The 288358-nt window shown below is 39.4% G+C and overlaps 1 protein-coding gene and 1 non-coding gene across 2 annotated transcripts; both read right to left on the bottom strand.

Moving 5' to 3' along the window:
- Positions 1–14774: 14774 nt before the first annotated feature.
- PPP1R42 (protein phosphatase 1 regulatory subunit 42) lies at positions 14775–223377 on the bottom strand. Its single transcript, XM_053715095.1, has 8 exons — positions 223246–223377; positions 191538–191704; positions 160034–160169; positions 141278–141394; positions 99281–99398; positions 84466–84594; positions 77308–77464; positions 14775–15160 (listed from the first exon to the last, which is right to left on the bottom strand). The coding sequence occupies exons 1-8, from the start codon at positions 223375–223377 to the stop codon at positions 15076–15078; spliced, it is 1041 nt and encodes a 346-aa protein (XP_053571070.1). The 3' UTR covers positions 14775–15075.
- On the bottom strand, positions 81633–81704 carry TRNAC-ACA (transfer RNA cysteine (anticodon ACA)). Its single transcript has one exon. It is a non-coding gene; the product is annotated as a tRNA-Cys (tRNA).
- Positions 223378–288358: the final 64981 nt, after the last annotated feature.

Here is a 288358-nt window from a genome sequence, read left to right on the forward strand (position 1 = left end):
GTAAAAGAGGGGGGGAGAGAGCAAAATAGGGGAGAGAAAGCAAAAGAGGGGGGAGAGAGAGCAAAAGAGGGGAGAGAGAGAGCAAAATAGGGGAGAGAGAGAGCAAAAGAGGGGGAGAGAGCAAAAGAGGGGGAGAGAGCAAAAGAGGGGGAGAGAGCAAAAGAGGGCGAGAGAGAGAGCAAAAGAGGGGGGAGAGAGCAGAAGAGGGGGAAGAGAGAGAGAGTGAGCAAAAGAGGGGAGAGAAAGCAAAAGAGGGGGAGAGAGAGAGCAAAAGAGGGGGAGAGAGAGAGCACGAGGGGAGAGAGAGAAAGCAAAAGAGGGGGGAAAGAGAGAGCTCAAAAGAGAGGGGGGGAGAGAGAGCACAAAAGAGAGGGGGGAGAGAGAGGGAGCAAGGGTTGGAACCGCGGTACTTAAAAAACTGGCCTGTGTACAGGACTTTAGGACTATTTAAACAATAAATGATTAAACGTGATAGCTCATCTGAGGGCTTCCGTTTGGGGAGGGGCCTCACAGAGAAGTGCGAGCATTACATCCGATAGTTTTGGACGAAGTTGTGCCACCTCAGCCCTCCACGCCGAGACTCCTGTGCTAGGAAGTGAGAACCCAAGTTGGGAGGCAAATACAGGCGAGTCGGAAGCCTCACAGCAGGAGAATATGGCCTAGTCGCTAGTGGCCTTAAACCCTGTCCAGCTCATACTAAAAAGAGAGGTTTTTCCTGCTTCCTGGAGGTATACCTAAAGCTAAAATTGAAATGGCTGGCGGTAAAAGTGCTCCGTGAGACAGATTTCGTGTGTCCAGAGGGATCTACCGCAACCATAGACGGAGAAGTCTGAGAGCCACTATATCAGTGGAAGGGACGGTCCGGATGAGTGGAGACCAAGGTAATCTAGGAACCGTGAAGGGCACTCCATACCCCGGTGAGGCTACTCAGAGCTGCATACGGAGAGACCTGTTCTAGCTAGTCAGAGAGATGGAGCGGTGAGAGGAAGCCTTAACTGGATCTACCTTGGTTACCTTAAAACTGAAGACCCAGAGAAGTCCCTGAGTTGTTTGGAACAGAAGGCGGTAATTTTAACCATAGATCACACATCATTCCTGCCGGAGTTGGAGTGCAGAGACACTAAAGGGTACAGTTTGTCATACCACATGATAAGGGCACCAGAAGTGAGTGCCTAAGTTGGAGAGGCGCATTAAATCTGCACTTGAACGGAAGAAAATTAAAGGGGACTATCCTGAACCAGACAGTTAGACCCTTTTAAGTGAATAAATCTGCTCCTGAACGGCAAGCATATGGCCTATGATACTGGCGAGACTGTTTAATTGTTTTCCTGTGGTCTATACTGGATAATATAAAGCATCCTAATATAAAACATCTTTATTTTTTTGTGTGACTTTGCTGCTCCAGGAAAAAAGTAAAGGGGACTATCCTGAACCAGACAGTTGGACCCTTTTAAGTTAATAAATCTGTCTGGAAACTATTCTATGCTGGTCCCTGAGGACCTCTGATTGTTTAAGTGAACCTTACAACTAAGACAATAGTGTACATTTTTTTAGGGGGTATCTTGGCCCCCTTCTAGTCATTTTTGAGAATTAATATCTGTTATATACTAGGTTATAGGTTATATATGCTATAAATATTGTTTAAATTTGTTATAACTATAGATTTACATACTTTAGTCTAGCTCCCTTAAGACTATTATTTATTAGCTGGTGTTTTGGTGCTTTATTTTCACCACACTTAGGAGGTATTAATTTTGTTTAATAGCCACAAAATATAAAAATATTTCAATACAGCATGTTAACACACATGCATTCACTCAGTTTGCACTATACTTAGGAAGTCATTTACTTCCTGGTAATCATAAGCATCACAAAGAGAATATACACCTATTTATGATATAAATCACTAAGTTATATATCACATTATCACTAATTATTCCTAGAAGGGTTTCTTCCTTTCTACATTTACATAGATATTGTGTGAGTATTAACACAGTTTTGTTTTTGTTCTTAGTTTAGTTTTTTTTTCTCCTTTTCACGTTTAGGTTTTTTTTTTTTTTTTTTTTTTAATGGATAGGTTTGTTACACAAGGTAAAGCCAAATCGCCAGTTATGCCGGCAAAACAAAGAGAGAAGAAAGCTAAGATTAGCGATATGGAAAATAGCATAGAAATTCAGTCACCAGCTTCTTTGAGCCTAGATAAACAGAATTTAATAATAATAACTAGTATTTATATAGCGCCTTTCTCCCAGTGGGACTCAAAGCGCTTTTTCAGCGCTCGCTCTCGGAATTAACCAAATCGGCAGCTGAATAGTAATAGTTGTTATTATTACCCAATTTAATGGTACTCATTTTATCGACCTTGGAAGGATGAAGGGCTGAGTCGGCCCTGCCGGGATTTGAACCTGTGACCTTGGATCTTTCAAACAGGCTTTTTTGTAGTCAGGGTATTTACCAACTGAGCTACCTCACATTGCAGAGTTGATCATGCCCCAATTTAATATTCTTAAAACTGAAATTTCAGAATTTACTGGGGAGGTAAGACAATTTGCATCGAGGCTCTCTGAGGTAGAGTCAAGGGTCTCGGATCTGGGAGACCAGACGGGGATACAAGAGCCAGTAGTTAAAAATCAGGGGGATTTAATTAAAACACTACAAAGTCGGCTAGAGGACTTAGAGGATCATTCCCGCAGGAATAATCTAAAGATCATAGGTTTACCTGAATCCATTCAACACCATGAATTAGTACATTTTGCTTCAGTAGAATTGCCTCAATTAATCGGCCTTCAAAATCCAGAAAAACTGAATTTATGCTTACCTGATAAATTACTTTCTCTTACAGGTGTATTCAGTCCACGGATTCATCCTTACTTGTGGGATATTCTCAATCCCTACAGGAAATGGCAAAGAGAGCACACAGCAAAGCCGTCCATACAGCTCCCCTCAGGCTCCGCCCCCCCAGTCATTCGACCGACGGTTAGGAGAAAAAGGAGAACCATAGGGTGCAGTGGTGACTGTAGTTATTGTAAATTAAATTTGAACCTGACTTAAATGTCAGGGCGCGCCGTGGAAAGCATAAAGAGTTTTCTCTTACTTGGTGTATTCAGTCCACGGATTCATCCTTACTTGTGGGATACCAATACCAAAGCAATAGGACACGGATGAAGGGAGGGAATAAGTCAGGTAACCTAAACGGAAGGCACCACTGCTTGCAAAACCTTTCTCCCAAAAATAGCCCCCGAAGAAGCAAAAGTATCAAATTTGTAAAATTTGGCGAATGTATGCAGTGAAGACCAAGTCGCTGCCTTACAAATCTGTTCAACCGAAGCCTCATTCTTGAAAGCCCATGTGGAAGCCACAGCTCTGGTGGAATGAGCTGTAATTCGTTCAGGAGGCTGCCTACCAGCAGTCTCAGAAGCCAATCGGATGATGCTTTTCAGCCAGAATGAAAGAGAGGTAGCAGTCGCTTTCTGACCTCTCCTCTTACCAGAATACACAACAAACAAGGATGATATTTGTCTGAAATCTTTAGTTGCTTTTAAATAGAACTTTAAAGCACGAACCACATCAAGATTGTGCAACAGTCGTTCCGTCTTAGAAACTGGATTAGGGCACAGAGAAGGAACAATGATTTCCTGGTTAATATTCTTATTAGAAACCACCTTTGGAAGGAAAACAGGTTTAGTACGCAAAACAACCTTATCTGCATGGAACACCAGATAGGGTGAGTCACTGTAAAGCAGATAATTCTGAAACTCTTCGAGCAGAAGAAATAGCTACTAAAAACAAAACTTTCCAAGATAATAACTTGATACCTATGGAATGCAAAGGTTCAAACGGAACCCCTTGAAGAACTGAAAGAACTAAATTCAGACTCCATGGAGGAGCCACCGGTCTGTAGACAGGCTTGATTCTAACTAAGGCCTGTGCAAACGCCTGAACGTCTAGCATAGCTGCCAGACGCTTGTGTAACAGAATAGACAGAGCAGATATCTGTCCCTTTAAGGAACTAGCTGACAGACTTTTCTCCAAACCTTCTTGGAGAAAAGACAATATCCTTGGAATCCTAACTTTACTCCACGAGTAACCCTTGGATTCACACCAACAAAGATATTTCCGCCATATCTTATGGTAAATTTTCCTGGTGACAGGCTTTCTGGCCTGTATCAGAGTATCTATAACTGATTCAGAGAACCCCCGCTTAGCTAGGATTAAGCGTTCAATCTCCAAGCAGTCAGTTGCAGAGAAACTAGATTTGGATGCTTGAAAGGACCTTGGATTAGAAGATCCTGTCTCAATGGCAGTTTCCATGGTGGGACCGATGACATGCCCACTAGGTCTGCATACCAAGTCCTGCGTGGCCACGCAGGCGCTATCAGAATTACCGAAGCCCTCTCCTGTTTGATTCTGGCTATTAGCCGAGGGAGAAGAGGAAACGGTGGAAAGACATAAGCTAGACTGAATGACCAAGGCGCTATTAATGCATCTATCAATGCCGCCTTGGGATCCCTGGATCTGGATCCGTAAAGGGGAAGTTTGGTGTTCTGACGGGACGCCATCAGATCCAACTCTGGAATGCCCCAAAGCTTAGTTAGCTGAGCAAAAACCTCCGGGTGGAGTTCCCACTCCCCCGGATGGAAAGTCTGACGACTTAGAAAATCCGCCTCCCAGTTGTCTACTCCTGGGATGTGAATTGCAGATAGATGGCAGGAGTGATCCTCCGCCCATTTGATAATCTTGGATACTTCCTTCATCGCTAGGGAACTCTTTGTTCCCCCCTGATGATTGATGTACACCAGGGGTCTCAAACTTATTTGAGTCTTGGGCCATTTTCCATACAAGTGCAACTCCTGTGGGCCGCACACTACCTACATATCTTGTCATTGCTATATATAGTATACCATTTCCTGTGTATTATAAACAGTGGATCACAATGCTGTCCGCATGCAGTGATAGCTGCCGAGAATTTATTTACCCATTTGAAAATGTATATTTATCAAATAAAAAGTAAATGATTTTTAGTTTATAGAGAAAATTATGGAATGGACAGGAAATCAGTGCTGCCATAGTAATGAGCATACATAAAATACTGCTGCATGTGTCCAATAAATCATTTTCCACGTATCTGTTTTTTAACAACGTGGTTCTTTAAAGTTTCAGGAGCTTTGATGATCTCGCTACCGTAGCGCAGCTGCTCACTATACAAGTGAATCGCAATCCCAGGAACAAAGGGATACAGTTATTGTAATGGAGAGCTGAATGAACATTGCACGTATGCACATCCCTAACAGTAAGAGCGCTCGCTCTTTAAGCAATAAGCATAGTATAATTATTATTTTTTATATTTTTCATGGAGGTGTCGTGGGCCGCATATAAACAGGTGGAGGGCCGCATGAGGCCCACGGGCCGCCAGTTTGACACCCCTGATGTACGCTACAGTCGTGATGTTGTCCGACTGGAATCTGATTAATTTGGCCTCTGCTAGTTGAGGCCACGCCTGGAGCGCATTGAATATCGCTCTCAGCTCCAAAATGTTTATCGGGAGAAGAGATTCTTCCCGAGACCATAGTCCCTGAGCCTTCAGGGAGTTCCAGACCGCACCCCAGCCTACCAGACTGGCATCGGTCGTGACAATGATCCATTCCGGTCTGCGGAAACTCATCCCCTGAGACAGGTGATCTTGAGACAACCACCAGAGAAGAGAGTCTCTGGTCTTTTGGTCCATTTGAATTTGAGGAGATAAATCTACGTAATCTCCATTCCACTGTTTGAGCATGCACAGTTGCAGTGGTCTGAGAGGGATTCGGGCAAAAGGGACTACGTCCATTGCTGCAACCATTAAACCAATTACTTCTATGCACTGAGCCACGGAAGGCCGAGGAATGGAATGAAGAACTCGGCAAGTATTCAACAGTTTTGACTTCCTGACTTCTGTCAGAAAGATTTTCATTTCTACTGAGTCTATTAGTGTTCCCAGAAAAGAAACCCTTGTGAGCGGGGACAGAGAACACTTTTCTACGTTCACCTTCCACCCGTGAGACCTTAGAAAGGCCAGAACGATGTCCGTATGAGCCTTGGCTCTGTGAAAGGACGACGCCTGTATTAATATGTCGTCTAGGTAAGGTGCTACTGCAATGCCCCGCGGTCTTAGAACCCCCAGAAAATTCTGGGAGCGGTGGCCACCCCGAAAGGCAGGGCCACGAACTCGTAATGTTTGTCCAGAAAGGCGAACCTTAGGAACTGATGGTGATCTTTGTGGATAGGTATATGTAGATACGCATCCTTTAGATCCACGGTAGTCATATATTGACCTTCCTGGATCATTGGCAAGATTGTCCGAATGGTTTCCATCTTGAAAGACGGAACTCTGAGGAATTTGTTTAGAATTTTTAGATCCAGGATTGGCCTGAAAGTTCCTTCTTTTTTGGGAACTACGAACAGGTTTGAGTAAAAACCCAGTCCTTGTTCTGCAATTGGAACTGGGTGTATCACTCCCATTTTTAGTAGATCTTCTACACAGCGTAAGAACGCCTGTTTCTTTGTTTGGTCTGAAGACAAACGAGAAATGTGGAACCTTCCCCTTGGGGGAGAGTCCTTGAATTCTAGAAGATACCCCTGAGCAACTATTTCTAGTGCCCAGGGATCCGGAACATCTCTTACCCAAGCCTGAGCAAAGAGAGAAAGTCTGCCCCCTACAAGATCCGATCCCGGATCTGGGGCTACCCCTTCATGCTGTCTTGGTAGCAGGAGCAGGTGTCTTGGCCTGTTTACCCTTATTCCAGCCCTGCAAGGGTTTCCAGGTTGCTTTGGGCTGGGAAGTGTTATCTTGCTTTGCGGCAGCAGAGGTTGCAGCAGGTCCGCTCCTGAAGTTGCGAAAGGAGCGAAAATGAGCCTTGTTCTTGGCCATAAATGGCCTATCTTGTGGAAGGGCATGGCCCTTGCCTCCAGTAATATCTGAAATAATTTCTTTCAGCTCTGGGCCGAAAAGGGTTTTCCCCTTGAAGGGAATATTTAACAGTTTTGTTTTGGATGACACATCCGCCGATCACGATTTGAGCCAAAGCGCTCGTTGCGCCATGATGGCAAAACCTGAGGTTTTCGCCGCTAGTTTAGCTGCTTGGAGAGCGGCATCAGTGATAAAAGAATTAGCCAGCTTTAAAGCAGGAATTCTATCCATGACCTCATCGTATGAAGTCTCCCTCTGGAGCGACTCCTCCAGGGCCTCGAACCAAAAAGCCGCTGCAGTAGTTACCGGGATAATGCAGGCAATTGGTTGAAGCAGAAAACCTTGCTGAACAAAAAATTTCTTTAACAATCCTTCCAATTTTTTATCCATAGGATCTTTGAAAGCACAACTGTCCTCTATTGGTATAGTTGTATGCTTAGCCAATGTTGAAACAGCCCCCTCTACCTTAGGGACCGTCTGCCACGCGTCCCTCCTGGGGTCGTTTATGGGGAACATTTTCTTAAAGATAGGTGGGGGAACAAAGGGTACACCTGGTCTCTCCCACTCCTTAGTCACAATATCAGCCACCCTCTTTGGGATCGGAAATGCCTCAGTGTATACAGGGACCTCTAAATATCTGTCCATTTTACACAATTTTTCAGGGACCACCATGGGGTCACAATCGTCCAGCGTAGCTAAAACCTCCTTAAGCAGGACGCGGAGGTGTTCCAGCTTAAATTTAAACGCTAAGGAATCTGACTCTGCCTGCTGAGAAACTTTCCCTGTGTCAGAAATTTCTCCCTCAGACAGCCCTTCCCTCACTGCTACCTCTGAGTTTTGTGAGGGTACTACAGATACATTATCCAAAGCTTCAGATTGCTCATCCTCTGTATTTAAAACTGAGCTATCGCGCTTTCTTGGAAAAACTGGCAGTTTGGATAAAAATGCTGCAAGGGAATTATCCATTACTGCTGCTAATTGCTGTAAAGTAATAGGGGCCAATGCGCTAGAGGTACTAGGCATCGCTTGCGCGGGCGTAACTGGTGTAGACACGTGGGGGGAGGAAGGAGGACTATCCTCATTACCATCTGTTAAGGAATCATCTTGGGCAGCATTTTTTATTGTCACTGGATGATCTTTAAAATGCTTAGATGTTTTTGTACACTTTAAACATAAATGCAATGGGGGTATTGCCATGGCTTTTGAACATAAAGAACAAGGTCTATCTGAAGACTCAGACATATTTGACAGACTCAGACAACACTAAAATATTGAAAAAAATACTTTTGAAAAAAACGTTACTGTCTCTTTAAATAATAAAAAGGCACACACTTTTTTACCAAATCATCAAAAAACATCCGATCGTAATGAAATTTTCACCACATGATCCTAATGCCTTGAAATGATTGCACACAAGTTTTCAAAACGTTTAACCCCTTAATGCCCAAACCGGAGCAAAATGAAGTAAATACCCGGTTTAACCCACTACAGTACTATGCCACAGTCTTTGCTGTGGCTTTACCTTCCTTTAGGGTTATTTGCAGGTGTAAATAAAGCCTCCCTGAAGTCCTCCTGTACTCTAAAGGCTCTGCAGATGAAGCTGCGTGGAGCTGTGTTGCAAATCAACTGCGCAATTGAGGCGCGAAAATGAGGCCCCCTTATTCTTACTCCAGAGATATGGGGCTTTCTGAGTCAGATTAGCTGTCTTATAAAATGCCAGGCGTAAAAAAGTCCCCAAAAAGTGTTTACAACGTTTAAAAATGCTTAATAAATATAAGATTACCTTAATAAAGTAATCGATTTAGCCCATCACAGTGTCTGTCAGTATTAAAGCCCTTAACTGAAGCCCTCTTTCTATACTGTGTCTCAGAAAATGGCTTACCTTCCCTCATGGGGTATCTGTCAGTCTTCTAGCACTACCAGGTCTTGTTAGAAAAAATGACTGAACATACCTTAAGCAGTATAAGCCTGCAAACTGTTCCCCCCAACTGAAGTTCTCCTGTACTCAACAGTCCTGCGTGGGAACAGCAATGGATTTTAGTTACAGTGCTAAAATCTTTTTCCTCTCAGCAGAAATCTTCATCACTTTCTGCCTCAGAGTAAATAGTACAAACCGGCACTATTTTAAAATAACAAACTCTTGATTGAAGAAATAAAACTACAAATCTAACACCACATACTCTTTACCACCCCCGTGGAGATGCTACTTGTTAGAGCGGCAAAGAGAATGACTGGGGGGGCGGAGCCTGAGGGGAGCTGTATGGACGGCTTTGCTGTGTGCTCTCTTTGCCATTTCCTGTAGGGATTGAGAATATCCCACAAGTAAGGATGAATCCGTGGACTGAATACACCAAGTAAGAGAAAAGTATTTGTGGTAGAAAGAGCACATAGGCTGGGTATAGCTAGGCCTGGCCCTGATGGTACCCCCAGGCCCAGACCAGTAATGGTAAAGTACCTTTGCTTCCAGGACAAAGTCACACTGATGACTCAATATAGGAAGGCAAACCCACTTATGCGAGGCCAAGATAAGATTCTTTTATTTCAGGATTTTTCTCTAGAAACTTCTCTCAAACGAAGAGAAATGGCCCCATATTGCTCAATATTATTTAAAAAAAGATATACAGGCAAGATTGATGTACCCGGCAAAGATATATTTAAATGTAAATGGTGTAAATCATATCTTAAATTATCCTCAGGAAGCAAAAGATTACATTAAGGACTTTATAAGCTAAGGTAATAGCAATTTGAAGGGGAAAAAAAGTATTAAATGATTGTGTTTTGTTAGAGATGCGGTTTATTCTGATCTTGTATTTTTTTTTGTTGTTGTCCCTGCTCACCTTCGCTTGAAGTGTGTATTAGCTAGTAAAAAGAGATGTTGAATTTTCTTTCATGGAATGTTGGGGGAATAGCCCACCAGCTAAAAGGAGCATTATTTTAAAACAGTTTAAACAATATAAACCTGATGTGGTTTTCTTACAAGAAAACCATTTAATGGAAAAAGAAATCCCCAAGTTAAAGTGTAAATGGGTGGGGGATGTTATAGCTACCCCCTGTCGGACACGCAAGAGAGGGGTTGCTTTTCTATTCTCCAAAGCTTTGGATTTCACTACATCACAGGATTATGATAAAAATGGCAGATATATTATAATTGAGCTGGAGTGTAATGGTATAAGGTATGTTTTATGTAATGTGTATGGCCGAAATTACATAGAGGCGGATTTCTGGGATGTTTTATATATTAAACTTTTTCCATATATCAATAAAAATTTAATAATCGCAGGAGATTTTAATATGACCATATGTCCAGAGATAGATAGAATTAGGATAGGAACTAACCCACAGGATAGGAATCGAGAAAGGAACATTTTTAAGAACTTTATGAATAAACTAAATTTATGGGATATCTGGAGAAAAAAAATCCAGATATAAAAGGTATTCTCATGCGAATCCAAAACCCACAGGACAATGTCACGAATTGACCTTTTTTGATATGTAATAATATCATTAAGCTAGAGTTGAATCCTACTATTCAAGATATTTTGATATCAGATCACGCAATAATAACGTTAGAGGTATATGGGGTTAGAAGGCAGTCTGCCCAAATTTTTTTTTCTTTCCTAAATATCTTATACAGGATAATGAATTTAATAATTTTTTAACACATTTTTGGACAGAATATTGTACTAATAATAGGACATATTTGGATAAAATAGAGATTTTTTGGGAAGCGGCAAAAGCAGTCCTTCGTGGTGAGATAAGGGCATATTTGGTCAAATGGAAAAAAAAGTTATTGCTAGGGACCTTCAATTAACTAATCAGCTGAGAAATGCCTACAAGGCTTATATAGTTAACCCCAATGTTAATACCTGGGAAAAATACAAAAAAAGCTAAAGTAGAAAGAGATATGTTTCTTATACAAAAGGGGCAGAAGGAAGACCTTAAAACAAAGGCGTTTTTTTACGAATTACCATGGTAGGTGCACAAAGTTTTTGGCCAAATTAATTAAAACAGGGAAAGATGGTAAAAGTATAGCTAGTATTAAAAAAAAAAGATATAAGATATACCTCTTCACAAGACATTAGAAAACTACTATATGAATTCTATCAAGAGATATACTCGGCACAGGAAATTAATGATACTGTTAAGAAATTTTTTTGGAGTAAAATTTCTCTTCCTAAACTATCCCCAAATCAAATGCAAGACTTAAATCAGCCAATTTCTGTAGAAGAAGTTTTTGCAGCCATAGAGAAATCCAAAATGAATAAAGCACAGGGGCCAGACCAGATACCAGCAGAATTCTATAAAATGATGAAGGAGAACATTTTAGACACTTTAACTAAGTTATTTAATAAATAATACACTAACAATCAGATGGATTCAATGTATTTCACTACTTCAGTCATTACTCTTATTCATAAAAAAGATAAAGACCCAGAGCAGCCCAGTGCATACCACCCTATTTCATTATTGAATAATGATTATGTTATTAACTTCTGTAGTTGCAGATAGACTTAAGAATTGTATGAATGTATTAATACATACAGATCAAACAGGGTTCATGATGGGTAGAAGTGTAACTAAAAATATACGAAAGGTATTGTTAACTTTGGATTATTTCTGTAACAGGGCCAAAAATGGCCAGAAACCTCTTAAATCAGATATGGTGGTATTGACATTGGATGTGGAGAAAGCTTTTGACTCAATAGATTGGAATCACTTATTCACATCCTTAACTCAGTTTGGTCTGACTGGTGGCTTTCTCAATTTTGTAAAATTATTAGATAAAAATCCGTGTTCATATCTTTTAATTAATGGGGGACTGTCTCCTAAAATAATGTTGGCCAGAGGTACAAGACAGGGGTGCCCGCTTTCACCGCTTCTTTTGAATTTATCAATTGAGCCATTAGCCATACACCTTAGACAAGTATTAGAAGGTATTACTATTGGGGGTAACAAATTGATTGGACAATCTTTTATTGTTCTTGTCCAAAACTGAGCTTAGTATACCCCTTGTTCTAGAAATAATAAATGAATTTAGCACATTTTCAGGCTATAACTGTTATGGATTAATAAAAAGAAAGATAGTCTAAGAGAAGTCCCCTTCCAAATAGTAGAACAAATTAAATATCTGGGGATCTATTTATCTGATAACCCTGCTAATTGGTACTCATTAAACTATACTAAATTTTTTGGGGAAGCTAAGATTATGATGGATAAATGGAAGTTACTTCCAATTTCCCTGTCAGCAAAAATTGTATTGTTGAAAGCTTTCTTATTTCCGCTTCTTTTGTACCTATTACAAAATCTTCCAATATTTATTAAAAGTATAGATTTAAGACAATTTAAGAAACTATGTACAGGGTTGTTATGGGGGAAGAGGAAGGCACGTCTCTCTATTCGTTTCTTGAAATTAGACAGGGATTTTGGAGGATTTGGGTTACCAAATATCAAATTATATAATTGGATTACCATGGTCAAGATTGCAGCAGATTGGATAACGGAAACTAATCATTTTTCCTTCTCGGAAATAGAGGAGGAAATGATTAAACCATTCACATTAAAAGCCATTTTACACATAACTCCAAGCAAAATGCCATAAAATATTCGTAATTTGACTGTTATTAAGAATGTGGTGATAGCCTGGCAGAAATTTTGTGGGGAATTTAAGATATAATATGTTTTTTCTAGATATTTACCTATTCTGGGGAATCCGGAGTTTATTCCGGGTCTTAATCCTGGAATCTTTCAAGGTTGGTATTTATGTCGCACAATTACTTGACACAGATACACAAATTATTAAGACTTTTGACCAAATTAGAAGGGAATTTGATCTCCCAAAACACCACTTCTATGTGTATCTACAAATTAGACATTTTCTTCATCAAATTTAGGAATAGTTGAAAATGGGATTCACCTGTTTAGGAGTGGATGTTATTCAATTACAAATTGGTACAAAATGATTATGATATGAGCGTTAAATTTATGCTTAGAATCGTCCCTTTCTAGGTGGCAAAGGCTGCTAGGAGAGTTAGAAATACATGATATACAAAAAAGTATCCAACTAGTAGGTCACAAGAATACGTTGTGGAAAGAATCCCATAGCAAACTATTACATTTTTCCTATATTTCTCCAGTAACTCTTGCTAAATTGGACAAAAAATGTTCAGGTAGATGCTTTCATTGTACATATCCGAATGCAGATTTGATGCACTGTTTCTGGTTCTGCCCAAAGGTTTTGGAATAGAGTTAATTATTGGATAAATAAATTTACTCATCATAACTTAATACTCTCTCCAAAAATTATTACTTTTTTGTTTTATGCAAGAATTCAAGATCTAAAAAAGGATCAATCTTTTATTAATACTGCCATAATGGTGGCAAGAAATGTAATACTGTTACACTGGAAGGCAGAAAAAAACCCTAGTATTGCTGAATTTGTACAAAAAATGTATTTACAAATGATAGTAGAACAATATCAGGTGGAGTCAAACAATGAGAAACAATTTAAAGGTTTTTTTGAGAAATGGTTAAAATTAATTGAGTCATTCTCTCTCGCAATACAGCTTCAGATTATTTATCCTTTATGCAAATCTGGTGTTTTCTAAACATTAATTATGGAGGAGTATCTCCCAATTCAATGGGTTAGTTGACACAAGAGGGGTGAGAGGTGAGCAGGGACCCAATTTTTTTTAAACATTATATCATTAAAGGGGAGACAGTGATTCAAGGTGTTGTGAATCAGTGTTTATTTATAGATTATGGATTAATCCAGTGAGAGAATGTTATGATTTACACAATTATTAATGTGTTGGTTATATATATTTAGCACAGTACAAAATAGTATGATGCTAGTTGAATATTTTCAGGTTTAAGTATTTAAGTTATAAAAAACAAAAACAAAAGCAAGAGATGTTTTCTAGTCTAATATATGCAATGCACTGGATGTGTACTAGGACTTTTTTTTATTTTTTTATTGTTTTTTTATTTTAAGATAAAACTATAAAACTCCAGCAATGTGATGTAATACTACAAATACATGCATGTCTTACTTTTTCTGTTAAATTTGAATGCATTCGTAATTTTTTTGTATATTTTCTGTAACTTCATTATTGTTCCGCCTAGTAAGGCGCTGATCCTGTATTTCAGACACATTGTTGGCTTTAAAATAAATGGAAAAACAAAAACAAAACAATAAATGATTAAACAGAAATTATAAATAACAAAGAGAAGCTGAAGAATGATAATCAGATGCTTACAGTAACCCCCCCCCCCTCCCCCATGTTGTAACCTAGGTTTCCCTTATCTTGTCTCCTCCTCTGAGGTCAGTTAAGGTCCACATGCAAATGAGTGTACCCACAAATGTAATTGCTTATCTTGTGCTAAAGTAACTAACAGAATAAGCTGTGGTAAACTAGTTGTGTATATGTGTGTGTGTGTATATATATATATATATATATATATATGTATAAAAAAGATCTTTCCAGCTGTAGATTTGTAACCATTGAGATACATGGGCAGTGGCTGCTAAAATACATTCAGTGCACACACATTATATTTTAATTGTACCATTTGTCATTATATAGTACGTTGTTATACTCTTGAAGAATATATGCTATTTTAGCCCTATTCCTATGGCATCAGTGTGTCTACGATAATATACCTTGCTGGGAAAAGAAAACAAACATAATATGCTGATGTATTGTAATACTTTTGTTTCCAGAGCTCTAAAATGTATAAATTCCTCTTGATAAAACTATTACGAACTATAGCAAAGAAAAATAAAAAGTATATAACATACAGCCATATTTATACAATGAAACACTATAGATTTCAGCAAATGTTTTTTATTTTATTTAAATGCAATGACATTTTTTAAAACTACATATACACTATTTAATAATTGTACAGTATACAGCATTACTGCACAGGCTGGGGTGATGCTTTAAAATAAATGTCTATTTAAAAAAAAAGAAACAAAAACTGGGTTTTATAAAAAATAAACTGCAGTATTGGATTAAATAGCGTGCTTGACTAACAGAGCAGCAGTGAGTTAGCTGGCTGCATTTGCTCGGCATATTGCATGTTTAATACAGGAGATGATGAATTACGATGAACACTTTCTTTTGAACTCAGGGCACTATTTCACCAAGCAGGTGCGGCTTAAAGACATCTTGTCCAGACACTAAGCTTTCCGAATCCTTTATGGCTAATTGTCTGTAATGACACAGCAAACCACAACATTACACAAGTAATTACAACAGAAATAATAAATAGACAAACATCCAATGCTATTGACAAATTAGTACTACAGCAATAGGGACAAATTAATCTTTCCTACAATACATGTCAAGACTCTGGGACTGCGGAAAGCATGTCGCTTGCTTGTTTAGATGTAAGTAGACAGGCCTTGGCAGGAAACTATTCAGACTCTAAAGAACACATACAGTATGCTGTATATTTAGGGTATAATATGTACGTTTACATCAAACAATATTTTTTATTGACAGTTATTCATTAATATTTTAGAAAACAAATACTTCCTTATTTGAGACGTGAGACTCTCTCATTCCTGTAGATGTAATAAATATTCTTTCTTTTGTGATTTCAAACATACATTTTTTATAAGGCACTTACAGAGGAAATAAACAACCAAAAACTTTAGGTGTCATTTAAGAAAATATTTAATTAACAAAGTTTTACGGCTTATTAATCCAAAATGTGGTGTTTCTGGGGAGGCTGTTAATAGACAATAGTAAAATGACTCTAATGTATTACATCATTTTATTATTGCACAAATGCTTTTGTGTAACTATGGGGCGATCACAATACTTTAGAAAAAACATATAAAATAAAATCCACATAGACTTCAAATGTGATCTTCTGCTGAAAATCATTAGCTAAGATTTACTGAAGGATTATGATGAACCCCTATATGTTTAACCTCTGCAAATATGTTACACATAGATAAAGCCCATTCAGCACCCATAATGCCTGAGTAGGACATGTACCGTTATGTTGAGCCAATCAGGAGTAATATATAGCTGTCAATCATGGCTGTGCTCTTTCCTGGGTAAGTTAATTTTATCATTGTTTTTTATTTCCATTGAACATATTTTATTTTATTACAGGTACAAAACCCTTCATCCAAACTGCTTGGGACTGGAAATGGTTTGCATTTCGGAATAGTTTAGTTTTTGTAAATGGGACATCTTTAAGAGGGGATGGGACCAAGTGTAAACAAGAATATCTTATGTCATTTAGACAATATTTATGTCATTATACAGCTTATACATAAAACCGAAAGGTAGTTTATATAATTTGTAATACATAGTGATAATTTGTAACACACACACACACAGGGGTGGAAAAATATCACTATGGTTTAAAGCTACTAGCCCAGAGGGAAAAGTTACTAGTCCACTCAAAGTTAAAGAGATATGAAACCCAAATTTCTTATTTTATGATTCAGATAGAGCATGCAATTTTAAGCAGCTTTCTAATTTGCTCCTATTATCAAATTTTCTTTGTTCTCTTGGAATCTTTATTTGGAAAAGCAGGAATGTAAGCTTAGGAGCCGGCCAACACTCGCTCACAAGCTCTCAGCTAGGATTAAAAGCAAAACTGGAAGAGTTAGTTACCGCATTTGGCCAAATGGGACAAGCCCAGGTACCACGTCAAGGTCTCTTCCACATATCTGAGTCCCTAATACAGTCACACAACTGTAACCACGCACACAAATGCAAGCAAATGCAAGAGACCTTGACGTGGTACCTGGGCTTGATTGGAACAGCCAATAGAATGCGAGCTCAATTGCATCAGCCAATAGGATTTTTTCACCTTTAATTCCGATTGGCTGATAGAATTCTATCAGCCAATAGGAATTCAAGGGACGCCATCTTGGATGACGTCGTTTAAAGGAGAATTCATTGTTGAAGAAGACGTTGATTGAAGAGGATGCTCCGCACTGGATGTCTTGAAGATGGACCCGCTCCGCGCCGGATGGATGAAGATAGAAGATGCCGTCTGGATGAAGACTTCTGCCGCTTCGTTGAGGAGTTCTGCCGGCTTCGTTGAGGATGGATGTTGGGTCTTCAAAAACTGTAAATGGATCTTCGGGGGTTAGCGTTAGGCTTTTTTAAGGGTTTATTGGGTGGGTTTTATTTTTAGATTAGGGTTTGGGCACTTGAAAAAGAGCTAAATGCCATTTTAAAGGCAATGCCATCCAAATGCCCTTTTCAGGGCAATGGGGACCTTAGGTTTTTTATTTAGGATTTTTTTGGGGGGGGTTTGGTGGTGTGGGTGGTCGGTTTTAATGTTGGGGGGTTGTTTGTATTTTTTTTTTACAGGTAAAAGAGCTGATTTCTTTGGGGCAATGCCCCGCAAAAGGCCATTTTAAGGGCTATTGGTAGTTTAGTTTAGGCTAGGTTTTTTTTTATTTTGGGGTTTTTATTTTATTTTAATAGGGCTATTAGATTACGTGTAATTAGTTTAAATATCTGATCATTTCTTTTTTTATTTTGTGTAATTTAGTGTTTTGGTTTTTTTGTAATTTAGTTAATTGTAGTGTAAGGTTAGGTGTTAGTGTAAGACAGGATAGGTTTTGTTTTACAGGTAAATTAGTATTTATTTTATCTAGGTAGTTAGTAAATAGTTAATAACTATTTACTAACTAGTCTACCTAGTTAAAATAAATACAAACTTGCCTGTGAAATAAAAATAAAACCTAAACTAGCTACAATGTAACTATTAGTTATATTGTAGCTATCTTAGGGATTATTTTACAGGTAAGTATTTAGTTTTAAATATGATTTATTTAGTTATTAATAGTAGGTTTTATTTAGATTTATTTTAATTACATTAAAGTTAGTGGGTGTTAGGGTTAGGTTTAGGGGTTAATAAATTTAGTATAGTGGCGGCAACGTTGGGGGCAGCAGATTAGGGGTTAATAAGTATAATGTAAGTGGCGGCGACATTGGGGGCAGCAGATTAGGGGTTAATAAGTATAATGTAGGTGGCGGCGACATTGGGGGTGGAAGATTAGGGGTTAATAAGTGTAGGTAGGTGGCGACGACATTGGGGGCAGCAGATTAGGGGTTAATGAGTGTAGGTAGCTGGCGGCGACATTGGGGGTGGCAGATTAGGGGTGTTTAGACTCAGGGTTTATGTTAGGGTGTTAGGTGTAAACATAAATTTTCTTTCCCCATAGGAATTAATGGGGCTGCGTTACGGAGCTTTACGCTGCTTTATTGCAGATGTTAGGCTTTTTTCAGCCGGCTCTCCCCATTGATGTCTATGGGGAAATCATGCACGAGCACGTAAAACCAGCTCACCGCAGCGCTGGTATTGGAGTGCGGTATGGAGATCAATTTTGCTTTACACTCACTTATTGCCTGCTAACGCCGGGTTTTTGCAAACCTGTAATACCAGCGCTGTAGGTAAGTGAGCGGTGACAATAACTTGCAAGTTAGTACCGAGCAGCTCTTACCGTAAAACTCGTAATCTAGCCGATAGTTATGATACACAGTTCAGACCTGCACACCAAAATGCAAACAAATCAAGATAGCAAATTACAGGGGGACAACTTTTTGGGTCTTTCCAAATAAAACAACCTCTTTTTGCATCACTGGATTAAATAAATATAGATTATCATTTGCATTTTATAGCACAAAAAAAACAAACCAAAGACCCACGCAGAGAAGATTGTAATTTTTAGTCTATTATTTATTTTTATTTTTTTAACACTAAGGGAAAAGTACTGATTATAAATAATTCTGGATTTGGGGATTTGAACCTGTGGTTACACATAAGAATTTGTCCATGAATTAAATACTCTAACACATTATCTTATTGAATTGTCCTGTCCCTTTAATGAATCTAACCCACTGAATTAATATGCTCATCACCACAAGCCCATATGAAATATATAAATAGTGTCCCACCCTCTATCTCCAATTTCTGATGCTAACAAATCTTGCTCTAACTTATTCAGTTGGATTAACCTCATTGCTATGCTTCATTGCTTTCCTACTTTTAGATCGTTTTAATAAACAAGACTCTCAGGGGGGTAGTTAGCAAGCCGTCTACTTTTCTGACTTCGCCGGCCCAATATGCCCGCCTAAGCTCGCCTACCTTCGCCGCCGTGGACCTTGAATACGTTCGCCTAAGTTATCAAAAAAAGCTGTCAAAAAGCCGCGGGGCGATGAGCAGCGGACTGTGAGAGTTATCACTCATCCGATCTCGCTGCCCTTCGGCTTTTTCCCAGCTTTATTGCTAGCCTGTCACTAAGCACCCACACTAAACTACACTGTTCTATCCCTATACCGGCGCCCCCGGAGCCCCCCGCAACTCAATAAAGTTACTAACCCCTAAACCGCCGCTCCTAGACCCTGCCGCAACTCTGATAAATGTATTAACCCCTAAACCGCCGCTCCTAGACCCTGCCGCAACTCTTATAAATGTATTAACCCCTAAACCGCCGCTCCCGGACACCGCTGCCACCTACATTAAACCTATTAACCCCTATCCTGCCCCCCCTACACCGTCGTCACCTATAATAAATTTATTAACCCCTATCCTGCCCCCCACTACACCGCCGCCACTGTAATAAAATTATTAACCAATAAACCTAAGTCTAACCCTAACCCTAACGCCCCCCTAACTTAAATATTAATTAAATAAATCTAAATAATATTTATATTATTAACTAAATTAATCCTATTTAAAACTAAATACTTACCTTTAAAATAAACCCTAATATAGCTACAATATAAATAATAATTATATTCTAGCTATCTTAGGATTTATTTTTATTTTACAGGCATCTTTCAATTTATTTTAACTAGGTACAATAGCTATTAAATAGTTATTAACTATTTAATAGCTTACCTAGCTAAAATAAACTGAAATTTACCTGTAAAATAAATCCTAACCTAAGTTATAATTACACCTAACACTACACTATACTTTAATAAATTATTCCTATTTAAAACTAAATACTTACCTTTAAAATAAACCCTAATATAGCTACAATATAAATAATAATTATATTCTAGCTATCTTAGGATTTATTTTTATTTTACAGGCATCTTTCAATTTATTTTAACTAGGTACAATAGCTATTAAATAGTTATTAACTATTTAATAGCTTACCTAGCTAAAATAAACTGAAATTTACCTGTAAAATAAATCCTAACCTAAGTTATAATTACACCTAACACTACACTATACTTTAATAAATGATTCCTATTTAAAACTAAATACTTACCTGTAAAATAAACCCTAATATAGCTACAATATAAATAATAATTATATTCTAGCTATTTTAGGATTTATATTTATTTAACAGGTAACTTTGTATTTCTTTTAGCTAGTTAGAATAGTTATTAAATAGTTATTAACTATTCAATAACTACCTAGCTAAAAGAAATACAAAATTACCTGTAAAATAAATCCTAACCTAAGTTACAATTAAACCTAATACTACACTATCATTAAATTAATTAAATAAACTACCTACAAATAACTACAATTAAATACAATTACATAAACTAACTAAAGTACAAAAAATAAAAAAAGCTAAGTTACAAAAAATAAAAAAATAAGTTACAAACATTTTAAAAATATTACAACAATTTTAAGCTTCCGCATTCCGATCAGCCAATAGAATGCGAGCTCAATCTGATTGGCTGATTCCATCAGCCAATCAGATTTTTCCTACCTTAATTCCGATTGGCTGATAGAATCCTATCAGCCAATCGGAATTGAGGGGACGCCATCTTGGATGACGTCCCTTAAAGGAGCCTTCATTCGTCGTAGTCCGTCGGTGAAGAAGGAGGTTCCACGTCGGCGGAAGGAAGATTCAAGACCCGGCTTGGAAGATGACATCGCCCGGATAGAAGACCTCCTCAGCGCCTCTTGGAAGATGACATCGCCCGGATGGAAGATTTCTTCAGCGCCGCCTGGATGATGACTTCATCGGATGGAAGATGTCTTCAGCGCCGCTTGGAGGATTAACTTCTTCCGCTCCGGATGTCCACTTCAGTTCCATCGCTGCTCGGCTGAGTGAAGACGACTCAAGGTAGGATGATCTTCAGGGGATTAGTGTTAGGTTTTTGTAAGGGGGGTTTGGGTTAGATTAGGGGTATGTGGGTGGTGGGTTTTAATGTTGGGGGGTTGTATTTTTCTTTTACAGGCAAAAGAGCTGAACTTTTTGGGGCATGCCCCCACAAATGGCCCTTTTAAGGGCTGGTAAGGTAAAAGAGCTTTGAACTTTATTTAATTTAGAATAGGGTAGGGCATTTTTTTATTTTGGGGGGGTTTGTTATTTTATTAGGGGGCTTAGATTAGGTGTAAGTAGCTTAAAATAGTTGTAATATTTTTTAAAATGTTTGTAACTTATTTTTTTATTTTTTGTAACTTAGCTTTTTTTATAAATATAAATAGGAATAATTTATTAAAGTATAGTGTAGTGTTAGGTGTAATTATAACTTAGGTTAGGATTTATTTTACAGGTAAATTTCAGTTTATTTTAGCTAGGTAAGCTATTAAATAGTTAATAACTATTTAATAGCTATTGTACCTAGTTAAAATAAATTGAAAGGTACCTGTAAAATAAAAATAAATCCTAAAATAGCTAGAATATAATTATTATTTATATTGTAGCTATATTAGGGTTTATTTTAAAGGTAAGTATTTAGTTTTAAATAGCATTAATTTAGTTCATAATAAAAATATTATTTAGATTTATTTAATTAATATTTAAGTTAGGGGGGCGTTAGGGTTAGGGTTAGACTTAGGTTTAGGGGTTAATAATTTGATTACAGTGGCGGCGGCATAGTGGGGGGCAGGATAGGGGTTAATACATTTATTATAGGTGGCGACGGTGTAGGGGGGGCAGATTAGGGGTTAATAAATGTATTATAGGTGGCGACGGTGTAGGGGGGCAGATTAGGGGTTAATAAATTTATTATAGGTGGCGACGGTGTAGGGGGGGGGGCAGATTAGGGGTTAATAAATTTATTATAGGTGGCGACGGTGTAGGGGGGGGCAGATTAGGGGTTAATAAATTTATTATAGGTGGCGACGGTGTGGGGGGGGCAGGATAGGGGTTAATACATTTAATATAGGTTGCGGCGGGTTCAGGGAGCGGCGGTTTAGGGGTTAATACATTTATTATAGTTGCGGTGGGCTCCGGGAGCGGCGGTTTAGGGGTTAATATGTATAGAGTAGCTTGCGGTGGGCTCCAGGAGCAGCGGTTTAGGGGTTAATAACTTTATTTAGTTGCGGCGGTGTAGGGGGGACAGATTAGGGGTGTTTAGACTCAGGGTACATGTTAGGGTGTTAGGTGCAGACATCTCCCATAGGAATCAATGGGATGTCTGTCAGCAGCGAACTTGTACTTTCGCTATGGTCAGACTCCCATTGATTCCTATGGGATCCGCCGCCTCCAGGGGTGGCGGTTTGAAAACCAGGTACGCTGGGCCGTAAAAGTGCCGAGCGTACCTGCTAGTCATTTGATAACTAGCAAAAGTAGTGAGAATGTGCCGCACTTGTGTGCGGAACATCTGGAGTGACGTAAGAATCGATCTGTGTCGGACTGAGTCCGGCGGATCGAAGCTTACGTCACAAAATTCTACTTTTGCCGGTCTCGAGGCTTTGATAACTAAGGCGAATCAGCCTCGCCACAAATACGCTGCGGAATTCCAGCGTATTTTAGGTTGACGGCTTGATAACTACCCCCCTCAGTGTTCATAAATAAGGCTTTACTTTTACACTCTACAGTCGAACATCAATTGAATATTTATGGTGTAACTAAACGGTAGGAACCTGAACTCACAAACAGTGATGCATAACTAAATTTTAATTTATGCAAATTTGCCTTTCTAAAATAATTATGTAAGCAAATGTTATAAAACGTCCTATCCAGCTTTATTAACATATCACATGCAAGTAACAGAGCCAAAACTACCAACACACTGTAGTATTGTTCCAGGGGAAAAACACACTTCTATAATATTTATGTATTCTTTATTAGATTCATTACTAGAGACATCAACTTGAAACATCATATGAAGTTAATTCAGCAAAGATTGTATTTCTATATGCAAACAACTTGCATATGTGTTGTAGTTATAAAATTACATAAGGATATCACGCAGGGATAGTCACAAACAAAGGCACTGGCGGACATTTTCCAAATTACAGACCTTAGTGATGGACACCAAGGTACATTTGAAATTAAAAACATTATTTTATAGTGCTTGGTGTTATTATACTGATGCAGATACCACTGATCCTATAACCAGCCCTCCTCTGGCTATACCCATGTGTCAGTGTCACTACTGTGTCATTATATAGTGCTGGGTGTTATTATACTGATGCAGATACCACTGATCCTATAATCAGCCCTCCTCTGACTATACCCATGTGCCAGTGTTACTACTGTATCATTATATAGTGCTTGGTGTTATTATACTGATGCATATACCACTGATCCTATCTGATCCTATAATCAGCCCTCCTCTGACTATACTCATGTGCCAGTGTCACTACTGTGTCTTTGTATAGTGCTGGGTGTTATTATACTGATGCAGATACCACTGATCCTATAACCAGCCCTCCTCTGGCTATACCCATGTGCCAGTGTTACTACTGTGTCATTATATAGTGCTGGGTGTTATTATACTGATGCAGATACCACTGATCCTATAACCAGCCCTCCTCTGGCTATACCCATGTGCCAGTGTCACTACTGTGTCATTATATAGTGCTGGGTGTTATTATACTGATGCAGATACCACTGATCCTATAACCAGCCCTCCTCTGGCTATACCCATGTGCCAGTGTTACTACTGTGTCATTATATAGTGCTGGGTGTTATTATACTGATGCAGATACCACTGATCCTATAACCAGCCCTCCTCTGGCTATACCCATGAGCCAGTGTTACTACTGTATCATTATATAGTGCTTGGTGTTATTATACTGATGCAGATACCACTGATCCTATAACCAGCCCTTGTCTCGCTATACGCATGTGCCAGTGTCACTACTGTGTTATTATATAGTGCTGGGTGTTATTATACTGATGCAGATACCACTGATCCTATAACCAGCCCTCCTCTGGCTATACACATGAGCCAGTGTCACTACTGTGTTATTATATAGTGCTGGGTGTTATTATACTGATGCAGATACCACTGATCCTATAACCAGCCCTCCTCTGGCTATACACATGAGCCAGTGTCACTACTGTGTTATTATATAGTGCTGGGTGTTATTATACTGATGCAGATACCACTGATCCTATAACCAGCCCTTGTCTGGCTATACGCATGTGCCAGTGTCACTACTGTGTTATTATATAGTGCTGGGTGTTATTATACTGATGCAGATACCACTGATCCTATAACCAGCAGCCCTCCTCTGGCTATACCCATGTGCCAGTGTCACTACTGTGTCATTACATAGTGCTTGGTGTTATTATACTGATGCAGATACCACTGATCCTATAACCAGCCCTCCTCTGGCTATACCCATGTGCCAGTGTCACTACTGTGTCTTTGTATAGTGCTTGGTGTTATTATACAGATGCAGATACCACTGATCCTATAACCAGCCCTCCTCTGGCTATACCCATGTGCCAGTGTCACTACTGTGTCATTATATAGTGCTGGGTGTTATTATACTGATGCAGATACCATTGACCCTATAACCAGCCCTTGTCTGGCTATACGCATGTGCCAGTGTCACTACTGTGTCATTATATAGTGCTGGGTGTTATTATACTGATGCAGATACCATTGACCCTATAACCAGCCCTTGTCTGGCTATATGCATGTGCCAGTGTCACTACTGTGTCTTTGTATAGAACTGGGTGTTATTATACTGATGCAGATACCATTGACCCTATAACCAGCCCTTGTCTGGCTATATGCATGTGCCAGTGTCACTACTGTGTCTTTGTATAGAACTGGGTGTTATTATACTGATGCAGAAAAACATCCAGTTTTAATCACACTACATATTTTTTTTTATTCCTATTATTTAATCAGAAAGAAAAGATATACTAAGGTTGTGGCGGACACTGCAAGGGCTAGTCATGGACACCAGTGTCAGTGTACGGACACCTAAAAAGAATGAAGCAAATTACATAATAAAAGTAAATCGAAAACCTGTTTAAAAATGTATGATCTATCTGAAATCTATCATGAATGGAAAATGTTTGGGTTGCATGTCCCTTTAAATCAGGAACTTCATACGTTGTATCAATGTAGTTATACTGCACATTCTTTACTATATAAAAGTATTTTTTTCCTTGTTGCATATTAAAGACACCCATTTCAAAACTGAGATTTTTTTCTTTAAACAGATGTTCTTGCTCTGAAAACAATATGGGTCAGATTGCGAGTGGAGCGCAAACGTTTGCACACGAGTGATAAGGGGTTTATCGTGGGTGTTTGCCCTCGTCGGGTTTATCGCTGGTATTACGAGTTAAAAGTAAAAAGATTTAAGCTAGAATGATTACCGCGTCCTCAGAGCTCTGGTTAACTGTTTTGTAAAAAAAAGTCACAAAATACATTACAAAGTACAGTTACACTCATAATAACACCATCTAAAAATAACACCTTATAAAAGTTATAAGGACTCAAAGAAATCAGGTTTCAGGTGTTCAAAGGGCTTAAAATAGAGATACATACATAAGCATGCCTAAAGATGTATATGTATATATGTACATATGCATTTATGTGTGTATATACATATTTACACATATATAGACATATATAGAAGTGCATAGGAGCCCTTTGCAGTTAAAGGGACATTCCAGTCAACATTTTAAGGAACATAGATGAATTACATCTTTGAGTAGAAACATATGTACAATATACATGTATTGGCAAAAATGCTTCTAGTAAAAGCTATCACTGTTTTAGTGTTAACATATTCCTCTGCACGTGCACGTGAAACATAGCTAAATATTCTCAGTGCACCAGCATTTTAAATACTGTAGCTGCTCAGAGCACCAGTGGGGCCTGTATCATGTCAACAATTAATAAATTGAGTCATTATCAGATGGTACAAGCACCTTAGGCTCTCTGAGCAAGTGCTGTGTTTAAATTGCTGGTGCACGATGCATACCTAAATACACTTTTGAAACAGCCATAGCTTTTATTAGAAGAAATTTTGCTAATACATGTATATTACAAAAATGTTTCTATTCAAAACTAAAATGCATCCATGTGGATTTCAATTTTGGCTGGAATGTCCCTTTAAGTAGATGAAAACATGTAAAAGCATATTTATGCAATATTCATTTTTAAGAAAGTTTTTTTAATAATGTATTTACCGTAAATATTTCACATTCCAATGTCCTGCACACAGCATAATATGTCCTATGTATCTGTAAATATATATTCCTATATATATATATATATCTATGCCTATATATAATTATCTATATATTATAGCAACAAAACATCAAATATATATAGAAAAATGTATTTATGAATAAATAGAACATATTCTTCTATTGGAAGAACATTGGAATGTGAAATATTTAAAATTTCATGTCAGGTTAGCGCACTTGAGAATATGCAATCGGGTTTGCCGCGAGTAGGATGTTAGGATTTCTTTTTTCACTTTTTTTGCTCCATTGACCTCTATGGGGGAATAAGTGAACGCGCACGCAATATTCAAAATTTTTGTGTTCGTTAGGTTAGCGTGCAAGTGAAAAACAAAATGTATGCTTACCTGATAAATTTCTTTCTTTTGCGATGTACCGAGTCCACGGATTCATCCTTACTTGTGGGATATTGTCCTTCCTAACAGGAAGTAGCAAAGAGAGCACCACAGCAGAGCTGTCTATATAGCTCCCCCCTTAACTCCACCCCCCAGTCATTCGACCGAATGCCAAGGAAGAAAAGGAGAAACTATAAGGTGCAGAGGTGACTACATTTTTCAATAAAAAATACTATCTGTCTTGATAGACAGGGCGGGCCGTGGACTCGGTACATCACAAAAGAAAGAAATTTATCAGGTAAGCATAAATTTTGTTTTCTTTTGCATGATGTACCGAGTCCACGGATTCATCCTTACTTGTGGGATACCAATACCAAAGCTTTAGGACACGGATGAAGGGAGGGACAAGACAGAAACCTAAACGGAAGGCACCACTGCTTGCAAAACCTTTCTCCCAAAAATAGCCTCCGAAGAAGCAAAAGTATCAAATTTGTAACATTTTGAAAAGGTATGGAGCGAAGACCAAGTCGCAGCCTTACAAATCTGTTCAACAGAAGCATCATTTTTAAAAGCCCATTTTTAAAAGCTCTAGTAGAATGAGCTGTAATCCTTTCAGGAGGCTGCTGTCCAGCAGTCTCATAAGCCAAACGGATGATACTTTTCAGCCAAAAGGAAAGAGAAGTCGCCGTAGCCTTATGACCCCTACGCTTTCCAGAATAGACAACAAACAAAGAAGATGTTTGACGAAAATCTTTGGTAGCCTGTAAATAGAATTCCGAAATTTTAACAGTGTACCCACTAAGCTATAGAAGGATTGCACCACAAGTAAAAAAGCAATAGACTCCCAAATGAAAAAAACGGATTGATAATTGTCTAAAACCGGTTAAAAACCCCTAAAGCACCTTGCCACAGCTCTGCTGTGGCCCTACCTGCCCTTAGGAAACGGTAATATGGGGTTTAAAGCTTCAATTAGTCCCTCAGAAGACTATCAGGACCTCAGGAGAAGTTGCTTGCTGCTTGTAAATGCGCAACTGAGGCGCGAAAATAGGCCCCACCCACCTCACTCGATGTTGCTGGGGCCTACACAAAACTAACAAACCCTGCCTGAAAGCCATGTTGGTTATAAACAACCCCAAGAACCCTCAAGCAAATGTCCCATAAAACTGAAAACGTTACTCCCAGACACAAAAACGTTTGTCCCAAATTCACAAAACAAACTGAGTGCCCACAAAAAATTAACCCTTTATGCAAGCTAGTAAAAACCTCTGATAACACTAGGATTACTGCTTACCCTTCCCCTAATGGGGACACTGTCAGCCTTTCTGAGTTAACACAGTCTCTGCAGAAAATATGACTGAACATACCTCATTGCTGCATAGCAAGAAACCGTTCCTCACACTGAAGTTTTCCTGTACTCCTCAGCTTCTGTGGGAACAGCAGTGGACCTTAGTTACAAATGCTAAGATCATCATCCTCTAGGCAGAAATATTCATCTATGTCCTGCCTGAGAGTAAATAGTACAACACCAGTACCATTTAAAAATAACAAACTCTTGATTGAAGAGAAAATAAAAACTAACAGTTTAACACCTCTTCTCTTTACCCTTCCAGCTTAGAGCCAGCAAAGAGAATGACTGGGGGGTGGAGTTAAGGGGGGAGCTATATAGACAGCTCTGCTGTGGTGCTCTCTTTGCTACTTCCTGTTAGGAAGGACAATATCACACAAGTAAGGATCCGTGGACTCGGTACATCATGCAAAAGAAACTTTACTTTTAACTCATAATACGAGCGCAACCTGACAAGTGCAAAAATCAAAAAAATTAGCGCTCCACTTGTAATATGGCCCTATATTTTTAATGCTTGTGGTATATGTCGATATCCACCAATAAAGCTGTTGGTAGGAGTTTTTCTTGTAAGTCAGTTACTCTGTATCCCATGGGACAGTTTTACATTATTAAGCACTTACCATGAATTGCAAAATCAATATAAACAGTTTTAATGTAACAGAAATATATATAATTTTAACATGATAAAATAGTGATCTTTCATAGATTCTTTTGTTTGTTTAATGTCCCTTTAAAATAAATTTCAGTACTCTGTAAAGATATATATATATATATATATATATATATATATATATATATATATACTGTATATACTGTATATACTGTATATACTGTATATATCGCTTATAAGAGAGAAGGGTCAGAAATTATATAATAGAAACCTCAGGTATATATTATATAGTTACATTATATCATATAACACAAAACAGGGCTAGTTAGAAATCTCTAAAACACAAACAAACAGCACACACTATCAGTAATGGTTACCAAGATACCTTTATAAAGAGATTAGTACACATAGAATAACATCACAATAAGAAGAATAAAATACATCAAAATATATCAAATACTTGACTTCTTTTATCAAGCTCTCTATATAAAACAAGTGGTTCAATAATTAATTTCTCCTCTCATGTTTTAAAATAAATAAATAAACCCTTTTATGTTTTAAATAAGTAAATAAATAAACGTTGTCATCACTATTAGTTGGATTACATATAAAAGAATATTTTCTTTTTAACTGTCATTCAAGTAAAAAATACTAATCAGTTTTGAATGGATGTTAAAATATTTATGAATTACCATTTTTATTTACAAATTTTAACAGTAACATTACTAAATTACAGCATTCTATGTATGCTCTTTTAAGCCCTTCAGTAGAACGTAGAACTTCAGAGAAAAACGTGGCCAAAATACCAGAGAATTTATTTAGTATCTTTGCTATCACTCCATTTAAAAAGAAAAAGAGTCCCAAAACTATATATATTTATTAAGTAGACAACCCAAGGGGGCCGATTTATCACGGCCTGAATGAGGCCGTATACCCCTGAAACAGGAGTTAAGAGGCAGCGGTCTTAAGAACGCTGCTCCTTAACTCGTACGCCTCCTCTGAGGCGGCAGACATCAATCCGCCCGATCTCATATGATCGGGTTGATTGAAAACCCCCTGCTAGTGGCCGATTGGCCGCAAATCTGCAGGGGGCGGCATTGCACAAGCAGTTCACCAGAACTGCTTGTGCAGCTACAGCGGATCATGTCCGCCAGACACTTGATAAATTGGCCCCCTAGTGTTAATCTAGGCTCATTTTGATATATTTCATGCTACAATTTCACCGCCAAAAGCAATCATATGAAACATAAATTGTTAAGTTTTTCACAAAACTTTGGGGTTCTCACTGAAATTATATAAATACTGCTTCTGCAGTCATAACAAAAATGGCTGTAAAAGCTTTTCTGGCATCCCCTTTGTTTAGAAATAGCAGACATGCGTGGCTTTGCCAATGCTTTTTAATAATTGAAAGGCTGCTAATTGCAGCTGCACACTAAACTTCTGAAATCCTGGAAGCAAAGGGGTTAATTAGTTAGCTGGTAAGAGTAATAGTATTGTAGTATAAGGATTACCCTCCCAATGGACACCTCCCACCAACCTGATCCATCCCAAACAGCTCCCCCCACCTACACTCCTTTCCCCCACCTTAGGAACTGGCAGTATGCAGTTTAGGGCTTCTTTCCTTTTTTGTTTTTTCATCAACCTTATCCCTCCCAAACGGCTCTCTAACCCTCCCCCCTCCCACTAGTGTTGGCTATCTTAGGTACTGGAAGCTGTCTGCCAGTACCCAGTTTTCATTAATATTTTAAAGTATTTTCTGTTGGGTTAGGGTTCCCCCCTCCCCATTGTTATGTAGTCCCCCCTCTTTTATATCTACTTTTCCTGTAAGGTAGCATCACATCCCTTCCTATCCCTTCCAAACTTTGTTTCCATAATGTATTTTATTTCTCCTGTATTTTATGTTTGTTCAGAGATCTATGTATATTGTATTGCAAATGTAAAAAATACCAGACTCACACTATTATCAACAAACCAATTCATTAAAATGTGCACATTGTTTACTGCCCCAGTAATCTAATGGGGCATTATTTAGCTGTGCTCTAAAAATACAAATATAAACTGCATATCTTTCATCAAACTCTGGGAAAGCTAGGTGTATACGGCTCATTAGTAACAGCTGGAACACAAAACTAAATACCAACCCTAAAAAGTCTGATAATGTCTTTCTACATAATACAGCCTTAAAGGGACATTGTACACCAGGTTTTTATTGTTTAAAAAGATAGATAATCACTTTATTACCCATTCCCCAGTTATGCATAAACAACACCGTTATATTAATATATTATTTACCTCTGTGATTGCCTTGTATCTAAGGGGTAGATTTAACAAAGGTCGAGCGGACATGATTCGCTGTAGCAAATCATGTCCGCTCGACCTCGCTAAAAGCAAACAGCATACGCTGTCGGCATTTAACATTGCACAAGCATTTCTGGTGAAATGCTTGTGCAATGCTGCCCCCTGCTCAATGGTGGCCAATCCGCCACTAGCAGGGGCCGTCAATCATCCTGATTGTATCGTATCAGGATGATTTCAGTCCCCCACCTTTAGTTAAGGGGCAGCAGTCTTGCGACCGCTGCTTCTTAGCTTTCATTTCAGGCGGACCTGAAAAGATGGGGCTCCAAAGCAGCATCCGCTGCTTAATAAATGGAGCCCAATGCTTCTGCAGACTGCCCCCTTATTTCAGTTCATTTGACAGACTTGCATTTTAGTCTATCAGTGCTGGCCCCTAGGTAAATCCACGTGCGTGAGCACAATGTTATCTATATGGCACACATGAACTAACGCCCTCTATTTGTGGAATTTTTTTTAAAAAGCATTGAGATAAAAGGAGGCCTTCAAGGGCTAAGAAATTTGCATATGAGCCTCCTAGGTTTAGCTTTCAACTAAGAATACCAAGAGAACAAATCAAAATTGATGATAAAAGTAAATTGGAAAGTTGTTCAAAAACATAATTTATGTAAGAACTTACCTGATAAATTCATTTCTTTCATATTAACAAGAGTCCATGAGCTAGTGACGTATGGGATATACATTCCTACCAGGAGGGGCAAAGTTTCCCAAACCTTAAAATGCCTATAAATACACCCCTCACCACACCCACAAATCAGTTTAACGAATAGCCAAGAAGTGGGGTGATAAGAAAAAAAGTGCGAAGCATATAAAATAAGGAATTGGAATAATTGTGCTTTATACAAAAAAATCATAACCACCACAAAAAAGGGTGGGCCTCATGGACTCTTGTTAATATGAAAGAAATGAATTTATCAGGTAAGTTCTTACATAAATTATGTTTTCTTTCATGTAATTAACAAGAGTCCATGAGCTAGTGACGTATGGGATAATGACTACCCAAGATGTGGATCTTTCCACACAAGAGTCACTAGAGAGGGAGGGATAAAATAAAGACAGCCAATTCCTGCTGAAAATAATCCACACCCAAAATAAAGTTTAACAAAAAACATAAGCAGAAGATTCAAACTGAAACCGCTGCCTGAAGAACTTTTCTACCAAAAACTGCTTCAGAAGAAGAAAATACATCAAAATGGTAGAATTTAGTAAAAGTATGCAAAGAGGACCAAGTTGCTGCTTTGCAGATCTGGTCAACCGAAGCTTCATTCCTAAACGCCCAGGAAGTAGATACTGACCTAGTAGAATGAGCTGTAATTCTCTGAGGCGGAATTTTACCCGACTCAACATAGGCAAGATGAATTAAAGATTTCAACCAAGATGCCAAAGAAATGGCAGAAGCTTTCTGGCCTTTCCTAGAACCGGAAAAGATAACAAATAGACTAGAAGTCTTACGGAAAGATTTCGTAGCTTCAACATAATATTTCAAAGCTCTAACAACATCCAAAGAATGCAATGATCTCTCCTTAGAATTCTTAGGATTAGGACATAATGAAGGAACCACAATTTCTCTACTAATGTTGTTGGAATTCACAACTTTAGGTAAAAATTCAAAAGAAGTTCGCAACACCGCCTTATCCTGATGAAAAATCAGAAAAGGAGACTCACAAGAAAGAGCAGATAATTCAGAAACTCTTCTAGCAGAAGAGATGGCCAAAAGGAACAAAACTTTCCAAGAAAGTAATTTAATGTCCAATGAATGCATAGGTTCAAACGGAGGAGCTTGAAGAGCTCCCAGAACCAAATTCAAACTCCAAGGAGGAGAAATTGACTTAATGACAGGTTTTATACGAACCAAAGCTTGTACAAAACAATGAATATCAGGAAGAATAGCAATCTTTCTGTGAAAAAGAACAGAAAGAGCGGAGATTTGTCCTTTCAAAGAACTTGCGGACAAACCCTTATCTAAACCATCCTGAAGAAACTGTAAAATTCTCGGTATTCTAAAAGAATGCCAAGAAAAATGACGAGAAAGACACCAAGAAATATAAGTCTTCCAGACTCTATAATATATCTCTCGAGATACAGATTTACGAGCCTGTAACATAGTATTAATCACGGAGTCAGAGAAACCTCTATGACCAAGAATCAAGCGTTCAATCTCCATACCTTTAAATTTAAGGATTTCAGATCCGGATGGAAAAAAGGACCTTGTGACAGAAGGTCTGGTCTTAACGGAAGAGTCCATGGTTGGCAAGATGCCATCTGGACAAGATCCGCATACCAAAACCTGTGAGGCCATGCTGGAGCTATTAGCAGAACAAACGAGCATTCCCTCAGAATCTTGGAGATTACTCTTGGAAGAAGAACTAGAGGCGGAAAGATATAGGCAGGATGATACTTCCAAGGAAGTGATAATGCATCCACTGCCTCCGCCTGAGGATCCCGGGATCTGGACAGATACCTGGGAAGTTTCTTGTTTAGATGAGAGGCCATCAGATCTATCTCTGGAAGCCCCCACATTTGAACAATCTGAAGAAATACCTCTGGGTGAAGAGACCATTCGCCCGGATGCAACGTTTGGCGACTGAGATAATCCGCTTCCCAATTGTCTACACCTGGGATATGAACCGCAGAGATTAGACAGGAGCTGGATTCCGCCCAAACCAAAATTCGAGATACTTCTTTCATAGCCAGAGGACTGTGAGTCCCTCCTTGATGATTGATGTATGCCACAGTTGTGACATTGTCTGTCTGAAAACAAATGAACGATTCTCTCTTCAGAAGAGGCCAAAACTGAAGAGCTCTGAAAACTGCACGGAGTTCCAAGATATTGATCGGTAATCTCACCTCCTGAGATTCCCAAACTCCTTGTGCCGTCAGAGATCCCCACACAGCTCCCCAACCTGTGAGACTTGCATCTGTTGAAATTACAGTCCAGGTTGGAAGAACAAAAGAAGCCCCCTGAATTAAACGAAGGTGATCTGTCCACCACGTTAGAGAGTGCCGAACAATCGGTTTTAAAGATATTAATTGATATATCTTCGTGTAATCCCTGCACCATTGGTTCAGCATACAGAGCTGAAGAGGTCGCATGTGAAAACGAGCAAAGGGGATCGCGTCCGATGCAGCAGTCATAAGACCTAGAATTTCCATGCATAAGGCTACCGAAGGGAATGATTGAGACTGAAGGTTTCGACAGGCTGTAATCAATTTTAGACGTCTCTTGTCTGTTAAAGACAAAGTCATGGACACTGAATCTATCTGGAAACCCAGAAAGGTTACCCTTGTTTGAGGAATCAAAGAACTTTTTGGTAAATTGATCCTCCAACCATGATCTTGAAGAAACAACACAAGTCGATTCGTATGAGACTCTGCTAAATGTAAAGACGGAGCAAGTACCAAGATATCGTCCAAATAAGGAAATACCACAATACCCTGTTCTCTGATTACAGACAGAAGGGCACCGAGAATCTTTGTGAAAATTCTTGGAGCTGTAGCAAGGCCAAACGGTAGAGCCACAAATTGGTAATGCTTGTCTAGAAAAGAGAATCTCAGGAACTGATAATGATCTGGATGAATCGGAATATGCAGATATGCATCCTGTAAATCTATTGTGGACATATAATTCCCTTGCTGAACAAAAGGCAATATAGTCCTTACAGTTACCATCTTGAACGTTGGTATCCTTACATAACGATTCAATAATTTTAGATCCAGAACTGGTCTGAAGGAATTCTCCTTCTTTGGTACAATGAAGAGATTTGAATAAAACCCCATCCCCTGTTCCGGAACTGGAACTGGCATAATTACTCCAGCCAACTCTAGATCTGAAACACAATTCAGAAATGCTTGAGCTTTCACTGGATTTACTGGGACATGGGAAAGAAAAAATCTCTTTGCAGGAGGTCTCATCTTGAAACCAATTCTGTACCCTTCTGAAACAATGTTCTGAATCCAAAGATTGTGAACAGAATTGATCCAAATTTCTTTGAAAAAACGTAACCTGCCCCCTACCAGCTGAACTGGAATGAGGGCCGTACCTTCATGTGAACTTAGAAGCAGGCTTTGCCTTTCTAGCAGGCTTGGATTTATTCCAGACTGGAGATGGTTTCCAAACTGAAACTGCTCCTGAGGACGAAGGATCAGGCTTTTGTTCTTTGTTGAAACGAAAGGAACGAAAACGATTGTTAGCCCTGTTTTTACCTTTAGACTTTTTATCCTGTGGTAAAAAAGTTCCTTTCCCACCAGTAACAGTTGAAATAATAGAATCCAACTGAGAACCAAATAATTTGTTTCCCTGGAAAGAAATGGAAAGTAGAGTTGATTTAGAAGCCATATCAGCATTCCAGGTCTTAAGCCATAAAGCTCTTCTGGCTAAGATAGCCAGAGACATAAATCTAACATCAACTCTAATAATATCAAAAATGGCATCACAGATGAAATTATTAGCATGCTGGAGAAGAATAATAATATCATGAGAATCACGATTTGTTACTTGTTGCGCTAGAGTTTCCAACCAAAAAGTTGAAGCTGCAGCAACATCAGCCAATGATATAGCAGGTCTAAGAAGATTACCTGAACATAGATAAGCTTTTCTTAGAAAAGATTCAATTTTTCTATCTAAAGGATCCTTAAACGAGGTACCATCTGACGTAGGAATGGTAGTACGTTTAGCAAGGGTAGAAATAGCCCCATCAACTTTAGGGATTTTGTCCCAAAATTCTAACCTGTCAGGCGGAACAGGATATAATTGCTTAAAACGTTTAGAAGGAGTAAATGAATTACCCAATTTATCCCATTCCTTAGCAATTACTGCAGAAATAGCATTAGGAACAGGAAAGACTTCTGGAATAACCGCAGGAGCTTTAAAAACCTTATCCAAACGTATAGAATTAGTATCAAGAGGACTAGAATCCTCTATTTCTAAAGCAATTAGTACTTCTTTAAGTAAAGAGCGAATAAATTCCATCTTAAATAAATATGAAGATTTATCAGCATCAATCTCTGAGATAGAATCCTCTGAACCAGAAGAGTCCAAAGAATCAGAATGATGGTGTTCATTTAAAAATTCATCTGTAGAGAGAGAAGATTTAAAAGACTTTTTACGTTTACTAGAAGGAGAAATAACAGACAAAGCCTTCTTTATGGATTCAGAAACAAAATCTCTTATGTTATCAGGAACATTCTGCACCTTAGATGTTGAGGGAACTGCAACAGGCAATGGTACATCACTAAAGGAAATATTATCTGCTTTAACAAGTTTGTCATGACAATTATTACAAACAACAGCTGGAGGAATAGCTACCAAAAGTTTACAGCAGATACACTTAGCTTTGGTAGATCCAGCAGGCAGTGGTTTTCCTGTAGTATCTTCTGGCTCAGATGCAACGTGAGACATCTTGCAATATGTAAGAGAAAAAACAACATATAAAGCAAAATAGATCAAATTCCTTATAAGACAGTTTCAGGAATGGGAAAAAAATGCCAAACATCAAGCTTCTAGCAACCAGAAGCAAATGAAAAATGAGACTGAAATAATGTGGAGACAAAAGCGACGCCCATATTTTTTGGCGCCAAATAAGACGCCCACATTATTTGGCGCCTAAATGCTTTTGGCGCCAAAAATGACGCCACATCCGGAACGCCGACATTTTTGGCGCAAAATAACGTCAAAAAATGACGCAACTTCCGGCGACACGTATGACGCCGGAAACGGAAAAGAATTTTTGCGCCAAAAAAGTCCGCGCCAAGAATGACGCAATAAAATGAAGCATTTTCAGCCCCCGCGAGCCTAACAGCCCACAGGGAAAAAAGTCAAATTTTTGAGGTAAGAAAAATATGATAATTTAAAGCATAATCCCAAATATGAAACTGACTGTCTGGAAATAAGGAAAGTTGAACATTCTGAGTCAAGGCAAATAAATGTTTGAATACATATATTTAGAACTTTATAAATAAAGTGCCCAACCATAGCTTAGAGTGTCACAGAAAATAAGACTTACTTACCCCAGGACACTCATCTACATGTTTGTAGAAAGCCAAACCAGTACTGAAACGAGAATCAGTAGAGGAAATGGTAAATATAAGAGTATATCGTCGATCTGAAAAGGGAGGTAAGAGATGAATCTCTACGACCGATAACAGAGAACCTTATGAAATAGACCCCGTAGAAGGAGATCACTGCATTCAATAGGCAATACTCTCCTCACATCCCTCTGACATTCACTGCACGCTGAGAGGAAAACCGGGCTCCAACTTGCTGCGGAGCGCATATCAACGTAGAATCTAGCACAAACTTACTTCACCACCTCCCTTGGAGGCAAAGTTTGTAAAACTGATTTGTGGGTGTGGTGAGGGGTGTATTTATAGGCATTTTAAGGTTTGGGAAACTTTGCCCCTCCTGGTAGGAATGTATATCCCATACGTCACTAGCTCATGGACTCTTGTTAATTACATGAAAGAAATTACATTTTCTATCTGAATCATGAAAGTTTATTTTTGACTAGACTGTCCCTTTAAGTTATGTGCCAGCCATTCGAATAACATACACAATATTCCTTTAAAGGGGCATTTTGACATAAAAAATACATGCACTAGTGCTTTAGAACGTGTTTTTTGTTGTTGTTAATTACCCTATGTATTTAACATGCACTAAACGGTTAAAGACAAAGATAAAGTCCTGCTTGGGAAGCGCAACTGTTGTAGCAAATAACAAACAGGTGGAGTAATGTGGCAACTCACTTCTATTATCTAATTTGCTTTGTTCTCTTGGCATCTTTTTTTGAAAAGCATATGAACATATACTCAGCAGCAGCAATGCACTATTAGGAACTAGCTGGTGATTGGTGGCTATACACATTTGTCTCTTGTCATTGGCTCACCAGATGGCTTTAATTAGCTCCCAGTAGTGCACTGCCCTTCTGAATTGACTTTAACTATGTGTTTAAAATCTCTTTGTAGACGTTAAACACATAGTTATATGCAAGCAGTGGTGTAATAATAAAATTTTAGAGAATTTTCTTTTTACACTTTTATGACCCTTTAAAAACAAGCACCAAGATTACAAGTTGTGCGCTAAACCGGGTGCGTAAATAACTCAAATAAATTAGCGGTATCACACTCTCCATAGCGCTGCCATTACGAGTTACTGGAAAACCTTCTTTTGTTGTGCGATATGGTGCGATAAGCTCCATACCACACAAAACCCAAGGCCTGACTTGACGTGCTTGTGCACGCTTTCCCCCATAGACACCTGCGATCGCGGAATGGAGATAGCTATAACACAATCCCCACTGATGTCTATGGGGAAAAGAAAGTTATGTAAAAACCTAAAACATCCTAACATAAACCCCTAGGGGCCTAGTTATCAAGCCGTCAACCTCAAATACGCTGGAATTCCGCAGCGTATTTGTGGCGAGGCTGATTCGCCTTAGTTATCAAAGGCTCGAGACCGGCAAAAGTAGAATTTTGTGACGTAAACTTCGATCCGCCGGACTCAGTCCGACACAGATCGATTCTTACGTCACTCCAGATGTTCCGTACACAAGTGCGGCACAATCTCACTACTTTTGCTAGTTATCAAAAAACTAGCAGGTACGCTCGGCACTTTTACGGCCCAGCGTACCTGGTTTTCAAAGCGCCAGCCTGGAGGCGGCGGATCCCATAGGAATCAATGGGAGTCTGACCATAGCGAAAGTACAAGTTCGCTGCTGCCAGACATCCCATTGATTCCTATGGGATCTGTCTACACCTAACATGTACCCCGAGTCTAAACACCCCTAATCTGTCCCCCCTACACCGCCGCAACTAAATAAAGTTATTACCCCCTAAACCGCCGCTCCCGGAGCCCACCGCAAGCTACTCTATACATATTAACCCCTAAACCGCCGCTCCCGGAGCCCACCGCCAACTACATTATACCTATTAACCCCTATCCTGCCCCCCCTATACCGCCGCCCTCTATAATAAATGTATTAACCCCTATCCTGCAGATCCCACACCTCGCCACAACTAAATAAATAGTTTAACCCCTAAACCGCCGCCTCCCGGAGCCCACCGCAACTATAATAAATGTATTAACCCCTAAACCGCCGCTCCCGGAGCCCACCGCCACCTACATTATACCTATTAACCCTTATCCTGCCCCCCTATACCGCCGCCCTCTATAATAACGTTATTAACCCCTAAACCTAAGTCTAACACTAACCCTAACGCCCCCCTAACTTAAATATTAATTAAATAAATCTAAATAATATTTATATTATGAACTAAATTAATCCTATTTAAAACTAAATGCTTAACTGTAAAATAAACCCTAATATAGCTACAATATAAATAATAATTATATTGTAGCTATCTTAGGATTTATTTTTATTTTACAGGCAACTTTCAATTTATTTTAACTAGGTACAATAGCTATTAAATAGTTATTAACTATTTAATAGCTTACCTAGCTAAAATAAAGAGAAATTTACCTGTAAAATAAATCCTAACCTAAGTTACAATTACACCTAACACTACACTATACTTTAATAAATTATTTCTATTTAAAACTAAATACTTACCTGTAAAATAAACCCTAAGATAGCTACAATATAAATAATAATTATATTGTAGCTATCTTAGGATTTATATTTATTTTACAGTTAACTTTGTATTTATTTTAGCTAGTTAGAATAGTTATTAAATAGTTATTAACTATTTAATAACTACCTAGCTAAAAGAAATACAAAATTACCTGTAAAATAAATGCTAACCTAAGTTACAATTAAACCTAATACTACACTATCATTAAATTAATTAAATAAACTACCTACAAATAACTACAATTAAATACAATTACATCAACTAACTAAAGTACAAAAAATTAAAAAAGCTAAGTTACAGAAAATAAAAAAATAAGTTACAAACATTTTACAAATATTACAACAATTTTAAGCTACTTACACCTAATCTAAGCCCCCTAATAAAATAACAAACCCCCCCAAAATAAAAAAATGCCCTACCCTATTCTAAATTAAAGTTCAACGCTCTTTTACCTTACCAGCCCTTAAAAGGGCCATTTGTGGGGGCATGCCCCCAAAAGTTCAGCTCTTTTGCCTGTAAATGAAAAATACAAACCCCCCCCAACATTAAAACCCACCACCCACATACCCCTAATCTAACCCAAACCCCCCTTACAAAAACCTAACACTAATCCCCTGAAGATCAACCTACCTTGAGTCGTCTTCACTCAGCCGAGCAGCGATGGAACCCAAGTGGACATCCGGACCGGCAGAAGTGATCATCCAAGGGGCGCTGAAGAAATCTTCCATCCGATGAAGTCATCATCCAGGCGGCGCTGAAGAAGTCTTCGATCCGGGCGATGTCATCTTCCAAGCCGGGTCTTGAATCTTCCTTCCGCCGCCGCGGAACCTCCTTCTTCACCGACGGACTATGACGAATGAAGGCTCCTTTAAGGGACGTCATCCAAGATGGCGTCCCCTCAATTCCGATTGGCTGATAGGATTCTATCAGCCAATCGGAATTAAGGTAGGAAAAATCTGATTGGCTGATGGAATCAGCCAATCAGATTCAAGTTCAATCCGATTGGCTGATCCAATCAGCCAATCAGATTGAGCTCGCATTCTATTGGCTGATCGGAACAGCCAATAGAATGCAAGCTCAATCTGATTGGCTGATTGGATCAGCCAATCGGATTGAACTTGAATCTGATTGGCTGATTCCATCAGCCAATCAGATTTTTCCTACCTTAATTCCGATTGGCTGATAGAATCCTATCAGCCAATTGGAATTGAGGGGACGCCATCTTGGATGACGTCCCTTAAAGGAGCCTTCATTCGTCGTAGTCCGTCGGTGAAGAAGGAGGTTCCGCGGCGGCGGAAGGAAGATTCAAGACCCGGCTTGGAAGATGACATCGCCCGGATCGAAGACTTCTTCAGCGCCGCCTGGATGATGACTTCATCGGATGGAAGATTTCTTCAGCGCCCCTTGGATGATCACTTCTGCCGGTCCGGATGTCCACTTGGGTTCCATCGCTGCTCGGCTGAGTGAAGACGACTCAAGGTAGGATGATCTTCAGGGGATTAGTGTTAGGTTTTTGTAAGGGGGGTTTGGGTTAGATTAGGGGTATGTGGGTGGTGGGTTTTAATGTTGGGGGGGGTTTGTATTTTTCATTTACAGGCAAAAGAGCTGAACTTTTGGGGGCATGCCCCCACAAATGGCCCTTTTAAGGACTGGTAAGGTAAAAGAGCGTTGAACTTTATTTAATTTAGAATAGGGTAGGGCATTTTTTTATTTTGGGGGGGTTTGTTATTTTATTAGGGGGCTTAGATTAGGTGTAAGTAGCTTAAAATTGTTGTAATATTTGTAAAATGTTTGTAACTTATTTTTTTGTTTTCTGTAACTTAGCTTTTTTTATTTTTTGTACTTTAGTTAGTTGATGTAATTGTATTTAATTGTAGTTATTTGTAGGTAGTTTATTTAATTAATTTAATGATAGTGTAGTATTAGGTTTAATTGTAACTTAGGTTAGCATTTATTTTACAGGTAATTTTGTATTTCTTTTAGCTAGGTAGTTATTAAATAGTTAATAACTATTTAATAACTATTCTAACTAGCTAAAATAAATACAAAGTTAACTGTAAAATAAATATAAATCCTAAGATAGCTACAATGTAACTATTAGATATATTGTAGCTATCTTAGGGTTTATTTTACAGGTAAGTATTTAGTTTTAAATAGGATTAATTTATTAAAGTATAGTGTAGTGTTAGGTGTAATTGTAACTTAGGTTGGGATTTATTTTACAGGTAAATTTCTCTTTATTTTAGCTAGGTAAGCTATTAAATAGTTAATAACTATTTAATAGCTATTGTACCTAGTTAAAATAAATTGAAAGATGCCTGTAAAATAAAAATAAATCCTAAGATAGCTACAATATAATTATTATTTATATTGTAGCTATATTAGGGTTTATTTTAAAGGTAAGTATTTAGTTTTAAATAGGATTAATTTAGTTCATAATATAAATATTATTTAGATTTATTTAATTAATATTTAAGTTAGGGGGGCGTTAGGGTTAGTGTTAGACTTAGGTTTAGGGGTTAATAAATTTATTACAGTGGCGGCGTCGTAGTGGGGGGCAGGATAGGGGTTAATAAATTTATTATAGGTGGCGACGGTGTAGGGGGGGCAGGATAGGGGTTAATAAATTTATTATAGGTTGCGGCGGGTTCAGGGAGCGGCGGTTTAGGGGTTAAACTATTTATTTAGTTGCGGCGAGGTGCGGGATCAGCAGGATAGGGGTTAATAATTTTATTATAGAGGGCGACGGTATAGGGGGGGCAGGATAGGGGTTACTAGGTATAATGTAGGTGGCGGTGGGCTCCGGGAGCGGCGGTTTAGGGGTTAATACATTTATAAGAGTTGCGGCAGGGTCTAGGAGCGGCGGTTTAGGGGTTAATACATTTATCAGAGTTGCGGCAGGGTCTAGTAGCGGCGGTTTAGGAGTTAGTAACTTTATTGAGTTGTGGGAGGCTCCGGGGGCGCCGGTATAGGGGGTAGAACAGTGCAGTTTAGTGTGAGTGCTTAGTGACAGGCTAGCAATAAAGCTGGGAAAAAGCCGAAGAGCAGCGAAATCGGATGAGTGATAACTGTCACAGTCCGCTGCTCATCGCCCCACAGCTTTTTGACAGCTTTATTTGATAACTTAGGCGTATTTTTTCAGGTCCGCGGCGGCGAAGGTAGGCGAGCTTAGGCGGGCGTATTGGGCCGGCGAAGCCAGAAAAGTAGACGGCTTGATAACTACCCCCCCTAGTCTAAATACCCCTAATCTGCCGCCCCCCGACATCGCCGACACTAAATAAAGTTATTAACCCTTAAACCACTGCCCCGACATCGCCGACACTAAATAAACCTATTAACCCCTAAACCGCCGGCCCTCCACATCGCAACACACTAAATTAAACTATTAACCCCTAAACCTAACTATACCCTATACTTTAAATTAAATTTAAATATAACTATCTTAAAATAAATACCTGTGAAATAAAAAAAACTAAGATTAAACTATAAATTAACCTAACATAACTATATAATAGAAAAAAATGAAGGACATTTTTTTTTTAGATTAGGGCTTTTTAATTTTAATGGGCAGTAAAAGAGCTAAATGCCCTATATAAGGGCAATGCCACTGCAAATGACCCTTTAAACTTAGTTTTTTTTATTATGGGGGTTGGTTGGGTGGGGGGTTTTACTGTTAGGGGGGACTTTGTAATTTTTTTATGTAAAAACATAATTTATGCTTACTAGATAAATTCCTTTCCTTCCTGGCAGGGAGAGTCTACAACTTCATTCCTTACTGTTGGGAAATACAACACCTGGCCACCAGGAGGAGGCAAAGACAGCCCAGCAAAAGGCTTAACTATTCCTCCCACTTCCATTCCCCAGCCATTCTGCCGAGGGAACAAGGAAAAGTAGGAGAAAAATCAGGGTATAAAGGAGCCAGAAGAAATAATATAAAAAAGGGAGCCGCCTATCAAAAACATAAATTACGGGCAGGGTCGTGGACTCTCCCTGCCAGGAAGGAAAGGAATTTATCTGATAAGCATAAATTATGTTTTCCTTCCATAAGGCTGGGAGAGTCCACAACTTCATTCCTTACTGTTGGGAAAACTATACCCAAGCTCCAGAGGACACTGAATGAATAACGGGAGGGAACAGAAAAAAGAGGCGGACCCTATTGTGAGGGCACCACAGCCTGAAAAACAATTCTCTAGAAAGCTGCTTCAGCCGAAGCAAACACATCAAACTTGTAAAATTTTAAAAAAAGTGTGTAAGGAGGACCAGGTAGCCGCCTTACAAATCTGATCCATTAAGACTTTGTTCTTAAAAGCCCAAGAGGAAGCCACTGCTCTAGTGGAATGAGCTGTCTCATAAGCTAAGCGGATGATACTAATCAACCAGAAAGATAGGGAAGTCGTAGTTGCCTTCTGCCCCTTACGCTTCCTCGTATAGATGACAAAGAGGAAGATTGACTTAATTCCTTAGTAGCCTGAAGATAGAACTTCAAGGCACGAACCACATCTAGATTTTAAAGCAAACGTTCCTTTGCTGAAGAAGAATTAGGACACAAGGAAGGACCAACAATTTCTTGATTTATGTTACCATTCAACACCACCTTAGGGAGGAATCCTCGTTTAGTGCATAAAACCACCTTATCAGCATGAAAAACCAGATGAGGGGGGTCACATTGCAAAGCAGAAATCTCAGAAACTCTGCGCGCAAATAGCCAACAAAAAAAGAACCTTCCAAAATAACAATTTAATGTCAACAGAATGCATAGGCTCAAACGGAGCCTGCTGCAAAACACTAAGAACCAGATTGAGGCTCCAAGGCTCCAGATCTAAACACGGGTCTGATCCTAGCCAGAGCCTTAACAAAGGACTGCACATCTGGAAGCTCAGCCAGTCTTCTGTGTAGTAGCACCGACAGGGCTGATATATGTCCCTTAAGGGAACTAGCAGATAAACCCTTCTCCAGTCCATCCTGGAGCAAAGCTTAATTCTGGCCACCTTAACCTTATGCCAGGAAAAGTCACGCTCTTCAAACCAGTACAAGTAAGTCCTTCACACTTTATGGTAGATACAACGAGTAACTGGCTTACGGGCTTGAACCAGAGTGAAAACCCTCTCTTGGCTAAGACTAAACGTTCAATCTCCACGTAGTCAGCCTCAGAGAATCTAGATTTTGATTAACAAAGGGACCCTGTATCAGCAGATCTCTGCGACAAGGTAACCTCCACTGAGGAGATGATGACATCCCCACCAGATCCGCAAATCACATCCTTCGTGGCCACGATGGAGCAATCAGAATCACTGATGCTTGCTCCTGCTTGATGTGAGCCACCCCATCTATCAGTTCCGCCTGAGGATCCCTCGACCCATACCTGGGTAGCTAGGTATTGAGGCGGGATGTCATGAGATCTAACTTCGGCGTCCCCCACTCGCTGCATAACTCTGCAAACACCTTGGGGTGGAAAGACCATTCCCCTGCGTGAAAAGATTGCCTGCTGAGGAAGTCCGCTTCTCAGTTGTCCACACCCAGAATGTGGATCGCTGACAGCGTACATCTGTGAGTCTCCGCCCACTCTAGTATCTGTGATACTCTCATCGCCAAGGAACTTCTCGTTCCCCCCTGATGGTTGATGTAGGCAACTGAGGTTATATTGTCTGACTGGAATCTGATAAACTGGGATGAACCCAAAAGGTGCTAAGCCTTTAAGGCATTGAAGATTGCCTGGAGTTCCAAAATATTGATCGGAAGAGAAGACTCCTCCTGAGTCCACAGACCTTGTGCCTTCTTGGCACCCCAAATGGTTCGCCAGCCGGACAGGCTTGCGTCCGTAGTCACAATCTCCCAGGACGGTCTCAAGAAGCAGTTGCCTTTGGTTCAGATGATCTGGACAGAGCCACCAGGAGAGCGAGTCTCTCGGCAGGTTGTCCAGCACGATCTGTTGAGACAGATCTGAATGGTCGCCGTTCCATTGTCTCAGCATGCATAGTTGTAAAGGTCTGAGAAGGAATCTGGCAAAAGGAATGATGTCCATACAGGACACCATGAGTCCGATCACCTCCATACACTGAGCCACTGAGGGTCTTGAAGAGGCCTGGAGGGCAATACATGCATAAGTTAGCTTGCAACATCTCTGTTCTGTAAGGATTATTCTCATGGATATGGATTCTATTATTTTTTCCCAGGAAATTCACCCTTGTACTTGGAGTAAGAAAACTCTTTTCCAAGTTATCTTCCATCCATGTGATCAAAGAAGATTGAGAAGAGACTCCGTATGTTCTTCCGCTAGATGAAAAGATGGTGCCTATACCAAGATATCGTCCAGGTAAGGTGCTACTGCAATACCTTGTGTTCTGGCAACCGCTAGAAGAGCTCCCAGAACCTTCGAAAATATCGTTGGAGCAGTAGCTAGGCCAAACAGAAGAGCTATAAAATGGAAGTGCTGGTCCAGAAAAACATAATTTATGTAAGAACTTACCTGATAAATTCATTTCTTTCATATTAACAAGAGTCCATGAGCTAGTGACGTATGGGATATACATTCCTACCAGGAGGGGCAAAGTTTCCCAAACCTTAAAATGCCTATAAATACACCCCTCACCACACCCACAAATCAGTTTAACGAATAGCCAAGAAGTGGGGTGATAAGAAAAAAAGTGCGAAGCATAAAAAATAAGGAATTGGAATAATTGTGCTTTATACAAAAAAATCATAACCACCACAAAAAAGGGTGGGCCTCATGGACTCTTGTTAATATGAAAGAAATGAATTTATCAGGTAAGTTCTTACATAAATTATGTTTTCTTTCATGTAATTAACAAGAGTCCATGAGCTAGTGACGTATGGGATAATGACTACCCAAGATGTGGATCTTTCCACACAAGAGTCACTAGAGAGGGAGGGATAAAATAAAGACAGCCAATTCCTGCTGAAAATAATCCACACCCAAAATAAAGTTTAACAAAAAACATAAGCAGAAGATTCAAACTGAAACCGCTGCCTGAAGAACTTTTCTACCAAAAACTGCTTCAGAAGAAGAAAATACATCAAAATGGTAGAATTTAGTAAAAGTATGCAAAGAGGACCAAGTTGCTGCTTTGCAGATCTGGTCAACCGAAGCTTCATTCCTAAACGCCCAGGAAGTAGATACTGACCTAGTAGAATGAGCTGTAATTCTCTGAGGCGGAATTTTACCCGACTCAACATAGGCAAGATGAATTAAAGATTTCAACCAAGATGCCAAAGAAATGGCAGAAGCTTTCTGGCCTTTCCTAGAACCGGAAAAGATAACAAATAGACTAGAAGTCTTACGGAAAGATTTCGTAGCTTCAACATAATATTTCAAAGCTCTAACAACATCCAAAGAATGCAATAATTTCTCCTTAGAATTCTTAGGATTAGGACATAATGAAGGAACCACAATTTCTCTACTAATGTTGTTGGAATTCACAACTTTAGGTAAAAATTCAAACGAAGTTCGCAACACCGCCTTATCCTGATGAAAAATCAGAAAAGGAGACTCACACGAAAGAGCAGATAATTCAGAAACTCTTCTAGCAGAAGAGATGGCCAAAAGGAACAAAACTTTCCAAGAAAGTAATTTAATGTCCAATGAATGCATAGGTTCAAACGGAGGAGCTTGAAGAGCTCCCAGAACCAAATTCAAACTCCAAGGAGGAGAAATTGACTTAATGACAGGTTTTATACGAACCAAAGCTTGTACAAAACAATGAATATCAGGAAGAATAGCAATCTTTCTGTGAAAAAGAACAGAAAGAGCGGAGATTTGTCCTTTCAAAGAACTCGCGGACAAACCCTTATCTAAACCATCCTGAAGAAACTGTAAAATTCTCGGTATTCTAAAAGAATGCCAAGAAAAATGATGAGAAAGACACCAAGAAATATAAGTCTTCCAGACTCTATAATATATCTCTCGAGATACAGATTTACGAGCCTGTAACATAGTATTAATCACGGAGTCAGAGAAACCTCTATGACCAAGAATCAAGCGTTCAATCTCCATACCTTTAAATTTAAGGATTTCAGATCCGGATGGAAAAAAGGACCTTGTGACAGAAGGTCTGGTCTTAACGGAAGAGTCCATGGTTGGCAAGATGCCATCCGGACAAGATCCGCATACCAAAACCTGTGAGGCCATGCCGGAGCTATTAGCAGAACAAACGAGCATTCCCTCAGAATCTTGGAGATTACTCTTGGAAGAAGAACTAGAGGCGGAAAGATATAGGCAGGATGATACTTCCAAGGAAGTGATAACGCATCCACTGCCTCCGCCTGAGGATCCCGGGATCTGGACAGATACCTGGGAAGTTTCTTGTTTAGATGAGAGGCCATCAGATCTATCTCTGGGAGCCCCCACATTTGAACAATCTGAAGAAATACCTCTGGGTGAAGAGACCATTCGCCCGGATGCAACGTTTGGCGACTGAGATAATCCGCTTCCCAATTGTCTACACCTGGGATATGAACCGCAGAGATTAGACAGGAGCTGGATTCCGCCCAAACCAAAATTCGAGATACTTCTTTCATAGCCAGAGGACTGTGAGTCCCTCCTTGATGATTGATGTATGCCACAGTTGTGACATTGTCTGTCTGAAAACAAATGAACGATTCTCTCTTCAGAAGAGGCCAAAACTGAAGAGCTCTGAAAACTGCACGGAGTTCCAAGATATTGATCGGTAATCTCACCTCCTGAGATTCCCAAACCCCTTGTGCCGTCAGAGATCCCCACACAGCTCCCCAACCTGTGAGACTTGCATCTGTTGAAATTACAGTCCAGGTCGGAAGAACAAAAGAAGCCCCCTGAATTAAACGAAGGTGATCTGTCCACCACGTTAGAGAGTGCCGAACAATCGGTTTTAAAGATATTAATTGATTTATCTTCGTGTAATCCCTGCACCATTGATTCAGCATACAGAGCTGAAGAGGTCGCATGTGAAAACGAGCAAAGGGGATCGCGTCCGATGCAGCAGTCATAAGACCTAGAATTTCCATGCATAAGGCTACCGAAGGGAATGATTGAGACTGAAGGTTTCGACAGGCTGTAATCAGTTTTAGACGTCTCTTGTCTGTTAAAGACAGAGTCATGGACACTGAATCTATCTGGAAACCCAGAAAGGTTACCCTTGTTTGAGGAATCAAAGAACTTTTTGGTAAATTGATCCTCCAACCATGATCTTGAAGAAACAACACAAGTCGATTCGTATGAGACTCTGCTAAATGTATAGACTGAGCAAGTACCAAGATATCGTCCAAATAAGGAAATACCACAATACCCTGTTCTCTGATTACAGACAGAAGGGCACCGAGAATCTTTGTGAAAATTCTTGGAGCTGTAGCAAGGCCAAACGGTAGAGCCACAAATTGGTAATGCTTGTCTAGAAAAGAGAATCTCAGGAACTGATAATGATCTGGATGAATCGGAATATGCAGATATGCATCCTGTAAATCTATTGTGGACATATAATTCCCTTGCTGAACAAAAGGCAATATAGTCCTTACAGTTACCATCTTGAACGTTGGTATTCTTACATAACGATTCAATAATTTGAGATCCAGAACTGGTCTGAAGGAATTCTCCTTCTTTGGTATAATGAAGAGATTTGAATAAAACCCCATCCCCTGTTCCGGAACTGGAACTGGCATAATTACTCCAGCCAACTCTAGATCTGAAACACAATTCAGAAATGCTTGAGCTTTCACTGGATTTACTGGGACATGGGAAAGAAAAAATCTCTTTGCAGGAGGTCTCATCTTGAAACCAATTCTGTACCCTTCTGAAACAATGTTCTGAATCCAAAGATTGTGAACAGAATTGATCCAAATTTCTTTGAAAAAACGTAACCTGCCCCCTACCAGCTGAACTGGAATGAGGGCCGTACCTTCATGTGAACTTAGAAGCAGGCTTTGCCTTTCTAGCAGGCTTGGATTTATTCCAGACTGGAGATGGTTTCCAAACTGAAACTGCTCCTGAGGACGAAGGATCAGGCTTTTGTTCTTTGTTGAAACGAAAGGAACGAAAACGATTGTTAGCCCTGTTTTTACCTTTAGACTTTTTATCCTGTGGTAAAAAAGTTCCTTTCCCACCAGTAACAGTTGAAATAATAGAATCCAACTGAGAACCAAATAATTTGTTTCCCTGGAAAGAAATGGAAAGTAGAGTTGATTTAGAAGCCATATCAGCATTCCAGGTCTTAAGCCATAAAGCTCTTCTGGCTAAGATAGCCAGAGACATAAATCTAACATCAACTCTAATAATATCAAAAATGGCATCACAGATGAAATTATTAGCATGCTGGAGAAGAATAATAATATCATGAGAATCACGATTTGTTACTTGTTGCGCTAGAGTTTCCAACCAAAAAGTTGAAGCTGCAGCAACATCAGCCAATGATATAGCAGGTCTAAGAAGATTACCTGAACATAGATAAGCTTTTCTTAGAAAAGATTCAATTTTTCTATCTAAAGGATCCTTAAACGAGGTACCATCTGACGTAGGAATGGTAGTACGTTTAGCAAGGGTAGAAATAGCCCCATCAACTTTAGGGATTTTGTCCCAAAATTCTAACCTGTCAGGCGGAACAGGATATAATTGCTTAAAACGTTTAGAAGGAGTAAATGAATTACCCAATTTATCCCATTCCTTAGCAATTACTGCAGAAATAGCATTAGGAACAGGAAAGACTTCTGGAATAACCGCAGGAGCTTTAAAAACCTTATCCAAACGTATAGAATTAGTATCAAGAGGACTAGAATCCTCTATTTCTAAAGCAATTAGTACTTCTTTAAGTAAAGAGCGAATAAATTCCATCTTAAATAAATATGAAGATTTATCAGCATCAATCTCTGAGATAGAATCCTCTGAACCAGAAGAGTCCAAAGAATCAGAATGATGGTGTTCATTTAAAAATTCATCTGTAGAGAGAGAAGATTTAAAAGACTTTTTACGTTTACTAGAAGGAGAAATAACAGACAAAGCCTTCTTTATGGATTCAGAAACAAAATCTCTTATGTTATCAGGAACATTCTGCACCTTAGATGTTGAGGGAACTGCAACAGGCAATGGTACATCACTAAAGGAAATATTATCTGCTTTAACAAGTTTGTCATGACAATTATTACAAACAACAGCTGGAGGAATAGCTACCAAAAGTTTACAGCAGATACACTTAGCTTTGGTAGATCCAGCAGGCAGTGGTTTTCCTGTAGTATCTTCTGGCTCAGATGCAACGTGAGACATCTTGCAATATGTAAGAGAAAAAACAACATATAAAGCAAAATAGATCAAATTCCTTATAAGACAGTTTCAGGAATGGGAAAAAAATGCCAAACATCAAGCTTCTAGCAACCAGAAGCAAATGAAAAATGAGACTGAAATAATGTGGAGACAAAAGCGACGCCCATATTTTTTGGCGCCAAATAAGACGCCCACATTATTTGGCGCCTAAATGCTTTTGGCGCCAAAAATGACGCCACATCCGGAACGCCGACATTTTTGGAGCAAAATAACGTCAAAAATGACGCAACTTCCGGCGACACGTATGACGCCGGAAACGGAAAAGAATTTTTGCGCCAAAAAAGTCCGCGCCAAGAATGACGCAATAAAATGAAGCATTTTCAGCCCCCGCGAGCCTAACAGCCCACAGGGAAAAAAGTCAAATTTTTGAGGTAAGAAAAAAATATGATAATTTAAAGCATAATCCCAAATATGAAACTGACTGTCTGGAAATAAGGAAAGTTGAACATTCTGAGTCAAGGCAAATAAATGTTTGAATACATATATTTAGAACTTTATAAATAAAGTGCCCAACCATAGCTTAGAGTGTCACAGAAAATAAGACTTACTTACCCCAGGACACTCATCTACATGTTTGTAGAAAGCCAAACCAGTACTGAAACGAGAATCAGTAGAGGAAATGGTAAATATAAGAGTATATCGTCGATCTGAAAAGGGAGGTAAGAGATGAATCTCTACGACCGATAACAGAGAACCTTATGAAATAGACCCCGTAGAAGGAGATCACTGCATTCAATAGGCAATACTCTCTTCACATCCCTCTGACATTCACTGCACGCTGAGAGGAAAACCGGGCTCCAACTTGCTGCGGAGCGCATATCAACGTAGAATCTAGCACAAACTTACTTCACCACCTCCCTTGGAGGCAAAGTTTGTAAAAACTGATTTGTGGGTGTGGTGAGGGGTGTATTTATAGGCATTTTAAGGTTTGGGAAACTTTGCCCCTCCTGGTAGGAATGTATATCCCATACGTCACTAGCTCATGGACTCTTGTTAATTACATGAAAGAAAGCAAACCTCAGGAATTGAAAATTTTCCCTGTGTATCGGGACATGAAGGTATGCATCCTTCAGGTCTATAGTGGTCATAAACTTTCCTGAACCAGAGGAAGGATTGACCGAATTGTCTCCATTTCGAAAGAGGGAACACTCAGAAACTTGTTTAGGCACTTTAACTCCAGAATTGGATGAAAAGTTCCCTCCTTCTTTGGAACCATGAAAAGGTTTGAATAAACCCCCAAACCTCTTTCTGCTGAAGGTACCGGGACAATTACTCCTAGAGAGGAAAGATCCTGTACGCAACCTAAGAAGGAATCCCTCTTTTCTGGTCTTGTAGACAGACTGGAGAGTACAAATCTGCCCCTGGGCGGATAAGACTTGAATCCTATCCTGTATCCTTGAGATACAACCTCCAGGACCCAAGAATCCTGTACATCCTGGAACCAAGCGTCTGAAAAAAGATCGGGGACCGCCCCTTCATTCCGATTTGTTCTCGGCGGGCTTCTTAATCTGTTTGGACTTATTCTAGGACTGAGCCGGCTTCCAAGTACCCTTGGGCTGCTCTGACTTGGATGAGTATTGCTGTCGTTGTGATTTGTCAGAACGAAAGGAACGAAAATTAGACAATTGCCGTCCCTTCGGCCTATATTTCTTGTCCTGCGGTAGGAAGGCACCCTTCCCTACGGTAACCGTAGAAATAATGGAGTCCAGCCCTGGACCGAAAAAAATATTCCCCTTGAAAGGAAGAGAAAGGAGTTTGGATTTAGAAGTCATATCCGCAGACCAAGACAACCAGAGAGCCCGGCGGGCTAGGACCGCAAAGCCAGAAGCCTTTTAATTTATGCAAATAATCTGCATATTCGCGTCACAGATGAAGGAGTTAGCAATTCTTAGAGCCTTATTTCACTCCTGAATATCCTCAAGGGGAGTCTACACCTCAATGAGCTCCAACAGAGAGTCGCACCAGAAGGTAGCTGCTACTGCTGCCGCCGGTTGAAATAAAACCCCTGTATGTTGAATCATCTTCCTCAGAAAGGTTTTCGTTTTCTTATCCATAGGCTCTCTGACAGAGGAACGATCCTCCAGGGGTATAGTAGTACACTTAGCCAGTGTAGAAATAGCGCCATCCACCTTAAGGATGGAGCCCCATAATTCTAATTGAGAGTCAGGGACCGGGAATAATTTTTTAAAAGTATATGAGGGGGAAAAATAAGTTCCTATTCTTTCCCATTCGTTACTAATAATGTTCACCATCTTAATTGGCACAGGAAAATTTAGAGGGACCTTCCTGTCTTCATAAACTCTGTTTAATTAAGGGATCTTAGGTTCCTCAGGGAGAGTAGCCTCTGGAACCTCTAGCGTAGACAGAACCTCCTTTAATAAAAAACGCAGATGCTCAATTTTAAATCTAAAGGAGGGTTTCTCCACTGAAGGAGGTTTAGAAACTGAAGACTCAGACTCAGAAAGTTCACCCTCTGAAGCTACAGAGGTTAACTCATCCTCGGATAGCTGGGACATAATAGCTAAATCCGACAAATATTTAGAAGACTCTAAGTCAGGAGAACTATGTTTAACCTTTCTCTTGCGTTTGTTAGAACAAGGTAAGGCACTCAGGGCCGCAGACACTGCCGATTGTAACTGCGCTGTAAAGTCCACAGGAAAAAAGCCCCCTCCAGATGGAGGATTAGATGTGCTGCGGGGAACTGCACGTGGAGTGGGTAGTAATCTCTTGGGATCTAGATTCCTGAGAGGTAGACGTCTCTGAAGGGCTAATAGCGCTATGAGTATTAGCAGGCTTGTCTCCCTTCTTAGACTTTAGAACAGTGCTTAGGCAAATGGAACAAAATTGAGCAGGCGGGCAAACCACGGCCTCCTCACAATATAAACAGGAACTATTATTCAGTACAGAAGGAGCGGAACCTTCTGATGTAGTATCAGAGTCCTCCATAGCTAGGATATATTCACAGAAGGACAGACAAAAGTAAACATTTTATTAAAAAAAACAGCACCTTTATAATCCCAATGGCTGGGGCACTCACCACCTCCTAGACCCAGACAGCTAACAGAGAAAACGCTCTCCTAGAAGCGATGTTTGTAGCAAGATCGTAAAGACTGCGCCCAGTTATGTAGTGAGTAGGAGAGGACTTCCCCTGCTATAAAAAAGGCGCCAAGCTATTATGAGCTGCGCAACACACCAAAACGAAAGTGAAACATGTTTGTTTCAAGCCAAAAGCACACAGTCTATGACCCAAAAAAACTCTCACATAAAAGCAGTTATAAATAACCCCTTGCTGTTCAAATAATCTCCCTCAAGATTTTAACCCTTGATCCTATCGAGGCATAAAGAAGTCACACTGTGACCCTGTATAGCAATGTATATATAAAACGATCTTACCTCCAGGATCCACGCTGTGGAACAGGCACAGCCTCTCAAGTGTGACAGTCTTGCAACAACGCCTCTGACATGGACTTGAGCAAGCAGTGAAACTCATCAACACTGATTGCCCGGGAGCTGTTAGTCAGAAGTCTGGATGGGTTCGCAGAAAAACTTTCCCTGCATGTCCAGGTTTAGTAGTTTAGTAGTAGCGATGTGGGGGCCCGGCAGTTTAAGGGTTAATAGGTTTATTTAGTGTTGGCGAAGTGGGGGGTCGGCGGTTTAGGGGTTAATAGGTTTATTTTGTGTTTTGGAGATGTGGGTGGGTGGTAGATTAGGGGTTAATAGGTGTAATATAGTATTTGCGATGCCGGGGCATGGCGGTTTAGGGATTAATAGGTAGTTTATGGGTGTTAGTGTACTTTGTAAGATTTTAGTTATGAGTTTTGTGTACTTTTTGTTTTGCAAAATCCATAACTATTGGTCTCAGATCGCGAAAATGGATTGGGGGGGGGGGTTTAAGCTATAACGCAAGAATTTTAGCCAGACCAGACAACCTGTAATACAGGCGCTATGAAAATGCTGCACTCAAAAGCCATTTCTTGAGTGCGGAATGGAGAGTTGCGTAAAGGTTAAAATGCTTATGGTATAGTTGTACTGTCCGCAACTTGTAGTAAGGGAGATCTGCATATTCCGCGCACAAAGGTCAATTTTTCAGCGGTATAGCCATATCGCACCATACCGCAAAACTTGTAATTTAGGTCAAGGTTAGTAATGTGACAATTGCAGGCTCTAACAAATAAGATCATGTTATTATTGCTTCAGAATGTCTCTTTAATTTATAATCAGAAGCTTATCAAATAAAATTTGTACCTGTAAAATGTTCACTCTAATGTCATCTAATTCCAAAAGCTCTACTTATAGAAAATCAAAGAAGGGTAAAATATATACGTCATGGGCTCTTGGCATGGGCCGTCAGGAGAACCTCCAACTTTATGCCACATGGTGATATAGACAATCCGCCAATCCATAAAAAAGAAGAGAGAATTATACTAAAATTTGCTTTTGCCTTAAAATCAAAACCATAAAGAAATATAATATTTGCATGTAGTCTGTAAGAAGGGAAGACTTAGGTTAAAGCACTGCTTAGATATTGAATTTAACCAGCGAAGCATGCAATAGAGCTGTTCTAGATATTAACAGGCAGTGTTGAAAATCGAAGCATCTGTCATTTTACGTGAACAATTCTGACATAGGCCCTAATACAGGAGAACATACTGCTTATAGAGAGACGTATTCAGTAGTTACATACAAAAACACCATTCATACTACAAAACAGAAAATCAGCTTTATTTAAATACTCACTTCCTGAAACAGTTTATTTTGGAACTAGTTTTTTTTTATTAAGAATACATTTTCTGGTTAAGCTTATTACAAGAAGCAATAGAATTAATTTGAATAGTTATATACAAAAAATGTGCTTTACTTTATATGCACCTAGATAAAAAGTTTTGCGCTATAGAGGGTGTGAAACAAAAGCAAGAAAAGTTGTGTTATTTCAGCCTCCATAGCGCTGCCATTACGAGTTTTAGAAAAGCCGCCTTGTGCGTGCGATATGGTTGTGATGAGCTCCATACCGCACAAAATCCAAGCGCTGTTTTGACGTGCTCGTGCACGCTTTCCCCATAGACATCAATGTGGAGAAAGTGTTAGAAAAAAACCTAACACCTGCGATAGCGGAATGAAAAGCACCGTAACGCAGCACCATTGATGTCTATAGGGAGAAAAAAGTTAAGTTTAAATCTAACACCCTAACATAAATCCCACTTCTAAACACCCCTAATCTGCTGCCCCGACATCGCCAACAGCTACATGTTATTAACCCCTAATCTGCCGCCCTGACATCGCCGCCACCAAAATAAATCTATTAACCCCTAATCTGCCGCTCCCGATATCGCTGCCACTATAATAAAGTTATTAACCCCTATTCCCCCGCACCCCAACATCGCCCACACTATAATAAAGATATTAACCCCTATTCCGCCCCTCCCCGACATTGCCGCCACTAAATAAACCTATTAACCCCTAAACTGACAGCCCCCCACATTGCAAAAAACTAAAGTAAACTATTAACCCCTAAACCTAACAACCCTAACTTTAAATTAAAATTACAAGACCTAAGCTACCCATTGCCCTGAAAAGGGCATTTGTATGGGCATTGCCCTTAAAAGCGCATTTAGCTCTTTTTCTTGCCCTTAAAAGGGCATTAGCTCTTTTAAGAAGGCCCAAACCCTAATCTAAAAAAAACACCCAAAAAACACTAACCCCCAACGATCCGCTTACAGTTTCTGAAGTCCGGACATCCAGGCGGCGAGAAGTCTTTATCCAAGTATCTTAGGTTTTCCTTAGAGTTAGGTTTTTTATTTTAGGGGGTTGGTTGGGTGGTGGGTTTTACTGTTGGGGGGTCTTTGTATTTTTTTATTTTGGGGGGGCTTTTAATTTTTATAAGGCTATTAGATTAGGAGTAATTGTTTTTATTTTGGATAATTTCGTTTGTTATTTTTCGTAATTTAGTATTTTTTTATTTTTTGTAATTTAGTATTTTTATTTTTTTGTAACTGTAGATTTATTTATTTGTAGTGGTGTTAGTTTTTTTTTAATGAGTAATTTTATTTTATTTAATTGATAGTTATTTTAATTGTAGTATAATAGTAATGCTAGTTTAATTTATAGTTTAAACTTAGTTTTTTTTTTAATTTCCCAGGTAGGTTTTTATTTATTTTAAGATAGGGATCTTTAGGGGGTTGTTAGGTTAAGGGGTTAATAGTTTAATTTAGTGTTTCGCAATGTGGGGGTGGTCAGTTTAGGGGTTAATAGGTTTATTTAGTGGCGGTGATGTGGGAGGCCAGTGGTTTAGGGGTTAATAACTTTATTTAGTGGCGGCGATGTCGGGGAGCGGCGGAATAGGGGTTAATAGCTTTATTATAATGTGGGCGATGTTGGGGTGTGGGGGAATAGGGGTTAATAAATTTAATTTAGTTTTTGCGATGCGGGAGGGCCTCAGTTTAGGGGTTAATAGGTAGTTTATGTGTGTTAGTGTACTTTGTAACACTTTAGTTATGAGTTTTGTGTAACAGTATTGTTGCGTACAACTCATAACTGCTCTCAGATTGCGAAACGGATTGTGTCGGTATAGGGTGTAACGCAAGCTTTTTAGCCTCACCGCAAAACTTGTAATGGCAGCGCTATGGAAATCCCACACAAAAACATCATTTTTTTGAGGGCGGGACTGACATTGCGTTACAGACTAAAATTCTTGCGGTATAGCTATACCGACAAGAGTCATAATGGCTGCTTTGCTGTTTTAATGCTGAAATAGCCATATGTTCAGCGTTAAGGAGGTGAATTGGGAAGCGCTAAAGAAGCTAGGGTTCTCAATAGGCAAAATCAGTTATAAGATATTGTTGGATTTACTAATCCAAATGTAGTACATGAATTATACTATACCAAATCTATGGTACACAAAATTACTATGAGATGAGGTTAGATATATAGATCCTAAACAAATCCTCAACTAAAAATAATAGTAAAGATAAAAAATAAAAATAAACGACAAAGTCTAAAATATACTGTAATATATAAATATTTTACTAGACAAAATTAGAATAGACAACAATGAATAAAATCAGCTGTGGCCACAGCACATTTAAAACAATAGATATCTTATAACTGATTTTGCCTCTTGAGAACCCTAGCTTCTTTAGCCTTTCCCAATACACCTTCTTATCCAGTATCCTCTTGGTTTATGTTTTGGGAGATTCTAGACCTATTTTTGGGTTATAGCATTTAGGGTATTGTATACTTAGGGCAAAATTTATCAAGCCCCGAAAAAATGCGCCTAAAAAGTCGCGATTATTTCCACAATAGTTCGCAATGTCTGAAGTCAAAAATGTTGCCAGTATTTATTAAAACTCCAGAGACATTTTTGGGGCAAAACTTTTTTGTGATGTCAAGCGAATGCTGATCCTAGTTTTCTTGCGAAAATTTCATTTTCACTTTATTTATCAATCTTAATTTTAGACACAGGTAAATTGTTTATTGTTTTAATCAAGTGATCGTTTGTAAGAATGTTATTTCTCTTGTAAGGTGTATCCAGTCCACGGGTTCATCCATTACTTGTGGGATATTCTCCTTCCCAACAGGAAGCTGCAAGAGGACACCCACAGCAGAGCTGTCTATATAGCTCCTCCCCTAACCCCCACCTCCAGTCATTCTCTTGCAGCTCTCGACAAGATAGGAAGTATCAAGAGATATGTGCTGACTTAGTGTAGTTTTACCTTCAATCAACAGTTTGTTATTTTTAAACGGTACCGGCGTTGTACTGTTTTTCTCTCAGGCAGAAATTAGAAGAAGAATTCTGCCTGGAGGTTGAGGATCTTAGCGGTTTGTAACTAAGGTCCATTGCTGTTCTCACACATAACTGAAGAGTATGGGAAAACTTCAGTTGGGGGAACGGCCTGCAGATTACCTGCTTTGAGGTATGTTCAGTAATTTTATTTCTAGAGAGATGATAAGTTCTAGAAAATGCTGACAGAACCTTAAGTATTTGAGGTAAGCTAGATGCAGTGATTTAACAACGACTGGGATCATGCTTACAAAACAGGGTAATACTCATGTTAATACTCATATTAATTAGAGACAAAACGTTTACAGGTTTCATAAATAGGACGTTTTTTCTCTGAGGGAGATAAGTCTTTATTTGGGGCCTAGTTTCCACATGGCTAGTCAGTTACTCCTAGGAGTATTTTCTTAAGGCCCCTCTGGCATCCAGTACATGGTGGGAGGGGCCTATTTTCACGCTCTAGATGTGCAGTTTTCTTCAGACTGAGACATCCAGCTTCCCTAGAGGAGTCCTCTGGCATCTGAGGACCACTGTAGAGGGTTTATTTCTTCCCTAAATCGTATTTGAGGGCAGGTAGGAGCCTCAGCAGAGCTGAGAACAAATACAGAGCTTTCTGACGCTTTAATACCTGTGTCCGATATATCCTCACAATACTCAGAAGCCGAGGCAGGAGAGCTTCTATCTGTGGGTGACATTTCAGATTCAGAGAAGGCGTTGCTTCAGTATGACTCTGAAATGACAGTGTTTAAATTTAAGCTTGAACACCTCCGCTTATTGCTTAAGGAGGTTTTAGCGACTCTGGATGACTGTGAACCTGTTGTAGTTCCAGAGAAATTGTGTAAGATGGACAAATACTTTGCAGTGCCTGTTTACACTGATGTTTTTCCAGTCCCTAAGAGGTTTTCGGAAATTATTACTAAGGAATGGGATAGACCAGGTGTGCCATTCTCTCCCCCTCCTGCTTTTAAAAAGATGTTTCCCATAGATGCCGCCACACGGGACTCGTGGCAGACGGTCCCTAAGGTGGAGGGAGCAGTCTCTACCCTAGCTAAGCGTACAACTATCCCGGTCAAGGACAGTTGTGCTTTCCTAGATCCTATGGATAAAAAATTGGAGGGTCTCCTTAAGAAAATTTTTATTCATCAAGGTTTTATTCTCCAGCCTCTTGCATGCATTGCCCCAGTCACTACTGCAGCGGCTTTTTGGTTCGAGTCTCTTGAGGAGGCTCTACAGGTGGAGGCCCCGTTAGATGAGATTTTAGACAGGATTAAAGCTCTTAAGTTAGCTAATTCCTTTATCTCTGACGCCGTTTTTCATTTAACCAAACTAACGGCTAAGAATTCAGGTTTTGCCATTCTGGCGCGTAGGGCGCTATGGCTTAAGTCCTGGTCAGCAAACGTTACTTCAAAGTCTAAGATTCTTAACATCCCCTTCAAGGGACAGACCCTATTCTGGCCTGGTCTGAAGGAGATCATTTCTGATATTACTGGAGGAAAAGGTCACGCCCTTCCTCAGGATAGGTCCAATAAGTTAAGGACCAAACAGAATAATTTTTGTTCCTTTCGAAACTTCAAGAGTGGCGCAGCTTCAGCTTCCTTTAATGCAAAACAAGAGGGAAATTCCGCCCAGTCCAAACCAGTCTGGAGACCTAACCAGGCTTGGAACAAAGGGAAGCAGGCCAAAAAACCTGCTGCTGCCTAAGACAGCATGAAGGAGTAGCCCCCGATCCGGGACCGGATCTAGTAGGGGCAGACTTTCTCTCTTCTCTCAGGCTTGGGCAAGAGACGTCCAGGATCCCTGGGCACTAGAGATTGTTTCCAAGGGATATCTTCTGGAATTCAAAGGTTCATCTCCAAAGGGGAGATTTCACCTCTCACAACTATCTGCAAACCAGATAAAGAGAGAGGCATTCATACGTTGCGTTCAAGACCTACTGGTTATGGGGGTGATCCACCCAGTTCCAAAGGAGGAACAGGGGCAGGGTTTCTATTCAAACCTGTTTATAGTTCCCAAAAAAGAGGGAACGTTCAGACCAATCTTGGATCTCAAGATCCTAAACAAATTTCTCAGGGTCCCATCTTTCAAGATGGAGACAATCCGAACCATCCTCCCTATGATCCAGGAGGGGCAATATATGACTACCGTGGACTTAAAGGATGCTTATCCCCACATTCCGATTCACAGAGATCATCATCAGTTCCTCAGGTTCGCCTTCCTAGACAGGCATTACCAGTTTGTGGCTCTTCCCTTCAGATTAGCCACGGCGCCAAGAATCTTTACGAAGGTTCTAGGGTCTCTACTGGCGGTTCTAAGGCCACGGGGCATAGCGGTGGCTCCTTACCTAGACGACATCCTGATCCAGGCGTCGACTTCTCAAATCGCCAAGTCCCATACGGACATTGTTCTGGCCTTTCTGAGGTCTCACGGGTGGAAGGTGAACAGAGAAAAGAGTTCACTCTCCCTCCTCACAAGAGTTTCCTTCCTTGGAACTCTGATAGATTTGGTAGAAATGAAAATTTTTCTGACAGAGGTCAGGATATCAAAGCTTCTAACTTCTTGCCGTGTTCTTCATTCCACTTCTCGGTCGTCAGTGGCTCAGTGTATGGAAATGATTGGCCTGATGGTAGCGGCAATGGACATAGTTCCGTTTGCCCGCCTACATCTCAGACCACTGCAACTTTGCACAATCAGTGGGACGGGGACTACACAAATTTGTCTCTTCTGTTAAATCTGGATCAAGAGACCAGGGATTCTCTTCTCTGGTGGCTATCTTGGGTCCATCTGTCCAGGTATATGAGTTTCCGCAGGCCAGAGTGGACTATAGTGACGACAGATGCCAGCCTTCTGGGCTGGGGCGCAGTCTGGAATTCCCTGAAGGCTCAGGGTTCGTGGACTCAGGAGGAGAACCTCCTTCCGATAAACATTCTGCAGCTAAGAGCGATATTCAATGCTCTTCAGGCTTGGCCTCAGCTAGCTGGGGTCAGATTCATCAGATCTCAGTCAGACAATATCACGACTGTAGCCTATATCAACCATCAGGGGGGAACAAGGAGTCCCCTGGCAATGATAGAGGTTTCCAAAATAATTCTATGGGCAGAGGTTCACTCTTGCCATCTCTCAGCTATCCATATCCCAGGAGTAGAGAACTGGGAGGCGGACTTTCTAAGTTGGCAGACTTTTCATCCGGGGGAGTGGAGCTCCATCCGGAGGTATTTGCCCAGCTGATTCAACTATGGGGCAAACCAGAAATGAATCTGATGGCGTCTCATCAGAACACCAAGCTTCCTCGTTACGGGTCCAGGTCAAGGGATCCCCAGGCAACGCTGATAGATGCTCTAGCAGTGCCCTGGTCCTTCAGCCTGGCTTATGTGTTTCCACCATTCCCTCTCCTCCCTCGTCTGATTGCCAAGATCAAGCAGGAGAGAGCTTTGGTGATTTTGATAGCACCTGCGTGGCCACGCAGGACTTGGTATGCAGATATGGTGGACATGTCATCCTTTCCACCATGGACTCTGCCGCTGAGGCAGGACCTTCTACTCCAAGGTCCATTCAAACATCCAAATCTAGTTTCTCTGCGTCTCACTGCTTGGAGATTGAACGCTTGATTTTATCAAAACGTGGTTTCTCAGAGTCGGTCATTGATACCTTGATTCAGGCTCGAAAGCCTGTCACCAGGAAAATCTATCATAAGATATGGTGTAAATATCTTCATTGGTGTGAATCCAAGGGTTACTCGTGGAGTAAGGTCAGGATTCCTAGGATACTATCTTTTCTCCAAGAAGGATTGGAAAAGGGATTATCAGCTAGTTCCTTAAAGGGACAGATTTCTGCTCTGTCTATTCTTTTGCACAAGCATCTGGCTGATGTTCCAGACGTTCAGGCGTTTTGTCAGGCTTTGGTTAGAATCAGGCCTATGTTTAAACCTGTTGCTCCGCCATGAAGTTTAAATTTAGTTCTTAAAGTTCTTCAAGGGGTTCCGTTTGAACCCTTGCATTCTATAGATATCAAGCTTTTATCTTGGAAAGTTCTGTTTTTAGTAGCTATCTCTTCGGCTCGAAGAGTTTCAGAGTTATCTGCCTTACAGTGTGATTCCCCTTATCTGATCTTCCATGCAGATAAGGTAGTTTTGCGTACCAAACCTGGGTTTCTCCCTAAGGTAGTATCTAATAGGAATATCAATCAGGAAATTGTTGTTCCGTCACTGTGTTCTAATCCTTCTTCAAAGAAGGAATGTCTGTTACACAATCTTGACGTGGTGCTTGCTTTAAAGTTTTATTTGCAAGCTACTAAAGATTTTCGTCAAACATCTGCATTGTTTGTTGTCTACTCTGGAAAGAGGAGAGGCCAAAAGGCTTCGGCAACTTCTCTTTCTTTTTGGCTGAGAAGCATAATCCGTTTAGCTTATGAGACTGCTGGCCAGCAGCCTCCTGAAAGAATTACAGCTCATTCTACTAGAGCGGTAGCTTCCACATGGGCTTTTAAACATGAGGCCTCTGTTGAACAGATTTGTAAGGCGGGGACTTGGTCTTCGCTTCATACTTTTTCTAAATTCTGCAAATTTGATACTTTTGCTTCTTCAGAGGCTATTTTTGGGAGAAAGGTCTTACAGGCAGTGGTGCCTTCCATTTAACTGCCTGCCTTGTCCCTCCCTTCATCCGTGTCCTAAAGCTTTGGTATTGGTATCCCAGAAGTAATGGATGAACCCGTGGACTGGATACACCTTACAAGAGAAAACTAAATTTATGCTTACCTGATAAATTTCTTTTTCTTGTGGTGTATCCAGTCCACGGCCCGCCCTGTCACTTTAAGGCAGGTGTTTTTATTTTTTAAATTACAGTCACCACTGCACCCTATAGTTTCTCCTTTTTCTTACTTGTCTTCGGTCGAATGACTGGAGGTGGGGGTTAGGGGAGGAGCTATATAGACAGCTCTGCTGTGGGTGTCCTCTTGCAGCTTCCTGTTGGGAAGGAGAATATCCCACAAGTAATGGATGAACCCGTGGACTGGATACACCACAAGAGAAAGAAATTTATCAGGTAAGCATAAATTTTGTTTTCTTATATAATAAAGTTATTTTTATTTTGCCCCTTCTTTTTTTGGCGCTTATCTTCGTTTTTTTTAATACACTTATTTCAATTAACTTAAATTATTTTACTTTTTAATAAATTTGTGTATACCTTTTTGTTATTTCATTATTGATATTATTCAGGTTCTGCGCCTTGTTGTGGGCAATTTCTTACCCTAGATACAGCAAGAAAAATACATATTTCCATTTTCCCTCCAGACAAACAACAATATCGCTCTTTATTTTTCACTCCTCGTAACCTACAAATTGGCGAGATTAAAAACAGTGAATATTGCATGCACCACTTTTCATAAATATATGAGAACTGCGAATATATACGAGCATTTTAAAATGCCAGTAGAGATTAATACAAGAATTAGGCATTTCCAGACAACTTATTTGCATATATTTAAGACTTGCGAATGGTCATGAGTCAATTTGTGCGACTTTATTGGCGCATAACCTTTCATAAATATGGTGATATTATTTGTGAGGTTTTTTTTTACGACAAATGTGATAATTTTCTTATTCTCACTTTGATAAATCTTGCCCTTAATCTTACTTAAAGTGACAGTCTACACCAGAATTGTTATTGTTTAAAAAGATAGATAATCCCTTTATTACCCATTCCCCAGTTTTGCATAAACAACACAGTTATATTAATATATGTTTTACCTCTGTGATTACCTTGTATCTAAGCCTCTGCAGACTGCCCCCTTATCTTGGTGCTTTTGACAGACATGCAGTTTAGCCAATCAGTGCAGACTCCTAAATAACTCCACGGGAGTGAGCACAATGGTATCTATATGACACACATGAACTAGTACAGTCTAAGTGTGAAAAACTTTCAAAATTCTCTGAGCTAAGAGGCGGTTTTCAACGGTTTAGAAATCAGTTTGAGCCTACCAAGTTAGTTTTTCAAAAATACCTCCAAGGGAATAAAGCAAATTTAATGATATAAGTCAATTGGAAAGTTGTTTAAAATTGCATGCCCTATCTGAATCATGAAAGTTTGATTTTGACTAGACTGTCCCTTTAATCCCCCCCTTTTTCTCTAACACATTTATTTCAGTGTTAAAACACGAACGTAAAACTCGTAATCTAGGTGATTGCTAATAAACTATATACAAGAACAGACATTGTATTGTATCTCTTTCCTCTTTATGTTCATGTAAAACATATTAAAAAAAAATATTAAAAGTTATTTTTGTTGGTAGAAACTACAACCCTATATGGACCGCTGTTCAAGCTAGAAGCTGCCCTGTTGTGTGTCATGGATTGAATTACTTAGTTTAGGTAATTAATTTAATTATAGTGTAGTGTTAGGTGTAATTGTAACATAGGTTAGGTTTTATTTTACAGGTAAATTTGTCTTTATTTTAACTAGGTAGTTATTAAATAGTTAATAACTATATAATAACTATTGTACCTAGTTAAAATAAATACAAATTTGCCTGTAAAATAAAAATAAACCCTAAGATAGATACAATGTAACTATTAGTTATATTGTAGCTATTTTAGGGTTTATTTTACAGGTAAGTATTTAGTTTTAAATAGGAATAATTTAGTTAATGATAGTAATTTTATTTAGATTTATTAAAAACATAATTTATGTAAGAACTTACCTGATAAATTCATTTCTTTCATATTACCAAGAGTCCATGAGCTAGTGACATATGGGATATACATTCCTACCAGGAGGGGCAAAGTTTCCCAAACCTCAAAATGCCTATAAATACACCCCTCACCACACCCACAAATCAGTTTAACGAATAGCCAAGAAGTGGGGTGATAAGAAAAATTTGCGAAACATAAATATAAGGAATTGGAATAATTGTGCTTTATACAAAAAAAATAAAAAAAAATCATAACCACCACAAAAAAGGGTGGGCCTCATGGACTCTTGCTAATATGAAAGAAATGAATTTATCAGGTAATTTCTTACATAAATTATGTTTTCTTTCATGTAATTAGCAAGAGTCCATGAGCTAGTGACGTATGGGATAATGACTACCCAAGATGTGGATCTTCCACGCAAGAGTCACTAGAGAGGGAGGGATAAAATAAAGACAGCCAATTCCGCTTAAAAAAATCCACACCCAAAAAACAGAATTTATGTTTACCTGATAAATTACTTTCTCCAACGGTGTGTCCGGTCCACGGCGTCATCCTTACTTGTGGGATATTCTCTTCCCCAACAGGAAATGGCAAAGAGCCCAGCAAAGCTGGTCACATGATCCCTCCTAGGCTCCGCCTACCCCAGTCATTCGACCGACGTTAAGGAGGAATATTTGCATAGGAGAAACCATATGGTACCGTGGTGACTGTAGTTAAAGAAAATAAATTATCAGACCTGATTAAAAAAACCAGGGCGGGCCGTGGACCGGACACACCGTTGGAGAAAGTAATTTATCAGGTAAACATAAATTCTGTTTTCTCCAACATAGGTGTGTCCGGTCCACGGCGTCATCCTTACTTGTGGGAACCAATACCAAAGCTTTAGGACACGGATGAAGGGAGGGAGCAAATCAGGTCACCTAAATGGAAGGCACCACGGCTTGCAAAACCTTTCTCCCAAAAATAGCCTCAGAAGAAGCAAAAGTATCAAACTTGTAAAATTTGGTAAAAGTGTGCAGTGAAGACCAAGTCGCTGCCCTACATATCTGATCAACAGAAGCCTCGTTCTTGAAGGCCCATGTGGAAGCCACAGCCCTAGTGGAATGAGCTGTGATTCTTTCGGGAGGCTGCCGTCCGGCAGTCTCGTAAGCCAATCTGATGATGCTTTTAATCCAAAAAGAGAGAGAGGTAGAAGTTGCTTTTTGACCTCTCCTTTTACCGGAATAAACAACAAACAAGGAAGATGTTTGTCTAAAATCCTTTGTAGCATCTAAATAGAATTTTAGAGCGCGAACAACATCCAAATTGTGCAACAAACGTTCCTTCTTTGAAACTGGTTTCGGACACAGAGAAGGTACGATAATCTCCTGGTTAATGTTTTTGTTAGAAACAACTTTTGGAAGAAAACCAGGTTTAGTACGTAAAACCACCTTATCTGCATGGAACACCAGATAAGGAGGAGAACACTGCAGAGCAGATAATTCTGAAACTCTTCTAGCAGAAGAAATTGCAACTAAAAACAAAACTTTCCAAGATAATAACTTAATATCAACGGAATGCAAGGGTTCAAACGGAACCCCCTGAAGAACTGAAAGAACTAAATTGAGACTCCAAGGAGGAGTCAAAGGTTTGTAAACAGGCTTAATTCTAACCAGAGCCTGAACAAAGGCTTGAACATCTGGCACAGCGGCCAGCTTTTTGTGAAGTAACACAGACAAGGCAGAAATCTGTCCCTTCAGGGAACTTGCAGATAATCCTTTTTCCAATCCTTCTTGAAGGAAGGATAGAATCCTAGGAATCTTAACCTTGTCCCAAGGGAATCCTTTAGATTCACACCAACAGATATATTTTTTCCAAATTTTGTGGTAAATCTTTCTAGTTACAGGCTTTCTGGCCTGAACAAGAGTATCGATAACAGAATCTGAGAATCCTCGCTTCGATAAGATCAAGCGTTCAATCTCCAAGCAGTCAGCTGGAGTGAAACCAGATTCTGATGTTCGAACGGACCCTGAACAAGAAGGTCTCGTCTCAAAGGTAGCTTCCAAGGAGGAGCCGATGACATATTCACCAGATCTGCGTACCAAGTCCTGCGTGGCCACGCAGGAGCTATCAAGATCACCGACGCCCTCTCCTGATTGATCCTGGCTACCAGCCTGGGGATGAGAGGAAACGGCGGGAACACATAAGCTAGTTTGAAGGTCCAAGGTGCTACTAGTGCATCCACTAGAGCCGCCTTGGGATCCCTGGATCTGGACCCGTAGCAAGGAACTTTGAAGTTCTGACGAGAGGCCATCAGATCCATGTCTGGAATGCCCCACAGCTGAGTGACTTGGGCAAAGATTTCCGGATGGAGTTCCCACTCCCCCGGATGCAATGTCTGACGACTCAGAAAATCCGCTTCCCAATTTTCCACTCCTGGGATGTGGATAGCAGACAGGTGGCAGGAGTGAGACTCCGCCCATAGAATGATTTTGGTCACTTCTTCCATCGCCAGGGAACTCCTTGTTCCCCCCTGATGGTTGATGTACGCAACAGTTGTCATGTTGTCTGATTGAAACCGTATGAACTTGGCCCTCGCTAGCTGAGGCCAAGCCTTGAGAGCATTGAATATCGCTCTCAGTTCCAGAATATTTATCGGTAGAAGAGATTCTTCCCGAGACCAAAGACCCTGAGCTTTCAGGGATCCCCAGACCGCGCCCCAGCCCATCAGACTGGCGTCGGTCGTGACAATGACCCACTCTGGTCTGCGGAATGTCATCCCTCGTGACAGGTTGTCCAGGGACAGCCACCAACGGAGTGAGTCTCTGGTCCTCTGATTTACTTGTATCTTCGGAGACAAGTCTGTATAGTCCCCATTCCACTGACTGAGCATGCACAGTTGTAATGGTCTTAGATGAATGCGTGCAAAAGGAACTATGTCCATTGCCGCTACCATCAACCCGATCACTTCCATGCACTGAGCTATGGAAGGAAGAGGAACGGAATGGAGTATCCGACAAGAGTCTAGAAGTTTTGTTTTTCTGGCCTCTGTCAGAAAAATCCTCATTTCTAAGGAGTCTATTATTGTTCCCAAGAAGGGAACCCTTGTTGACGGAGATAGAGAACTCTTTTCCACGTTCACTTTCCATCCGTGAGATCTGAGAAAGGCCAGGACAATGTCCGTGTGAGCCTTTGCTTGAGGAAGGGACGACGCTTGAATCAGAATGTCGTCCAAGTAAGGTACTACAGCAATGCCCCTTGGTCTTAGCACAGCTAGAAGGGACCCTAGTACCTTTGTGAAAATCCTTGGAGCAGTGGCTAATCCGAAAGGAAGCGCCACGAACTGGTAATGTTTGTCCAGGAATGCGAACCTCAGGAACCGATGATGTTCCTTGTGGATAGGAATATGTAGATACGCATCCTTTAAATCCACCGTGGTCATGAATTGACCTTCCTGGATGGAAGGAAGAATAGTTCGAATGGTTTCCATCTTGAACGATGGAACCTTGAGAAACTTGTTTAAGATCTTGAGATCTAAGATTGGTCTAAACGTTCCCTCTTTTTTGGGAACTATAAACAGATTGGAGTAGAACCCCATCCCTTGTTCTCTTAATGGAACGGGATGAATCACTCCCATTTTTAACAGGTCTTCTACACAATGTAAGAATGCCTGTCTTTTTATGTGGTCTGAAGACAACTGAGACCTGTGGAACCTCCCCCTTGGGGGAAGTCCCTTGAATTCCAGAAGATAACCTTGGGAGACTATTTCTAGCGCCCAAGGATCCAGAACATCTCTTGCCCAAGCCTGAGCGAAGAGAGAGAGTCTGCCCCCCACCAGATCCGGTCCCGGATCGGGGGCCAACATTTCATGCTGTCTTTGTAGCAGTGGCAGGTTTCTTGGCCTGCTTTCCCTTGTTCCAGCCTTGCATTGGTCTCCAAGCTGGCTTGGCTTGAGAAGTATTACCCTCTTGCTTAGAGGACGTAGCACTTTGGGCTGGTCCGTTTCTACGAAAGGGACGAAAATTAGGTTTATTTTTTGCCTTGAAAGGCCGATCCTGAGGAAGGGCGTGGCCCTTACCCCCAGTGATATCCGAGATAATCTCTTTCAAGTCAGGGCCAAACAGCGTTTTCCCCTTGAAAGGAATGTTAAGTAGCTTGTTCTTGGAAGACGCATCAGCCGACCAAGATTTCAACCAAAGCGCTCTGCGCGCCACAATAGCAAACCCAGAATTCTTAGCCGCTAACCTAGCCAATTGCAAAGTGGCGTCTAGGGTGAAAGAATTAGCCAATTTAAGAGCATTGATTCTGTCCATAATCTCCTCATAAGGAGGAGAATCACTGTCGACCGCCTTTATCAGCTCATCGAACCAGAAACATGCGGCTGTAGCGACAGGGACAATGCATGAAATTGGTTGTAGAAGGTAACCCTGCTGAACAAACATCTTTTTAAGCAAACCTTCTAATTTTTTATCCATAGGATCTTTGAAAGCACAACTATCCTCTATGGGTATAGTGGTGCGTTTGTTTAAAGTGGAAACCGCTCCCTCGACCTTGGGGACTGTCTGCCATAAGTCCTTTCTGGGGTCGACCATAGGAAACAATTTTTTAAATATGGGGGGAGGGACGAAAGGAATACCGGGCCTTTCCCATTCTTTATTAACAATGTCCGCCACCCGCTTGGGTATAGGAAAAGCTTCTGGGAGCCCCGGCACCTCTAGGAACTTGCGAAAAAACATGAAGGAATTGTTCAAAATTTACCAAATTTTCACCACAGTGTCTTAAAGCTTTAAAAGTATTGCACACCAAATTTGGAAGCTTTAACCCTTAAAATAACGGAACCGGAGCCGTTTTGAACTTTAACCCCTTTACAGTCCCTGGTATCTGCTTTGCTGAGACCCAACCAAGCCCCAAGGGGAATACGATACCAAATGACGCCTTCAGAAAGTCTTTTCTAAGTATCAGAGCTCCTCTCACATGCGACTGCATGCCATGCCTCTCAAAAACAAGTGCGCAACACCGGCGCGAAAATGAGGCTCTGCCTATGCTTTGGGAAAGCCCCTAAAGAATAAGGTGTCTAAAACAGTGCCTGCCGATATTATTATATCAAAATACCCAGATAAAATGATTCCTCAAGGCTAAATATGTGTTAATAATCAATCGATTTAGCCCAAAAAAAGTCTACAGTCTTAATAAGCCCTTTTTGAAGCCCTTATTTACAATCGTAATAAACATGGCTTACCGGATCCCAGAGGGAAAATGACAGCTTCCAGCATTACATCGTCTTGTTAGAATGTGTCATACCTCAAGCAGCAAGAGACTGCTCACTGTTCCCCCAACTGAAGTTAATTGCTCTCAACAGTCCTGTGTGGAACAGCCATGGATTTTAGTGACGGTTGCTAAAATCATTTTCCTCATACAAACAGAAATCTTCATCTCTTTTCTGTTTCTGAGTAAATAGTACATACCAGCACTATTTCAAAATAACAAACTCTTGATTGAATAATAAAAACTACAGTTAAACACTAAAAAACTCTAAGCCATCTCCGTGGAGATGTTGCCTGTACAACGGCAAAGAGAATGACTGGGGTAGGCGGAGCCTAGGAGGGATCATGTGACCAGCTTTGCTGGGCTCTTTGCCATTTCCTGTTGGGGAAGAGAATATCCCACAAGTAAGGATGACGCCGTGGACCGGACACACCTATGTTGGAGAAATAAAGTTTAAATCTCATAAAGAAAAAAAATGAAAATATAAGCAGAAGATTCAAACTGAAACAGCTGCCTGAAGTACTTTTCTACCAAAGACAGCTTCAGAAGAAGAAAACACATCAAAATGGTAGAATTTAGTAAAAGTATGCAAAGAAGACCAAGTTGCTGCTTTGCAAATCTGATCAACCGAAGCATCATTCCTAAACGCCCAGGAAGTAAAAACTGACCTAGTAGAATGAGCTGTAATCCTTTGAGGCGGAGTTTTACCCGACTCGACATAAGCATGATGAATTAAAGATTTCAACCAAGATGCCAAAGAAATGGCAGAGGCCTTCTGACCTTTCCTAGAACCGGAAAAGATAATAAATAGACTAGAAGTCTTTCGGAAATTCTTAGTAGCTTCAACATAATATTTCAAAGCTCTAACTACATCCAAAGAATGCAATGATTTCTCCTTAGAATTCCTAGGATTAGGACATAATGAAGGAACCACAATTTCTCTACTAATGTTGTTAGAATTCACAACCTTAGGTAAAAATTTAAAAGAAGTTCGCAACACCGCCTTATCCTGGTGAAAAATCAGAAAAGGAGACTCACAAGAAAGAGCAGATAATTCAGAAACTCTTCTGGCAGAAGAGATGGCCAAAAGGAACAAAACTTTCCAAGAAAGTAATTTAATGTCCAATGAATGCATAGGTTCAAACGGAGGAGCTTGAAGAGCCCCTAGAACCAAATTCAAACTCCAAGGAGGAGAAATTGACTTAATGACAGGTTTTATACGAACCAAAGCCTGTACAAAACAATGAATATCAGGAAGATTAGCAATCTTTCTGTGAAAAAGAACAGAAAGAGCAGAGATTTGTCCTTTCAAGGAACTTGCAGACAAACCTTATCCAAACCATCCTGAAGAAACTGCAAAATTCTCGGAATTCTAAAAGAATGCCAGGAAAAATGATGAGAAAGACACCAAGAAATGTAAGTCTTCCAGACTCTATAATATATCTCCCTAGATACAGATTTACGAGCCTGTAACATAGTATTAATCACAGAGTCAGAGAAACCTCTTTGACTAAGAATCAAGCGTTCAATCTCCATACCTTTAAATTTAAGGATTTGAGATCCTGATGGAAAAAAGGACCTTGCGACAGAAGGTCTGGTCTTAACGGAAGAGTCCACGGTTGGCAAGAGGCCATCCGGACAAGATCCGCATACCAAAACCTGTGAGGCCATGCTGGAGCTACCAGCAGAACAAACGAGCATTCCTTCAGAATCTTGGAGATTACTCTTGGAAGAAGAACTAGAGGCGGAAAGATATAGGCAGGATGATACTTCCAAGGAAGTGACAATGCATCCACTGCTTCCGCTTGAGGATCCCTGGATCTGGACAGATACCTGGGAAGTTTCTTGTTTAGATGAGAGGCCATCAGATCTATTTCTGGAAGTCCCCACATTTGAACAATCTGAAGAAATATCTCTGGGTGAAGAGACCATTCGCCCGGATGTAACGTTTGGCGACTGAGATAATCCGCTTCCCAATTGTCTATACCTGGGATATGAACCACAGAAACTAGACAGGAGCTGGATTCCGCCCAAACCAGAATTCGAGATACTTCTTTCATAGCCAGAGGACTGTGAGTCCATCCTTGATGATTGATGTATGCCACAGTTGTGACATTGTCTGTCTGAAAACAAATGAACGATTCTCTCTTTAGAAGAGGCCAAGACTGAAGAGCTCTGAAAAAGAGTTCCAAAATATTGATCGGTAATCTCACCTCCTGAGATTCCCAAACCCCTTGTGCTGTCAGAGACCCCCACACAGCTCCCCAACCTGTAAGACTTGCATCTGTTGAAATTACAGTCCAGGTCGGAAGAACAAAAGAAGCCCCCTGAACTAAACGATGGTGATCTGTCCACCACATCAGAGAGTGTCGTACAATCGGTTTTAAAGATATTAATTGAGATATCTTTGTGTAATCCCTGCACCACTGGTTCAGCATACAGAGCTGAAGAGGTCGCATGTGAAAACGAGCAAAGGGGATCGCGTCCGATGCAGCAGTCATAAGACCTAGAATTTCCATGCATAAGGCTACCGAAGGGAATGATTGTGACTGAAGGTTTCGACAAGCAGATATCAATTTTAGACGTCTCTTGTCTGTCAAAGATAGAGTCATGGACACTGAATCTATCTGGAAACCTAAAAAGGTTACCCTTGTCTGAGGAATCAATGAACTTTTTGGTAAATTGATCCTCCAACCATGATCTTGAAGAAACAACACAAGTCGATTCGTATGAGATTCTGCTAAATGTGAAGACTGAGCAAGTACCAAGATATCGTCCAAATAAAGAAATACCACAATACCCTGTTCTCTGATTACAGACAGAAGGGCACCGAGAACCTTTGAAAAAATTCTTGGAGCTGTTGCTAGGCCAAACGGCAGGGCCACAAACTGGTAATGCTTGTCTAGGAAAGAGAATCTCAGAAACTGATAGTGATCTGGATGAATCGGAATATGCAGATATGCATCCTGTAAATCTATTGTAGACATATAATGCCCTTGCTGAACAAAAGGCAGGATAGTCCTTACAGTTACCATTTTGAATGTTGGTATCCTTACATAACGATTCAATATTTTTAGATCCAGAACTGGTCTGAAGGAATTCTCCTTCTTTGGTACAATGAAGAGATTTGAATAAAACCCCAGCCCCTGTTCCAGAATTGGAACTGGCATAATTACTCCAGCCAACTCTAGATCTGAAACACATTTCAGAAATGCTTGAGCCTTCGCTGGGTTTACTGGGACAAGGTAAAGAAAAAATCTCTTAGCAGGAGGCCTTATCTTGAAGCCAATTCTGTACCCTTCTGAAACAATGTTCTGAATCCAAAGATTGTGAACGGAATTGATCCAAATATCTTTGAAAAAACGTAATCTGCCCCCTACCAGCTGAGCTGGAATGAGGGCCGCACCTTCATGTGGACTTAGGAGCTGGCTTTGATTTTCTAAAAGGCTTGGATTTATTCCAGACTGGAGATGGTTTCCAAACTGATACCGCTCCTGAGGATGAAGGATCAGGCTTTTGTTCCTTGTTGTGACGAAAGGAACGAAAACGATTATTAGACCTAAATTTACCTTTAGAATTTTTATCCTGTGGTAAAAAAAGTTCCTTTCCCTCCAGTAACAGTTGAGATAATAGAATCCAACTGAGAACCAAATAATTTATTACCCTGGAAAGAAAGGGAAAGCAGAGTAGACTTAGAAGACATATCAGCATTCCAAGTTTTAAGCCATAAAGCTCTTCTAGCTAAAATAGCTAGAGACATATACCTGACATCAACTCTAATGATATCAAAGATGGCATCACAAATAAAATTATTAGCATGTTGAAGAAGAATAATAATGCTATGAGAATTATGATCTGTTACTTGTTGCGCTAAAGCTTCTAACCAAAAAGTTGAAGCTGCAGCAACATCCGCTAAAGATATAGCAGGTCTAAGAAGATTACCTGAACACAAGTAAGCTTTTCTTAGAAAGGATTCAATTTTCCTATCTAAAGGATCCTTAAAGGAAGTACCATCTGCCGTAGGAATAGTAGTACGCTTAGCAAGAGTAGAGATAGCCCCATCAACCTTAGGGATTTTGTCCCAAAACTCTAATCTGTCAGATGGCACAGGATATAATTGCTTAAAACGTTTAGAAGGAGTAAATGAATAACCCAAATTATTCCATTCCCTGGAAATTACTTCAGAAATAGCACCAGGGACAGGAAAAACTTCTGGAATAACTACAGGAGATTTAAAAACCTTATCTAAACGTTTAGATTTAGTATCAAGAGGACCAGAATCCTCAATTTCTAATGCAATTAGGACTTCTTTAAGTAAAGAACGAATAAATTCCATTTTAAATAAATATGAAGATTTATCAGCATCAACCTCTGAGACAGAATCCTCTGAACCAGAAGAACCATTATCAGAATCAGAATGATGATGTTCATTTAAAAATTCATCTGAAAAATGAGAAGTTTTAAAAGACTTTTTACGTTTACTAGAAGGAGGAATAACAGACATAGCCTTCTTAATGGATTTAGAAACAAAATCTCTTATGTTATCAGGAACACTCTGAGTATTAGATGTTGATGGAACAGCAACAGGTAATGTAACAGTACTAAAGGAAATATTATCTGCATTAACAAGTTTGTCATGACAATCAGTACAAACAACAGCTGGAGGAACAGATACCATAAGTTTAAAGCAGATACACTTAGCTTTGGTAGCTCCAGCACCAGGCAGCGATTTTCCAGAAGTATCTTCTGACTCAGTTTCAACGTGGGACATCTTGCAATATGTAATAGAAAAAACAACATATAAAGCAAAATTGATCAAATTCCTTAAATGACAGTTTCAGGAATGGGAAAAAATGCCAGTGAACAAGCTTCTAGCAACCAGAAGCAATAAATAATGAGACTTAAATAATGTGGAGACAATAGTGACGCCCATATTTTTTTAGCGCCTAAATGCTTTTGGCGCCAAAAATGACGCCACATCCGGAACGCCGACACTTTTGGCACAAAAAATGTCAAAAATGACGCAACTTCCGGCGTCATAAAAAATTTGCGCCAAAAAAGTCCGCGCCAAGAATGACGCAATAAAATGAAGCATTTTCAGCCCCCGCGAGCCTAACAGCCCACAGGGAAAAAAACAAATTTTAAGGTAAGAAAAAATTGATTTATTCATATGCATTATCCCAAATATGAAACTGACTGTCTGAAATAAGGAACGTTGAACATCCTGAGTCAAGGCAAATAAATGTTTGAATACATATATTTAGAACTTTATAAAAAGTGCCCAACCATAGCTTAGAGTGTCACAGAAAATAAGACTTACTTACCCCAGGACACTCATCTACATGTTGTAGAAAGCCAAACCAGTACTGAAACGAAAATCAGTAGAGGTAATGGTATATATATATAAGAGTATATCGTCGATCTGAAAAGGGAGGTAAGAGATGAATCTCTACGACCGATAACAGAGAACCTATGAAATAGACCCCGTAGAAGGAGATCATTGAATTCAAATAGGCAATACTCTCCTCACATCCCTCTGACATTCACTGCACGCTGAGAGGAAAACCGGGCTCCAACCTGCTGCAGAGCGCATATCAACGTAGAATCTAGCACAAACTTACTTCACCACCTCCATAGGAGGCAAAGTTTGTAAAACTGATTTGTGGGTGTGGTGAGGGGTGTATTTATAGGCATTTTGAGGTTTGGGAAACTTTGGCCCTCCTGGTAGGAATGTATATCCCATACGTCACTAGCTCATGGACTCTTGCTAATTACATGAAAGAAATTATATTTCAGTTAGGGGCGGTTAGGTTTAGGGTTAGACTTAGGTTTAGGGGTTAATACATTTAATATAGTGGCGGCGACGTTGGGGACGGCAGATTATGGGTTAATAAATGTAGGTAGGTGTTGGCGATGTTAGGGCCGGCAGATTATGGGTTAATAATATTTAACTAGTGTTTGCGATGCGGGAGTGCGGCGGTTTAGGGGGTAATATGTTTATTATAGTGGTAGCGATGTCCGGTTCGGCAGATTAGGGGTTAAAATATTTATTTTAGTGTTTGCGATGTGGGGAGGGCCTCGGTTTAGGGGTTAATAGGTAGTTTATGGGTGTTAGTGTACTTTTTAGCACTTTAGTTAAGAGTTTTATGTTACGGCGTTGTAGTGTAAAACTCTTAACTACTGACTTTTAAATGCGGTATCAGTATTGACAGGAGAGGGTGTACTGCTCACTTTTTGTCAGACTCGTAATACCGGCGCTATGCAAGACCTATTGAAAATATAGGATACGCAATTTACGTAAGTGGATTTGCGGTATTTCCGAGTCTGGCCAAAAAAGTGAGCGGTGAGCCTGTCATTTCAAGACTTGTAATACCAGCGGGCGTTAAAAAGCAGCGTTGGGACCTCTCAACGTTGCTTTTTAACCCTAACGCACAACTCGTAATCTAGCCGATAGTGTTTTGTTCTCTTTAACCTGTTTTTTGCTGACTGTCTTGGGTAGATCATGTAGTCAGGCTTGCCGTCTGTCACATAACAATTAAGTAAACCAGCCACAAATTAGAATGCTGTCCCATTTAGAGAGAAAAAAAATGCAATATGCAACACAGGTCCCCAGCTGCAATAAGATACAGAATGAACTCATGGGAACATCTAGAAACAAAATCATTTAAACAACACAGTTCTTAAAATACTGCTTAACTGATCAGAATTACAGGTACAAAGGTAATTTACCTAATATTTTCATGAATGTTATATCCCCCTGTCACTTGCAGGTGATCTTGTTTATTTCCACTCCGAGTCTGAGCCATCAGGATGTACTTTGGTGTTACTCTATATTTTTCGGTCTCGTGCAGAACTGGCAGAAGAGCAAACGGATGATCAAAATGATCTGAAGAACACAAAAACAAGCTATTTCAATAAAATGGAAACAATATTGATACAGATTACATATACTTTTGCTTAGTGCAGTAAAATACATATGCTTAGTTAAAGGGACATTGTAAATTTGAAATTCTTGTAGATGATCCATTTATATAACCCCCTGGGAGTGTTTTTGTAGCAAAGTATATTTTTGCTTATTTTTTTAATAACAGTGTGCTGATTTTCAGAATCATAACCAAGCCCCAAAGTATTAAATGTAGACCCAAGTCTACAGATACCTGATTGCTCCTATTTGTGTAATGGGTCTTCTCATATGCAGGACAGGGTCTGCTCTTCCTGCTTTCTCTGCCCCTTTCACTGGGTGTCCCAGTCTAACCTCATCAACAGTGCTCCACTGGGAGCTTCTAAGTAAGTTTTAAAAGGTTTTATATACTGGATTTTTAGATCAGTATATGTGCATAGTCTTCTTTATAGTAGTGTCTATTATATGCAGTTATATGGAAATTAGTGTATACTGTCCCTTTAATCCTTTGAGTGCTAATGACGGCTCTGAGCCGTCACAGAGTTTCCCACTCTGGTGCTAATGACGGCTCAGAGCTGTCATTAGCACTCTCCCACCTTGAGGGAGATCTGGGGGCTCCCACCCGCTCCTACCCCGGCGATCGTGCCTGTAGAGTGACAGGCATTGCCGGGGCTTCCCATTTTGCGTGGTGACGTCACACGCAATAACGTGATGACGTCACAGCGCAACTTTATTTATACTTAACAACAGTATAGGAGCAGCGGGCATGTTGCTTAGAAGCCTGTATCTCGGGCATCTAAGCAGCTACAGACCCCAAAACCCACCATTGGAAAGGTAATCGCCTAACAGTTCCAACAGTCTAAGTCTTGGGGGTCTGAAAAAAAAAAAATTGTTAAAAAAATAAAAAAAAAACTTAAACAATCTTAGCACCCAGGTGGGAAAGTGCTTAGCACTCAAAGGGTTAAGTAAAATATGATAATTTGCATGACCTTACTTTATGTAATCAAAATTAAATGATAATACACGCAGAAAAATAAATTACGATAACCACCAATAAGGGAGATATCATTTATGGCAAAATAACAGACACAAAAGATACACAGGATACACTCATTAAAGTTTCACTGAAAACATGAATTATATTTGATAGCATATTCTATATTGCAAAATACTTACTAACAATGTTTATGAATGTTTAATATGCACTGGTTCAACAGGGTGGTGCTGTGGAAGCTGCAGAACCAAATTTAAGTCCCATGGAATAACGGGATTATTCAAAAAAACATTTTTTTTCAGAGCTTGTTGAGTGGCTGAGACTCAAGTTTAAAATACTGCAGAATCCAAACATTGAAAAAGACCTGATCTTTGCACTGCTCATAGTAAAGTGAAGGAGAAACCTTAGTGTTGTTTAGCATTTATTGTAGTTGTACCTATGAATCCTACCTTCCCAAGCCGTAATTATAAATAGTTGCCATCCTGTATCACAAGTTAAAAACAGAAATTATGCTTACCTGATAATTTCATTTTCTTCTGAAGAGAAGAGTAGGCAAAGACACCCCAGCCAAAGGCTTTAATACCTCCCCCACTCCCCTCATCCCCCAGTCATTCTGCCGAGGGAACAAAGAACAGTAGGAAAAATATCAGGGTGAAAAAAGATGCCAGAAGAACAAAAATGTACAGCCGCCTCATAGATAAAAACACGGACGGGAGCTTTGTACTCTTGCCTTCAGAAGAAAATGAAATTATCAGGTAAGCATAATTTATGTTTTTCTTCTTAAAAGGGAAAAGTCCACAGCTGTATTCATTACTTTTGGGAAAAGAATACCCAAGCTAGAGGACACTGAATGCAAACAACGGGTGGGTACAAAAGGTGGCTCCTTAGAAAGGCACAACAGCCTGATTACTCGACACCCTAAAAAGCATAGACGACACGGGTGAAAACCCGAAGCCCAGTTAACTGCACATTAGTTACTCTGCCAGAAAAGCCGAACTAAACCACTCAGTCCCAGAGTCCGTTAAGCCCAAACAACCTCCGAGGAGTCAATCCCGCGGATCACGACTCCCATGAAGATACCCAGCCAAGACAAGGACCGCTATCTGCCCCCAAAAAGGGGAACATAATCAAAGGATCATTCCACTCTGCAGAACATAGAACAACCCATGGTTGTCGTACAATAGCAACGCCCAGGGAGACAAACTCCCTAGAAACACAAGGACCCAAAGAAAAAGATCCATACACAGGGAAACGTGTCCCAAAAAGGACTCGAGGAACACCCTCATATCCCTGACCGTGAACCATACCCAAAAGGTATTCCAGGAAAACCATGAGTTTCCCGATGTCTCATATCAGATCTAGATCTGCAAGCTAGACAGCAGAGACAGCAGAAATAGGATAACTATCCCAGCAGCTAGTAAAGAGTTCTCCAAAAAGAACACCCACCATCTGAAAAGGAACTCCCAATGGCCAGCTTCCAGGTAGAAAGCTGACCGTTGCTAAACCCAAACACCGAAGGCGTTTCAACGCTTGCTAACACCCATTCAAAGTGCAATTAGCCATAACTGATTACACCTTCCAAGTGCAATTGATGTAGATGTGTTCAACTGCAAACCTTCAAAGGGCTCAAAGCCCTCCGAATATTGGGCTCCAAGGTGTGCCCCCTACCAGCACCGAACTTCAGTAGAAAAGAGGAGGACATCCAAGACCTCTCACAAAGGAGAGAACTGATTCTAGAGAAAACGGTCAACTCTGCATAGAGTAACCTGACCCCCAATCTTCCCTCTAGGATAATGGTCCCAGTCCAAAGGCTAGTCAAGCCCAAGGACAAGAATCCCAAACTTCCAGAAGAGAAAGGAAGATCAACATAGGAACAAAGCCCCCGGTTAGACTGCTGACCGTTACAACAAACGGTATGCTACCATGAGTCAGGATAGACATTGTGCTCGGATAAGAAGCCCCCTATACGACTGTCTTCTCTAAAAACAAGGAACACATCCCAAGGGAAGAAGGCCCTCCATATATCAGAATCTAACCTATAACAGGAGCCCCATAGGGATCAATCTCTCATCCTCCCGCTGCAGGAACGGAGGAACTACCACATTGCAATTCCTCTTCCAGGATTCTGGAACGCAAGAAGGGAAAAGACCCTTACAAGGCAAGACCCACAGGTTGCTCCAGATAGTAAGGTAACTCCAAACCCGGAGAACTCTACCCCCGCTCTAGAAGAGAAGAGAATAAACGATGGAAACCTACCCTACCATAGAGGCGAAACCCCTCTGCCATATCGCCAACCCAGATGAGGATACCTGGAGTCTACAGGAATAGCTTAAATGCGCCAGAAGACCAGTAGGAAACCATCAGAAGGACCTAAAGCCTAAGCCACAAAATGAGGCATCTCTCACAGAACCCCTGCCTCTACGGAGATTGGCCCGCGGGACCACAAACATCTAGTGTGAGATCGAACCATCCACACCCATCCAAGGAGAGACACGGACCTAGGTCAGGGTCCTTGAAAAAGAAATCAAATGAAGATCTAACTTCAAAAGGAACCCTAAGCTGCAGCCTACAAGGAGGAATATACCTCTAATTTCCGTAGACTTGGCAATCTAGCAATAGCCTCAAACCCAAGAGTCACAAAGGACTTCCGTAACGGTCTAAGATTCAGCACCCAGGGCACTTTGATTGCACAGAAATCTCATAGGCAAGCGTTAATACGTGCTAAACACACAGGCAGGGGAGCAACCAACACCCGAAGGCGAATGAGAACCCTGTACCCTGCGCGCCATCGGAACTTAAGGCACCGCCCACAAAGCCCCCAACAGAGCAACGAGGATAAATGGTCAACTACCTGACCTCAAAAAAGCGGCTCTCCATAACCGTCCTTGCCCCTTCACTGGCAAACCTCAAGGCTAGAGTTGCAACGAGGACGGAATTACACCCAAACGTCGAGACCATGGTCAGACAGAGGGTAATGGAAGAGACAATGGCCAGAGATCCTAGAAGGATCTATCTTCCAAAATCTTGTTTAAGCAGGCAACAGCTGGATATTCGCAGCTCCCTACAGAAGGCAGGGAACCCCTGCACACCAACTCTGCACATTCCTTCTCTGAGCAGAGAAGGAATATGTCCGCACATCCCGACCATATGATCCATTAAAGGGGACACCTGGATCTGAACCAGGGACCTCTTGATCTGTAGTCCAATGCTCTACCACTGAGCTATATCGCCTAACTTCCCAAGGCGGGAAGGAAGGAACTACGGCACCGCAAGAAAATGCTTAATAGGCTAAAGAGTCAGCGTCCGGAAGACCTCGAGTGAAAATGCTAATAATTAATCACTCGGCACACCAGACCACATAGGTCAACCTAGATTGGCACTCATAACCCTCCGTTCGGAGGGGTTGTATTTAAACAACAGGCGTCATACTTCAGTAGGATCCGAACCCGGAGTCCATAGAATAGGCCAAGAGACATTCAAAATCCAGCAGGATTAATCAGCACCACGAGGGTGACATGAACCCTGGTAACAGACGAAAAAGTATCCGACCAGTATCTGCCTGGTACAAGGACACTCTAGAACAGCCCAAGGTCCAAGAAAATTTGTCCAGAAGGATCGATAAATGAACTAGAAAAACATAATTCTATTATTCAATAAGTGTGCAACTTCCGAGAAAGTGCCCACGCGACCTAAGTCGCAAGTATCGGTTTCAGAGCAGAACGTTGATAAAAACGAAAATCTAACAGGCATGAGCTTAAGAAAAAACTATTTAAACACATCCATCCGGATCAAAAATAAAATGAAGGCAGCACCCATCGGTTGAACACCCAAGGTGAATGAGGACAACAACGGAACCAGGCGATTAAAGCCCCATTCACCCAAGCTCAGAACTGGAAACCGAAAAACATAAAGCAAAAGAAAAACGGCAACGTTAAGGAGATTGGCTTCATCCCCAAACGTCCTATCCATTTTGCCATCCAGCTCGGCCCGGTAGGAGTGGGATCCTCCAACATTGCCAAAACATGTCTTAAAAGAATACAAAGCCGAGCCAGCCTATAACGGAAGGCAAAATCATACCTTGTCGGATCAACTGAAGATCCTGGCTCCGAGATAGGGGCCCCTGAAGCCTCAGGGGCCAATGCTTCCCTAGAAGGCCGAACTGAATCGGGCGATCCCACGCTCGACGGACCCTGGTTAATGAACACGGACAGTATCTTAGAACTACTTCACTTGGGAGATATAAAATGATTCAGTGCCATAGAAATGGCCATGCGGAACCGTGCTGTAACCTCTGGAGGAAACAAGCCACCCTACGGAGGAGTAAAGGCCATGGGGACACTGGCTTGCGTAGCCGGGAAATGGACTGGGACACTTGCTTCACGGGTCATGGAAATCTTGGAGGTGGATGGCTCAACGCACTCTAAGCTCCCTGCTTCAGGAGAAGAGAGTACTCTAGAACAGCAATCGGAACATAACTGATGGGCATTGATTACCCGAGCCATTTCACATTTATCACAAGACACATCCTATGTATCGGAGGCATCTGTGTCGCGCATTTTAGAATCCTCTATAATCTCGAGATTACAAAAATTACAAAAACTAACTGGCACCCTTTAACAGCCCCAATGGCTGGGGCACTCACCACCTCCTGTGACCCAGAAATCCCACGAACAAGACTCTCTCGGTCGCACACAGTCAGCATACGGAATTGAGAAACAACGTAACCGTGCCAGTCACAAAAAGGGCGTGCAATCTGGAAAGATTGCGTCATTAAAAGAAGGCCATTATGTTCTGTAAAGGCCGTGAGCCTAAGTATAGCTACACATTTGCAGATAGAACCATATAACAAACATGATTAAAAGTCCCCCCTGTTCAATAACCCCCCTCAGGAGATGTTAATCCATGATTCCTTATTAAGATAAAAGGACTCCCACTGGGACCCTACCTTGTTTCGTTAACATTAAATTTACATATCCAAATAAAATGAAACAATCTTACCGGAATCTACGCCGTGGAACAGGAACATGGCCCTTCAAGTGTGACAGATAGTAGCCTCACTTCTGACAAGGACTTGAGTGAAGAAAGGTAGGCAGCGAAACTCATCAACGCTGATTACCAAGGAGTTGATAATATGAGTTTGCAGGAAAACTATCCCTGCATCTCCGGACTCTAACTTTCATCCATGTTCTCACTGAGAGGCTGACAGGATTACTTAAAACTCCAGTCCCATTGTGAAGAGTACTACCCTCCATGAGAGACTCTCTCGAACTTCTGACACTTCTCTGTTAACCTCCTGTGACGAAAGGCAAAGAATGACTGGGGGATGAGGGAAGTGGGGGAGGTATTTAAGCCTTTGGCTGGGGTGTCTTTGCCTCCTCCTGGTGGCCAGGTTCTGTATTTCCCAAAAGTAATGAATGCAGCAGTGGACTCTTCCCTTTTAAGAAGAAAAGTAATGTATCTAGGTCTAGCACATAATTCAAAGGCTCCACCAACATATTTTATGATTTCAGCAATGAACATGCTACATCACCAATATCCATTGTCATAAAATGTTATTTCCCTCGATAATTCCTCTGATCTCTTTTACCAAAATTAAAATGCTAATTAATTTGGGGTTTATACTGCACTCATACTTCAATGCCTTGGATATATGGCTACAGAATACTGACTCCAAAATCGTCTAACACAATCTCACAGCTGGGCTGTTGCAGGAGGAGATCTCATATACTGTATGTGAAGATCTTGCAAACCATGACATTCTGGAACAAGGATGGTGTGGTAAGGTAAGGTCAGGCTAGAGTAAGGTTAGGGCATGTTGTCAAACCATGAACTGAAGATACTTTTGGGCATCCAAGGGGTTAATGGAGTTTGCATGCCGGAAGCACCCTCATCATTCATGCACAGGTGGTATGCAGTGGTCATATTGTGAAGACAACCTTTACACAGCACATTTTCAAATTATCATTGTTTTATAAAAGAAACTCATACTCACATGTCTGTGGGTAGACTGTTTGCCCTATTATGTTCTCTTCTTTGTTTTTCATTTTGGCATCCTTAGATGCTTTCCATTTTACTAAGAATTGTCTGGCCATCTCCTTAATTTCTTTTCCATCAAGAATTTCTTAAAAAATAAATAAAAATAGGGCATTTGTGCGAATCTTTCCTTTTATGTAATGTAACATAATAAAATAACCACATTCTTCTATTGAATATCCCATCTATTGTTGATAATCACTTTACTAGAGCTCTGACAAATTCACTATAATGTCCCTTTCTTTACATAAAATATTCCATATTTGCATTATTTGAGCAATATTATGTGAGGAGAATTAATGATGAATTAATTTGCTGAGATAACAGCCATGAAACCGTACTAGAGGTCTCAGCTAGTCATGCATTTATTCTGTTAAAGGGACATTAAACATTAAGGGTAAGATTACAAGTGGAGCTGTATTTAACGCTCCCACTCGAACACTAACTATGTTAGAAGTAAGGTTTTAGCACATGTTAAGTAGCGCTCATATAAGTTGCAAGTAAAAAGTTATCGCTCTCATGCTAACCCGATGCGCGTTAAAAGCCGATCTTAGAATATTACGTGCATGGTAATATATTTCCCCATAGAAGTTAATAGAGCAAAAAAAGTGGGGGAAAAACACCCTACTCGCATGCAAACCCAATCACATATTCTCAAGTGTGCTAACCCGACATGAAAATATGAATATTTCACATTCCAATGTTCTTTAGATAGCAGAATATGTTCTATTTATTCATAAATACATATTTCTGATGGTATTTTGGTACAATATATATCAATACCTTTATTTATATACATGATTATATATACACACATATAACACATAACCCCTAATTTTCCACTTCTTTATTAGAGTTTGAAAACTGCCGATTTGCATTCTCAATTCCTTGGATATCTTTTTATATCCCTTTCCTGTTTTATACAGTTCAACTACCTTTTCCCGCAGATCCTTTGACAATTCTTTTGCTTTCCCCATGACTCAGAATCCAGAATCGTCAGTGCAGCACTGGATAAAAGATGCAAGGGTCTGTCAGGAGTCCAAAAACTCATTGACCTTTTATATACACAGACTAATTACAAGAAAACAGATCACAGGTGAGGATGGTTACCTTTAATAGCCATTCAAACACCTTTGTGTCAACTTGTGTGCATGTTATCAGGCCAAAATCACCAGGGTATGTAAACCTTTGATCAGGGTCATTTGGGTAGTTTCTGTTGTCATTATGATTTAAAAAGAGTAAACACAGTTGATTGATAATAAATGGCTTCAGCCTAACACTAACCATGAGTGAAAGAAAAGTTTTTGTGTTATCATTCATATTCTCTGAAAAATGGCCAAGAAATCATAAATTCTGCAAGGGTACAAACTTACAAACTTATGAGCACAACTGTATACAGATAGACCTCGGTTTACAACGGTTCAATTTACACCGTTTCAGAATAACAACCTTTTTTTCCAGTCATGTGACTGCTATTGAAAAGCATTGAGAAGCAGTGCATTGATTAAAATCGCCAGTAGGTGGAGCTCTCCGCTTGTATTGCAGTAAAGCCAAGCAAGCTGAAATTAATCAGTTTAACTGGACCTGAGCTATCGAGCAGATTTCAACGGAACAAGATCTTCCTGTCTATAAATCAGTCCAGATTGGAATGCATAGAAATAACTGTTTGCAGAAAAATGCAAGTGAAGTCTGAGATGTGTGATTATTTTATTAGGTTTATAATGCTGTTTAGCAAATATTTTTGTTCATTTAACTTAGTTTAATTATATATTCTGTGTTGTGTGATTATTTTATTAGGTTTATAATGCTGTTTAGCATTTAAAGTCTTCATTTCAAAGCTTTAAAAATAATGTATTAGATGTTACTTATGACAATTTTAAAAGGGGCCTGGAACCTAACTCCCTCACTTCCCATTGACTTACATTATAAACTAGGTTTCAATTTACAACGGTTTCGATTTACAACCATTCCTTCTGGAACCTAACCCCGCGTAAACTGAGGGCTACCTGTATATATATATGTATATATATATATATATATATATATATATATATATATATATATATATATATATATATATATATATAATAAATACCGTCCATCTAGCTGTGTTACCCTCCTAGGGACATCCGCCTGGGTGCAGGAATGAAAAGTATAATCCTCAAAAATAAATGCACTCACAGGTCTTCTCAGTCAAAGTGAAAACAAAGGTTTGTTTTATTGATGTAACGTTTTCAGGGATATCTTCCCCTTCATCAGCATAGCATACAAGTGAAAAATGTGACCAATTTATATTTATTTAAATAATTTATTAAATCACAGTTTATTAGGGTAATCCGGAATAACTCCAACAGAGCCACGGGGGTCTCCCAGTTGCAGTTGATGAGGGATAAATTCCTCCAAAGAGGCTACAAGGCTCGTATGGTGAATGATGTACTACAGGAAGTGATGGGGCTCACACAGGATAGCCTTATCAATAAGGATGTTACAGCCCGTGAATCAAAGAAATTAATCATGGCCACCACTTTTGCTCCCAATAAAACAGAAGCAGGGAAGGCCTTAAGGCAGCATTGGCCCTTGATGCAATCAGATCCGAAATTGGTCTTCACTAAGGACCTTACACCAATGATAGCATATAAGCGGGGTACCAATTTACGGGACATCCTGGTCAAGACTGACCCAAAGAAGTGTTACCAGCAGAGGACGTACAAGAATGTTAAAGGATCTTATAGATGTCTTGGGTGCACTACGTGTAATGGGCTCATCTCCACCAAGACATTTCATCACCCGCATACCAATAAAGTTTTCTCAATCAAGCAATCCATCACATGCACCACCACCCATGTGGTTTACCTGCTGTTTTGCCCATGTGCCTGGTTTTATGTGGGCAAAACTATTGGCACACTACGAGAGAGGATGGCCAATCACAGACAGGCAATACGCCTGGCTCTGACATCGGGGGAATCCGAACAACCGGTGGCAAGGCACTGCGCCCAAATGGGTCACCAAGTATCAGATACATTTTAATTGATCATATCCCCTGCCTGGATAGGGGTGGTGACCGGGATAAGACACTACTCCGACGAGAAGCCGAGTGGATGTACTGCCTCGGCACGATTATCCCAGGTGGTCTTAATTCACCACCGGATTTTAAGATGCTAATCTAGGTTGGAGATACATAATTGGGGTATGTAAGAATTGGAATTTGGTGTGGACCAGTGGAACTGTGGGCCAGACCCTATGGAGGGTAGACCTACTGTTTTCTAATCGTGTCCTATGGTGCATCTGGGTCATTATGTGATCCTCTTGCACCATTCAGCCAATATGTCCTATTTCTAAGAGTTACCCACTTAGCGTTCTCCTCGACCTAACAACATAGGCATATTTGTTCTTATCTCTCCAGTGAAAGTCGATGTTACTCTCTTTGTGTGTGCATATAGGGGACTTATAAGTAATGGATGTAGTATGACAATCTTTTCTCTAGGATGTTATCATGAGTCAAGATATGCATTATTATAGTCCGTTGTGAGTTGATACTTCACAGTAGGGGTGTGATACACCAGTCCCAGTACTATACAATATAGTCTATTTAATATGGAAGTCAGTGTGGGGATCATATAATGTGGGCTAGTCATTTCGCCCTGTATTAATAAGCTACGCCTTTTTGAATTAATGTGTTGCAGCATGTGTGCCGGGAAACAGCAACATAATTACTATTATAATGTGAATGTCAACTCCATGATACTGAGGGCATAGCTCTCAATTTGATACCACTATCACTGTAGATGGGGTATCATTTCGAAAATGCTTAAATCCTAATAAGCCCGTTGTTTTTAATATCTCAAAAAATATTTTTATGATTTTGGGGTATTTCAAAACGGGGTGGATCCAGGACTGCGAATTACTTATTATTTCAATTGGTATCTGCAAATATCATGCCTTAGGCTTTTGAGCCATCTCAGACACCGTAGATGGAATATGCATGCGGTTGTGTTTACCTGGGTTGCTTAGGTAACCAGCGCTATTGCCGTGCACGCAATTCCTACAAGGTGGGAGATGGTGACCTGGGTGAATATGACATAAGTATGCCATCGGTCATACATTTGGGTATGGTATATGCAGTATCAACTGATGCTTGTTCACTGTTGACTTTAATTTTGTTTATGCACTTCTATCACTCACGATAATGGTAATGAATATTTATATGTTGGTTCACAATACAAAGTGGTTCAACAGTATGGACGCATAATTGATGGATGTTCACAGAACACATTTGAAATTTGGATTAGTTAGATCCGAAATAATGTAATGTTATTTTGACATTTACATACCGGTAGTGCCAAGATACATAGCACTTCCGTTTTTTTCACATTGTTTGGAACGCATGGCTTGCGTTCCAGCTTGATGCCGTTACATTTGAGGTCACTGATTATACACAGGTATTGCTTGTTAATTTATTTCCTAATTTGTTTGCATGTATAAATTGGTCACATTTTTCACTTGTATGCTATGCTGATGAAGGGGAAGCTATCCCTGAAAACGTTATATCAATAAACCAAACCTTTGTTTTCACTTTGACTGAGAAGACCTGTGAGTGCATTTATTTTTGAGGATTATATATATATATATATATATATATATATATATATATATATACACACACACACAATGTATATATATATATATATATATATATAGACACATGTTTATGTATATATCTCTATGTTAAAGACCTTTGCAATCCATTTTTCAAACACCTGAGACCTCATATCTTTTCTTTTTTTTTATCAGACAGTGTTATTATGATTGCAACTGTACTTTCTAATGTATTTTTGATGTGTCTTGTGACACTTTTTTGTTTTGCAAAACAGTTAATCACAACTCTGAGGATGCGGTAACCATTCTAGTGTTAATCATGATTGCACTCACACGTTCGCGTTTACTTTCAACTTGTAATACAAGCAGTAAACCCGACACACGCATACACCCGCGATAAACCCCTTCTCGCTTGCGCATAACTGTTAGCATGCCACTTGTAATCTGGCCCTAAATACATTTTATAAGCATAGCATTGATGTTATTCCCCACCTCCCTCTAGTCATGAAATGCATGTAGTGTTTGGTGTCCCTTTAATGTTTAGTATTTATTTGTACAGAAGACAAGCTCATAAGCAATCATAAGTTTGAATTATGTATATGACATAACAAGAAAATCTAGTTAAAACCACTACAAAACTATATAAAACATGCATTTCACAGGCTTTCCACAGGGGTTTAAGACATGGAAGCAAAAAATAAGCGTGCACAGCAAAAGTAAAACATGACGGCTACTAGATTCAGTATAGATACTGACTCCCTAGTGTGTTTCAATGCATTTTTTCACTTGAAAGTCAAAAACATAAATTATGCTTACCTGATAATTTTCTTTTCTTCAACTGGAAAGAGTCCACAGCTGCAGTCATTACTTTTGGGAATTCAGAACCTGGCCACCAAGAGGAGGTAAAGACACCCCAGCCAAAGGCTTAAATACCTCTCCCACTTCCCTCATCCCCCAGTCATTCTGCAGAGGAACAAGGAACAGTAGAAGAAATATCAGGGTGAAAAGGTGCCAGGAGAATAAAAATAACAGATGCCACAGAGAAATACATGGGCGGGGAGCTGTGGAATCTTTCCATCTGAAGAAAAGAAAATCAGGTAAGCATAATTTATGTTTTTCTTCATAAATGGAAGAGTCCACAGCTTCATTCATTACTTTTGAGAAATCAATACCCAAGCTATAGAGGACACTGAATGCAAAACGGGAGGGTACAAAAGGCGGCCCATACTGAGGGCACCAGGCCCACAAACCCTGCTCAAAAAAACCTGCTTCATCAGAAGCCGATAAAGCTTAGAAAAAGGAAAAGGCCCCAAGGACACTGACCCGCAGATAGTCTATAAAACCTTGCTGGAGACCGCAGAAAGGACTCGACTGAGCCAACCCGCCTCCAGGAGACACCACCACCCAGCAGTCGTTCCCCAACATCCCACCCCTTAATAGAGGAAGGGATCAAGCACCAAAAACTCCCCCAAAAAAGGAAAAAACGTGAAAGAAAAAATCAAGGATCCCCAAAGAAAAAGTGCAACCGGTTCAAAAAAAAAAAAAGGAACCCCAGGAACCAAGCCAAGCTCACAGAGACCCAAAACGGTCTTGATAACCAGGCAGGCAACGAGAAAACACAGCACCCACAGTGGGTATGCAAACTCTCAGCATTCAGGTAGTGAAGCCGCTAAGCTAACCACTAGACCAAAACAGCAGGTCAGACGCAGAAACCACAAGGTTAAGACAGTCAGAAATCGAGAAGAAAACTTCTCCTAAATACAATGAAACTGCATCTCAAAGACAACTGAAGACAGAGTCCTCAAGTCACAGATAATTCAGAATATTGAAATATTCACATATCAAACACGTGCAGCAAGCCCAGATAAGTGAACACCTGAGGCAACCCACACGCTACAGTCATACCAGGATGACTCTGAAAAAACAAAATTTATGCTTACCTGATAAATTTATTTCTCTTGTGGTGTATCCAGTCCACGGGTTCATCCATTACTTGTGGGATATTCTCCTTCCCAACAGGAAGTTGCAAGAGGACACCCACAGCAGAGCTGTCTATATAGCTCCTCCCCTAACTGCCACTCCCAGTCATTCGACCGAAGACATGCAAGAAAAAAGGGTGCAGTGGTGACTGTAGTTTAAAAATAAAAAACACCTGCCTTAAAGTGACAGGACGGGCCGTGGACTGGATACACCACAAGAGAAAGAAATTTATCAGGTAAGCATAAATTTTGTTTTCTCTTCTAAGGTGTATCTCTTCTAAGGTGTATCCAGTCCACGGGTTCATCCATTACTTGTGGGATACCAATACCAAAGCTTTAGGACACGGATGAAGGGAGGGACAACGCAGGAACTTAAACGGAAGGCACCACTGCCTGCAAGACCTTTCTCCCAAAAATAGCCTCCGAGGAAGCAAAAGTATCAAATTTGTAGAATTTAGAAAAAATATGAAGCGAAGACCAAGTCGCCGCCTTACAAATCTGTTCAACAGAGGCCTCATTTTTAAAAGCCCATGTGGAAGCTACCGCTCTAGTGGAATGAGCTGTAATTCTTTCAGGAGGCTGCTGGCCAGCAGTCTCATAAGCTAAATGGATTATGCTTCTCAGCCAAAAAGAAAGAGAAGATGCCGAAGCCTTTAGGCCTCTCCTCTGTCCAGAGTAGACAAAAAACAATGCAGATGTTTGACGAAAATCCTTAGTAGCTTGTAGATAAAACTTTAAAGCACGAACCACGTCAAGATTGTGTAATAGACGTTCCTTTTTTGAAGAAGGATTAGGACACAGTGACGGAACAACAATCTCCTGATTGATTTTCTTATTAGATACCACCTTAGGAAGAAACCCAGGTTTGGTACGCAAAACTAACTTATCTGCATGGAAGATCAGATAAGGGGAATCACACTGTAAGGCAGATAACTCTGAAACTCTTCGAGCCAAAGAGATAGCTACCAAAAACAGAACTTTCCAAGATAAAAGCTTGATATCTATGGAATGCAGAGGTTCAAACGGAACCCCTTGAAAAACTTTAAGAACTAAATTTAAACTCCATGGCGGAGCAACAGGTTTAAACACAGGCTTGATTCTAACTAAAGCCTGACAAAACGCCTGAACGTCTGGAACATCTGCCATACGCTTGTGCAGAAGAATAGACAGAGCAGAAATCTGTCCTTTTAAGGAACTAGCTGACAATCCCTTCTCCAATACTTCTTGGAGAAAGGATAATATTCTAGGAATCCTAACTTTACTCCATGAGTAACCCTTGGATTCACACCAATGAAGATATTTACACCATATCTTATGATAGATTTTCCTGGTGACAGGCTTTCGAGCCTGAATTAAGGCATCAATGACCGACTCGGAGAAATCACGTTTTGATAAAATCAAGCGTTCAATCTCCAAGCAGTCAGCCACAGAGAAATTAGATTTTGAAGTAACGTCTGCTGACTAGGACTTAAGCCATAGCGCCCTGCGCGCCAGAATGGCAAAACCTGAATTCTTAGCCGTTAGTTTGGTTAGATGAAAAACGGAGTCATAAATAAAGGAATTAGCTAACTTGTGAGCTTTAATCCTGTCTAAAATATCATCTAACGGGGTCTCCACCTGTAGAGCCTCCTCAAGAGACTTGAACCAAAAAGCCGCTGCAGCAGTAACTGGGGCAATGCATGCAAGAGGCTGGAGAATAAAACCTTGATGGATAAAAATTTTCTTAAGGAGACCCTCCAATTTTTTATACATAGGATCTTTGAAAGCACAACTGTCCTCGACGTGGATAGTTGTACGCTTAGCTAGGGTAGAAACAGCACCCTCCACCTTAGGGACTGTCTGCCACGAGTCCCGTATAGCGACATCTATGGGAAACATCTTTTTAAAAGCAAGAGGGGGAGAGAACGGAACACCGCGTCTATCCCATTCCTTAGTAATAATTTCCGAAAACGTCTTAGGGACTGGAAAGACATCAGTGTAAACAGGCACTGCAAAGTATTTGTCCATTTTACACAATTTCTCTGGAACTACAATGGGGTCACAGTCATCCAGAGTCGCTAAAACCTCCCTGAGCAATAAGCGGAGGTGTTCAAGCTTAAATTTAAAGGCTGTCATTTCAGAATCGGACTGAAGTAACGTCTTCCCTGAATCTGAAATCTCACCCTCAGATAGCAACTCCATTGCCACGGCTTCGGAGCATCGTGAGGGTATATCGGACATAGTTACTAAAGCGTCAGAAAGCTCTGTATTTGTTCTAGCCCCAGAGCTGTATCGCTTTCCCTGTAACCCTGGCAGTTTGGACAATACCTCTGTGAGGGTATTAGTCATAACTGCCGCCATGTCTTGTAAGGTAAACGCATTGGATGCGCTAGATGTACTTGGCGTCACTTGAGATGGAGTTATAGGTTCTGACACCTGGGGAGAGCTAGATGGCATAACCTCCCTTTTGTCAGTCTGAGAAACCTCTGGTGATAAATCTTTAAATGCCATAATATGGTCTTTATAATTTATAGAAATTTCAGTACATTTGGTACACATTCTAAGAGGTGGTTCCACAATGGCTTCTAAACATATTGAACAAGGAGTTTCCTCTATGTCAGACATGTTTAACAGACTAGTAATGAGACCAGCAAGCTTGGAAAACACTTTAATAAATGTGAAACAGCAATTAAACAAAAACGGTACTGTGCCTTTAAGAGAAAAAAACTATCACATAAACTGCAAAACAGTGTTAAAAAGTAGTAAACTCTTCGAAATTTTTACAGTGTGTATAAGGGACTGAAGCAGCATTGCACCCACTTGCAAATGGATGATTAACCCTTTAGGCCCCAAACCGGATTTGAAAAACTTTAAAAAACGTTAATAAACAGTTAAACCCCTTGCCACAGCTCTGCTGTGGCTCCTACCTGCCCTCAAATACGATTTAGGGAAGTAATAAGCCCTCTATAGTGGTCCTCAGATGCTAGAGGACTCCTTTAGGGAAGCAGGATGTCTCAGTCTGAATAAGAACTGCGCATCTAGAGCGTGAAAATAGGCCCCTCCCACCATGCACTCGATGTCAGAGGGCCTTAAGAAAATACTCCTAGGAGTATCTGACTAGCCATGTGGAAACTAGGCCCCAAAAAATGATTTATCACCCTCAGAGAAAAAACGTTCTTTCTATATAACATGTAAATGTTTTGTCACTAAGAAATATGAGTATTAACATGAATATTACCCATTTTTGTAAGCATGATCCCAGTCATTGTTAAATCACTGCATTAGGCTTACCTCAATTATACAAGGCTCTGTCAGCATTTTCTAGATCTTATCATATCTCTAGAAATAATTATACTGAACATACCTCAAGGCAGGTAATCTGCAAACCGTTCCCCCAACTGAAGTCTTTCCCATACTCTTCAGTTATGTGTGAGAACAGCAATGGACCTTAGTTACAAACCGCTAAGATCATCAACCTCCAGGCAGATTCTTCTTCTAATTTCTGCCTGCGAGTAAAACAGTACGACGCCGGTACCGTTTAAAAATAACAAACTCTTGATTGAAGGTAAAAACTACACTAAGTCACCACATATCTCTTGATACTTCCTATCTTGTCGAGAGTTGCAAGAGAATGACTGGGAGTGGCAGTTAGGGGAGGAGCTATATAGACAGCTCTGCTGTGGGTGTCCTCTTGCAACTTCTTGTTGGGAAGGAGAATATCCCACAAGTAATGGATGAACCCGTGGACTGGATACACCTTACAAGAGAAAGAATACTTGCCAGCAAGTAAAAGCAGCTGAAAAGAGATATCAAATCCTAATTGCCAGACTGCTAAACATCCACTAAACAGTGGGCACATCACAGGCTATCCAAAAGCCATCAGTCCTTCTCAATATCTTGAACACAGAGAAGGCACAAAATCTCAAGAAGGCTCACCGAACCTTAAAAGACCTGAGGACGACCACATATCTCAGATCCTGCTCTACACCGGACAAACCCAAGCGACAGGCAGGTCTGAAAAACAGGGGAACAGAAAGGACCCCAAACACCAACCCCTAGGGAAGGACAGAATGGGGTGAACTCGGAAATCCCAACAGAACTCGGGTGCTAACCCAAGAGCTCCCTCAAATAGACACTGCCAAAGAAAACCCATAGGAGATTAAAATCGCAAACGCAGAAGATTCCTATGAGAACCCATTATAACTGACAGTCTCAACACAGAGATTCCAATCTCCAAAGAACGAAAAGCACAAGCTCCCAGAAAGCAAACTGCTCACCCTTACAGGATAAAAATACCTGTTCCAACTTCCTGCACACAGGACAGGACAACAACCCTCCAGAGAGAGGACCCCCCCTTTATAAGAAGGACCAAACAACCCCCCCAAAGAGAAAGGGCGCATATAAGAACAGTGCACATGCTCACAAGGCATGAGCCAAGTCTGATGAAAACAAAAGCCGAATGAAAGACATCCAGATGTCCCAAAGAACAGAGAAAGAACTCCCCTGGAAGGGGAATATACATTGTTCACAGGACAAGGCAAGCCATAAGTAGCGCATCCGAGAGTGCCCAGAATCTGGCCAAACTGCTAGCAGGCTAAACTTGCCATTCCTTAGGCCATAGCTTATGTTCCCTGGGAAAAACTGAACAGCCACATGATCATAAGCTTCCGGACTTACAGAAAGAGCTCCAGAATTGTTTAAAACAAACAACACCCCAGGGAACACAAATACCCCGTCTGAAAAATCAGACCTCACAGGGAAATAACCGGACTAACCCTGAGAACGGGAACAAGACTCACTCTCAAATCTCAACCCAAAAGGAAGAGAACACAAGAGTCCAAACACTCCAAAAAAGATGCTGGAGCACGACAGAGGCGCGCCAAGACAATAGAAACCAAGGGAGAACCTTGAGGAGCAAAGCCACTTGAAGAGCGAGTAGAACAAAGGCAAGTCTCCATATCTCCTCAGAGTACGCAACCAGAGGACCACACCCAAAGAAAAAGAATGCAGAGCATCCCAAACCCCAGTAGAACAAATCCCCCAAGCGAAGCTCGGAGAAGGAGACATAGCCTAACATCCCTGATAGGGAAACAATAAACTCCCGAATTAGGAAAAAACACATGGCCCTCCCCATAAAGCGGATAAAACCACTAAGGAGAAACGGACAAGGCCCAGAAATCTTGACCCAAGGGAAGAGAATGTCAAAAGGAACAAGACCAAAAAGGACAAATCCAAGGAGCCCCTGAAAGGCAAGACCGTCAGGGCCGGTGGCAAGGAGGGACTGAGTCCTCCACCTTCCAACTCACACGGGGAAGGAAAACACTCCCATTCCTGAAAAAATAATGGAAAACAGAGAGTGTCGCAGTGGAACTTCATTGAATCCCAGTTGACCAGCTAGAGGGGGTAACACCCACGCCTCGCAGACCCTCAGGCCCTCACAGGATGCTTAGCTGAACTTGTAAAAGAAAACAAGGAATAACACAAAAAAAATGTGAAACACTCTGCGCCTCAACCGGACCAGCCAGGCAGAACAGGCGACACGTGTCTGAAATAGGCCGCAAGACAGATGGGTCCGAACCGCGAGTATCGATTCCAGAAAAAATTCTCAAAGGAAATACATAAACATGAGCTCAAATTAAAAATCATCCTAACCGGATTAAAATAAAAGCTAAGGCAACTCTTAGATTATCGCCTAAGAAGAACAGACACACCCGCAGGACCGGTATCATGTTCTTCCAGCTCAGGACTGGAAAGGATACTCAATAAACAAAGCTATAAGAAGATTACTTCATCCTCATATAGCTAATTCTGTGAGCCGTTCGAAGTAGAAGACTGAGAATTCCCGTATTCGTTAAGGATGGGATCCTCCAACAACGACAGAATGTGCCTCAAAACGACACGAAGGCGCGCCAGTCTATAACAAAAGGCACAGCATACCCTCGCCGGAGCAGAAGACGGCCCCGACCCGAAGGTTGACCCCCTGAAGCCTCAGGGACAGTCGTTCCCCCCGATAGCTGAGCAGGTCACCCTGAAGAGCCCTGGTCAACGGAACACGTACAATATTGTAAGCACACTTCTGGTAGCTGCAGATGCGCCAGCGCCATAATAATGGACATGCGAAAACATGCCATAACCCCCGGGTGGAACAAGCCACCTTCCAGAGAAGGATAAGCAAAATCTGGGTTACCTGCACGTGTAGTAAGAGTTGGTGGTAGGGAACTCGTCACTCAGGGAACGGGGCCCCCAGAGATGGATGGCTCAGCGGCTTCTTGATTCCCCGATCCTGAGGAATTTAGCACTCTAAAACAGCATTCTGAACATAACTGAAGGGCATGCATCACCCGGGCCAATTCGTATTCCTCATGAGAAATAGATTCTGAGTCAACGATGTTCGTCTCCACATTATCAGAATCCTCCATAACTGGAATATTGAATACAAAAAAAAAAAAACGGATCAAATAAGAAAAGTAAATGGCACCTGACGCCCACAATGGCTGGGGCACTCACCACCTCCTACGAGCCAGACACCAGCGGACCAGAAATGTTACGTCGCCAAATGGTCAGGAATGCGGTAATGGACAGTCAAAACGTGACCACGCTCGGTCACCAGGTGCACTGTGCAGTCCAAAAAAAGCGCACTCAACCGTAAAGGCTGCGTCACTTCCAAAGGCCCATTATGTTCCTAGCCAAGAGCTTAAATAACCCCACACATAAGCAGGTTGAATCACATAACAAACATGATTAACCCCCCCTGTCCAATAAACCCCCACAGGAGATATTAACCCTTGATTCAAAGATACAAAAGGAGTCTCACTGAGACCCTGAGTTATAGTTAGTCCCGCAAGGTGGTAGCCTCTCGGGAAAACATTTGTAATACAAGGCAATCATAATGAAAGAAAATGAAATTATCTTACCGGAATCTACGCCGTGGAGCAGGAACGCAGCCCTTCAAGTGTGACAGATAGTAGCGTCGCCTCTGCCATGGACTTGAGAGAAGAAAGCAGGCAGCAAAACTCGTCAACGCTGATTGCTTGTGGGGCTGTTAATATGAGTCGGGATGGTTTCGCAGAAAAACTCTCCCTGCATCTCCAGACTATAACTTTCATCCATGCTCTCACTGAGAGGCTGACAGGACTACGTAAAACTCCAGTCCCATGCCAAAGAGTACTACCTTCCATAAGAGACTATTGAAAAACTTCTAAAACTTCTCTGCCAACCTCCTGGATTGAAAGGCAAAGAATGACTAGGGGATGAGGGAAGTGGGAGAGGTATTTAAGCCTTTGGCCGTGGTGTCTTTGCCTCCTCCTGGTTGCCAGGTTCTGAATTCCCCAAAGTAATGAATGCAGCTGTGGACTCTTTCCATTTATGAAGAAAATTAAATATCTTATTGACACAGCTAAAATATACAGTTTAAAAATATACAAAGTTACTGCTTTATATTGGTATCCTTGGTTAAAGGAAAACCCATGTCCATGTAAGCATATCTAGGCAGGCTCAGGGGCATACATGTGACTTTAGTATATATATATATATATATATATATATATATATATATATATATATATATATATATATAAAACACTGTTACAAACATTATTGCAAAAACACATACCATTTAGTGCTTAAGACCTGTGCATGCTGCTGAGCCTACTATTCTGTTATGGAAATGACAAAGGATACCAAAAGAAAGAAGTAAATCTGATAATAGAAGTCAATTGGAATTTAAAAATAAAATTGTTATCCTCTATGTGAATCATTAAAGTTTAATTTTGACATTCTCGTCCCTTTAACCAGTAATATCAAATCATAATATGAATTTTATAACCAATGTCATATAACTGTGAAAAATTAACTTACAAATATTCAATTTCCTTCATAAAGGACCTTCTGGTGGCCATATTTAGTTTTTTTTATAAGTTTAATAGATTAGAAGTGTGAATTGAAATATATGTTTAGTTTTTGTATTAAACCAAGAAACAAACGTGTTAATTAACATTAAACTGTAATACTGAATAAAGTTAGGTAAACAGACAAGATATGCTCTGGAAAGAAGCCGAAATAGAAGTCATAAAATCCTTTGAAAAGTTGCATGAAAAATGTTTTCTGATGAACTGAAATACCACTGTCAAATTTTTGCTTTTTATTTTTTAATGGATTTGAATTAATTCAAATGACAAAATATCTGCAAGAAACTTTGCATGGAAATACTGATTTCTTTACCCAAGGTCTTTGCAACGACTATAACTTTGTCTCTGTATTTTGGTTTCTGACAAACTGGATTTCCAGAAAGATCCATTCTCCATAGCTTTGGCCATTTGCTCAATACAAATTCCAAATCCTAAAAAAAGAACAAAATCTGATTATAGAAATAACATTTGCAATAAAAATAATACATTTTAGAATCATGCAAAAATTAAATATCAAGTTTAGGGTTATGAGCAGGCCAATAAACAATTACCTTAGGATTGATCACTTTCTATATAAAAAATAAATAAAAATAATAATAATAATTGAACCTTAAGCTTTAAAAAATACTTTAGGATTGATCATTTTCTATATTTATAAAAAAAATAAAAAAATTAAACCTTGTGCCTTAAAAAGTAAACCATGAACAGAGACTTCCTCACTGTTACCGCTTCAAGGAAGAAGTTGTGACCTGATATGATGATGCTCCATGTCTATGTATGCTAGTAACACACGCATACATGTTCCTAGTGATGTGCTATGCTCACTGGTTGTAGGTATCAACCATTCCCCTGTGATGTGCCAGCTACAGTAACATAGGTAAAATTACCATGATGCAATGGGGTGGTTATTAACAGTAGGCAGTAACTTAACAGACATGTGTTACTAATAGATCTACTAAATCAGCTATTCCAGGCAATCCAAAATCAGATCTATCCTTTGTTCAGCATCAGTTCTACAGGTATGGCAAAGCTCCAGAAATGTTTTTTGTAGAAGCACCCTTAGTGAATAGTGCCAGCACTGATGCTAGAATTGAGGGGGGCAAATGTGTGTGTTGATTATTTGTTGAAAACTGATCTCTATATGAAGATAATTTACTATATCAAGTGAATACATATTTTAAATTTCCTTGTCAGAATTCCTTAATCAAAACACACTTTGTTACTGTGATGGAACTACAACCATTCACAGGAACCTTGTGTAATACAGCTCCATCTATTGGTTGAAAGTTCCTGGACATTGTGTAACACAGCGCCATCTATTGGTTGCAAGTTCATTACTAAAATATGTACAGGGGAATAAAGGACTAATTTGCATACATTTAGCATAGGGTGAAAATTCAAAAGGATGGCTGTGACTTTTATTGTTTATAACCCCCTGAATCTCCTGTTATTTTGTCTACATTATATTTTATTATTATCTTTTTGCCTATATATATTCTGTATATTTATGCTTTATGTGAAGTGGGTCACCATAAGTTAAATGGTGTGTGGTTAAAGGCTATTCCAGAGTTAAATACAACATTATGAGTTCTTATTGGAACTGTGGGTCTAGTCTGGTTCTTTCAGGGATTCCAATAGCACTAGCAGAGTCTAAGGACATGCTTTCTGGTTACCTGGTTAAGTATACCTCTAGGTAAAGAGCTGGCCTGAGAGCCAAAGCATCTTTAAAAAAATGGCATCAGGAGCTGGTAGAGGGATCAATACCTTAGGTAGAGCTTTTCAGCACAACCGGCTTAGGTGCTGCACGTCACCCAGGGACCACTGCCTAAGTCCCCAGTTCAAAATTCAAAGAAGAAAGCAGGCAGGTGACAGCAGATATTAATTCTTTTATTAAGGAGGTAAAAAAAGGGCAACGTTTCGGGATTAGTCTCCCTTATTCATGCCATACCTGATTCAAACTAACAAGTGACTTATATACATGTATACCACTAGGTGGCGCTCAAGTGTATTTAACACTTTCTTATCCAACATTTAAACTTACTCTTAACTTAAACTTATACTTATGCATTACTTATTCCATATACATAATAGTATTTCCATGATTAGTTAAATTACTATTTTCTTATCAAACTTTCACAGCAATAAATTATAATTTACATCTTAACAGTAATAATCATAGAAATACTGTGAGGTCCCAGTCTCTATTCAAACCTTTAGGCTCCAGACTCCCCAACTCATATATCCAATATGCTTCTTTCTGTTTTAACAGAATTTCTCTATCCCCTCCTCTACGTGGGATATCAACTTTGTCAATTATTTGAAATTTTAACTGACTTATAGAATGATTTGCTTTTATAAAGTGGGCAGCTAGGGGGGCTTTTATGTTACCTGTTCTAATGTTGCTCTTATGTTCAATAATTCTCTCCTTAGCGGATCTGGTAGACTCCCCTATATAGACCCCCCCACATGGACATTTAATCATATATATTATAAAAGTAGTCAAGCATGTATAATAACCTTTTATATTATATTTTTTGCCAGTGTGAGGGTGATAGAAAATTGACCCTTTATTCATGTTGCTGCAACATGAACACCCTAAGCAGGGGTAGCTACCGGTATTTTTAGTGGTGATATACCTAGGTTTATTTTTGTTTTTACTACTAGGGCCAATATCAGCCTTAACCAATTTATTTTGGATATTACTACCTCTTTTAAAAGCAGACATAGGAGGGCTTTGAAATTCTAAAATAGATGGGTTACAATCAGACAAAATATTCCAGTGTTTCCTGATGATGCGCTGTATTTCATTACTCAGTGCATTGTATTCTGTTACAAGAATAAGTCTATCTTTCTGATTATTTTCTTTCTTTACTCTATCCTTAGGATGCAATAAATCTGTTCTTGGAATTAATTTTACAGTTTCAATTTCTTTATTTATTAAACTCCTGGGATAGCCTCTTTCCAGAAATCTCTCACCCATCTCTGTCAGTCTCTTATTTAATATTTTCTCATCAGAGACAATTTTGCGCACTCTCAACATTTGACTGTGGGGTAGAGATTTCAGGAGTGAAGGCGGATGAGCACTTTCAAAGCGCAAAAGACTGTTGCGATCAGTCTTTTTCTTAAATAAATCAGTTTTAAATTGATTGTCTGATTTCATTACTCTCACATCCAGGAAGTCAACCACCTCCTCACTCCAAGTCAATTTAAACTTTATATATCTTGATGATGAATTCAAATCATTCACAAACCTTTCAAGGGTTCCAACGTCGCCCCACCAGATGCCAAAAATATCGTCAATATACCGCCACCAGGTGGCGCCATATTGAACAAATAATTCATTAGAGAAAACAAATTTTTCCTCAAAGAGGTTCATAAAAATATTTGCATAATTTGGGGCGACGTTGGAACCCATTGCGGTACCTTGGAGTTGGAGGAAATAGTCATCCTGGAAGAGAAAGTAGTTTCCACATAATATAATTGTCAGAAGCTGGACAAAAAAATCTATTTGTGCAGAAGTATATTGAGTGTCATTCCTTAATACATTTTCTACGGCATCAATGCCACTTGAATGTTTGATGTTCGTGTAGAGACTCTCTACATCTAAACTAAACATAATAAACTTACTGCTAGAAAGGTCTAAGGAATCTAGTTTACACAAAAAATCATTTGTTAGTTAAAAACTGTAATTTTTTTCAGTTGCAAAAAGACCTGCACAGATTTATAAGAACTTTAAAGTTAAAAACTTTGAATTGGGCAGAAAATGTGAATTTAAATAATGAGAATCCTACGATCCATTTGACACCGTTTGGGTTAAGAAAGAAAAGTAAATATAACCCGATTGTAAATAATCACAGTATAGGGACCTTTTCAACTTTAGTCCAGAAATATATTTCTAAATTACAAACAAAAGTTGAAAAGTATAGAAGAAATGTGAATACCTTCAAACAGATGGGTAATAACATGACTATAGATCAGCATTTAGCCCTAAAGAAATTACAAGAACACCCTGAGATTATTTTAAAAAGAGCGGACAAGGGGGGAGCAACAGTGGTGTTAGATAAAAATGCCTATATTAATGAAATTAGAAATCAACTGAATAATAAGGCAGTATATAGAAAACTTAACTATAATCCTGTATTCAAATTACAAAAAGAAATTAGAATGATTATTCTAAAAGCTGAAAATAAAGGGATAATAGGTAAAGATGTTGCTTCTTTTTTGCAGGTAGATAATCCATATACACCTGTCATGTATGTTCTACCTAAAATACATAAGGATATTAAAAATCCCCCAGGGCGCCCAATTGTTGCTAGCACCAACTCAGTTTTCACAAATATTTCAATATTTTTGGATAAGATCTTACGACCCTATGTTGAACGTTCCAGTTCCTTTATTAAAGATACCAATGATTTTTTGTGTAAACTAGATTCCTTAGACCTTTCTAGCAGTAAGTTTATTATGTTTAGTTTAGATGTAGAGAGTCTCTACACGAACATCAAACATTCAAGTGGCATTGATGCCGTAGAAAATGTATTAAGGAATGACACTCAATATACTTCTGCACAAATAGATTTTTTTGTCCAGCTTCTGACAATTATATTATGTGGAAACTACTTTCTCTTCCAGGATGACTATTTCCTCCAACTCCAAGGTACCGCAATGGGTTCCAACGTCGCCCCAAATTATGCAAATATTTTTATGAACCTCTTTGAGGAAAAATTTGTTTTCTCTAATGAATTATTTGTTCAATATGGCGCCACCTGGTGGCGGTATATTGACGATATTTTTGGCATCTGGTGGGGCGACGTTGGAACCCTTGAAAGGTTTGTGAATGATTTGAATTCATCATCAAGATATATAAAGTTTAAATTGACTTGGAGTGAGGAGGTGGTTGACTTCCTGGATGTGAGAGTAATGAAATCAGACAATCAATTTAAAACTGATTTATTTAAGAAAAAGACTGATCGCAACAGTCTTTTGCGCTTTGAAAGTGCTCATCCGCCTTCACTCCTGAAATCTCTACCCCACAGTCAAATGTTGAGAGTGCGCAAAATTGTCTCTGATGAGAAAATATTAAATAAGAGACTGACAGAGATGGGTGAGAGATTTCTGGAAAGAGGCTATCCCAGGAGTTTAATAAATAAAGAAATTGAAACTGTAAAATTAATTCCAAGAACAGATTTATTGCATCCTAAGGATAGAGTAAAGAAAGAAAATAATCAGAAAGATAGACTTATTCTTGTAACAGAATACAATGCACAGAGTAATGAAATACAGCGCATCATCAGGAAACACTGGAATATTTTGTCTGATTGTAACCCATCTATTTTAGAATTTCAAAGCCCTCCTATGTCTGCTTTTAAAAGAGGTAGTAATATCCAAAATAAATTGGTTAAGGCTGATATTGGCCCTAGTAGTAAAAACAAAAATAAACCTAGGTATATCACCACTAAAAATACCGGTAGCTACCCCTGCTTAGGGTGTTCATGTTGCAGCAACATGAATAAAGGGTCAATTTTCTATCACCCTCACACTGGCAAAAAATATAATATAAAAGGTTATTATACATGCTTGACTACTTTTATAATATATATGATTAAATGTCCATGTGGGGGGGTCTATATAGGGGAGTCTACCAGATCCGCTAAGGAGAGAATTATTGAACATAAGAGCAACATTAGAACAGGTAACATAAAAGCCCCCCTAGCTGCCCACTTTATAAAAGCAAATCATTCTATAAGTCAGTTAAAATTTCAAATAATTGACAAAGTTGATATCCCACGTAGAGGAGGGGATAGAGAAATTCTGTTAAAACAAAAAGAAGCATATTGGATATATGAGTTGGGGAGTCTGGAGCCTAAAGGTTTGAATAGAGACTGGGACCTCACAGTATTTCTATGATTATTACTGTTAAGATGTAAATTATAATTTATTGCTGTGAAAGTTTGATAAGAAAATAGTAATTTAACTAATCATGGAAATACTATTATGTATATGGAATAAGTAATGCATAAGTATAAGTTTAAGTTAAGAGTAAGTTTAAATGTTGGATAAGAAAGTGTTAAATACACTTGAGCGCCACCAAGTGGTATACATGTATATAAGTCACTTGTTAGTTTGTATCAGGTATGGCATGAATAAGGGAGACTAATCCCGAAACGTTGCCCTTTTTTTACCTCCTTAATAAAAGAATTAATATCTGCTGTCACCTGCCTGCTTTCTTCTTTGAGAGGGATCAATACCTGCCAGGGAGGTGACGCTGCCCACTGAGACCAAGCTGGGGGAGATATAGCTGCTGGCTTTACCCCGGTCTCAGAAACAAAAAGACAGTCCTGGAGCTGCCTCAGGGAGTGAACAGAGAAGAAGGGATGGACCGCATAGCTGGACAGGACTGGATCCCAAGTTAGCAAAAATAAAAGTGTCAATCACTTGACCAGAGAAACCTCTTTGAGACAAGATTAGGTGTTCAATCACCATACAGTCATAATTAGTGATTTGAGGTATTGATGAAAAAAGGGACATTGACAGAGACAGTCCTTACTAAGAGGACAACACCAAGCCCGGCAGGAGGAAATTTGGATTAGTTCTGCATACCAAATCCTGCAAGGCTTTACAGAAAGAGAAGTGCTCTACCAGGAACAAACAACAGCTCAGTAGCTTGTTCTATGGCAAGTTACCACCTAGGAGCAGCCTCTTTTAGCTCAGTTGTGCTTTCAAACAGAAATATATCAGTCTAATTTCTGAACAAGGGAAATGGCAACCTCAGACAATTGTTTTGTCCTTCTGTGGGCAATGCTAGAGCATATTATACAAAGGCTTGCTCTTTTTTTTATCCTGGCTATCATCCTGGATAGCTACACAAAAGGAGGAAAGAGGTAAATCAGACTGAACAACAAGGGAATCACTAAAGCATCTATAAGAGTCGCCTATAGATCCTGAGATCTTGCACAATACTGGGGTAGGTTGTGATTCAAATGAAAGGCTATGAAATCTTTGTCTGGCCTGCACTAATGACTCCAATACCACATGATTCAGGGATCATTCATCTGGGGTGAACGTATTGATGACTAAGAGAGACTCCTTCCCAGTTGTCCATATCCGTAATGTGAACTGCTGAAATCATGGAATGATGGTGTTCTGCCTAAGTTAAAATGCAGGCTACCTCTTTCATAGCTGTCATTTTAAGTTCCGCCTTGATAAACCACAGAAGTGACATTGTCTGACTCAAACCTCATATAGGATTCCTTTATTAAGATGGGCAAGCTCTGAAGAGTCCTAAGATGTTGATTGGTAACCCCGCCTCCCAAGGTGACCAGACTCTCTGAACTCTCTTTGACCCCCAGACTAAATCCAAACCAAACAGGCTGGTGTCCGTGGAGATAACCACCCATGTTGGATGGAAAAAAGGTGGCCCCCAGACAAAGAGATTGGCAAGTAGCTACAGGTAGATAGTACAGAATACAGTAGAAGAGGTAAATAAAGGGTTAATCACACTTAGGGGGATACAGAAAAATGGCACAGTGTAAAACTAGTCCCTAGAAGCGATTCAGAAAAATTGGACACTTACTCTTCAAACAGGAAAAAAGTAGTTCAAATGCTAGAAAAATACACTTGTAAATAGTAAAGGGATAAAATTTAAATCGACACTCAATCAAAATTAAACTTTCATTATTCAGATACAGCATGCTATTTTAAACAACTTTCCAATTTACTTCCATTAACAAAATGAGCACAGTCTTTTTATATTTAAACTTTTTGAGTCACCAGCTCCTACTGAGCATGGGCAAGAATAAGTGTGTATGCATTTGTGAATGGCTGATGGCTGTCACATGGTACGTGTATGCATTTGTGATTGGCTGATGGCTGTCACATGGTACAGGGGGAGTGGAAAAAAACATAACTTTTAAAATTGTCAGAAAAAAAATCTACTACTCCTTTGAAGTTCAGACTAAATGCTATTGCATTGTCTTGTTATCTTGCATTTGTTGATTATGCAAATCTACTGTGTTGACTGGTCCTTTAAATACATTTAGCCAAGTTCTGAATATAAAGGGTAATCACCACTCCTAATGTCCAGTAGAAATTCTGCTGCTTGTAAGCGAGACGGCCATCAGTAATTGAGACAAAGGAAAGAGAAGGCTCGCTATTTAAGTATCCTGAGGTCCCAAGTGCACATATAGCATTATGAGTAAAAAAATGCCTCTAAAAGGGCTAAATCTCCTCCTGATCATCTAAGTAACTGCTTCTGAGAAGGACCAAAACTCTGGTGAACGCTAAAGTAGATTTCAGTAAAGTTAACGCATTGGTTCCACAATCTTTAACTTTCTTCTAAAAGTGACCAAAACTGTAATAAGTATTTAATTGTGTATGTGAGGTACATGTAATGTCCCCAGGCTATGTAAAACATCTGTACATGTTCGTACTAATAGCCTGTGGGCTATGAAGGTGGATGTTAGTTACCTGTCAGCACCTTCGTCTACAGTGCTCACCTTAGCAGCAGAAGAATGCTTCCAGTAGACGGGCCAATCAGAAGCAGTGCAAGCACAGCACCAAGGATCTGGTAAGGGTTTAACAACAAGCAGGGCACTGTAGACCAGGGGATTGGGGGGCATGGCACATTTCACCAGAGAGGCTGGAGGTATCTCCGCACTAGGAGAAGATAATTACTTCCCGGCTGAACTCCTGCCTACCCCTCTGCCCTCTTTGTAGGTTCTCTGAGGAGGAAATGGGCATCAAATCAACCCTGACGTGCTGAAGGCAAACAATTGAGGGATTATGGGAAAGTGGGAGATTATTTATTTTTGTTAGTGTGCTTTCTTAACCTGAACTGGAGCACATTTTAGAAGTTTGGAATTAATTTCAAACTGTACAGAAAAAAAAACAGTGTCATCCAAAATGTGACACTCAAATTTTTTAATTTTTTTTTTAAAATATATTTTTTTATTAATTTTCCAAACTTAAGTTGACAGATTTGAATGAAATACTTCACAAAGCATATAATCATTACATGCAAAACATTTTGAAAACATTGGGAGTATAACATTAAGTCTCAACTTTGAAGTAACATCTGTAGTCAACAGTCTTTAGTTCTTTTCCTCAGTTGGGGAGTCTCCGAAAGACACCACTTTTTTGAGAATGCAATGAATTCCCAGTAAAGGAAAATTTGTTATATCACTTCACTTGGAACTGAAAAATCAATTTAACAATCACAAAAATAACATATCGAAACATGTAGGTTACATCATGGTAAGTAAAAAACAAAATTTATGCATACCTGATAAATTTCTTTCTCTTGTGGTGTATCCAGTCCACGGGTTCATTCATTACTTGTGGGATATTCTCCTTCCCAACAGGAAGTTGCAAGAGGACACCCACAGCAGAGCTGTCTATATAGCTCCTCCCCTAACTGCCACTCCCAGTCATTCGACCGAAGACAAGCAAGAAAAAAGGAGAAACTATAGGGTGCAGTGGTGACTGTAGTTTAAAAATAAAAAACACCTGCCTTAAAGTAACAGGGCGGGCCGTGGACTGGATACACCACAAGAGAAAGAAATTTATCAGGTAAGCATAAATTTTGTTTTCTCTTGTAAGGTGTATCCAGTCCACGGGTTCATACATTACTTGTGGGATACCAATACCAAAGCTTTAGGACACGGATGAAGGGAGGGACAAGGCAGGAACTTAAACGGAAGGCACCACTGCCTGCAAGACCTCTCTCCCAAAAATAGCCTTCGAGGAAGCAAAAGTATCAAATTTGTAGAATTTAGAAAAAGTATGAAGCGAAGACCAAGTCGCCACCTTACAAATCTGTTCAACAGAGGCTTAATTTTTAAAAGCCCATGTGGAAGCTACCGCTCTAGTGGAATAAGCTGTAATTCTTTCAGGAGGCTGCTGGCCAGCAGTCTCATAAGCTAAACGGATTATGCTTCTCAGCCAAAAAGAAAGAGAAGATGCCGAAGCCTTTTGGCCTCTCCTCTGTCCAGAATAGACAACAAACAATGCAGATGTTTGACGAAAATCCTTAGTAGCTTGTAAATAAAACTTTAAAGCACTAACCACGTCAAGATTGTGTAATAGACGTTCCTTCTTTGAAGAAGGATTAGGACACAGTGACGGAACAACAATCTCCTGATTGATATTCTTATTAGATACCACCTTAGGAAGAAACCCAGGTTTGGTACGCAAAACTACCTTATCTGCATGGAAGATCAGATAAGGGGAATCACACTGTAAGGCAGATAACTCTGAAACTCTTCGAGCCGAAGAGATTAGCTACCAAAAAAAGAACTTTCCAAGATAAAAGCTTGATATCTATGGAATGCAGAAATATGTCCCTTTAAGGAACTAGCTGACAATCCCTTTTACAATCCTTCTTGGAGAAAGGATAATATCCTAGGAATCCTGACCTTACTCCATGAGTAACCCTTGGATTCACACCAATGAAGATATTTACACCATATCTTATGAAAGATTTTCCTGGTGACAGGCTTTCGAGCCTTAATTAAGGTATCAATGACCGACTCGGAGAAACCACGTTTTGATAAAATCAAGCGTTCAATCTCCAAGCAGTCAGCCACAGAGAAATTAGATTTGGATGTTTGAATGGACCTTGGAGTAGAAGGTCCTGCCTCAGCGGCAGAGTCCATGGTGGAAAGGATGACATGTCCACCAGATCTGCATACCAAGTCCTGTGTGGCAACGTAGGTGCTATCAAAATCACCGAAGCCCTCTCCTGCTTGATCTTGACAATCAGACGAGGGAGGAGAGGAAATGGTGGGAACACATAAGCCAGGCTGAAGGACCAGGGCACTGCTAGAGCATCTATCAGCGCTGCTTGGGGATCCCTTGACCTGGACCCGTAACAAGGAAGCTTGGCGTTCTGACGAGACGCCATCAGATCCAGTTCTGGTTTGCCCCATAGATGAATCAGCTGGGCAAATACCTCCGGATGGAGCTCCCATTCCCCTGGATGAAAAGTCTGCCGACTTAGAAAATCCGCCTCCCAGTTCTCTACTCCTGGGATATGGATAGCTGAGAGATGGCAAGAGTGAACCTCTGCCCATAGAATCATCTTTGAAACCTCCAACATTGCCAGGGGGCTTCTTGTCCCCCCCTGATGGTTGATATACAGGGAGTGCAGAATTATTAGGCAAGTTGTATTTTTGAGGATTAATTTTATTATTGAACAACAACCATGTTCTCAATGAACCCAAAAAACTCATTAATATCAAAGCTGAATAGTTTTGGAAGTAGTTTTTAGTTTGTTTTTAGTTATAGCTATTTTAGGGGGATATCTGTGTGTGCAGGTGACTATTACTGTGCATAATTATTAGGCAACTTAACAAAAAACAAATATATACCCATTTCAATTATTTATTTTTACCAGTGAAACCAATATAACATCTCAACATTCACAAATATACATTTCTGACATTCAAAAACAAAACAAAAACAAATCAGTGACCAATATAGCCACCTTTCTTTGCAAGGACACTCAAAAGCCTGCCACCCATGGATTCTGTCAGTGTTTTGATCTGTTCACCATCAACATTGCGTGCAGCAGCAACCACAGCCTCCCAGACACTGTTCAGAGAGGTGTACTGTTTTCCCTCCTTGTAAATCTCACATTTGATGATGGACCACAGGTTCTCAATGGGGTTCAGATCAGGTGAACAAGGAGGCCATGTCATTAGATTTTCTTCTTTTATACCCTTTCTTGCCAGCCACGCTGTGGAGTACTTGGACGCGTGTGATGGAGCATTGTCCTGCATGAAAATCATGTTTTTCTTGAAGGATGCAGACTTCTTCCTGTACAACTGCTTGAAGATGTCTTCCAGAAACTGGCAGTAGGACTGGGAGTTGAGCTTGACTCCATCCTCAACCCGAAAAGGCCCCACAAGCTCATCTTTGATGAGACCAGCCCAAACCAGTACTCCACCTCCACCTTGCTGGCATCTGAGTCGGACTGGAGCTCTCTGCCCTTTACCAATCCAGCCACGGGCCCATCCATCTGGCCCATCAAGACTCACTCTCCTTTCATCAGTCCATAAAACCTTAGAAAAATCAGTCTTGAGATATTTCTTGGCCCAGTCTTGACGTTTCAGCTTGTGTGTCTTGTTCAGTGGTGGTCGTCTTTCAGCCTTTCTTACCTTGGCCATGTCTCTGAGTATTGCACACCTTGTGCTTTTGGGCACTCCAGTGATGTTGCAGCTCTGAAATATGGCCAAACTGGTGGCAAGTGGCATCTTGGCAGCTGCACGCTTGACTTTTCTCAGTTCATGGGCAGTTATTTTGCGCCTTGGTTTTTCCACACGCTTCTTGCGACCCTGTTGACTATTTTGAATGAAACGCTTGATTGTTCGATGATCACGCTTCAGAAGCTTTGCAATTTTAAGAGTGCTGCATCCCTCTGCAAGATATCTCACTATTTTTGACTTTTCTGAGCCTGTCAAGTCCTTCTTTTGACCCATTTTGCCAAAGGAAATGAAGTTGCCTAATAATTATGCACACCTGATATAGGGTGTTGATGTCATTAGACCACACCCCTTCTCATTACAGAGATGCACATCACCTAATATGCTTAATTGGTAGTAGGCTTTCGAGCCTATACAGCTTGGAGTAAGACAACATGCATAAAGAGGATGATGTGGTCAAAATACTCATTTGCCTAATAATTCTGCACACAGTGTAGGCTACAGTCGTGATATTGTCCGACTGAAATCTGATGAACCTGACCGCAGCTAGTTGAGGCCAAGCCTGAAGAGCATTGAATATCGTTCTCAGTTCCGGAATGTTTATCGGAAGGAGGGCTTCCTCCTGAGTCCACGAACCCTGAGCCTTCAGGGAGTTCCAGACTGCGCCCCAGCCCAGAAGGCTGGCATCTGTCGTCACTATAGTCCACTCTGGCCTGCGGAAACTCATTCCGCTGGACAGATGGACCCGAGATAACCACCAGAGAAGAGAATCCCTGGTCTCTTGATCCAGATTTAGCAGAGGGGACAAATCTGTGTAGTCCCCATTCCACTGATTGAGCATGCAAAGTTGCAGTGGTCTGAGATGTAGGCGGGCAAACGGAACTATGTCCATTGCCGCTACCATTAAGCCGATTACTACCATACACTGAGCCACTGACGGCCGAGAAGTGGAATGAAGAGCACGGCAGGAAGTTAGAAGCTTTGATAACCTGACCTCTGTCAGAAAAAATTTCATTTCTACTGAATCTATCAGTGTTCCTAGGAAGGAAACTCTTGTGAGAGGGGAGAGAGAACTCTTTTCTTCGTTCACCTTCCATCCGTGAGACCTCAGAAAGGCCAGAACAATGTCCGTATGGGACTTGGCGATTTGAAAAGTCGATGCCTGTATCAGAATGTCGTCTAGGTAAGGATACACCGCTATGCCCCGTGGCCTTAGAAAGGCCAGTAGGGACCCTAGAACCTTCGTAAAGATTCTTGGTGCCGTGGCTAACCCGAAGGGAAGAGCCACAAACTGGTAATGCCTGTCTAAGAAGGCAAACCTGAGGAACTGATGATGATCTCTGTGAATTGGAATGTGGAGATAAGCATCCTTTAAGTCCACGGTAGTCATATATTGACCCTCCTGGATCATAGGGAGGATGGTTCGGATAGTCTCCATCTTGAAGGATGGGACCCTGAGAAATTTGTTTAGGATCTTGAGATCCAAGATTGGTCTGAAAGTTCCCTCTTTTTTGGGAACTATAAACAGATTTGAATAGAAGCCCTGCCCCTGTTCCTCCCTTGGAACTGGGTGGATCACTCCCATAACAAGTAGGTCTTGAACACAATGTAAGAATGCCTCTCTCTTTATCTGGTTTACAGATAATTGTGAGAGATGAAATCTCCCCTTTGGAGATTAAGCTTTGAAGTCCAGAAGATATCCCTGGGAAACAATCTCTAATACCCAGGGATCCTGGACGTCTCTTGCCCAAGCCTGGGCGAAGAGAGAAAGTCTGCCCCCCACTAGATCCGGTCTCGGATCGGAAGCTAATCCTTCATGCTGTCTTAGAGGCAATCGCAGGTTTCGTGGCCTGCTTTCCCTTGTTCCAAGCCTGGTTAGGTCTCCAGACTGGTTTGGGCTGGGCGAAATTTCCCTCTTGTTTTGCATTAGAGGAAACTGAAGCTGCGCCACTCTTGAAGTTTCAAAAGGAACGAAAATTATTTTGTTTGGTCCTTAACTTATTGGACCTATCCTGAGGAAGGGCGTGACCTTTACCTCCAGTAATATCAGAAATTATCTCTTTCAGACCGGGCCCGAATAGGGTCTGTCCCTTGAAGGGGATGTTAAGAAGCTTAGACTTTGAAGTAACGTCTGCTGACCAGGACTTAAGCCATAGCGCCCTACGCGCCAAAATGGCAAAACCTGAATTCTTAGCCGTTAGCTTGGCTAAATGAAAAATGGCGTCAGAAATAAAGGAGTTAGCTAACTTAAGAGCTTTAATCCTGTCTATAATATCGTCTAACGGGGTCTCCACCTGTAGAGTCTCCTCAAGAGACTCAAACCAAAAGGCCGCTGCAGCAGTAACTGGGGCAATGCATGCTAGAGGCTGGAGAATAAAACCTTGATGTATAAAAATTTTCTTAAGGAGACCCTCCAATTTTTTATCCATAGGATCTAGGAAAGCACAACTGTCCTCGACGGGGATAGTTGTACGCTTAGCTAGGGTAGAGACTGCTCCCTCCACCTTAGGGACCGTCTGCCACGAGTCCCGTATGGTGGCATCTATGGGAAACATCTTTTTGAAAGCAAGAGGGGGAGAGAACGGCACACCTGGTCTATCCCATTCCTTAGTAATAATTTCCGAAAAACCTCTTAGGGACTGGAAAAACATCAGTGTAAACAGGCACTGCAAAGTATTTGTCCATTTTACACAATTTCTCTGGAACCACAATGGGGTCACAGTCATCCCGAGTCGCTAAAACCTCCCCAAGCAATAAGCGGAGGTGTTCAAGCTTGAATTTAAACGCTGTCATCTCAGAATCAGACTGAAGTAACGCTTTCCCTGAGTCTGAAATGTCACCCACAGATAGAAGCTCACCTGCTTCGGCTTCTGAGTTTGTGAGGGTATATCGGACACAGGCAATAATGCGTCAGAAAGCTCTGTATTAGTTCTAGCCCCAGAGCTGTCTCGCTTTCCTTGTAGCCCTGGCAGTTTGGAGAATACCTCTGTGAGGGTAGCATTCATAACTGCCGCCATGTCCTGTAAAGTAAAAGAATTAGACGCGCTAGATGTACTTGGCGTCACTTGAGCGGGAGTTATAGGTTCTGACACATGGGGAGAGTTAGATGGCATAATCTCCCTCTTTTCAGTCAGAGAATCCCCTGGAGATAAATCTTTAAGTGCCATAATATGGTCTTTATAGTTTATAGAAATTTCAGTACATTTGGTACACATTCTAAGAGGGGGTTCCACAATGGCTTCCAAACATATTGAACAAGGAGTTTCCTCTATGTCAGACATGTTTAACAGACTAGTAATGAGACAAGCAAGCTTGGAAAACACTTTAATAAAGGTGAAACAGCAATTAAACAAAAACGTTACTGTGCCTTTAAGAGAAAAAAACTAGCACTTAAACTGCAAAACAGTGAAAAAATACAGTAAAATCTTTGAAATTTTTAAAGTGTGAGTAAGGGACTAAGGCAACATTGCACCCACTTGCAAATGGATGATTAACCCCTTAGGCCCCAAACCGGATTGAAAAACGTTAAAAAACGTTAAAAGTCAATTGAGCACCATGCCACAGCTCTGCTGAGGCACCTAGCTGCCCTTAAATACGATTTTGTGCAGAAATAACCCCTTTGAAATGGTTCTCAGATGCCAGAGGACTCTTCTAGGGAAGCTGGATGTCTCAGTCTGAATTAAAACTGCACAGTTAGGCCTAGATTTGGAGTTTGGCGGTAGATGGGCTGTTAACGCTCCGCAGGCTTTTTTCTGGCCGCAGCATAAAATTAACTCTGGTATCGAGAGTTCAAAAAAATGCTGCATTAGGCTCCAAAAAAGGAGCGTAGAGCATTTTTACCGCAAATGCAACTCTCGATACCAGAGTTGCTTACGGACGCGGCCAGCCTCAAAAACGTGCTCGTGCACGATTCTCCCATAGGAAACAATGGGGCTGTTTGAGCTGTAAAAAAACCTAACACCTGCAAAAAAGCAGCGTTCAGCTCCTAACGCAGCCCCATTGTTTCCTATGGGGAAACACTTCCTACGTCTGCACCTAACACTCTAACATGTACCCCGAGTCTAAACACCCCTAACCTTACACTTATTAACCCCTAATCTGCCGCCCCCGCTATCGCTGACCCCTGCATATTATTTTTAACCCCTAATCTTCCGCTCCGTACACCGCCGCAACCTATGTTATCCCTATGTACCCCTAATCTGCTGCCCCTAACACCGCCGACCCCTATATTATATTTATTAACCCCTAATCTGCCCCCCTCAACGTCGCCGACACCTGCCTACACTTATTAACCCCTAATCTGCCGAGCGGACCTGAGCGCTACTATAATAAAGTTATTAACCCCTAATCCGCCTCACTAACCCTATAATAAATAGTATTAACCCCTAATCTGCCCTCCCTAACATCGCCGACACCTAACTTCAATTATTAACCCCTAATCTGACGACCGGAGCTCATCGCTACTATAATAAATGGATTAACCCCTAAAGCTAAGTCTAACCCTAACACTAACACCCCCCTAAGTTTAATATAATTTACATCTAACGAAATTAATTAACTCTTATTAAATAAATTATTCCTATTTAAAGCTAAATACTTACCTGTAAAATAAACCCTAATATAGCTACAATATAAATTATAATTATATTATAGCTATTTTAGGATTAATATTTATTTTACAGGCAACTTTGTATTTATTTTAACCAGGTACAATAGCTATTAAATAGTTAAGAACTATTTAATAGTTACCTAGTTAAAATAATAACAAAATTACCTGTAAAATAAGTCCTAACCTAAGTTATAATTAAACCTAACACTACCCTATCAATAAATTAATTAAATAAAATACCTACAATTACCTACAATAAAACCTAACACTACACTATCAATAAATAAATTAAATACAATTTCTACAAATAACTACAATTACATAAACTAACTAAAGTACAAAAAATAAAAAAGAACTAAGTTACAAAAAATAAAAAAATATTTACAAACATAAGAAAAATATTACAACAATTTTAAACTAATTACACCTACTCTAAGCCCCCTAATAAAATAACAAAGACCCCCAAAATAAAAAATTCCCTACCCTATTCTAAATTAATAAATGTAAAAGCTCTTTTACCTTACCAGCCCTGAACAGGGCCCTTTGCGGGGCATGCCCCAAGAAAATCAGCTCTTTTGCCTGTAAAAAAAAACATACAATACCCCCCCCCCCAACATTACAACCCACCACCCACATACCCCTAATCTAACCCAAACCCCCCTTAAATAAACCTAACACTAAGCCCCTGAAGATCTTCCTACCTTGTCTTCACCATCCAGGTATCACCGATCCGTCCTGGCATCCGGTGCTGAAGAGGTCCAGAAGAGGCTCCAAAGTCTTCCTCCTATCCGGCAAGAAGAGGACATCCGGACCGGCAAACATCTTCTCCAAGCGGCATCTTCGATCTTCTTCCATCCGGTGCGGAGCGGGTCCATCTTGAATCAGCCGACGCGGATCCATCCTCTTCTTTCTGTGTCTCCCGACGAATGACGGTTCCTTTAAGGGACGTCATCCAAGATGGCGTCCCTCGAATTCCGATTGGCTGATAGGATTCTATCAGCCAATCGGAATTAAGGTAGGAATATTCTGATTGGAATAGAATGCGAGCTCAATCTGATTGGCTGATTGGATCAGCCAATCGGATTGAACTTGATTCTGATTGGCTGATTCCATCAGCCAATCAGAATATTCCTACCTTAATTCCGATTGGTGTGTACTGCGAATAGGTATTTTGTTGAGATACGGGAGTGTTATCTATCTAACTTCACTGGTCAGTGGGCTGTAATTTGGGAACAGGCCAATTAGCCTAGTTATATTGGTTTCTCGTGTCTTATGTGTCATGGTGGGCGCTCCAATGATTTTATTAGTGACTCCCAATAGAACTTGACATCTAGAAATATATCAAGCTGATTTAGTTTGTAATACCCATATTGTTCTAAGGGGATGGTTTCTGCGACTTTTGACAGCCATTGTTGAGTTGTGGAAACTAGTGCAGACTTCCAATGTTGTGTAATCAGTGACTTAGTGCCGTTTAGGCATATTTTAATCAATATGGAGCGAATTTTGCAGTTACACTCAGGGTTTTGGTTTAGCAAAGCTATTGCAGGAGATAGTGTGAAGTCTGAGTCAACTATAATTTGTAGTGTCTGTTCCACCGACTTCCAAAAAGGGGTGATTTTGGAATACTGCCACCACATGTGTGCCATAGTCCCTATTTCACCAAATCCTCTCCAACATGAAGCGGAGGAGGAGGGGTAGATCCTATGCAGTCTGTGTGGGGTTAAGTACCAGCGCAGAAGGATCTTGAAATTAAGTTCAATGATTCTCGTGGAGGTAGAGGATTTACGTGTGTTGTTAAATATTCTCCTCCATTCTTTCTCATCTAGTTGAAAACCTAGGTCATGTTGCCAGTGTGTAGTGTATGTTGGGAGGGAGGGTAGCTTTACATTTTCGAGTGCGTTTTTGCGAGTGAGAGGGTAACTTCTATGCCGACAAGCATAATTGTTCAAAGGAAGTAGGGGACCTAACCAAATCCTCCTAAAAGTGGCTGCTGTGTATGAAATGGTTTAGTTGTGAGTGTTTTAGCCAGGACTTAAAGGCTCCATTCAGTATATTAGACATGCTGTGTCTTGGTTTAAGTGTACGTTTGTCTAATAGTGTGATAATGGGTACCGAGTCAGGTAACTCCCAAGTAACTCTAGTTTTCCGCAAGGGTTCGTATTCACCAGTGAGCTCCATATTCAGAGATTCAGGGGATTGGGGTGAGGAAAGTTTTGGATATTTCTGAACTAAGTGATTCCATGTATCAAAATGTGTCTTTAGAGGGGAATTGGGGTGAGGAAAGTTTTGGATATTTCTGAACTAAGTGATTCCATGTATTATTATTATTCTTTATTTATAAAGCGCCAACAGATTCCGCAGCGCTGTTCATAGGTAACAAAGCTAAAAGGACAGTACAATATGAGACACCAGACAAAATTTAACAAACAAATACAGGGGGAATTGGGAGCCCTGTTCCCGTGGGAACTTACAATCTAAATGGGTAGGAGGGTGAGAAACAGGAGGTGGGGGCTGCAAAGGTGGGAATGATGTTAGTGTGAAGTTAGATGAGGGCAACTATTAGGCAAGTGGAATTCATTTGTTACTGATTTGGTGATAGGCTTCCCTGAACAAGAAGGTCTTTAGGGAGCGTTTAAAGGAGGAGAGGTTGGGGGAAAGTTTGAAAGCTCGAGGAAGTGCATTCCAGAGGGTTCGTGCCGCACGAGAGAAGTCCTGTAGTCTAGCATGAGAGGAGGTGATGGTAGAAGAGGCAAGGAGTAGATCATTGTTGGATCTTAGGGGACGGGCTGGAGTATATTTGTTGATGAGTGAGGACAGGTATGGGGGGGCTGCATTGGTAAGGGCTTTGTAGGTCAGAGTGAGAATTTTGAATTTAATTCTGCTGTGAATGGGGAGCCAGTGAAGGGACTCACAGAGGGGTGAAGCAGATACAGAGCGTCGGGAGATGTGGATTAGCCTAGCCGAGGCATTTAGGATGGATTGAAGGGGGAGAGGCGGGAGAGAGGAAGGCCAGTTAGTAGGTTGTTACAGTAGTCAAGCTGGGAAATTACTAGGGAATGGATTAGCTGTTTAGTAGTTTCAGCACTCAGAAAAGGACAAATTTTGGAGATATTGCGTAGGTGGTTGCGACAGGATGAAGAGAACGATTGGATGTGGGGTATGAAGGACAGATTGAAGTCGAGTGTAACTCCTAGGCAGCGGACTTGGGGTGATGGGGAGATAGTGGTGTCACCGACAGTGATAGTAAAGTTAGAAACTGGAGAAGATTTAGTTGGGGGATTAGAAGAAGCTCAGTCTTGGACATGTTGATTTTTAGGTGGTGAGAGGCCATCCAGGAAGAAATGCCAGATAAGCAGTCGCTGATGTGGGAAAGGACAGAAGGAGAGAGTGCAGGGGTGGATAGGTAGATCTGAGTATCATCAGCATAGAGGTGATAGTTGAAGCCATAGCTACTGATAAGTTTACCCAGTGAGGAAGTATAAATAGAGAAGAGTAGAGGGCCTAGAACAGAGCCTTGAGGTACTCCAACAGACAGAGGCAATGGAGAGGATGAGTCGCCAGCAAATGAGACAGAAAAGGACCTATTAGAGAGATAAGAGTGGATCCAGGAGAGGGCAATGTCACAGAGCCCAAGGGAGCTGAGAGTCCGTAGGAGGAGGGGATGGTCAACAGAGTCAAAGGCAGCAGACAGGTCAAGTAAGATAAGTATTGAATAGTGGCCATTGTTTTTAGCAGAAAGAAGATTGTTAGTAACCTTGGTGAGGGCAGTCTCAGTTGAGTGTTGTGGACGGAAGCCAGATTGCAGGAGGTCAAGCAATGAGTTGGAGGATAGGAAGTGTGTTAGGCGATTGAAAACTAGTTTTTCCAGGACTTTAGAAGCTAGTGGAAGTAGTGATATGGGGCGGTAGTTTGCAGGAGAATTGGGGTCGAGGGAGGGCTTTTTGAGGATGGGGTGACCTTTCCATCTTTGAAGGATGATGGAAATGAACCAGTAGTAAGGGATCGGTTGAATATGTGAGTAAGAGCTGGGGTTAGGGTAGAGGACAGAGAACGTATTAGATGTGAAGGGATAGGGTCAAGGGGGCAGGTAGTGAGGTGTGAGGAAGATATTAGGGAACTCACTTTATTCTCAGTGGTTGGGGGGAAGGTACTGAGAGTGTTGGAGGGGGTGACCGGGGGCGGAGATGAAAGGTTGCAGTCTTGTGGTGGGATGTTACTTCCGATAAGTGACGGTGAGTAGGGAATAGGGTGGATTGTGAGAGACTAAAGGAGTTTGTGAGTGAGAGAAGTTTAGAGGCAGCAGGGGTAGATGGGTTATCAATGGGGATGTTGAAGTCCCCTAGGATTAGAGCAGGTGTTTTTGTAGAGAGAAAGTGAGAAAGCCAGGCAGCAAAGTTGTCGAGGAATTGGGAGGTTGGACCAGGGGGGCGATAGATAACTGCCACCTTGAGGGGGGAGAAAATGTGGATGCAGTGGACTTCAAAGGAGGAGAAGGAGAGAGATGGATGAGTATGGAGGTGTTGATAGGAGCAGGAGGGGGACAATAAGAATCCAACACCACCACCATGTCTCTCACCTGGCCTAGGTGTGTGGCTAAAGTGGAGACCGCCGTGCGTTAGAGCAGCAATGGAAGCAGTGTCAGAGGAAGAAAGCCAGGTTTCAGTAATTGCTAGAAAATTGAAAGCATTAGAAACAAACAGGTCATGAACAGTTGTAAGTTTGTTACAGACAGAGGCCCCTATTTATCAAGGTCTGGCTGAATACGGCGAGCAATACACTCGCCATATTCAGCATTGCAACGCCGCCCCCTGCAGACTCGCGGGCCGCCAGCAGGGGGGTGTCAATCAACCCGATCGTACTCGATCGGGTTGATTTCCGGTGATGTCTGTCTGCCTGCTCAGAGCAGGCGGACAGGTTATGGAATAGCGGTCTTTGTGAAACACGGGGCATCAAGCTCCGTTCGGAGCTTGATAGATAGGCCCCTTTGCGTGCATTCCAGAGGGCACAAGAAAAGAGAGGTGATAAGTGCTGTGGGTTAATGGAGATGAGATTGTTGGGATTGCGTGACCTTGAGTTTGTATTGTGGGAGACTGAGCGAGAGTGTGGTGATTGCTGCAGGGCCAGGGTTAGGAGAGATGTCACCAGAAGCAAGCAGTAGTAGCAGTGAGAGTGACAGAAGGTGAGAGTGAGACTTGTAGGAGCAGGTATGACTAGACACAGGAGAGTTAGATGGGGAAGAATTGCTAAGTAAACAGAGTAGTTCATGAGAGGACAGCATAGGGGATGAGAGAAGGGAGGGAGAGATAAGGATAGTGTGGGGATTATTGATGTTATAAGGGCATGCAGTGAGTTTTAGGAAGATGGCAGACAGAAAGAGCAGAAAGGACATAGAGAGCATTGTGCAGGTGTATAGTTAGTAAGGACTACCTGTTGGTCTATAGAAGGGTGATGCATGACTGGGGGGGTCTGAGATTTTTGGGAATCCAGCATATTGAACCAGGCTTAGGAGCTCTTAAGATCTGGGAATCCATTGACACCCAAGCTTTTGCGTCCCTCTTGCTATGCCAATCTAGTATGTGTTGTAGGGCTATTGAGTGGTAATAGGTTTCCAGTCTGGGGACTTCCAGCCCCCCTCCTCTTAGTGTGCAGTACATTGTAGCTGCGTTTATGCATGGTTTAGCCCACCCCAGATAAATTAATTCATGTTTTTTTGGAGTTGCTAAAGGTAAAGTTTTGGTAGTGTAATTGGTATCATCTGGAATATGTAAAGTATTTTCGAGTAGATCAATATTTTTATAGCTTGGATTCTGCCCCACCACGATAGCGGCTTGTCGTGCCATGTTTGTAGGGTGTGCTGTATAGAGGTTTGTAAGGTTTTATAGTTGGTATCGAATAATTGTGATATTTTAGGGGTTAGTAGGACTCCCAAAATTTTAGGTGAGAGTTTTGTATTTTGTATGGGCATATAGCCTTAATAGATTGGAATTCTTTTGGGGGCATCAAGAGGTTTAGGATTTCAAAATTTTTGTTTGTTAATTAAAAAGTTGGATAGCCAGCCAAATGTGTTGAATTCCTCCATAAGTGCTGGAAGGTAGTGATTGGGGGATGTTAACGTGAGTAAAACATCATAAGCGAACATAATGATTTGGACCTATATTTACCCCTAATTTGTTCGAGTTAGCTCGAATAAGGATGCCAGTGCCTCCATAATGAGTACAAATAGGATAGGGGATAGAATGCATCCCTGCCTCGTTCCATTAGCAATTGAGAAGCTCTGGGACAATACACCATTGACTTTTACCCTTGATGAGGGGTGTGAGTAAAGTTGAAAAATTCTATTTACCATGTTATCGCCAAAGCCGAAATGGTGTAGTGTGCGCCTGAGGAATGGCCAGGCAACCCTATGAAAGCATCAGTGGAGACCAGGACCATATGGATTTTATGTGATATGACACACTCCATTATATGCATGGTTCTAATTGTGTTGTCTTTGGTCTCCCTGAGTGGAACAAAGCCTGCCTGGTCTAAATGAACAATAGATGGGAGGACAGAGTTGATTCTTTTTGATAATATTTTGGCATAGATTTTTATATCGCCTTTTAGCAGCGAGATTGTGCGGTAACTGCTGGGATCTGTTTACCATCTTTATGAAGGACAGTGATGTGAGCTTCTTAAAGCTGTGCAGACAAATGACCTCCCTTGTCTAAGGAGTTAAACAGATTTGTTAAATGTGGCACTAAGGTTTATTGGAATTGTTTATAATATGTATTTGTCAAACCATATGGGCCTGGATTTTTTTGAGCGGGGAGGCCCTTGATAGCTGTGGTTACCTCCTGCTCCGAGATTGGCTCATCCATGGACTTGGCTAGTGGCTCTGAGATTGTGGGCAGGTGGTCTTTCCTTAGATACTCGCCAATGTGAGTGTGGGTTTGTGCGCTATCTTCTGTAGGGATGTTGTATAGGGACCGGTAATATTTGCTAAATGTGTTTGCAATTTCTTTACAGTTGAAGATTTCTTTATTCACGTTATCTAACATTTTGTGTATATAGTTTGCAAATGTTTATTTTTTTCAATGCCTTAGCAATTAATGGACCCGCTCTGTTCCCTTCTGTAAAATATAGTTTCTTTAAGTAATAAGCTTTCCTATGCACCTCTCTAGTCAAAAGGTTGTTCAAATTTTTCCTAGCCTTAGTGAGGTTGGTGGAGGTTTCTGATGAAGTTGGGTTTACCATATGTGCGTGTTCAGCATCTTTAAATTGGTGCATTAGTTGGGCATATTCTAGGTTGTATGATTTGGTGAGGATAGCTCTTTGCTTAATGAACTCCCCTCTAATGACAGCTTTGTGTGCTTCCCAAACCATTGCCGGAGAGGATTGGGGGGACTGGTTATGTTGAAAGTATTCTATCAATGTTTTAGATATTTTATCTAAGATTTGGGGATGTAGCAGAAGGGTATTATCGAGTCTCCAAAAAAAGTCCGTTATTGGTCTGTCTGGCCAGTCAAAGGTCAGAAACAGAGGAGTGGTCCGACCAGGTAGTTGGTGTGATATCGGAGTCCCTTGCTAATGTCAGCCCTAACTGGTCTATGCAGATATAATCCAATCTAGAATGTGTTCTATTAGGATTTGAGAAGAAGGAGTATTTTTTTTGGGTCGGGAACTCTCCATAACAGGGAGGCAGATCTAAGGCAGTGTGCTATTGTTTTGATAGTGCATTGAGACTGTGAGCTTTTGGCCAGTGAGCAGTCAAGTTTAGGGTTGAGTGTAATGTTGAAATCTCCTGCTAGTATCGTAGTCCCCTTTGCTACCTCTAAAAGTTTCCCTGTAATTTTCTTAAATAACCTTGCTTGCCCTATGTTTGGTGCATATACATTTGCTAGTGTAATCGGCCTGTTAAAAAGGTCCCCTACTAATATTAAATATCTACCCTCCAGGTCGGAATGCGTGGTGAGGTTTTGGATGTGGATAGATTTGTGGAGTAGTATACCTACTCCATTTCTCTTTTTATGTGCATGAGAGCTAAAATGACCAGTTGGGTAGTGCTTAGATGAAAATTTGGGTTCTGCGTTATGTCTAAAGTGGGTTTCTTGGATAAAGACAATTTCACTTTTATGCTTAGAGAACCAATTGAGTGTGATCAATCTTTTTCCCGGGGAATTCAGCGTCAATATTCTATAATTTCTTGCACTCATTTCGATAGACAAGAGGGCTTATACTGTCGTCTGTTCGGCTCGTGTTCATGTAATTTCTGGCATAGTAATTTAAACAGAGAGCCTTGCACATCCTTGTACACTATCTGGAGGACATTATTAGATCTTACAATTTTTTTAACTACAGTTTCAATATTAACAACTAAAACATTAATAAACAATGAAGTAATAAATACAAACATAACAATTGCATATATCCATATACAATACATAAGAGTATAGGGGATACTTCCCTGTTCACAATAGGACATGAACATGAGAGTATCAGCTACTTCCTTTTTACTTTTAATATAGTGCATTCTAAATCTAAGACAATTTTTAACTATCTTGAAAACCTTCTGTAATCATTAAAGATTAAGTGTACTCACGCTTCCAGGCATATCAACAACGGACCCACTCGCAACTAGATTCCCGAGTAGGCGAGTATTAGCAGGAGTTATTCTATGTAATAGGGAGAGAATGTTAGTAAAAGAAGAATCACCAGGCCTCTGGCAGCTACAAGGCCTCAAGCGGGATTAGTATCAGAGTCCCTGGGGCTGGAGGTTGGTTGCTGCCTTTTCCTATTCACACTACTCCAAGTGTTTCTTTGCGGCTTGGGATCACTTGATGTATTTGTTGTCCTTGGAGATGCCGGTCCAGCTAAGGGCGGTAGAGAGGGTTGAGGTATGTCGAGTTGCTTGCAGAAACCTTCCAGATCGTCCTGAGTTCTGTAAGTGGTGATTTGTGAGTCTTGCAGGACTTTGATGCAAAAAGGAAAACCCCACCTGTATGGGATTTTTAGATCCTGGAGATGTAAGGTTAAGTATCTGGCTTCTCTTCGTCTGTTTAAGGTAATAGTGCTCAAATCAGCATAAATCTGAATGCTGTCACCTTCATATGTAATTTGGCACATTTTTTTTATTTTTTCTTTATCATCAAAGATTTGTAGCATCCAAACTATATCTCTATATCATTGCCCTCTTTTGTCTTGGACACCTCTGACCTTCTAAGAAAATTAGATGGAATTAGTATTTTGGATGAGACTTTTTTGGTCTCTCTTGATGTAGAAGGTTTATACTCTTCCATACCGCATGATATTGGTCTAGAAGCCTGAAAACATGTACTAGAAGGTTGAGGGAGAAACTATGACAAACATACCAAATTTGTTTTAGATCTTATGAAATTTATTCTAGAAAATAATATCTTCTCGTTCAACAAAAAAGTTTATAAACAGGTTCGAGGAACAGCAATGGGAGCAACTTGCACTCCAACTTATGCATGTCTCCACTTGGGAGCATGGAGAAATCAGATAGTTCTAGAACAGTTGAGCTACTACACAGATAATTTTATACAAATTTGGTTACGGTATGTGGATGACATACTCCTGTTGTTGAATGGCTCTGAAGAGATTCTATTAGAATTCATTGATAAATTAAAAACCACGATAGGAGTAATAGCATCCTAACATACCAGTATGACGTAAAAGAAATAACTTTTTTGTACATTAAAATTAAAAAAGAAAGAAGTTTCTTGGTAACTGAAAACTATAGAAAGCCGACAGCTACAAATAGCTTGCTACAAGCTACAAGTCATCATCCTGAAAGCCTCAAGAGAGGCATTCCAGTTGGACAGTTCTTCCATATTAGGAGGAACTGCACTACTCGATCAACCTTTGAAAACCATGCAGATGAAAGGAAAAACAGATTTAGTGCAAGAGGATATTCTACAAACTGTATCCAAAAAGCATACAATAGAGCTAGAAAACATAATAGGGATGACCTACTATATAACAGAACAGCAAAGAAAAATGACAATAGTCCTAGGCTTGTGATTAAATTCAATTGTCATTGGAACACTCTGAAAGATATTATAAAGGAAAATGGGAGATTCCTTTTAGCTGATGAGAATTTAGCAGAAGTCATTGGAGACAGACCACTCTTAACTGCAAGAAGGGCCCCAAATCTTAGGGACAAATTAATACACAGTAATTATGTGGCATCACCAACTAATTAGCTTTCAAGTGTTAAAGTGAAAGGAAATTTTCCCTGTGGCAAATGTGTCACTTGTGACTACATGGATAAAACTAGACGATTTTCCACAAATCAGAGTAATTCCTTTGATTTTAGATATTTCTTCAACTGTAATAATGAAGGCCTAATATATATTTTACATTGTTCATGACCAAAATTCTATGTAGGGAAAACAAAAAGAAAATTCAAAGATCGAATTAGAGAACATAGAGATGACATTAAAAACAAAGAGTTAGATAGTAGTGTTGCTAGACACTTTATGGAATTCCATCAAGGGGATCCAGAATCACTAAAGTTCACAGGTATAGACAAAGGTATTGTAAATGGAAGAGGAGGAAACCAGGATAGATGTTTATTAAGAAATGAATCTAGAAGGATTTATAGACTTCAAACCCTAGCTCACAATGGGCTTTATGCAAAGATAGATTTTTACTGCTTCCTTGGTTAAAACTTCTTGTCTTTAAGGTTAGGTTAGGAAATGAACCAAAATATGCCTACGTTATCCCTATGCACCCCTAATCTGCTGCCCCTAACACCGCCGACCCCTATATTACATTTATTACCCCTAATCTGCCGCCCCCGAAAATCGCTGACACCTGCATATTATTATGCGCGAAACGCGTAAGATAGGAGCTTACCTGTGTCTGACGATAAGCCTGCTCCTAATAAAAACTTAATTTCATCTACTTTGAAGACTCTGCATTCCTTTTTCCTCTTTTGTATTATTATTAACCCCTAATCTGCCGCTCCGTACACCGCCGCAACCTACGTTATCCCTATGTACCCCTAATCTGCTGCCCCTAACACCGCCGACCCCTATATTATATTTATTAACCCCTAATCTGCCACCCCCAACGTCGCCTCCACCTACCTACAATAATTAACCCCTAATCTGCCGACCGGATCTCACCGCTACTCTAATAAATGTATTAACCCCTAAAGCTAAGTCTAACCCTAACACCCCCCTAAGTTAAATATAATTTAAATCTAACGAAATAAATTAACTCTTATTAAATAAATTATTCATATTTAAAGCTAAATACTTACCTGTAAAATAAACCCTAATATAGCTACAATATCAATTATAATTATATTGTAGCTATTTTAGGATTAATATTTATTTTACAGGCAACTTTGTAATTATTTTAACCAGGTACAATAGCTATTAAATAGTTAATAACTATTTAATAGCTACCTAGTTAAAATAATTACAAAATTACCTGTAAAATAAATCCTAACCTGTTACAATTAAACCTAACACTACACTATCAATAAATTAATTAAATACAATACCTACAATTAAATACAATTAAATGAACTAACTAAAGTACAAAAATAAAAAAGAACTAAGTTACAAAAAATAAAAAAATATTTTCAAACATTAGAAAAATATTACAACAATTTTAAACTAATTACACCTACTCTAAGCCCCCTAATAAAATAACAAAGACCCCCAAAATAAAAAAAATGCCCTACCCTATTCTAAAATTAAAATAGAAAAGCTCTTTTACCTTACCAGCCCTTAAAAGGGCCATTTGCGGGGCATGCCCCAAAGAATTCAGCTCTTTTGCCTGGAAAAAAAACATACAATACCCCCCCAACATTACAACCCACCACCCAAATACCCCTAATCTAACCCAAACCCCCCTTAAATAAACCTAACACTAAGCCCCTGAAGATCTCCCTACCTTGTCTTCACCACGCCGGGTTCACCGATCGATCCAGAAGAGCCTCCGATGTCTTGATCCAAGCCCAAGCGGGGGGCTGAAGATGTCCATGATCCGGCTGAAGTCTTCATCCAAGCGGGAGCTGAAGAGGTCCATGATCCGACTGAAGTCTTCTATCAAGCGGCATCTTCAATCTTCTTTCTTCCGGATCCATGTAGTTCATCCCGCCGACGCGGAACATCCATCTTCACCGACGACTTCCCGACGAATGACGGTTCCTTTAAGGGACGTCATCCAAGATGGCGTCCCTCGAATTCCGATTGGCTGATAGGATTCTATCAACCAATCAGAATTAAGGTAGGAAAATTCTGATTGGCTGATGGAATCAGCCAATCAGATTCAAGTTCAATCCGATTGGCTGATCCAATCAGCCAATCAGATTGAGATCGCATTCTATTGGCTGTTCCGATCAGCTGACTGACTGGTAGGGCAATTTTTTATTTTGGGGGTCTTTGTTATTTTATTAGGGGGCTTAGAGTAGGTGTAATTAGTTTAAAATTGTTGTAATATTTTTCTAATGTTTGTAAATATTTTTTTATTTTTTGTAACTTAGTTTTTTTTTATTTTTTGTACTTTAGTTAGTTTATTTCATTGTATTTATTTGTAGGTATTGTATTTAATTAATTTATTGATAGTGTAGTGTTAGGTTTAATTGTAGGTAATTGTAGGTATTTTATTTAATTAATTTATTGATAGTGTAGTGTTAGGTTTAATTGTAACTTAGGTTAGGATTTATTTTACAGGTAATTTTGTAATTATTTTAACTAGGTAGCTATTAAATAGTTATTAACTATTTAATAGCTATTGTACCTGGTTAAAATAATTACAAAGTTGCCTGTAAAATAAATATAAATCCTAAAATAGCTACAATATAATTATAATTTATATTGCAGCTATATTAGGGTTTATTTTACACGTAAGTATTTAGCTTTAAATAGGAATAATTTATTTAATAAGAGTTAATTTATTTCGTTAGATTTAAATTATATTTAACTTAGGGGGGTGTTAGTGTTAGGGTTAGACTTAGCTTTAGGGGTTAATACATTTATTAGAGTAGCGGTGAGATCCGGTCGGCAGATTAGGGGTTAATTATTGTAGGTAGGTGGAGGCGACGTTGGGGGCGGCAGATTAGGGGTTAATAAATATAATATAGGGGTCGGCGGTGTTAGGGGCAGCAGATTAGGGGTACATAGGGATAACGTAGGTTGCGGCGGTGTACGGAGCGGCAGATTAGGGGTTAATAATAATATGCGGGGGCGGCAGATTAGGGGTTAATAAGTGTAAGGTTAGGGGTGTTTGGTACAGACTTAGGAAGTGTTTCCCCATAGGAAACAATGGGGCTGCGTTAGGAGCTGAACACTGCTTTTTTGCAGGTGTTAGGTTTTTTTTCAGCTCAAACTGCCCCATTGTTTTCTATGGGGGAATCGTGCACGAGCACGTTTTTGAAGCTGGCCGCGTCCGTAAGCACCGCTGGTATTTAGAGTTGCAGTGGCGGTAAATATGCTCTACGCTCCCTTTTTTGGAGCCTAACGCAGCCATTCTGTGAACTCTAAATACCAGCGGTATTTAAAAGGTGCGGGGGAAAAAAAGCATGCGTAGCTAACGCACCCCTTTGGCCGCAGAACTCTAAATCTAGCCGTAAGTATTTATACTTGTTTATTCTTTGAAATTGATTATTATGTATAAATTATGGTTTCCACCCCCTAGCATATATTTGAAATTAAAGACCTTAGACATTAGGGTCACCCTTAGTCCGGATTGATAGCTGTAAAAATACATGAAATGGGCGTTCCAAATTAATATTTGCCTGTTTTGAATGTTTGCTACATTTGTTATTGATTATTATAGACAGATTGTAAAATGTAGTAAACTTACAAGTACAATTCTCTTATAAATGTAAATTTGTATTTAGAAACTTCTTCCAACTAAAATGTTAAAATGTGAAAATTGAATTTTATAGACCAATTTTGGTCTACACGTAACTCTCATATGTATATACACAGTATTCCCAGTATCACTATTTTGCCTTGTTTAAATATATTTAAATATGTATATACAAGAGCGATGTTTATAACACCACCCTTTGTATTCGTTAAGTCTTGTCTTTCTTCTTAGGTTTTTATCTGTACACTGATAGATAATATATAGGGTGAACGCCGTGGGCTTTCCACACATAGGTCTTACATATTAACTAGTAATGTTAGTTGTTTAAAAGTTAGCCAATCATACTTCACTATCTGTCAGGAGGCCGGACTAAGAGAAGTAAATAAAACAAGTATTCTCACATGACTTAATTACGCCCTGACGAAGCCCGTTGATCAGCCAATGAGAGTGAAACGTACGTAGGTGTTGGCTAGGTGCTCTGACACCCAATGTTTGGCTTGTAAATATTTCCATGTACTTACATGAAACGGATGTGCTGCAACTTTGCTACAGTGACCAGGCATGTTTTGAAATGGCTCACAGCATGGACATTCTAATACGGAAACTAATACGCCAAGGAGAGGTATCAATTTGTTGTTACAGATACGGAACTGCTTATGTGGAGCTTGCTTGATGTTGCTTTTCGTGCGGACTGTCTATTTTGTTGACAACTGATCTCCCTCTATTTTATGCCGTTCTCATATTGCATGCCATGACTCACATCTCACTCAGTTGACTACTTGCTTATTTACATGCTTATTTGCTTGCTTGTTCTAACTATTTGACCATTTCACCATTTAACCATTAAACTGCTGAGGCATTACTGAATATAAGTTTGCATTTTAAGGCACCTTGTGTTAAGCAAAATCTGTTCAACTTTGGAACTGCTACTATGACTTTGTTTCTCATGTCAAGTACAATTGGGCTACCAATCTATTACTTTATACTAACAATTGCTGTGCATGCATAGATCCCCATGATAACCTGCCCAGACACAGCCTGTTAGTATACAGGGTTTGGTGCAGCAGGGTGTTACATGCAAAAAGCAAACTTTCTGGGATGCCAGATTTGTCTTTAAGAATTCTGTATACAATGTTATTTATATTTGCACTTTAGATATAATTTATCTGCACTTTATTTCAGGGATATATGTGTGTTTATTATGCCTTGATAACAGAATATGCCTATCAATGGATGTATATGAATAAAATAAGTATTTGATACTACTTAAGAGTGCTGAAGTCCCATTCTTTGTGTACAAGGATTACTATATCCTTTCGGATCTAACTTTTTAGTTTAAATCTATATCTATGGGGGGTTTACCCTCCAGTGGCTTCGGCCGTAAGGCTCTGTGGGCCCTTTCTATGGGCATGTTGGGTGGATCTGTGGCTCGCAGCAAAAACTGGAACAGACTCTGCAAGTATTGCAGTACTTGGGTTGGGGTTATTTTCTCAGATACTCCCCGTATCCTAATGTTGTTCCAGAGTCCCCTATTATCCAGATCTTACAGTTGAAGCTGCATTTGTTGTATTAAGGAATCTTGGACATCAAGGGATCTGTTACGCAGGTCAGTGTCGTAGTGGATTTGATCTATATCTACTTCGAGGTGCGCCACTCTATCTCCTAGCTCGGAGAGGTCTTTTTTAACTTCTGTGAGACCATCCTTGATCATTTTCCCTGCTTGAGAGATGAGGGAAGGCAAAGTCTGCTTTTGTGGGGAGGTTGTCAATGTCTGCCCTCGTGAGAGGTCCACTTACTAGTGGGCTGTGGATGTTAGATTCTGTGTCTGTCTATAAGATAGGGGGCGCCCTAAATAATTTGATAGATATATTTGATAGATATATTAGGGTGGAATAAAAAAATAGCACTCAATTGGCTATATGATGTATATAATATATATAGTGTACACCAAAGATACGCAATGTGTAAAGTATAAAATATTATCACATAATATACTAGTTATCATATATTTAAGACAAAAATGCAATAAAACTTGAGAAACTATAATATAAAGTCTTTTGGATGGTGAAATAAGGAGATGTTTAGGCAGCAATCTGTAGAGGACCCGGCCTGGATCCAAGAGGGTAATCTATAAACGAGAGAAGAGACAGATGTGCCACATGGCCCAATATTGTTTGATCCACAAAGATTAAACGATCAGGTTGTGTTAAATTAAACTCACAATCTTGGGAGCACTCCAGTTAGTGCAATGGGAGCAGTCTGGGATCTATAACAGTCACCCAGCAGACCGACCTCTTGGGTTAAAGATGGATAATCTGTTGTAAAATACAAAAAGACACAAAGGTGCCTATATGGCCTAGTACAGTCTTACACCAAGGAGCAGTAGTATATGTGGTAAGATATATACTCACAAAAGGTAATGCATCTCCATTAAGCCTGATGAAACAGCTAGCTGCTGAGAAACGCGTCGCTTGATTTTAACCTTTGTTAGTAAAGTTTAATACTTTTTTATCTTAAACACTTGCTACTGTGTATTATTTGGATCTCTATTGGTCCACTGGACCTTTGCTGATTGCCTCCTGTGGAAGCCTTGCCATAGTCTGTTGGGTGACTGTATTGATCCCTTCCTGTCTGAATAGCATCAATGGAGATGCATTACCTTTTGTGAGTATATATCTTACCACATATACTACTGCTCCTTGGTGTAAGACTGTACTAGGCCATATAGGCACCTTTGTGTCTTTTTGTATTTTACAACAGATTATCCATCTTTAACCCAAGAGGTCGGTCTGCTGTGTGACTGTTATACAGGGAGTGCAGAATTATTAGGCAAGTTGTATTTTTGAGGATTAATTTTATTATTGAACAACAACCATGTTCTCAATGAACCCAAAAAACTCATTAATATCAAAGCTGAATAGTTTTGGAAGTAGTTTTTAGTTTGTTTTTAGTTATAGCTATTTTAGGGGGATATCTGTGTGTGCAGGTGACTATTACTGTGCATAATTATTAGGCAACTTAACAAAAAACAAATATATACCCATTTCAATTATTTATTTTTACCAGTGAAACCAATATAACATCTCAACATTCACAAATATACATTTCTGACATTCAAAAACAAAACAAAAACAAATCAGTGACCAATATAGCCACCTTTCTTTGCAAGGACACTCAAAAGCCTGCCATCCATGGATTCTGTCAATGTTTTGATCTGTTCACCATCAACATTGCATGCAGCAGCAACCACAGCCTCCCAGACACTGTTCAGAGAGGTGTACTGTTTTCCCTCCTTGTAAATCTCACATTTGATGATGGACCACAGGTTCTCAATGGGGTTCAGATCAGGTGAACAAGGAGGCCATGTCATTAGATTTTCTTCTTTTATACCCTTTCTTGCCAGCCACGCTGTGGAGTACTTGGACGCGTGTGATGGAGCATTGTCCTGCATGAAAATCATGTTTTTCTTGAAGGATGCAGACTTCTTCCTGTACCACTGCTTGAAGAAGGTGTCTTCCAGAAACTGGCAGTAGGACTGGGAGTTGAGCTTGACTCCATCCTCAACCCGAAAAGGCCCCACAAGCTCATCTTTGATGATACCAGCCCAAGTCAGTACTCCACCTCCACCTTGCTGGCGTCTGAGTCGGACTGGAGCTCTCTGCCCTTTACCAATCCAGCCACGGGCCCATCCATCTGGCCCATCAAGACTCACTCTCATTTCATCAGTCCATAAAACCTTAGAAAAATCAGTCTTGAGATATTTCTTGGCCCAGTCTTGACGTTTCAACTTGTGTGTCTTGTTCAGTGGTGGTCGTCTTTCAGCCTTTCTTACCTTGGCCATGTCTCTGAGTATTGCACACCTTGTGCTTTTGGGCACTCCAGTGATGTTGCAGCTCTGAAATATGGCCAAACTGGTGGCAAGTGGCATCTTGGCAGCTGCACGCTTGACTTTTCTCAGTTCATGGGCAGTTATTTTGCGCCTTGGTTTTTCCACACGCTTCTTGCGACCCTGTTGACTATTTTGAATGAAACGCTTGATTGTTCGATGATCACGCTTCAGAAGCTTTGCAATTTTAAGAGTGCTGCATCCCTCTGCAAGATATCTCACTATTTTTGACTTTTCTGAGCCTGTCAAGTCCTTCTTTTGACCCATTTTGCCAAAGGAAAGGAAGTTGCCTAATAATTATGCACACCTGATATAGGGTGATGATGTCATTAGACCACACCCCTTCTCATTACAGAGATGCACATCACCTAATATGCTTAATTGGTAGTAGGCTTTCGAGCCTATACAGCTTGGAGTAAGACAACATGCATAAAGAGGATGATGTGGTCAAAATACTAATTTGCCTAATAATTCTGCACTCCCTGTAGATCCCAGACTGCTCCCATTGCACTAACTGGAGTGCTCCCAAGATTGTGAGTTTAATTTAACACAACCTGATCGTTTAATCTTTGTGGATCAAACAATATTGGGCCATGTGGCGCATCTGTCTCTTCTCTCGTTTATAGATTCTGTGTCTGTTGGCATTGTATCTGACTCTTGGGAAGTAAGTGGTATTGAATCTGGAGCTTCAATTACTTTGAAGAAATTATTAAGTTTTGTTGCCGTTGCTGCATGGCTCTTTGCTGGTTTGTCTTGTCTTGAGGCCATTGCAGTGCTATCTATATAGAGCTGGTCTCCTGCTCTCCGGAGCGGGTGGTTATGGGATTGTCTCTGGCGTCCCTTAATGTCTTGGTTGCCGGGCCTTTAATTTTCAAACCCCCTCTGTGTTGTTGCCAATTTACGCGGGCTGTAGTTGAGAAGTGGCTAGTTTATATAATGCTGTACTGCGGCTTTAAGTGTTATTCAAGTCTGCCTCATTTATCTGTGTATGTAACTGTAGTATCCCTTAAGTTGCATAATTGGGCACTTTTATTCACGAGTTTACTTTTCTGCGTAGATCAGACTTATTGGGTATAGTTATATAAGCTTGTGATTATATTTATCCCATATTAGCATTCTTGAAGCCTTTTTAATGGTTGCATGCTGCAGTGTTAAATGTGTGAACTAAAAGTGTTCTAAATATATATACAGTATATATATATATATATATATATATATATATATATACACACACACACACACAGTATATATATATATATATATAAAATGTATGTTATAAAAATGAAAATCAGAATCCTAGACACCCACCAAGAATGAGTACTTGTATCATGAAGAACTGGCCAATTTAATGCTGTAGTCAAATTATGTGATCTCTTATAGCATTGGCTATTTGAATGATGTTAAAGTCACTCATGTGTCACTTTGCACCTATTAAGTGTCTTGCCAACGGTACTACATCATTGCATTTCCCACATTGTGGACTACAGATTAATATGGAATGCCAATAATAATTGTTAGGCATTTAAAGTCCTGGGAATAGGCATTCCATACCAAGCAAATTCCATTATTTATCTGTGTTGATAAATCCTGAGCAATCTAAAAATATATCCTATCAGAGTTTATAATTCTTTGATAAAATGCTTTTAATCTCATGAAATGCAAAGAAAAAACATCTCAAAGCAGAAATGTTTATTTTTGTGGGTTTTAGATTTATACTGTTCATCAGGGAAAAGAGAAAGTGATACATTACTAAGAAACACACAATTTGTAGCTTTAGGCTTTGATAAATATATTGCTACTCTTAAGCATTTTTTTTACTAACTGCTACTTGCTTGATAAATGACCCTGAACATGCCGGTCCCTGTGTATGTTTATCTTAGAAAACACTAATCCTGTGGTGAAATATGATTACATCTTTGGATACGCTCTACTTATGTATTGCCTTCCTGTCTCTAATAAAGTACTCTCATTTTCCAGCTTTTCAATAACTATTACTAGAGGGACTAGGTCCTTTTGCGGCTGTCTCTGCTTGATAAATGATCATGTCAGGCCATCACAGAAGCATACTTCTAAACATCAAATCAAAACCTTTGCACAAAAGATGTAATACTTGAAATAACCTTCTCCTCAATTAACACTAGTCAATGCTGAGCCTGTGTTTGACCAATGCTGTATCATATTTATTGGAAATGTTTAACTGAGGTCCTAACTATGGCTTGAGACACCAATTTGTCACAAATATGACTTCTTGTCTTCATCTCTAGGATAAAAAATCTATAACGGCTGTCTTGATCCTTGACTAAAAGTGGAAAAAGGGAATCCATCACTTCTTTAACATTTTTCCAATAATCAATACTGAACAGAGGTGGAATATATTAGTGTCATGATGAATATAAAGCGACCTGTGGGACACAGAAACTTGGAGTCATCTTAATTAAAAGATGAATAAAACAGAGCTTGTATGTACTGTTAGATTTCATTAACTAACTGTAATAAAGTTGCAGCAAACACTTTGTAATTATAAGACATGTCTGTTGTCTTGCTATCAGTCAAGTCTAAACATTTTTAAAACAATTTAAAATCGTGTTTGCTGCATTTGTTTTCCTAGTATCCAAACTTCACCATTCATTTGCTTTAGGAGAGAATGACCAAGCTTGTCACGGTTATATTACTAGTGAAAGTGAATTGTTTTGCAGTTGTTATCTGTTAAAACAAATAAGGGAAATATATGTAGAAGGGTTAGCCTTGAGAAGTCAGCAGGGCGCTTGTCCAGGTCTGTGAATTAAAAAGCCACAATTTCAAAGATAAATTCTATGAAAATGGGTCAAAATATATAACAAAAATATATTGAAAAGTTGTTTTACTATGCATAACCCTTTTATATTAAAATTGCAAGGTCTTTACTGCCCTTTAACCACCAGAGGTAAACAAAATGACCATAAACACAACTGTGCACCCATATATATTTGCAGAAATGTTATCAGAGCATATACATTTAGTATTAAACCTATAGAAGATGTTTGAGGAGTTTTATGATGTGAGTTTTTAATAAGCCTCTATTTTGATTAGGTTCCAATCAACTGTCTGCAAATATAGTAGTGAGAGCAAAGAGAGAACAAAAACAGCAAAGATCAAACTGTACAGCTTTACCAAGATCCTGCTGATTATTTCACTAATTACACAGTGGTCATGTGATGCATCATAAAGTGTATGATTACTGAATGAAAATTCCTGCACAGTACAAATAAACTGTACTTTTATCAGTTTGATAATATAAACAAGAGTAACGGTACACAGATATAAATCATTTATATAATTCTGTCCAGAAATCACATTGCTATAAATTGTATATAAAAACATCCATTTTACCCTATGTATTCATTACTTAGATTATTTTTTTTATAAAAGGGTTATAAATTATTTATTTCATAGGCCTAAGATTCTTGTAATTATGTCAGTGGTTTTTAAGGTATGATTCCCATGTTATCAGCATTTCTGCATATATATCCATCCTATCTTGTTTCAGGAAAAACACCTTCTCTAGGATAAGTAATTCAGATACTCTTTGTGTACACATATTTTCTGTGGGTGGGTCTTTAGCTTTCCAATTCTTTGCTATCAAAAATTTGATACTATTGGTCATTATGGAAAATAATTATAAGAGCGGTTTACATTTTAATTTTGGGGGTTTATTTAATAACCATATTAAAGGGTCAAGAGGGATCTGTATGTCTTGAATGTCTTCTATTTCTGAAATGATTGTTCTCCAAAAGTTTTGTATAGATGTACACCACCACCACATGAGGGCCATGTCACTACCCACATGTCCACAGCGCTAACATGTGTTTTTAGCTCTTCTGAAAAGGAGGTGAAGTTTTCTGGGAGTGTGGTACCACCTATATATTCATTACTTATATTATTATCCATACTATTCAAAACATAAACTAATTTGACCCTTGAATTCTGGAAAATAATTAAAATGTAATGCTGTTAAATATCTATAATGTATGAAGGGATCAGTGTTTCTAAATGTCCCAGTTACCAAAACTAATCTTAACTGGGAATGCCACCCTGTTATATACTTCTATTTGCATCCTATTAGATGCTCAGAAACCTGCTCAGTCTAATGCCTAACACCCACCAACCTGACTCTGTACCCACTCACTTATGTTCAGTTCCACTCAAGGCATTTAACACTCACTTATGTTCAGTTCCACTCAAGGCATTTAACACTCACTTATGTTCAGTTCCACTCAAGGCATTTAACACTCACTTATGTTCAGTTCCACTCAAGGCATTTAACACTCACTTATGTTCAGTTCCACTCAAGGCATTTAAATTGTGGGAGACAGTATTATGTCAAAGCATTTAAATGGTGGGAGACAGTATTATGTCAAGGCATTTAAATGGTGGGAGACAGTATTATGTCAAAGCATTTAAATGGTGGGAGACAGTATTATGTCAAAGCATTTAAATTGTGGGAGACAGTATTATGTCAAAGCATTTAAATGGAGGGAGACAGTATTATGTCAAAGCATTTAAATGGTGGGAGACAGTATTATGTCAAGGCATTTAAATGGTGGGAGACAGTATTATGTCAAAGCATTTAAATTGTGGGAGACAGTATTATGTCAAAGCATTTAAATGGTGGGAGACAGTATTATGTCAAAGCATTTAAATGGTGGGAGACAGTATTATGTCAAGGCATTTAAATGGTGGGAGACAGTATTATGTCAAAGCATTTAAATGGTGGGAGACAGTATTATGTCAAGGCATTTAAATGGTGGGAGTATTTATAAATAATATATTTTTGTCACTAGTTTTAGCTTTGTGTGCACTGTATTGAGTTGCAGAAGAATGTGAGTTGGTGACAGAGGAGTTAATGGATGGCCAGGTTTAGCAGGCAGTAGGGAGGTGCCACCCACACCTGATGCATCTGTGTGTGAGAGATGATATCAGTCAAAGTAACTGGCTAAATGTACACGCTTCTTTATATATTAAACAGTAAGAAATACTCTATTTCTTTGCCTACATGTTGATAGGATGTTCCTTATTTTCTTGTGCTTTGTGAAGACTGTATAATAGCAGGGGAGAATATTCAGTACTCAGACCAAAGAAGTAACTATTCTCATTTGTGTGTCTTAACATCTGTTTGTAAAAAATGTGTTTGTAGAACCTCGGGTACATCTCAGTCTACCCTAAGAACCTTTTTAACCTCATGATAATGAATGTGTTATCCATTAACTACAAATGTTAAGATGGAGGGAATTATGTGAGGGTAAGATCTAGGGCATAACTATTCCAATAGTTTGCAATGTCTCTTTTAGATATATTTCTTTACCCACTCTACAAGCATTTTGTTTTAAAATAGGAAGGATATGGCTGCGATCTTGACTGAGGGATTGGCTTATTGTTTCTCCCTTATGTTAATTTCTATGCCAGAGGTTAGTGAAGCAGCCATGACCTCCCATTATACTGGTCTGGATGCTTGAGAGAATCAACAGCTAAATGAAACCTCTGTCTTACCTGTTGACCAGAATTACTAAATTTCTCTAAATAAGCCAACACTACATGGGGAACCAAGTGGTCCTTGACTAATGATTACTGCTAAGGTCCAGTTTCTTGGACATAGACCTGGCCATTACAGGAGCTATGTAATAATGCTTTAAGCCTCTCTAGTATGTTGGGAGTATAAATTCTATTATTTCAGATAACAAAAGGGCCAGACCTGGCATTCATGACCACAGTAAGTTTAGCTGCTTGACCAATATATTCCCCATCCATGGTAGTAAATGCTCTACCTCCTGATCACTAACTTTCACAGTAAGCTTCAATGGATTTTGTCCATCAGTTTCTACAGCAATTATCCACATGATATGTTATGCTATGGTTATTAGCTTTAAAACAGTGTAGTGTTGGTTAACTTGTATATCCTTTTGGGTCGATCTAACTGGCTTAAAGACAATATACTCTCACTCTATCAAATGTATTATCATTTCATCTCCTTATGCTCAGGATGTTTGGTATTACTGTCAAACATGCAATAACACTTAATGGGATAATAAACAAACATTTCTCTTTAAAACTTAATATGGACTTAGGAAAAGCCTCCCTGTCAGCAACCTGACTGACTGTGCTTCATTATTATAGAAACCATACTCACTAACAATATAAATTAATATAAATAAATTGAAAAAATAAAAATGATCATATATAAAGTTTAGATTTTCTTTAATCATTAATTAATTAACAAATTGTATGCATATAGAGCTTGTAAACACAACTAACTAGGGACTAAAATGCTAAAAAAAAGGAACTTTCAATCTAAATTAAAAATCTAATAAAGAAAAAAAACATGTTTTAGAATTGAGTGGCTTAATGTACAGAATATTTTGTTCCCATTGCAGTGTATTGGTTCTAGTTCTACTAAAGACGACTTAATTGTAATTTATTGTCTATATTCCTAATATACATAATAGACTAAATATTAAAGTTACCTTCATTTCTTTAAGATGGTTATCAACAGCCATAAACTGTGTTATATTCTCCAGAACTGCTAAATCATGAAGTTCATCGATGTTGTTATTGCTGATATTCAACACTGAAAGAGACTTCTGTAGGAGAAGAGTAGCAGTAGTGATTACGGCGACAGCCGAAACGCGTATACTGTATTTCCTTGTTGTACCTCTGTCCCTCCATGGACTGTTTTACTTTTTTGCATCAATAAATGCTAAGTTTTAATTTTACTATCATCGTTGCTGCTTAATTCTTTTCATTTGGTTTGATGTCTTTTGCTCATTAAGCAGCAACGCTTCCTCTATGGCAGCCACTATGTTCGGCCTTCACCTCAAGTTTCCTGTCTAGCAAGGAGAATCCGAGTACCTGCGCTGGCATTGGCCCAGAGGGATTAGCCGCAAGACGAGCCGCAAGACGAGCCCCCTCTTTCTCAGCGTCCTATTGGATCACGTGGTGGAGAGTGAGACTTCCGGTTTCAAACTGTCTCGGCATGGATCGAAGCAGACGGAACAGCACAGAGTGTTGCGGTTCTCTCCCTGAAATCCGTGACGGAGCCTGGTCTTCGTGAGGATGTCTGGTAACAAGATTTTGTGACGGAGCCTGGTCTTCGTAGGGGCTATTGGGTAAGCCGGCAGGTACTTGGTGCCTACAAGCAACTTACAGCCATGGTGCTTTAAATGTTTTTCTGCTCACTTGGAGGTAATTTCACGACACTATGTCTAAAGCGGAATACGAGTGATATTATACCTCCATTACTTTGCACTATTGGACATTTTTATATGTTTATATTGCTGGACCCGGTTGCTTACATCATTTATTCTCCTGCTAATTTGGATAGCGACTGCTATATTTGATACAGGTCATTTGCCATTACACTTACTCCCTCCTCTTCCAGCATATCTTTGGTATTTTCTCATTATTATAGAAACCATACTCACTAACAATATAAATTAATATAAATAAATTGAAAAAATAAAAATGATCATATATAAAGTTTAGATTTTCTTTAATCATTAATTAATTAACAAATTGTATGCATATAGAGCTTGTAAACACAACTAACTAGGGACTAAAATGCTAAAAAAAAGGAACTTTCAATCTAAATTAAAAATCTAATAAAGAAAAAAAACATGTTTTAGAATTCAGTGGCTCAATGTACAGAATATTTTGTTCCCATTGCAGTGTATTGGTTCTAGTTCTACTAAAGACGACTTAATTGTAATTTATTGTCTATATTCCTAATATACATAATAGACTAAATATTAAAGTTACCTTCATTTCTTTAAGATGGTTATCAACAGCCATAAACTGTGTTATATTCTCCAGAACTGCTAAATCATGAAGTTCATCGATGTTGTTATTGCTGATATTCAACACTGAAAGAGACTTCTGTAGGAGAAGAATAAAAAGTTGGGAAATATTTTTTTTTCTTTGCTCAAATACTGCATTAGTCAATGTCAGACTTCTGAATGTTGAAGCCGAAAGAAAGCAAAAAATAATAATTTAAAAACAGAATTTATGCTTACCTGATAAATTACTTTCTCTTGCGGTGTATCCAGTCCACGGATTCATCCTTTACTTGTGGGATATTCTCATTCCCTACAGGAAGTAGCAAAGAGAGCACACAGCAAAGCTGTCCATATAGCTCCCCCTCTAGCTCTACCCCCCAGTCATTCGACCAAAGGTTAGGAAGAAAAAGGAAAAACCATAGGGTGCAGTGGTGACTGTAGTTTAAACAAAAAAATTTTTACCTGACTTAAATGCCAGGGCGGGCCGTGGACTGGATACACCGCAAGAGAAAGTAATTTATCAAGTAAGCATAAAACATAATTTATGCTTACCTGATAAATTCCTTTCTTCTGTAGTGTGATCAGTCCACGGGTCATCATTACTTCTGGGATATTACTCCTCCCCAACAGGAAGTGCAAGAGGATTCACCCAGCAGAGCTGCATATAGCTCCTCCCCTCTACGTCACTCCCAGTCATTCGACCAAGGACCAACGAGAAAGGAAAAGCCAAGGGTGAAGTGGTGACTGGAGTATAAATTAAAAAATATTTACCTGCCTTAAAAACAGGGCGGGCCGTGGACTGATCACACTACAGAAGAAAGGAATTTATCAGGTAAGCATAAATTATGTTTTCTTCTGTTAAGTGTGATCAGTCCACGGGTCATCATTACTTCTGGGATACCAATACCAAAGCAAAAGTACACGGATGACGGGAGGGATAGGCAGGCTCTTTATACAGAAGGAACCACTGCCTGAAGAACCTTTCTCCCAAAAATAGCCTCCAATGAAGCAAAAGTGTCAAATTTGTAAAATTTGGAAAAAGTATGAAGCGAAGACCAAGTTGCAGCCTTGCAAATCTGTTCAACAGAGGCCTCATTCTTGAAGGCCCAAGTGGAAGCCACACCTCTAGTAGAATGAGCTGTAATTCTTTCAGGAGGCTGCTGTCCAGCAGTCTCATAAGCTAAACGAATTATGCTACGAAGCCAAAAAGAAAGAGAGGTAGCGGAAGCTTTTTGACCTCTCCTCTGCCCAGAGTAAATGACAAACAGAGAAGAAGTTTGTCGAAATTCCTTAGTTGCCTGTAAGTAAAATTTTAGAGCACGGACTACATCCAGGTTGTGCAGTAGACGTTCCTTCTTTGAAGAAGGATTTGGGCATAAAGAAGGAACAACAATCTCTTGATTGATATTCCTGTTAGTAACTACCTTAGGTAAGAACCCAGGTTTAGTACGCAGGACTACCTTATCCGAATGAAAAATCAAATAAGGAGAATCACAATGTAAGGCTGATAATTCAGAGACTCTTCGAGCCGAGGAAATAGCCATTAAAAATAGAACTTTCCAAGATAACAACTTTATATCAATGGAATGAAGGGGTTCAAACGGAACGCCCTGTAAAACATTAAGAACAAGGTTTAAACTCCATGGTGGAGCAACAGTTTTAAACACAGGCTTAATTCTGGCCAAAGCCTGACAAAAAGCCTGGACGTCAGGAACTTCTGACAGACGTTTGTGTAACAGAATGGACAAAGCTGAGATCTGTCCCTTTAATGAACTAGCAGATAAACCCTTTTCTAAACCTTCTTGTAGAAAAGACAATATCCTAGGAATCCTAACCTTACTCCAAGAGTAACCTTTGGATTCACACCAATATAGGTATTTACGCCATATCTTATGGTAAGTCTTTCTGGTAACAGGTTTCCTAGCCTGTATTAAGGTATCAATAACTGACTCAGAAAATCCACGTCTTGATAAAATCAAACGTTCAATTTCCAAGCAGTCAGCTTCAGAGAAGTTAGATTTTGATGTTTGAAGGGACCCTGTATCAGAAGGTCCTGTTTCAGAGGTAGAGACCAAGGTGGACAGGATGACATGTCCACCAGGTCTGCATACCAAGTCCTGCGTGGCCACGCAGGTGCTATTAGAATCACTGATGCTCTCTCTTGTTTGATTCTGGCAATCAATCGAGGAAGCAACGGGAAGGGTGGAAACACGTAAGCCATCCTGAAGTCCCAAGGTGCTGTCAGAGCATCTATCAGGACTGCTCCTGGATCCCTGGATCTGGACCCGTAACGAGGAAGCTTGGCGTTCTGTCGAGACGCCATGAGATCTATCTCTGGTTTGCCCCAACGTCGAAGTATTTGGGCAAAGACCTCCGGATGAAGTTCCCACTCCCCTGGATGAAAAGTCTGACGACTTAAGAAATCCGCCTCCCAGTTCTCCACTCCCGGGATGTGGATTGCTGACAGGTGGCAAGAGTGAGACTCTGCCCAGCAAATTATCTTTGATACTTCCATCATAGCTAGGGAGCTTCTTGTCCCTCCCTGATGGTTGATGTAAGCTACAGTCGTGATGTTGTCCGACTGAAACCTGATGAACCCCCGAGTTGTCAACTGGGGCCAAGCCAGGAGGGCATTGAGAACTGCTCTCAATTCCAGAATGTTTATTGGCAGGAGACTCTCCTCCTGACTCCATTGTCCCTGAGCCTTCAGAGAATTCCAGACGGCACCCCAACCTAGAAGGCTGGCGTCTGTTGTTACAATTGTCCAGTCTGGTCTGCTGAATGGCATCCCCCTGGACAGATGTGGCCGAGAAAGCCACCATAGAAGAGAATTTCTGGTCTCTTGATCCAGATTCAGAGAAGGGGATAAGTCTGAGTAATCCCCATTCCACTGACTTAGCATGCACAGTTGCAGTGGTCTGAGGTGTAAGCGTGCAAAGGGTACTATGTCCATTGCCGCTACCATTAAGCCGATTACCTCCATGCATTGAGCCACTGACGGGTGTTGAATGGAATGAAGGGTGCGGCAAGCACTTTGAAGTCTTGTTAGCCTGTCCTCTGTCAGGTAAATCTTCATTTCTACAGAATCTATAAGAGTCCCCAGGAAGGGAACTCTTGTGAGTGGAACGAGTGAACTTTTCTTTTCGTTCACCTTCCATCCATGTGACCTTAGAAATGCCAGCACTAACTCTGTATGAGACTTGGCAGTTTGAAAGCTTGAAGCTTGTATCAGAATGTCGTCTAGGTATGGAGCTACCGAGATTCCCCGCGGTCTTAGTACCGCCAGAAGAGCACCCAGAACCTTTGTGAAGATTCTTGGAGCTGTAGCCAATCCGAATGGAAGAGCCACAAACTGGTAATGCCTGTCTAGGAAGGCAAACCTTAGGTACCGATAATGATCTTTGTGAATCGGTATGTGAAGGTAAGCATCTTTTAAATCTACAGTGGTCATGTATTGACCCTCTTGGATCATAGGTAAAATTGTCCGAATAGTCTCCATCTTGAACGATGGAACTCTTAGGAATTTGTTTAGGATCTTTAAGTCCAGGATTGGTCTGAAAGTTCCCTCTTTTTTGGGAACCACAAACAGATTTGAGTAAAACCCCTGTCCCTGTTCCGATCGTGGAACTGGATGGATTACTCCCATTAACAAGAGCTCTTGTACGCAGCGTAGAAACGCCTCTTTCTTTGTCTGGATTGTTGACAATCTTGACAGATGAAATCTCTCTCTTGGAGGAGAGTATTTGAAGTCCAGAAGGTATCCCTGAGATATTATCTCTAGCGCCCAGGGATCCTGAACATCTCTTGCCCAAGCCTGGGCGAAGAGAGAAAGTCTGCCCCCCACTAGATCCGATCCCGGATCGGGGGCCCTCAATTCATGCTGTTTTAGGGGCAGCAGCAGGTTTCCTAGTCTGCTTGCCCTTGTTCCAGGACTGGTTAGGTTTCCAGCCTTGTCTGTAGCGAGCAACAGCTCCTTCCTGTTTTGGTGCAGAGGAAGTTGATGCTGCTCCTGCTTTGAAATTACGAAAGGAACGAAAATTAGACTGTCTAGTCTTGGCTTTGGCTTTGTCCTGAGGCAGGGCATGGCCTTTACCTCCTGTAATGTCAGCGATAATCTCTTTCAACCCGGGCCCGAATAAGGTCTGCCCTTTGAAAGGTATATTAAGCAATTTAGACTTAGAAGTAACATCAGCTGACCAGGATTTTAGCCACAGCGCCCTGCGTGCCTGAATGGCGAATCCTGAATTCTTCGCCGTAAGTTTAGTAAGATGTACTACGGCCTCCGAAATGAATGAATTAGATAGTTTAAGGACTCTAAGCCTGTCCGTAATGTCGTCCAGAGTAGCTGAACCAATGTTCTCTTCCAGAGACTCAATCCAGAATGCCGCTGCAGCCGTGATCGGCGCAATGCATGCAAGGGGTTGCAATATAAAACCTTGTTGAACAAACATTTTCTTAAGGTAACCCTCTAACTTTTTATCCACTGGATCTGAAAAAGCACAGCTATCCTCCACCGGGATAGTGGTACGCTTAGCTAAGGTAGAAACTGCTCCCTCCACCTTAGGGACCGTTTGCCATAAGTCCCTTGTGGTGGCGTCTATTGGAAACATTTTTCTAAATATCGGAGGGGGTGAGAACGGCACACCGGGTCTATCCCACTCCTTAGTAACAATTTCAGTAAGTCTCTTAGGTATAGGAAAAACCTCAGTACTCGTCGGTACCGCAAAATATTTATCCAACCTACACATTTTCTCTGGTATTGCAACTGTGTTACAATCATTCAGAGCCGCTAACACCTCCCCTAGTAATACACGGAGGTTTTCCAGTTTAAATTTAAAATTTGAAATATCTGAATCCAGTCTGTTTGGATCAGAACCGTCACCCACAGAATGAAGTTCTCCGTCCTCATGTTCTGCCACCTGTGACGCAGTGTCTGACATGGCCCTAATATTATCAGCGCACTCTGTTCTCACCCCAGAGTGATCACGCTTACCTCTTAGTTCTGGTAATTTAGCCAAAACCTCAGTCATAACAGTAGCCATATCCTGTAATGTGATTTGTAATGGCCGCCCAGATGTACTCGGCGCTACAATATCACGCACCTCCCTCTGAGCGGGAGATGTAGGTACTGACACGTGAGGCGAGTTAGTCGGCATAACTCTCCCCTCGTTGTTTGGTGAAATTTGTTCAATTTGTACAGATTGACTTTTATTTAAAGTAGCATCAATACAGTTAGTACATAAATTTCTATTGGGCTCCACTTTGGCATTGCAACAAATGACACAGGTATCATCCTCTGAATCAGACATGTTTAACACACTAGCAAATAAACTTGCAACTTGGAAATACAATTCAATTAGAATAATATTAAAACGTACTGTGCCTTTAAGAAGCACAGAAGATCTATGACAGTTGAAAATTAATAAATTGAAACAGTTATAGCCTCAATCCTTGTAAACAACACAACTTTAGCAAAGGTTTAATCCCATTAGCAAAGATAACAAATTCTGAAAGCAGGAAACAAATTACAGAATAAACGTTTTTTATCTCAGTCAAACTATAATTCTCACAGCTCTGCTGAGAGAAATTACCTCCCTCAAAATAAGTTTTGAAGACCCCTGAGCTCTGTAGAGATGAACCGGATCATGCAGGGAATACAATGAGTTGCTGACTGAAATATTTGATGCATAGTAAAAGCGCCAAAAAACGGCCCCTCCCCCTCACACACAGCAGTGAGGGAGAACAGAAACTGTCAGAAAAACAGATTAAGCAACTGCCAAGTGGAAAAATAGTGCCCAAACATTTATTCACACAGTACCTCAGCAAATGAAAACGATTTTACATTCCAGCAAAAACGTTAAACATAATCTCTAGTTATTAAACAGCTTTATGTATTTCTTACAGTGTAATTCTAGTGAAGTACCATTCCCCAGAATACTGAAGTGTAAAGTATACATACATGACATTATATCGGTATGGCAGGATTTTCTCATCAATTCCATTGTCAGAAAATAAAAACTGCTACATACCTCTATGCAGATTCATCTGCCCGCTGTCCCCTGATCTGAAGTTTACCTCACTCCTCAGATGGCCGAGAACAGCAATATGATCTTAACTACTCCGGCTAAAATCATAGCAAAACTCTGGTAGATTCTTCTTCAAACTCTGCCAGAGAGGTAATAACACACTCCGGTGCTATTTTAAAATAACAAACTTTTGATTGAAGATATAAAACTAAGTATAATCACCATAGTCCTCTCACACATCCTATCTAGTCGTTGGGTGCAAGAGAATGACTGGGAGTGACGTAGAGGGGAGGAGCTATATGCAGCTCTGCTGGGTGAATCCTCTTGCACTTCCTGTTGGGGAGGAGTAATATCCCAGAAGTAATGATGACCCGTGGACTGATCACACTTAACAGAAGAAATTCTGTTTTCTCTTGCAAGGTGTATCCAGTACACGGATTCATCCTTTACTTGTGGGATACCAATACCAAAGCTTTAGGACACGGATGAAGGGAGGGAACAAGACAGGTACCTTAAACGGAAGGCACCACTGCTTGCAAAATCTTTCTCCCAAAAATAGCCTCCGAAGAAGCAAAAGTATCGAATTTGTAATATTTGGCAAAAGTATGCAGTGAAGACCAAGTCGCTGCCTTACAAATCTGTTCAACAGAAGTCTCATTTTTGAAAGCCCATGTGGAAGCCACTGCTCTGGTAGAATGAGCAGTAATTCTTTCAGGAGGCTGCTGGCCAGCAGTCTCATAGGCCAAACAGATGATGCTTTTCAGCCAAAAGGAAAGAGAGGTAGCAGTCGCTTTCTGACCTCTCCTCTTACCAGAATAGATAACAAACAAGGAAGATGTTTGTCTGAAATCCTTAGTTGCTTGTAAATAGAACTTTAAAGCACGAACTACATCAAGATTGTGTAATAGACGTTCCTTCTTCGAAGATGGATTAGGACACAGAGAAGGAACAACTATTTCCTGGTTAATATTCTTGTTAGAAACAACTTTAGGAAGAAAACCAGGCTTGGTACGCAAAACTACCTTATCTGCGTGGAACACCAGGTAAGGTGAATCACACTGTAAGGCAGATAATTCTGAAACTCTTCGAGCAGAAGAGATAGCTATCAAAAACAAAACTTTCCAAGATAACAACTTAATGTCTATGGAATGTAAAGGTTCAAACGGAACCCCTTGAAGAACTGAAAGAACTAGATTCAAACTCCATGGCGGAGCCACAGGTTTATAGACAGGCTTGATTCTGACTAAAGCCTGAGCAAACGCTTGAACGTCTGGTACCTCTGCCAGACGCTTGTGTAACAGGATAGACAAAGCAGATATTTGTCCTTTTAAGGAACTAGCTGACAATCCTTTCTCCAGTCCTTCTTGGAGAAAGGACAATATCCTGGGAATCCTAATCTTACTCCATGAGTAACCCTTGGATTCACACCAACACAGATATTTCCGCAATATCTTATGGTAGATTTTACTGGTGACAGGCTTTCTAGCCTGAATCAGAGTATCTATAACTGACTCAGAGAACCCACGCTTTGATAGAATTAAGCATTCAATCTCCAAGCAGTCAGACGTAGAGAAACTAAATTTGGATGATTGAACGGACCCTGTATTAGAAGATCCTGCCTCATTGGCAGTGACCATGGTGGGACAGATGACGTCCACTAGGTCTGCATACCAAGTCCTGCGTGGCCATGCAGGCGCTATCAGAATAACCGAAGCCTTCTCCTGCTTGATTCTGGCAACCAGACGCGGGAGGAGAGGAAACGGTGGAAAAACATAAGCCAGATTGAAGGACCAAGGCGCTGCTAGAGCATCTATCAATACCGCCTTGGGATCCCGGGACCTGGACCCGTAGAGAGGAAGTTTGGTGTTCTGATGGGACGCCATCAGATCCAACTCTGGGGTGCCCCATAGCTGAGTCAGCTGGGCAAATACCTCCGGGTGGAGTTCCCACTCCCCCGGGTGAAAAGTCTGACGACTTAGAAAATCCGCCTCCCAGTTGTCTACTCCTGGGATGTGACTTGCTGAGAGATGGCAGGAGTGATCCTCCACCCACCTGATTATTTTGGTTACTTCCGTCATCGCTAGGGAACTCTTTGTTCCCCCCTGATGATTGACGTAAGCTACAGTCGTGATGTTGTCCGACTGAAATCTGATGAATTTGGCCGCCGCTAGTTGAGGCAATGCCTGAAGAGCGTTGAATATCGCCCTCAGTTCCAGAATGTTTATCGGGAGAAGAGTTTCTTCCCGAGACCATAAACCCTGAGCTTTCAGGGAGTCCCAGACCGCACCCCAGCCTAACAGACTAGCGTCGGTTGTTACGATGATCCACTCTGGCCTGCGGAAACATATTCCTTGAGACAGGTGATCCTGAGACAACCACCAGAGAAGAGAATCTCTGGTCTCCTGGTCCAACTGAATTTGAGGAGACAAATCTGCATAATCCCCATTCCACTGTTTGAGCAAGCATCGTTGCAGTGGTCTGAGGTGTATCCGAGCAAAAGGGACTATGTCCATTGCCGCAACCATTAGTCCGATTGTCTCCATGCACTGAGCCACAGATGGCCGAGGAATGGAATAAAGAGCTCGGCAAGTAGTTAAGAGTTTTAGCTTTCTGACCTCCGTCAGAAATATTTTTTCACTTTACACTCCCGAGAGAGACCCTAGTGCTTAGAGCCAGCAAAGAGAATGACTGGGGGGTGGAGCTAGAGGGGGAGCTATATGGACAGCTTTGCTGTGTGCTCTCTTTGCTACTTCCTGTAGGGAATGAGAATATCCCACAAGTAAAGGATGAATCCGTGGACTGGATACACCTTGCAAGAGAAAAGACCTCAAATAATCCTACAATTCTTAAAGCTGTTGCTTAGATGAAGACTGTCAGGAAGAGTTATTTGTGAATATCAGCGTAGAACAGAAAATAAATTAAAGTAGCCAGTTTTCATTTTTATGTCCCTACACAAAATCCATCCAGTAATAGGCACAAAAGGAAATTGAAAGAAGAAAGGCTATCAAAAAGTAAAGAAAAAAAGACTAATGGATTGCAAACAAATAGATTCCAAGTATTATTTCAGGTATTTAGCATCCTCTAAGCACAGTTGTTCAAACATAAAGAGCTCAAAATGTTAATTCCCCATGAGAGCAGTAATTGTAGGTGAGTGAAAGAGAGAGGGAAGAGCTAAATTATGAGATCTGAGAGATTATAAAACTTTCTAAAGAGTATTAAAGACAGGCTTTAGGATGAATGAGAAAGTGATGCCTAAAAAGTGTGGAAGAGGTTTCTGTACTTTTTTTCCCACAAAACTTGACCACTAAAAGTATGCTAACCCTTACATCTATGGACATCTTATACATTAAAAAAATAGCATAATAGGGTCTACTTGCACATTAAAATGATAGTTCTGGTGGAATTTTGGGTGTAAAGTCTAGCAATGACCTACAATTTCATATGGTTTTACCATTTAATCTGTAATAAAAACAAGCATGCAAAACATTAATAAGTGTTTATCTGACAGTAAGTGGGGTGAACGGAGTTCCTTAACACGTGGGAATGAAGCACTGGCTAGCAAACACCTTCCCTTTTTGAGTAATTGTATATATACACATTATAGCCCTTTCAATTTAAACACCTTGTCATATATCAAGTACCTTTTAAACCTCATAAAATAATTTAATGAATATTTATGTAAATAATTTTTATCAGATAGTGTATATAAGAATGTAACACTTTATTTAAACTTTAAGAAAAAAAATGAATTCAGTTTACACAACCAATTTAAAATATTTAATTATATTTATTTGTATATTTAGTCACCAGTTATTTTTTATTTAACTAGAGATATGTTTTCTACTAATTTCTGGTTTTGGGAAGGAAAGTGCAATGCCTATGTAATATTTATTATGGGGTAGATGACGACTGGTGAGCTATTTCGTGCTTGCGTTTGAGCAAAAAACACAGCTTGAAGTAATTTACATGGGTGTGTATTACAAGCTGAAAGTAAAAAGTTAACAAGCAGACGAAACCCAACACACGCTAACTTCAGGACTTCAGTTATCGCTACCATGTTAACTTCTTCTCCCCATAGACTTTAATGGAGTGCGCTTGCAAAAAAAACAACACATCGCTTGCACTCTAACCCGACACCCAACTGCGCTAAAGTGACTTATTCATATTTTATATTCCAATGTTCTTCACATAGAAGACAATGTTCTTTTTATGTTTCTAGCACCCCACTGCCACCAACTTTAGACCCCAAAACTGCCTAGTGCAGTTGTTTTTTCAATATAAAAAATGCAAAGTCAATTATCGCGTTTGCGTGCAGGGAAAAATTTAGCGCTCGACTTGTAATTTAGCCCTTAATTGTTAATAAAGATATGACGGTGTTGATTTTATTCTTTATGGGTGCATGGCTTATTTTTTATACAATAACATAATTTATGCTTACCTGATAAATTTATTTCTCTTGTAGTGTATCCAGTCCACGGATCATCCATTACTTATGGGATATTCTCCTTCCCAACAGGAAGTTGCAAGAGTTCACCCACAGCAGAGCTGCTATATAGCTCCTCCCCTAACTGCCATATCCAATCATTCAACCGAAAACACGCAGAGAAAGGAAAAACCATAGGGTGCAGTGGTGACTGTAGTTTAAATGAAAAAATGACCTGCCTTAAAATGACAGGGCGGGCCGTGGACTGGATACACTACAAGAGAAGTTAACTCTTGTTAAGTGTATCCAGTCCACGGATCATCCATTACTTATGGGATACCAATACCAAAGCTAAAGTACACGGATGAAGGGAGGGACAAGGCAGGTACTTAAACGGAAGGTACCACTGCCTGAAAAAAAAAAAATCCTTTCTCCCAAAAATAGCCTCCGAAGAAGCAAAGTATGAAGCGCAGACCAAGACGCCATCTTGTAAATCTGTTCAACAGAAGCCTCATTTTAAAAAGGCCCAAGTGAAAGCCACAGCTCTAGTAGAATGAGCTATAATCCCTTCAGGAGGCTGCTGTCCAGCAGTCTCATAAGCTAAACGAATTATGCTTTTAACCAAAAAGAAAGAGAGGTTGCTGAAGTCTTTTGACATCTCCTCTGTCCAGAGTAGACAACAAACAAAGTAAATGTTTGATGAAAATCTGAAGTAGCTTGTAAGTAAAACTTTAAAGCACGAACCACGTCCAAATTATGTAATAGACGTTCTATCTTTGAAGAAGGATTAGGATACAAGAATGGAACAACACTCTCTTGAGTGATATTCTTGTTGGATACCACCTTAGGTAAAAAACCCAGTTTTGATACGCAGGACTACCTTATCCGTACGGAGGACCAGATAAGGAGAATCACATTGTAAAGCAGATAACTCGGAGACTCTACAAGCCGAGGAAATATCTACCAAAAAGGAACTTTCCAAGATAAAAAGTTTGATATCTATAGAATGAAGAGGTTCAAACGGAACTCCTTGAAGAACCTTAATAATAAGGTTTAAGATCCATGGCGGAGCAACAGGTTTAGACACAGGCTTGGTTCTAATCAAAGCCTGACAAATGCCTGAACATCTGGAGTATCTGCCAGACGCTTGTGCAAAAGAATAGACAGAGTAGGAATCTGTCCTTTTAAGGAACTAGCTGACAACCCTTTTTTCAAAATCATCTTGGAGAAAAGATAGTATCCTGGGAATCCTGACTTTACTCCATGAGTAACCCTTGGATTCATATCAATAAGATATTTATGCTATATCTATGTTAAATTTTCCTAGTGACAGGCTTTCATGCCTGTATTAAGGAATCAATGACTGACTCGGAGAAGCCATGCTTTGATAACATCAAGCGTTCAGTCTCCAGGCAGTCCATCTCAGAGAAGTTTAATTTAGATGGTTGAAAGGACCCTGAGGTAGAGGGTCCTGTCTCAGAAGCAGAGACCATGATGGAAAGAATGACATGTCCACCAGATCTGCATACCAGGTCCTGCGTGGCCACACACGAGCTGTTAAAAACACCAAAGCACTCTCCTGCTTGATCTTGTGCAAAGACCTCCGGAGGGAATTCCCACTTCCCTGGGAGAAAAGTCTGACCTCCCAGTTCTCAACACCTGGGATATGGAGAGTTGATAGACAAGAGAGAGTCTCTGTCCAGTGAATTATTTTAAAACTTCTAACATCGCTAGGGAACTTCTGTTCCCCCTTGATGGTTTATGTAAGCCACAGTCGTGATATTGTCCGACTGAATCTGATGTACCTCAGAGTTGCTAACTGAGGCCAAGCCTGAAGAGCATGGAATATCGCTCCCAGTTCCAGAATATTTATAAGAAGGAGGGTCTCCTCCTGAGTCCACTATCCCTCAGTCTTCAGGGAGTCCCAGACTGTATCCCAACCTAAAAGGTTGGCATCTGTTGTAACAACTGTCCCATCTGACCTGCGGAAGGTCATACCCTTGGAAAGATGGACCCGAGATAGCCACCAGAGAAGAGAATCTCTGGCCTCTTGGTCCAGATTTAAGAAGGGGACAAATCTGTGTACTCCCCGTTCCATTGACTGAGCATGCATAGTTGCAGCGGTCTGAAATGTAGGCGTGCAAACGGTACTATGTCCCTTGCCGCTACCATTAGGCCGATTACATTCATGTACCGAGCCACCGAAGGGCACGGATGGAATGAAGAACACGGCAGTAAGTTAGAAACTTTGACAACCTGGACACCGACAGGTAAATTTTCATTTCTGCAGAATCTATCAGAGTCCCTAGGAAGGAAACCCTTGAGATTGGGGATAGAGAACTCTTTCCTTGTTCACTTTCCACCCCTGCAATCTCAGAAATGCCAGTACTACATCCGTATGAGACTTGGCAATTTGGATGTTCAACGCCTAAATAAGGGGCCACTTCTATGCCCCTCGGCCTAAGGACCGCCAAAGCGACCCCAGAACCTCCATAAAGATTCTTGGTGCTGTAGTTAACGAAAGGAAAGAGCAACAAACTGGTAATGCCTGTCTAGAAAGGCAAACCTAAAAAACGATGGTGATCCTTATGCATCGTTATGTGAGGATAAGTATCCTTCAAATCCATTGTAGTCCTCTATTGACTCTCCTGGATCATAGTTAAGATGGTACGAATAGTTTCCATCTTAAATGATGGAATTCTAAGGAATTTGTTTAAGATCTTTAAATCCAAAATAGGTCTGAAGGTTCCCTCTCCTTGGGAACCACAAACAGATTTGAGAAAAACTCTGTCCCTGTTCCTGTCTTGGAACTGGATGGGTCTCGTACACAATGTAAGAATGCCTCTTTCTTTATCTGGTGTGCAGATAATTGTGAAAGGTAAAATCTCCCCTTTTTCGGAGGGGAAGCTTTGAAATCCAGAAGATATACTCTGGGATATAATTTCCAATGCCCAGGGATCCTGGGCATCTCTTGCCCATGCCTGGGCGAAAAATGAAAGTCTGCCCCCTACAGGATCCGTTACCGGATAGGGGACCGTTCCTTCATGCTATCTAAGAGGCAGCAGCAGGCTCCTTGGCCTGCTTATCTTTGTTCCATGTCCGGTTGTCTCCAGACCGTCATGGACTGAGCAAAAGTACCCTCTTGATTTGCCTTAGAGGAAGTTGATGCCACACCTGCCTTGAAGTTTCGAAAGGCATGAAAATTAGACTTTTTTGGCCCTTGATTTGGACCTGTCCTGAGGAAGGGCATGACCTTTTCCTCCAGTGATATTAGCAATGATCTCCTTCAAACCAGGCCCTAATAGGGTCTGCCCCTTGAAGGGAAGTTAAGTAGCTTATTTATTAAAGTCACGACAGCTGACCATGATATAAGCCATAGCGCTCTGTGCGCCAGTATAGTAAAAACAGAATTCTTAGCCGTTAGTTTAGTCAAATGAACAAAGGCATCAGAAACAAAGGAATTGGCTAGCTTAAGTGCTCTAAGCTTGACAAGTAAATTCATCCAATGGAGTCGCTACCTGTAAAGCCTCATCCAGAGACTCCAACCAGAACGCCGCAGCAGCAGTGACAGGAGCAATGCATGCAAGGGCAGCAGGATAAAACCTTGTTGAATAAACATTTTCCTAAGGTAACCCTCTAATTTTTTATCCATTGGATCTAAAAAAGCACAACTGTCCTCGACAGGGGTAGTGGTACGCTTAGCTAGAGTAGAAACTCTTTTCTCCACCTTAGGGACTGTCTGCCATAAGTCCCGTGTGGTGGCATCTGTTAGAAACATTTTTCTAAAAATAGGAAGGGAAGAGAACGGCACATCTGGTCTATCCCATTCCTTATTAATAATTTCTGTAAACCTCTTTAGGTATTGGAAAAACATCAGTACACACCGGCACTGCATAGTATTTATTCAGTCTACACAATTTCTCTGGCACTGTGATTGTAACACAGTCATTCAGAGCTGCTAAAACCTCCCTGAGCAACAAGTGGAGGATCTCAAGCATAAATTTTAAATGTAGAAATATCGGAATCAGGTTAAATCATCTTCCCTGAGTCAAAAATATCACCCACAGACTGAAGCTCCCCTCAGCTTCTGCATATTGTGAGGCAGTATCAGACATGGTTCTTGACGCATCTGTATGCTCTGTATCTACCCCCAGAGCTATCTTGCTTTCCTTTAATTTCAGGTAGTCTGACTAATATCGCTGCCAGAGTATTATTCATAACTTTCGCCATGTCTTGTAAAATAAACGCTATGAGCGCCCTTGATGTACTTGGCGTCATTTGAGCGTGAGTCCCTGAAGCGGGAGTCGAAGAGTCTGACACGTGGGGAGAGTTAGTCGGCATAGCTTCCCCCTTGACAGAATCCTCTGGTAAAATAAACGCTATGGGCGCCCTTGATGTACTTGGCGCCATTTGAGCGTGAGTCCCTGAAGCGGGAGTCAAAGGGTCTGACACGTGGGGAGAGTTAGTCGGCATAACTTCCCCCTCGACAGAATCCTCTGGTGATAATGTTTTTAAAGACAAAAAATGATCTTTATTGCTTAACATGAAATCAGTACATCTGGTACACATTCTAAGATGGGGTTCCACCATGGCTTTTAAACATAATGAACAAGGAGCTTCCTCTATGTCAGACATGTTAGTACAGACTAGAAATGAGACTAGTAAGCTTGTAAAGCACTTTAAATCAAGTTAACAAGCAAATATAAAAAATGTTACTGTACCTTTAAGAGAAACAAATTTTGTCAAAATTTGAAAAACAGTGAAAAAAAGGCAGTAAATCAAACGAAATTTTTACAGTATATGTAATAAGTTAACAGAGCATTGCACCCACTTGCAAATGGATGATTAACCCCTTAATGCAAAAAACGGATCCAAAAAACGACATAGACATTTTTTAACAGACACAACAAAACTGCCACAGTTGTGCTGTGGATTACCTTCCCTATAAACGATTTTGGAAGCCTTTTTAGCCCTTTAGAGATGTCCTGTAGTATTCATGGGACTGCTGAGGGAAGCTGGATGATTCATTTTGTAATTTTAACTGCGCAAAAAAGCGCTAAAATAGGCACCTCCCACTCATATTACAACAGTGGAAAGCCTGAAGAAACTGTTTCTAAGCAAAATTTAAGCCAGCCATGTGGAAAAAACTAGGCCCCAATAAGTTTTATCACCAAACATATATAAAAAACGATTAAACGTGCCAGCAAACGTTTTAAATTACACTTTTATAAGAGTATGTATCTCTATTAATAAGCCTGATACCAGTCGCTATCACTGCATTTAAGGCTTTACTTACATTACTCCGGTATCAGCAGTATTTTCTAGAAAATTCCATCCCTAGAAAAATATTAACTGCACATACATTATTGCAGGAAAACCTGCACGCGATTCCCTCTCTGAAGTTACCTCACTCCTCAGAATATGTGAGAACAGCAATGGATCTTAGTTACTTCTGCTAAGATCATAGAAAACGCAGGCAGATTCTTCTTCTAAATACTGCCTGAGATAAACAGTACACTCCGGTACCATTTAAAAATAACAAACTTTTGATTGAAGAAATAAACTAAGTATAAAACACCACACTCCTCTTACGACCTTCATCTATGTTGAGAGTTGCAAGAGAATGACTGGGTATGGCAGCTAGGGAAGGAGCTATATAGCAGCTCTGCTGTGGGTGAACTCTTGCAACTTCCTGTTGGGAAGGAGAATATCCCATAAGTAATGGATGATCTGTGGACTGGATACACTTAACAAGAGGAAATTGGATTTACAAGCCTCACAACTAACATCAGACTCCAGATTTGCAAAACAGTTTACAAGCCTCACAACTAACATCAGACTCCAGATTTGCAAAACAGTTTACAAGCCTCACACCTAACATCAGACTCCAGATTTGCAAAACAGTTTACAAGCCTCACACCTAACATCAGACTCCAGATTTGCAAAACAGTTTACAAGCCTCACACCTAACATCAGACTCCAGATTTGCAAAACAGTTTACAAGCCTCACAACTAACATCAGACTCCAGATTTGCAAAACAGTTTACAAGCCTCACAACTAACATCAGACTCCAGATTTGCAAAACAGTTTACAAGGTAATTCATCTGAATGGTCTCTCCAATCAAGACACTGGGGCCTATTTATCAAGCTCGATGCCCTGTGTTTCTGGCGAGCCTTCAGGCTCGCCAGAAACACAAGTTATGAGGCCCCGGACAGACATCGCTGGAAATCAACCCGATCCAATACGATCGGGTTGATTGACACTCCCTGCTATCGGCCGATTGGCCGCGAATCTGCAGGGGCGGTATTGCACCAGCAGTTCACAAGACATTTATCGATGTGCAGCGGACATGATCTGCAATATTGGATCATGTCCGTTCTCACGTTCTTAAATAGGCCCCACTGAGTGCAATTATTTCTCTCATGGAATTATTTTTAAATTTCATTGTAATATTCCAATCTTTTTCTCCAATCTTTTCTCCCCCTCTGCTGTGTTTTAAAACACTCCTTCCCCCTATACTTTCTCACCAATCGTTTATCACCCTCTGCTGTGTTTCAAACCACTCCTCCCCCCTATACTTTCTCACCAGGCATGTTTACCTTTCATTTCTCTTTCCACGGCCTCACAACTAACATCAGACTCCAGATTTGCAAGCACTAGCCCTCCAATCACCACCCACCCTAGTGTTTACCTTAATATATACACACACCTAACAGTAATTATGTGCAGCTCTAACTAATAATCCAGGATAGAGAAACCACTTCAGACTCACAGCCTTTGTACTGCCATTTTACCACATTTTTTTACACTTTTCTAAACCTCTTTTGCTCAGTCACCATGCACTTTTTTCCCCTATGTCATCACTCACTCTCAGTTTACACTGCCTTATATCAGACTTATTTCTCTTCTCCCTTACATTATGTGTCCATTCCCTCTCCTTTAGATTATAAGCTTGAGAGACACTCTACCTGTAGGCCACTTTGTGTTTAAAGTTAAAGGGAGAGTCTACAATAGAATTGTTATTGTTTTAAAATATAGATAATCCCTTTATTTCCCATTCCCCAGTTTTGCATAACCAACACAGTTATATTAATGTACTTTTTAACTCTGTGATTACCTTGTATCTAAGAACCTTCTGACAGCCCCTGATCCCATGACTTTTTATTTATTATCTATTAACTTGCATTTAGTATTGTTTTGTGCTAACTCTTAAATAACTCCCTGTGCCTGAACAAAGTGTTATCTATATGGCCCACAGTCTCTTGTTGTGAAAAACAATTAAAAAAAACATGTGATAAGAGGCAACCCTCAAGGGCTTAGAAATTAGCATATGAGCCTGCCTAGGTTTAGTTTCAACTAAGAATACCAAGAGAACAAAGCAAATTTGATGATAAAAGTTTATTGGAAAGTTGATTAAAATTACAAGTCCTATCTGAATAATGAAAGTTTAATTTTGACTAGACTCTCACTTTTACTACTACTGATTGTGCTCAAAGGCAGAGCATTCCTCTCTTTTTGTATAACTCAATTATTGCACCTACAACTGTTATTTATCCCTACTGTACTTGTTTGTGTATTACTGTATCCCTGTAATGTTTTTATTCTTTGTATAGCGCTGCGTAATCTGCTGGCGCTTTATAAATAAAATGATAATAATAATAATAATATTTAGGATCCTTTCCACTAATGTTTTTTTTTATTATCTGTTTAGTCTTTTCTGTTTATTTCCCTAATATGAATTATCATTCATTTAAGTATTTAATTACTGAACAAAGACATTTTACTAGAACATTAAACATTAAGTATTAAGTTTAAGTTATGGAGCATTATAAGACTTTATGATCATTTCATGCTAATTTATATTCACCATTCATTCATTTTTTTAAAGAGCTCAAAACTGATACACAATTGGACAATGATAGTGTTTTAATTGCTTTAAAAAGGTGCGTGTTTGTTTAAACTAACTACTGTGTATAAGTACAATCAGCTATTCTGGGTTAAACTTGTAACAAGTCAAAGCTACCTCCTTACCATGAGTAGCGATTTGACCATTCATTGATGTTTTTATATAAAGATCAGTTTTTTTCTCTTCTTCTATTAAAAATACTGTATTGAGAGTACAGCATGTATATGCGCTTTATGTAGCACGCTAGTACAAACACAATAAACACAAATATCCCTCCACCACCTCCAAAAACAAAATAGCAAACATATTGCACATTTTATACAATTAAACTTCTTTATCTTGCAGACAATATTTCCATAACAATAGACAAGCTAGTGCTTACCCCCAGGGAATGAAGGGTTCTTGGGTCAAACAACAGCCTTTCTCCTGGAGGAAGTCTTTGACTTTCAACATGCAGCTCTCTTAGTTCAAGACCTTCTAACCCTTCAACAACTGTTAGATAATTGCCTCCTAGGTATCTATAAAAGATGAAAATAAAAAGGATTCACAATACAAAATAGTGCAATTATATGAATATGCTTCTTTCCTGAGTTTAACAAAAATATATAATATTTAAAATCAATATTTGGTTCATGCATACAATTTTATTGTATATACTCAACTATTCTACAGTTAATGAATATCCCATTCTTATATTAACATTTAGCCGCTCTGTTATTTAAATTAAACATTAGACAGCAAAATATTTGGGATAATTTAAATAATAAAGAGATTTTAACCTTGTCTGTCATCAAACCTATTCTAATAGTATTAACTACCTGGCTCCACTGCAAGTTTATTTTATAATCATATAATTTAAAGTTTCAAGCAGGACACACACACATATATTTTGGTATCAAGCCATGCAGCAAGCACATGCTGAGTCATTATTTTACTCCTCTCTGTGTGCATTGAAAAAAACAAATTTATGCTTACCTGATAAATTAATGTATTTCATGGTGGTGAGAGTCCACAAGCCATTAATCCAGGGATTCAACTCCTGGCCACTAGGAGGAGGCAAAGATAGCCAACATTCCAAGAGCTTTTAATCCCTCTCACCTCTCTAGTATCCCAGTCTTACATATAGCCAAGAAAGGAGAAAAAATAAAGTAGGAAAGGACAAAGCAGGTTACATTAAATGCATACTAGAACTTCTGCCAATTGAAAAAAAAATATGGACGGGCCTCTTGAACGCTCACCACTATGAAAGAAATTAATTTATCAGGTAAGCATACATTTTGTTTTCTTTTATAAGGTGGTGAGAATGAGCCATTACTCCTGGAATCTAATATCCAAGCTATGCACCTATTTACCATACACTGCAGTTTGATGGAATTTTTTATGTCAAAAGCTGCTCTAAAGAAGGAAAAACATAAAAACAAAGGTTGCTGTTTTGCAATCTGTTAAAGAAAAGCTTCTAGTAGAATAGGCTGTAATTATTCTGGGGAAAACTTTCCCGCCTCCAAGTAAACCTTACGTATCCACTGTTTAAACCTGGAAGCGAAAATAAAAGTAAAATTTGTAATGCTTTTTGCAAATGATACAAAAGACTTTCTAAAAAAATCTTTTGAATTGGAAAAAAAGGAACTGCAATGTGGTCCTGAATGATTGTTTCTGAAGAAACCTCTTTAGGCAAAAAAAACACTGAGTTCTTAACACTGACTTATCCTGATGGAAAATAAGAGCGCCACAAGAAAGGGTAGACAAATCAGAAGTACTGCTGGCGGAAGAGATTGTATAAAGAAAGTAATACCTTCCAAGAAAGAAGAAGACTATATAAGGCATGCATAGGTTCAAAAGGAAGAGTTTACAAAACTCTAAAAACCAAAATATGGGTCAAAAAATTAAAAAATGTCAGAAACTTTAGTGGTTTTTCAAAGAATTGACAAAAAATATAAATTATGCTTACCTGATAATTTCATTTCCACCGTGGGGTGGAGAGTCCACGGCTTCATTCATTACTTGAGCAGAGAAAAGGAAACAAATTGGTAGGAAAGACAAAAGCAAGGACTAAAGAGGTGCAAATTAGAACTGTAGCCCAAAAATTGAAACAGGCAGGGCCTATGGGCTCTTATCATGATGAAAGAAAATAATTTATCAGGCAAGGATACATTTTGTTTTCTTTCATAAGATGATAAGAGTCCATAGGAATTCTATAACATGTGGGATATAATACTCAAGCTGAGAGTCCATGTTAATGAAAGGGAGGGACAGAATTAGGCAGTTTCTATTTTACTGGAACCTGTGGCGTGAAGAAGTTTCCTGACAAAAAATGTTTCCCAAATAAAGAAAAACATTAAAACAGAAAATCTTTAAAGAATGTGTGCAGAGAAGACATGTTGCAGATTTACAAATCCGCTCCAGTGGATGCATAATTTATGACAGCTCATGAAGTAGCAACTGAACTAGAAGAATGAGCTGAGATATGCCTAGAAGGAGACTTCCCTGCCACCAAGAAGTTCTGAAAATCTCTTGATTGAACCAAAAGCTAGAGCTACCAGTAGCTTTTTTGCCTGTATGGAAAAAAGAATAGAGAAAAAAACAATCTAAACTTTGTTTGGAATCCTTAATAGCTTAAAGGAAAATATTTAAAGCTCTAGAAAATTCAAAGAAGGTATAACAATTCTTGTTTGAAATTTTCATTATTTTGTGTGAAAAACATACTGGGTAAGAAGAACAGTCTTATTCTTATGAAAACCCAGAAAAGAGAGAGATTCACAGGAAAGCAGACAATTTGGAAATTCTTCTAGCTGAGATAAAAAATAATAGAAAGAACCTACAGGAAAAAATATTAAAAACTATGCTGAACATAGGTTCAAAGGAGGTCCTTAGAGAACAGAAGAACTAAATACAATTCCAAGGCTCCGATGATCAAAAGTGCTGCCAGGGGGGAAATATTCCAAGGGATCCGCCGCTATGTCGAGCAAGCCTGTGAAAATATTCCAAGCTCCCGACATAGCTGCTAAAAGGCGGCATTGCCAAGAGGCATTTACTATACATGCCCACTGGTCTGAGATCATCACCGTCCATATTGGTGATGTATAGTAAAAGATCCCATGGAATATAACTTCCGTGCCTAACCACTAATGCTAATACCCCTAGGCTGAAGTACCACACGATTGCAAACTAACACTACATTAATAAATGTCTAAACCGCAACATACCCACCGCAAGTACCCGTCTACTCTATTAACCCCTCAACCGCCACATACCCACCGTAAGTACCTATCCTGTTAACCCCTTAACCACCACATACCCACCGCAAGTATCTATCTTGTTAATTCCCATACCGCCACTAGCCCACCAAAGGCATAATACATAATAAAGCAAAATAAAAGGAATCTGCTCTCATACAGTGATATGCAGAGTCTATTAAGACTTGAACAGAGCTCCTCATGTATATTCACATGAGCTCTGATAGAAGTTAAGAGCTGCTTGCATAAATAAAGAGCGGTATGCATATTATAACCTTGTTAACGTTGCTTTACCTAATATTAAACAAACTGGTCATGCAGTAATCATTTAAAACACAGATGAGCACATGGTATTACCGCCTATGTAGTGTTCTGTCAAAAACAGAAGACACATAAACATCAAGCCGCTATATGGTATAAACTGTGTATAAATTATCAATAAATGATATAACAGAAGTTACACAATCATACACCAAGTAAATAGAAAGATAATGTGTGCATTGTTATATCTGAGACGTAATTTATTGCCAAAACAGTATCTACATATTTAAGGTGCTTGTGTATATATAATGAGAATGTATGTTCTGAAGACCAGTACAGGACTTGTAACTAGAATGTTCTGTCAGAACAGAAACGATATTGCATATATTAAGATACATGTAATAAGGATTGGAGCCAACCGACAAATATACTGTTATTGCTTTATGCAGATTGATTTTAGATCAGAGGTTGTTCTTTGTGAAATATGCACAGAACAGAGACCCTTTAAGCCAAACTGAGCTGCTACCCCCTTCAGCAGCTCTTGTGCAGGTACTCACCCCCTCAGAAAATGATCTTTTGCAGGCAGGGACAATAAAGAATGCAAACACAGTAGTTATCAGTTTGTAAGACTCCTAATTGGCCCAGAGACGTAAGCAGATAGCAAGAGAGAAGGGAGAAAATGGGAGGAGGCAGAGCTAATTGCAGTGATGATCCCAGGCCCACAGCAGGTGCAAACAAAGTGTTTCAAAGTAAAAACCAGTTAAACAGTTAAAAAAAAAATCCTCACATAAACTCCCCTCTGTGTTGCCACCCCAACTTCTGTGTTTCTGAGGGGACCGCTAAGGGCCATTCACCAATTTTCAAAACGGAGTAAAAAAAGGGAATAAAAATGCTGCTGGAGGGTTGATAAGGGTCCCGGGTCCTCTCAGAGTATTCCCTAATAAAGGATTAGGGGCTCCATTACATATGCGGCGTCGCCCGCAAAAGCCGGCGCCACTGGTTTTTATGCGATTTTGCTATTACATATACGGCACATATATTTCACCCGTCGTCCGCAATTTTTACTCCCATAAGCTAACATGGGACGGCGTCGCAAATCGGTATCTAATATTCAGCACAAGGACTTACATGGCGAAAATTGAGAAATTTTACTCCATTTTCACCTCGCCAAACAAGGCAATCTAATACAATCTAAGATTACAGAAGATAATAAAGAAAATTACCAAATTTTACATAAATTATACCTAATCCCTATGAAAATAAAAAAGCCCCCCAAAATAAAAACACCCCCTAATCTAAAAAACTACCAGTAGCCCTTAAAAGGGCTTTTTGCAGGGCATTGCCCCAAGATAATCAGCTCTTTTACAAGAAAATACACAACCCCTCCCCCTAACAGTAAACCCCCCCAAATAAAATAACCTAGGTTTTTTAATTTAATAGTAACTTTAGTATTTTGTAAATTAGGTAATTTGGGTTCATTTAAGGGGTGTTACGTTAGGGGGGTTAGGTTAGGGGGGGTTAGGTTTATTGCGTTGTGGGCTATGGCGGTTTAGGGGTTAATAGTTTTAATAGGTTTATTGCGTTGTGGGCTATGGCGATTTAGGGGTTAATAGTTTTAATAGGTTTATTGCTTTGTGGGCTTTGGCGGTTTAGGGGTTAATAGTTTTAATAGGTTTATTGCGTTGTGGGCTATGGCGATTTAGGGGTTAATAGTTTTAATAGGTTTATTGCTTTGTGGGCTTTGGCGGTTTAGGGGTTAATAGTTTTAATAGGTTTATTGCGTTGTGGGTTAATGGCGGATTAGGGGTTAATAGTTTAATTAGGCTTATTGCGTTGTGGGGGGTTGACGGTTTAGGGGTTAATACATTTATTATTAGTAGTGAGAGGGGGGGAATTGCGGATATAGGGGTTTTTACGTGTCAGGCTTATTTTTTGGAGGCAGAAACTTATTCTGTAACCCTGGGAAAATGTTGTAAAAACCCAGGGATCCTGGATAGGACGTGGCCATCCCTTCTGAAAAGACTTAATCTGCCCCTTACCAGAAATGGATCTGGATGAGTAGTTGAACCTTCAAGGTGATTAGGAGAGAAGAAAGGCTTCTTACTCTGTTTAGTCTAGTTGCAGATAGCATAAAGTTTCAAGGAAAATCTGAAAGAGACAGCATTTTGTGAACAAAAAGGGAAGGTTTTGGTTCCTTAAACAGCTACTGTTTTATTCTTTCCTAGTCCTGAGAAAGAAAAAAAACCCTATCCTCCAAATACAGAGGAAAAATAGCATCCAGAGCAGGGAACGAACATCTTCTGTAGATGGAAGAGAAAAATGTTTACCCATGGAAAACATGCATGTTGACCATAAAATAAGCACAGAGCTTGTCTCATCAAGGTTACTAAGCCAAATTGTGACATTAATTCAAATTATGTCTAAAAACAAAATTTATGCTTCTCAAACTTCTAAACCAGAGAAACAGAGTAGTAGAAGTGGCCTTGTGACCCTTACCCTTCCAGAGAAAACATCAAACAAGGAAGAAGATTGTTGAAAATCTTTAGTAGCTTGTAAGTAAAATTTTAGAGCCCGCACAACATCCAAGTTATGCAAAAGACGTTCCTTTTGAGAAGAAGGATTAGGACAAAGAGAAGGAACAACAATTTCCTGATTAATGTTTCGAACCGATACTACCTTAGGGAGAAACCACAACTTAGTACGAAGGACCGCCTTATTAGCATGAAAAATAAGGTAAGGGAAATCACAATGCAGAGCTGAAAGTTTAGACACTCTGCGAGTGGAAGAAATGGCAACAAGAAACAAAACCTTCCAGGATAACAGTTTTAAGTCAACAACATGCATAGGCTCAAACGGAGCCTGCTGTAAAACTTTAAGAACTAAATTAAGGCTCCATGGGGGAGCAACAGGTTTAAACACAGGCCTGATTCTAACCAGGGCCTGTACAAAGGCTTGAACATCTGGTAGGTCTGCCAGATGTTTGTGCAAAAATATAGATAACGCTAAAATCTGACCCTTCAGAGAACTGACCGATAAACCCTTATCCAGTCCATCCTGAAGAAAAGGCAAAATCCGGGGAATCCTCACCAGGCTTCTGGAGAACCCCTTAGATTTGCAACAAAAAATATATTTACGCCATATCTTATGGTAAATCTTGCGAGTAACCGGTTTTCGAGCCTGAATCATAGTGTCAATGACTACTTCAGAAAAACCACGTTTAGATAGAACTAGACGTTCAATCTCCAAGCAGTTAGCTTCAGAGAATCTAGGTTTGGATGGAGGAAAAGACCCTGAAGTAGAAGGTCTTTCCTCTGAGGTAACCTCCAAGGAGGTAGAAATGACATCCTCACCAGAGCCGCGAACCAAATCCTGCGAGGCCATGCAGGAACTATTAGAATTACTGATGCTCTCTCCTGTTTGATACAAGTGATGACTCGTGGAAGGAGAGCAAACGGAGGAGATAGGTAAGCCAGAGAACACCTCCAAGGAACTGCTACAGCATCTATCAGAATGGCCTGAGGATCTCTTGACCTTGAACCCATACTTTGGAACCTTGGCGTTTTGGCGGGACGCCATCAGATCCAACTCCGGAACCCCCCACTTGAGGGTTATCTGAGAGAACACTTCCGGATAGAGAGCCTGCCTGCTCAGAAAATCTGCTTCCCAGTTGTCCACTCCTGAATATGGATGGCAGATAGGGGACAATTGTGGGCTTCCGCCAACTGCAGAATTTGAGTCACCTCCTTCTTGGCTAAGGAACTCAAAGTCCCTCCCTGGTGGTTGATGTAAGCCACTGAGGTGATGTTGTCTGATTGAAATCACCGACAGTTGAGGCCATTCTAATAGGGCATTGAAGATAGCTCTTAACTCTAAGATGTTTATGGGAAGAGAGGACTCCTCCAGAGACCACAGGCCCTGAGCCTTTAGAGGGCCCTATACAGCACCCCAGCCTGACATGCTGGCGTCCGTATTCACAATTTCCCAGGAAGGTCTCAGAAAGCAAGTCCCCACGAGATAGATGTTCCTGTGACAGACACCACGAGAGACAGTCTCTTGTTAGAGGGTCCAGATTTATTCTTTGAGTTAAATCAGAATGATCTCTGTTTCATTGATGGAGCATACAAAGCTGCAGCGGTCGTAGATGGAACTGAGCAAAAGGAATTATGTCCATGGATACCACCATCAATCCAATCACCTCCATGCATTGGGCCACAGATGGACGAAAGGCAGACTGAAGAAAAAGGCAGGGAGCAAGAATCTTATCTTTTCTGACCTCCGTCAGAAAAATCTTCATGGACAGGGAATCTATTATAGTCTCTAGGAAACACACTTTGGTAGATGGAACAAGAGAACTCTTTTCCAAATTCACCTTCCACCCATGGGAACGAAGAAAAAACAACAGCATCTCTGTATGAGATTGGGCTAGTTGAAAAGATGACACCTGAACCAAGATGTCGTCTAGATAAGGTGCTACAGCAATTCCCTTGGATCTGATCACAGCCAAAAGTGCCCCCAGAACCTTTGTGAATATTCTGGGAGCCGTGGCCAGACCAAATGGAAGTGCCACAAATTGGAAGTGCTTGTCCAGAAAGGCAAACCTCAGATACTGATGGTGTGCCCTGTGAATGGGAATGTGAAGGTATGCGTCCTTCAGGTCTATGGTCGTCATAAACTGACCTTCCTGAATCAAAGGAAGAATGGAACAAATAGTTTCCATCTTGAAAGACAGAACCCTGAGGAATTTGTTTAGACACTTGAGGTCTAATATGGGTTGAAAAGTTCCCTCCTTTTTGGGAACCACAAATACATTTGAGTAGAATCCTAGACCATGTTCTGCTAGAGGGACAGGAACAATAACTCCCAGAGAGAATAGGTCTTTTACACAGTTTAAGAAGGCTTCCTTCTTTATTTGGTTTGAGGATAGTCTTGACAGGAGAAATCTGCCCCTGGGAGGGCAAGACTTAAATCCCTTTCTGTAACCCTGAGATACTATGGCCACCGCCCAAGGGTCTAGGACATTGCATATCCAGGCTTGACGAAAAAGAGAAAACCAGTCCCCCACCTGATCCACACTGGAATCTGCGGCGGAACCTTCATGCTGATTTAGAGTCAGCAGAAGGCTTCTTGTTTTGTTTTCCCTTATTCCAGGGCTGGTTGGATTTCCAAGAAGATCTGGTTTAGATGAGGAAGAGGAGGACTTTTGTCCCTTAAAGTTACAAAAGGAACAAAAGTTAGAAGTCTGACGACCTCTAGGTCTATTCTTCTTGTCCTGAGGTAGGAAAGATCCGTTTCCTCATGTAATCTCTGCAATGATCTCTGCCAGACCAGGTCCAAACAGAGTCTTTCCTTTGTAAGGTAAAGCCAAAAGCTTGGCCTTAGAAGAGACATCGGTCGACCAAGATTTTAACCATAGAGCTCTGTGAGCTAGGACCGTGAAGCTAGACATCTTAGCTCCCAGACGAATTATCTGCATATTGGCATCACAGATAAAAGTATTGGCCAATTTAAGAGCTTTGATCCTATCTTGGATCTCCTCTACTGTAGTTTCCTCAGTAATAAGATCAGACAATGCATCGCACCGATAAGATGCAGCTCCTGCAACCGTAGCAATACTCGCTGCTGGTTGCCACTGTAACCCCTGATGGACATACATCTTTTTTCAGTAAGTGTCTAGCTTCTTGTCCGTTGGGTCCTTAAAAGAGCAACCATCCTCTATAGGAATGGTAGTTCTCTTAGCAAGAGTAGAAATAGCTCCTTCTACTTTAGGAACAGTGCGCCATGAGTCACGAATAGAGTCAGTCACAGGAAACATCTTCTTAAAAACAGGGGAAGGGGAAAAGGGAACCCCTGGTTTATCCCATTCCTGAGCAATAATTTCAGACATCTTCCTTGTTACAGGAAAAACCTCCTCAGAAGATGGGGAATCATAGACTTTATCCAACTTTGAAGACTTTGCGGGGTTGACAGCAACCGCCGGTGCAGAGTCTTCTAAAGTAGCTAGAACCTCATTCAATAGTAACTGGAGGTGCTTAAGTTTAAATCTAAAATTAACTTCTTCAGATTCTGAAGATTTTTCTGCTAAAGTGTCCAAGTCTGAGATCTCACCTTCAGAAGCTACTGAAGTATTCTTCTCATCAGACATATGAGCAAGAGTGGCTAATGCAGTCCTAGAATCAGAAACCTTAGCATCAGGCAAGTGTTTAGATTTTCTCTTACGCTTACCCAATGAAGGGAAAGCTGACAAAGCCGCTGTTACTGCAGAAGAAACCTGAGCGGCAAAATCCCCAGGTAAATAAACACCCCCAGGTGGATGAGAGGACACAGAAGGCCCAGTATGAGAAACAATTAAGACTTGGGATGTTTGAGGAGAAAGCTGAGGCATGTCACACACAGCATTATCCTAAAAGACATTAGGCTCAGAAGGGAGTAATTTGTCTTTAAATTTTAAAGTCTTAGATAAGTAAGATGAACAAAATTGCATAGGCAAAACAATTTGGGCTTCTAAACAAAGAAAACATTTATCCATGGAGCTGGACTGATCCTCTAAGTCCATAGCTAACAATTCCCACAAGTAAAGGCAATGAAAGAAAAATAAATAAAACGTTTCACATTTTATTAAAGATCAAATGAGGAAAGTAATTGTTAGGCCAAAAAATACCTCAGATTGCCTGAGGTTCCTACCGGCAAAGTTAATACCCCACTAGTAATAGGAATGGAGTCCTGACTGCTCAGAAATACGATCCATTTTCGTAGACACCAAATGCAGCCTCCACTTCAAGAGCTGAATACTTCTGCGTATCAGTTTGGTCGCAACGGCACCGCTCTGCTTAACCGGAAGTGTGTGTGTGTCACGTGACCGGACTGAAAATAAAGTGTGCAACATTTCTCTGCAGAGAAAAAAAATGCGCCAGTTTAAATATACTGCTTGCAAAAAAACGGCATTACCGTTTACAAGAGCCAGGCTACTACAAGTAAAAGCATTGCCTTGTTCACAAGTCTTAACAACCCAAAGCCTCACACATTGTTTCATAGAAACAATAAAAAAGGAAACATCCCAGCCAATTGAGAGAAATCTTTCTCTCCAATCTCATACCTCATGATATATTATTATGTGCCAATAAAATTGTCCCCATATGAATCCTCTTAGTAATGAAGGATTATAATGTTTATTAGATACCAAAAAAAAAGAAGATCTGGAAGGAGTATTAACCCCATAAGTGCTGCTGTCTTTCGTTACCTAGAAGGTAAAGGCACTTACCTTAGATCCCACTGCATAATAGATGCTGATCCTCAAGGTGTGGCAGGCACTACACTCCCTGTCATGGCCCTGTAGGAGAAGAAAGAACAGAGTAACCAGCTCTGGCTTTCCACAAAAGGGGTAGCAAAGTGTAAAAAGTAAAGCAAAGAACTTCCTCGCCACCTTTTAACTGCTAAAAGCCACCACTACTCTTACTCAAGAGATGGACATGGACACAGCTAGACCCCAATCCTTGCTTGCAGGGAAAAGTACCCATAAAAGGATTAAATTCTTCAGACACTAACTTTTCACAACCTCCATTGACAGAGGCAAAGAGAATGACTGGGGGTTATGGGTAAGGCAGTTACACTTAACAGCATTGCTGGGGTGCTCTTTGCCTCCTCCTGCTGGCCAGGAGTTTAATATCCCACTAGTAATTGGAATGACGTAGTCGACTCTCCATGTCATAGGAAAGAAATAGCATCACAATAAAATAATTTGTCAAATTCAGAAGCTGTAAACAATGTAAAAGATCTTCTTCAGCAGAAACATTTTAGAATAGATCTAGCAGAGTATAACACTAAAGTGAAAAAAAAACTGCAACTACATAAGAGATGCCAAAAAGATGTTTAAACAGAAAACCTAAATGTTGATAAACCTTTCTATGGAAGGTTCTAATTTCATATCCAAGGATTCCTGAAAAATACTATTCATAAATGGAATAGTAGTTATTCAGCTAGCATTGAGACAACTGTCCACCTTAATAATGAAATCGCAAAGGTCTATGGCCCTGATATTCAAAACCTCTCTGCTCAGTTGAGTTATTCTAAAATGATCCTCCAGCATTGCAAGATCCCTAGTGAAATTTTCAAATGGCAGATTTTGCTTTACTTCTCCAAGGGATGATCCCTGCATTTCTGTATGTGAAGAAGACACAAGCCTAGTGCAATATAGCACATGGCATGACAGTTCTGCTGCATTTATACTTTGTGCTTTCTATTTTATATCACTTTACACTTCAGATTAAATTTATTATATTTAAACTTTGAACTTTCTATTCTGTATTTTATTTTGTATACAGCAGTGTATTTAGGTTTTACAAATTTTCATTATGCCTTCACAGTTTCTGTGTAACTTTAACAAATTAGGCTTATACTTTGTGTGTGTGTGTATATATATATATATATATATATATATATATATATATATATATATATATATATATATTTGTACCTTTTACAAATGAGATTGCACTTTGTCTTTTAAATTAAATTTGAAAAACTGTCAGCTTCAGTTTCCTAGAGAGTGTCATTACTTTCTATGGGCCAGATAATCAAACATTCTCTAGTTTGGAAAGAGACTATTAGTGTTGACTTCTAAGAAAATGGGAGAAACCTGGAAATCCCATAGAAATTAGAGATGCCTTTCATAGAAAGCAATGAATCTCTCTGGGATACCACATTTCAAATGGGAGAGAGAAGGTAACTGGGGCTGAAATAAAGGCCTCTAGTTATCAACGTGTCTACTTACCTGCCATCAATTCAATCAGCCAATCAGATTTTTCCTACCTTAATTCCGATTGGCTGATAGAATCCTATCAGCCAATCGGAATTCGAGGGACGCCATCTTGGATGACGTTACTTAATGGAAAATTCATTCGTCGGGAAGTCATCGGTGGAAAAAGATGGCTCCGCGTCGGCATGTCTGAAGATGGCTCCGCTCCGCTCTGGATGGATGAAGACTTCAATCGGATGGAAGACCTCTTCAGCGCCCCTTGGATGATGACTTCAATCGGATGGAAGACTTCTTCAGCGCCCCTTGGATGATGACTTCAATCGGATGGAAGACTTCTTCAGCGCCCCTTGGATGATGACTTCGGCCGCTGCGGATGTCCTCTTCTGTTCCATCGGTGGTCGGCTGGCTGAAGACGGCTAAAGGTAGGATGATCTTCAGGGGGGTAGTGTTAGGTTTATTTAAGGGGGGTTTGGGTTAGAGTAGGGGTATGTGGGTGGTGGGTTTTAATGTTGGGGGGGGTTGTATTTTTTTTATAGGCAAAAGAGATGAATACTTTGGGGCATGCCCCGCAAAAGGCCCTTTTAAGGGCTGGTAAGGTAATAGAGCTGTTAACTTTCGTAATTTAGAATAGGGTAGGGCATTTTTTTATTTTGGGGGGCTTTGTTATTTTATTAGGGGGCTTAGATTAGGTGTAAGTAGCTTAAAATTGTTGTAATATTTTTTAAATGTTTGTAACTTTTTATTTTTTATTTTTTGTAACTTTTTTTTTTTTTGTACTTTAGTTAGTTTATTTAATTGTATTTAATTGTAGTTATTTGTAGCTAATTTATTTAATTAATTTAAAGATAGTGTAGTGTTAGGTTTAATTGTAACTTAGGTTAGGATTTATTTTACAGGTAATTTTGTATTTCTTTTAGCTAGGTAGTTATTAAATAGTTAATAACTATTTAATAACTATTCTAACTAGCTAAAATAAATACAAAGTTACCTGTAAAATAAATATAAATCCTAAAATAGCTACAATGTAATTATTAATTACATTGTAGCTATCTTAGGGTTTATTTTACAGGTAAGTATTTAGTTTTAAATAGGAATAATTTATTTAATGATAGTGTAGTGTTAGGTGTAATTGAAACTTAGGTTAGTTTTTATTTTACAGGTAAATTTGTCTTTATTTTAACTAGGTAGCTATTAAATAGTTAATAACTATTTAATAGCTATTGTACCTAGTTAAAATAAATTTAAATTTGCCTGTAAAATAAAAATAAATCCTAAAATAGCTACAATATAATTATTAGTTATATTGTAGCTATATTAGGGTTTATTTTATAGGTAAGTATTTAGTTTTAAATAGGATTAATTTAGTTAATAAGAATAATATTTATTTAGATGTATTTAATTAATATTTAAGTTAGGTGGGTGTTAGGGTTAGGGTTAGACTTAGGTTTAGGGGTTAATAATTTTATTATAGTTGCGGCGGGTCTGGGAGCGGCGGTTTAGGGGTTAACATATTTATTAGAGTGGCGGTGGGCTCCGGGAGCGGCGGTTTAGGGGGTAATACATTTATTTAGTTGCAGCGGTGTAGGGGGGGACAGATTAGGGGTGTTTAGACTCGGGGTACATGTTAGGGTGTTAAGTGCAGACATCTCCCATAGGAATCAATGGGATATCGGGCAGCAGCGAACATGAACTTTCGCTATGGTCAGACTCCCATTGATTCCTATGGGATCCGCCGCCTTCAAGGTGGCGGATTGAAAACCAGGTAAGCTGGGCCAGAAAAGTGCAGAGCGTACCTGCTAGTCATTTGATAACTAGCAAAAGTAGTCAGATTGTGCCGAACTTGCGTTCGGAACATCTGGAGTGACATAAGAATCGATCTGTGTCAGACTGTGTCCGGCGGATCGAAGCTTACGTCACTATATTCTACTTTTGCCGGGCAGCAGGGCTTGATAACTAAGGCGAATCAGCCTCGCCACAAATACGCTGTGGAATTCCAGTGTATTTGCGGTTGACGGCTTGATAACTAGGGGCCAAAGGCTCCATTTGCATCAATTCCAAATTAAACTGAAATGTTCACTTCAATTTATCTTTACTTTGTCTATATTTTAGTATTTATTACTTTTCTGTTAGTTAAAATAAGCATATTGTGAATTTTGAGCAATCTTCACCTGCATATATCTGGCGAGACAAATCAGGGAGACAAGCTTGTTAGAGAGTTACAGATACACCCTGGGAACTCACCTGTTCAGCCCAGGGAACTGTCCTGTCCCTCCCACTTTCTAAAGGTGTCAGTTTTAGTTTGCAATGCAGCAACTTTTTTTTTTTTTAAACAATTTATTTATTTTTAGGTAGGATACAGAAAAAAGAAACCAAAGGGAATGTGGGGGAGAGAAAACCAGTAAAAAAAAATAGAAAATAATTACAAAATAACATTACATCATGTCAAATAAGTCTTCATTTAAATAGGTCTTCTAAACCTATTACACGAAAAAAGAAAAATAATTTATATTAGTAACCATAACCGTTTTCATATTTTACCATAGAGAAAAGAAGAAAGAAAGAGAAAGAACAAGAGAAAAAAAAGGGGGGGGGGGAAGAGGAGTTATTCACCAAACTCCAAGTAGTACTAATTCTGTGTTCCTAAATGGGGATATCATAATGTCCTGTTCTGCTTTTGTCAGAGCTTTAATAAATATTGACCATTTTCTGAAAAATAGATATATTTGTGACTTATTATTAATATCTGTGTCTCTTTGTTCCAGCATACATTCACCTAGATTACGAGTTTTGAGCGCTATAGGGAAAGTAAAGAACACAACAAAAGTTGCGTTATTTAACCCCCTATAGCGCTGCCATTACAAGTTTAAAAAAACCTGGCTTGCACGGGCGTTATGGAGATTTTTAGCTCCACACCAAAAACAAGCTTTTTGAAGTGCTCGTGCACGCTTTCCCCATAGTCTTCAATAGGGAGAGCCGCCAAAAAAAACAACTAACACCTGCGATCGTGGAAACAAAAGCTCCGTAACGCAGCCCCATTGATGTCTATGGGAAAAAAGAAAATACAGTTTAAACCTAACACCCTAACATAAACCCTACGGGGCATATGTATCAAGCTCCGTATGGAGCTTGATGCCCCGTGTTTCTGGCGAGCCTTCAGACTCGCCAGAAACAGCAGTTATGAAGCTGCGGTCACAAAGACCGCTGCTCCATAACCTGTCCGCCTGCTCTGAGCAGGCGGACACACATCGCCTGAAATCAACCCGATCGAGTACGATCGGGTTGATTGACACCCCCTTGCTGGGGGCCCATTGGCCGCGAGTCTGCATGGGGCGGCGTTGCACCAGCAGCTCTTGTGAGCTGCTGGTGCAATGCTGAATACGGCGAGCCTTAATAACTAGAGGCTTACGTCTAAACACCCCCAATCTGCTGCCCCCGACATCGCAGACAACTACCTACAGTTATTAACCTATAATCTGCCACTCCCGATATCGCCGCCACCAAAATAAAATTATTAACCCCTAATGTGCCGCTCCTGATATCGCAACTATACTAAAGTTTTTAACCCCTATTCTGCCGCATCCCAACATAGCCGCAACTATATTAAAGTTATTAACCCCTATTCTGCTGCTCCCCAACATCGCCACAACTAAATAAAGTTATTAACCCCTAAACCTCTGGCCTCCCACATCACTACCACTAAATAAACCTATTAACCCCTAAACCGTCAGCCCCCCACATTGCAACAACCTAAATTAAACTATATTAACCCCTAAACCTAACCCTAACCCTAATCCTAACACCCCCTAACTTTAACATAATGAAATTAGATCTAAATTACATTTACAATTATTAACTAAATAGTTCCTATTTAAAACTAAATACTTACCTTTGAAATAAAACCTAAGGTAGCTACAATAGTTATATTGTAGCTAGCTTAGGTTTTATTTTTATTTCACAGGTAAGTTTGTATTTATTTTGTATTTATTTTAACTAGGTAGACTACCTGTGAAATAAAACCAAACCTGCCTTACACTAAAACCTAACATTACAAAAAATAAAAGGCCCTTTTAAGGATCATTTGTAGTTTATTGTAGGCTAGGGTTTTTTTTTATTTTGGGTCGGCTTTTTTATTTTGATAGGGCTATTAGATTAGGTGTAATTCTTTTTTATTTTAAATAATTTCGTTTGTTATTTTCCGTAATTTATTGTTTGTTATTTTTTGTAATTTAGTATTTTTTTGTTTTTGTATTTAGTGTTAGGATTTTTTTTAATGTGTAGTTTAGTTTAATTTAATTGGTAGTTTAATTTTAGTTTAATTATTATATTAGTTTAATTGGTAGTTTAAACTTAGTTTTTTTCATTTGACAGGTAAGATTTAATGTAATTTAAGGTAGGGAAATTGTAATTTTAATATAAAGTTAGGGGGTTGTTAGGTTTAGGGGTAAATAGTTTAATTTAGTTTATTTTGATGTGGGGGGCTTTCGGTTTAGGGGTTAATAGTTTAGTTTAGTATATTTTGTTGTGGGGGGGTTGCGGTTTAGAAGTTAATAGGTTTAGTATAGTGGTGGTGGTGTAGGGCTTAATAACTTTAGTATAGTGGTGGCGATGTGGGTGGACGGCAGATTAGGGGTTAATAATATTTAAATAGTGTTTGCGATGCGGGAGGGTGGCGGTTTAGGGGTTAATAATTTTAGTATAGTGGTAAAGATATCAGGGAGCGGCGGACTAGGGGTTAATATTTTTAAAGTGGCGGCGATATCAGGAGCGGCAGATTAGGCGTTAATATATTTAATTTAGTGTTTGCGATGCGGGAGGGCCTCAGTTTAGGAGTTAATAGGTAGTTTATGGGTGTTAGTTTACTTTTTTCCTATCTCCATTTATGGAGAAGATCTTGTACCAGGGGGATATAGAAAATAAACCCTTTTTAACCGTCTAAATCCATACATCTAGTTTACCCCAGTTCCAATGCCATCCATGAATAGAGAAGATATTAGTAATGTAGTGTCTAGCCTGAAGGTAAGCAAAGAAATATTTTTTATCAAGTAAAAATTCATTTTTCAGGTCCAGGAAAGTTCTAACACTTTGAGTATCTTAATTTATAAACTGTGTTAATTTACATAAACCAGACATTTCCCATCTATTAAAAACATCAGATTGAATCCCTGCGGGAAATTCCGGATTACCTGTGAAGGTTTGATAATCAGAAATATTAAACTCAAGGCCTAATAATCTACATAACTTTTTCCAAGCCTTTAATAAATTATATATGGAACTTTTTTTGCTTTAGGGAAATTCTTAGGAGGGCAATGGATTAATGATAGTAGTGAATATGGATATATTATATTATGCTCTAACTCACACAGAGAGAAATAACTCGAATTCACTAACCATCCTACTACTATTTTCCCTAATGAGACCAGATTATATAATTCCAGGTCTGGGAGAGCTAATCCACCGTAATTCTTTTGGCAAAGAGTTTTTTTAATGCTATTCTAGGTTTCTTTCCCTGCCAGATAAAATATGTTAATGCAGAGTAAAAATTCTTTAAATCTTTATTTCTGAGACAAATAGGGATATTCTGTAATATATATATAATATTTTTGGAAGAGACATCATCTTGAAAAGGGCTATACGCCCTGAAATAGATAAGGGAAAGTTATGCCAACGTTTTAGATCATCTTTAATATTAGTAAGTATGGGTGTGATATTAAGTTTATACCAATCCAAAGGAACTAAAGATATCAACTAGAAGATTGTCCACATATAATGCAACTTTTACTTATTTTTTACCGATTTTGATGCCTTCAAGTTGTTGGCATTCCTACCCTTAAGAAATCCCACTTGATCTGTATGGATCACTGGTTTAAGGAGGTTTACAATCTTTTCGCTATTATTGATGTCAAAATTTTATAATCCTTTATTAAGGAGGGCAATTGGTCTATATGAACTCATATCATATGAATCTTTGGCTTGTTTCAAGATTAGTGTGGTCCAGGATGCAGAGAAGGCGGACGAACATGGTTTGTTCTCTATATAATAACTATTATATAGATTTTGTAAGTACAGTGCAATTTTAACTTTCAGGATTTTGTAAAACTCATTCAGCAAGAGATCTGGTCCAGGTGTTTTATTTAATGATAGTGCTTCGATCGCATCTAAAATCTCTTTTTCAGAAATTGGTGTATTAATTTCTGTTAATAACTGTTCTCATACTACTGGATTTCTCACTTTATTCCAAAACTTTGCTTTGCTCTCTAAGTTAATTTCCATACGCGAATATAAATCTGCATAGGAAGAAAAAAAAAAAAAGGCAAAATGCCCTTAGTACTTTTATATATATGACCATCCACCATAATAGCTTCAATTCTTTGAGAACTAGACTAGTTTTTAATCAACCTAGCCAAAAGTTCCCCTGACTTTTTCCATGCCTATAAAATTTGGCTTCTAGTTTTATTTTAATTTATTTTGTGAAACGGAATAAATAAGAAAAGTATCTAATTTTTTTTTAGCTTCTGCATACCTATCCCAATTCTCGATTGTGGGATTCAATATGTAATTATTATATGAATTAACCAAGTGATTAGTAACCTCCTTTTCTTTATTTTTTCTTTTAAGTGCTGCAGTATAAGCAATAATATCTCCAGTCAAAACTGCTTCAGCTCCTTGCAAAAAATCTCAGGTTTTTCTATGTTCTCAGTATTCAAAGAACAATCCTTTAAACTTAAAATCTTTTCATAGATATACCGGAAAATGAAAACGACGAAAAAAGGAATTAAAAATATGGGACAATGCCTCCAGGATAATAGGAGCATAATCTGACTGACAGAATGAAGAGATAGATGCGATGACACCAATATTTATTAAGCTATCACTAATAAGGAACAAGTCTATTCTAGAGAGTGATCTATATTGTTTGGGACATGCAGGAGAAACCTTTAGTATCTGGGTTTTGCATTCTCCATATGTCCGTTACTCCCAAATTGTTAAAAAGTTTCCGACACTGTTTATTCTCCAGTTTATCTCTCTTAGTTTTACCCTGATTCTTACTCTGCCTTAATCTATCTAGGGGATATTAGGGTGCCATATTAAAATCTCCTCCCAGAATAAGGTGGCTTTCAAGTATATTTATTATTTTAACCTGGAGGGAATCCCAAAACACTGGGTCCAAGTGATTAGGTGCATATATATTGCCAAAGGTAAATATCCCATTTATAGTCTTTATTTTAAGGATTATATATCTCCCCTCAGGATCAATATATGTACAGAGAACTTTATATTTTTGGTTTTTACTAAATAAGATAGTAACCCCTCTTTTTCTAGCAATTAAAGGGGAGGCTATCACCTCCCCTACCCAGGAAGATTTAAGTTTTAAAGCCTCCTCGTTTGTTAAATGTGTTTCTTGTGGGAAGGCTATTTTCGTATGTAGTTTTTTAAGATGTTGAATAATAGCTTTCCGTTTGATAGGGGAGGTGATACCTCCCACATTCCAAGAGGTTATTATCAGTCTATGAACACTATCCATAGGGGGGGTTCTCTTTTTTCATTCTTAAAAAAGTGTTTGGAGATAAAAAAATAAATCAAAGGGGGAGGAGTGCATGGAAAAAAGTAAAAAGAAGATGGGGAAATTAGTTCCGTTCCCATTGGTGGACCTTATCAAGAGTGAGATAAATAAAATATAACCTTTCAGTTATAGATTTTTCCTTGAATTAAAAAAATGTTTTGCCTCTCTAGCATCTTCAAACAAATATGTAACATTTTCATCTGTAACTTTCAATCTTGCCGGATAAATTACTGTAGCTAATAAACCCTCTTTTAACATCCTACTACATATAGGGGTTAATTCCTTTCTTTTGGATAAGGTTTCATATGAAAAATCATAAGACATCAACATTTTTATGCCTTCTATATATACGGGCTGTTTCATTTGAAATTGGTATAGTAACAGTATTTTTTGTTGAAAGTTCAGCCATCTTTGTTGGTTAATGGTTTGCCCGTTCTGTGAGCTCTCTCTACTATAATAGGTCCGTGTGAGGTTGGCAAATCTAAGATGGAAGGGAGTGTAGTTGAAACAAATTTAATTAAATCCTCATATGATTTGGACTCAGGAATTCCTAAAATCCTAATGTTGTTTCTCCTACTGGGATTTTCAAGATCTTCAATCTTAGTTTTCATTTTGTGAATTACTTTCTGATTCTCCTCTAGTTTGATTTTATGTACTTCAGCTGTATCTTCCAGGTCAGACACACGCTGCTCTACTTCTTGTACCTTACTTGCATATTCTCTAACTTCCTGTTAGTTTAAGTGAGTCAAATTGAGGAGCAAGTGATTCAGTAATGCTTTTAACTAACATTTGTCTGCCGGTAGACTCATTCAAAGAACTTTGATTATCAGAAAGTTACATCTACTAAGGTTTCCATAGAGTTCTTAGTTCTTCTATCCCTATGCTTACCCGCTATATTTGGAGATTTTACCCTAGCTTGCAAATTAGGTAATAGAAATCTCTCAAACATCAAATACAGACTGTGAGTGGTCTCTAATAATTAGGGTATAATTGGTGGTTATGTGCGAAAGGAAAAAAGAACTAAATCAATATATAAATAAGTGAAGAAGTGAAAAGGTGTTTACCATGTGTGGTGAAAAAATATATATAAGTAAGGATGAATAAGAGCAGAAGTCCTGGATAAACCAGGGAATTCTCTGCTCTCCACCTCTACCTCACCTGAAAGTTAAGAGGTGTAGGGCAAACTAGGATATAATATTAAACCTTCTTTAGATACTTTTTAATTATAAAGTATGGATAATATGACATTAGAGTAGAGAACAATTTTAAACAGAATCCAATTCTGCTAGATTATCACCAATATTTAAATGTACTACAAACTAAGATACAGTCCTTCCATTAAATATCTTAGATATGTCTAAGTAAGGAGCCTAATAGTGTATGTTGGGCTTAATCCATATACTATTCTTAGAATTCAGTTATGATTACACTTCAAATACTCATATTACAATGTTACGTAAAAATCTATCTTTTTCTTCCTTTTCCACTCTTTTGTTCCTTTCTCCTATGTTTTTACATTATTTTAAGAGAGAAAAAAAGATCTATACCATCACTTTGCAGAGGCAACTTAACCAAGCTCTGTTTAAAGTAAGTACAGGGAAGGAAAACTGCATGTTTTAAATAAAATAAGTACGAAATGTCTAGCAGTTCACAAAAAAGTAAATTCCTTTTGCTTTAAACAATCTGGTAGTTCTCAGATAACATTTTACAATATCCCTGATTATCATGTACATGTAGCAGTAACAAGATGTAAGAATAAACAAAGCAATAAGCCCTATAAAAGGGTATAAGTCTCCAAATTATTTGATGACCAGTATTATTCCTTTTCCTAGAAAGTTAATGTTCCTTATGTAGGTACAGTGGGGAAAACAAGTATTTAGTCAGCCACCAATTGTGCAAGTTCTCCCACTTAAGAAGATGAGAGAGGCCTGTAATTTTCATCATAGGTATACCTCAACTATGAGAGACAAAATGTGGAAACAAATCCAGACAATCACATTGTCTGATTTGGAAAGAATTTATTTGCAAATTATGGTGGAAAATAAGTATTTGGTCAATATCAAAAGTTCATCTCAATACTTTGTTAAGTATCTTTTGTTGGCAATGACAGAGGTCAAACGTTTTCTGTAAGTCTTCACAAGGTTGTCACACACTGTTGCTGGTATGTTGGCCCATTCCTGCATGCAGATCTCCTCTAAAGCAGTGATGTTTTGGGGCTGTCGCTGGGCAACACGGACTTTCAACTCCCTCCAAAGGTTTTCTATGGGGTTGAGATCTGGAGACTGGCTAGGCCACTCCAGGACCTTGAAATGCTTCTTACGAAGCCACTCCTTCATTGCCCAGGCGGTGTGTTTGGGATCATTGTCATGCTGAAAGACCCAGCCACATTTTATCTTCAATGCCCTTGCTGATGGAAGGAGGTTTGCACTCAAAATCTCACGATACATGGCCCCATTCGTTCTTTCATGTAAACGGATCAGTCGTCCTGTTCCCTTTGCAGAGAAACAGCCCCAAAGCATGATGTTGCCAGCCCCATGCTTCACAGTAGGTATGGTGTTCTCTCTCCTCCAAACACGACAAGTTGTGTTTCTACCAAACAGTTCTACTTTGGTTTCATCTGACCATATGACATTCTCCCAATCCGCTTCTGGATCATCCAAATGCTCTCTAGCATACTTCAGACGGGCCCGGACATGTACTGGCTTAAGCAGGGGGACACGTCTGGCACTGCAGGATCTGAGTCCCTGGCAGCGTAGTTTGTTACTGATGGTAGCCTCTGTTACGTTGGTCCAGCTCTCTGCAGGTCATTCACTAGGTCCCCTCATGTGGTTCTGGGATATTTGCTCACCGTTCTTGTGATCATTTTGACCCCATGGGGTGAGATCTTGCGTGGAGCCCCAGATCGAGGGAGATTATCAGTGGTCTTGTATGTCTTCCATTTTCTAATTATTGCTCCCACAGTTGATTTCTTCACACCAAGCTGCTTGCCTATTGCAGATTCAGTCTTCCCAGCCTGGTACAGGGCTACAATTTTGTTTCTGGTGTCCTTCGACAGCTCTTTGGTCTTCACCATAGTGGAGTTTGGAGTGTGACTGTTTGAGGTTGTGGACAGGTGTCTTTTATACTGATAACAAGTTCAAACAGGTGCCATTAATACAGGTAATGAGTGGAGGACAGAGGAGCCTCTTAAAGAAGAAGATACAGTTATGTGAGAGCCAGAAATCTTGCTTGTTTGTAGGTGACCAAATACTTATTTTCCACCATAATTTGCAAATAAATTCTTTCCAAATCAGACAATGTGATTGTCTGGATTTGTTTCCACATTTTGTCTCTCATAGTTGAGGTATACCTATGATGAAAATTACAGGCCTCTCTCATCTTCTTAAGTGGGAGAACTTGCACAATTGGTGGCTGACTAAATACTTTTTTTCCCCACTGTATTTATAATTAAGAATTTCTTGATTCATTAAAACATTTCAAGAGAAAGAAATCAGTTCAAATGAATCCACCTTCTTCCTTATGCCAAGAAAAGTTCATAATTTTGGGAATAATCTTATGCTCAGAAATCCATTAATAACTGCCAGAAGCCAGGATAAAGGAAAATGTTCTTACAATCTGGGTATATAAGAAATCTTCACCTAAGCAGGTGTCTTCACTGGATTTATAACAAAGAATATATAAATGTGGGCCCATAAGAAAGTCCAGTATGTGACATGCCTTCCCCCTACTTCCCTGTACCCAAGAAAGAATAAAGTAAGGCAGTACCTGAGAGTTATGTTTCACACTTCCAGACACAGTTACCTCGCTTAGGACTTACTTTCCTCCTTGTATTTCCTGGGCAAAAGACACCCATACTGTTATTGTATACCCTGAGATAGGCTTCTGAGCTCCAGTTAAATCACAGGTTCCACGCAGGTTTCTATTATGGGAAATACATGATCAGGTCACTCCTTCCAAGGACCATCAGCGTTGGGAACTGTGCAGCGTGGGCAGCTCAAGTGAAGAACGCTGCATGGAGGTGGAGTGCCGGGTTCTCATCACTGGACGACAAAAAAGCCAACTGGCGGTATTAAGGCAACTAGGCCCACGCCAAGGATCAGCAGCGTGTAAGGCAAACAGACAGTGAGCGCCACCACCAGAAGCCTGCAGCGTGTGATGTGCCTGCGTGCAACCGCAACTCCTCCTCACTAATGTTATCTTACGCAATGCAGCAACTTTAATGTGCAATGTAATTTGTGAAAGCTACACAGACATATACAAAGTATGATCCTAATTTGTTAAAGTAACACAGAAACTTTAAAAACATAATGAGAATTTGTAAAATCACTGCTAGAGTTACATCTAAATGTATTAAACTATAAATGAGAAAGTGCAAATCTTAAATGCTATATAATACTGAAAGGACCCAATCTAAAGTGTAAAGAAATATAAAATCCAAAGAACAAAGTGTAAGTGTAACAAAACTCTCATATCATGTCTCTCCTTCATATATAGAAATGAGAGAGATATCCGCCCCTTTTCTTTTAAATATACAGTGAGTTAAGCCCCTGTGAAGTCTGAACTGCAATTTCTCTCTAAGGTGGAGAACCTTTGAATATTAGGGCCTATGCGAGAAGCTGATACACCTGGGCGCGATTACATATATGGCGCAGGCTTCAGTGCAATTGTTGCAACCCGCGCTGCCCGTAATTTTACCTTGCACATCGGGCTATTACATACACGGCGCTGGCAGTTCATAAAGTGCCGTAAGTCTGATAAACTAGCGATGTCCAGAAATAAGCGTAAATACAAATTTCTGGAGTCGCCAGTGATTTACGACACTTTAGAAACTGCCGGCACCTAAGAAAAGTAAAGAAAATATCAAATCTCCCGTAACTGATTTGAATAGCCAATAGAATTTCAGTAGCTCTCATCCTATTGGCTGATTTGAATTTGAAGAATCAAATCAGCCAATAGGAATTTAAGGGACGCCATTTTTAATCGCGTCCCTTGAATTCTCTATCCAGTGTGCGGAGAAGATCGTACGAATAGGATCCTCCACGCTCCATGGCTCCCCGGTCGCCGGTCTTCAGCTCCGCGGTCTTCAGTCTTCAGCTCCGCTCCGCGAAGGATGTTCCAGGAAGAAGAAAGAAGAGGTAGCCGCTTAGAAGAAGACTTCACCGCCTGGAACAGGACCTTCTCCGCCGGACGGTGAGTAGCAACCTGGGGCTTAGACTTAGGGTTTTTTAAGGTTTTTTTGGGGGGGTTTATTTTATTTAGATAGGGTGGGCAGTAAAAGAGCTAAATTTCCTTTTAAGGGCAATGCCCAACAAATGCCCTTTTCAGGGCAATGGGTAGTTAAGGGTTTTTAGTGTTAGGTTATTTTATTTTCGGGGGTTTGGTGGGTGGGGGGTTTTACTGTTAGGGGTGGTTGTGTATTTTGATTTAAAAGAGCGGATTATCTTGGGGAAATGCCCTGCAAAAAGCCCTTTTAAGGCTACTGGTAGTTTATTAGAGTAGGGGGTGTTTTTATTTGGGGGGGCTTTTTTATTTTCATAGGGATTAGGTATAATTTTTTAAAATTTGGTAATTTTCTTTTTTATTTTATGTAATTGTAGCTTAAAGGGAGAGTCTACTCCAGAATTTTGATTAGACTGTCCCTTTAATTTATACTTAGCTTATTTGTATTTTTAAAGTAGTGTTAGTTTTTTTTAATTTAATAGTAACTTTAGTATTTTGTAAATTAGGTAATTTGGGTTCATTTAGGGGGTGTTAGGTTAGGGGGGTTAGGTTAGGGGTTAGGTCTATTGCATTGTGGGCTTTGGCGGTTTAGGGGTTAATACTTTAATAGGTTTATTGCGTTGTGGGCTTTGGCGGTTTAGGGGTTAATAGTTTTAATGGGTTTATTGCGTTGTGGGTTAATGGCGGATTAGGGGTTAATAGTTTTAATAGGTAGTTTGCGATGTTGGGGTTGGCGGATTTAGGGGTTAATAATTTATTTATTACTTGCAGTGTGGGTTTGATGGCGGATATAGGGGTTAATACACTTTATTAGTTATTGCGATGGGGGATTGCGGTTGACAGGTAGATAGACATTGCGCATGCATTAGGTGTTAGTTTATTTTGCAGGCATTTTCGGGAGTTACGGTGCTCCCATACTACGGCTGCCTTTTATGGCGAGGTAAAAATGAGTAAGATTTCTCAATTTTTGACATGTAAGTTCTTGCGCTGAATATTGGATACCGATTTGCGACGCGGTCCCATGTTAGCCTATGGGAGTAAAAATTGCGGACGATGGGTGAAATATACGTGCCGCATTTATATGCAGCGCTGTATATAGGATACCAAACCCGCGCAAAAACCGGCGTCGCCGGCTTTTGAGGGCGACGCCGCATATGTAATAGGCCCCCGGAAGACTTAGCAGAAAGTTAAAAATCAATCAAGTTGTTTGACAGATTTGTGTTCAGTAGTTTGTTGGACACCTAAAGCACATAAGACCTCTCTTAGCATTTCAAAAATAAATTCAACTCTAGACATTGATCAGTTATAGACTTCTGATCATCTGAAATTATCTCACCTTCAGAAATATAACGGAGGTGTATAAATCTGATATTTAATAATATCCTTATCTGGTCTGATCCTCCGAGTATCAAAAAAAGAAATCGAAATTGTAGGAAAAGTATGGGACAAATGCATTTTCACTTATATTGAGGAGGCATAAACTCCAAAACCTCAGAAATTTCTGAGCACACAAAATTATTACATTCTGGAGCAAACTCTGGAAAACTCCCTTGTACAGAGCAACAGAGGGAGAACAGTTTCCTTTAGAGGAATAGCAGTATTAGGCAGAATGCATAATATGATCCTTAGAGGAATTGCAAAGTTGAAATAGACGTCTGATCCTCAGATTATAAGAAATAGTAAAAAGCTTGCAAAATAGACACTTAACTAGTTTTAAATAAGTGATCAGTGGATCTCCCCTCTAAAGGAAGTAAATTAAGATAAATGGGAACAGTTACAGTATGCTCCATTAAAGGGACATGAAACCCAATTTTTTTCTTTTAGGATTTAGAAAGAGCATGCAATTTTAAACAACTTTCCAATATAATTAAATTATTTAATTTTCTTAATTCTCTATATCAATTGTTGAAAAGCATATCTAAATAGGCTCACTATCTGCTGATTGGTGGCTGCACATAGATGCCTCATGTGATTGGCTCACCCATGTGCATTGCTATCTCTTTAACAAAGGATATCTGAAGAATGAAGCAAATAAATAATAGAAGCAAATTGGAATGTTGTTTTAAACTGTATTTTCTATCTAAGTCATGAAAGAAAAACATTCGGCTAGATTACAAGTTTTTGTCGGTAAGCTGTGCGGTGTTAACGAGCCTTTTTTTCTCACCGCTCACTTACAGACAACGCTGGTATTACAGGTTTTTCTAAACCCGGCGTTAGTGAGCGGAGAGCAAAATTTAGCTCCACATTTCACCTCCATACCAGCGCTGCTTACGGTAGCGGTGAGCTGGCTAAACGTGCTCATGCAGGATTTCCCCATAGGAATCATTGGGGCAGATTCGGCTGAAAAAAAACCTAACACCTGCAAAAAAGCAGCGTTCAGCTTCTAACGCAGCCCCATTGATTCCTATAGGGAAACACATTTTATGTCTACACCTAACACCCTAACATGAACCCCGAGTCTAAACACCCCGAATCTTACACTTATTAACCCCTAATCTGCCACCCCCGATATCGCCGACACCTGCATTATATTAACCCCTAATCTGCCGCTCCGGACACCGCCGCCACCTACATTATACTAATGAACCCCTAATCTGCTGCCCCCAACATCGCCGACACCTACATTATATTTATTAACCCTTAATCTGCCGTCCACAATGTCGTCGCAACCTACCTCTAATTATTAACCCCAAATCTTTTAGGGGTTAATAGTTTTAATAGGTAGTTTGCGATGTTGGGGTTGGCGGATTTAGGGGTTAATAATTTATTTATTACTTGCAGTGTGGGTTTGATGGCGGATATAGGGGTTAATACACTTTATTAGTTATTGCGATGGGGGATTGCGGTTGACAGGTAGATAGACATTGCGCATGCATTAGGTGTTAGTTTATTTTGCAGGCATTTTCGGGAGTTACGGTGCTCCCATACTACGGCTGCCTTTTATGGCGAGGTAAAAATGAGTAAGATTTCTCAATTTTTGACATGTAAGTTCTTGCGCTGAATATTGGATACCGATTTGCGACGCGGTCCCATGTTAGCCTATGGGAGTAAAAATTGCGGACGATGGGTGAAATATACGTGCCGCATTTATATGCAGCGCTGTATATAGGATACCAAACCCGCGCAAAAACCGGCGTCGCCGGCTTTTGAGGGCGACGCCGCATATGTAATAGGCCCCCGGAAGACTTAGCAGAAAGTTAAAAATCAATCAAGTTGTTTGACAGATTTGTGTTCAGTAGTTTGTTGGACACCTAAAGCACATAAGACCTCTCTTAGCATTTCAAAAATAAATTCAACTCTAGACATTGATCAGTTATAGACTTCTGATCATCTGAAATTATCTCACCTTCAGAAATATAACGGAGGTGTATAAATCTGATATTTAATAATATCCTTATCTGGTCTGATCCTCCGAGTATCAAAAAAAGAAATCGAAATTGTAGGAAAAGTATGGGACAAATGCATTTTCACTTATATTGAGGAGGCATAAACTCCAAAACCTCAGAAATTTCTGAGCACACAAAATTATTACATTCTGGAGCAAACTCTGGAAAACTCCCTTGTACAGAGCAACAGAGGGAGAACAGTTTCCTTTAGAGGAATAGCAGTATTAGGCAGAATGCATAATATGATCCTTAGAGGAATTGCAAAGTTGAAATAGACGTCTGATCCTCAGATTATAAGAAATAGTAAAAAGCTTGCAAAATAGACACTTAACTAGTTTTAAATAAGTGATCAGTGGATCTCCCCTCTAAAGGAAGTAAATTAAGATAAATGGGAACAGTTACAGTATGCTCCATTAAAGGGACATGAAACCCAATTTTTTTCTTTTAGGATTTAGAAAGAGCATGCAATTTTAAACAACTTTCCAATATAATTAAATTATTTAATTTTCTTAATTCTCTATATCAATTGTTGAAAAGCATATCTAAATAGGCTCACTATCTGCTGATTGGTGGCTGCACATAGATGCCTCATGTGATTGGCTCACCCATGTGCATTGCTATCTCTTTAACAAAGGATATCTGAAGAATGAAGCAAATAAATAATAGAAGCAAATTGGAATGTTGTTTTAAACTGTATTTTCTATCTAAGTCATGAAAGAAAAACATTCGGCTAGATTACAAGTTTTTGTCGGTAAGCTGTGCAGTGTTAACGAGCCTTTTTTTCTCACCGCTCACTTACAGACAACGCTGGTATTACAGGTTTTTCTAAACCCGGCGTTAGTGAGCGGAGAGCAAAATTTAGCTCCACATTTCACCTCCATACCAGCGCTGCTTACGGTAGCGGTGAGCTGGCTAAACGTGCTCATGCACGATTTCCCCATAGGAATCATTGGGGCAGATTCGGCTGAAAAAAAACCTAACACCTGCAAAAAAGCAGCGTTCAGCTTCTAACGCAGCCCCATTGATTCCTATAGGGAAACACATTTTATGTCTACACCTAACACCCTAACATGAACCCCGAGTCTAAACACCCCGAATCTTACACTTATTAACCCCTAATCTGCCACCCCCGATATCGCCGACACCTGCATTATATTAACCCCTAATCTGCCGCTCCGGACACCGCCGCCACCTACATTATACTAATGAACCCCTAATCTGCTGCCCCCAACATCGCCGACACCTACATTATATTTATTAACCCTTAATCTGCCGTCCACAATGTCGTCGCAACCTACCTCTAATTATTAACCCCTAATCTGCTGCCCCCAATGTCACCGCCACTATAATAAAGATATTAACCCCTAAACCTAAGTCTAACCCTAACCCTAACACCCCCCTAACTTAAATATAATTTAAAATAATCTAAATAAAATTACTATAATTAAATAAATTATTCCTATTTAAAACTAAATACTTACCTATAAAATAAACCCTAAACTAGCTACAATATAACTAATAGTTACATTGTATCTAGCTTAGGATTTATTTTTATTTTACAGGCAACTTTGTATTTATTTTATCTATGTACAATAGTTATTAAATAGTTATTAACTATTTAATAGCTACCTAGTTAAAATAAAGACAAATTTACCTGTAAAATAAAACCTAACATAAGTTACAATTACACCTAACACTACACTATAATTAAATTAATTCCCTAAAATAACTACAATTAATTACAATTAAATACAATTATCTAAAGTACGAAAAAAATCCCTACCCTACACTAAATTACAAATAGCCCTTAAAAGGGCTTTTTGCGGGGCATTTCCCCAAAATAATCAGCTCTTTTACCTGTAAAAAAAAATACAATACACCCAACCCTACTCTAAAACCCACCCAATCCCCCCTTAATAAAACCTAACACTAACCCCTTGAAGATCACCCTACCTTGAGACGTCTTCACCCAGCCGGGCCGAAGTCCTCCACGAAGCCGGGCAGAAGTGGTCCTCCAGACGGGCAGAAGTCTTCATCCAGACGGCATCTTCTATCTTCATCCATCCGGAGCGGGACAATTCCGATTGGCTGATTCTAGGATGACGTCATTTAAAGGACCCTTCATTCTTCAGTTGGACTTCGTTGGAAGAAGATGCTCCGCGTCGGATGTCTTGAAGATGGACCCGCTCCGCTCCAGATGGATGAAGATAGAAGATGTCGTCTGGAGGAAGACTTCTGGCCGTCTGGAGGACCACTTCTGCCCGGCTTCGTGGAGGACTTCGGCCCGGCTGGGTGAAGACGTCTCAAGGTAGGGTGATCTTCAAGGGGTTAGTGTTAGGTTTTATTAAGGGGGGATTGGGTGGGTTTTAGAGTAGGGTTGGGTGTGTGGGTGGTGGCTTTTAATGTTGGGGGGGTATTGTATTTTTTTTTACAGGTAAAAGAGCTGATTACTTTAGGGCAATGCCCCGCAAAAAGCCCTTTTAAGGGCTATTTGTAATTTAGTGTAGGGTAGGGATTTTTTTCGTACTTTAGATAATTGTATTTAATTGTAATTAATTGTAGTTATTTTAGGGAATTAATTTAATTATAGTGTAGTGTTAGGTGTAATTGTAACTTATAAAATAGACAACCTTAAAGGGATACTAAACCCAATTTTTTTCTTTCATTATTCAGATAGAGCATACGATTTTAAGCAACTTTTTAATTTACTCCTATTATCAATTTTTCTTCATTCTCTTGGTATCTTTATTTTAAAAAGCTGAAATGAAAGCTAAGTAGCGGGCCCATTTTTGGTTTAGCACCTGGGTACTGCTTGCTTATTGGTAGGTTAATGTAGCTACCAATCAGCAAGCGCTATTCAGGGTGCTGAACCAAAAATGGTCCGGATCCTAAATTTCCCACGACACCTGTAACAGGCTGACCCAACAACAGGAGGCTAAGGGACAAATCCCAACGACACCTGTGGCAGGCTTGTAACTAACTGCCAGAGGTTGTTTTTATATCACTACCCTGTACTCCATGCTCTCCTCTCTTGTATTCTTAGCTCTGTGAGGAAAAGATGGTTCTCACATAGGTCTGAAAAACCCTTTTAATGAAGAATCTGTAGCACCTCTCTTCTTCCCCTTCCTCCTATGGAGAAAAAGGTAAGACTGGGATATCAGGCAGGTGGGAGGGATTACATTTTTTTTTAATATTGTGTATCTTTGGCCAGAAGTTGAATCCAAGGAGTAATGGCTTGTGGGCTCTCACCACCTTATGAAAGAAATGTCCCTTACAGTGCACAAAGGCAACCCTCATATTATCAAGTAATATAAAACTAAATATATATATATAAACACATTATATCTACTTGTCTATATCATGAGCTGTCATTAAACTGAAAAATAACAATGTGACAGTATATGACAATAAGAAAAAACAATCCTGATTTTCTTATATACAAATAAAAGGCATAAAATAGAATGACAACCTACAGTTTTTCTAGTTTCTTCAACCCTGTTAGATTTTCAATGCAGGAAATACAATTATTCTGCAGGTACAGGTGGGTCAGATTTGATGCAAATCCCAGATTTCTAATCTGACTAATGCGGTTGTCATATAGATATAACACAGTGAGGTTTCTGCACATGGAAAGATCATCCTAGAAGGAAAGGAAAAAAAGCATGATATATCATGAAAATTGTAATACTTGAAAAATATTTCCAGAATGTTTGATTTACATATAAATAGAACAGTATGTAATGCAATGAATGAGAGACGGGAGGGAAATTGGATCCATTTATATCAATTTATTTAAATTATGGCTGTTTAATCCTTTATACCATATTCTGTTTAATTGTTTATACATAGAACTCTTACTGATCTAAAAAGTGCGTCAATAAAGGTCCCTCAAGCTATTTAGCCAGGTCTAATTAGCTTCAGAGCTGTTTATCTCACATTTTAGGGTTTTGGATGTAAAGGAGAGACAGCTATATTATAACATAATTCTAAAAAAAAAGTTTTTGTATGATTTCTATCCAAGCCAATGTTTTTCGATCTAGGCCCTGATTTTAATATACTGGATATAGTGGCAAAATGTGAATTCAAATGTTTTGATGACTTCATAAGAAGGATGCCGATGATGTTGAATGCCCAGAATATTGGTATACAGGTGCCTGTGTACTATGCAATCTTTTTTAAGATTACATACATATCTATATTTATTACACACACAAACATTATACAATAAAACAATAAAAGTTAGATATGAATTTCACAGTTGTGAGGCCTAGAAATGATTCAGCCACATCAAGCTAAATTTTAGGTGTGGGTAATGGCGGCCTGGGGGTGGAAGTGGGGGGTAGCCATTGGTGTTTTGGGGACTTTAAACCACAGAGCCAAGGCCTGATTTTAAAGGGCCATAACAGTAGAAAAATGACATGTTCTAATTCATTAGAGCATGTAATTTTAGGACTATCCACCCTGCACTACTGTGTGTTTAACCCCACAAAGGGGTAAAACACACAGTTGAGGGGGCGTGTCCAAGAAGCGGCTCTGAGAAGTCACATTTTTTGGGAGTTCCAGGAGAAGAGATTGAAATCCGACGATAAAAACTCAACATTAACAGGTCCTTACAAAAGCACAACTGGCTTCGTGATAACACTTGTTGATGTTGAATAACTTAAAAACCAACTTAGGAAGCTGTATTAATGACCCCAGAGACCGAAACGGACTATAGAGGCCTGTAGCGGCGGCTAATACACAGGTGATGTTCCCCCCCTGGTCTTCCGGGGTAATCTGCCAGAACTGACTATTATTCACCTTTATTATAACATCTTAGAGTGACCACAGCTTCTACAATCTCCCCTACCAGAAACATACATCTGCTAATTATAACCACGAAACAGAACCCAACACTGATCCTAACCGCAGCCATGTGGGCTAACAATGCTCCCGACTCATGTGACCTACTACTCCACAAACTGGAGGCACTCTTCCACCCGTTACTAGAGAAAGCACTCTCAACACAGGAGCTACAACGCCTCATAGATAAAGCACCTATGGCCATATCGGAGGAACAGATAACACCGCCGAATTCAACCCACAAACATGTTACATCCACAGGGCCCAGGAAGGCTGAATAATTTCACAAGCAGATACCCAGGGATTTTAACCCCTTAACGACCAAGGACGTACGCCACACGTCCTCAAAAAAAATACAGTTAATGACCGAGGACATGTGGCGTACGTCCTTGGTCTGGAAAGCAGCTGGAAGCGATCCTGCTCGCTTCCAGCTGCTTTCCGGTTATTGCAGTGATGCCTCAACATCGAGGCATCCTGCAATAACCCCCCTTGGCCATCCGATGCAGAGAGAGCCACTCTGTGGCCCTCTCTGTACCGGACATCGATGGCCGGTTTCGTTGGTGGGTGGGAGCCAGTCTGGGAGGCGGGTGGGCGGTTATCGATGGGCCGTATGATGTGGAGGGGGGCGGGATCGTGGGCGGGAACGCCGGGTGCGTGCGCGCGCGCGGGGGTAGGAAGCGGGTGGGAACCGCTACTCTACAGAAAAATGATGGGAGAAAAGTGGCAGTGATTGCCAAATATATTTATATATATATCGATCTAAGAGATCTGGGAGGGGTGGTGGGTTGGTCTTTTGGGGGGGGGGCAAGCTACACTACAGAAAATTATTTAAAAAAAATAATAAAACAATGTTTTACTATAAACTGGGTACTGGCAGACAGCTGCCAGTACCAAAGATGGCTACTAATAAGTTAGAGGGGGATGGGTAAAGAGCTGTTTGGGGGGTATCAGGGAGGTTGGGGGCTAAGGGGGGATCCTCCAAAGCAGCATATGTAAATATGCCTTTTTTTTTTATTTATTTTTTATCAAGGATAGCTTTTTTTTTTAGTACTGGCAGACTTTCTGCCAGTACTTAACATGGCGGGGACAATTGTGGGGTGGGGGAGGGAAGAGAGCTGTTTGGGAGGGATCAGGGGGTGTAATGTGTCAGGTGGGAGGCTGATCTCTACACTAAAGCTAAAATTAACCCTGCAAGCTCCCTACATGCTACCTAATTAACCCCTTCACTGCTAGCCATAATACACGTGTGATGCCCATCGGCATTTAGCGGCCTTCTAATTACCAAAAAGCAACGCGAAAAGGCATGTATGTCTGCTATTTCTCAACAAAGGGGATCCCAGAGAAGCATTTACAACCATTTGTGCCATAATTGCACAAGCTGTTTGTAAATGATTTCAGTGAGAAACCTAAAATTGTGAAAAATTTTACTTTTTTTTTTATTTAATCGCATTTGGCGTTGAAATGGTGGCATGAAATATACCAAAATGGGCCTAGATCAATACTTAGGGTTGTCTACTACACTACAATAAAGCTAAAATTAACCCTACAAGCTCCCTACATGCTCCCTAATTAACCCCTTCATTGCTGGGCATAATACACGTGTGGTGCGCAGTGGCATTTAGCGGCCTTCTAATTACCAAAAAGCAACACCAAATCCATATATGTCTGCTATTTATGAAAAAAGGGGATTGCAGAGAAGCATTTACAACCATTTGTGCCATAATTGCACGAGCTGTTTGTAAATAAATTCAGTGAGAAACCTAAAGTTTGTAACAAAATGTGTGAAAAAGTGAACAATTTTTTTTTTTGATCGCATTTGGCGGTGAAATGGTGGCATGAAATATACCAAAATGGGCCTAGATCAATACTTTGGGATGTCTTCTAAAAAAAAATATATACATGTCAAGGGATATTCAGGGATTCCTGGAAGATATCAGTGTTCCAATGTAACTAGCGCTAAGTTTGAAAAAAAGTGGTTTGGAAATAGCAAAGTGCTTCTTGTATTTATTGCCCTATAACTTGCAAAAAAAAGCAAAGAACATGTAAACATTGGGTATTTCTAAACTCAGGAAAAAACATGGAAACTATTTAGCATGAGTGTTTTTTGGTGGTTGCAGATGTGTAACAGATTTTGGGGGTCAAAGTTAGAAAAACAGAATTTATGCTTACCTGATAAATTACTTTCTCCAACGGTGTGTCCGGTCCACGGCGTCATCCTTACTTGTGGGATATTCTCTTCCCCAACAGGAAATGGCAAAGAGCCCAGCAAAGCTGGTCACATGATCCCTCCTAGGCTCCGCCTTCCCCAGTCATTCGACCGACGTAAAGGAGGAATATGCATAGGAGAAATCATATGATACCGTGGTGACTGTAGTTAGAGAAAATAATTCATCAGACCTGATTAAAAAACCAGGGCGGGCCGTGGACCGGACACACCGTTGGAGAAAGTAATTTATCAGGTAAGCATAAATTCTGTTTTCTCCAACATAGGTGTGTCCGGTCCACGGCGTCATCCTTACTTGTGGGAACCAATACCAAAGCTTTAGGACACGGATGATGGGAGGGAGCAAATCAGGTCACCTAGATGGAAGGCACCACGGCTTGCAAAACCTTTCTCCCAAAAACAGCCTCCGAAGAAGCAAAAGTATCAAATTTGTAAAATTTGGTAAAAGTGTGCAGTGAAGACCAAGTCGCTGCCTTACATATCTGATCAACAGAGGCCTCGTTCTTGAAGGCCCATGTGGAAGCCACAGCCCTAGTGGAGTGAGCTGTGATTCTTTCAGGAGGCTGCCGTCCGGCAGTCTCATAAGCCAATCGGATGATGCTTTTAAGCCAAAAAGAGAGAGAGGTAGAAGTTGCTTTTTGACCTCTCCTTGTACCAGAATAAACAACAAACAAGGAAGATGTTTGTCTGAAATCCTTTGTAGCCTCTAAATAGAATTTTAGAGCACAAACTACATCCAAAATGTGCAACAAACGTTCCTTCTTTGAAACTGGATTCGGACACAAAGAAGGCACAACTATCTCCTGGTTAATATTTTTGTTAGAAACAACTTTCGGAAGAAAACCAGGTTTAGTACGCAAAACCACCTTATCTGCATGGAACACCAGATAAGGAGGAGAACACTGCAGAGCAGATAACTCTGAAACTCTTCTAGCAGAAGAAATTGCAACCAAAAACAAAACTTTCCAAGATAATAACTTAATATCTACGGAATGTAAGGGTTCAAACGGAACCCCTTGATGAACTGAAAGAACTAAATTGAGACTCCAAGGAGGAGTCAAAGGTTTGTAAACAGGCTTGATTCTAACCAGAGCCTGAACAAAAGCTTGAACATCTGGCACAGCCGCCAGCTTTTTGTGAAGTAAAACAGATAAAGCAGAAATCTGTCCCTTCAAAGAACTTGCAGATAATCCTTTCTCCAAACCCTCTTGTAGAAAGGATAGAATCTTTTTTTTTTTTAAATACTTTTTATTGACACAAAAATGGGTACAATTATAGAACAGGAAAAATATCGTATTAGCATCACATAAGCAAAATTATACATATATTCCTCTCTTATTCTCAGAACAGTGTTCGAGGAAAGTAAAGTCAAGTACCCATAATTGAGTTTTCCAAACCCTCACATCCAACCACCTTAACTCTCAATCTGAGGGGACAAAACAGAAACAAGAAAAGGAGAAAAAAAAAAAAAAAAAAAAAAATTCTCTCTTATCTCTCTCACCACCCCCCGCCCCTCCCCCATGTTCCCCTCCTCCACCCTCACAATTCGACCACATTTAGTACCATTCAACAGGAAAAACCCCCTGTAGTATCAAAGTTTCAAAATACTCTGATCTTCGGAGGTTGTTAATAAGGGAAAACTGAATATCTTGTGGATAAGATAAGATAACTTTTAGCCATTTTAAAAAAAAAACTTTAATCTTTTGCATTTGTAAAGCCGAGATACTCAATTGTTCGAAGATTATTTGGGAATATATTGAATTTGTGAAGCATGACAATGAGGGGGCCTTTTTACTTTTCCAGTTCTTTAATATTAGGTTACGCCCCAACATAATCGCTGTGTTAATAAGATTAACATTATCTCTGTTCGTCTCTGAGTTACAAAGAAGGAATATGTGCTTAGATTCAATTTTTATCCTGTTGTCTAGTCTTTTATTAAGCCAGAATTCTATTTTGGTCCAAAACTGCAGGATTTTGGGGCAATTCCAGAAACAGTGTATTATATCTGCCATAGAATAATTACATCTAGAGCACGTATTTAAGGAATTCATATTCCATTTAGACATTTTTTTAGGTGTAAGATAGGCTTTGTTGAGTAGCTTTAAATGCGATTCTTTCCAAGACGTAGAGATAGGAGCACACCTAACCCATTTGAGACTTAGCCTCAATATGTCTGGAGAAATGTCCGGGTCAAGGGTATTCCATTTCTCACAAAGACTATTAACTATTAACTGACCTTGCTTAGCTAACATAATTTTATAGAGTAGGTCGATACTATGTTTACCTGCTTTATAGCATATTAGATATTTTTCAATTTGGCCCCATCGTTCGTCTTCAGGCTCTGATATTTTACTTTCTACTATAAAATGTCTAACCTGGAGGTAAGCATAAAAGTTTTTACTTGAAAGAGAGAATTCTTTAGCAATGTCTTCGAATGTTCTCGTCTGGAGATGGTTGTTTAGGCATTGAAAAACATATATTAAGCCTTTTTGCGCCCAGACATTATACACTTCGTAAGATAGACCAGGAATAAATTTTGGATTACCTCGTATTGGGAGAAATGGAGATATTTCAAACTTGAGTTTAAGTAATTTATTTAATTTTTGCCAGGCTTCTATAGTATTCCGTATTACTATCAGATTTTTGATGTCGTATGGCAACTGTGCTGTTGGGCAGTGTAACAGAGCTTTCAATATATATGGGGCGCACAATTGTTCTTCCATACTACAATATGTAAGATGGTTAGCTTCTGCTAGCCAGTCAAATGCGAAGCGCGCGAGTATGGCTATATTATATTTTTTAATGTCAGGGAGAGATAGACCACCTTCTTCAAACTTGAGTACTAATTTTGTTATAGATAGCATATGTCTATTATTGTTCCATAAGAAATTGCTACACTCCCTGTTAAATCTTTTTATGTCCTGTTCCTTTATGAATAGTGGTAGATTTTGCATTATGTAAATTAATTGGGGCAATAATATAGTTTTTATAATCATCACCTTAGCCGAAAGGGAGATAGGAAAAGCGATCCATCGTTGTAATTTCTCAGAGGTTTTTTTAAAAAAGGTGGAGTAGTTTAGTTTGTACCATTGGTTAGGGTCAACATGAAATTTTATCCCTAGATAATTAATACTCACAGACTCTTGAAAGGGATGTTCTTGTATACTTTTTTTGGTCTTGCGTAACCATAGGATTTCGGTTTTACTGGTATTAATTTTGTACCCTGAGATAGAACTAAATTTATCAATAATATTTAAAGCCTGTGGTATATTTCTTTTGGTATTTCTAACAAATAATAGCAGATCATCTGCATATAAAGATAATACTAATTTTTCTTGTCCTAGCCTAATACCTTGCAGCTCTTGCCTCAATATAATCGCTAAAGGTTCTATCGCCAGGTTAAACAACAAAGGAGAGAGTGGGCATCCCTGTCTCGTTCCCCTGTATAGAATTAGATTTGGAGTATAACTATTGTTAATTAAAATACTAGACCGTGGGTGGTCATATAAGATTTTAATAAATTGTAGAAAGTGTCCTGAAAAACCAAAAAAATCCAATGCAGTGAATAAATGATCCCAAATCACAGAATCAAATGCTTTTTCGGCATCAATGGTGATTAATGCGAAATCCTGGTTGTCTGTTTTCTTATCTGCTGTTTTGTTCCAAAAATGGTCTAACACCAAGGCTACTTTCCGACTGTTTTTAATGGAAGATCTTTGATACATAAAGCCTGTTTGGTCAGAATGAATAATAGGGTCTAGACAAGCTTTCAATCGGTTTGCTACAATATGAGTTAATAACTTATAGTCGACATTGAGAAGTGAGATAGGTCTATACGACTTGGGGTCTAATGGATTTTTCCCTTTTTTCAGGATCAGTGAGATGATAGACTCGGAAAAATATTTAGACATATTAAGACCATTAATATAGTATTGGTTATATAGTAAAACTAAGCTATCTGCTATCTCTTTCCTGAGTATTTTGTACATCTCGGCAGGTATCTGATCTGGACCCGGTGCTTTATTAGCCTTAGCATTATTTATAGCTTCCAAAACTTCCTCTTTCGTGACTGACTCTTGCGAGATTTTAGGTAATATAACCTGATGCCAGAAGTTATTCTTATTCTCAGTGTTTATTTCTTTTGCAGCGTATAAATTTTGATAGAATTCTAAAAAAACTTTTTTGATTTTAGTCTGATCTGTGACTCTATCTTGCCCATCATTTATTGCTTCTATTATATTGGATTTTGTCCTAGTTTTATCTAGCCTGGATAGGAATTTGGCCGACTTCCCGAAGTGGCCTTTATATTTAGTACTTAGTTTAAGTTCTTCCCATGATACCTTTTTTTTAATAAAAATATCCCTTTCTGCTTTAGCCAGTCTATATTTATCTCTGCATTGTTTAGAGGGGTTAATGATATACCTATCATATGCATTCTGAACTTGTTTGGATACCTGGATTTCTCTTTCTTGTAGCTTCTTTTTTTTTGAGGACATATAGGCCTTAATATGTCCTCTGAGATAAGCCTTCGCGGCTTCCCAAAATATGTCTATTTTCCCCCGGTATTCTATATTTAGAGTTTCATATTCCCTCCATTTATGTTTTAGCCAGTTACCAAATTCTAGATTATCTACTAAGAATTTGGGGAAAAAAAAGTTGTTCCTTTCACTGCTCTGCATTGGTTGTACATAGAGATCTAAGGAAACTATAGCATGGTCTGATATCAAAATATCAAATATCTCTGCCTTGGTTTCTAATTTAAGAATTGACGTCGAGATCAAAAAAAGATCTATTCGTGAAAAGGAACCGTGGCTTTTAGAGTCACAGGTGAAGGACCTCGTATCTGGATGCTGCAAACGCCATATATCATGGAGCTTTAGATTTTTACAAACTTGTTTAAAAATTTTGGCTGTTTGGAAAAGGATGAAGTTTTAGGCGAAAATTTATCTAGCGCATCTGTGGGAATTAAATTCAGATCGCCTGCTAGAATTATATTTTGTCCAAGAAATCTAGTTAGCATAACAACTAGATTGTTCCAAAAACTAGGGTCTGTATTGTTAGGGCCATAGACGTTGCAGAACACCAGTCTGAGGCTATTCACCTGTATCTCCAAAACTGCCCATCTAGCCTGGGGATCCAGGATTGTGTTCAGGATACTATAAGATAGTTTTTTGTTTATTAAGATGGCAACTCCTTTTTTCCTTCTGAGACATGGAGTGGCAATCACCTCCCCAACCCACTTACTTTTAAGCTTAACAATTTCCTCGACTTTTAAGTGTGTTTCTTGTAATAGAACTATATCTGGATTGTATTTACCCAATTGGTTGATTATCATTTTCCTTTTAATTGGAGAGGTGATGCCCCCCACATTCCAAGAAAGACACTTAATATTACCCTTCCTTAATAGGGCTATTTAGATCTTTAGGGGTGAGAGAAGAAAAACATTGAACGAGAGAAAGGGGGAGGGAGAGAGAGACAGAGAGAGAGAAGAAAAAAAAAAAAAAAAAAATCCATACACACATTTAATTACGACAACCAAATAACAAAAAAATTCCAGCTGGAGCAAAACAAGACCTAATAGGTCTTTTAACATAAATCTTAAGTTGATAAACAGCCAATAAATCCTAGCTATGTTAAACAGGTTTCCCCTTTCTAGTAAGTATATTAGCATGATCCTTCTAGAGGTAAATTTCCACCTGTAAATTCTTAACACTTTCAAATGAGAGATAACTTATGTTTTTGAAAGTACGCTTTAGCTTCTTCTAAATTGTCTAGTCTAGCAATGCCCTCCTTCTCTTCTATGACAATTTTAGCAGGGTACAATAGTTTGGCTAAAAAGCCCTCTTGAATCAGCCTAGAACAAAAAGGTGCCATTTATTTCCTCTTAAAAGCTGTATCTGCCGAGTAATCCTGAAATAATAAGATTTTATTTTCATCAATACACAAATCTCGAGCTTTCCTATATGCTCTAAGAATGTTGATTTTGTCTTGGAGATTCAAGAACTTTATCAGAATTGGTCTCTGGGCATTTTTCCCATTACTTCTACTTTTAGGTGGACCCAGTCTGTGGGCTCTTTCTACCATTATCGGCACCTGCACATGTTCTATACCTAAAGCCTGCGGGAGAGTTATTGCTGCAAATTGTAAGAGATTCTTATATTGTTCTGTCTCAGGTAAACCTATTATTTTTAAATTATTCCGCCGGGAGCGGTCTTCTAAATCATCTATCCTAGCAGTCAAAGTCATATTTTTCTTTTCCAGATCTGATATTTTTTGGAAATGGCTGTTACATATATCTTCTACTGTAGATACTCTGTCTTCTACTTCTGTGAGTCTATTGGCAAATACTTTAAGTTCTGATGATAGACTGGATATTTGATTTTTAAGAAATTCAAATTGGGGCATAAAAATGTCACTCAGCTGAGTGATTAATGGTTGTAGATCTGCTTTTACATTTATACCCTCACTAGTATTGTCCATCATTGCATCTGATGTACGTATCTTCCTATCTTTAGTTTTAGGCGGCATGATCTGTGGAATTGTGGTGTGTGTAGTGAGGAATCTTTCCATATATTCCTGGTGTTGTGAGGGGAAAAGAGAAAAAAAAAAAAAAAAAAAAAAGAGACTAGCCGAAAAAATATGGGCTAGCAACAAAAAAAAATGTGGTTAAGGGAAACGAATCCCTGTGTGAAGTACTAGTGATTCTAGGGGGCGCAAAAAAGAAAAAAAAAAAGTGAAATAAAGTAGACTAAGTGAATTTAAATGATCATGCCTAAATCAGCCAGTCTTGCTACAGAGAAAATAGTGTAGGAGGATACTTTATCGCTTTTTGCTTCGGTTTGTGGTCCTTGGTAGCCCACAGACCCTTTAGAACATAAGCCACCTAACCCTGCAGAGATTACAGTAGTGAGAAAATAGTAAATATCCGTTTACCAGTTTTATCTCTTAGGGGATATACCCAGGTTTTAGTACATCTGGCCTTATATTCAAACACAATTATCTGCAATTTCCAATATACAAGTTACTCCAGTTCATTACTAAGGCCTATGCTTACGTATATAGCCCCTCTTTATGATTTAGATATTAGATATGCAAATGAGGGAGATATCTAAATACACCCACTTACACCTAAGAGAGGGGAAACAAAAACAGAACAAACAATAAAGACAAATACTTTTATCTTGTGAAATCTGCTACTGGATAAGTTGTATGGGTTTTGACTAAGAATCTGGATTTGTTTGTGATATAATAATTTAACAAACTGCTTCTATAAAGGCTCCTAGACTCAGTATCTTCGCTACAACCTAGGTAAATTCCTAATATCTCTTGTTGCCTATGTAGGGGTATAAACCAACAACTTAATAGATATACTCAGCTTGTTATCATAGTTTCATACAGTGTTCTAACAAGATTGTAACTATGTATACCAGATTCCCTGGAGCTATAATGTAGTGCTATGATCAGGTAAGTGCTGCTCCAAAAAAGAAAAAAAAACATAGACAGAATATTACAACAGAGAAAAAAAACCCAGCTGTATATTATCCCAGTGTCTCTTTAGTTCGTGTGTTTTATTAGCACTGTTTTTGTAAGCCTAGGGCAATAATATTGCCAAAATAGTTTCCCAAAAAAAAGCAAGATATAGCTTAACACAGAAAAAAGAAAGTACTTGCACGTTAGTAGTCTCAGGAACGGTAGAAGTTGCTCTTGCGTGCACCTAGATGTTATCCAATGACTTAACCAGGTATGCTGAACAATTGTCCCCGCGTGAAAATTCCTGAGTAATGCCGGTTTCCTGACCGGCGATTAAGCCTGCAGCCCAGCACTTAAGTTAAAGGAGAATCTCCTATTCTTAACACTCCTCTGCCTCAGGGCCAAAAACCCCCGTTACTTCACCTATGGCCAGCCATAGATCTTGTTCCCACAGCGGCGTCCGTCTTACAGACCAGCTATTCACAACCTTCAGCCAGTTCTGATGCCGCCTCACTCCTTGCGAAAGGGAACCGCCAATCTTTGGAATAGCGGGGTAGGAAGGCGCCGCTCCTACCCCCGCGGATAACTTTGCTGCTCTATGGGCGTATCCGTCTGTCAGAGTACAATCCGGCACTGCTCTGATCCGGAATTCTACCAGGTGGGTAGGCTGCAGTAGCGAGAATCTCCCCGTCAGACACGGAGCAGTCAGCCCGTCCAGACCAGCGTGCAACGCCAATCACCGCCGTCCGCCTCCACTCCGATCCGTCACTCAGCCAGGTGAGTCAGGGTACAGTATCCATAGTTTCTGTGGTAGTGGCAGTATAGTCACTGCAGTCCGCCTCTGCTCTGAACCGCTCCTGCTCCCACAGGTAGCCTTGTATCTGTTAAAGCTCTATAGGCGGATCAGTCTGTTTGCAAACCGGCTCTGTTTTGGTCCGTAAGTCAGACAGGTGTATCGTGCAGGTGCGTTAAACTGCAATAGCCCAGAGTTTTATGGCGGTGACAGTGTAATCAGTCCGTCTAGACTGTCATATGGTAATAATCGTTGCTCACAGTGTGAGCTACTTTAGCGTCTCTTGAGTTAATTCTTCAGGTGACAAGGGCATTAGTCTCCGCTTTTAGTGTAAAGTGCACTCTATTTCAGCATAGATAGTTGATCACTACAGCTGTGGCTCTAGCGATTGAGCCTTAATCGGCTAAAGGTAGACTTCCAGGTCAAAAACCCCAACACAGGTAGGGTCGTGTCCTAGGGAGTAAATTGCATACCCCAACAACGGACTATGACCGGTGTAAGATCTCCATCGAGCTCCTGCTTTAAACACGCTGCTTTCGCGTGTTCCATCTAGCTCCTCCTCTCAGGAAGTCGAAAGGATAGAATCGTAGAAATTTTTATCTTGTTCCATGGGAATCCTTTAGATTCGCACCAACAGATATATTTTTTCCATACTTTATGGTAAATTTTTCTAGTTACAGGCTTTCTAGCCTGAATAAGAGTATCAATGACAGAATCTGAGAACCCACGCTTTGATAAAATCAAGCGTTCAATCTCCAAGCAGTCAGTTGGAGTGAGGCCAGATTCGGATGTTCGAACGGACCTTGAACAAGAAGGTCCCGTCTCAAAGGTAGCTTCCATGGTGGAGCCGATGACATATTCACCAGGTCTGCATACCAAGTTCTGCGTGGCCACGCAGGAGCTATCAAGATCACCGAAGCCCTCTCCTGATTGATCCTGGCTACCAGCCTGGGAATGAGAGGAAACGGTGGGAATACATAAGCTAGGTTGAAGGTCCAGGGCGCTACTAGTGCATCTACTAGAGTCGCCTTGGGATCCCTGGATCTGGACCCGTAGCAAGGAACCTTGAAGTTCTGACGAGACGCCATCAGATCCATGTCTGGAATGCCCCATAATTGAGTTATGTGGGCAAAGATTTCCGGATGGAGTTCCCACTCCCCCGGATGAAATGTCTGACGATTCAGAAAATCCGCTTCCCAATTTTCCACTCCTGGGATGTGGATTGCAGAGAAGTGGCAGGAGTGAATCTCCGCCCATTGAATTACTTTGGTCACTTCTTCCATCGCCAGGGAACTCCTTGTTCCCCCCTGATGGTTGATATATGCAACAGTCGTCATGTTGTCTGATTGAAACCTTATGAATTTGGCCTTTGCTAGTTGAGGCCAAGCCTTGAGAGCATTGAATATCGCTCTCAGTTCCAGAATGTTTATCGGGAGAAGAGATTCTTCCCGAGACCATAGACCCTGAGCTTTCAGGGGTTTCCAGACCGCGCCCCAGCCCACCAGACTGGCGTCGGTCGTGACAATGACCCACTCTGGTCTGCGGAAGCTCATCCCTTGAGACAGGTTGTCCAGGGTCAGCCACCAACGGAGTGAATCTCTGGTCCTCTGATCTACTTGGATCGTCGGGGACAAGTCTGTATAATCCCCATTCCACTGTCTGAGCATGCACAGTTGTAATGGTCTTAGATGAATTCGCGCAAAAGGAACTATGTCCATTGCCGCAACCATCAAACCTATTACTTCCATGCACTGCGCTATGGAAGGAAGAAGAACAGAATGAAGTACTTGACAAGAGCTTAGAAGTTTTGATTTTCTGGCCTCTGTCAGAAAAATCTTCATTTCTAAGGAGTCTATTATTGTTCCCAAGAAGGGAACTCTTGTTGACAGGAATAGAGAACTTTTTTCTACGTTCACTTTCCACCCGTGAGATCTGAGAAAGGCTAGGACAATGTCCGTATGAGCCTTTGCTTGAGGCAGAGACAACGCTTGAATCAGTATGTCGTCCAAGTAAGGTACTACTGCAATGCCCCTTGGCCTTAGCACCGCTAGAAGGGACCCTAGTACCTTTGTGAAAATTCTTGGAGCAGTGGCTAATCCGAATGGAAGTGCCACAAACTGGTAATGCTTGTCCAGAAAGGCGAACCTTAGGAACCGATGATGTTCCTTGTCGATAGGAATATGTAGATACGCATCCTTTAAATCCACCGTGGTCATGAATTGACCTTCCTGGATGGTAGGAAGAATTGTCCGAATGGTTTCCATTTTGAACGATGGAACCCTGAGAAATTTGTTTAGGATCTTGAGATCCAAAATTGGCCTGAATGTTCCCTCTTTTTTGGGAACTATGAACAGATTGGAGTAAAACCCCATCCCTTGTTCTCCTAATGGAACAGGATGAATCACTCCCATTTTTAACAGGTCTTCTACACAATGTAAGAATGCCTGTCTTTTTATTTGGTCTGAAGACAATTGAGACCTGTGGAACCTTCCCCTTGGGGGTAGTTCCTTGAATTCCAGGAGATAACCTTGAGAAACTATTTCTAGTGCCCAAGGATCCTGAACATCTCTTGCCCAAGCCTGAGCGAAGAGAGAGAGTCTGCCCCCCACCAGATCCGGTCCCGGATCGGGGGCCAGCATCTCATGCTGTCTTAGTAGCGGTAGCAGGCTTCTTGGCCTGCTTACCTTTGTTCCAGCCTTGCATCGGTCTCCAGGCTGGCTTGGTTTGAGAAGAATTACCCTCTTGCTTAGAGGATGTAGAATTTGCGGCTGGTCCGTTTCTGCGAAAGGGACAAAAATTTGTTTTATTTTTAGCCTTAAAAGACCTATCCTGAGGAAGGGCGTGGCCCTTTCCCCCAGTGATGTCTGAAATAATCTCTTTCAAGTCAGGGCCAAACAGCGTTTTCCCCTTGAAAGGGATGTTAAGCAATTTGTTCTTGGAGGACACATCCGCTGACCAAGACTTTAGCCAAAGCGCTCTGCGCGCCACAATAGCAAAACCTGAATTTTTCGCCGCTAATCTAGCTAATTGCAAAGTGGCGTCTAAGGTAAAAGAGTTAGCCAATTTAAGTGCTTGAACTCTGTCCATAACCTCCTCATAAGGAGATGCTTTATTGAGCGACTTTTCTAGTTCTTCGAACCAGAAACACGCTGCTGTAGTGACAGGAACAATGCATGAAATTGGTTGTAGAAGGTAACCTTGCTGAACAAACATCTTTTTAAGCAAACCCTCTAATTTTTTATCCATAGGATCTTTGAAAGCACAACTATCTTCTATAGGGATAGTGGTGCGTTTGTTTAGAGTAGAAACCGCCCCCTCGACCTTGGGGACTGTCTGCCATAAGTCCTTCCTGGGGTCGACCATAGGAAATAATTTCTTAAATATAGGGGGAGGGACAAAAGGTATGCCGGGCCTTTCCCATTCTTTATTTACAATGTCCGCCACCCGCTTGGGTATAGGAAAAGCTTCGGGGGGCACCGGGACCTCTAGGAACTTGTCCATCTTACATAATTTCTCTGGAATGACCAAATTGTCACAATCATCCAGAGTAGATAACACCTCCTTAAGCAGAGCACGGAGATGTTCCAATTTAAATTTGAATGTAATAACGTCAGGTTCAGCTTGTTGAGAAATTTTTCCTGAATCTGAAATTTCTCCCTCAGACAAAACCTCCCTGGCCCCTTCAGACTGGTGTAAGGGCATGTCAGAACCATTATCCTCAGCGTCCTCATGCTCTTCAGTATCTAAAACAGAGCAGTCGCGCTTTCGCTGATAAGTGGGCATTTTGGCTAAAATGTTTTTAATAGAATTATCCATTACAGCCGTTAATTGTTGCATAGTAAGGAGGATTGGCGCACTAGATGAACTAGGGACCTCCCGAGTGGGCAAGACTGGTGTAGACATAGAAGGAGATGATGCAGTACCATGCTTACTCCCCTCACTTAAGGAATCATTTTGGGCAACATTATTATCAGTGGCATCATTGTCCCTACTTTGTTTGTCACATTCATCACATATATTTAAATGGAGAGGAACCTTGGCTTCCGAACATACAGAACATCGTCTATCTGATGGTTCAGACATGTTAATAGGCATAAACTTGATAACAAAGCACAAAAAACGTTTTAAAATAAAACCGTTACTGTCACTTTAAATTTTAAACTGAACACACTTTATTACTGAATATGTGCAAAAGTATGAAGGAATTGTTCAAAATTCACCAAAATTTCACCACAGTGTCTTAAAGCCTTAAAAGTATTGCACACCAAATTTGAAAGCTTTAACTCTGAAAATAACGGAACCGGAGCCGTTTTTACATTTAACCCCTATACAGTCCCTGGTATCTGCTTTGCTGAGACCCAACCAAGCCCAGAGGGGAATACGATACCAAATGACGCCTTCAATAAACTTTTTCAGTGGATCTGAGCTCCTCACACATGCATCTGCATGCCTTGCTTCTCAAAAACAACTGCGCATTAGTGGCACGAAAATGAGGCTCTGCCTATGACTAGAAAAGGCCCCCAGTGAAAAAGGTGTCCAATACAGTGCCTGCCGTTTTTTTAACAGAATTCCCAAGATTAAAATAACTCTTCAAAGTTATAAACCATTAAATATGCTTATAAAGTAATCGTTTTAGCCCAGAAAAATGTCTACCAGTCTTTAAAGCCCTTGTGAAGCCCTTTATTCTTATATTTAAAACTAAGAAAATGGCTTACCGGATCCCATAGGGAAAATGACAGCTTCCAGCATTACCAAGTCTTGTTAGAAATGTGTCATACCTCAAGCAGCAAAAGTCTGCTCACTGTTTCCCCCAACTGAAGTTAATTCATCTTAACAGTCCTGTGTGGAAACAGCCATCGATTTTAGTAACGGTTGCTAAAATCATTTTCCTCTTACAAACAGAAATCTTCATCTGTTTTCTGTTTCAGAGTAAATAGTACATACCAGCACTATTTTAAAATAACAAACTCTTGATTGAAGAATAAAAACTACATTTAAACACCAAAAAACTCTTAGCCATCTCCGTGGAGATGTTGCCTGTGCAACGGCAAAGAGAATGACTGGGGAAGGCGGAGCCTAGGAGGGATCATGTGACCAGCTTTGCTGGGCTCTTTGCCATTTCCTGTTGGGGAAGAGAATATCCCACAAGTAAGGATGACGCCGTGGACCGGACACACCTATGTTGGAGAAAAGTGTGTTTTTTTTCCATTTTTTCCTCATATTTTATATTTTTTTTATAGTAAATTATAAGATATGATGAAAATAATGGTATCTTTAGAAAGTCCATTTAATGGCGAGAAAAACGGTATATAATATGTGTGGGTACAGTAAATGAGTAAGAGTAAAATTACAGCTAAACACAAACACTGCAGAAATGTAAAAATAGCCTTGGTCCCAAACGGTCAGAAAATGGAAAAGTGCTGTGGTCATTAAGGGGTTAAGCAACTACCCAGCCGCTTCAAAGCAGCACTCACACCTGCAATAAGGAGCAACAAAAATATTGTAAAAAACAACTCCTGGAATGGTGTCCAAGACGGATCGTCTCTCCCAAAGCTAGATGAACTAGATACCAAATAGCAAACATATAAAAATGACGCTAGTACAGATAACAAGGCCGGACATTTACAATTACAATATAGGTGAATGGGACACACCTCTTGACATCTGGTATTGCTCTGGGACATTGAGTCCACGCAAACCAAAATAACAAGAACCGGATCCATCACGGCTGCTCGGGGGTCACGGGAGGTCAAGGAACAAGAGATAATGAACCTTCTGCTTTCCAGAGACTACTCAGGCATAGCCCCACATTATGCGCTACAAGATAAAGTCCCCACTACATCGCACAGTTCAAAAAAGATCATGGACACTTCAAAAATACCTCCTGCTGTTGTTACAACAAGACGACCGATCCCATCAAGGAGAAGTCCTAAATCCTCTCTAACAGTTTGTGAAACAGAGACTAAAAAGCATGTATTTGCTATGGTCAGATATACAGAGTAGGGAGCAAATTTATAATGAGTATTTTACAGGACAAGCTAAGCTAGACAGCACTAAATTTTCAGTTACCTAACAACTGACGGACACTCTTAGATTTACAAAGCCTATGTATGTACAATGCAAGATATAGAGCAGTTTTTGTTTTTTATTGTTTTTTGTGATTTGTTTATGTGTGGAATGTAAAAATTATACCTCTTACAGGTTTTAACTTTAAAAGCTTTGGGCAAGTCTTACTGTCTGAGGCCCACATAATAGGTGCAGTTATGGAAAAGTTTATCATTGAAATGTTCTTTAACAAGATGTTTATCTGTAACCCTTATTGCTCATACACACGCAATTGCTCAGAACAAAGTACACAACTAATTACCACCACATCCACAGAAACGCATATTTAAGCAATTCCAACACCATCATAAACAGACTTATACACAGATAATATCAGGAAGATGCCAATACATACAATAATGGGTGGCTACTTCTAATATATGGATCGCCTCCTCTGGCGCTGTCTGCGGCCGAGTCGGCGGTGGGGGAGACTGATATGCATTCTATAGATCTACCACCCCCATGTAAAGAATAAAACAAATGATGGAACTATCATAAGATAAGATGTCTGAGGTATAGGTGATCTAGCCTACCATAAACAACAACCCTAATTAGCTAAACGCCTAATAAAACACGCCAGAGAGAAGAAAGAAAAAAACTGTAGCTGGGTAGTAACGTACTAGAGCATTATGGTTTCCCGCCCTCTAAACAAATATCAAACACTCAGAGATTAGTGACAAACAAATATCTCCTCCTGATTATAGAACTAATTATTCATAGTAACCAACCACTCACAATCTAAGAGGAACAGCCATTAATAAATTACAATGAGCAGTAATTTGAATTTCACTCAAACACAATACATAAAATGTTGGGATATGCAATTTAATCCTATTCAGTTCTGGCTATTTGCATCTTCTCTTCAATATTGTCTAACCTTATATATCAATGTTATTATCTTCATTAAAAAAGCAAACCTTTTCTTTTTGTTTTGGTTCAATGTTTGTTATGTTCTGTCTATTGTAACCCCCAGCTTTAAATCACCATATTATTGCAGGTCCAAGAGTGACCAATCAAGTTCAAGGGGACAAAAAACAAGGACTATAATATCCCAAGTACATAATACATTGTTAAAAATATATGATATGTACCATATATTGTAAATGTTCTTTAATAATACTGTACTGTCCTTGATATAAAAAAAAACACAGTTGAAATACTGCTTGGGATCTGGAGAGCACTGCTGTACTCGGCAGGAACCCCTGCTGATCAAACCAGCAACACTACTCGCAAGTTTAGATGTGCTGCTTATTGGATCAGCGGCGGTTTCCACTGTAGATCAGCAGTGCCCTGCGGTTCCCGAGCGATACTTCTACTGTGTTCAACCACTTTGCTGGAGTTAAAAACACAGTAGTGCAGGGTTAATAGTCTTAAAATGACATCCTCTAACAAATTAGAGTGTGTCAGTTTTTTTTACTATTATGGCTCTTTAAGCCACCAGTGGCTCCCAGGCACCTGGGTTTGTCAAGCACTGTTATATGAGGTATGATACTCAGTGAAAACTAGACTATGGATCATGTGTAAAGCACTTTAACAGAGCAACTGCAACAGAGGTATATTATTATTACTATCTATTTATAAATCAGCAACATATCAGGCAGCACTGTGATATTAGGTATAAAATTACAGAGTACAATAACTAAAAGACATTTACATAAAACATAAAGGGTAGCGGCAACTGGCTTGTAAGTCATTGTAAACCACATTTACATAGGAACAGATGTACTAGTGAGCTTACATTTCAAAGCCAAACTTTAAAAGCTTTGGGCAAGTCTTACTGACTGAGGCCCACATAATAGGTGCAGTTATGGAAAAGTTTAGCTGACAGGAGTGTGAGGAAGGAATGAGAGTTGAAGAGAGAATTAGGCCATGGCAGAGCAGTATACACTTTTATAAGTTGAACTCAACCATTATGTTCAAACCATAGATCATTCTTGTGTCAATAAAATAAACTACCCTCTTAGGGGATATGGCAATGGATCTGTTTAAGCATCATTAATATTCAATACTGGAGCATTGCCTAGTGGGTGTTCTCAAACTACTACAAATAGCGTGGGTTCATTTATTGTCTCTGAAAGGGACAAATCCAAGCTTCATGATTCATATGAAGCATGCAATTTAAAAAACGTGCACATTCTTTTTATATGCACATTTTCTGAGGCTCCGTCTCCTAATGAGCATGCACAGTATACACATTTTGTAATTGGCTGATGGCTGTCACATAATGAAGGCTGAGGGAACATTGGATTTAATTGAATTTGCCAGAAAATATACTACTGCTCATTTCAAATTCAAACTAAGTGCCATTGCATTGTCTTTGTATTGTGTATCTGTTAATTGTTCAATTATATTGGATGTAGTGGTCCGTTAAGGGCTGTTTAATAATTAGTATTTTTAACATGTTTGAGATTTGGTGCTTCTATGTTATTTTCTATTGTTTTTTTTTACCATTTGTATTTCTAAACATTCAACTTCATATTTAAATTATGTTATTATGATATTATCAATAGATATTTATTTTTTATTTGTATTATGAGATGCTGCATCATAAAACAACTTGCAACCCATTGAATACCCTGTGAGACTGACACACAGTTTTACAGGTAAGCCATAAGCATACAACCAGCTGTAATTTATCAGTGCAGACCTAATGTAGCGGTACAATGTGAATGTGCTCCCACATTAAAAGGACAGTATACTGTAACATTGTTTTTCCTTTCATATATTTTCAATGACTTGTTATACCAGCTGCAGAGTATAAAATGTATGAGAAATTCATTATCAGGTTTATTTGTGTAAATTAATTAGCTGGTTTTCTGCTTTTAAACCACAACCTATTAAAATGCGTTGAGCTTGCAGGTAAAATCAGATATTATGTTATCACCTCACCCGGGTTAGCCTCCCCATATTCAAAATTTTAACAAATGATCATTCCATTTGTTACATCAGGTTAGATCAACTGTTTTTTTCGTTAGATCTACTCTAAAATATGAAATATTAACAATCTTTTTCAGGGGGGGCTAACCCGTAGCCAGCCCCCCCTCAACAAAAATGTTGACAAAATGTTATTGATTATGATAGCTCCACGTTAGATCAGGTTTGATCAGCCAAAAGTTTTGTTAGATCTAGTCTAATTACTGAGATATTGCATTTTTAATGAGGGGGGCTAACCCCCCTCAACTGAAATCTGGACCAAATTTTATTGATTTTGATAGATATACGTTAGATCAACTGTTTTTTTTGTTAGATCTATCTCGCAAGCGGCGGTATTCACAATCCTATTTTGTGCTCGGGGGAGGGGTGATCACTGGGCTAGCCCCCCCTCAACTGAAATCTGGACCAAATTTTATTGATTTTGATAGATATACGTTAGATCAGGTTAGATCAACTGTTTTATTTTGTTAGATTTATCACGCAAGTGGTGGTATTCACAATCCTATTTTGTGTGCGGGGGAGGGGTGATCCTCCCCCCCCAACTGAAATCTGGACCAAATTTTATTGAATTTGATAGATATACGTTAGATCAGGTTAGATCAACTGTTTTTTTTGTTAGATCTATCATGCAAGCAGCGGTATTATCAATCCTATTTTGTGTGCGGGGGAGGGGTGATCCCCGAGTTAGCCCCCCTCAACTGAAATCTGGACCAAATTTGATTGATTTTGATAGATATACGTTAGATCAGGTTAGATCAACTGTTTTTTTCGTTTGATCTATCATGCAAGCGGCAGTATTCACAATCCTAGTTTGTGTTTGGGGGAGGGGTGATCACTGGGCTAGCCCCCCCCTCAACTGAAATCTGCACCAAATTTTATTGAATTTGATAGATATACATTAGATCAGGTTAGATCAACTGTTTTTTTTTTTGTTAGATCTATCACGCAAGAGGCAGTATTCGGTAGCATGCAGGAGCGCATGTCCATGCACGCACTGTGTCTATTTGGCCTGTGAGGGACGTTATTATAACCCCGTCCCAAAGCTCTGCACAAGACCAAGAGACATCCAGCAGTGACAAACTACACCCCCCACATACCACCAGGGTGTAGGAAGCAGGGAATGGAAGATTATTCTACACTTTATGGGATTATTTTATAGTATACAATTGTCCTATAACAGAAGAAATACATTCTTTAGTATTGTGTTCTATAAAATTACAAGTAATGCATTTCCTATTATCACATTTAATATTGCTGATTTTATTATGATAAGTATTAACTTTCATACCTCTTACATCTCAGTTCACATTGGTGTTAATAGCATGCCTACCAACATTCGCTGCTGGTAATGCTCAACAAAGCAGGGGTGGGGTAAGGGGACATCACGAAATGCAGCTTGACCCCATCTAAGTGACTCCCAACCTCTCTGGTGTTGGCTGAGTCATGACCACCCTAGCCCTGGAGTCCACCTGATGGAAAACAGAAGGAAACCCAAGACCATTATCCACCATTTTTTTTTATTAAAGACTAGGGGCTAGATTACATTGAACGCGCAGGGCTTCTACGCCAGTTCTTGCGCAGCACAGCAGTTACAGTGTATTTCTTGTACTATGCGCACATTTTTTCGATGTAATCCTATGGAAAAAATGCGCATGTAGTGAAAGAAATACGCTCGTAACTGCTGCGCAGTGCAAGACGTTTGTGAAGTTGGCACCCCATATTTGTAAAAACTGAATACAAATATACCATTTGTGCTAATTTGTGCTGCAAAAACTAAGGTTTAGTTTGGTTTAGGAGATATTGCACATTATTTTTTAATGAAACTCTGCTGACTTTGCACCCCATGTTATTAAATTTTAAAAACAAATATACCATTTGTTTGTGCTGCATTTGTGATGATTTGTTCTGGAAAGAAAAACGTTTGTGCCGGTTTAGTTTAGAAAATCTAGCACATTATATTTGCTGAAACTCCGCCCACTTTGCACCCCATGTTATTAAATTTTAAAACAAATATACCATTTGTTTGTGCTGTGTTTGTGCTGATTTGTGCTGCAAAAACTAACGTTTGTGTCGGTTTTGTTTAGGAGATATGGCACATTATTTTTTATGAAACCCCGCCTGTGAGGGTTATAATAACGTCCCTCACAGGCCAAATGGACACAGTGCGTGCAAAAGCACTGACTGGTCTGTGCATGGACATGCGCTCCTGCATGCTACCGAATACCGCCGCTTGCATGATAGATCTACCAAAAAAAAAACAGTTGATCTAACCTGATCTAACATATCTATAAAATTCAATAAAATTTGGTCCAGATTTTAGTTGAGGGGGGCTAGCCCAGTGATCACCCCTCCCCGCACACAAAATAGGATTGTGAATACTGCCGCTTGTGTGATAGATCTAACGAAAAAAACTGTTGATCTAACCTGATCTAACATATATCTGTCAAAATCAATCAAATTTGGTCCAGATTTCAGTTGAGGGGGGCTAACCCGAGGATCACCCCTCCCCTACACACAAACTAGGATTGTGAATACTGCAACTTGCGTGATAGATCTAACGAAAAAAACAGTTGATCTAACGAATATCTATCAAAATCAATACAATTTGGTCCAGAATTTAGTTGAGGGGGGCTAACCCGGGGATCACCCCTCCCCGCACACAAAATAGGATTGATAATACCGCTGCTTGCGTGATAGATCTAATGAAAAAAAACAGTTGATCTAACCTTATCTAACGTATATCTATCAAATTCAATGAAATTTGGTCCAGATTTCAGTTGAGGGGGGGCTAACCCGGGGATCACCCCTCCCCCGCACACAAAATAGGATTGATAATACAGCCGCTTGCGTGATAGATCAAACGAAAAAAAACTGTTGATCTAACCTGATCTAATGTATATCTATCAAAATCAATCAAATTTGGTCCAGATTTCAGTTGAGGGGGGGGGGCTAACCCGGGGATCACTCCTCCCCTGCACACAAAATAGGATTGATAATACCGCCGCTTGCGTGATAGATCTAACGAAAAAAACAGTTGATCTAACCTGATCTAATGTATATCTATCAAAATCATTAAAATTTGGTCCAGATTTCAGTTGAGGGGGGGTAGCCCCCCTTAATTAAAAATGCAATATCTCAGTAATTAGACTAGATCTAACAAAACTTTTAGCTGATCAAACCTGATCTAACATGGAGCTATCATAATCAATAACATTTTGTCAACATTTTTGTTGAGGGGGGGGCTGGCTACGGGTTAGCCCCCCTGAAAAAGATTGTTAATATTTCATATTTTAGAGTAGATCTAACAAAAAAAACTGTTGATCTAACCTGATCTAACAAAGATCTAACAAATGGAATAATCATTTGTTCAAATTTTGAATATGGGGGGCTAACCCGGGTGAGGTTATGTTATCCCTTTGTATACACAGATTCTCTTCCTTATCTTATATTTGTCTGTAAACTAAAGCTCAATACTCAGAGAGTACAATGGAAAATTAATATTTTATTATTTAACTATTCTGCACCCCATTGGGAGTGTAATTTATTCTCATAGCTGTGTTTACATAGGCTTGTCAATAGCCTAGACTTCAGTGAAGAAACTTTCAGTATAGGTTGGGACACACAGGCTACATCAGGTATTTCAAAAGCCGGAATATGGGTAAAGGAGCTATTTGTAAACAATTTCATACACTCAGTCAGGTAAAATGAATAAGTGGGAACAATTCAAAGGGGAGAAAAATTGGGTAAACTGTCCCTTTAAGTAATATGGCTCTAGTGCAAAGCCTAGTTTTTTGTTTTATTTATATTTACAAATTGACATATACAACACACAGCACATTGTATACATGCATAAGAAAAGTCTTCTCATGATCTCTTCTATGTACATTTGCTGAAGCCTACTTGAACAGTTTTCTAGTGCTATTGGGGCATGATGTCTAGTTACTCTGGAGCATTACTAAGGAAGCATGAAATGATCCTGGAAGCCAATGTTACCTGTCCAGAAAGGTCATTGCCAGGGGGATAAATACCTGAGAGAACTGGCTGTTTATTCTACACATGACAAGCTCAGAACATGTGAAAAACCTCTGCTAGTTAATCACCTATGCATGGTGCAGACTGCAATATCAGTGTACTGGAATGAGACAGGGGGAGTTACTAGATCTTACTGGGCCTCAGGGCAAAGCTTGTGGCGGGGCCCCCATTACAACAGCATCCTTTCTGGTTGTGTTTAATCAGCAGAAGCTGAGCTAGCAACCTCATAGGAGGAAGAGGATCTGCTTCTCTGTCTTCCTTCCTCATTCCATACCAGAGGATATGGAACCCAGGAAAACGAGAGAAATCTCAATGTATCCTTCCTGGTAAAATATTTTATAAATAAATAAATATGCACACGTGTAGCCTTACTGTACAAATAGGGGGCAGCTTTTTCTTTACAGCAAACAGCAACCCATCTTGGAAACCTTGTCATCTAATTAAAAAGGCAAATCCATACAATTTTCTTACACTGAGCACACAAAGGGGACCAGACACGATGCAGGTGAAGTCCAGGACATCCCCCCGTAGTGATGCCACTACTAACTGCAGGGCCAGATGGGCCCCTTAAAGGTACAGGCCCAGTCTCATTTGAAACCTCTGAGACCCTTGTAGTAAAGCCCCTGGCACAAGGGATATGGAGGCCAAGATCTGATGGAAACAAATCATATCACAAAGCTGTTGAAGTGGGATTAGAAAGTAAGTCAAGATATAAATCAAATATATGATTTTATAAGATCATTTCACTGCTGTACACAAATAACAGGGCTCTGAGAGAGGCATGCACAAAGCGACTGCACAGCAGAATCAGCAGCAGCTTGCGCGTAAGTTTACCGTGATCAGTCTCAGTGCAACTGTTAACAGAAGCACGTTAGCAAACAGATCATATTTTAGAATTGTATCTTATGGTTATTGAAATGTTCTGCTGTGTATTTTAAAAAACATTTGAATGTCTACTGTAGAATCTCCTTTTGTAAATGCAATCAACATCCTGTGGTTAGAAAGAAAGTATGCAATGAAGGGAGAATTACAGGAGCAGACCTTGTCCTATTCTAAACAGTACTCCTTCATTTATTAATGCCCGAATGTATGAAAATGTTTTAGTTTTCTAGCTAAACTGTAAAGCCAACTGGGGGCCGGATTACGAGTGGAGTGGTATCGGTTGCGCACGAGCGATATCGGGTTTTCACGTTTGTTTGCGCAAAAGTTAAATTGAGCTTGTATTACAAGTTTAAAGTAAATGCAGACGTGTGAGTGCAAAAATGATTTACGTTAGAATGATTACCATGACCTCAGCGCTGGTTAACTTTTGCAAAACAAAAAATGTCACAAAACACAACAAAAATACATTACAAAGTACACTTACACTCATAATAACACTATGAGGTCGATTTATCAAGCTGAGGTGGACAGGAGCGCACATGCGCTCCCCTGTCCGCTGCAGCTCACCTCTGGCAGGCTGAATTCCGCTCCCTGCCTGCGCATAGCCAATCACGCGCGGGCAGGAGCTGGCAATCTCCCCGGTCGGACGAGACTGGGGAGATTGAAATTTGCCACCTAAGAGGTGGCGAAAGGTTAGGCAAGCAGCAGTCTAGTGACCGCTGCTTGTTAAATACGGACTGCAGGTTCTCTTGTGATGTGGCTATAGAGCAACAAAATACAATGAAAATGCCTGTAGTGGATAACAATAAACTAAGAGGGAAAATGAGCACTGAATCAATTTTCTTAAGATAGGATTACATCCTTAAAGGGACAATCTAGTCAAAATTAAACTTTTATGATTCATATAGGGCATGCATTTTTAAACAACTTTCCAATTTACTTTTATCATCAAAATTGCTTTGTTCTCTTGATATTCTTTTTTGAAAGCTAAATCTAGGTAGGCTCATATGCAAATTTCTAAGCCCTTGAAGGCTGCCTCTTATACAGTGCATTTTGACAGTTTTTCAAATCTAGACAGTGCTAGTTCATGTGTGCCATATACATAGCATTGTGCTCACTCCCATGGAGTTATTTATGAGTCAGCACTGATTGGCTAAAATGCAAGTCTGTCAAAAGAACTGAAATAAGGGGGCAGTCTGCAGAGGCTTAGATACAAGGTAATCACAGAGGCATTGGTAATAAAGGGATTATCTATATTTTTAAACAATGCAAATTCTGGAGTAGACTGTTCCTTTAAGCTCTCTTTTTTATTTATTTGTGGCATTTCTCTTGTGTATAGAGACAGCATAATTACCTAATCACTTCTTGATAGGTGACGATGGTTTAAAATTGCAGCTATAGATCACTATACTATACGTCACACTACTACCAACAGAACACACACACACACACTGATCTGATTGCTAATTGCTACTGTGAGCTTGCGGTAACAAAAACCTGCCACTTGTAAAGGTTGATTTTTTATTACGCGCCCGTAAACGGGCACATTTTCCTATTTACGGGTGCAAGATAAATTAGAGCTTCACTTATAATCTAGCCCAAAATGCTCCTCCAGCAGCCCTTATGTCTGTAGTGGATTCTTCTCAAAATGACAAGCTGGCGGTACAGCCCCTGACATACCTGCAACCCACTCCTTCCCATCTCATTGTACATATTCATGGCTTGAGATGCCTGGCTGCCATGCATACAATAATTATAACAGAACAACACTACTTGTGCTATAAATAAAATAGACCTGCACCACAGTAAAACAAGGTCCCTACAACCTAGTAAAAGAATTATAAACAGATAAAAGAGGAACTGTAGGCACCTAAAAAGGATGGTCTAAAGTGATCAATAAATAAACAAAACAGATTATATCTGTATAAGAATATATATAATAATATAATTATCGCATACTATAAGAAAGTCTCTTCTGAGAATAATCACAATTTAGAGGTTACATTGGCTGTACCCTATACCACACATAGGTGCTTATTTAGGTGTTTATTAGCGCCCCATAGAATCAGATATAGGTGCAGATTAGGCAATTATATTGATAGTTAGCAATTTTGTGTAATTTTTGTGCAAGTGAGAGAGATCTCATTTAACTGATTTTAACTGTTTTTTATATTTGTGCATGAATTAGTTACTTTTAGAAAGCTGTTTTATTAATAAAATTGTGATTATTCTCAGATGAGACTTTCTTATAGTGTGTGATAATTATATTATTAAATATATTCTTATACAGATATACTCTGTTTTGTTTATTTATTGATCACTCTAGATCAGCCTTTTTTAGGCTTTTATCTGCCATGCATACAATACACATTAGTGTGTCAGCTTTAGGGACTCATTTGCCACTACACATGAGCAGTAAATCTGCTCCTGGAAGCCAAGCAGAAAGGCTAAATACAAGGAGTGTGCTTCGCAAGATAGCAATGGCGCAAGGGATAACCATCTTATTGGGGATATTTTCTGCAGCTGAAGCCTTCACAGGAACAGGTAAATATTTCATGAAATCTTAAAGGGACAGTCAAGTCCCAAAAAAACTTTAATGATTCCAATAGAGTATGTATTTTTAAACAACTTTCCAATTTACTTTTATCACCAATTTTGCTTTGTTCTCTTGTTATTCTTAGTTGAAAGCTAAACCTAGGAGGTTCATATGCTAATTTCTTAGACCTTGAAGGCCACCTCTAATCTAAATGCATTTTCACAGTTTTTCACCACTAGAGGGCGTTAGTTCATGTGTTTCATATAGATAACAGTGAGCTCACGCACGTGAATTTACAGAGGAGTGAGCACTGATTGGCTAAAATGCAAGTATGTCAAAAGAACTGAAATAAGGGGGCAGTCTGCAGAGGCTTAGATACAAGGTAATTACAGAGGTAAAAAGTGTATTCATTTAACTGTGTTGGTTATGCAAAACTGGGGAATAGGTAATAAAGGGATTATCTATCTTTTTAAACAACAAAAATTCTGGTGTTGATAAAGTTAGAATATACCCTTTTACATAAAGTAAATCATTATTGCACACTCTTTTAATATAAATTGCACATTTAATTACTGTCCATTTAATCTAGCTGTATTTGTAGATCTTCCCTTTATGCCAGCAAAACAGACCACTAATACAAATAGTTGATACTACATGCAATAAAATAAGTCAAAAATATTTTCCTCACAAAAAACAACTTTAGAATATAAATATGTTTGTCACATAACATTTAAAAAACATTCTAAATAGTGAAACAAATTTGCATTTTATTCCTAATGTTTTCTTTTAAATTAGGAAACCTTAATGAATAAATTTGTTTTACAATTCTCCCTCTAGCAATGAAAGGATCAAATGTCATGTTAAATGTTATTTCACTTGTCTCATAAGGAGACCGATGACTTCTGTAAATTTAGGGAAATAGGAAAAATGACTGACAGAGGTGAAATAGGCAAGGTGAGTACTCCAATTACCAGTTATAATATTGCAGTGCTATTTTTGAAGCATACAAAGTTCATAACTCACTGTAATTTATTGTGAAAGTTGAGTTGTTGTGGGAATACAAACTGGGAGAGAGAAAGAACAATTACATAGCTGCTGTACTACAATTGTTAAAGTGATGGTAAATTCACCCCAACAGTTTCACATATTATGAAAGGTCTTCTCCTAACTAGCATATCGATATGCATGTTTAGCACAAAAGTCAGCTGTACTTTAAATTATCAGTGTTTTATTCACTCTATATTAGCTCATCTAATGCAGCCTCTCACTACGATTTTCATTTGGCTTACTTGACTGGCAGCTGTTGTAGCCAATCGTAGCCTCACCATGCGCCCCATGTAAATGAATTACAGCACGCTCCCGTGCTTGGAACTCTGCCTATAATTTAAAATGTGCATGCGCGACCCTCTACGCTATTTGCGCAACATAAACCGTGATCAGCACGGGAGCGTGCTGTAATTCATTTACATGGGGCGCATGGTGAGGCTACGATTGGCTACAACAGCTGCCAGTCAAGTAAGCCAAATGAAAATCGTAGTGAGAGGCTGCATTAGATGAGCTAATATAGAGTGAATAAAACGCTGATAAATTAGAGTACAGCTGACTTTTGTGCTAAACAAGCATATCAATATGCTAGTTAGGAGAAGACTTTTCATAATATGTGAAACTGTTGGGGTGAATTTACCATCACTTTAAATATTTCTGTAGTTGAATGTTAAATGGACAGTCTAGTCAAAATTAAACTTTCATGATTCAGATAGGGCATGCAATTTTAAATAATTTTCTAAATTACTTTCAGCATCAAAATGTCTTTGTTCTTTTTGTATTCTTTGTTGAAAGCTAAACCTACATAGGTTCATATGCTAATTTCTAAGCCCTTCAAGGCCGCCTCTTATCTCAGTGCATTGACAGTTTTCACAGCTAGACAGTTATGTGTGCCGTATAAATAACATTGTGCTCACGCCCGTGGAGTTACTTATGAGAGGGCGCTGATGGGCTAAAATGCATGTCTGTCAAAAGAACTGAAATAAGGGGCAGTCTGCAGAGGCTTAGATACAAGGTAATCACAGAGGTAAAAAGTGTATTAATATAACAGTGTTGGTTATGCAAAACAGGGGAATGGGTAATAAAGGGATTATCTATCTTTTTAAACAATAAAAATTCTGGAGTAGACTGTCCCATTAAGGGAACATAAGAGTACAAAAAGAAAACGTTTTAATGTGTTATATGCATGCAATAATATAATGCTCTAACTATGGGGTTGCTCACAATCCTTTAGAAAATGTATCAAATGATTTTAATGGTGATTTTCTGTAGAAAAACATTAGATACGTTTTTGTTCTAAAGGATTGTGATTGACCCCTATGTGTTTAACACATAATTAAAGTGAGCTCCAGTGCTCTACTTGGACATAGCTCAAAATATCTGGTGAGCCAGTGACATGTCCCTTTAACATCATTAAATCTAGAATTATAAAAGCATACTCACATAATATAAAGGGAAATGAAGCAAGGGCCAGCAGTAACTAATTTAAATTAACTTAATTACCCCAAAAACAAATGGACAATCAAGGAGTTAAATCACTGTTGTGTGACACACTCACAGCTGTAATTTAACTACTTGAATACACATAACATAGGCAAAAGTATTTTAACCCTTTGAATGATCTTGGAGCCAGTCTAAAATATTCAGTACATTGACTTTGTCAGTGACAAGAAGCTGAAGGGAAAAAAGAGTATATCTCTGACTCCGGCTTCCACAAAGATTTGCAAAAGCCCAGGAACAGGAAGAGAACAGCTATGACCTGGAACCTCTCACCAGCCGCAGTGGCACTCAGTATTTCACAAGCCTTGATTTAATATACAGTATCTAAATAATAAATAATATACTCTATATCCCAGCTTATAAAGATTCAGTAATGCACATAGCATTGCCCATCATGTCATAGCTGTAGGCACCTAAATAAAATCAACAGTTCTTTGTCCCTCTAGAGTATTGCTCATTTAAAAAAAATATAATAATAATAATTTTACTTGGATGTTTTGAAAAAGAAAAAAATAAGACATACATAACATTTCTGTTTAAATACAGCAAGAGTTACTGTCAGTGATGCAGAGGGTACAAGATAAAATTTGCCTCCCACCAGACGACGCTTTTATTTGTTTCTGTACCTATATGTTTCAAAGTATCTATTTCAAAATATATTGCAAGGATGAATCAGAGTAAAACCACAATTATTACAGTACATTTCCCACACCAGTTGGATGCTTGCGGTTTATTTAAAATATATAAGCACATACTGAATTATTAAAGTATACATAACTAGGTAATATAGATCACATTTTTTCTAGAAAAAGTACTTACTATGTCATCGATATTTTTATTTGAAAAATTCAAATGAGTTATCTTCTTCAAGACATGAGGGAGGGATTCATCCTTTCGATTCCTTGCTTGATTGCTGCTTTTTGTGATTAGCTCCACTGTTAGACGCACCATTATTGTTATATAGAATTACAATACACCGAGAACAGTATCAGTTGTTATGTGAGGGTTTTCATTGCCTAGGAATCGATATGAGAAAGAAGAAGACATGTAGTGAATTTAAGGTATGTGTACAATAAAAACTATGACATTTCCTATTACTGAGACTCAGCCAGACTGCTTCAGTGTTAAAGGGCTTATAACAATTACTTTAACAGCTGAATTCTTAAAAGCATCAGTAGAATTGATTTATTACATAATTTAAATATTTACACAAAAATAAATTACTAATTCATGACACATTAAAGGGACATTAAAGGGGCAGTAATACACCAATTTTCATGTAACTGCATCTAATAGACACTACTATGAAGAATAATATGGACAGATACTGATATACAAATCCAGTATAAAATATTTTTAAAACTTACTTAGAAGCTCCCAATTTGGATCTTTTCCAGATAAGCCCCGCCACTAATGCAAAAAGTGCACGCGCGAAAAGTTAAGCCCCGCCACTTTTTCAAGCTCCAATTTTATGCACGCACGCTACGCAACCTTGACCTTTGATGTTTTACCTGTCTCGTGTATCATATATGCATCATAGCACCTAAACAAGATACAGCTGGCCATGCTTCAATAATTCAATTTAATCTGTTATACAACCAAGTTAATTCACGTCGGTAATAAAGCTCTCGCCCGAGCATCACCCATAAGAACTTTCTCTGCTCTAACCTTATCCGGGCTGCTCTCCCCCATCTCGCTACTTGCACTTAGGTAGGCCTCAACCAACACCGCGAGCTTTCCTTGCTGATTCTTCTGGCAACTTGCTCTTCTTATTCAGATGTCTACGGAACCCATCAGGCCCCGCCCACACATTGGGACTATGCGTCCTTCCTTGCCCAGTTGTTACCGAATATGGAAGCGGCTGCCAGAGTGAAATCTGCAAGTAACCCCCCTTTGCTGCACATTAAAGCTTGCTGGTATCTGCTTTACATCTAAAGCCGAGCGTTTATAGCGAAACCAAAATCACTCACATAAATTATTGGGATTATAAAAAGTAAAAGTACAAGTTTCATATCCTCCCCTCATGACATGTCCCAATTTCACCTTCTTCAATAAAAAACTAAAAGTACAAGTTTCATTTCACCCTGTTCAGTAAAAACTCCAACTACAAGTTTCATATCCTCCCCAAGTTTCATTTCACTGTCTTTTTGGGTGGCGGGGGTTAACTTTTTGGCGGGGCTTATCTGGAAAAGATCCCCCAATTTAGCACTGCTGGTGAGATTATCCTTAGACACCCATTGAAAAGGGCTAATAGCAGAACCACCCCTCCCCTGCACATGAAAAAACCCATTATACAAACAGAAGCAATCAGTATATATCTAAAACTTTGGGGCTTGGTTAGGAGTCTGAAAATCAACACAATGTTATTTAAAAATAAGCAAAACTATACATTGTTACAAAAACACTCCCAGATGGGCTATATAAATGGATCATCTACAAAACATTTATGCAAAGACAAATCTAGTGTACAATGTCCCTTTAAGTCAGAATTAAGGGGGGCGGAGCCTGGAGCTGGAAGGAGATGGCAGCTTAATATGTGAGCTCCGTGCTATGCTGTACTGTTAGCTGGCATATAAGTGAAGGCAAGCAGAAAAATATTCCTTGAACGCTCAGGGTGAGGAGGTACACATACCGGGAGATCATCTGAACTTTTGCCGAACATTAAGAGTTTATTACAATCCCGGAGATACATGGAGAAAGTGAGTACCGGGTGCCATTTTGGATGTGTGGCGTAGCTAACTATGAACGGCAACATATCTATTAGGCGCACAATATGCCCAAGATAAACCTTCTACCTTGAGGGGAAATCGTTTACAAGCAGCAACATCAGACATTAATAGAACCTAAAGATAGGTTATAAAGCGGCAAAATATATCCGGTGAGGATCTGGAATGAGCAGAAGGAGACATACTGTGTGCGCCTGTGGCGGTAAGAGGGTATGTGAGGGGTGAAGTTTATTGCGGTTTTGGAAGAGAGTTTGGATATCAGGAACTTTATTGAGCGAGGGAGGTGTTGTGTACACACTCTACCAAAAATTGACATGTCTGCTGTTAGAAAGCAGATGGCAACAATGAAGGGACTGTATATAAAGGCTCTATAACAATATTATATGACTAACGCTCTGATATAATTATAAAAGCTGGAAGCTAAACTGCACCACATTTTAATATACAGTGGTTGAAGGTGATAGAGACTGTTGAAGCTGACATTTAAAACCAAATGGCCGGTTCTGCTACAAAATAAAGATTCTATAGCACGGCTTTTATTTCTTCTGCACACAGGAACATTTAACCTATTCTTATGAGAAAGGGGATTCACATTAGGATTGGATTCATTAGATCCACTTTACCCCTTATCTACTATGTTTGAACTACATGGCTATAAAACAGAAAAGGCTCGGCTGAAATGGTTAAATAAATGCTAAGTGCTCATAAAATGCTGCAATACATAACTGTAATGGAAAAAATCTCATGCTACACCTAAGATTAAGCAATCTCCCCTTACCAGCAACGACATTATGCTATTTAAGCACTGCAACAAAGCACGCTACTACTTAGCCCCTGCCTGATGGACTCAGCCAGAAAACTGGGAGAAACTCAATTAAGCTAGCAAGGTTTGCTGAATGTATGTGTGTAGCTGCAATAAATAACTATAGGGGACACTACAATACCCTCCTGAAAATAGGGGCTGGGGATCTGCCTCTTTCCTCATCATTATCCAGACCTGTCTTGGGATAGCTCATCTATCCTCCACATAATTCACTATAAACTTTTCTATGACCATAGCAGGATAGGCGAGAAGCAGGAGCAGGATTAACTAGGTTAGCTTGCTCTTTTAATCTTTGCTGGATCTGACATATTATCAAAAACTCTGTAATCAGGGATTAACCCTCTATCAACATGTCTGTTAGGAAGCAAAACAAGCCTACTCAGGGGTCTAAACCGCCTACAGCTAATCTATTCTTTAAGCCATCCAGAAGTGAGAAAACTCCAGAACCCACTAATATGGGGCTAGAGGAAGATAATATCTCTGACACAGATTCTCAGCTCATGGATGACGATGCTATCCCTGCTACAAAAGCGGACTTGAAAGCCCTTGTGTCTAAACAAGACATCAATACAAATTTCGATAAACTATGGGAAAAAATTGATGCTTTCCAAAATACCGTCACCAACAGCCTAGCAGATATCAAACAAGACATCACAGATTTAGGCACACGGGTGGCTACTTTAGAAGAAAATGAGACCTCCACCTCAGAAGACCTCTCTAATCTAACACAAAAGATTTCCATGCAGCAACAGGAAGTTAATGAGATGCATGATAAATTGGAAGATCTCGAAAATAGAAGCCGCAGGTGTAACCTGCGGTTAAAGGGGATTCCAGAGGCTATTTCGACGGAAGAACTCCCCATCTACTTACACCAACTATTTCAAGCTATAACAGGAGAAATAGGGGAAGAGAAGTTTCAAATGGAGAGAGCTCACCGAGCTTTACGGGCCAGACCGAAGGATGAAGCACCCCCCAGAGATGTTATAGTTAAATTTCTCAGATTCCCAGAAAAGGAAAGCATCCTCTCAGCTGCTAGGAAGCATCCAACCTTCAAGTTCCAGGGTGTGGTAATACAATTTTTTCAGGATCTCTGCATAAGAACGCTCCAGAGGAGAAGCTATTTGAAACCACTTACCACACTCTTAAGAAAACATCAAATTGGATACCGCTGGGGTTTTCCCTTTAGTCTATACATCCAGCACAATGGCAGATCACTAAATCTAAAATATGTCTCAGAAATTCCGGATATATGTCGTAAGCTTCAATTGGAACCTCCTGATATACCACAATTGAATCAACCAGAAGAACTATCCCAAGCAACATCAAGCCTCACTCCACAACAGAGACAGAAATGGACTAGAGTCTCGAAAAGAAAAGCTAAGTCTTGACACTTTTTCACTTATTTATCTGTTGTTTAAAGAACTTTGCTCTATCTGCTGAGGTAAAGAGAGAGATGAGGACTCTAGTATCTCTCAACTTACTATTACTATTGAGGAAGGAGGTGGTTGGTGAAGAACCTCAGTGGTCACTGGATCCTGATAAAAGGGTTCTAATGAAGGTTAAAAGGTTCTTTTGGTTGTGAATTTTAAGGGTTGTTGGTCTCCATGGGGGGCTATCCCCTTTCCTTTCTTTACAATATCTAGGATTTGTAGTTGCTCTTTCTAATGCCAGTTTCTTGTTCCCTTTTTTTTAACATACTCTGTTGCAACATATACAGTTTTAGCACGGAAGATTGGTAGAGTACGGTCAACCTGTGTAAGAGGGAGGGCGAGGTTGATGGTACTCTCCCTTTGTTTCTTTTTTTTCAATTTTATTGCTGGTTCTCTTATATAAGAGAAGCAGATTCTGTTTTTATGTTTTAACATGGTTCTTGAATAGACTGTTAATGTTTGTAAATTCTTATGTTTTTATTTTTGTTTTTGCCATGTCGACTCAACTTGTTTACCTGCATGCATCATCTCATACGAGACAACTATATCAGCAATGCCTAAGGGCAATCATAGAGAATGAAAAGACTGCGGATCTGGGAGGAGGGCCCCCCACTGGTAAAACCGTGAGTAATGACTTGTAACCTTCGACTGATATCACACAATGTCAGAGGCCTAAACACAGACTTAAAGCGCAGAACAGCACTTAGCCAATATACTAGTCTAAAAGCTAACATTATATTCCTGCAAGAGACACACTTCACCAGGGAGGTCATACCTAAATATTGGGCCAGAGGCTATACACAACATTTTCACTCAATAACTGACAAAAAAAAAAGAGGAGTGTCAATACTGATACACCAATCGGTAGGTTTCGTAGTAGAAGAGACAATTAGGGACCCGGAGGGCAGGTTTCTTATACTTAAAGGGAGACAACATGATAAGCAGTTAGTATTTTGTAATGTATACGCACCAAATGAAACACAAGCATCCTTCTTTGCTCAGGTTTCTCACCTACTAACCCAGTGGTCGCACTCCCGGTTGATCTTGGGGGGTGACTTTAATGTATCAATGTACGCCCACCAAAACAAAGATAAAAACCCACTATCCCAAAAACAACTGAGACATAACTCCACAATTAAAAAAATAAAAGAGATGTTCTTCTCTCATAGACTCCTGGGACACTCTATATGGGAGAACACAAGACTATACATACTATTCGTCGGCACACAAATCCTACTCAAAACTAGATTATGTCTATATCAGCCAAACTCTGATTCCAGACCTAGCGTCCTCTAAGATTCACGCATGTGTTTGGTCGGACCACTCCATAGTCCAAATAGATATCAAACAGACATTCCACACTAGTGCAACGCGATCTTGGAACTTTGACCCATACGTTCTCCAGAACCCTAAGACGCGTGAATCTATCTCTAAAGCACTGTCAGAATATTAGGGCCTGAATGTAGGGACCACTTCCAACCCTATAAATATTTGGGCAGCACATAAACCCTTCGTTAGAGGCCTACTAATTAAGGAAAAAACAGCCTTGACTAAAACAACAAGACTTCAAATAGATACTCTACAGAAACAAATAGACGACCTTACCAGGTCACATCAGCGAAATCTATCACCCACCATTTTTACACAATTACAGGCCAAACGACTAGAATTAGCTACAATTATGAACAAGACTTCTGCGAGAGCAGCACATAGATTAAAATCACAGTATTTTCTATACTCAAATAAACCGGATAAGTATCTGGCCCACAAGCTTAGGGAGAGGACTAAATCTTTTGCCATACCATATCTGCAGACAACTGATGGCTCTTGCACCTCAAACCCCCAAGAGATAGCCAACACTTTTGCACAATATTACGCCCATCTTTATGACGGGGAAAAAGTAACGCATAACGATCAGACGAACCGACTCAGGGCTAAATTTTTGGATGACGCTAAACTCATACCCTTAGATAAAGAGGCCGGAGAGGAGCTTAATGCAGAGATAACAACTAGGGAAGTCCTTAATGCCATAAAAGAGCTTAAACCGGGTAAAGCAGCAGGCCCAGACGGCTTCCCAGGCGAATATTATCAACTCTATAAAACAATTTTGGTCCCACATGTAGTTTCATTGTGCAATGATATTTTACAAGGTAATGAAATCCCACGCGAAATATTACAGGCCAAAATAGTAGTCATACCCAAACCAGGTAGAAACCCAAAGTTGTGCCAAAGCTATAGACCCATTTCCCTTATCAATCAGGATATAAAGATTTTCACCAAAATTTTAGCCAATAGACTCAAAGTACATCTAACATCACTAATCCACCCCGATCAGGTGGGTTTTATTTTAGATAGAGAAGCCCCAGACAACACAAGACGAACGATCTCCTTAATTGAATACCTCAGCAAGTCGAAAACGCCTTCTCTGGTCCTCTCTTTGGATGCAGAGAAGGCGTTTGATAGAATAGACTGGGACTACATGCTAGAGGTCTTGAATAGATTTGGTTTCCATGGGTCGTTTGTTCAGGCTATCAAAGGCATCTATTCATGCCCCACAGCTACTGTTAGGGCGGCAGGATATCAGTCAAAATTAATAGATATCTTGAACGGCACCAGACAGGGCTGCCCGCTCTCACCACTTTTATTTGCGCTCTGCATAGAGCCATTAGCAGCGACGATTCGGTTGACCCCAGATATACACTGAGTTTTACTTAAAGGACAGGAATTTAAGGTGTCATTGTTTGCGGACGATGTCCTTCTTACAATGACTAAACCACTTATATCCCTTCCAAATCTTTATCGGGTATTACAGGACTATTCTGATGTCTCAGGATATAGGGTTAATTTAGAAAAATGTGAAGCTATCCCTATCGCCCTTCCCAATCACACTAAAAAACTGATTGAAACAAACTTTGAATTTACATGGACTACAGAGTCGATCAAATATTTAGGGATTAAGATCTCACATAATATAGAAGACCTATATAGACTGAACTATGTCCCCTTATATAAAATAATAAGGAAAGATATAAATACATGGAAAAAGGGCGGATTTTCATGGTATAGCCGATTAACGGCAATTAAAATGAACATCCTTCCGAGGCTTCTATACCTCTTTCGGGCCCTCCCAATTAAAGTACCCCTGACTGATCTTAGCAAACTACAAACTGACTTGGTGGGCTTCCTGAGAGGCAACAAAAAAGCTAGAATACCATCCCAGATCCTACAGCAACACAGACAGTTAGGAGGGGTGGGAACACCAAACTTAATACACTATTACCAAGCGGCAAGACTGGCGCAAACTACTTTACTGAGTAAGAATCCAAAAGACCTAGTGTGGGTGCAAGTGGAGACGCTTATGACAGATTACAAAACCCCTGAGGAGATACTATGGGATTTTTCTAGACACCCCTTTAGGGGAATGCCAGCCTCAAAGCTCACGATGGAGATGATGCAAACATGGGTTTCGCTCTCCAATTCCCTAAACCTAATCCCTCAGGACTCGGTAGTGCGACCAATTAAGTCCATTTTAAATCCAGACTTTCACACACATTTGGGGAAGTGGGAAAACAAAGGATTATATAGGGTTGCAGACTTTCTGCATAATAACAAATTAGCTACTTATCAACAAATACAAGAAAAAATTAGCCCAGAGAAACTACACTGGTTTTTATACCTACAAGTGACCTCAGCTATCACCAAACTCAGGACACATAGCTCTAGAACACCGTTAACAACACTTGAGCACTTCTGCAACACATCCAAACGTCACAAAAAACAAATCTCGGCTATATACTTAGCAATACAGAAAGCTAAATTCACATCTAAATCCCCTATAATGGAGAAATGGGAAAGGGATCTACAGAAAGTTTACTCTAAGGATGAATGGGAAATAATGCGCTATACAGCTAGTAAAGGATTAATTAGTGCAGACTTCAGAGAAAACTGTATTAAAACATCTTTCAGATGGTATCTGACCCCCATAGTCACATCCCATTATACTCAGAGAGGTAACAAGCTTTGCTATAGAGGCTGTGTGGAAACAGGGACATATATCCACATGTGGTGGGAATGCCCACAGGTCAAACAAATATGGTTCAAACTCTCTGAGTTACTTAGCGAAGTCTTATCTGAAACTATCTCTCTAACACCGTCACAAGCATTGTTAAACGAACACATTAAACCCTTTAATGCACCTATCAATACGTTCATACGTACACTATGCACGGCCACTAGGATTTGCTTAGCACGATATTGGAAATCAGGAGCACCCTCATGGGGGGAGGTGATGGACAAGATTCAAGCTACATATAAAATGTTGGAAACGATAGCCCACATTAAAAATAACTATGAACAATTCTTAAAAATATGGAACTTCTGGATCTTGTCAGGACATTAGATACATAGAGGGCGGGAGCATGTAGCTTTGACATTAGGATAGGTTGCCTACAGATGGGGTCTCTGGGACGACCCACAAAGCTGCTCAGGCGACTGCGATTCGACTTTTGCTTAGAAACTGGTGGGGGCCCTTCCCTCGGATCTGCTGCAAGGGAAAAGAGGCGACAGGCAAGTTGTTGGTAATTTAATTTTATGTTGGTTTATGTTTGGTTTTTGAAGGGTTGGGGGGAGGGGGAGGGGGGGGGAAGTATATAAAGTATATATGTCGGGTGTGGAGAAGGGAGAAGTGAGAAATTGTCTGATTTGTTTTTTACTGTTGTTCCCTTCAATGCATCCCTAAAAATTTAGTAATATAGTTGGCTACTCAACAACACAGGACTGAAGATTTTTGCCACAATAGCTCTATAAGATACCTTTCATGTGCTAATGGACCTTTAGATAACTTCTCCATAGCGGATCACTGTGTGATGGACTAAAGCTTCTGATCGGGGGATGGTGGAGGGGTTTCGTTTCGTATTATATAGACAATATGACCTGTATTTGTTATACTTACTGCAATAAAAATCATTTCAACTAAGTCAGAATTAACCTTGCATAGTTTAGATAGAGCACAATTTATAATTTACTTTTATTATCAAATTTAATTCCTTCCTTTATTGAAAACCATACCTAGATAGGCTCATGATTATGCATCACTCAATAGCAGCAGTGCTTGCAACTATGTTTTAGAAATGTTATGCATTGTTGCAACTATTGGCTGCCATAGAGTGCTAAAGACATGCACAATCCTGAGCCTACCAAGGTTTACTTTTCAACAAAAGAGACTAAGAAAATGAAGCTAAATTTTAAAAAGTAAATCTGGATTATTTTTTTTTAATTACATGCACTATCTGAATTGTGAATGTTTAATTTTGACTTTTTAAGGGCCATAAAAGACCAAAAAAATGACACAGTCAGTTGTGTAACTAGGGCTGCTGATTGTATCTGCGTTAGTTTCTGCTCGGGACCAGAAGTGCTCTGCGAGTCCCGAGCAGTACTTCTACTGTGTGTTAAACCCCTTTGCGGGAGTTAAACCCATAGTAGTGAAGAGTCACCTGCCTTAAAGGGACACTGAACCCCATTTTTTTATTTTGTGATTCAGATAGAGCATGCAATTTTAAGCAACTTTCTAATTTACTCCTATTATCAATTTTTTAGTTCTCTTGCTATCTTTATATGAAAAAGAATGCATCTAAGCTTTTTTCTTCGTTCAGACTCTGGACAGCACTTTTTATTGGTGGATGAATTTATCCACCAATCAGCAAGGACAAACCAGGTTGTTTACCAAAAATGGGCCGGCATCTAAACTTACATTCTTGCATTGCAAATAAAGATACCAAGAGAATAAAGAAAATTTGATAATAGGAGTAAATTAGAAAGTTGCTTAAAATTTCATCTGAATCACGAAAGAAAAAAATTGGGTTCAGTGTCCCTTTAAGATTAAATACTCTAACAAATGTTGTTATTGCACTTGTATGTCCCTTAAAGGGACACTAAACCCAATTTTTTTTTCTTTCATGATTCAGATAGAGCATGCAATTTTAGCAACTTTCTAATTTACTCCTATTATCAATTGTTCTTTCTTCTCTTGCTATCTTTATTTAAAAAGCAGGAATGCAAAGCTTAGGAGCCGGCCCATTCTAGGTTCAGCTACATTTAGCCACCAATAAGCAAGCGTAACTCAGATTCTGAACCAAAAATGGGCCAGCTCCTAAGCTTTACATTCCTGCTTTTTAAATAAATATAGCTAGAGAACAAAGAAAAATTGATAATAGGAGTAAAGTAGAAAGTTGTTAAAATTTGGGTTTAGTATCTCTTTAATAGCGCAATGCACATATGCTGTAAGATTTTATGTTAAATATCTAAAAACCAGTTTTTGTTTTGTTTTTAACCACAAAATCATATTCGTGTCCCTTTAATAAACCAAAATATATTAACAAATAATAAGTGGCAGTGGATCTCGTATGATAAAAATTATTATGGCTGAAAATCATAAAATATTTTTTTCAGGAATAAGCCAGCTTGAGTTAAAAAAAAAAAAAGTGATCATTAAATAAGAAAAACTGAGGTGGAAGTCATAAAAAAATCTAAACGAAACCGAATGCTAAAGTTGCAACTGAGAATCAGGTAGTGTTCAGAAACCTGATACTGGGTACTGGATTAACAATTAGCGTACACTACAAACGTAGAGTTTCTAACTAAACGGTACAGACAGAATGTGTTTATATTAAAGGGCTAAGCGCTCAAAGTTGAAGTGTGCATTGGTGCATTTAAATTTTAAATAAAAGCATTTTTGTGATATACTCCATTAGCAAAAATGCTTCTACTAAAAATTATTACTGTTTGAGCGACATATGCACATATGCTACCTGTGTCCAGAGGATCAGGATTCACACACTATGGAGTAGATTTACTTAGGGTTGAGCAAATATGATTCGCTTTAGTGAATCATGTCTGCTCTACCTCGCTAAATGCCGATAGCTTACGCTGTCGTCATTTATCATTGCACAAGCATTTCTAGTTAAATGCTTGTGCAATGCCGCCCCCTGCTCAAGGGCGGCCAATCGGATGGGGATGATTTTAGTTCACCACGGTCTTACGATCGCTGCTTCTCAACTTACATTTCAGGCGAGCATGGAACGATGGTGGTAGGAAGCCGCATCCGCTGCTTAATAAATCTACGCCTATGCCTGCTCAGAGAGCTGGCGATGTTTGTATTGCATCAGTGAAGTCATATAAGCCACTGCTGACTCCCTAAGAAGGTCTAAGGTTTGATTGCACAGGGCACTCACACCATGGGGTCAATTTATTAATGTGCGCTGCATGTGTTGGCATTTATCATTGCACCAGCAGTTCTTGTGAACTGCTGGTGCAAGCCGCCCCCTGCAGATTCAGGGCCAATTGGCCGCTAGCAGGGGGTGTCAATCAACCCGATCGTAATCGTTTGGGTTGATTTCTGTCTGCCGCCTCAGAGCAGGCGGACAGGTTATGGAGCAGCCGTCTTCAGACCGCTGCTTTATAACTTCTGTTTCCGGTGAACCTGAAGGCTCGCCGGAAACACAGGGCATCACGCTCCGTACGGAGTTTGATAAATTGACCCCTATATGTGTATATGCAGCTGAAAAACAGTAATAACTTTACTAGGCGCATTTTTGCTTATGTAAATAGATTGAAAAAAATGCTTCTATTCCAAATTTAAATGCAGGCATTCACATCTAAATTGAGACATTTCTACAGCAAAACAGATCTAAGATCTAAGGTTAAATTTAAAAGGACACAAAAGTGCTAAAAGAAAATGTTGTTTTATTATTCAACTATTGTTTATATACAACTATGTGTTCAACCCTTGCAAAGGAGGTTAAACTGCGTGCAAGAGCAGGGAATATCGGTCACCTTGAATGAGCTAGTGTCAGGGTGATTTATTTTGCCACCTCTGAGGTGATGAAGAGGCAAAAGAAGCAGTTTCTGCTTCTTAAATTTGTGGCTACAGCGAGCCTGCTCTGTATAGCCTCAAAAGATGCAAATGCCGCTAAATAAATCTATCCTAAGAAGACTAATTTTAGATAACACTTTTCTAGTAAATGCAATATTAAAGTGAATGTAAATTCTTGTGCAGCGTTAAAGGGACACTGAGCCCAATTTTTTTTCTTTTGTGATTCAGATAGAACGTGCAATTTTAAGCAACTTTCTAATTTACTCCTATTATCAATTTTACTTCGTTCTCTTGCTATCTTTATTTGAAAAAAAAGGCATCTAAGCTTTTTTTTTTTTGGTTCAGAACTCTGGACAGCACTTATTTATTGGTGGATGAACTCATCCACCAATCAGCAAGAAAAACCCAGGTTGTTCACCAAAAATGGGCCAGCATCTAAACTTACATTCTTGCATTTCAAATAAAGATAGCAGGAGAATGAAGAAAATTTGATAATAGGAGTAAATTAGAAAGTTGCTTAAAGGGACACTGAACCCAATTTTTTTCTTTTGTGATTCAGATAGAGCATGACATTTTAAGCAACTTTCTAATTTACTCCTATTATCAAATTTTCTTCATTCTCTTGGTATCTTTATTTGAAATGCAAGAATGTAAGTTTAGATGCCGGCCCATTTTTGGTGAACAACCTGGGTTGTTCTTGCTGATTGGTGGATAAATTCATCGAGAATAGAAGAATCTAATAGTGCGCTAGGTGTTTAGAATATCAAACTCCTTACAGAAAAAATAGATCCTTCGTTCTATTTAGGGATCGTGTACAAGAGAAAGGGTTGTAAGGGCGCTCAAAGCTAAAGATATCAAACTAAAAAATAATAATAATAAATAATAATAAAAATATATACAGCAATATACTGAATATCAGAAACCACCAAAAAAGGTTTAAGGTAATTTAATCATGAAGTACAATAAAAATATATAATATATACATATAGAGACGTCTCTTTAAAAGTCAATGACCATACAGAATACTGTATATGAAACATAAAGGTTAGGATCTAGACATGCAATTGGTGTCTAAACATAAAGTGCCATAGATAAGCTATCTGAGCATATGAAGTGCCGCAAATAAAGTGCCACAAAAAAACTCTCTGAGTAATATCAATAAAACTAAGTAGCTACACCACAATAAGCATATAGGGTATAGAATACTAATTAACCTAAGAGTATAAAATATGGACTCACTAAAAAGAGTTCATAAAATATATATATATATATCTGGAACCCACTGATGTCCTGCTCCTTACCTGGAACACCCAACATAGACAGTGTGACTCAGAACTGACAATGACTGTTTTACTTGCACGAAAATGCATTCTTCAACACTGGACTAAGAGGACAAAACCGACTATAGCGCACTTTCGTAATCTTCTTCAAACGCAACTATTTATAGAACAAATAGACACTAGAGTGGACGTAGGCAACAGACTTAACCTGTTCCTAAAGAAATGGCGCAGATTAATACGAACCTTCGAATTGCAAATTCAGAGGCAGATATTATTGCCTTTTCGCCACACTGAAATATTCCTAGAAAGCTCCCTGAGGGGGGAATGGACACATATATTCCCCTTAACGGACTCATAAAGGAGAGGGAAAGACTGAGAAAGAGGAGTGTGATCTTTGTTCAGAGAGGAGCCCCTGATAGAGAGAGAGGAGGGACCTTTTTTTTTTTTTTTTCTCCACACTGAGCACTAACCAGAAGCGTAACAGATTATTGTGAAGAACTTTAAGTTCTAGTTTGAAAGGTGTGGGAGGGTACGGGGTTTGGTTAGTTCTAGTTGGGAAGGTTGGGAGGGGGGTTCGGGATGGGTTTATCAAATTCAAAAACTAGAGTTAACTACTGGTGAACACTGTCGAGATTTCATGTATGTTACAGACATCTAAATTGCTGTTTTGATGAGAAATGCTTAATGACTTTGTGCCCAACTGCGATTGGGCTTGACTTGTATTTAATAGATGTGAATACTGTTCTTCACCTATGTTGCTCTTAATAAAAAGAATTTAAAAAAATATATATATATATATATATATATATGCATCAATATACAACATATAAAACAATAGGCTTCATATAAGATAATAATTTAGATACAAACTCGATAGGGAATTAATAAAACAAAGTCCATAAAAAGTTCATTCACCAATAATCAGCACAAATCCCCAAATGTGGTTGGTGCTTATTCCCAAATTGATTGGTTCTTATATGGTTGGGTACTAAAGCTATTTGTGTGTCAATATTCCCTTCGGAATTTAGCCGGTGATTACTGTAAAAAAAAAAAACCTCTTTGGGATTATTTAGCGATCCTGTTTAGTATATAGGATTGTACCTTAAATATTTATGATCCTGAAGGCGAAAATATCCTGCGCGTAAATTTATCCACCAATAAAAAACTGCTGTCCAGAGTACTGAACCAACAAAAAAAGCTTAGATGCCTTCTTTTTCAAATAAAGATAGCAAGAGAACGAAGAAAAAATGATAATAGGAGTAAATTAGAAAGTTGCTTAAAAATGCATGCTCTATCTGAATCACAAAAGAAAAAAAATTGGGCTCATTTTCCCTTTAAATTTCACCACTCAATGCAGCATCACAAGTGGCGAATCTGGGGATTGCAGGTGGACAGGTTCTCTACTTGCAAACCTGTTCACCTGTAATCATAATATTTACTATCAAAGTAAGTAGAAATAAAGGGTCTGAGTACCTTTATTTTATTTTTAGGATCAATCATTAATTTATAGTATGTAAAACTAGCATATTTGTAAAATGATCTGCAGAACGAGTGTTTAAATGACCAAGAAAACACTATATTTAAAATATAAATTATTTTCAATATACAATATTTATCTGATTAGACATTAAACGATGTTTAATTCCTTTAATACATACAATAAATATTTGTGTGGGGGGGGATATAAGGTTTCATTGTCACTAGTTATTTGTCAGCTAACAGTTTGTGCACTAACATGAGCTAAAATAGCTGTGGTTTGTAGGGTTATTGTTACAATATATTTTTACATAGAATTTGACATTTTACATAGTACAATATATTTTAAAAATAAATATTAAAATATAATTATGAAAGGGTTTTATAATTAACGTTTGTTAAGGCTTTCAACCATTACAGTCAATAGGTATGAACACTGCGGCATACTATACATACACACATGTTCAGTTCCAGAGGTATAACGCAACTACTCGGAATATAACAATATTTATACTGCGTGAAAACGTTCTCCCAGTCTAATCCAGAGATGACAGCGCTGCTGCTCTTCCGCTCTAATCCGAACCGTTACTCACCTGGTTGTAGTCGTTTCCTTCGCAGTGCAAGCTACGGACAGTCTCGTGTCCCCCCAGCAAGCTCTGTTTACGCTGCCAGGCTAGTCGTCTGTTGCTATGGTATCAGAACGCCACTTGCTGTCCCAGATATCGCGAAGTTTGCTTCACAACCGCAGTTCCGCACTTTCTTTCGTGTACTTTATAGAATGCCTATTCGCAGGTGACGATACATTTTTCTTTATTTGAATACATGCGCTTCATTTACAACTATATAGACTGTAGTACAGACACGGAAATTACATTATCAGTGGCGCGGCGGACAGGTAACTCGCAGTGTGAAAGGTCAAGAAACCCGTTGACACCCTTAGCTTGTTACCCTCTAAAAACCAATACCGCTGACATGTCATAAGATTGAAATGGCCCTGTAGCTCATTTAGAAGCCACATAGAGTTGACACCAACCATTCTGTAGGTTATTGTGCCGCTCATCAGCACTGTAAATTTTCGTCCCTGCACACCCTTTACCACATGTAACATATATTACCCAGGAAAACAGCCAAGATGACAAGCCTACCATGTAGGCAGTGGTACTAAGCCACAGCATACCTGTGTCCTGCAGCCCTACTTTATCCATATAGGAACACCTGTCAGACATCAAATTAAACCCATGATTTATGAAGAACATACAATTTTAAAAACTTTCCAATTTACTTCTATTATCAAATTTGTTTCATTCTATTGGTATCATTTGTTGAAGGAGCAGCAATGCATTACTAGTTTCTAACTGAGCAAATGGGTGAGCTAATGACAATCAGTATATATATGCAGCTACCAATCAGCAGCTAGAACCTAGGTTCTTTGCTGTTCCTGAGCTTACCTAGATAAACCTTTCAGCAAAGGATAACAACAGAAGGAAGCAAATTAAATAATAGTAAATTGGAAAGTTGTTTAAAATTGTATGCTCTGTCTAAATCATGAATGTCTAATTATGACTTTACTCTCCCTTTAAGCAGATCAAAAATGTGCAGAAGTAGCGAGAGGGGTAGATCTCTGGGCCTGGATGCTAAACTACTTAACATCAAGGCAGAATTGTGACATTTGGTGTGCTAATGTATGTGAAGAGGAGGTTACACCTAAAGCCATGCCACCTGTTTGTACTGGGGCTCTTTAATCACAGCAAAGATTTTTCAAAAAAAATAAAAATAATAATAAAGCAGACATTTATGTGTCTTTCTTAACATATGTTTTACCATTCCATTACTACCCCAGGCCACCAGTCTGTCCACCCCTGGGCATTATATCAGGATATCCTTCAGCCAAGCAAACTGTTTAATAACCCATTTTCCACCAGGGACCTTGGAACCTTGAAATGTCCATTACCAGGGCTTTTACAACAATATAACAAACACAAAATCCAAATATCTAAAGATCTCTGGGCTGGCGAGATTATTTAAGAATGCTTCCCAGTACTTCTATTTTCCTGGTGGATTATCTAAAGCCACCTTTTACCCTGAAAACAGGGCATCTCACTAAGGGGCGTATACTGCATTTTCGTAAGGGAAAAAGATGCATACATTACAAAAGTGCAGGATGCTAATCACAATTTAAAAATTTTACAAAACTTATAATTTAACCATTTACACGTAAATATGCAGCAAATTTTTTTTTATTATTGTTAAAGGTACATGAAACCCAAGAAAATTATTTCATGATTCAGATAGAGAAAACAATTTTAAACAACTTTCTAATTTACTTCTATTATTTATTTATTTATTTATTTATTATCGGTTATTTGTAGAGCGCCAACAGATTCCGCAGCGCTAATCTGTTTCATTCTCTTGGTATCATTTGTTGAAGGAGCAGCAATGCACTACTAGTTTCTAACTGAACACATGGGTGAGCCAATCACATTCAATATATATATGCACTGCAGCCACCAATCAACAGCTAGAACCTAGTTTCTCTGCTGCTCATGAACTTGCCTAGATAAACCTTTCAGCAAATGATAACAAGAGAAGGAACAAATTAAATAATAGAAGTAAATTTGAAAGTTGTTTAAAATTGTATTCTCTATCTGAATCATGAAAGAAAATTTTGGGGTTTCATGCCCCTTTAAGGTGTATCAAAAATCCTAACAAAATTGTTCACCAAAAATAGAATTTTATCAAAACATAAAATTTGTATGTAAATTAAATTATATCAAATATGCACAGCTTAATTCGTAATTTAAGTATGTGCGAAAAACCTATAGAAATTTGTACTTATAAGTACAAAATACAAAGCGTAATTGTTATTTTATTGTAAAATGAGCCAAACATGGGCCTTTTTATGTGTGTATGAAATTGTCCCTTAAATTCAAGCGTAATTATTTACACCCTACAGATCACTCTGTTTTCTAGCAATCTAAAAATTGGCAAGGTTGTGACAAAATATACGCAAAATACTTAATAGAAAAACACATGCGCACAAAGATAAAGACGATTGTAAGATGATATACCCAGAAAGCAGCGCAATGTGATTTGTTTCTGATGCAGGGTTTAATTTTTAAAGTTTGCCCCTACTCACTGCTAACTTAACTCTCCAAAGTGAAGTTTCCTCCAGGGCTGTGCATTCAGATCCTTCGTGAGGATCCAAATACGGAAGTAAGCAGCAGCTTATTCAGATCTTAGTGTAGGGATCTTTTACAGGGATCAAACCGGCTACGAAAATATCTAAAGGGCACATGCCACTGTTTACTTCCGCATTATGATCCTTACGAAGGATCCAAATGCACATCCCTAGTTTCCCTTTCCAGCCAGTTAAATTACTTTCTATAGAAGACATCTCACCTCGAGGGCGGCCCCTGTGCGGGTCATCATGAAAAACTAAGTCAGAACCAGTGAAGTTTAGATAAACGGCCATAGTCTTTGTACTGCCATTTCCTATTCAGCTAGATTTTAGAGCATAGTTTAGCATACCTATAAACACATATGTGCAGTCATAATTAAAGGGATAGGAAAGTAAAAAAATAAACTTGCTTAATTCAGATAGAGCATGTCATTTTAAGACACTTAAATTCACTTCTATTTTTAAATGTGCTTTGTGCTCTTGGTATTCCTTGTTGAAAAAGAATACGCACATATCCTACAGTAGATTGTTACCTGCACACATTTGTCTCTTGTGCTAACTAGATGTGTTTAGCTAGCTGCTAATAGTGCAATGCTGTTCCTTCAGCAAAGGATAACAAGATAATAACTTGGATATGTTCTATCCAAGTAATGAAAGAAAATGTTGGGGTTTCCTGTCCCTTTAACTGCCTGTGTTATGGGTTTTTGTTGCCAAGCATGTACTCACTGTCATATTTGGACAAACAATTGTTTACATGCAAAAGTGCTTCCTTTTAAAGTTATTACTGCTTCAGTGCTAAGTTGTATAGTGCATGTGATCTGCACATCCAACAAATGTATATGCTCTGAGTGTCTTTGATATTGGATGACATTTCCTAGCCGACACTTAGACTTGGAGTATTTGCACAGAGGCGGCAGGATGTGAACACTTATAAAAAGGGTGACAGTAAAATTACCTGTGACAAACTATATACAAAAATAGGTTGCAAAGAAACAAGACACATTATTTTTTTAAATAATATATGACTGTGATTTCTCTGTTTTGTTCCAACATTTCTGTAGTCAGGGATACGGAACCTTAAATAAATTCCTGAAAACTCATATTATTGTTCTGGTTCATAGATCCAAAGCATGTTTGTCATGAGCTGAGATATGCATGATTGTCTCTCAGTTTTTTAATTATTTAAGAGTTTTTAAATCAATAATATTGTTGTTGTTAGGAGTCCTTAGGAAAGAGACCTCTGCCTACTGGTTTACAAAGAGATAAAATGGGGCTCTCACAGATAGTGCACTCATAAATTACCATATGGGCCTCTTTCTTTCTTAAGATAGGCATTCTTCTGTGATGTCTTTGTGAGGTCATGAATTATGAGATATACATTATTTCTTTGTGCATATACCATATTTCTTTGTGAAATAAGGTTATCTGTGCTTTACGATTATAAAAGTTTAAAAACAAAGCTCTCTCTGTAGTTTCAGCAAATACAAGTTCAGTCAGCCATCTTTATTCAGGAGAGATGCAAACAATACAATACAAGCTTCCCCCAGCCAAGATTTCATTTCTCTCTGTCATATTTAAAAAGTGATGGTAAAACAAAGAATTAACATAAAAAACATTTTTTATATTCCTTTTCAATTACCCTCTGGCCACCTATCAATCAGTTACTTTTTACTACACTTTGTGTTACAACCAATAGGATCAGCACCAGGTCCAAACTAGAACTGCCTCCAGAAAAAAAATTATTATGTAAAAAATGAAAATAGGCGGGTCTCGTAGACTCTCACCACCATAAAAGAAATCAATTCATCAGGTAAGCATACATTTTGTTTTCTTTCATAAGGTGGTGAGAGTCCATGAGCCATTACTCCTCGGAACTAATACCCAAGCTGTGAAGTCCATGAGTAATTAGGCGGGACAAAAGGCAGACACCTAATTTTTTAAGGCAGGCACCTAGTTACCAGACCTTGCTGCCTGATGGACTTTCTTACCAAACACATTAAAGTGGTAGAATTTGGAGAAAGTGTGTTGCTGTCTTGCAAATGTATTCAATATAAGTCTCATTCTTCTAAAGCACTGGTTTTCAAACCTGTCCTTAGGCCTCCCTAACAGTCCACATTTTCAGGATATCTGAGCTATAGCACATATGGAATAATCAGCTGCTTAGTAAACAGGGTTATTTTACCTGCTCTTATCCAAGGTAATCCTGAAAACCTGGCCTGTTGGGGACGCATGAGGACAGGTTTGAAAACCAGTGTTCTAAAGAAATGGACGAAACCCTCTGACCTTTACGTGAACAAAGAGACAAACAAATTAAAGGAATCTCTAAAAACCTGTGTCATTTAAAAGTAGAATTCTAATGCTCTTACAATATCTAAATTAAGTAAGAGGCCATCAAATTCATTTTTTGGATAAGGACAAGGAGATGGGCTATAATCTCCTGATTGATGTTACCAGAGAAATCACTTTAGGCAAAAAATCATATTTCCAAAGCATGCAGTTTATAAAAAATAGAAACCTGTACCGCTTGTAAAAAAAACAAATAATGTTCCAAAGAGGAAAAATTATTTTAGATGCTGGATATATCCTGACTAAGCCTGAACAAAGCCTAGATGTCAAGGCATTTAGCAATTTTCCCGTAGTATGAAACAGAAAAAGACGAAATATGACTCTTTAAAGAATTAGCAGATAAGTCATTGGGGTCAATTTATCAAACTCCGTATGAAGTTTGATGCCCCTTGTTTCCGGCGAGCCTGAACAGAAGTTATGAAGCAGCGGTCTAAAGACCGCTGCTCCATAACTTGTACACCTGCTCTGAGGCGGCGGACAAAAAATCAACCCGATCGAATACGATCGGGTTGATTGACACCCCCTGCTAGTGGCTGATTGGCCGCGAATCTGCAGGGGGCGGCATTGCACCAGCAGTTCACAATAACTGCTGGTGCAATGATAAATGCCGACAGGGTATGCTGTCGGCATTTATCGATGTGCAGCAAACATGATACGCTACATCGTATCATGTCCGCTCGCACTTACATAAATATACCCTATTATCCGAACTGACTTGGAAAAAGAAGAAATCTTGGAATTTTAAAAGAATGCCAGCTAAAATCCTGGTTTTCAAAGCAGGAAATAAACAACTTTCAAAATCATTTGAGAAATTTTACTTAAAATAGCATTAGGAGTTCAATACAGCATAAAAGTAACCTAAAATAGGTATTAAATCTCTAATCCACATGATATCTTGATGATTGGAAAAAGCTTGACATCTGAATCAGATTTGCAAACCCAAGTTCTGCAGGGCCTGACTGGAGCAGTCATATTAATGAATTATATTCCATTCAAACTATGACTCTCGGAAACATAAGTCATCAGACCCCATTGTTCCACGCTCTAGTAGAAAACTACTTTAAGGAGAAAACATTCACGTGGAATAAATTATCTGCTAAGAAAATCTGCTTCCCAGATTTCCTTCCTGTAAAGCAAAATATAGAAAGAAAATTGTGTCTAATCAAAAAAATCTTGAGATTTCCTTCATTGATAAGGAACTGCAAGCTCCCTATTGATAGTGGAGATAAGCTACAACTGTAACATTGTCTGAATGAAAAGGACAGAAGAGGACAGCTCTAAAGGGACCTGCAGATTGCACGTCCAAGAATCGTCTCCTGAGGAAATCAAACTCTCTGTTCTCTCATGGACCCCCAGAGTGAATCCCAATCCAATAGAATGGAGTCTGCAAACATTATTTTCCAAGTTAGTGGAATAAAGGATGCACCCAGTAAAACAGTTTTGAAAAATATCCAGTGGAACAAAAATTGCCTCCCTAAAGAATTTTAAAGGATTATATAGTTGAGTGAAAATGTTGGCATAATCGTCAAAACATGCAAAGTGTAAGAGGTCTCATATGAAACTGTGCAGAAGGAGGAACATCTGATGCTGCAATCATCAGACCTAACACTTCCATACATTGAGCTGCAGATGGCTTGAAAATTTAGTGTAGTTCTGAGCAAACTGACTGTAAGTTTAATTCCTGATCCGTTAAAAAAAAGCTGCATAGTCACTGAGTCTATAATGAAATTAATATTTATTACAGACAAGAGAATTCCTAGAACCTTTTTAAAAATTCTGGGAGCTGTAGGTAAACCAAATCAAAGAGCCACAAATTGAAAAAGTTTGCCCTGAAAGACAAATCTTAGAACTGGAAATGGTCTCCTTCAAATTAAATGTTGACATAAATTGACCCTATAGAATAAGGGCTAGAATTGCCCAGATTGTTACTGTTTTGAAAATATGAACTCTGAGAAATTCGATTAAAGTAATTAAGTCCAGAATTGGTACAAAAAGTCCTTAGGGTGGAATAAAATCCTTAACTTAGCTAAAATTCGGAAAGTCTTTTGGAACATGAGACAGAAGACACCTTCCTCAAAAATAATTAAACAAAAAATCAGTCCTCAGGTGACAATGCAGTTAGGGGTCCGACAGGTATAGAATCCAAATAACTTGTCTGGGTCGGTAACAGAAGGACAGGCCAGGAACAAGATTGCCAGGGTTTACATATGAAAATAACCAAGCACTGTAATGCTCGTGGGATACTCCTCTATCAGACCGAACTCGGCCAGTAGTCTTGTTATCCCGGCGTCGAGCCAGAATGATAGGGAATATCCCAGAGCAGAGAAAGTTAGTAAGATGAGGAAGGCGGCATTCACCACAGGCAGGACAGTCCCCAGCGGCAACAGCAGAGCAGTCCAAGGCAAATCACTAGAATGGTCAGACAGGCAGGGCTTGGCAACAGTAAAGTAATCCAAGGGCAAACCACTAGAATGGTCAGGCAGGCAGGGTTTGGCAACAGTAAAGCAGTCCAAGGGCAAACCACTAGAATGGTCAGGCAGGCAGGGTTTGGCAACAAAGAGGCAATCCAGAACAACAGGGGTTAATAAGCAGAGTAGTCAGACAAGCAGAGTTCAGCAGCAGTATATCAATTCAGCAATTTAGGGGTTAAACAGGCAGAGTAGTCAGATAAGCAGAGTTCAGCAGCAGTATATCAATCCAGCCATTTAGGGGTTAAACAGGCAGAGTAGTCAGACAGGCAGGGTTCATACACAAATAGGCTAATTGAAGCAACGATCTATCACACCCAGGAGCACACAAAGTAACACCTATACTTGGGCAGTGACAGATCATTGTGACAGGACTTACATAGGCGCAGGATTCGCGCCACAGGCATCCGGACCAGCATCAGGGAGAGAGGAGCGCGCGGCAATGACGTCAGCGCCGCACGCATCCGGACCCGACACAACCCCTGGCAACGAGCAGGGAAGGAGATGCCGCACCTCTAGCAACAGCTAGAGCGGCGCGGCGTGACAAGCACTGAATGGGAGACAGAGAAGACTTATAACACCTCTCATTCAGGCTTGGTGCCAAAGATACAGCAGAGGTCACTTTCAATAGGGAATGCATAAACATCACTCTCCTTAGCGCATATGCAGATCCATAAAGATTCAGAACAGGCATTGCACACAGCACTGCCTTGAGTTCTCACAGCCTTAGACCATTCAGAAAGACTGTGTCCACCAGTCCTGGCAGCCACAATAGTGTGAATCCAAACATGCTCCAGGACCCGACACCTAGTAAGTGTAGCACAGTCCTCAGGAAGACGGCAAGGCGGACAACAAAGACATTTGAATCAGATCTGCATCTCCTGCAAGGCCAAACCAGAGCAATTGTCTGATTCTGGCTATCATCCTGGATAGCAAACACAAAACAAGAAAATATGTAGACCAGCTTGAACAACAAGGGATCCCAAGACCTAGCACAATATCGGAGAAGCTTGTGATTTAAGGAGGAGGTCTTTTAGATATATCTCTGGTAAGCCCCAGCAGTTTGGTCGAAAACCTCCTGATTCAGAGATCATTCTCCTGGATGAAGGCACTGGTGACAGAGAAGGTCCACCCCCACTCATGTCATCTGAGAATGTGGGACACTTTGTTCATTGCCAGTGCACTGCATGATCCCCCTGGTGATTGATATAAGCCTCTGCTGTGACATTATCTGACTGGAATCAAATAAAGTATTCCTATCTGAGGTTAGGCCAACTTTGAAGAGCCTTGATGATACGTTGAGTTCCAGAATGTTTACTGATAATATTGCCTCCCAAGGAGACTAAAGTCTCTAAGAGCCCAAAACTGCACTCTAACCTGTAACGCTGACATCTGTGGTGAGCACTATCCATGTTGGCCAAAGAAGAGAGGCCCCATGAACAAGGTACTAGTGAGTCTGCCACCATGATAAAAAATACCTGGTCTTGAAGCCAAATAGGATCTTCTGATACAGATCCTTGTAGTATCCATTCCACAGTTATAACATCCTCAATTGGAGAGGCTGCAAATTAAATCTGGCAAAAGGGACTGCATCTTAAGCAGCAACCATGAGGCCCACAGCGTCCATGCATTGAGCAATGGAAAGGAAGACAATTGAGTTGAAGCTCAAACATGCCTGCTGCAGTCTTAATCTACCTAGAACCTCTGGCTTATTTCTAAGTCTGGAATAAGACTGATGTCGCCTGTTATTTCCAGTTCCTATCAAAACACACACACACATATATATATATATATATATATATATATATATATATAACAGGGGTTGAAAATAATCCCAAAATTTACTAGTACTAGTTTATTAGTACACTATAAATTTTGGAGTCACTATATGCTAAACTTGAATACACGTTTACACAATTTTTTGGGGTGTAATAAAATGAATGTCTTTATCCAAACTCCTAAATTATAAATGAAAAATAGAAGGAGCAAATCGTTTTAATTATTATTTATTGCTTTCTTTATTTAATCTGCTGCATTTTACAGTTAAAATTAAGCACAAAAGAACAAACCTTTAAATAAAAAAACTAAAACTAACACTACATTACCTAAAATAAGCAAAATAAACATTCCTCTATTGTTACTACTGGCAAAACATTTAACTCTTCCTATTAGTAGGAGGACTTTGCACAGAAAGTGTTAACTCAGAGCACATTGACATTAATGAGATACCTTATTCTTTGCTGCTGTTAAAAAGGTGGTGAGAGTGGAAATCCCCCTACATGGCTCATAGCACATACACACACAGCATGGCGTTACCTCATGCAAAACTTTCTGCCTTACAAGAAACACTTTCAGTGGAACTATACTGAGAGGGAAATAGTGAACTATAAATTCCAGAATGCTATGTAACTCCCAGAATACTTCTTCCTCTAAAATGGATCAACATTCAGAGGAATTAAAAGAAAAAAAGGACATTCAATTGTCTTTTTATCTGCAGTTTGTACACCAGTTAGGGAGGAAAATCCAGGGCGACATAATAAAAGAACACTTGGCAAGGCTGCCCTCTGTCCCCCACACTTTTTATATTAACTATGGAGGTTCTGGCATCTTATGTCAGAAAGAATCAAAACATAAAAGGAATTCAGGTGGGTCCACATGACCTCAAAATCGCCCTATACGCTGATGACGTATTATTTACAATCACATCATCTACACACTCCAGCCCAGAATTTCTGAAAGAAATTTCCACATTTGGAAGGTACTCCAATTTTGCTGTTAACATGCGAAAGATGGAGATATTAAAAATCTCACTCACCAAATCAGAGTCCGAGAAACTACACACACTTTGTGCATTACAGCTATGGTCAGACACAATAAAATACCTAGGCACCTATCGTTCTTCCAATCCAAAAATAACCTTTGAAAAAAACTATACATCCATACTACGCAACATTCACAAAGATTTACAAGAATGGGCCATTAAACCAATTTCGTGGTGGGGACAAATACAGGCCATAAAAGTACCACTCTCCCTTGAATTCTGTACATCCTGCAAACTCTTCCAATTCACCTCCCCAAGTGGTACATATCTAAATTCAAAGATCAATCATTTCATATATCTGGGGTAAAAGAAAACCTTGTATAAACAACAGCACATTATATAGGCCATCTCACATGGGAGGATTAGAGGTGCCCAATATCCAAGACTATTACCATGCAGTCACCTTACAAAGGATACTCGACTGGCACATCTCTGGAGACACTGACGCTTAGGTTGCCATAGACTCTCAAATCCTAAAAACGCCCAATGTAGGAGCTCTATACTGGGTCTCAAAGGAGTTGAAACCCCCACAATACTCTTAATTAGATATTCACAAACTCCTCTTTTCCATCTTGGACCAAATTAAACTCACACATAACAACATAACTACAGTTCGCTCCCCCATGTTCCCCATCCCCCTAAACGCAGAGCTAGTAGGAGGACTAGATAATAGATACAGGAGGATGACGGAGTGGGATCATACTACCCCATTATATGATCTTCTAGAGCAAGGCAAACTAAAAATAAGAGAACAACTGAGCGATCTCAGTAGAGGGAAGTTCACTAATTGGCTGAGATATGCCCAAATATCACACTTCATATCAACAAACCCCAATAAAGAGAACTTACTCAGGCCCTTAACCCCATTTGAATCAATATGCTACAAAAAGACATTAATCAGAAATTCCCTCTCGGTTTCCAGAAAGATGCTGTCAGAACAGGGAAACTCGAGTCTACCACACTACACAGACAGATGGCGCAAAGACCTTGCAGCAAAATCCAACCATTCTGGCACATAGTTGAAACTAATATTAGGTCACTTTTAATAAAGATATTGGGGCTGATTCAACAAGCTCCGTATTGGTCTCAATGCCTCTGTTTCCGCGCGAGTCTTCAGGCTCGCCGGAAACAGGAGTTAAGAAGCAGCGGTCTTAAGACCGCTGCTCTTTAACTCATCCACCACCTCTGAGGCTGCGGTCAGCAATCTGCCCAATCGTATACGATTGGGTTGATTGACACCCCCTGCTAGCGGCCACGAATCTGCAGGGGGGCGGCATTGCACAAGCAGTTCACCATAACTGCTTGTAAAATGATAAATGCCGACATTTATCGATGTGCGGCGGACATGATCCGCTACAGTGGATCATGTCCGTCTGCAGAATAATAAATCTGCCCCATTACCTTAACACCTAGAATAACACTACTAAATTATCTACCTAAAATTCCCTGTAAGCTCAGATCGACACTACTTCAAATTATTTTGAACACAACTAAATCCCTCATAGTGCAACACTAGAAAACCTCCACATCTCCTTCAGAGAGGATGTGGAAAAACAGAGTAGATGAACTAATAACTCTAGAGGAACATGGACACATAAAGCAAAAAAAGAACATCTCTTCTGCAGAGATTAAATTTATATGAGAATCCCATATCTACACTCAAGACCAGACAAACAACCCAACCCAACTGACAGAGCCATAAAAGTAGCCTGAGATCCCGTGGTCCTCTCCATTTATTCTGATTCTCCCACAACCCCCCCCCCTCCCTTCTTTTTTCCACTTACTATCTTTAATACTTGTTAATTAATGTAAAATACAGATTTTGACAGGTTAAAAAACCTGCATGTACCAGTGACTGTAATAACTTTGCCGCAACCTATGTTATGTATTTTATCACCAGTGACTGTGATAATATTGTTTCAATCAATGTCATGATCTAATAAAAATAAATAAATAAAAAGAACACTTGGTTTATTGCATTCTTTAGTAATTAGTTCAGAAACTGATTCAGGTACTGGGAAGGTAGACCATTGTTTGGGTTTCTGAAAAGTCATCCTCAGAGGAGACTTGAGCTGCACCAGTATGCTCCATAGTGAATTATAGAGGAGGCAGTAAGGATAGATGCTGAATATCTGAGACAGATAGACTCACAGTATAAAAGCGCACAAATTTAAAGGGACAGTCTATACTTGAAAATGTTTATTGTTTAAAAAAATAGATAATCCCTGTATTACCCATTCCCCAGCTTTGCATAACCAACATTGTTATATTAAAGGAATAGTCTAGTCAAAATTAAGCTTTCATGATTTAGAAAGAGCATGCAATTTTAAGCAACTTTCTAATTTACTCCTATTATCAATTTTTCTTCGTTCTCTTTGTATCTTTATTTGAATGTAAGCTTAGGAGCCGGCCCATTTTTTGATCAGCACCTGGGTAGCACTTGCTGATCGTTGGCTACATTTAGACACCAATCAGAAAGTGCTACCTAAGTGCTGAACCAAATTTGATGGTAAAAGTAATAAAATAAATAATAATAATAAAATAATAATAATAATCATGAAAGTTTAATTTTAACTTGACTGTTGCTTTAAGCCCAGATGGGGGCACAAGTATAGTAATGGCACAATTTAAAAACTGAAATCTTAGTAAGGGTTACAGAAATTGTGTATTGTCACCACAGCTACTAAGAGGTTAAAATGAGAAATTTAAGTGAGCTCTGATAATTCTGAGCATCTTACACCTCCACCGGTCCTGACAGTTTCCTGCAGAAAATGTCCACCACACTGTAGTGAGGAGAAGATAAGAAGAAACAGTAAAGCTTACTAAAATAAGGCCAACCTCTGATGTCCCAGCACTGAAGAAACAACAGAAAACATAATTTATGTAAGAACTTACCTGATAAATTCATTTCTTTCATATTAGCAAGAGTCCATGAGCTAGTGACGTATGGGATATACATTCCTACCAGGAGGGGCAAAGTTTCCCAAACCTTAAAATGCCTATAAATACACCCCTCACCACACCCACAATTCAGTTTAACGAATAGCCAAGAAGTGGGGTGATAAGAAAGGAGTGAAAGCATCAAAAATAAGGAATTGGAATAATTGTGCTTTATACAAAAAAATCATAACCACCACAAAAAGGGTGGGCCTCATGGACTCTTGCTAATATGAAAGAAATGAATTTATCAGGTAAGTTCTTACATAATGTTTTCTTTCATGTAATTAGCAAGAGTCCATGAGCTAGTGACGTATGGGATAGCAGATACCCAAGATGTGGAACTTCCACGCAAGAGTCACTAGAGAGGGAGGGATAAAAATAAAAACAGCCAATTCCGCTGAAAAAATTAATCCACTACCCAAATCAAAAGTTTCAATTTTTATAATGAAAAAAACTGAAATATAAGCAGAAGAATCAAACTGAAATAGCTGCCTGAAGTACTATTCTACCAAAAACTGCTTTTGAAGAAGAGAAATCATCAAAATGGTAGAATTTAGTAAAAGTATGCAAAGAAGACCAAGTCATTGCTTTGCAAATCTGATAAACAGAAGCGTCATTCTTAAAAGTCCAGGAAGTAGAAACTGAACTAGTAGAATGAGTCGTAATCCTCAGAGGCGGGGATTAACCCGACTCCAAATAAGCATGATGAATCAAAAGCTTTAACCAAGATGCCAAAGAAAAGGCAGAAGCCTTCTGACCTTTCCTAAAACCAGAAAAGATAACAGATAGACTAGAAGTCTGTCTGAAATCTGAGTAGCTTCAACATAATATTTCAAAACTCTTACCACATCCAAAGAATGTAAGAATCTTACCAAAGAATTCTTAGGATTAGGACACAAGGAAGGGACAATAATTCCTCTACTAATGTTGTTAGAATTCACAACTTTAGGTAAAAATTGAAACGAGGACAGCAAAAACCACCTTATCCTGATGAAAAATCAGAAAAAGGAGATTCACAAGAAAGAACAGATAATTCAAAAAACTGTTCTAGCTGAAGAGATGTCTAAAAAGAACAATACTTTCCATGAAAGTAATTAATGTCCAAAGAAAGCATATACTCAAATAGAAGAGTCTGTAAAGCCTTCAGAACCAAAATAAGACTCCAAGGAGGAGAAATTGGCTTAAATGACAGGCTTGATACGAACCAAAGCCTGAACAAAACAATGAATATCAGAAAGATTTAGCAATTCTTACTGTGAAACAGCACAGAAAAAGCAGAGATTTGTCCTTTCAAGGAACATGCAGACAAACCTTATGAAGAAACTATAAAATCCTAGGAATTCTAAAAGAATGCCAAGAGAATTCATAAGAAGAGCATCATGAGATGTAAATCTTCCAAACTCGATAATAAATCCTACTAGACACAGATTTACGAGCCTGCAACATAGTATTAATCACTGAGTCAGAGAAACTTCTATGACTAAGTACCAAGCGTTAAATTTTCATACCATCAAATTAATAGTTTGAATTCCTGATGAAAAAAACGAATGTTAAGATATAAGGTCTGGCCTTAATGGAAGTAACCAAGATTGGCAACTGGACATCCAAACAAAAACCATATACCAAAACCTGTGTGGCCATGCTGGAGCCACCAGCCACACCAAAGATTGGTCTCTGATGATTTAGAAAATCACTCTAAAAAGAAGAACCAGAGAAGAAAAAATATAGGCAGATTGATAATTCCAATGAAGTGTTAATGCATAAACTACTTCCGCCGGAGGATCCCAGAACCTGAATAGGCCCCTGGGAAGTTCCTTGTTTAGATGAGATGCCATCAGATCTGTTTCTGGAAGCCCTCACATCTGAAAAATTGAAAAACATATCTGGGTAAAGAGACCATTCTCCCGGATGTAAAGCTTGATTAACAGAGATAATCCGCTTCCCAATTGTCTATACCTGGGAAAAAGACCACAGAAATTAGATAGGAGCTGGATTTAGTCCAAGCAAATATCCGAGATACTTCTGTCACAGCCTAAAGACTGATAGTCCCACCCTGATGATTGACATACGCCACAGTTGTGACATTGTCTGTCTGAAAAAAACGTCTCTTCTTCAAAAAGAAACCAAACTGAAGAACTCTGAGAATGCACGGAGTTCCAAAATATCAAATGGTAATCTCGCCTCCTGAGATTTCCAAACCCCTTGTGCTGACAGAGATCCCCAGACAGCCTCCCAACCTAAAAGACTCGCATCTGTAGAGATCATGGTCCAGGTTGAAAGAACCGAAGAGACCTGTAGAACTAAATGATGGTGATCTTAACCACTGAATCAAAGATAGTTAAACATTAGGATTCAAAGATATACAAAGTGATATCCTAGAATCCCTGCACCATTATTCAGCATAAAATAAAAAACTGGAAAGGTTTCCTATGAAATGAGCAAAGGGAATCAAATCCAATGCTGCAGCCATGAAACCTAAAACTTCCATGCATATATAGCAACTTGAAGGAAATAATAGAGACTGAAGGTTCCGACAAACGGAACCCAATAAACTTGTTACTTGTCTGTTAGAGACAAAAACATTGACACAATCTATCTGGAAACCTAAAAAAGGTGACCCTTGTGTGAGAAATCAAGGAGCTTTTGATAAAAAGATCCTCTAACCATGTCTTGAAGAAACAACAAAGTTGAATCGTATGAGATTCCGCAGAACGAAAAAGACTGAGCCAGTACCACGATACCGTCCAAAAAAGGAACACTGAGAACCTTGAAAAGATTCTTAGAGCTGTCGCTAGACCAGAAGGAAAAGCAACAAATTGGTAATGCTTGTCAAAAAAAGAGAATCTCAGAAAATAAAAATAATCTGAATGAAAACAGAAAATTAAGATATGCATCTATTGCATCTATTGTAAAAAAATAATGCCATCACTGACCAAAAAGGCAGAATAGACCATATAAAACACCATTCTAAAAGATGGTACACTTATATGACACTTCAAAAAGATTTTCTATCTTTGGAACAATGAATAGTCTTGAATAAAACCCCAAAACCCAGTTCCTAAAATGAAACTGGAAAAAATACCCCAGAAAACTCCAGGTCTGAGACACACTTCAGGAAAGTGTTAGTCTTACTGGAATAGCTGGAATATGATAGAGAAAAAAGAAATATGGATTTTAGAAATCACAAAGTTCTTCTAGCTAAAATAGCTAAAGACATAGATTAAACCTCATTGGGAAATATTTTAATAAAATGACATCACAAATGAAATTATTAGCATGTTAATCAAGTTAAAGAATCAGACAACACACTGGACTTGCATAATCAACAAATGCAAGATAACAAGACAATGCAATAGCACTTAGTCTGAACTTCAAAAAAGTAGAAGATTTTGTCCTTTTAACAATGCTAAACAAATCATAATCCGATACTTGATCTTAAAGTATCCAACCAGAAAGATGCAGCAATTGCAACATCAGCCAAATAAATTACAGGTCTATGAAAAGTACCTGAAAATAATTTTCCTTAAATAAGATACGACCATCTGAAGGAAAAAAATAAATACTATTTGCTATAAGAATAATAGTATATTTAGCAGGAGTAGAGATAGCCTCATTAACTTGGGGAATCTTTCCTCAAAACTGAAAACTAACTGCCGGCAAAGAATACAATTTAAAAACCTTAAAGAAGGACTAAAAGAAAATTCTCAGCCTATTCCATTCCCTAGTATCAGGAACTGGAAAAAAACATCTGAAGAAACCACAGAAGATAAATAAGCGGAATTTAAATGTTAGCTAGTCTTTAAAATCAAAAGAACTAGATAAATCAATATCCAAAATAATCAACACCTTTTGAACAAGGAACAAATGTACTCTATTAAAGAATAAAAAAGTAGATTTGTTAGTGTCAATATCTGATGAAGAAAAATTCTGAATGAGAAAAAAAGCACCATCAGAGAAGGATAATTCATTATGTTGTTGGTCATTTGAAACTTCATCAACTAAAAGAAGTTTGAAAAAGACCTAGAAATTTTATTAGAAGGCGGGACGTCAGACAAAGCCTTTAAAATAGAATCAGAAAAATATTCTTATAAATTTCTAAGTATATCTTATACATAAGATATAAAAAGAATAGTAATATATAAAGCATAAATACTAATGGATTCTGCATGTAAAAAATTATCATGATAACTTATTACAAACCATAGCTAAAAATAAACATTCATAACATTAAAATAAATTAACTTAGCTTTGGTAGGACTGATATCAGTCAACAGGAATCCCTCAGCATTTCTTGATACAGGAACAGTGTTTTGAATATCTTGCAATATGTAATAGAAAAAAACAACATATAAAGCAAAATTATCAAATTCCTTAAATGACAGTTTCAGGAATGGGAAAAAATGCAAAATAAACAAGCCTCTAGCAACCAGAAGCAACAAAAAAGTGAGACTTGATGTGAGAAAAAAGTGGAACAAGTATGACGCCCACATTTTTGGCGCCAAGTATGACGCCCACATTATTGACACTAAGTACAACGCCCATATTTTTTGGCGCCAAGTATGACGCCACATCCTCTGACGTCAAAACCGACGCCCACATTTTTTGACGCAAAAAAACGTCTGAATACACATGCGTCAAAAAAATGACGTAACTAAAAACAAAATTTTGCGCCAAAAAAGTTTGCGCCAAGAATGACGCAATAAAATGAAGCATTTTCTGCCCCCGCGAGCCTAACAGCCCACAGGAAAAAATAGTCAACTGAAAATTTTCAAGGTAAGAAAAAAATATTTATTCATATGCATTATCCCAAATAATGAAACTTGACAGTCTGAATGAATGAATACTGATTATCCTGAATCATGGCAAATATAAGTTTAAAGACATATATTTAGAACTTTACATATAAAGTGCCCAACCATAGCTTAGAGTGTCACAAAAAAATAAGACTTACTTACCCCAGGACACTCATCTACATATAGTAGATAGCCAAACCAGTGCTGAAACGAGAATCAGTAGAGGTAATGGTATATAAGAGTATATCGTCGATCTGAAAAGGGAGGTAGGAGAAGAAATCTCTACGACCGATAACAGAGAACCTATGAAATAGATCCCCTAGAGGAAGACCATTGTATTCAAATAGGCAATACTCTCTTCACATCCCTCTGACATTCACTGCACTCTGAGAGGAAAACCGGGCTTCAGCCTGCTGCGAAGCGCATATCAACGTAGAATCTAGCACAAACTTACTTCACCAAGTAAGTTTGTAAAACTGAATTGTGGGTGTGGTGAGGGGTGTATTTATAGGCATTTTAAGGTTTGGGAAACTTTGCCCCTCCTGGTAGGAATGTATATCCCATACGTCACTAGCTCATGGACTCTTGCTAATTACATGAAAGAAACTGGCATTAAGTAATGAAATGCCGTGGTGAGTCTTTACTAAGTGTACTCTACGGCCAATAGCTGTAAACTTAAAGTGATAGTAATCCTTTTTTTTTTTTAGAAATTTTTAAAAGTGCCCATGTACACATGATTCACATATCCTGGGCACATAGGCATATCCACTGGGCTAAAACATCTGTATAAGCTGTATGGTTTATGTGTCCCCAGGCTATGTGAATCATGTGTACATGTTCATGCTTATTGCCAGTGGGCTGTGAAGGTGTCAGCACCTTCATCTACTGTGCTTACTTCAGACAACTGCTTCCAGGCTCATCCAAGGCAGTTAAAGCATGGTTCCAAGGATCTCACAAGGAACAGCATCTACAATCTAGATGATTGGAATATAATTACGCATTACGCTGTGGATCACACAAGGAGCAGCACTCTGTAGACCTGGGGATTGACAGATAAATCTGCATTTTATGTGGGAGGCTTGTGACTTTTCCACTCTGAGAAAATATTTTCACTGCCTGGCTGAAACTCCTGTATTTCACTCTGTTCTTCCTAGGTCCTCTGACAGGGGTAATGGGTCAAATTGTTTAGAGAATCCTCACTCTATCTTGGAGGCAAACATTTGCCTGAGAAATTCTGGGAGAGTGGGAGGGATTAAAACCTCTGGTATATAGGTGTGTTTTGTCTCCTCCTAGTGGACTGGAGTGTAATGCCACATGTGATGTCTCGTGGACTCTCAATATCTTATGAAATAAAACATAATTTATGTAAGAACTTACCTGATAAATTCATTTCTTTCATATTGGCAAGAGTCTATGAGCTAGTGACGTATGGGATATACATTCCTACCAGGAGGGGCAAAGTTTCCCAAACCTCAAAATGCCTATAAATACACCCCTCACCACACCCACAATTCACTTTAACGAATAGCCAAGAAGTGGGGTGATAAGAAAGGAGCGAAAGCATCAAACAAGGAATTGGAATAATTGTGCTCTATACAAAAAAATCATAACCACCACAAAAAGGGTGGGCCTCATGGACTCTTGCCAATATGAAAGAAATTAATTTATCAGGTAAGTTCTTACATAAATTATGTTTTCTTTCATGTAATTGGCAAGAGTCCATGAGCTAGTGACGTATGGGATAGCAGATACCCAAGATATGGAACTTCCACGCAAGAGTCACTAGAGAGGGAGGGATAAAATAAAGACAGCCAATTCCGCTGAAAAAATAATCCACAACCCAAATCAAAAAGTTTTAATCTTATAATGAAAAAAACTGAAATTATAAGCAGAAGAATCAAACTGAAACAGCTGCCTGAAGTACTTTTCTTCCAAAAACTGCTTCAGAAGAAGAAAAAACATCAAAATGGTAGAATTTAGTAAAAGTATGCAAAGAAGACCAAGTTGCTGCTTTGCAAATCTGATCAACAGAAGCTTCATTCTTTAAAGCCCAGGAAGTAGAAACTGACCTAGTAGAATGAGCCGTAATCCTTTGAGGCGGGGATTTACCCGACTCCACATAAGCATGATGAATCAAAGACTTTAACCAGGATGCCAAAGAAATGGCAGAAGCCTTCTGACCTTTCCTAGAACCAGAAAAGATAACAAATAGACTAGAAGTCTTCCTGAAATCTTTAGTAGCTTCAACATAATATTTCAAAGCTCTTACTACAACCAAAGAATGTAAAGATCTCTCCAGAGAATTCTTAGGATTAGGACACAAAGAAGGGACAACAATTTCTCTACTAATGTTGTTAGAATTCACAACTTTAGGTAAAAAATTAAATGAAGTCCGCAACACCGCCTTATCCTGATGAAAAATCAGAAAAGGAGATTCACAAGAAAGAGCAGATAACTCAGAAACTCTTCTAGCAGAAGAGATGGCCAAAAGGAATAAAACTTCCAAGAAAGTAATTTAATATCCAGAGAATGCATAGGTTCAAACGGAGGAGCCTGTAAAGCCCTCAGAACCAAATTAAGACTCCAAGGAGGAGAAATTGACTTAATGACAGGCTTAATACGAACCAAAGCCTGTACAAAACAATGAATATCAGGATGATTAATAATCCTTCTGTGAAAAAGTACAGAAAGAGCAGAGATTTGTCCTTTCAAGGAACTTGCAGACAAACCTTTTTCCAAACCATCCTGAAGAAACTGTAAAATTCTAGGAATTCTAAAAGAATGCCAAGAGAATTTATGAGAAGAACACCAAGAAATGTAAGTCTTCCAAACTCGGTAATAAATCTTTCTAGACACAGATTTACGAGCCTGTAACATAGTATTAATCACTGAATCAGAGAAACCTCTATGACTAAGTATTAAGCGTTCAATCTCCTTACCTTCAAATTTAATTATTTGAGATCCTGATGGAAAAATGGGCCTTGAGATAGAAGGTCTGGCCTTAACGGAAGTGTCCAAGGTTGGCAACTGGCCATCCGAATGAGATCCGCATACCAAAACGTGTGTGGCCATGCTGGAGCCACCAGCAGTACAAACAAATGCTCCATTAGGATTTTGGAAATCACTTTTGGAAGAAGAACTAGAGGCGGAAAGATATAAGCAGGTTGATAATTCCAAGGAAGCGACAACGCGTCCACCGCTTCCGCCTGAGGATCCCTGGATCTGGACAGATACCTGGGAAGTTTCTTGTTTAGATGAGAAGCCATCAGATCTATTTCTGGAAGTCCCCAGATTTGAACAATCTGAAGAAATACCTCTGGGTGAAGAGACCATTCGCCCGGATGTAACGTCTGGCGACTGAGATAATCCGCTTCCCATTTGTCTATACCTGGGATGTGAAACGCAGAAATTAGACAGGAGCTGGATTCCGCCCATACAAGTATCCGAGATACTTCTTTCATAGCCTGAGTCCCACCTTGATGATTGACATATGCCACGGTTGTGACATTGTCTGTCTGAAAACAAATAAACGATTCTCTCTTCAGAAGAGGCCAGAACTGAAGAGAACTGAAGAGCTCTGAAAATCGCACAGAGTTCCAAAATGTTGATTGGTAATCTCACCTCCTGAGATTCCCAAACCCCCTGCGCTGTCAGAGATCCCCATACAGCTCCCCAACCTGAAAGACTTGCATCTGTTGAGATCACAGTCCAGGTTGGACGAACAAAAGAGGCCCCTTGAATTAAACGATGGTGATCCAAACACCAAGTCAGAGAAGATTGAACATTGGGATTTAAGGATATTAATTGTGATATATTTGTATAATCCCTGCACCAGTGGTTCAGCATACAAAGCTGGAGAGGTCTCATGTGAAAATGAGCAAAAGGGATCGCGTCCGATGCAGCAGTCATGAGACCTATAATTTCCATGGACAAAGCTACTGAAGGGAATGATTGAGACTGAAGGTTTCAACAAGCTGAAACCAATTTCAGACGTCTCTTTTCTGTTAGAGACAAAGTCATGGACATTGAATCTATTTGGAAACCCAAAAAGGTTACCTTTGTCTGAGGAATCATGGAACTCTTTGGTAAATTGATCCTCCAACCATGTCTTTGAAGAAACAACACAAGTTGATTCGTATGAGATTCTGCAGAATGTAAAGACTGAGCAAGTACCAAGATATCATCCAAATAAGGAAATACTGCAATACCCTGTTCTCTGATTACAGAGAGAAGGGCACCGAGAACCTTTAAAAAGATCCTTGGAGCTGTTGCTAGGCCAAACGGAAGAGCAACAAACTGGTAATGCTTGTCTAGAAAAGAGAATTTCAGAAACTGATAGTGATCTGGATGGATTGGAATATGAAGATATGCATCCTGTAAGTCTATTGTAGACATATAATGCCCTTGCTGAACAAAAGGCAGAATAGTCCTTATAGTCACCATTTTGAATGTTGGTATCCTTACATAACGATTCAATATTTTTAGATCCAGAACTGGTCTGAAGGAATTCTCCTTCTTTGGTACAATGAACAGATTTGAGTAAAACCCCAGACCCCGTTCCAGAACTGGAACTGGCACAATTACCCCAGCCGACTCTAGGTCTGAAACACATTTCAGAAACGCCTGAGCCTTTACTGGGTTTACTGGAATGCGTGAGAGAAAAAATCTTCTCACAGGCGGTCTTACCTTGAAACCTATTCTGTACCCTTGTGAAACAATGTTCTGAATCCAAAGACTTTGAATCAAATTGATCCAAACATCTTTGAAAAATCGTAACCTGCCCCCTACCAGCTGTGCTGGAATGAGGGCCGCACCTTCATGCGGATTTGGGAGCTGGTTTTGACTTTCTAATAGGCTTGGATTTATTCCAGACTGGAGAAGGTTTCCAAATGGAAATTATTCCTTTAGGGGAAGGGTCAGGCTTCTGTTCCTTATTCTGACGAAAGGAACGAAAACGATTAGCAGCCCTATATTTACCTTTAGATTTTTTGTCCTGAGGCAAAAAGGCTCCCTTCCCCCCAGTAACAGTTGAAATTATTGAATCCAACTGAGAACCAAATAATTTATTACCTTGGAAAGAAAGAGAAAGCAACGTTGACTTAGAAGTCATATCTGCATTCCAAGACTTAAGCCATAAAGCTCTTCTAGCTTAAAATAGCTAAAGACATATACCTGACATCAATTCTAATGATATCAAAAATGGCATCACAAACAAAGTAATTAGCATGTTGAAGAAGTTTAACAATGCTATAAGCATTATGGTCTGACACTTGTTGCGCTAAAGCCTCCAACCAGAAGGTGGAAGCTGCAGCAACATCAGCCAAAGAAATAGCAGGTCTGAGAAGATTACCTGAACATAAATAAGCCTTTCTTAGAAAGGATTCAAGCTTCCTATCTAAAGGATCCTTAAAAGAAGTACTATCTGCCGTAGGAATAGTAGTACGTTTAGCGATAGCCCCATCAACTTTGGGGATTTTCTCCCAAAACTCTAATCTATCAGATGGCAAAGGGTACAATTTCTTAAACCTTGGAGAAGGAGTAAATAAAGTACCCAGACTATTCCATTCCCTAGAAATTACTTCTGAAATAGCATCAGGAACTGGAAAAACTTCTGGAATAACTACATGAGGTTTAAAAACTGAATTTAAACGCTTATTAGTTTTAATATCAAGAGGACTAGACTCCTCCATATCTAATGCAATCAACACTTCTTTAAGTAAAGAACGAATAAACTCCATCTTAAACAAATATGAAGATTTATCAGTGTCAATATCTGAGGCAGAATCTTCTGAACCAGATAGATCCTCATCAGAAATAGATAAGTCAGAATGATGGCGGTCATTTAAAAATTCATCTGAAATATGAGAAGTTTTAAAAGACCTTTTACGTTTACTAGAAGGAGGAATAACAGACAGAGCCTTCCGAATAGAATTATAAACAAATTCTCTTACATTAACAGAAACATCCTGAACATTAGATGTTGAAGGAACAACAACAGGTAATGGATTATTACTAATGGAAATATTATCTGCGTTTGATAGTTTATCATGACAACTAACACAAACTACAGCCGGAGGAACAGTTACCAAAAGTTTACAACAAATGCACTTAGCTTTGGTAGAACCGACATCAGGCAGCATCTTTCCAGAAGTAGATTCTGATCCAGGGTCAGGTAGTGACATCTTGCAATATGTAATAGAAAAAACAACATATAAAGCAAAATTATCAAATTCCTTAAATGACAGTTTCAGGAATGGGAAAAAATGCAAAACAAAACAAGCCTCTAGAAAACAGAAGCAACTAAAAAGTGAGACTGAAATAATGTGAAAAAAACTGGCGCCATACCAAGAGAGATTGTACCGGCTGACTTCCTGTTGGGAGGAGCTGGCGTGTGAAGGCGCCGCTCTGTGCGCAGGTGTCTGTGGCGCAGTGATACAACGCTACCGACCGGTGCTTGCCTTGCCGTTGCTCGTGGAGTCTACTATCCTGGCGGAGTGGAATCCCTGAGCCCGGACGTGGAGCTAGCGCTGTGGAAGTCACCGTAAGGCCGAATTTGCTCTGTCGGCTGGAGCCTCCTTCTTGCCTGGTCCCGGTCCTGGTTGCCGGCGGAACTAGGAGCAGAGTCTACAGGAACCATCCTGCTGGTCACCAGCGCGCGCAAGGAGTGCATAATTCGTTGGTGATGGAAGTAAAAAGAAGGTGCCAATGCTGAAGCTGCTGCCTTGAAGTCCTGATTACTCCCTGGAGGTGTCCGGTGTAGCAAAAGGTGTACGTTTTAGGAGAGCAGCAATTTGGCCCAGGAGTATACGATAGTGGAGGTCCTAACCGCAAGTATTCACTGTTTTGGATAAACATCGCCTAAAAAGGCAACTGAAATGCTTGTATGACTCTGAACCTGCTTATATTTAATAGTCTGACATTTGTGTGGTGCCTGTGACTGGGGCCTTAGCTCTTCTCCCTACCCCGCCAAACACGTTTCCAGCTGTGTTAAAAGTACAGGTGCTTGGACATACCTAAAAGTTGCAAGTAGAAGTTTAAGCTGTTCCCTTCAAGTTGTGTTGCCATTTGAGAATATCCAAGCTCAAAGGAGAAGTATTATTATTATTTATCTCGCTTGGCGTGCCAAGGAACAAGACTAACACCTTAAATTCTAGGAACGTTTTACTTTCTAGAAACATTGCAACAAAAGGAAAAGACTCCTGACTGGGAGAAACTAATTCTACCTGTTTATTTAAGTGTGCTGCCTTTCAGTATATGGCCTGCTGTTGTCAGTTATAAGCAATGCATTGATTATAAATATCAGAGTGCTAGTAATCACCATTAGGCAAGCATCTGGTGCAGGAAGGCTATAGAAAACTGTAATTGTAATTATTGTAGCTGGTTAAGCACTAAAGAAAGTATCCCCTAAAGGTTGTAAGGGATCCCAAGATATGCCTATGTTTGTAATAATAGAAGAATTATTTTGTTACATATAAGTGACTGATGTTGGTTTCCCTTAAAGTGTGTATCTATGTACCTCATGCTGTAGTGCCAAGCTAGTACTCTCAGTAACAACACGTGAGGAACTGCAAAAAAAAAAAAAAAAAATTTCTCTCTTCTTTTTCCTTCTGCATTTTCTTGTTGTCACACTGTGGTAATAGAACTTAAGCAAAATTTAGATAGCAACAAATTGGAAAGGAACAAGGGCTGAATCACCTGAGCACGCCTGTTTTCTTTCTTTTCTTTTTTTCACTTCCTTTTCCTTTTTTTTATTTTTTTCACCTTGCTTTCTTTTTTTCCCTTCTAATTTTTCTCCCACACCACTATATCACATGGAAAGATTTGTATCACATTCCAAGGCAAACTCCCCGATAATGCCACCTAAACACAAAGAAAAAAAAAACACTAGACAAAATGACACTAGCATTTCACAGGATTCCTCACATAACACAGTTTTAAACCCTGACTCACCTAACCTACTCAGCCAAATAGCTGGAATTATTAATCCACAGTTTGATTCATTAAAGATAGAGATAACCACATTAACTAATGAGGTAAGGCAGTTCCATACTAGGCTTGAAGAAGCAGAAAACAGGATCTCGGATTTGGAAGACAGGGTTAATAATCAAGACCATCTTACTATATTACACCAAAACAAGTTAGACGAGTTACAGACTAGAGTCGAAGAGATAGAGGATCGCGCTCGCCGTAATAATTTTAGGATAATTGGGTTACCAGAATCTGATAAGTATCAAGATCTAATTGCCTTTGCCTCTACTATGCTTCCTGAGATATTAAATTGCCCAAATAACAGCCCAATTAGAATTGAGCGTGCACACAGAGTAGGGCCTACACGCTTAAGTAAAGATGGAAACCCGAGACCAAGAGCTGTGATAGTTAAAGTAGCGTATTTTCAAGATAAGGTTAACCTTTTTCGATGTTATAAAAAGAAATACCCACTGACAATAGACCAACACAAGATTCTTTTATTTTCAGATTTTTCTATAGAAACCTTAGGTAAACGTAGGGAAATGTCCCCATTTTGCTCAAAACTCATACAGGCTAATTATAATGCCAGGTTGCTGTACCCAGCAAAAATTGCAGTGATGTTAAATGGTGAAGTCAAGACACTAAAAGACCCTAAGGAAGCTCAATGTTTTTTAACAGAAAATAAGATCACCTAATGTATGGTCTTAGTATAATTATGCTTAAAAGACATTGTATTTAAATGTTTTGCTTTGACTGTGCTTGGTCCTCTTTTAATTTTTTTCCTTTTTGTCCCTATTTTTTTTCTAGGAGGTGCCTGGCGCGGGGGGGGGCATATTAGCTTTTTTTTTTTTTTTTTTTTTTTTTTCCCCTTTCCTGGTGTTGGGGGGGTGTTATGTGTCACTTTTGTATAACATATGCCTGGCTCTGATATAAAAATCCTGTCATGGAATGTGGGAGGGATAACCTCCCCCAGCAAAAGAAAATCCATTATTAGACAGGCTGGGAAACTAAAACCTGATATTCTTTGCTTACAAGAGACTCATCTTAAAGCCCCAGAACTAGTTAAACTAAAAATTCAATGGGTAGGCGAAGTGATTGCTACTCCATGTTCCCAAAGAAAGAGAGGGGTTGCAATATTAATTAATAAAAACCTGAGTTATAAGGTTGTCCACGATGAGAAAGATAGTGATGGCAGATTTCAAATAATTAAAATAGAAATTAATAATACAGCTCTTGTTTTATGTAATGTATATGGTCCCAATTCTACTGATTGGGAATTTTGGGATAACCTACGTGCAAAACTTTTTAAATTTTCCAACGAAAATATAATTATAGCGGGGGATTTCAATATGGTTCCGGACTCTAAGCTTGATAGACTTGATAAAGGACAGCAAGGTAAAAAAACTTGTGAAAATAGATTGCTGCGAAATTTTTGTAACTCTCTGGATCTCAAAGATATCTGGCGTCTACAAAACCCGGATTTGAGAATGTATACCTGTGAGTCGAAAAGTCACAAAACATTTTCGAGAATCGATCTGTTCTTGGTTTCAGACAAAATATGTGGACTAAATATAGTAGCAGACATTGCAGACATAGTCATTTCGGACCATGCCATCCTAACATTGGTTATCAAATCTAATCTTAAGAAGGAACCAAATGATTTTTCCAAATTTTTTTTTCCTAAATACTTGGTCCATAATATTAAATTTAAGAACTGGTTACAGTCCAAATGGACGGAGTTTTACAGTTTTAATAAAACACATATAAATAAAATAGAAATCTTTTGGGAGACCGCTAAATGTTTTTTTAGAGGGGAAATAAAGGCGTACATGTGCAAATGGAAACGTAAGAATAAGCAGAGGGAGTATCAATTAGCTAATGCTCTTAAGAATAGCTTCAGGACATATATTTCATCAGTAAGTGATCAAAATTGGGATAAGTACATTAAGGCCAAAGCAGAGAGAGATTTATTTTTAAAGCAACAAACAGCAAACAAAGAACTGAGACAGAAAGCATTATACGGGGGTTTTTCAGGACACTCAGCGAAATATCTTGCACGTCTCACTAAGAAAAATTCAAATAACAGGATAATGGCAGTCCAATATAACAAGCAAAGATTCACTAACAACTCAGACATTAAAAAAGTTTTCCACCAGTTTTATCAAGACCTATATGCAGAAAGGGAGGTCCATTTTGAAAATAAAGAAATATTCTGGCAGAGCATCAAAACTCCAAAACTAACTCTGGAGCAAATTAATAATATTAATCAACCCATTTCTATGGATGAAATTAATGCAAGTATTAAAAGCTCTAAGTTAAGCAAGGCGCCAGGGCCTGATTTCCTTCCCTCTGAATTTTACAAAATGCTCCAAGATCTAGTAAGTCCAATTTTGTTCAAGTTGTTTAATGAGTATTACCAGAACGGAAAAGATTGTTCCAGTAACTTTGCAGCTTCAAATATAGCCCTGATTCTGAAAAAAGATAAAGATGCTGAAAATCCCTCTTCTTATCGCCCCATTTCTCTACTTAATGTAGATTATAAATTAATAACATCTATTCTAGCGAAGAGATTACAGAAATATCTTGACTCCCTAATTCATACTGACCAAGTGGGATTTATGACAGGCCGTAGCTCAATGAAAAGCTTGCGGAAAGTTACAATCTTGTTGGACTGGTACCGAAATAAAATCCACTCAAAAAGAACCCATTCAAGAAACGATGCAGCAATCCTTACAGTCGATGCCGAGAAGGCATTCGACTCGATCACCTGGGACCATTTATTCACTTCTCTGACAAAATTTGGTCTTACAGGGCACTTCCAACAATTCATTCTTAATATCTATAGGAATCCTTTTTCGTCTCTAATTATTAACGATGAAATGTCGGATAGATTCAAGCTAAACAGAGGCACTAGACAAGGGTGTCCGTTATCGCCTCTTCTTTTTAACCTCTCCCTGGAACCCCTAGCGATCTTACTAAGACAGGAACTTAAAGGGATATGTCTGGGGAAGTATAGCATGACTCTCCTTCTGTATGCAGATGACTTGCTTATCTTTCTCAATAATACAACACAGAGTATACCTCAACTAATAAGCATTATAGATGTTTACAGTTCCATTTCAGGGTACAAAATAAACACCTCTAAATCAGAGTTATTATGGATCGCGAGGACCCCATATAGTATAAGAAGCCATCCCTTCAAAGAAGTTAAAAATATAAAATATTTAGGTATTGTTCTTAGTGCAGACCCTGCACGCTGGTATGCACTAAATTTCCCTGAATTCTTTGAATATGGGAAAAAAAAACTAGAACAGTGTATGAAACTACCCTTATCTCTCTCTGCACGGGTGGCTTTAATTAAAACTGTTTTATTTCCTAAACTACTATATTTGTTACAAAATCTCCCCCTCTTATTATCTCGGAAAGATCTAAATGCGTTTAACCGGGTTTGCTCTGTCTTTATATGGCAAGGCAAAAGACCACGACTATCCATGCAGAAACTGGCCATGCGCAAAAGTATGGCTGGAATGGCATTTCCAAATATTAAATACTACAACTGGGTTTCTCTGTTTAAGTATGCAGTAGATTGGATCACCAAAAAAGAATACTTGACTTCACTAGAAATAGAATTGGATCTGGTTTCGCCATTCACCTTAAATGCGATCTTACACTGCTGCCCATCTAAATTACCAGCTAACATTTGCAATATGATAACTTTTCGTAATATTATTCGCGCCTGGCATAGAACATGCTTACAGATTAATGTAATACCATACGTATCCAACCATTTAACGATCACAGGGAATCCAGAATTCATTGCTGGACTGGGTCGATCAATCTTTTCAAAATGGAAGAATCAAGGATTAATATATCTTGTCCAATTAATAGATATCTCAACTGGCCATATTAAACCTTTCTGCCAGATTACTAGAGAGTTCGGAATTTCCCAATCTGAATTTTTCGCATACCTCCAACTTAGACATTTCCTTCAGGCGATCAAAATTAAATATAACCCAGATTGGGAATTAGGTAATTTAGCAGATAATATTAAAGCTTACTCAAAAGGTAATTTCGCAATTACTAAATTCTACGATACACTGATTTGTCACATGGGTTATCAATCTATGAACGCAATATGCATTAAATGGAATAGTCTGCTCCCTGAGGTGTCTATGGAAAATATCCAAGCAAGCTTTTTACTGGCAAAAAAAACGAAAACTTCTAATTACTGTAAAGAATCACATTTTAAATTGATTAATATGACCTACATCACCCCAAAAAAACTTGCAGGATGGTATACAACCAGTAATTTATGTCCCAGATGTAGTTCAGATAGGGCAGATTTACTCCACTGCTTCTGGTGGTGTCCAAAGATAAGGCAGTTTTGGTCCAAAATCAATTTCTGGCTTAATAAATTTATGGATATACCGATACTATTAAAACCCCAACAGATTGTTGTCTTAGTAAGTCCAGGAGAAAAGTATAGGAATACTCACTTAATCAATACTGTTATTATGATCGGGCGGATATTAATATTGGAAAAATGGAAAGCTTCGGCAGCTCCCAGTATGACTGAGTTTTCCAAGCGTATAGAAACACAAATAATAATAGACCAATATAACATCCAGATCTGGAACGAAAAACAGATAGAATCTTTTTTTGCCAAGTGGACTAGGGTTATCCAAATAATGCCATTGGGAGCCCAAAAACAAATGGTTCTCCCATTTAAGCAATCTATTTTCTTTCAACTAAACATCCTTAATGGTAACTTCCCCATTAGCTGGGCGAACTAGCTAGATGGACTAGATCTCCCCCGCTATAATAATAATTATAATACTAATGACATCTTTTTTTTTTTTTTTTTTTTTTTTTTCACCAAGCCACCCCCTGCGCCAGCCCTCCAGGTACAAACCCTGAGATTTCCCATATGTGAAACAAAGGAAGTTTTTGTTTAAGTGTACCAAAGAATAGTGAAATGTATATCGGTTCTAAGTTAGGTTGGAATCGAAAGAAGGAGAATTAATGTAAATACTCTTGAATTTTATTTTTGAAATGTACTCTTGATTGTTGCATAACTGTTTTTTTTCTTTTTTTTGTCCTTGTAAATTGTATGGTTTCTTTTTTCCTGTTGTTATGTTATCAAGAGAAAAGAAAAAGCTTTAATAAAAAGAAAATATAAAAAAAAAAGAAAAAAACTGGCGCCAAGTATGACGCCCACATTTTTGGCGCCAAGTATAACGCCCACATTTTTTGGCGTCAAGAATGACGCCCTTATTTTTTGGCGCCAAAAACATCCGCAACACACATACGTAAAAAATTACGCAACCACGTGAAAACTTCTGGCGTCAACTATAACGCTGGAAATGACGAATTTTTTGTGCCAAAAAAGTCTCGCGCCAAAAATGACGCAATAGATTGAAGCATTTTCTGCACCCGCGAGCCTAACAGCCCGCAATTTAGAAAAAAAGTCAATTGAAAAATTTTTAAGGTAAGAAAAATATAAATTCATATGCATTTTCCCAAAAAAAATTAAACTGACAGTCTGAAAGAAGGAATACTGATTATCCTGAATCATGGCAAATATAAGTTTAACACATATATTTAGAACTTTACATATAAAGTGCCCAACCATAGCTTAGAGTGTCATGAATAAAATAAGACTTACTTACCCAAAGACACTCATCTACATATAGTAGATAGCCAAACCAGTACTGAAACGAGAATCAGTAGAGGTAATGGTATATAAGTGTATATCGTCGATCTGAAAAGGGAGGTAGGAGAAGAAATCTCTACGACCGATAACAGAGAACCTATGAAATAGATCCCCTAGAGGAAGACCATGGTATTCAAATAAGCAATACTCTCTTCACATCCCTCTGACATTCACTGCACTCTGAGAGGAAAACCAGGCTTCAGCCTGCTGTGAAGCGCATATCAACGTAGAAATCTAGCACAAACTTACTTCACCACCTCCATGGGAGGCAAAGTTTGTAAAACTGAATTGTGGGTGTGGTGAGGGGTGTATTTATAGGCATTTTGAGGTTTGGGAAACTTTGCCCCTCCTGGTAGGAATGTATATCCCATACGTCACTAGCTCATGGACTCTTGCCAATTACATGAAAGAAATAAGCTTTATGTACTAATTTTAGATTGTACATCTGTTTTGGGGTTTAAAGGATGAACACCAAACCTATAAATATCACATTTCAGAGTCACGTAAGCCCCTACAAAAGGAGTCACAATACTAGAAATAATAGAAAGGTACCAACTTAGCTTTAATGTTGTGTATATACATAGGATCAAAGTTTTACTTCCATCTCATATTATTATTTTTCATATTACACAGTCATCACAATGAACTTCAAGAGTTAACTTCTATCTGTAAGTCAGCAGCAATAGGATGGGAGCACACACCAGATGGTTTAATGGTAATATAAGGTCATTTTAATTATTTTCCAATTAATAAAATGCTCAGTTACTGGCTCATTTATCTTGTTTTAACCCATGACATGCTCATTAATTAGCTCTCCTGTGTTGAAGGACCTGACACTTTACAAAAATGAAATAAATGAAATTATTTTAACTTAAATAGTGTAAATGGATGCAACAGCTCAGATGGATGTAATTATTAGTAAGTGTGTGTCCATAGATTTATGCACATATAACCATTTCCTATTTAATAAATGAATGCCTTCTCAGTGATATACAAGCCCTAAGGTAAATTGATCTAAAATAAACAGAACATTTCTCAAAGGAAATGATAGATGAATAGCATAGAAATCTAAAGCAAGTTTGCATACACATGGGATTGTTCTTAAAATAAGATTTATGTCATCATCTCACAAGGTCTAATTTACAATGGGGCAAATAAGAATACAGGGAATGTTGTCAGATCATTTCTTATAATGACAAAGCAAGAAAAATACAGGATATGGAACGTAATTATCAAAAACACAACTTAGGTAGCATAGTTTAGATAGGCTTTTAAACCATTGAATATATGGGCTAAAAAAGCCAAATACATTTGCAGATTGCGTCCACTGTACAGAAAGTGAATCAAACGTATTGTTCACCTGTAGAATGTTTGGGTTAGCATAAAGTGGCAAGATGACAGGCTGTAAACCAGATCCAAACTGAAAAGGAAAAAGACTTCACCTAATAAATGCCATCCAAACACAAAATCATAATTAGTCATTGGCCCTATAATACCACAGTTAGATTGCTGTGCTGTGTTATGTTACGTCCTCCCTGATCAGTGGGTTAAAGAAAGGGCATATAGAAAAGCAGGCGGCCAATTGGCTCCCTGCACATGTACTATGAACCAGGCTTTAAGAAACAACCCAGGTCTTCTAAAGATCTGTGTGCTGAGAAGCTCAGTGCCTTCTGACATATATACACGTCCTGTTTAACAGCTTAATGTACAACTTCATAAATAAAGGAAAAGAAACTAGAAAAAAAGGAAGAAAACATTCCCTTCATTTAGTTCCATGGGGCCCTTCCAGACTTTAATCCCCTGAGTGCGGAGCCATTTCCAACCTCTGTATTAAATTTGTTTTAGTTGTTTGGACCTCGGTGCATTTATACATAAATATAAACTATTTTTCTGTGATGTTACCACACAGATTTTATCTGTTTTTTTTTAGCATTTTTAGACAATAACCTATTTGTAGAAATACCATAGTATGGGAAAATGCCACAATATGAAATAAGAAAAAAGTGTCTTAGTAAATAGCATTTACTAAGCATTTATTTCCTAAAGGCCAGATTATGAGTGGATGGCAAACATTTGTGCACGAGTGATAAGGGAGGGGTTTATCGCGGGGATTTGTGCTTGTCGGGCTTACCGCTTGTATTACGAGTTGAAAGTAAACGAGATCGCTTGAGCGCAGTCGCGATTTACACTAGAATGATTACCGCAACTTCAGAGCTCTGGTTAACTGTTTCGCAAGACTAAAAAGTGTCACAAAACACACCAAAAATACATTACAAAGTACAGTTACACTCATAATAACACTATCTAAAACAAATTATTACAAAATATTGCAAAACAAAGTTATAAGGGCTCAAAGATATGAGATCTCAGGGGTTAGAAAAAAATGCAGGCAAAGGGCTTTAACAAAGAGATACATACATATACGTGTCTAAAAACGGATATATGTGTGTGTATATATGTATAAATATGTATTTATATGTGTATGAATGTATTTGCAGACATATATACACATATAAATACATATGTATACATATATAGACATATATATAAGTGCAACAGAGCTCTTTGCAGTTAAAGGGACAGTATACACTCATTTTCATATAACTGCATGTAATAGACACTACTATAAAGAATAAGATGCACAGATACTGATATAAAAATCCAGTATAAAACTGTTTAAAAACTTACTTAAAAGCTGTCAGTTTGGCTCTGTTGAAAAGGAAGCTGGAAAGCCCACTGCAAGTGGCAAATAACACACTCCCCCCCTCCCCCTTCTTTTACATATGAAAAGACCCGTTACACAAACAGGAGCAAGCTGGAGAAGGTAGCTGACGGTATTCACATAAAACTTTGGGGCTTGGTTAGGAGTCTGAAAATCAGAGCAATGTTATTTAAAAATAAGCAAAACTATACATTTATTTAAAAAAAAAACTTTATGGGCTAAATAAATAGATCATCTACAAAACATTTATGCAAAGAAAAAATGAGTGTATAATGTCCCTTTAAGAAGATGAAAACATGAAAAAACATATTTACGCAATATTCATTTTTAATAAAGGTTTTAACTATGTATTTACTGTAAATATCTCACATTCCAATGTTCTGCACATAGCAGAATATTTTCTGAGTATCTCTAAATAGATATTGCTATATATATATATATATATATATATCTACACCTATACATAATCATGTATATATATATATATATATATATATATATAAATATAAATATATATTTTACCCCAAAAAATCAGATATATGTAGAAATATGTATTTATGAGTAAATAGAACATATTCTTCTATGTGAAGAACAATGGAATGTGAAATATTAATATTTTCATGTCAGGCTAGCGCACATGAAAATATGCAATTGGGTTTGTGCGGGAGTGGGGTGTTTTTTTTCCACTTTTTTTTTTACTGACTTTTAAAGAACATGCACGCGATATTCTAACTTCTGCTTTTTGCACTCTTTGGGTTAGTGCTTGAATGAAAACTGTTTATTTTCAACTTGTAATACAAGTGCAACCAGATGAGCGCAAAAAGCTTACTTCTAGCACAATTAACACTTGAGCGGGAGCATTATAAAACAATTCACTTGTAATCTGGCTCTAAATCTTTTAAACATACATTATATGGTCCCACATCTAAGGGCCAATTTATCAAGCTCCGTATGAAGGCTCGCCGGAAAAGACCGCTGCTCCATAACTTGTACGCCTGCTCTGAGGCCGCAGACCGAAATTAACATGATCGAATATGATCGGGTTGATTGACACCCCCTGTTAGCAGCCGATTGACCGCAAATCTGCAGGGGGCGGCATTGCACCAATAGTTCACAAGAACTGCTGGAGTAATGATAAATGCCGACAGTGTATGCTGTCGGCATTTATTGATGTGCGGCGAACATGATACGCTACATTGTATCATGTCAGTCCGCACTTTAATAAATATACCCCTTAGAATCACTTCACCATCCAAAAATCTATGATCTTTATAACTTTTTTGTCAGTTTGCTCCATCTTGCAATTTATGCAGACAGTGTAGATCTATTGGACTATTACAATATTAGATACGGGGACGTGTGTGAACAGCGATCCTGAGCGGTCGCACTTTCCAGGGCTCCGGCTAAACCTCTACTAATCCGCTGATTAAAGGAGTTTATTTACAGCAAATTCACCCACAAAGACAAAAAACAATGATAACTTTGAAGCGCTGAGTGAATCTCCGAAGAAGGGAGGACTCCTGATACAAATCACATCTTTACGGGGATTGGTGGGGAACCCACAAAAAAACATATTTGGAAACCAGGTATACTCCTCACCTGCACCCATGGCTTTGACGGACACAAGATTATTTTGCTAGTTATGAATATTGTAGTCCAGTCTGTTTATTCTTGTAGGCTTGTTTGAATATGTTTTGCATGTTTATCGTTGTACTATAGCCCTATACTTTGCATTGTAATGCTAGATTCCAGATTTTTTCTTTGATATACTATAAAGGAATATATAGGTTCCAATGTTGTACTCCTTATAATGCTTACGTAGCAAGTACTGTTGTTTCCACAATGCCCTTACCTACATTTGTGTGTTATCTATGGGGATTGTGGAGGACCCCTAGGGAGGCACTCACTATAATAAAGAAAACAAGGGTTCTTAAAGCCATGGTACTACTGCTCCCGCATGTAGGGCTGATATAACACTGGCATCTCTCTTGTGGCCAGTGGCCGAGGTCGCGAGAGAGATAAAAGCAAGAGACATCTTATATATTATAGGGGGAGCTACACTTCAATGAAAATCTAGTACACTTCTTGAAAATATGTGTATTACAATGCTGGAAACCACTCATATACATATAATCTTTATGTTGAACATAAGATTATGTTTAGATTGAATAAGCACAGTTGCTTACATTAACTAACGGCTAGATTACGAGTTGTGCGTTAAGGTAAAAAAGCAGCGTTAACAGGTCCTAACGCTGTTTTTTTTTACTCCCGCTGCTATTACGAGTCTTGCAGGTATAGGCGTGCCGCACACTTCTTTGATCTTACCGCAAAACGACTTATGTAAACTTCGTAAAGTCTTTTTTCTATGGGACTTAAATAGCACTGGTATTACGAGTCTGTCCTGGGAGGCGAAAAAGTGAGCGGTACACGCTCTACCTCCAAGATCCCTAACGCATTCTAAAGTCAGTAGTTATGAGTTTTATGGTACAACGCCGTAGCATAAAACTCATAACTAAAGTGTTAAAAAGTACACTAACACCCATAAACTACCTATTAACCCCTAAACTGAGGCCCTCCCGCATCGCAAACACTATAATACATTTTTTAACCCCTAATCTGCTGCTCCGGAAATCGCCGCCACTATAATAAACATATTAACCCCTAAACCGCCGCACTCCCGCCTCGCAAACACTAGTTAAATATTATTAACCCCTAATCTGCTATCCCTAACATTGCCGCCACCTACCTACGTTTATTAACCCCTAATCTGCCATCCCCAACATCGCCGCCACTATATTAAATGTATTAACCCCTAAATCTAAGTCTAACCCTAACACCCCCTAACTTAAATATAATTTAAATAAATCTAAATACAAATTACTATCATTCCATAAATTATTCCTATTTAAAACTAAATACTTACCTATAAAATAAACCCTAAGCTAGCTACAATATAACTAATAGTTACATTGTATCTAGCTTAGGGTTTATTTTTATTTTATAGGCAAGTTTGTATTTATTTTAACTAGGTACAATAGTTATTAAATAGTTATTCACTATTTAATAACTACCTAGCTAAAATAAATACAAAAGTACCTTTAAAATAAAACCTAACCTAAGTTACACTACACTACAATTAAATAAATTAACTAAATTAAAAACAATTAAAGAAATTACATACAATTAGCTAAAGTACAAAAAAACCCACTAAATTACAGAAAATAATAAACAAATTACAATATATTTAAACTAATTACACCTAATCTAACAGCCCTATCAAAATAAAAAAAGAACCCACCCAAAATAAATAAAAAAACCCTAGCCTAAACTAAACTATCAATAGCCCTTAAAACGGGCTTTTTCCCTTAGATCATGATGCAATCAGCCAATAGGATTGAAGTTCAATCCTAATTGCTGATCCAATCAGCCAATAGGATTGAGCTCGCATTCTATTGGCTGTTCCAATATGACAATGACCTAAAGCACACAACAATAATGACCACACAGTGATTGAAGGAGAAAAAGGTGAATTTTCTCTGATGGCCTAGTCAGAGCCCAGACTTAAACCCCATTGAATATCTGTGGCATGACTTGAAGACTGCAGTCCACAAACGGTCATCATCAAATGTAACGGAACTGGAGCAGTTTGCAAAGAAGAGTGGGCAAACATTCACAGTCTAGATGTGCAAAGATAGTAGAGACATATCCCAACAGACTAAAGGCTGTAATTAAAGCAAAATGTGGTTCAACAAAATACTGACACATGGGGGTGATCCTTTTTACAACTCATTGATTCTGTTTTTGAATTTTCTTTATTTTTGACTGACATGTTGTATGTATCTTTCACTTGGATGTTATAATTTGCACTGAGTAATTACAACCGGATAAACAAAAAATGTGTCTGTCTTTATTTCAGACTGCAAAACAACAAAATGTGATTATTTTCAAGGTGTGGGGGTGATTCTTTTCAATACCCACTGTATATAATTCTTCTTTCTTTTCTGCTTTCTCATAATTTAAATCAGATGGCTTAGTTGGGCCATTATCCCTAAACAATCCCTACACTCTCCTTTTATCTTTTTGATAGCAACAAGGATCCAAGAGTGATCCCAAATCCTGATATAAGGGATTAAAATGAGGACAACTAACTAAGATGTACAAATATGCTCTCTGTTTTATATCCGTACCTTTGTTAAATGTATATTCTCTTGAGTTATGCACTACAAGTGTGTCCAATTTTGGCATATGCATCTTTATAATCCAAATGATTTTGTCATTTTAACATTATTCTTTCTTTAGATGCAATTTTTCTTTATGTGTTGATCTTCTTTTCTGTTTAACCTTAACCTCTGGACTAAAACAGTTTAACTGGTCCAAGAGTGACCCATATTGTCAAATAAGGGGAAGAAAAATTAGGACTGTAACCTTTTATTTACATCCCAGATGTGAATATTTGATATATTGTTTACACCTTGTATTATATTTGCTTTTTGTTCTCAATTAAACTATAATAAAAAAAATAAAAAAATTAGATACAGTTAAAACTACACAAAATTCTTATTTCCCAGAGGGGTGGTTTAACCCATGTTGACAACATATGCATGCTCATATCCTTATCCAAACTCATGTAGCAAAAAAAAAACATTCTATATAGAATTTCACAAAATATAATATATTCCTGCAACACCCAGTTATCCCACTTATTTTGACTCCTAATATATACATGGTTCTAAAAGACCTAGCGGTTGCTGAAGGTGGTCATTATTACACCAACAATCATTTGAATGATGTTACTTATAATGCTTATGGTGTAGGGATGATATAGGCCTTTTAAAAACTTACATAACCCCATAAGTAGAACCAATACTCAGAGGTGTTATTACCATTAGCTAGCAGCTGGACACACACAAGATCACTGCTTTCAAATAAGGAGTCTCAAGTTTGTGTATGTATTGTGCTAAACGCCACACTGTGATCTGGTTTAATGGGACTATGGTTCTGTTAGATGGTCACTGTTGCTATGGAGATTCCAAAAGGTGTTTCCACTAAATCTTTTGTATATATATATATATATATATATATATATATATATTTACACATATATACACAAAGTATATATATATATATATATATATATATAGTATATACAAGATAGCTAGATATATACATACACACACACATATATATATATATATATATATATATATATACACACACACACACACTCATATATATATATATATATATATATATATATATATATATATATATACATTTATACATATACAGTATATATCTAAACTATAATCGCGTTTGTAATGCATCCTCAAAGGAATGTTGGATGCGTGCGCAGTCACTGCAGTGTGAGAGAGCTTTAGGAGCTCCAACTTTCAGCTGTAACATAACAGCTGAGAGTTGAAGCTCCTGAAGCTTCAGGCATCTGCCGCATATGGAGCCGAAGCGCAATTGGTGCTCCGCCTCCATATGAGGCCAGATGCCTGATCATTACAGACGGTGACACTGTGTGTGTCACTGTCTGTAATGATCTTCTGCTGGTGCCGGCGGGAGGTGTGAGCGGGTTGGCGGCTCAGCAGAAAAGGGGAGGGAGTGGGAGTGCCCTAATAACAAAACAAAAAAAAAAAAGGACGGGGAGAGAGAGCAAAAGAGTGGGGAGAGCAAAAGAGAGGGGAGAAAGCAAAAAAGAGGGGGGAGAGCAAAAGAGAGGCGAGAGAGAGAAAAAGAGAGGGGGAGAGCAAAACAGATGGGGAGAGATAGAGCAAAAGAGAGGGGAGAGAGAGAGCAAAAGAAAGGGGAGAGAGCAAAAGAGAGGGGAGAGAGAGCAAAAGAGAGGGGAGAGAGAGAGAGAAAGAGAAAATGAGAGGGGAGAGAGAGAGAGCAAATGAGAGGGGAGAGAGAGCAAATGAGAGGGGAGAGAGAGAGCAAATGAGAGGGGAGCGAGAGCAAATGAGAGGGGGAGAGAGAGCAAATGAGAGGGGGGAGAGAGAGCAACAGATAGGGGAGAGGGACAGCAAATGAGAGGGGGAAGAGAGAGCAACAGATAGGGGAGAGGGACAGCAAATGAGAGGGGGGAGAGGGAGTGCAAAAGAGAGGGGGGAGAGGGAGAGCAAAAGAGAGGGGGGAGAGGGAGAGCAAAAGAGAGGGGGAGAACGAGCACAAAAGAAAGGGGGAGAGAGAGCAAAAAAGAAAGGGGGAGAGAGAGCAAAAGAGAGGGGGAGAGAGAGAGCAAACAAGAGGGGGGAGAGAGAGAGCAAAAGAGAGGGGGGAGAGAGAGCAAAAGAGAGGGGGGAGAGAGAGCAAAAGAAAGTGGAGAGAGAGAGCAAAAGAAAGTGGAGAGAGAAAGCAAAATAGAGGGGGGAAAAAGAGCAAAAGAGAGGGGGGAGAGAGAGCAAAAGAGAGGGGGGAGAGAGAGCAAAAGAGAGGGGGGAGGGAGAGCAAAAGGGCTGGTGAAAGAATCCACCTGGATAGATTCTTTCACCACCCTGCCTTTTTCGGAATCCACCTGGATGCAGCATAAGCTGCATCCAGGTGGATTCCAAAAATGGCAGGATACTTACGCTGCATCCAGGTGGATTCTTTCACCACCCTGCCATTTTTGGGAAAGAGCAAATAGAGGGGGGAGAGAGAGCAAAAGAGAGGGGGGAGAGAGCAAAAGAGAGGGGGGAGAGAGAGCAAGAGAGAGGGGAGAGAGAGAGCAAAAGAGAGGGGAAGAGAGAGCAAAAGAGAGGGGGGAGAGAGAGCAAAAGAGAGGGGGGAGAGAGAGCAAGAGAGAGGGGAGAGAGAGAGCAAAAGAGAGGGGAAGAGAGAGCAAAAGAGAAGGGAGAGAAAAAGCAAAAGAGAGGGGGAGAGAGAGCAAAGGAGAGGAAGAAGAGAGAGCAAAAGAGAGGGGGAGAGAGAGAGCAAAAGAGAGGGGGAGAGAGAGCAAAAGAGGGGGGAGAGAGAGCAAAAGAGGAGGGAGAGAGTGAAAAAAAGAGGGGGGAGAGAGAGCAAAAGGGGTGGTGAAAGAATCCAGCTGGATGGATTCTTTCACCACCCTGCCTTTTTCGGAATCCACCTGGATGCAGTGTAAGCTACATCCAGGTGGATTTAAAAAATGGCAGGGTGGTGAAAGAATTCACTTGGATGCAGCATAAGCTGCATCCATGTGGATTAAAAAAATGGCAGGGTGCTTACACTGCATCCAGGTGGATTCCGAAAATGGCAGGGTGGTTCCATCACCACAATAGACTGCCCTTCCGAAAATGGCAGGGTGGTTCTGTCACCACAATAAACTGCCCTCTGGGCAGGCTTTCCCACTAGTATATAAATAACATAATTTATGCATACCTAATAAATTAATTTCTTTCATGGTAGTGATAGTCCTTGATCCATTACTCCTGGGAATTACTCTTCCCTACCACTAGGAAGAGGCAAAGATTTACAAACCCCAAGAACCCTTTAAAACCCCCTCCCATCTCAACAGTACCTCAGTCTAATGTATAGCTGAGCATAAAGTGGAAAGAAAAGTAAGAAGAACAAACAAAATAGGAGCAGGGAAAAAAGATGTGAGCAAAAAAGGAAAAGAACAACAAAGAAAAAAACAGGGTGGGGTCTCATGGACTCTCACCCCCATAAAATAAATGAATTCATTAGGTAACCATAAATTATGTTTTCTTTCATGCAGGTGGTGAGAGTCCATGATCCATTACTCCTGGGAACTAATACCCAAGCTGTGGAGTCCACAAGTAACAACAGAAAAGGGTGAGATCTAAAAAATATATTTTTTCACTGAGAAACTAAATCCACAACCCTAAAAGAGCCTAAAAAAGGCAAATATAAACCAAACTGAGACAACTGCCTGAAGGACACCCTACTAAAGGCTGCCTCAGAAGAAGCAAGAACATTAAAATGGTGGGGGGAAAAATATGCAAAGAAGACCAAATAGCTGACTAGCAAAAATGTTGGTTCCCTGATAAAACATTCTAAAAACAAAAGAAATGGCAACTGGTCTGAAAAATTAACAGAAAGCCATCTAGGTGGAGGCTGACCTGCCTTCAAGAAAACTATATGAATCAAAAATTCTCTCAACTTCCTAGAACCAGCAAAATTAACAAACTAAATGTTTGCCTGAAAACAAAAGTTGTTTCAACATAACACTACAAAGCTCTAACAGAATCCAAATCATGAAGATAACACTGTAAAGAATAAAGAAGGAACAACATCCTAACTTATATAGACAGAAAACATAACCTTATCCTAAAGAAAAAAAAGATAAGGAGGAACACAATAAAGAGTAGAAGACCCTTCTAACAGATGAAATAGCTAAATAAAAAAAACTTTAAAAAATAAGTTTAAATCTGATGCATATGCCCAAAAGATAGAACCTGCAAAATCCTCAAGACCAAATAAAGGTTGCGAGGAGAAAAAATTGAATAATAACAAGCTTAATCCTAGACCAGGCTCGGACTAAGCATGTCAGAAAGATAACAATCTTCTTACGGGACATAACTAAAAAGGACAGAAAACAACTTTCAAAAGAACTGGCAGATAAACCCTTATCCAAACCACTGTTTACTACCGCTGTTTACTACTTTCCTACTGTGAGCCCACTACTACCAAACAAACGGATTGTCCAACATCTAGTTCCTGATTCCGGGAACAGCTAGCTGGTTAGCTGAGATAACCAGCCTGTGTCCACAAGCACATTGGTGTGCTCTACCGAAATGTGAGTACCCTGTGCTTTCTTTTATTGGATGTACTCTAATTGTGACCTACCGATACACACATGCTGGCGCCTCTTTCTTTTTTGGATTGCCTTATCCAAACCATAGTGTGAAAATAGCAAGAGTCTGGGAATTTAAAAAGAATGCCAAGAAAAAAAACTTGATTCGAACACCAATTAATAAAGTCCTTCCAGACCTTTAAATAACAATTCTACTAGTTAGAGACTTACAAGCCTGTATAAGAAACTCAATAACTGAACAAACAGTTCAAAGGATTTCTGATTCCATAAAGCCAAGAGAACTAGAATCGGGACAGAAAGAAGGATCTAAAATACAAGGTCTGAATGCAAAAGAAGTAGCCAAGGATAGAAACTGGATAACAGAACCAAATACTGCAGGAACGAGCTGGAGCAAAACAGAATCACCAAAGCTCTTCCTGCTAAAACTTGGCAATCACCCTGGAATGAAATTCAAGAGGTGGAAAAAATATAGGCTAGCCAGAATGACCACTGAACTACCAGAGCATCCACCAACACAGTTTTCAAAGATTCCTGGATCTTACACAGTACCTGGGGAAAATTGAGATTTAGCCAGGAAGCCTCCAGAACTATCTCTGGGCGACCTCAAAGATCTATTATATGATAGAACATATCAGATGAAAATACCACTCTTCCAAACGGAAAAACTGAAGACTGAGAAAAAAATGCTTTCCAGTTATATAGTCCTGGAACATGAACAGCAGACACCAGACAGCAATACGTTTATGCCCAGGAAATAAATAGAGATACTATCCTCATAACTAGAGAACACATTTTTAAATGCTGCAAAAAATTATTTGCTAAAAACACCCATGCTTTTGTATTAATATTGGGAACTTAGTCACACAATATGGCCATATTCTGCTTACAACTTACAAGGTTTCCCAATATTGACTGGTCTTAACACTACAGCACTTTGCCTTCATGATCTGAATCATTCCTGCTTTTACTCTTCATAATAGAATGAGACTCCTTGGCTTTATATACAGAACTCCATAACACTGTCATGAGTACAACTGAGCTTGGTGTGGTGCTTTAACCAATGGTCAGTCTCCCTTTATTTATAATTACAGATACAAGGTTTGGTGTAGTACACCTTACACAAAGTGGTATTTCGGGGCTGGACTGACCTTACTTGGCAGGATCAGACTGATATACTTCAGGAAAGTTTTCTTCTGTGAAAAGCACACTGGTCTAAAAGAGGCTGCTTCCGGGTGGTAAATCGCCATAGAACAAGCCACTGAGCTGTTGTTCGTTCCTGGTAGAGCGCTTCTCTCTTTGTATGCAAATTATTATGACCCTGGGGAAGTCTCCCTATGGGTGATGGGGGAAACCAGACGTGGACTCCTTGCCCAGTGTGATTAGAGGAATGTGGCTGCACCTCACTGACGAGGCCCATAGGAGGCCGAAACGATCGTCTGGGGTTGTCATGTTCCTTGTTCAGAGGAGAATTGCCTGGTATTTCGGGGCTGGACTGACCTTACTTGGCAGGATCAGACTGATATACTTCAGGAAAGTTTTCTTCTGTGAAAAGCACACTGGTCTAAAAGAGGCTGCTTCCGGGTGGTAAATCGCCATAGAACAAGCCACTGAGCTGTTGTTCGTTCCTGGTAGAGCGCTTCTCTCTTTGTATGCAAATTATTATGACCCTGGGGAAGTCTCCCTATGGGTGATGGGGGAAACCAGACGTGGACTCCTTGCCCAGTGTGCTTAGAGGAATGTGGCTGCACTTCACTGACGAGGCCCATAGGAGGCCGAAACGATCGTCTGGGGTTGTCATGTTCCTTGTTCAGAGGAGAATTGCCTGGTATTTCGGGGCTGGACTGACCTTACTTGGCAGGATCAGACTGATATACTTCAGGAAAGTTTTCTTCTGTGAAAAGCACACTGGTCTAAAAGAGGCTGCTTCCGGGTGGTAAATCGCCATAGAACAAGCCACTGAGCTGTTGTTCGTTCCTGGTAGAGCGCTTCTCTCTTTGTATGCAAATTATTATGACCCTGGGGAAGTCTCCCTATGGGTGATGGGGGAAACCAGACGTGGACTCCTTGCCCAGTGTGCTTAGAGGAATGTGGCTGCACCTCACTGACGAGGCCCATAGGAGGCCGAAACGATCATCTGGGGTTGTCATGTTCCTTGTTCAGAGGAGAATTGCCTGGTATTTCGGGGCTGGACTGACCTTACTTGGCAGGATCAGACTGATATACTTCAGGAAAGTTTTCTTCTGTGAAAAGCACACTGGTCTAAAAGAGGCTGCTTCCGGGTGGTAAATCGCCATAGAACAAGCCATTGAGCTGTTGTTCGTTCCTGGTAGAGCGCTTCTCTCTTTGTATGCAAATTATTATGACCCTGGGGAAGTCTCCCTATGGGTGATGGGGGAAACCAGACGTGGACTCCTTGCCCAGTGTGCTTAGAGGAATGTGGCTGCACCTCACTGACGAGGCCCATAGGAGGCCGAAACGATCGTCTGGGGTTGTCATGTTCCTTGTTCAGAGGAGAATTGCCTGGTATTTCGGGGCTGGACTGACCTTACTTGGCAGGATCAGACTGATATACTTCAGGAAAGTTTTCTTCTGTGAAAAGCACACTGGTCTAAAAGAGGCTGCTTCCGGGTGGTAAATCGCCATAGAACAAGCCACTGAGCTGTTGTTCGTTCCTGGTAGAGCGCTTCTCTCTTTGTATGCAAATTATTATGACCCTGGGGAAGTCTCCCTATGGGTGATGGGGGAAACCAGATGTGGACTCCTTGCCCAGTGTGCTTAGAGGAATGTGGCTGCACCTCACTGACGAGGCCCATAGGAGGCCGAAACGATCGTCTGGGGTTGTCATGTTCCTTGTTCAGAGGAGAATTGCCTGGTATTTCAGGGCTGGACTGACCTTACTTGGCAGGATCAGACTGATATACTTCAGGAAAGTTTTCTTCTGTGAAAAGCACACTGGTCTAAAAGAGGCTGCTTCCGGGTGGTAAATCGCCATAGAACAAGCCACTGAGCTGTTGTTCGTTCCTGGTAGAGCGCTTCTCTCTTTGTATGCAAATTATTATGACCCTGGGGAAGTCTCCCTATGGGTGATGGGGGAAACCAGACGTGGACTCCTTGCCCAGTGTGCTTAGAGGAATGTGGCTGCACCTCACTGACGAGGCCCATAGGAGGCCGAAACGATCGTCTGGGGTTGTCATGTTCCTTGTTCAGAGGAGAATTGCCTGGTATTTCGGGCTGGACTGACCTTACTTGGCAGGATCAGACTGATATACTTCAGGAAAGTTTTCTTCTGTGAAAAGCACACTGGTCTAAAAGAGGCTGCTTCCGGGTGGTAAATCGCCATAGAACAAGCCACTGAGCTGTTGTTCGTTCCTGGTAGAGCGCTTCTCTCTTTGTATGCAAATTATTATGACCCTGGGGAAGTCTCCCTATGGGTGATGGGGGAAACCAGACGTGGACTCCTTGCCCAGTGTGCTTAGAGGAATGTGGCTGCACCTCACTGACGAGGCCCATAGGAGGCCGAAACGATCGTCTGGGGTTGTCATGTTCCTTGTTCAGAGGAGAATTGCCTGGTATTTCGGGGCTGGACTGACCTTACTTGGCAGGATCAGACTGATATACTTCAGGAAAGTTTTCTTCTGTGAAAAACACACTGGTCTAAAAGAGGCTGCTTCCGGTGGTAAATCGCCATAGAACAAGCCACTGAGCTGTTGTTCGTTCCTGGTAGAGCGCTTCTCTCTTTGTATGCAAATTATTATGACCCTGGGGAAGTCTCCCTATGCGTGACGGGGGAAACCAGACGTGGACTCCTTGCCCAGTGTGCTTAGAGGAATGTGGCTGCACCTCACTGACGAGGCCCATAGGAGGCCGAAACAATCATCTGGGGTTGTCATGTTCCTTGTTCAGAGGAGAATTGTCTGGTATTTCGGGGCTAGACTGACCTTACTTGGCAGGATCAGACTGATATACTTCAGGAAAGTTTTCTTCTGTGAAAAGCACACTGGTCTAAAAGAGGCTGCTTCCGGGTGGTAAATCCCCATAGAACAAGCCACTGAGCTGTTGTTCGTTCCTGGTAGAACGCTTCTCTCTTTGTATGCAAATTATTATGACCCTGGGGAAGTCTCCCTATGGGTGATGGGGGAAACCAGACGTGGACTCCTTGCCCAGTGTGCTTAGAGGAATGTGGCTGCACCTCACTGACGAGGCCCATAAGAGCCCGAAACGATCGTCTGGGGTTGTCATGTTCCTTCAAAAAAGAATATGGACTGCGCTTCTCTGATCCCACAAGAGATGATATAGCAAATACTGCGCTACAGTGAGTTTACAGGTATATAACCTGATTAGCAGGCCTATATTAAGCAGCAGATATTGTAAGATAAATAGATCTTGGACAATGGGTAATACTTCAGAAAATGAACAAAGCAAATGAACAAAGCAAAAACAGTAATAACAACAATAACAGCAATAACAATACTAATACTAATACTTCCCAAAGAACGATATGTAGACGTTGAGAAGGAAGGGATAATATGAGGATGCTGCTCTGTTAGAGGGTGCAATGAACTGTGTTCCTGCTCCCAAGGGACAAACTGTAAAGACAAAAAAACACAGAGCGCAGACCTCTCTGAACGTAAAAACAGTTTAATGAAATACACAGCATAAAAAAGGACAAGTGCAAGCACAAACGTACATAACATAAAAAAAATGCAGGCATAAAATATCACCACTTGGCAGTAGTACAGCTGGGCACAAATGAATGTCCGTCACACTTTGTCACACCGGGTCATTCCACCGGCTGTCTTTCACTCGGCTGTTGGAACTGTCTGCTATGGTAAAACGGTCCAAGCCGGAAGTCCGAAAGGTGACCGGAAATCGAAAATCGAAAAGGCAGAGGTAGATTCACAGAATCCTAACAGTGGTAGGCTACTGTAATGTAGCTCAGTATTTCTTGGTGCACTAAAACTCTACGCGTTTCGTCGGGTTACGACCCGAATTTTTCAAGAGAATGTCGTTATCCTAAATTTGGCTCCTATTTGAACCAAGCGGGCTGGGACACGCCTCTGAAATGTAACGATCTGATAGGTCAATTTGTGCTGACAGTGCTCCGTCCATGGATAAAGGAAGTCCCACATATGACCATACAGAGAAAGGTTACAAATATATCTAAAAAAATACGAAAAAAGGCGAGTCAGAGCATAATATACTGATTATAAAGTAATGTATATGGGGAAAATTCATTTGATGTGTTAGTATTAAAAACAACATGCCGTGCATACTTCACATTAATTGATATTAATAAAATTCATAAACATACACAGAAATACATAGGGAATACATAGAAAAAAAGGAGAATTTTTTAAAACAATTAATAATCTCTTGATAAGAACTTTAAGTGTACATTAAAAACTGTATATAAATCTAAAACGTCAATACATTTATATATAGACAGCATATTAGTCTAAGACATAAAAGACATGAGTTAAAGAGTGCTGACCCCAAAAAACATTGTTTCCCAAACTATTATTATAATTTAACCACAGAGTATGAGGCATGAAAGAAATAAGTATTATGTATTATACCCCACTACCAAGGACAGGGTGTAGATGGTTTGATGTAAGCATTTATTTTCATATAAAAGCCTGTAGATCCAGGTCTATATTTATACCTTTAGGATTATCAGTATTGAGTGTTCTGAGTTCATGAATCCAAAAGGTTTCACGTTGTCTCAGACTCCTCAATCTATTATTGGAGCAATTAGGAGGAATCCAATCAAGTATCATGACCTTTAGGCTCTTGTTGTTAGCCTCATGAAACTGTTTGAAATGGAAGGGTACACTGTGATTTTCAATTTTATTTTTAATATTCCCCAAATGTTCGTTGAACCTACTCCTAATCATTCTTTTTGTTCTACCTATGTAGTAACAATTGCAGTCGCATATGAGGAGATACACCACAAAATTAGATGTACATGAAAATTTGTGTTTAACCTTGTAAGATTTGGTTTGATCTATATTTTTAAACACATCTCCTCCAATTATGCGACTGCACATATTACAATTCTTAGCCCTGCAAGGCCAGGTTCCATTTTTTCTACTGAGCCAATGGTTGTTAGGGCTTATGGAGGGTGCTTTTGTTGATGTAAATCTGGACGGAGCTAACATGTTTTTGAAATCCTTGTTTTTTCTAAAAGTGATGGTTGGTTGATTGGGTAATAATTTCCCTATGATAGGGTCAGATGTTAGGATTCTCCAATGTTTTTTCAAGATGTTACTTATTTCTCTACTGCCCTGACTGTAGGTGGTAATAAATCTGATTTCCTCTTTTCCTGTATTCGGATTTTTATTTCCATTATTATATTTATTATTGGAATTTGAGGGCACTAACATAGTATCTCTATCCATATTGGAAACTTTTTCTTTGACCGTGTTCAGGAGATTCTTGTCATAACCCTTTTCTATGAATCTGTGATCTAGTAAACTAGACTCTCCCAAATATTCCTCATAGTGGGTACAATTGCGGCGTATCCTCTGATACTGGCCTAGTGGGATGTTTTTCTTCCACCTCGGAAGATGCCCACTTTTGGCATTAAGAAAGCCATTTTTATCAGTGGGCTTCCGAAAATTCTTAACAGCAACTAAGTT

This window comes from Bombina bombina, chromosome 5, assembly GCF_027579735.1.
Source record: "Bombina bombina isolate aBomBom1 chromosome 5, aBomBom1.pri, whole genome shotgun sequence".
NCBI classification, from domain to species: domain Eukaryota; kingdom Metazoa; phylum Chordata; class Amphibia; order Anura; family Bombinatoridae; genus Bombina; species Bombina bombina.

What these genes read in the sequence shown, in the direction of transcription:
- PPP1R42 (XM_053715095.1), bottom strand. Translation starts at nt 223,377, where the DNA reads ATGGTGCGTCTAACAGTGGAGCTAATCACAAAAAGCAGCAATCAAGCA. An exon ending in TTGAAGAAACTAGAAAAACT is followed by an intron (nt 160,170 to 191,537) that starts GTAGGTTGTCAT and finishes CATCTTTTATAG; the next exon opens with ATACCTAGGAGGCAATTATC. An exon ending in AACAGTCTACCCACAGACAT is followed by an intron (nt 77,465 to 84,465) that starts GTGAGTATGAGT and finishes TGTGTTCTTCAG; the next exon opens with ATCATTTTGATCATCCGTTT.